Below are 288358 nucleotides of genomic sequence, written 5' to 3'. Positions count from 1 at the left end.
AAGCCTAACACGGCTAAGCTTGGCTGGTGAAGGCTAGTAAAGTTGGTTTGCTCAAAACTAAGCGCAACTAATTATTTGCTGATTACAGAATAACCTCTAAATTGTAATTAAACGCATATACACGCACGTCAAAATTATTATTCCTATCATAAAATGGTATATTTTATTTAATTATTTCTAATAGCTTTTCTTTGACGCCGCATAGCGGCGCTGTCAGCGCAAGAAGCTATCCGCAAACGTAAAACCCTATTCTAAAACTCTTCACTCCTACGTGCCCCAACGCTAACGCCCGCAAAGCTTTTTGGGGCCCCAAACTATTGGGGCCCCTATTCTAAAACTCTCTATTTTCGAACCTGTCACGCCATCTACGGACCAGCGCTGTCGTGGTCGTGAAACCGTCCACGTACAACGCCTGAAGCCGTATTACGACCCCACCATTCTGTGTCCTACATGAGTCACCAGGATGGCTCCTTTTGCTACGAGGGGCGATTGTAGTGAAGAGGAATGCCCGACGCTGCAGACACATCGTCACTCGTCCGGGATACGCGTCTTAAAAGCCAAACGTAACGTTACCGTCGCACTTCCTTTCCTCGGAATGATGCCGACTGGTGAACTGCGGAAGTCGCCATTGGATTATGGTCATTCCCGGAGCAGGGGCTAGGTAGACAGCAGTATCATGTGATATCGGGTGGCAATGTATGTAGCAAAAATTAACATACTGAATAATATTGTCGCGTTTAGCAGAAGCACGACGGTACACCTGCATAGGAGTTCAGATAAAAGAATTTCATGCAGTCGGCGTACTTTTTATTGCTCATAAAAAGATGCACCCTACGTTGCTTTATGTTAAGCACTACGAAATGGAGGCTTCCCATTGAGCAATACAAAAATAAATAAGTTATTTTCAGAGCGCTGTAGCGGCTCTACAGTCATAACCAGAAAAGAAGCGTTCAGCGTCGCTAAATATCACAGGGAGAGTTTCGTGTTTTAAGTCAAAAATATCGCTTTCAACTTTACACATCACGAGTAAACATTTCTTCAAAGCAAATTTGGTGTTTCCGCTCATATGCTCAAGGCGATACGCTAGAAGAAATTCTAAAACGCAAGGCGCTATAGAAGGCGTACCAGTGTGCGAGTATAGGTGAACGGTATTTGTTTCTGCTGTGCAACTTCACCAGAACGACTGAATGGAAAACTGTATGGCATTGAACTTGTCTGATGCACTAAACTAATGGACGATGAGATGATAGCTCGCGCAAAGAGCAAAATACACTATGTTCATACCGGCAGTTTATGTGGCAAATACTTGTTCGTAGAAGCTTCGCCGGTGCTCTGTTGAGCTCGACGTCACACAGTGCACAATTGAGGGAGCCATGCTCTTTTGTGCAGTTGTGCCTAAAAAAAAAAAGAACAGAGCACGAAGTTATTAGGAACTTGTTTTTGCTACTTCGAATTTGCGCACATTGGTTTTAGTGCAGTCGATGTAATTCATTTAGATCCAAAGTGGCACAGAATACATTGAACAAGAAAAATAATAAGCGAAAGTTTATGATCACGTAGGCAGTTCAACTCCAGACCGAAGTTATTCATTCGGTTTGGGTACCAGTTCAGAATCTGTACTATTGTGAATCGGTTTTCCTGCAGGCGGTTCGGGGAGTATCACCGAAATGATTTTACACCAAATAGGATATATCTGATATGTGTTAATGCGTATTACGCAGATGTCGCTTTTTGCGGCCCTGTTTTCTTTCTAAATGCAATTTTTTTATGTTGTGGCACATGTGGGCACCATGTCAATCATGGATGCAAACTGTGTTGGTTACCATCTATTTGTTCAAATATTTTTTAGTTGTATTAACACATATAAGCTTTTTTATGTACATGATGACAAAAAATGCACTTGCTTGAAGAATGACTAGACTCTTCTGGGCTTCAACTGTGCGATGCAGCTTGTTGAGTGTCAATCGTTGTGATTATCTCGTAAAAGATTAGCATAGTAGCGCGCGGTTCACGGCCTCCTAAAGAAAGCACGGAAGGAGTCGCTGCCTTGCTTTGCTGGCGTTGACTACATCACCATGTGCGGCACAGCCTTATTAATGTTCTCCTTTATGATGAACGCCAATAGGAAGATAGCCGGGCCTTGAGACCAGCAATAATATTACTATTTATTCCACGTAATTAGTCAATGAATATTTTCGATCCCTTCTCCAAGTGATCGCCGCTTCATTAAGTAATCCAGCTCAATCACGGAAATTACCCTGCCCGCCACAGGCAGTATTATATAACACGCGGTATATCTACACTTTTGGTAACCTCACACAGCTTAGCGTAGGTTTTGCGATACATAACACAGGGCTGCACAAGCTCCAGTCTTCAGCAATTTTCAGAACAGACAAAAAGAAAGGTTCAGGAAGTTTTATAATACTTGTGTTTTATCGCGCCATAACCACGGATTGATTACGAGGCACGATGCAGAGTTTACCTAAATTTCCATTTCCTTTCATATTTATTTCTGGTTTAGTACAGCCCTCAGTCCACAGTGCAGTAAAGACTAGCCGAAATCGTCCCCGTTCGTCCTGCGTATTTTCGGGTACTCAAATAAATTCTAAAATGCGACGCTTCCTAAACGATTACAAGAAAGCGCACCATTTTGGGAAAGACAAGCACACAAATAAAAGAAAGACAGTGACGTTGAAAGCGGAGTAGTTTAGAAAAATTCTCAAACAGAACTGCGGTCCCCAGAACCAGATCGAGAAATAACAGCTTCCCAATGAGAACAAATGACTACTTACGTAGAAGTCCTCGAATGCTGCCGAATTGCCCGCTTTAAGTACCCTCCTCCTGACAAATCATTAAAAGAACACTAGCAACAGCATCGAGACTTCGACAAACAAGCACCTTCCCCACGCCACTACTCATGCGCCGAATACAGCCTGAACCATACTAATCACACTATAAGGCATGCAATACATCACGTGCAGACATCCATCACATTTTATGGGCATGCCCATCAGCTACAAACAATATGAGACACAGCATAAACCACAATGCTAAAATAAAAACCCCTGAGTAGTGGGAGGCTAGACTAGTCAGCGAATTCCCAGAAGACCAGCTCTGGGCTGTCCCACTGGTGAAGATGGCTGCAACGTATCAAGGCCTGGCGTGCGTCTGAAGGGGAGCTTTACAGGGCTAGCCCCCCAGCCTTTCTGTTACCATTTCGAACGCAGCAGGGAGTTTTCAATAAAGATGTTTTATCTCCCTCGATGGAGTCTGCCCAAGTGTCAAAAATATTACATACTATAGGCCACACGAGACGGAGTTTGAATGAATAAACACCCAATGGACCCTGTGTGTCTGCTGCTGGTTCTTTGACTTAACAGGAGTAACAAGCGATTTTGAAGGAGCTAGATTTTTTTATGACGCAACGCAAAGCTCGCCCTCGGTATTGCGTGCATCTGCAGTGGTTCCTTCCAAAAGTGCGTGGATAATTAGGAAGCACAATTTTTCGATGTGAGCAGCCTCAAAAGAGTAAGAGTCCCTCCTCTAGCAACCCTGAGATGTGAGTGCGATGTCGACAGTCTGCCTTGCAAATTCTGAAAGCTGTGCTCCTCACAGGAATGAGTATAACTGTTGTTAACCACCTACATTTAGGCCTTCTCAACCACTTTTGAAAATGAGCTGGTGCAATAAGTTCGCATCGCTGCGCAAACATTTGTGATATTTGTCCAGCGTTTTCCCCAATGTACACGTCGACGTTATGGCTGGCTGGCCCCTTCGTCGTTATTCTGTAGATAGACGAGCCAAGCCAACTGATCGAAGGCGAAGGAGGCGCCACTTTTGTGTTCACTACAAACGAAGGCTTATCTCCAGATTGTAAGTTCAGGAATAAAAAGTAATAAAAGTAATATTAAAAAAGTAAAGTCATAAAATGTATACTGTATTTAACTACTAAAGATAGACCGGGAACCGCGAACGCGAGTAGAAGGTCACGTGGTGGGCCTCTTATGGAGGAAAAAAAATTTTCCTCGTGTTTGTAGAGCTTTTTGAATATGAAGAATTTATTCGAAGTCAACATATCTTGGAGCTCTAGAGCTCTGCAACTAATGGACCTTTTGTAAGTCAAGTTCAGTGTAGACTGAAAGATTGTGCATTTCGAAAATACAGCCAGTTTACTATTTTACCTTTTTAATGCACGCAGTGAAACCTTAAGTACTTTGTCACTGGTCACTGCTGTTCTGGTATGGACACATTCTGAAATGAATTTGCCGCAAAGCTGAAGTGTCTGCATTATGTTTGAAAAGAGCCACGTGTTCACCTTCTGGTTTGGGTGGCGCTTACAACAAATGCGAACCCCACAAAACGTTTCCGATATGAGAGTGTCCGACGTCTCGGAAAATAGCTGGCAAGTTAAGAGAGCACTTTATGAAGCTGAATAAAAAAAAGGCCTATAGGGGCCCTGCACACCACTTTTTTTCAAGCGAAGGTTGTATGGGCTCACAAGTTTCGATGGCGTTCTAGTCACGCAAAAACCTTGTTGCTCCCAGAGCAGAGCAGCAGTGGGAAAGGGCGGTTGGATTAGCTGACAGCTGTGCCGGATCGTGAGCCATGCGCGAGGATTACAGCTGCGTAAACGCGCGGTCACGCCACGCGCACAACCAATCACAGCCGTTTCGTTTCTGCCCCGTTGAGAAAGGGCGAAAAATGGTCTCGCGCGCGCGGCACCGGCTTCGTTGATGTTCAGTTCAATCTCGGAACGCGCATGGGACGCTCACACGTTGTGTGTTCCTCCAAGGAGCAGGTAGAGCTCGACGAGTGGCGGCGAGAACTCGCCTGTGAAGGGCTCACCATTGGCGCTACTATCCAGACGTTATATCCACCCCAACCCAGGCAATCCGACAGCAACGTTAACAGGATCCTCAGCTGAGAGAGTGGGAGGCTAAAACAATGCGGCACCGTTACTTGGGGGTTACATAAGCGTGTCGAAGGCGAGGTGCACGCAAGACAAACTTCCCTTACCCCCACTTTCCTGTAGGGAAAGGGTTAGATATTTTTTTAACCAAGGGTGCACAAATTATGCTTTAGATTGAATTACCACGGGATTCTATTCCCACGGAAGTTAACGCGTACAGATGACAGCTCTATGAACTGTACTAAGATTACTTTTCTCACTCCTGCTGCTCATAGCATGTACTCTGAATACGGCGGTGCCCATAGCAATGACCTGTGTCTTCGTCCTTGAACTGCTAAACTTATTGCAACATTTCATGCTTGGCGTCTGGCAAAGGTGCCTGGGAACGAGAAGGAAGCCTTGACAGCACGCTATGTGCAGCCTCCCGGTATGGTGAAGATTGAAGGACTGGGCATCGCTTGTGTGAGCTTCATTTTATGTGTCATTCCAATCGTCAGTGTGTTCAATGGTTGACTTCTAGGAAGTATACTTCGTGTCTATGACGCCATTATTGGGATTTAACCCATGCGCTCTCGATAGCCGCAGGATAGAGAAAGTGTAGCAGGAAGCAGAATACTAATTTGCACGCATATTCACTCCTTGCTTAATAACATGCACGTTCAGATCACAAACGCTTGTCTTCATGCCGTGCCTTTTGTGTTCACCTTTCCTACATAGTAGGATTTCGTGCGGTCTTATACACATATCCGCTAAATACGTGCAGGCAGTGACAAAGCGATGGGGGTCTGCGAGCACGGGCCAGACTGCATTCTTGCAGCAAAGGAGGCGTCTGGTGCGCAGATGTAGTATTGCGCATGCGCGTGCTGTCGTAGTCGTATGCCTGCCAATACTCCCGCTTCGAGCCAGCGTGAGTAAAAGTTTACACGGGCAGGTTGGCGTCATTTCAAAAATAGAGCGCGCGCTGAGTTATCGCACCGCAGAACGGCTGAAGCACACGTCACGTTTTCCACCCCACTGATGAGCAGGCTGGCGAGGAGGGGTTGGTATCGACTTCTCAGTGAACGAGGGGAGGCGCATGCGCACTGCTATACACCATGCCAGTGCTTCGTCAGAGGGCGCAATATTACAGGCGACAAATATGTCATGGTGTTCTACCAGGGCAGTATGTGAACGCACTTATCTCTTTGTTTTCTAACTGCAATCATTCCTTTTACTAGCATGAAGTCGATTTGAATGGTTATACAAAGAAAACACAGTAAGGCGAAAAAGTATGCATATCAAAGCGTCATATATATCGCTGACAAAACGCTGAGTAGGATCAGAGGTACTGTTTCAAATACTTAAAGTTAACGGTGGAAAGAATTAAGATGTGATGCACCTGTCTCAGACGCAATCTTTTGTTTATTCGGGAGCATCGCGCCGGGCCTCACTAGACCGGTCTTAGCACATTCGTAAATGTACGCGCAGTGTGGATGGCTGCTTAATTTTTTTTTCGAAGAAGGGTTTTCTTGGAGTTTACGTATAAATTCGGCGTTAGTAGATAACCGCTGACAGATCAACACTACATGTCTCTGCTAAAGGGACCAACATGCAGGCACATTCTCGCCACAGTCTGCGCATAGAACAAGCTTATAAAATATAGTCTGAGATGAAAAATACCGACATTTGATGTATGTGATCGCATGCATCATCAACCACAAGCTTATTCGCGTTGATATATATAGCTCTGTGGTTCTTTACGGTGAGTCATGTTCCCAATTCTCACCGGGTATGTCAGGAGGGCCCGCTGTCGTCGTCGTTGTGGTGTCGAGCTGTACTGTTGTAGTTTATTTGGCTGTCGTCTTCATCACAGGTCCTTGAACACAATTGTGAAGCAAAATAGTGAGAGCTATGTGACACCGTCCAATGTATTTGGCAACTGAAATGCGTGAAGATCAACATGGTTTGTCCCTTGTTCCTAATGGGCTGACTTCATAAACCGGAGGTAGGCTTTCAATGCCAGTGAATGAGAGCGCAGTACTTGCTAATGCCGCACCACTCATTTGGCCTCGTGCACGTCAATATTCCCGTTTTACCTGAAATATTAGGTGCACCGTCCTTAACCAATTCTCGAAGCGAGAACTTTAAGGCCTCTAAAAGGTAAAATATAGCCGCTTTCCCAGTCATCACTACCGGTTGAGGGGGGGGGGGGGGGTCTCCTAAATCTGGGCACGTAAATTTCTAAAGTTCAGAAAAAAATCCAAGTTTGTGGTGTTTCCTACTTGCGCCATTATATTTGGCGGAATTCAGTTACTTTGGAGAATCTTTTGGCAATGCATGGATTTAAGAAATGAAATGTATGGTTGAATTAAGCCTTGGAAAGCACTCAGCTGTTATTGTGCGGCAATGCGTGGATAACATTTACGTACTGTCGCATCGGTGAGCTAATTTTGTTAATTTTTTTAAGTTTTACAAATTTACAAATATTGAAAAAAATACTGATTAGATGCAATTTGAAATAAATTATGACCTTTATATGCTTCATTTGCGGTTCTTTCGAGACCTCTGGATCGCATTTTTTTTGGGGGTTTGGCAGGTGAAACAGAATGCAAACGCTTGCAGGATTCCCTGTTTACTGAAAATATTGACGGTAAAACGCTTCATTTCCGGCATCTTTTAAAGCACGTTTGAAATGATGCGGTGATATTCTCTAGAAAACCGATAAACGGGTTTGGATGCACTACATAGAGTATTTCCTAGAGAACCAAGTTATAACTAATATAGGTATAGGATGCCCCTACCTGAAGGCACACCGGCGTTATTAAAGTTCAGCCCCATGAATGCACTTAAAGCTATTGTGCTCAAAGTATATATGAGCGCCCTCCATTCATTTGGGATCAATACTGTGGGAGTCTATAAAGCAATTTCAGCCATTTATTTTGGTTAAGTTTAGGTTGTAGTATGTTAAGGTTGGGTGAGGATAGGTGGGGCTCGTTGCCGACAGCAGTGCGATAAGATTGCCGACCCGCGCTCGGCTGCGGACTTCCGTCGGCACTTGAAGGCTCAGGCGACTGCTGTTGTGGACTGGTGCCCTCTGCAATGAGCAGTTATCCGACGGAAGCAATTTTACTGGTCGCACACTGTAACATTGAAAGCTAAAAAACTGGCTTTATCTAGCGGGAAAGCTCACGTGTAGACTGTTAACAGAGCATACTAATTCTCGCTGAGTAAGCGACCGCATAAACAAACGCCTAAACAGCGCAGCTGCACAGGAATAAAGCGATTTTTTTTATAAAAATACACCCGCCTTCATATTATAGAACCAGCTCTATACTCTTGAAGGCATTAGTAAGGACAAAACCTATGAGCGCCATCCAGTCATTCCGGCTCGTAATTCTGGCACAAGTTCATGTGCATAAATTTAAGCCTGTTTTTCACTTACGTTCTGTTGTAATGAAAAAGTAGCCCAGCGCCAGGGCCACGATGCAGAGAACCATGACCCTGCATACAACGTGCTGCGAGCTGCAAATAATCTACAAATGCTACAGATCATCTACATTTGCATAATCATAACGATTAAATGTATTTAAATGTCTTTTATTGGCACGCAATTTCGTACGGATACAAGGCATTACGCTTTTCGTGTGTATTTTGGCATGGCGGAGCTGGGTACTCGCTAAAGAATGCTTACCCATTAAAAACAAAGCTTATTCTAGCGGACAAGCTGATGTGTAATGCCTGCTTTGTCTCTAACTATCCACATGACCTTCTAGTTATCGGTGTGTCGGCGACTTCATGAACATACATGCGTGAATAGTGCATCTGCTCAGGGATAAAAGGAATTTTCAAAGAGGCACCCGCCTTCAAAACAGCTACTGCATCTAGAAACTTGAATGCATTGGTAAGCGCAGAAGGTTTGAGTGTCATCCACTAATTTGAATTCCTTGTTGTCGCACATGTTCGCATGCAGATGTCGTCCAAGTGACACAATGTACTTGTAGTCGTAACTCCCCCCCCTCCTCCTCCCTCACATGTCTAAGTCAAGGCTATCTTGGCTTTGAACAGGTGCGAAGTGCCTGAAGCGGAACCTCCGTGAAGATAAAGAAGAAGACGACTGAGACTAGCGGTGTGGAAAGCGATGAAGAGGAAGTTCATGAAAATGGCGGACTAAACAGTTCTTGTCGGTCTTATTGCCTTACAACATAGCTTGAAGCTTTACACGCACAGCAGCAGGGCCACGACAAAGAGCGAGATTATCATAATCCCTACTTTGTCTGATTGATTGCTGCTCAGGCATTAAGTTTAAAGTAATAATTAAATTGAACTTGCAAGATTTCCACTGGAAATGCCGTATCCTGCACGTATCTGCACCCTAAATCTGGCCGGACCCTCTCATATACCGAATGCGTTATTTCGGTGCAATAAACCTCAGGAACCGATCACCGGAGTGTGGGAAGCTGAGAAGTACCGATGCCATTCATAAAGCATTTGTCATGATTCTTATGGTATTTGTGCAAGTAGCGCCAGCACTTCGGTGACGACCTGTCAATGGTGCCTGAACTTAGTTTCGAAACGTTAGTGTAACATGCTTGTAAAGAGGCCTAAATATATTCGCTGTAAAGTACGTAAAATATATGTGTAATAAAACCACTACTATGACGCGTAAGATGTGAGATGTGTGATGAAAAAGGATTTGCAACGAGAAGATCATATAATAAAACCTATGAGTGTCAATAACACGACCCCTGAACGCAAGGGCATGGAGGAATATGCTCTACAAAAGCGTTATATCGTAACAGCGGCCAAGAATGAGAGGACATGTTTGGAATCTTTCGGCTTTACGACTTCGCAAAATCATAGCATCCTGCAGAAGGTTCAAAACTACTTTGCGGTCGAAACAGCGCTGCTGTGCCTAGAAGCATTGACGGATTTAGTGGTATTTGCTATCAGTAGGACAGTCCTTTTTTCTCTCATTGCGTGTTTCCCCATAGTCCAAGAAGACGTGTGCGAGCTTCCGCGTCTAGCCACAACTGCCACAGATAGGAGGTTCATCATCATTCAACTGGTAAGGGTGTCGTATGCGCAGACTTTTCTATGTTCATGAGAAATTATCTAAGTTTGTCGTATTTTCTTTATTGAAGGCCCATTTTCCAAACGCCGCTTAGTTAAATACATGTTCTACGTTTCAGAGTCAAAGGTTTGTTACCAATACTTGCTTAGATTTTCGCTCGAAAATGACTTCCGGTCCATATTAGGAGCAACTATCAGCCTTCACACCTCTCAGGTTTACAAAAACCATGCAAGTTCTTTTTTTAGGTTTCAAGTAAATTATTTTTTTTGACCATTTACTCAATTTATGTAAACCAAGCTACACCTTTCGTTTGCAGATAGCCATATTACACGATTTAAAATCTACTTGTACATGAAACGTTGTGCCGGGAATGACTGTATAGGGTTTAATTATTTTTAAAACAAAGGGAGTGTACAACTAAGTATTCCAGATCGGGGTACACCAGTCTCTTGGGTGAAAAGCACAGCAAAAGCATCGCAGGTCTTACGTGGAATGTGCAATGAGGGAGGTAGCTTTCAATTTTGTTCAACGTGCAACCGCGAACAGGCCGAGCTGGCAGATTTCGCAAAGTTTCGAAGCGCCATAATGTATCGTAGCCTTTTTCCATGTCTAAAATTGCCGATAAGCATTGTTTATGAATCAATGCGTTCTTAATATTTTGCATATAGGGAAGTAGAGAGCCATTTATTGATCCGCCCACCCTGAGACTGCATAAGAATGGGTTGAGTAGCTTAGCGGTCCCCATAAAATGCAGCAGACGCCAAGTTACTATTTGTTGGAACAACCTGCAATGGGGGCCAGTCAGTGCTGCAAGCACGTGAGACGTGGAGAAAGACAGCTCCTTGCCCTCTTTGAGAATTGGGCGTATTACGGCCTCTTTCCAAACAAATGGTATATACTTTGACGATGACATGGCATTGAATATAGACAGGAGAGCTTTCTGTGTTTAAGTGTTATTATGCCATGAATTATTTGAGCAGCTCCTACAGCGGAGTTATTAAGAAAATTAAGGAATGCGTTGTACTCTGCTATGTTAAATGGACTGTTGTATGCTTTATTTGGCGTGTATTTTTTTCCAAAGGCTGTCGTTCTACTCGTTGTCCCTTTCTAGGTAAAGTTCAAGAAATGTGCGTGGTGCTGCAGGTCCTGCTGAAAATTGGCACACAGAAATTCTGCTTCGTCTTCGATATAATCTCCCTCCCCAAATTGCAAAGGTAACGGCTACGACTGCGGGATTTTTGTTCTATTCTTATTCCATACTTTGCGTACATCTGTATAAGAGCCTGTACCTAAGACATAGTTTAGCCAAATTTCTTTCTTAGTCTGTCAGTGCGACTTTATTCCTTGCGATTTTACATGCTCGAAATAAGAACAAGTTATCCGCAGTTCCCGAATCCCGAAGGCGTCCCTACGCCCTATTTTTCAATTTGCGCGCTTTTCTACATTCTTCATTCTGCCATAGAACCCATCGTTAGTAGCCACTCCTTTTGTTTGTGGGATTCATTCAAATTCACTATCGATAAGAAAAGCTGCGAAGTATGCAAGAGCAACGTTAGTGCTTAAGCTGCAGATGCACTCCCGCTGATTCAGACGATTCGCCATGCCACCGAGCAACGTGTGGCAAGCATTTGTCCTATAATTGTTTCGCGTCCAACACGATAGGAAAGCGGACGCTGCCACAGGGGTCCATAACTAAACTCCACTGGAGGTACTTCGTTTGTGCTGGAGATGCTATGCTCAAATCTATGGAAGAATATGACTTGCAAAAGCTATTGTAAAGCGCTGGTTTCTTCTTATTTAGCATAGAAGAATCAGTGGAAAAACATTTCTTCAGTTGACTGGTCGCTCGATTCCCATGCAGAATTCCCCCCCCCCCCCCACCCCCCAAGGAGACGTGTGCGCATTAAAATCTGCAAGGACTACTTAGGTTATTGGCAGATCATCGACTAAGCCCCGACATATTTGTGTGTGATGCGAGAAATGAGGGTGTATGCAGAGAAAGCAGACACTGAGGAGTTTATCTAAAAGCACAGCTAGAACTGCAAGTTCTTGAAGGCTCTTTGGTGTTTAACGCAATGAGTATTCTCGCAATCAGCCGTGTATACGTTATGTCCGTACCTGCAGTTTGTGTGGCGAATGCTCTTGCGTAGAACCTCTTGCATGATAGTCAACTGAGCTCGGCGTTCAACAGCCCGCAATCCTTCGAAGTTTTGCAGGCCTGGACGTCGAAAGAAGCATGACAGTCGAAATTATTATGCGCTCAATATTGCAGCGAAAATATGAGTTAGATTGCTACAGACGCCTTGAATTGGCAACTCATTGCCGATAGTGCATTGAAAACTTTCATTATTGGTCTTAAAGGTCGCTATATACAATGATCACGCGAATAGTTTTGGTAGCTGTTGAACATGCACTACAAGTAGCTAAATTTATCACTTTAATGCTCAAGACGTAGTAGCGCAAGTAAACAGAAGAAGGTGCGTAATTAAAAAACGTGTGATTTTGATGTATGTGTACACTTTACAAAGCAACGACGTGTCTTTCATTTCGCGCTACGTTTACGCGACTATGCTTGCTCATCATATGTGACAGCCGTGTCAACAGTTGTATAGGCAAATGAAATAAGTCATCTTTTTAATTTCTTTAACGAATTTATCTGACATGTTATACCTTTTTGTCTTTTCATATTTCGAGATGATGGAGAAACAAGAAAAAGAGCCATTGACTTTTTTCCTACAATATACTATAAACAGTTATATGCTGTTTTATACTTCTGTTGCTGTTTGTTGAATCGTTGTTGTACATGTTAATAATTTAGCCACCGAGCTCTCCCGATCTGTTGTATGCTTGTATAATATTGCACACTTAATAGCTGTCTTGCTGAGGCATAACGTATGTACTTCAGTGTTCTACTCCAGATTATTGCTCGGTATACTAGTATGTGGCAACAAAACAAAAAAACTAACTACAACAGGATTCTACAAAAGAAGATATTGCGCCTTTATGAAAACTATCAGGAACCATATTATGAACTGAGCAAATTACCATAATTTTTTTAAGTAGAGAATGCATGAAGTGAACGACATTTGGGATTTTAAACTACTACAGCACATACATAAGATGACACTATAAATACTCGAGAACAATAATGAAGTTCCTTACGGATATGAGACTAAAGGGAAAACGGACACTAAAATGAAAGACCAATTATGGTAAAAAAACAACCAGCTGCCAAAAATCAACAGTCCCAAATAAACATCAAGAAATGGTTACTAACACATTGTTTCACAGAGTGATTATTGCAAGAAAATATAATTAAATCGCTTTTTTTTTAACGTAGGTAGATACACATTCACAGTCATATGCTGCATTTGAGTGTACTGTTGTGTTTTACACGTACAACCTCTACCTGACTGTTTGTGGACAGGGTCAGAAAAAGAAAAGGGGTAAGCGTGGAACATTTATTATTTCACCGTCTATTTTAAGAACACACTGTAGCCCAATAACTTGTCAAATTCTATTGTAAGTTTTTGTGCAAACTCATATACAAAGTGTCAAAATATGTAATGTTATGTGCGTTCTCTCGCTGCCAATGAACTGCCAGGAGATGATGTATAATACACGCGTATTTTGCAGGTAGAAGGGTCCCTGTCAGGCGCTGCGCGCGTTTTGCTCCTGCACCTTTGTTCAAATTGTATTCAAATAGAAAATAAACATTCCTTCATACATCTAGCGCGCATATTTTTTGCTCCAAAGGCTGCCCTTGTGCTCGTTGTCTCTATCTAAATGAAGTTCAAGAAAGTGAAATTCAAAGCCAAGACTGTGTTAGTTATACTGTTAGTTAGCTATTTCAATCGCTGATTGATTGTTTAGTTAAGTGGTTGCTCCGCTAGGCTGACGAGTGTTTGTTACTGGAATATGCGCATGTTATATTTCTCTATATATTGCTACGTGTTGCCGTGATAGATCAGTTGAAAGTTGCTGCCTTGTAACTCGTGTTCTGTTCCTCTGTCCGAATCTTTATTACTGTTCTGCTGTGCTCATTCTTGAGAATCAGTGCAACAGCTCGGCGTCGTGTAGGTAGAGCTAAAACACTAACGCTGAATGCTCGCTGTAAATAAAGTAGGACGACTATCGTCGCCGTGCGCGAGCTTCAAAATAAAACAATCTTTTATTTTACTGTATATGAGCTCCAGATATTTTACCGACATGCATTGTGTTTATGTTGATGTTTGCTTCAGTTCATAGGTCAACAAACGCTATCAGTGCCCGAAAATCTGCATATTTTTGCCTACTTGGCTAAAACAAGAAAATTGTAAACTGCAGGCTGTTTACTTCGGCAAAAGGAGTGCTGCGACCGATCGTGATCAGGGCAAAAAAAATTATGGTAGTGACACTAAAAAGTCGCTGTCACTCCTCCCGCTGTCGTTGCTGATTTATGTAGCTGGAGCTGGCAATAGGTTTAGGTACAGCTAACACGAACAGCTATTTATGACTTTTGTCAAAAATGGGCTTCGACGTACATCTGCGCCAGAGAGACTTCGTGTCTGGCCCCTTCGAAAGGCACACACTACTAGTGTGTGCGCATTTGTGTAGGGAGAACCTGGGAGAGTTAATCGTTTTTTGCCGAGACGCAAACAGACAAGCACAAGGATACACACATTCGTACGCTCACACATACGCACACACACACACATGTACACACACCCACGCAGACACACGCACACAGACACACATACATACATACATACATACATAAATACATACATACATACATACATCCATACATACATACATACATACATACATACATACATACATACATACATACATACACACGTACGTACGTACGTACATACATACATACGTACATACACACATACAGATAGCTGCCAGAGCTAGGTGGCCACTGCATTACTCGTAGCTTTAGGACCAGTACGACTGCCAGAATGTTTCTGAAATGCTGACTAAACGTTAAAAAAATATAATGCAAAAAACCCCATTCATTCAATAATTAGCAGAATTTGTTTTTGTCTACATGCCAAGCTTCTATTATCGCTCAGCTGATGAGACTGTCGCCTTTTTAAAAGCACAGTCGTCAACTTGATTAATGAGTGCACACCCGAAAAATAAATTTCCTGTGAATCTGGCTTTCTGTGACTTACTTAGCTCACCCTGATATTTAAAATTTGAGCATATTACAGGCGTCCAGAGGTGATCCTCTATTTATCTGTGGATGTGAATGGTATGTTCCTTCCCGACAAGAACTGCTGCAACGTACTGATGGGAATGCTCATGGGATCAATCGGCCGATGGACAGTGCAGTATTGCATGTTGTGCAGGCGTGGAGGAAATAAAAATATAAGAACTGTTATTTTTTGTGTAAAAAATATGACATAGTTTTGAGACGTGCAGTAATAGTGGACTCAGGAATTATTTCAAACCGCTGTTTTTTTTAACTTGTGCTCAATGCACGGCACATGGGGGCTTCTTGTTTTTGGTGCCGATCGAAATGCGGCCGTCGCGGCCTGGATTATATCTCGCTCCCTCTGACTTAGCAGCACGACACCAAATCCACTACGCCGCTACGGCATGTGAATGACATTAACACAAACTTTTTAAAAAGTACCACGGCTTATACGAATCTATTTCGTACAGAAACATTCTCATAATATTTGTCCCGTTCCATTCGGCCGTCCGGCTAGAAAGCAGGGTACGTGGTTGTCTGGGACAAGTCAAGTAGCGCTCAAGACTATCTTAATTACTTACATTCCTTGCAAGTACACCATGCAAAATTGTTGAACGCGTCATAGATGGACAACCAGATCGTTCAGTCTAACTGATACTTTCTCACATGCAGCCACGGCATCAGGAATAAATTTTCTACCCGACGTTGTAGCCCCGTTGCTATGGCGATGTGCCGTGGAGGTTGAGCTATATATATATATATATATATATATATATATATATATATATATATATATATATATATATATATATATATATATACACATATATTTAATATGAGCCCCAGTTGCTGTGCTTTGCTAATGATATCATTCAGGCATTTGATGACAACCCATCACGTGACTTCGCACTACGCTCGTCGTGGTGTCTCAGACTTTGCTAGTAACTAAGCTGTGCAGGCTCAGTACTGATACTGATTGAATGCTGTCTGTGGAAATCTAGAATGTATTCCCGCCCCGAGAGCCGCGAAATCGAATACTAATACATTTTAATGGGTCAAACACATCAAAATAGGTGATGCAAAATTTCTCGTTCAACGCTATTACATGCGCAGCACCACGAAGTGAAGGTGTGTCTAACCCCTTTGTGCCGCAAAAACCTAACGTAACGCTACCGTCGTACTTCCTTCCCTCGGACTGATGCCTACTGGCGAATTGCGGAAGTCCCCATCGGATGCATGGTCATGCCAGCAGCAGGGGCGAGGTCGACCGCACTATCATGTGATGTGGGGCGGAAATGTATGTAGCAAAAGAGTAACTAAGTGAATAATAGAGTCGCGTTTTGCAGGAGTACGACGGTACACCTCCATACGACTTCAATTGAAATAATTTTGTGCTGACGGCGTGTTTTTATTGCTTACGAAAAGATGCACCCTACGCTACTTTATGTTAAAGATTATGACAAGCAGGCTGCGCATCAAGCAATATAAAAATAAAAAATAAAGTTACATTTAAAGCACTGCAGCGGCTAAACAGTCATATCCAGCAAGAAAGTGTTCAGTGTCGCTAAACATCAAAGAGAGAGTTTCCTGGTTTAGGTAAAAAATATCGCATTCAACCTTACACATCACCAGGAAACTTTTCTTCAAAGCAAAGTCGGTGCTTCCTGTCATATGCTCAAGGCTATACGGCGGACAAAATTCTAAAACGAAAGGTGCAATACTAGGCGTACATGTGTGCGAGTATACGGTAATAGTATTTGTTTCTGTTGTGCCGCTTCACCAAAATTGTTGAATGAAAAAATATATGTCACGAAAGTAAACTCGACTGATGCACCAAACTAATGGACGAGGAGACGATAGCTTGTGCAATGAACGTAATACTCGATGTTCGTACCTGCAGTCTATGTGGCGAATACTGTGCAGAACTTTAAGGTGCTCTGTTGAGCTCGACGTCACACAGTGCACAATTCTGGGACCCATGCTGTTTTGTGCAGTCGGCCTGAGAAAGAAGACCAAAACACGAAATTATTAGGCATGTGTTTTTGTTACTTCCCATTTGCACACATTGGTTTGTTGCAGTCGATGTATTCCGCTTAGATCCCAATGGCACAGAAAACATTGAAGAAAAAAAAATTAGGCGAGAGTTTGATGATCACCTAGGCAGCTCAACTCTAGAGGGAAGCCGTTCCCTCGGTTTGGGTACCAGTTCAGAATCTATACTATTGAAGCCGATTTTCCTACTGGCAGTTTGGGCAGTACAACCGAAATGATTTTACGCTGAATATGACATATCTGTATTATATTCATGCGTATTACGCAGATGTTTTTTGTGGCACTGTTTACTTTCTAAATTCAACTTTTTTATCTTGTGGAACCTGTGGGCGCCGTGGTAATTATGGATGCACACTTTTTTGCTTCACCCTCTATTTGTTCAAATATTGTCACGGGGTCGTGACGTCAAAGAACACAGTAGCAATAGTGTGAAAGGCAAAACTAGATTTTATTGGGTGAACCTGTGCCCACAAAGCAGGCTACACTTATAACACAACGAGAGCGGCGAACATAGTCGGCGATCGTCGAAAATCTGATCAGTGGGTCAAGCACGTCGGCTTTTAAAGAACAGTCGTCGAATGTTCCAGACTAATCGTTCGAACCCGCGTGCCTTCCACAAAGTTCTACACCACTCGCGTCAGGTGATGAAATCAGATAACATAAGGTTCGGCGACAACAGACAGTGGATAGAAGCATCGATAACTTTCCAGAAACTTCGGATACATGCAGGCGCGTCCCACGCTGTGCGATTACATTTGTTAGGCGGCGAGACGTGGTTGCCCGATAAAGATAAGTACACGTGTCAATATTGTTATAAGTTGTATTAAGACATATAAGAGTTTTTAGGTATGTAGATTATCACGAAAAATCTATTTGCTTGAAGAATGACTAAAGCCTTCTGGGCTTCAACTGCACGATGCGTCTTGTCGAATGTCAATAGTTATAATTATCTCGTAAAAGTTTTGCCTAGTAGCGCGCAGTTTTCAGCTTTTCAAAGAAAGCATGGAAAGAGCTGTTGCCTTGCTCTGCTGGCGGCGACTACTTAGCCCTGTGCGGCACCATTTTAATTTTGTCCTTTATAACGAAAGCCAAGAAAAACATAGTTGGGCCTTCAGACAAGATATATTATCAAGACAAAATAAATCTTGCTCGCATACTCTAACTACCCTGGAGAGAATCATGCGAAGCGGTAACGGATAAAGGCTGAACTAAACGTGTTGATGCAAATTCAAGGGAAGATTGAAGGATAAATAAAGAACACTAGCATCATAGATGCAGGGGCCCCCATAACACAATTTCCAGACCGATAATGAATATGATGAAATCTGAGCTTAACGCCAGCTGTGGCTGCATGCCTGCCTAGGTGGTAGCCTGTATGGCGTGATTGAACAATAAAGGTGATGATACACAGAATAAAAACCGATACTTAAAAACAAGAATACAGAATGGTCTAAGAAGGCTTAGAATACCTGGCTAGCGTGGGTAAATTAGCAGGACCATCGTGGCTAGCATGTTGTGCGGACTTGCGTCCCAAGCAAAGACAGAAATCGGAGGGTGCATTTCTCTGCTTGATATCAAACGATGTCGTTGCATCTTACCGCGATCTTGTCTACCGCCTCCAATGACAGAGTGATGAGTTTGCACAGGTATATGGGTAGCATTTTGGGACTGGTGATGGAACTGTTACATTTCGAACAATGATCTTCCGGTATAGGCCGCATGAAATTTTACGCGTAAAATGACGCCCGACTTTTCTTTGCATAGGCCTGCGGTCTCGAGACTAAGGCAATGCTGTTCCTCTAAATCGACGTAGGCGACTGACAGTTTGCGCGTATGATCGCTAATGGCCACCAAGGAACGACTTGGCGGTGTGAACGTCGCTCGAGTAAAATATCGCAGAAGGAGTGCACATGGTGTTGCCAGAATCATGCTGCTGATTGGTTGCCGTTGGGTAAATATTTCGTCGAATAGGTGGAGCCACAATGACTGAGAAATCGGTTAGGGAAGTTGACGCCTGGCATTATATGTATGACTGTCGCCGACCTCGCTTAACAATAAAGCCTCGTCTTTCACTTAGAACATTCTGAGTTAACCACTGATTTCACGGAGAGGACCGAGAAGAAAGAATGCATGGGCAGTTTTCCGAGCCGATCGACGCCTGCTTCCTCCGGAGGAGCAAAGTCTTCTTTCAAGAGGAAATCAGTGGCAAGATATTGTTGTTGCCGAGCTATCTATATAGACTCTCAGGAAATGTCCTAAGCTATATTCGTTGAAGTTCTGAATCAATTTTTTTTTCATTCCAGCTCTTACGTTGAAATTTATAGGTTCGATACTTCCCAGTAAGCTAGCTCTCTAGAACTATAAGTGAGCTGTCTTCAGTTATACACCACGGCCTTCAAAACGTTCAATAGGACAACGGTACTCTGTTGCAGCACGTGCCGACTTTCTCGCGAAAGCTGATAAGCGCTATGCAATCCTCTTGCGTTTCATAGTGGCCTACGCGGTGGGATCATTTTGAAATTTTACGGCAGTTTGTAAACTGCCTGTTTCAGATAATAATATTAGTCTTTGAGTTGGAGTATTCAGAGAGGCGGACATTACATGCACGAGAAATCGAGGCATATATTTAACAAATAAACAGAAGGTTACTTATTAAGGTTATAATAAGTTACTGTACGCCACATATTGTGATTTTAGTCGGGTAGTTTGGCTAAGCATATTCATTTGGAATGAATTTCAAGACGACATCACTTTGGATATATGCCCCATCAAGCTAGCATTATCAATAAATAAATAAATAAATAAATAAATAAATAATGTTTGTTTTCCTTTGGCCAGTGGGACGCCAGGACTAAAAGGCACAAGGGCTTAACGAAAGGTTCCGACTCCCTTTTGGAAGGTTTCAAATGGCAATGCCAGAAAGAACAATTGACATTTTTTTTTCAATTTTTTTGTTTTGATTGGACAGAATACATTTGGTAATGATAGGATTCAATTTATAGTTCTAAGCACATTGCGCTTGTCGACCATCAGCGCATAGGCAGTACATAGAAGGCACCAGGCAGCAACAGGCAGTACATAGATCATCTAAGTGTAATAAAAGTGTGCCGCACAGTTATTGTATCAACATCACATGCTACCCATTATTTTTCCAAATACAGTACTGAAGAATCATATTCCTGGTATACGTACCAGCATCTTACAAAAACCTGATTTTATACACAGAGATGAATGATGTGTTAAAAAACTAAATTGTAAGAAAAAACGAAAGTATTTGTTGTTAAGGCAAAAATACATGATGGCAAAAATGCATTTGCTTGAAGAATGACTAGACTCTTGTGGGCTTCAACTATGCGATGCAACTTGTTGAGTGTCAATCGTTATGATTATCTTGTAAAAGATTTGCCTAGTAGCACGCGGTTCACAGCTTCCTAAAGAAAACATGGAAAGAGTCGTTGCCTTGCTCTGCTTGCGGTGACTACTTAACCATGTGCGGCACAGCCATTTTAATACTCTCCTTTATAATTAGAGCACAGAAAAAGATAGCTAGGCCTTGAGACCAGCAATAATATTACTATTTATTCCAGTATTCCAGCTATTTATTCAATGAAAATTTTAATCGCTTCTCCAACCAATCGCCGCTTCATTAAGTCATCCTGCTCAATCACCGGAATTATGCTGCCGGCATCAGGCGGTATAATATAACACCCGGTATATCTACACTTTTCGTAGGCTCACACAGCTTACAGTAGGTAATGCGATACATAATACAGGTCTGCACAAGCTCCGGTCTTCAGCAATTTTGAGAACAGACAAAAAGAAAGGTTCGGGAAGTTTTAAAATACTTGTGTTTTTTCGCGCCAAAACCGCGGTTTGATCCCGAGGCACGATGCAGAGTTTACCTAAATTTCCATTTCCCTTCAGATTTATTTCTTGTTTAGTACAACCCACAGTCCATAGTGCAATAAAGACTAGCCGAAACCGTTCCCGTTCGTCCTGCGTATTTTCGGATACTCAAATAAATTCTAAAATGCGACGCTTCCTAATCGATTAGAAGAAAACGCATTAGTTTGCCAAAGACAAGCACACAAATGAAAGAAAGACACTGACGTTGAATGTGGAGTAGTTTAGAAAAATTCACAAACAGAACTGCGGGCCCCAGAACCAGATCGAGAAACAAAAGCTTCCCAATGAGAACGAATGACTACTTACGGAGAAATCGTCGAATACTGCCGAATTGCCCGCTTTAAATACCCTCCTCCTGACAAATAATTAAAAGAACACTAGCATCAGCATCGAGACTTCGACAAACAAGCACCTTCCCCGCGCCACTACTCATGCGCCGAATACAGCCTGAACCATACTCATCACACTGTAAGGCATGCAATACATCACGTGCAGACATCCATCAGATTTTATGGGCACGACCATCAGCTACAAACAATATGAGACACAGCATAAACCACAATGCTAAAATAAAAACCCCTGAGTAGTGGGATGCTAGACTGGTCAGGGAATTCCCAGAAGACCAGCTCTGGGCTGTCCCGCTGGTGGAGGAGGCTGCAACGTATCAAGGCCTGGCGTGCGTCTAAAGGGGAGCTCTAGAGGGCTAGCCCCCCAGCCTTTCCGTTCCCATTTCTAACGCAGCAGGGAGTTTTCAATAAAGATGTTTTATCTCCCTCTATCGAGTCTGCCCAATTGTCCAGAATATTACATGCTATAGGCCACACGAGACGGAGTTTAAATGAATAAACACTCAATGGACCATCTGTGTCTGCTGCTGGTTCTTTGACTTAACAGGGGTCACAACCGATTTTTAAGGACCTAGATTTTTTATGACGCAAAGCAAAGCTCGCCCTCGGTAGTGCTTGCATCTGCAGCCGTTCCTTCCAAACGTGGGTGGATAATTATGAGGCACAATTTTTCGACGTGAGCAGCCTCAAAAAAGTAAGAGTCCCTCCTTTAGCAACCCTGAGATGCGAGTGCGATGTCGACGGTCTGCCTTGCAAATTCTGAAAGCTGTGCTTCTCACAGGAGTGAGTATAGCTGTTGTTAACCACCTACATTTTGGCCTTTTCAACCACTTTTGAATATAATGAGCTGGTGCAATAAGTTCGCGTCACTGCGCACACATCTGCTATATTTGTAGCGCGTTTTCCCCAAAATACACGTCGACGTTATCGCTGGCTGGCCCCTTCGTCATTATTCTGTAGATAGACGAGCCAAACCAACTGATCGAAGGCGAAGGAGCCGCCACTTTTGTGTTCACTACAAACGAAGGCTTATCTCCACATTGTAAGTTCAGGAATAAAAAGTAATAAAACTAATAATAAAAAGTAAACTCATAAAATGTACACTGTATTTAAATACTAAAGATAGACCGGGAAGCGCGAACGCCAGTAGAAGGTCACGTAGTGGACCTCTTATGGAGGAAGCAAAATTTTCCTCATGTTTGTAGAGCTTTTTGAATATGAAGAATTTATTCGAAGTCAACATATCTTGGAGCTCTGGAATTGTCTGCAACTAATGGACCTTTCGTAAGTTAAGTTCAGTGTAGACTGAAAGATTGTGCTTTTTCGAAAATACAGCCAGTTTACTATTTTACCTTTTTAATGCACGCCCTAAGTACTGTCTCACTGATCACTACTGTGCTGGTATGGACACATTCCGAAATGAATTTGCCGCAATGCTGAAGTGTCTGCAATATGTTTGAAAAGAGCCACGTGTTCACCTTCTGGTTTGGGTGGCGCTTACAACAAATGCGAACCCCATAAGACGTTTCCCATATGAGAGTGTCCGACGTCTCGGAAAATAGTTGACAAGTGAAGAGAGCACTTTATGAAGCTGAATAAGAAAAAAGGCCTATAGGGGCCCTGCACACCACTTTTTTCAAGCGAAGGTTGTATTGGCTCACAAGTTTCGATTGCGGACTAGTCAAACAAAAATATAGTCGCTGCCAGTGCAGAGCAGCAGTGGGAAAGGGCGGTTGGATTAGCGGACAGCTGTGCCGGATCGTGAGCCTTGCGCGAGGATTACAGCTGCGTAAACGCGCGATCACGCCACGCGCACAACCAATCAGAGCTGTTTCGCTTCTGCCCTGTTGGGAAAGGGCGAAAAAGGGTCTCCCGCGCGCTGCACCGGCTTCCGTTATGTTCAGTTCACTCTTGGGACACGCATGGGACGCCCGCGCGTTGCGAGTTCCTCCAAGGAGCAGGTAGCGTTCGACGAGTGGCGGCGAGAACTCGCCCGTGAAAGGGCTCACCATTGGCGCTACGATCCAGACGTTATATCCACCGCAACCCAGGCAATCCGACAGCAACGTTAACGGGATCCTCAGCTGAGAGAGTGGGAGGCTAAAACAATGCGGCACCGTTACTTGGGGGTTACATAAGCGTGTCGAAGGCGAAGTGCACGCAAGAGAAACTTCCCTTATCTCCACTTTCCTGTAGGGAAAGTGTTAGAGATTTTTTTAACCAAGGACCCACAAATTATGCTTTAGATTGAATTCAATTACCACGGGATTCTATTCCCCCGGACGTTAACGCGTACATATGACAGCTCTATGAACTGTACTAAGATTATTTTTCTCACTCCTGTTGCTCATAGCATGTACTCTGAATACGGCGGTGCCCATAGCAATGACCTGTGTCTTCGTCCTTGAACTGCTAAACTTATTCCAACCTTTCATGCTTGGCGTCTGGCAAAGGTGCCTGGGAATTAGAAGCAAGCCTTGGCAGCACGCTATGTGCAGTCTCCCGGTATGGTGAAGATTTAAGGACTGGGCATCGCTTGTGTGAGTTTCATTTTATGTGTAATTCCAATCGTCAGTGTGTTCAGTGGTTGACTTCTAGGAACTATCCTTGGTGTCTATGACGCCATTAGTGGGATTTAACCCATGCGCTCTCGATAGCCGCAGGACAGAGAAAGTGAAGTAGGAAGCAGTATACTAATTCGCACGCGTATTCACTCCTTGCTTAATAACATGCACGTTCAGATCCCAAACGCTTGTCTTCATGCAGTGCCTTTTGTGTTCACCTTTCCTACATAGTAGGATTTCGTGCGGTCTTATACACATATCCGCTAAATATGTGCAGGCAGTAACAAAGCGATGGGGGATCTGCGAGCACGGGCCAGATTGCATTCTTGCAGCAAAGGAGGCGTCTGGTGCGGAGATGTAGTATTGCGCATGCGCGTGCTGTCGTAGTCGTATACCTGCCAATACTCCCGCTTCGAGCCAGCGTGAGTTAAACTTAACGCTGGCAGGTTGGCGTCATTTCAAAAATAGAGCGTGCGCTGAGCTATCGCACCGCAGAACGGCTGAAGCACACGTCACGTTTTCCACCACCTTGATGAGCAGGCTGGCGAGGAGGGGTTGGTATTGACTTCTAATGTGAACGAGGGGAGGCGCATACGTAATGCTATTCACTATGCCAGTGCTTCGTCAGAGGGCGCAATATTACAGGCGACTAATATGTCATGGTGTTCTACCAGGGCAGTATGTGAACGCACTTATCTCTTTGTTTTCTAACTGCAATCATTCCTTTTACTAGCATGAAGTCGATTTGAATGGTTATACAAAGAAAACACAGTAAGGCGAAAAAGTATGCATATCAAAGCGTCATATATATCACTGACAAAACGCTGAGTAGGATCAGAGGTACTGTTTCAAATACTTAAAGTTAACGGTGGAAAGAATTAAGATGTGATGCACCTGTCTCAGACGCAATCTTTTGTTTATTCGGGAGCATCGCGCCGGGCCGCACTAGACCGGTCTCAGCACATTCGTAAATGTACGCGCAGTGTGGATGGCTGCTGAATTTTTTTTTTGTTTTTCGAAGACGGTTTTCTTGAAGTTTACGTACAAATTCGGCGTTAGTGGATAACCGCTGACAGATCAACACTACATGTCTCTGCTAAAGGGACCAACATGCAGGCACATTCTCGCCACAGTCTGCGCATACAACAAGCTTATAAAATATAGTCTGAGATGAAAAATACCGACATTTGATGTATGTGATCGCATGCATCATCAACCACAAGCTTATTCGCGTTGATATATATAGCTCTGTGGTTCTTTACGGTGAGTCATGTTCCCAATTCTCACCGGCTATGTCAGGATGGCCCGCTGTCGTCGTCGTTGTGGTGTCGAGCTGTACTGTAGTAGTTTATTTGGCTGTCGTCTTCATCACAGGTCCTTGAACACAATAGTGAAGCAAAATAGTGAGAGCTATATGACACGGTTGAATGTACTTGGAACCTGAAACGCATGAAGGTCAACATGGTTTGTCCCTTGTTCCTAATGGGCTCACTTCATAAACCGGAGGTAGGCTTTCGATGCCAGTGAATGAGAGCGCAGTACTTGCTTATGCCGCACCACTCATTTGGCCTCGTGCACATCAATATTCCCGTTTTACCTGAAATATTAGGTGCACCGTCCTTAACCAATTCTTGAAGCGAGAACTTTAAGGCCTCTAAAAGGTAAAATATAGCCGCTTTCCCAGTCATCACTACCGGTTGGGGGGGGGGGGGGGGGTCTCCTATAAGCTGCGCACGGAAATTTCTAAAGCTCAGAAAAAAATCCAGGTTTGTGGTGCTTCCTACTTGCGCCATTATATTTGGCGGAATTCAGTTACTTTGGAGAATCTTTTCGCAATGCATGGATTTAAGAAATGAAATGTATGGTTGAATTAAGCCTTGGAAAGCACTCACCTGTTATTGTGCGGCAATGCGTGGATAACATTTACGTACTGTCGCATCGGTGAGCTAACTTTGTAAAATTTTTTATGTTTTACAAATTTCCAAATATTGAAAAAAATACTGATTAGATGCAATTTGAAATAAATTATGACCTTTCCATGTTTCATTTGCGGTTCTTTCGAGACCTCTGGATCGCATTTCTTTTGGGGGTTTGGCAGGTGAAACAGAATGCAAACGCTTGCAGGATTCCCTGTTTACTGAATATATTAACGGTAAAACGCTTCATTTCCGGCATCCTTTAAAGCACGTTTGAAATGATGCGGTGATATTCTCTAGAAAACCGATGAACGGGTTTGGATGCACAACCTAGAGTATTTCCTAGAGAACCAAGTTATAACTAATATAGGTATAGGATGCCCCTACCTGAACACACACCCGCGTTATTAAAGCTCGGCCTCATGAATGCTCTTAAAGCTATCGTGCTCAAAGTACATATCAGCGCCGTCCATTCATTTGTGCTCAATAGTGTGGGAGCCTATAAAATAATTTCAGCTTTTTATTTTGGTTAAGTTTAGGTTGTAGTATGTTAAGGTTTGGTGAGGATAGGTGGGGCGCCTTGCCGACAGCAGTGCGATAAGATTGCCGACCCGCGCTCGGCTGCGGACTTCCGTCGGCGCTTGAATGCTCAGGCGACTGCTGTTGTGGACTGGGGCGCTCTGCAATGAGCAGTTATCCGACGGAAGCAATTTTACTGGTCGCACACTGTAACATTGGAAGCTAAAAAACTGGCTTTATCTAGCGGGAAAGCTCACGTGTATTCCGAGCTTTATATTGGACTGTTAACAGGGCATACTAATTCTTGCTGAGTAAGCGACCGCATAAACAAACGCCTAAACAGCGAAGCTGCACAGGAATAAAGCGACTTTATAAACATACACCGGCCTTCATAATAGAGAACCAGCTCTATACTCTTGAAGGCATTAGTAAGAACGAAACCTATGAGCGCCATCAAGTGATTCCGGCTCATAATTCTGGCACAAGTTCGTGTGCATAAATTTAAGCCTGTTTTTCACTTACGTTCTGTTGTAATGAAAAAGTAGCCCAGCGCCAGGGCCACGATGCAGAGAACCATGACCATGCAGACCACGTACTGCGAGCTGCAAATAATCTACAAATGCTACAGATCATCTACATATGCATTATCATAACGATTAAATGTCTTTAGTCTTTTACTGCCACGAAATTTCGTACGGATACAAGGCATTACGGTTTTCGTGTGTATTTTGATATGGCGGAGCTGTGTACTCGCCAAAGAATGCTTACCCATTCAAAGCAAAGCTTATTCTAGCGGACAAGCTGATGTGTAATGCGTGCTTTGTCTCCAACTATTCACATGACCTTCTAGTTATCGGTGTGTCGGCGACTTTATGAACATACATGCGTGAATAGTGCATCTGCTCAGGGATAAAAGGAATTTTCAAAGAGGCACCCGCCTTCAAAACAGCAACTGCATCTATAAACTTGAATGCATTGTTAAGCGCAGAAGGTTTGAGTGTCATCCACTAAATTGAATTCATTGTTGTCGCACATGTTCGCATGCAGATGTCGTCCAAGTTACACAATGTACTTGTAGTCGTAACTCCCCCCCCTCCTCCTCCCTCACATGTCTAAGTCAAGGCTATCTTGCCTTTGAACAGGTGCGAAGTGCCTGAAGCGGAACCTCCGTGAAGATAAGGAAGAAGACGACTTAGACTAGGGGTGTGGAAAGCGATGAAAAGGAAGTTAATGAAAATGGCGGACTAAAGAGTTCTTGTCGTTCTTATTGCCTTACAACATAGCTTGAAGCTTACACGCACAGCAGCAGGGCCACGACAAAGAGCCAGATTATCATAATCCCTACTTTGTCTGATTGATTGCTGCTTAGGCATTTAGTTTAAAAGTAATAATTAAATTTAACTTGCGAGATTTCCACAGGAAATGCCGTATCCTGTACGTATCTGCACCCTAAATCTGGCCGGACCCTCTCATATACCGAATGCGTTATTTCGGTACAATAAACCTCAGGAACCGATCACCGGAGTGTGGGAAGCTGAGAAGTACCGATGCCATTCATAAAGCATTTGTGATGATTCTTATGGTATTTGTGCAAGTAGCGCCAGCACTTCGGTGACGACCTGTCAATGGTGCCTGATCTTGGTTTCGAAACGTTAGTGTAACATGCTTGTAAAGAGGCCTAAATATATTCGCTGTAAAGTACGTAAAATATATGTGTAATAAAACCACTACTATGACGCGTAAGATGTGAGATGTGCGATGAAAAAGGATTTGCAATGAGACGATCATATAATAAAACCTATGAGTGTCAATACCACCACCCCTGAACGGAAGGGCATGGAGGAATATGCTCTACAATCGCGTTATATCGTAACAGCGGCCAAGAATGAGAGGATATGTTTGGAATCTTTCGGCTTTATGACTTCGCAAAGTCATAGCATCCTGCAGAAGGTTCAAAACGGTTATGCGGTCGAAGCAGCGCTCCTGTGCCTAGAATCATTGACGGAATTAGTGGTATTTGCTATCAGTAGGACTGTCATTTTTTCTCTCATTGCGTGTTTCCCCACAGTCCAACAAGACGTGTGCGAACTTCCGCGTCTAGCCACAACTGCCACAGATAGGAGGTTCATCATCATTCAACTGGTAAGGGTGTCGTATGCGCAGACTATTCTATGTTGATGAGAAATGATCTAAGTTTGTCGTATTTTCTTTATTGAAGGCCCATTTTCCAAACGCCGCTTAGTTAAATACATGTTCTACGTTTCAGCGTCAAAGGTTTGTTACCAATACTTGCTTAGATTTTCGCTCGAAAATGACTTCCGGTCCATATTAGGAGCAACTATCAGCCGTCACGCCTCTCTGCTTTACAAAATCCATGCAAGTTCTTTTTTAGGTTTTAAGTAAATTCATTTTATTTGACCATTCACTCAATTTATGTAAACCAAGCTACACCTGTCGTTTGCAGATAGCCATATTACATGATTTAAAACCTACTTGCACATGAAACATTGTGCCCGGAATGACTGTATAGGGTTTAATTATTTTTAAAACAAAGGGAGTGTACAACTAAGCATTCCAGATCGGGGTGGACCAGTCCCTTGGGTGAAAAGCACAGAAAAAGCATCGCAGGTCTTACGCGGAATGTACAATGAGGGAGGTAGCTTTCAATTGTGTTCAACATGCAACTGCGAACACACCGAGCTGGCAGATTTCGCAAAGTTTCGAAGCGCCATAAAGTATTGTAGCCTTTTTCCATGTCTAAAAGTACCGATAAGCATTGTTTATGAATCAATGCGTTCTTAAAATTTTCCATATAGGGAAGTAGATAGCCATTTGTTGATCCGCCCACGCTGAGACTGCATAGGAATGGGTTGAGTAGCTTAGTGGTCCCCAAAAAATGCAGCAGACGCCAAGTTACTATTTGTTGGAACAACCTGCAATGGGGGCCAGTCAGTGCTGCAAGCGCATAAGACGTGGAGAAAGACAGATCCTTGCCCTCTTTGAGAATTGGGCGTATTACGGCCTCTTTCCAAACAAATGGGATATACTTTGACGATGATATGGCATTGAATATAGGCAGGAGAGCTTTCTGTGTTTAAGTGTTATTATTCCATGAATTATTTGAGCAGCTCTTACAGCGGAGTTATTAAGAAAAATAAGGAATGCGTTGTACTCTGCTATGTTAAACGGACTGTTGTATGCTTTATTTGGTGTGTATTTTGTTCCAAAGTCTGTCGTTCTACTCGTTGCCCCTTTTAGGTAAAGTTCAAGAAATGTGCGTGGTGCTGCAGGTCCTGCTGAAAATTGGCAAACAAATGCTGCTTTGTCTTCGAGACTATCTCCCTCCCCATTTTGCAAAGGTAACGGCTACGACTGCGGGACTTTTGTTCTATTCTTATTCCATACTTTGGGCACATCTGTATAAGAGCTTGCACCTAAGACATAGTTTAGCCAAATTTCTTTCTTAGCCTGTCAACGCGACTTTATTCCTTGCGATTTTACATGCTCGAAATAAGAACAAGTTATCCGCAGTTCCCGAATACCGAAGGCGTCCCTACGTCCTATATTGCAATTTGCGCGCTTTTCTACATTCTTCATTCTGCCATAGAGCACATCGTTAGTAGCCACGCCTTTTGTTTGTGGGATTCATTGAAATTCACTATCGATAAGAAAAGCTGCGAATTGTGCAAGAGCAACGTTAGTGCTTAAGCTGCACATGCACTCCCACTGATTCAGACGATTCGCCCTACCTCCGATCAACGTGTGGCAAGCATTTTTCCTATAATTGTTTTGTGTTCAGCACGATAGGAAAGGGGACGCTGCCACAGAGGTCCATAATTAAACTCCAGAGGAGGTACTTCATTTGTGCTGGAGATGCTATGCTGAAATCTATGGAAGAATATGGCTTGCAAAAACTATTGTAAAGCGCTGGTTTATTCTTATTTAGCATAGAAGACTCAGTGGAAAAAAATTTCTTCAGTTGACTGGTCGCTCGATTCGCATGCAGAATCCCCTCCAAGAAGCCCCGACATTTTTGTGTAGGATGCCAGAAATGAGGGTGTATGCAGAGAAAGCAGACACTGAGGAGTTTATCTAAACGCACAGCTAGAACTGCAACGTCTTGAAGCCTCTTTGGTGTTCAACGGAATGAGTATTCTCGCAATCAGCCATGTATACGTTGTGTCCGTACCTGCAGTTTGTGTGGCGAATGCTCCTGCGCAGAACCTCTTGTATGATAGTCAGCTGAGCTCGGCGTTGGAACAGCACGCAATCTTTCGATGTTTTGCAGGCCTGGACGTCGAAAGAAGCATGACAGTCGAAATTATTATGCGCTCAATGCTGCAGTGAAAATATGAGTTAGTTTGCTGCAGACGCCTTTAATTGGGAACTCATTGCCGACAGTGCATTTAAAACTTTCATTATTGGTCGTAAAGGTTGCTATGTACAACGGTCGCGCGAATAGTTTGGGTAGCTGTTGAACATGCACTACAAATAGCTAAATTTATCACTTGAATGCTCAAGATGTAGTAGCGCCAGTAAACAGAAGAAGGTGCGTAATTAAATAAAAAAAAAACGTGTGAGTTTGACGTACGTGTATTCTTTCCAAAGCAACGGCGTGTCTTTCATTCCGCGCTACGTTTACGCGTCTACCCTTACTTATCATATGTGACAGCCGTGTCAACAATGGTATACGCAAATGAATCAAATCATCTTTTTAATTTCTTTAACGAATGCATGTGACAGGTTACACCTTTTTGTCTTTTCATATTTCGAGATGATGGAGAAACAAGAAAAGAAACCATTGAATTTATTCTTATAATATACTATAAACAGTAATATGCTGCTTTTTACTTCTGTAACTGTTTGTTGAATCGTTGTTGTACATGTTAATAATTTAGCCACCGAGCTCTCCCGATCTGTTGGATACTTGTATAAAATTGCACACTTAATACCCATCTGGCTGAAGCCTAACGTATGTACTTCAGTGTTCTACTCCAGATTATTGCTAGGTATACTTGTATGTGGCACCAAAACAAAAAAAAAGATGTAGCTACAATAGGATTCTACAAAAGAAGATATTGCGCATTTATGAAAACTATCAGGAACCATATTATGAACTGAGCACATTACCATTATTTTTTAAGTAAGAATGCTTGAAGTGAACGACGTTTGTGATTTTAAACTACTACAGCACATACATAAGATGGCACTAGATATACTCGAGAACAATAATGAAGTTCCTTACGATATGAGACTAAAGGGAAAACGGACACTAAAAATAAAGACCAATTAATGTAAACAAACAACCAGCTGCCAAGAACTAACAGTCCCAAAGAAACGTCAAGGAATGGTTACTAACACACTGTTTCAGAGAGCGATTATTGCTAGAAAATATATTTAAATCGCCTTTTCCCTTTTTTTAACGTGGATAGATACACATTCACAGTCATATGCTGCATTTGAGTGTACTGTATTGTTCTACATCTACAACCTGTACTTGGCTGTTTGTGGATAGGGTCAGAAAAGAAAAGGGGGAAAAGGGGAACATTTATTATTTCACCGTCTATTTTAAGAACACACTGTAGCCCAATAACTTGTCAAATTCTATTGTTCTAAGTTTTTGTGCAAACTCATATACAAAGTGTGAAAATATGTAACGTTATGTGCGTTCTCTCACTGCCAATAAACTGCCAGGAGTTGATGTATATAACACGCGTATTTTGCTGGTACAAGGTTCCCTGTCAGGCGCTGCGCTCCTTTTGCTCCTGCACCTTTGTTCAAATTGTATTCAAGTATAAAATAAGCATTCCTTCATACATCTAGCGCGCATATCTTTTGCTCCAAAGGCTGTCCTCGTGCTCGTTGTCTCTATCTAAATAAAGTTCAAGAAAGTGAAGTTCAAAGCCAAGACTGTGTTAGTTATACTTTTAGTTAGCTGTTTGAATCGCTGATAGATTTTTTTGTCAAGTGGTTGCTCCGCTAGGCTGACGAGTGTTCCTGCTACTGGAATATGCGCATGTTATATTTCTCTATATATTGCTACGTGTTGCGGTGATAAATCAGTTGAAAGTTACTGCCTTGTAACTCGTGTTCTGTTCCCCTTTCCTAATCTTTATTACTGTTCTGCCATGTTCATTCTTGAGAATCAGTGCAACAGCTCAGCGTCGTGTAGGTTGAGCTAAAACACTAACGCTGAATGCTCGCTGTAAATAAAGTAGCACGGCTACCGTCGCCATGCGCAACCTTCAACATAAAGCAATTTCTTTATTTTACTGTATATGAGCTCCAGATATCTTACCGTCATGCATTTTGTTCATGTTGGAGTTTCCTTCCGTTCATAGGTCAACAAACACTATCAGTGCCCGAAAATCGGCAAATTTTTCCCTACTTGACTAAAACAAGAAAATAGTAAATTGCAGGCTGTTTACTTCGGCAAAAGGAGTGCTGCGACCGATGGTGATCAGGGCAAAAAAAATTATGGTAGTGACACTAAAAAGTCGCTGTCACTCCTCCCGCTGTCATTGCTGATTTATGTAGCAGGAGCTTGCAATAGGTTTAGGTACAGCTAACACGAACAGCTATTTATGACTTTAGTCAAAAATGGGCGTCGACGTACATCTGCGCCAGAGAGACTTCCTGTCAGGCCCCTTCAAAAGGTTTTATTTTAAACCCACCCCGCACACAATCTGAATGCATGTTCTGTAAGTCAACAATGAACAATGCGGATCGTATTTTTCTTCTTTATAAACACATCGTCAGGGCGCCGTCCCTCGCCTTCACCTCACAACGTCCGCCCACCCTCTCGTCACCCTTACCTCACTAACAGAGTGTGAGGGTAGATGAGGGTGTCGAATGCCCTCGTGAAGGTGCGCATGTCTGGTGGTTAGAGCAGACAGGAAGGGACATTTAAAGCGCAGTTTCACTTACGGTTCACAGCTACTCCTTGCAAGGTAGCCTCTGAAAAAAAAACAATATTGTGGTCATCTAGATGTATGTGTCTGCTCAAAAAGACATTGTGTATAACACGAAAAAGCAGGGCCCAGTATCTTGGTAATAGCAACAAACTTTCAGAAGAGTAGTCGGAGTGAAACTTGTAACATAACAGGGAGCCTTCAAAATGTTGAGGAAACGGAAACGATAGAGCGATGCAATGACGCTGACATCATGCAGCTCCAACGCCCATGTGCGCGCCTGTGCAGAGCAAAGCTTTTCGGAAGTGTTTGATTTAAACTTCTTTTATATAAAGAAATAACGAAATAAGTGTATAAAAATAATACGTAGCACTTTTCTTATAAATATAACTAACCATCTTTAAATAATTATGGATTTTGATGTATGTATGAATTATGTATGTTGCATGTTGCATGTTGTGCAGGTATGGACGAAATGAAAAAAAAAGTTATTTTTGCGCGAGAAATATGACATAGTTCTGAGGCATGCAGTAATGGTAGACTCCGGAATTATTTTAAACCCCTGGGTTTTTTCACTTGCGCTCAATGCACGGTACACGTGTGCTTTTTGCATTTGGCGCCAATTGAAATGCGGCCGCCGCGGCCGAGATTTGGGGCCCTATAACGTAAAACTATTCCAATATGTTTTTATTCGGATAACCTGACGTCAAATTTGCTTAACCGCCGACACAAGCACCAGGCGGTCACCCGCAGGGTTGTCTGAAGAGGCCAACCAAACGCTCTCCCCGTTCATAGGAGGTCACCTTTGTGTGTTTGAAAAACGAATAGCATTGCATACACTGAGCAGCTTGTCGTATCTAATTGGCTAACAAGAGGCGAGGAGCACGCTGAAGTGGAGACGGATTTGTTGGGGCCGAATTACTGCGCTTAAAGTCAATAACCGGATAAGAAGTTGGTGCCGGCGTCTGCGATTGGTCCGCTTTCCCTTTCTTAGCTTGCGGTGGCTGGTCGAAAATCGCGGCGGAATGCTGCGGAAGCTTAGGAATGACGCTAAAACGGATCCTCAGCAAAGAAGAGGTGGCAGAATGAGGCCGTAAACGTGCTGAAAGTGCTCGAAAACGTTACACTGCCACGCAAGAAGTTTTATAACACGCAAATAAATCCATGCTCTCCGGCAGGTGCAAGTAGCCAGCGCCTAAGCGATCGGCGGCAGCCATCTTTTATTCCTTTCAGAACGCGGAAGCATGCGGCTATTCAGAAGAAAATTCAATTTTTTTGGCATATTAATGCATCTTTAATGCGTTCACGTCACTTTGACGCGGTGATTTTTGCCGGTTTTGTGACGTCGCGTTACAGGCAGGTGAAGTGGGTGCAGCCCGAAAACTTTTTGACTAGTAGCTGAGGGCGAATGGCGAAAACGCGTCGAATCAGAAATAACTATTTTTCTTTTGTTTTTGGTCAACTCGTGCATAATCAGTGTGTACGCGTCGTATCAGATGGGGAGGTATCTCCGTTTTTGTGACGTCCCGTGACAGACAGGTGAAGTGCAGGTTGTCCAAAAAGTTTTTGGACAATCGAGGAGGGCTGATTACAGAATTGGAATAGAAAAGTTTGCAATTGTTTTACGTTATAGCACCCCTGTACTATGACTTACGGTTTGCAGCTACTCCTTGCAAGGCAGCCTCTGAAAAAATAAAAAAAGAAATGATAATATTGTGGCCATCTCGATGTACATGAGTACTCGAGACGACATAATTGTAAAAAAAAAAATAGGGCCGAGTATTTTCAGAATAGCAACAAACTTTCAGGAGTATAAATCTAGTCGAAGTGGAACTTGCAACATAACGGGGAGCCTTCAAAAAGTTGAGCAAACGAAAACAATAGAGGGATGCAAAGATGATGCAGATCCAACGCACATGTTGGCGCCTGTGTAAAGCAAAGCTTTTGTGAACTGTTTGAGTGAGACTTCCTATAAACAAATAAAGACATAAAGAAATAAATTATTATTGGTTAAATTTTTGTTATAAATATAAATAACGATTTTTAAATAATTATGGATATCTACCCTCAGTGTAAATCTATTTACGGACGCTTCAGGGAATGCGACTGAAGCTCGCAGTTCTCCTGATTGGACCAAACTAACAGCTTCTCATACATTGCAGCAGTAGCAACAAATTTTCCAGTGCGCAAGATATAGCGGACTACAGTGGGATACAGTACCCTAAGATATAGTACACATGGGGGAAATACAGAGCGATATGCAAATAATTTCTAGTGATATATCGACTATGTATATAAATGAAAAAGTAAGATCTGACAGAAACCGTCTTACGATGACACACGACCAAAATGCGATTAGCACTGAATCAGATCGGCGACACACTCCAATGCGACCGCCAAAAGTGTCATGCGTGAAGCCTGTACTGTCACTGGGTTGCTGAGCGAGACTAGGGGGGCAGTAAACGTGTCCGCAGCAGAGATTAATAAGAGGCTATTGGGAATATTCGTAGAAGGAATGTAGGCAAATGACCTACAAGGGAGGCGTATAAAACCAAATTCCCAGCATGGGTTCTGAAAGTTTAGTGAATTGAATTCCTTGTGCTTTATCCCTTTCTTTTCTTTCTTTAACATAGGCAGGACATTGGACAATATAATGACCAGACCTTGATGCAATCATCTGCCTTGTTCCAAAAGGGACGCTTTTAGAATCCATCCATGCTAATTCCTGGTCACGTTATCGAGCAGCTGCAGAGAATACTGTTCCACTGTGTGTTCAGTAAACACAGTGGAACACCTCTACAATAAATGAAATCGCCTGCGAAAGAAATTATTTTATATGCCCGGGCCGTTTCCGGTCTTTCATACATATTGTGAAAGCCTGTACAATGAAGAAATTGACACCCCATGGATGACGAATGTGTTATTTTAATACAAATTCTCGTAAAGATAAGTGCCTTGCACTACACTCTAGATTATCTGTCCTCACCACTGAGTCATACTACTAGTGTGTGCGCATTTGTGTAGGGAGAACATGGGAGAGTTAATCGTTTTTTGCCGAGACGCAGACAAGGATACACACATTCGTACGCTCACACATACGCACACACACACAGGTACACACATACGCACACACACACATGTACACACATACACACGCACGCAGACACACGCATACATACACACACAGACACACACACAGAGACATACATACATACATACATACATACATACATACATACATACGTAAGTACGTACATACGTACATACAGACATACAGATAGCTGCCAGAGCTAGGTGGCCACTGCATTACTCCGTAGCTTTAGGACCAGTACGACTGCCAGAATGTTTCCGAAATGCTGACTAAGCGTTATTAGTAATAATTAGGAGAATTTGTTTTTGTCTACGTGCCAAGCTTCTATTATCGCTCAGCTGATGAGACTGTCGCCTTTTTAAAAGCAAAGTCGTCAACTTTATTAATGAGTGCACACCCCACCCGAAAAATAAATTTCCTGTGAGTCTGGCTTTCTGTGATTCACTCAGTTCACCCTGATATTTAAAATTTTAGCATATTACAGGCGTCAAGAGGTGATCCTCTATTTATCTGTGGATGTGAATGGTATGTTGCTTCCCGAGAAGAGCTGCTGCAACGTACTGTTGGGAATTCTCATGGGATCAATCCGCCGATGGACAGTGCAGTAGTGCATGTTGTGCAGGTGTGGACGAAATAAAAATATAAGAACTGATATTTTTTGTGTGAAAAATAGGACATAGTTTTGAGACGTGCAGTAATAGTGGACTCCGGAATTATTTTAAACCCCGTTTTTTTTAAACTTGTGCTCAATGCACGACACACCGGGCCTTTTTGCATTTGGTGCCGATCGAAATGCGGCCGCCGCGGCCTGGATTATATCTCGCTCCCTCTGACTTAGCAGCACGACACCAAATCCACTACGCCGCTACGGCATGTGAATGACATTAACACAAACTTTTTGAAGAGTACCACGGCTTATACGAATCTATTTCAGACAGAAACATTCTCTTAATATTTGTCTCGTTCCATTTGGCCGTCCGGCTAGAAAGCAGGGTACGTGGTTGTCTGGGACAAGTCAAGTAGCGCTCAATACTATCTTAATTACTTACATTCCTTGCAAGTACACCATGCAAAATTGTTGAACGCGTCATAGATTGACAAACAGATCGTTCAGTCTAACTGATACTTTCTCACATGCAGCCACGGCATCAGGAATAAGTTTTCTACCCGACGTTGTAGCCCCGTTGCTATGGCGATGTGCCGTGGAGGTTGAGCTATATATATATATATATATATATTTAATATGAGCCCCGTTGCCGTGCTTTGCTAATGATATCATTCAGGCATTTGATGACAACCCATCACGTGACTTAGCACTACGCTCGTCGTGGTGTCTCAGACTTTGCTAGTAACTAAGCTGTGCAGGCTCAGTACTGATACTGAATGAATGCTGTCTGTGGAAATCTACAATGTATTCCCGCCCCGAGAGCCGCGAAATCGAATACTAATACATTTTTAATGGGTCAATCACATGAAAATAGGTGATGCAAAATTTCTCGTTCAACGCTATTACATGCGCAGCACCACGAAGTGAAGGTGTGTCCAACCCATTTGTGTCGCAAAAACCTAACGTAACGCTACCGTCATACTTCCTTCCCTCGGACTGATGCCTACTGGCGAATTGCGGAAGTCCCCATCGGATGCATGGTCATGCCAGCAGCAGGGGCGAGGTCGACCGCACTATCATGTGATGTGGGGCGGAAATGTATGTAGCAAAAGTGTAACTAAGTGAATAATAGAGTCGCGTTTTGCAGGAGTACGACGGTACACCTCCATACGACTTCAATGAAAATAATTTTGTGCAGTCGGCGTGTTTTTTATTGCTTATGAAAAGATGCACCCTACGCTACTTTATGTTAAAGATTATGAAAAGCAGGCTGCGCATCAAGCAATATAAAAATTAAAAATAAAGTTACATTCAAAGCACTGTAGCCGCTAAACAGTCATATCCAGCAAGAAAGTGTTCAGTGTCGCTAAACATCAAAGAGAGAGTTTCCTGGTTTAGGTAAAAAATATCGCATTCAACCTTACACATCACCAGGAAACATTTCTTCAAAGCAAAGTCGGTGCTTCCTGTCATATGCTCAAGGCAATACGCTGGAACAAATTCTAAAACGCAAGGTGCAATACTAGGCGTAGATGTGTGCGACTATACGTTAATAGTATTTGTTTATTTGTGCCACTTCACCAAACGGTTGAATGAAAAAATATGTCACGAAAGTAAACTCGACTGACGCACCAAACTAATGGACGAGGAGACGATAGCTTGTGCAATGAACGTAATACTCGATGTTCGTACCTGCTGTTTATGTGGCGAATACTTCTGTGCAGAACTTTCCGGTGCTCTGTTGAGCTCGACGTCACACAGTGCACAATTGTGGGACCCATGCTGTTTTGTGCAGTGGGCCTGAGAAAGAAGACCAAAACACGAAGGTATTAGGCACTTGTTTTTGTTACTTCCCATTTGCACACATTGGTTTGTTGCAGTCGATGTATTCCGCTTAGATCCCAATGGCACAGAAAACATTGAAGAAAAAAAATTAAACGAGAGTTTTATGATCCCGTAGGCAGTTCAACTCTAGAGGGAAGCCGTTCCCTCGGTTTGTGTACCAGTTAAGAATCTATCCTATTGAAGTCGATTTTCCTGCAGGCAGTTTGGGCAGTACAACCGAAATGATTTTACACTCAATATGACATATCTGTATTATGTTAATGCGTATTACGCAGATGTCGTTTCTTGCGGCGCTGTTTACTTTCAAAATTCAACTTTTTTATCTTGTGGAACCTGTGGGCGCCGTGGTAATTATGGATGCACACCTTTTTGCTTCACCCTCTATTTGTTGAAATATTGTTATAAGTTGTATTAAGACATATAAGAGTTTTTAGGTATGTAGATTATCACGAAAAATCTATTTGCTTGAAGAATGACTAAAGCCTTCTGGGCTTCAACTGCACGATGCGTCTTGTCGAATGTCAGTAGTTATAATTATCTCCTAAAAGTTTTGCCTAGTAGCGCGCGGTTTCAGCTTTTCAAAGAAAGCACGAAAAGAGTTGTTGCCTTGCTCTGCTGGCGGCGACTACTTAACCCTGTGCGGCACAACCATTTTAATTTTGTCCTTTATAACGAAAGCCAAAAAAAAGATAGTTGGGCCTTCAGACAAGATATATTATCGAGACAAAATAAATCTTGCTCGCATACTCTAACTACCCTGGACAGAATCATGCGAAGCGGTAACGTATAAAGGCTGAGCTAAACGTGTTGATGTAAATTCAAGAGAAGATTGAAGGATAAATAAGGAACACTAGCATCGTAGATGCAGGGGCCCCCATAACACAATTTCCAGAGCGATAATGAATATGATGAAATCTGAGCTTAACGCCAGTTGTGGCGGCATGCCTGCCTAGGTGGTAGCCTGTATGGCGATAAAAGCCGATACTTAAAAACAAGAATGCAGAATGGTCTGAGAAGGCTTAGAATACCTGACTAGCGTGGGCAAATTACCAGGACCATCGACTAGCACGGGTAAATTACCAGGACCATCGTGGCTAGCATGTCGTGCGGACTTGCGTCCCAAGCAAAAACAGAAATCGGACTGTGCATTTCTCTGCTTGATATCAAATGATGTCGTTGCATCTTACCGCGATCTTGTTTAGCGCCTCCAATGACAGAGTGATGAGTTTGCACAGGTATATGGGTAGCATTTTGGGACTGGTGATGGAACCTAACTGTTACATTTCCAACAATGATCTTCCGGTATAGGCCGCATGAAATTTTACGCGAAACATGACGCCTGCCTTTTCTTTGCATAGCCCCTGCGGTCTCGAGACTAAGGCAATGCTGTTGCTCTAAATCGACGTAGGCGACTGACAGTTTGCGCGTATGATCGCGAATGGCGACCAAACAATGACTTGCCCATGTCAATGTCGCTTGAGTAAAATATGGCAGAAGGAGTGCACATGTGTTCCCAGAATCATGCTGCTGATTGGTCGCCGTTGGGTAAATATTTCGTCGAATAGGTGGAGCCACAATGACTGAGAATTCGGTTAGGAAAGTTGATGCCTGGCATGACATGTATAACTGAGGTTTTTTTATTGCACGAAAAGGGACCTCAGTTATGGAATACCAACACGCCCTAACCTACGCTCTTTCAAATGACATGTATGACTGTCGCCGACCTTGCTTAATAATAAAGCCTTGTCTTTCACTTTGAACATTCTGAGTTAACCACTGATTTCACGGAGAGGACCGAGAAGAAAGAATGCATGGGCAGTTTTCCGAGCCGATCGACCTCTGCTGCCTCCAGAGGAGCGAAGTCTACTTTAACGAGGAAATCAGTGGCAAGAAATTGTCGTTACCGAGCTACCTATGTAGTCTCTCAGGAAATGTCCTAAGCTACATTCTTTGAAGTTCCGAATTGATTTTTTTTTATTCCAACTCTTACGTTGAAATTTATAGGTTCAATACTTCCCAGTAAGCTAGCTCTCTAGGATTATAAGTTATCTGTCTTCAGTTATACACCACGGCCTTCAAAACGTTCAGTAGGACGACGGTACTCTGTCGCAGCACGTGTCAACTTCCTCGCGAAAGATGATGAGCGCAATGTAATCCTCGTGCGTTTCATGGTGGCCTACGCGGTGTGGTCATTTTGAAATTTTACGGCATTTTGAAAACTGCCTGTTTCAGATAATAATATTAGTCTTTGAGTTGGAGTATTCGGAGAGGCGGACATAACATGCACGAGAAATCGAGGCATATATTTAACAAATAAACAAAAAGTTACTGATTAAGGTTATAATAAGTTACTGTACGCCACATATTGTGATTTTAGTCGGGTAGTTTGGCTAAGCATATTCATTTGGAATGAATTTCAAGACGACATCACTTTGGATATATGCGCCATCAAGCTAGCATTATCAAAAAATAAATAAAGAAATAAATAAATAATGTTTTTTTTTTTTTTGGCCAGTGGGACGCCAGGACTAAAAGGCACAAGGGCTTAACGAAAGGTTCCGACTCCCTTTTAGAAGGTTTCAAATGGCAATGCCAGAAAGAACAATTGACATATTTTTTCAATTTTTTTGCTTTGATTGGACAGAATACATTTGGTAATGATAGGATTCAATTTATTGTTCTAAGCCCATTGCGCTTGTCGACCATCAGCGCATAGGCAGTACATAGAAGGCACCAGGCAGCACCAGGTAGTACATAGATCATCTAAGTGTAATAAGAGTGTGCCGCACAGAGATTGTATCAACTTCACACGCTACCCATTATTTTTCCAAATTTAGTAATGTAGAATGATATTCCTGGTATACGTACCAGCATCTTACAATAACCTCATTTTATACACAAAGATGAATGATCTGTTAAAAAAATAAATTGTAAGAAAAAACGAAAGTATTTGTTGTTAAGGCAACGCAGTACATGTAAAACATAGATGAGTTTACTCAAAATATAAAATATATATACGCTGTGCATTATAAACACATTGCATAAAAATTGCAATCAAATTCCGAATGGGCATCTGGTAAAGATGACCGTGGTAAATTTGGTAAGAAAAAAAAGGATGTCCATAAATGTCGTCACAATGTCTGCTTTATCTTTATCTTAACCGAAAATGTCGCAATGCACAGCATGCACAACTGCAACATACACCAGCACGAGCAAAAATAAGTGCAAATTACTGTGATAATAAAATTGCGCGGTGATAAGTGATGATGAGTATTAGAAACATACAGTAAATAAGTTAAGATAAAATTTAGTTTAATCGTTGAATTAGCTAAATTATGTTGGAAAAAACTGTAAGTTTCATTCAGGAGTTGGCTGGTGCTAACAAATAGTCGTGATAATAGATGCCGAGCTTTTATTAATATAAATGTTTAACTTGTATATGTTGTTTACTAAAGTAGGTAGCCTGTAACACTGCGAATGCTCTCCGTAATTTCATAATACCACTTTAATTTTTTAGAGTTTACTTTTAAGCAATTTCCTTGTGCCCATGTTTCTAGTTTTACAAGTGTTTCGTTGATTCTGCTTTGCTTGTATAATTCATACGAGTCCACAACGAGAAGTGTATTGTCAGCATGTTCTATCATATGTTGTACATTTATGGCTTGTGCAACATCAGTAACAAATTTAGAACAAGAGTGGTCGTTCAATGCTGTCTTGGGGAAAACAGGCTTTTATTAGTTGCAGGAAACATGTCTCAAATACTATTTCAACGTATTGCATCCTGTGTTATAGGTAGGAATTTAAGAACTAAACAATGCAGTGGATGCCTTAACTTTCTAATTTCAGAAGAATAGAGTGATTGAGGCGATTAAATGCTTTTAAAAGAATAGATAATAACAGGTATGGCAATTTTTTCTGGCTGAAGGCTTTAATCATGAATTTGATTTGTCTGCTATCTCGGTCAAGAGGTGTTTTGTGAAACCATGTTGAAATTTGCGAAGAAGCTTATCTTTGTTAAATGTGGTAAGCTTATTCAATGCAATGTGGCCTAACTATCTGAATGCACCTAGACTGGGTTTTCTTGCGTGTTAAGACAAGCATTCGTCACAAGCATAAATATCGTGAGATGGTCACTAATACCACCACCCCAAATAACCACTGCTTTTAAGTCTCCAATAATATTAGTGATGAACACATCAAGAAATGACGATCCTCCTCCTGATAAACGAGCGAACTACATTTAGCTCGCTGCCAGAAGTAAGGATGTAATATTAATGTACCCTCCAAAAATGACTTCCGTTGTTCTTCAGAAGCATAAGTGAAAAGTCGATAAACAAGAGTAATGCATGGGTACAATCGCTCTGTAGGAGGCTTGTAAATAACACAATATACTGTTTTATTACTGGTCACTGTCAGCGCCTCAAAATTTGCTTTTATGACAGAAAAATCTGGCTCATATACACAAACAAGGTTTTCCGTCCCCACAAGCCGTAGGCCAGCTCCCCAGCCTACCGTCACGGCTGCGAGCATAGCTGGGGTGACCGCGAGGGCAAAAAACATTTGATGTCTCACTCTACAAAGTTTCCGTGAGCATTATAAGAGTGAATGTGAAACGTCTACCAACAGCATTTCATCCTCTTTGTTTGTTAGACAGCCCATATTTTGATGGAGAAGGAACATAACCGTTTTTTTTTTGTTGGTGGTTATAGAATGAAGGTCGAGTGTACGAAACCTATTTGTTGATTCGTCTTGGAAATATTTTAGGTATTTATAGCGAAGCGCGCTATTTCGTTGGTTGCATTTGACCTAGAGTAACAGGGCGGCTTTAGCCTGTGTTTTTTGTTTCATTTCTACTCACTAATTTTTGTTCTCATCCCATATGTACGCGCAATCACCGATGTAGAGCTTATCGTACACCAGGGTGACTGTCTCTTGATTTTCTAGGTTTTCTATCGCTCTGTGCCAATGTTTTTTTTCTTACGTCTCTGATCGTTTGACTGAAGTCGTCCTCTATGGAAAAATATGTCTATAGCATTTTACTCATTTCCATTCAACTCTTTCCTACCTTTTCATGTACAAAAGTAAGGCACTTACAAATAGAGACAAGGAGCCCTATATATTTGTTTTGCACGTTCCCGTCCATACATGTTCCCGTTTGTGTTGTGTGGATTATTATGCAGCCAACTTGTACCTATGATACACCAACCACAATCTACTTCCTCTTGCTAATGATCATTCCGTTGGTTTTACTATGAGCTCTACCAGTTCTACTAAGTGTTCCCCATTCTCACCACGTCTTCCACTGGATAATCCTTAACTCTAGCTCTGTTGAAGCAGTGCTGGTGTTGGCCGTAGATGTTGGGCCACGTCCTTAATATAGAATTGGCAGGCAGTTTCGCGATACCTGCACGGCTCCTTTGCATACATTTTCAACTGCAGTAATCAGGTGAAGATAAACATCTTTTACCCACTGTTCCTAGAAGATGCAGGCTCACTTCAGGACCTGAAGGTAGGCACATCATGGAAAGGAACAGCTGCAATCTCGGTGAGTCAGAGGGCAATACCTGCTAATTGCACAGCGTTCCTTTGACCTCGATAACTATATTATTCCAGTGTTTCGAGAAATAGGGTGTGTTCTGTCGTTAACCGATTTCGTAGGGAAAATATTAGGGTCCTTCAAAAGGGAAAATATAACAGATACCCAAGTCATAGCTTTCGTTAGGTGGAGTCTCCTATAATCCTGGCACAGGAAATTCAAAATTCAGAAGAGAAGCGGGGCAGCGTTGTACTCCGGTAGGAACTGCGTATTGTACGGCCTCGCGCGCTCTATCCTGCAAGTCATCTGTGTTGTGGCAGAGTCTTGGTGCGCCGGTGGCTCATACCTTGTGCAAGCCGTGTTTTAGCGTCCAGTTCGAGTTGAGACAATAGACAACACGTAGATCAATTCGCTCGCTGCTTCTGCTGCAGCGCTTCGTCAAACCAGCATTTTGACAGCAAGTACCAGTGATCAACGACTGTGATGTGTTCATATTTGGCTATGCGCTCTGACACCATGCTTTAGTATATTTAGTAAGGGATTATTTGCTATATATATGGCCGATAACACTACTTTCCTTACTTCATATGCTTGTCTACAAATTTTTTATAGCAATGGATGCTTCATTTTTCGAATGAAACCACGAGTTTTTAATGCACTTGGTGTTTCAGAATGGTAAACTTCAGCTCCGTATTTGCGGAGTGAGCGGACAAGACTTATGAAAGGGCAGGAGACACGATCACTGCCGCTGTATGTGTGCAAAAACCGCTTCAGAGTACATTGTCTACGGGAATTCAGCCCTCAGATAGTTTGGACGATGAAAAAACGTGAGCTTCGAGTGTCAAATTATTCCCAAGAACTTATGCACGCTGCTCACAGAGACCTTCTTCACCACTGATTGCAGTATTAGGGTCTGCAATGTGGGACTGCTCTTATTTAGAAAGAGCACGCTAGTGCTTTCTTAAGTGCTTAAGCAAACCAATTTTATTTGACCACTCAGATAATGTAAACTAAGCTGCACCTGTCGTTTCCAGATAGAAATATTACATGATTTAAAACTTACCTTTAGAGAAACATTTAGCCTGGAATGACTTTGTAACATGAAGTCAGTTTTTAAACAAGGAGTGTACAACCTACCATTCCTCATTGCGTTACTCCAGTTCTTTGGGTGAATAGCTCAGAAGAAGCATCGCCAGTTCTTACGAAGAATGTGCAATTAGGCAGATAGCTTTCAATGGTGTTCAACACGCTACCGTGGACACAGTGAGCCGGCAGAGTACGTAAAATTCTCAAGCAGCATAAAGTATCGTATCCTTTCTCTATGTCCAAAAATACAGATAACCACTGTTTATGAATGAAAGTGTCCTTAAGATTTTCCAGAAAGTGGAGTAGATAGTCATTTGTCGATCTGCTCACCCTGAAAGTGCATTAGAAAGGTTTGAGTAGCTTAGTGGTCCCCATCAAAAGGAATAGACGCTCATTTATTGTTTTTTCGAACAGCCCGCGAATGCAGATACTCAATGCTTCAAATCTATAGTTGGTGGAGACAGACGGATCCTTGCACTCTTGGAGAATTGGGTTTATTACTGCCTCTTTTCAAGCACGTGCGACATAGTTTGGCGATGATGTGGCACTGAACATATATAGGAATGTTCTGTGTGTGTAATTGTTATAATTCCATAAATGGTTTCAGGAGATCCAAGAGCAGAGTTATTTCAGCACTGCTCTGCCTGGTGCTCTTCTATGTTAAATTGACAGTTGTATGCTTTATTTGGTGCGTATTTAGCTGAAAGGGCTGTCGTTCTACTCGTATCTATCTAAGTGCAAGAAATGTGCGTGGAGCTGCACATAGTGCTGAAAACTGACACCCACAAATTCTGCTTGGTCTTCGAGACTCCATATTTATCAAAGGTAATAAGATTGACTGCGGCCTTTTATTCAATTAAATCTTTTTCACACATTTCCTTCATTTATATAAAAGCTTGTAGCGGAGTCATAGATTTGCTAAATTTCTTAGCCTGTCCAGACGACTATTTCTATTTCTTGCGATTTCAAATATTCAAAATATCAATAAGTCTTCCGCACTATCTGATTCCCGAAGGCGTCCACACACCTTGTTTTTCAACTTACGTGCTTCACTAGAGTCTGCATTCTACCATACGATTCGTCATTAGCAGCCACTCCTTTTTTTTTGCGGGATGCATTCGAATGCACCAATGATAAGAAAAGCTGTGTTATGCAAGAGCATCATCGATGCTTAAGATACACATGTGATCACGGATGCGACACATGCGTGAGTTCACGGAACAGCTTCCGGTCAGCTGATTTGACCTTCCACTGAGGAGGATGAGGCCATCATTTATCCTAAAATATTTTTGTGTGTGTTTTGCACTAAAGGAAAGTGGTCGCTGCCGTAGCGATCTTTAATGAGATTCCAAAGGAGGTACGTTATTAGTGTTGGAGATGCTATGCTCAAATGTATGGAAGAATATGTCTTTTAAGCACTATTCTAAAACGCAGCCCTATTCTTTTTTAGCAGGCAAGCGCAAATGGGAAAAAAAGCAAATTTTCAGTGAACTGGTCTTTAGATTTGCACACAGAGTCCGCTCAAGGAGATTTGTGAGCATTGAAATCTGCAAGGACTATTTAGGATATAGGCACATCGTCTTAAGGGCTGCAATATTTGTTTACAGAGCGAGAAATGAGGGTGCACTTAGAGAAAGCAGATGCTACGGAGTTTATTTAAAGGCACAGCTAGAACTGCAACTACCCCAAACTTGCTTTGGAGTCGAACGCAACAAGTATTCTTGCAATCAGTCGTGTAGACGCCATGTCCGTACCTGTAGTTAGTGTGGGGAATTCTCCTGCGTAGAAGCTCTTGCATGCCAGTCACCCGAGCTCGGCGTTGATCAGTACGCACTCCTCCGAAGATATGCTTGCCTGGACGGCGAAAGAAGGATGATGCTTGAAATTATTATACGCCGGATGTTAGCTCGAAAACAGAAGTAAACTTGTTACACATGCCTTTAACTGAGAACTCATTGTTGCAAAAGACATTGAAAGCTTTCATTATTGGTCTTAAAGTCGCTCGAGACAACGATCGCGCCAGCAGTTTGGGTAGCAGTTGAGCATGTACTATAGATCAGTAAATTTATCACTTGAATGTACATGGTGCAGAACCTCAAGCAAAACGTTTTCTGCCATATAAAACAACACACGTGTGATTTATCATATACGTGCATACATAACAAATAAACGCCGTGTTTCGCATTTCGTACTAGCTTAAGGCGACTGTTCTCGCCTATCACGGGCGGAAACCATGTCAACAATTGTACATGCGAATGACTTTACGCAGGCTATTTATTACTTTCATGAATTTATTTTACTGATAACACCTTTCTTGTCATTTCACATTTCGAGATTTAAATAGATAAAGAGATTACATGTTCATATATATTATAGGCTTACCAATTATATAGAGTAATACGCTGCTAAATACTTGTGTACCTACTGGTTGAATGTCAACAACTGTAAATTATCATTGTCTCTTTAAGGCCATTTGTGAAGATTCCGAGCACGCGCACTGTTTGACAAATAAGCATGAAAATGCAAGTTAATCGCTGCTTCGTTTCACCTGCTATCACCACTTCAACGCCTACGCGCAGCCATTTGATTATGTCCTTGTCTATAGGAGATCAGTAACACGCTCTGAGCCTTGATTTCAGATTGTAAAAAAGGAAAATGGGAGAACCCGGAGGGTTTGTTTAGTAAGAGCAATTCTCTGGCGGAAGCCAAGAGAAATACAAAAAAACAAAAGGTAAGACTGTGCGGTGGCTCAGGTGACGTATGTTAGGCCCTAGAGTAAAGAACTTCACAAACAGGGAGCGAGAGAGTTTGAAACATGCACGTCATGCCAATAACGTTCGGCACTCCATACATCAGATGGCGTGAGTCTAAGTGCGCGAAGAGGAGAAAAATATTAAAACACCATTTAAATACCAACTACTAAGCCAGAATTATGCGAACGTCAAAGAGTTTCTATAGCTGTTTGTTCTGGCGTGATTAAAGCAGCTAAGCATTTGTGGCTTGAATTGCAGCCCCATGTCAATGTAAGTTGACTAAAGAAACCATTCGTCTGCGTCTTCTAGCATTACGCCGAGAAACGGCTTTGCTGTTGGACCTAAACAGCGAGAAGGAAGCATAACTCTTATGACCTGCCTACGGTGCACACTTGACGGGGTATTCTGTAAGTGTCCACCTAGTGGACATGCTTATGTATTATGCTGCTCACGTTCTGAATCGTGGGCTGGGCTGTGCTGGAGTGATCGTGAGGAGACAGGCAACCCCAGCCAGTCAGCGCTACAGCCGAAGAAGAAATGGACATGTCTACTAGGTGGACACCTGCAGAATACCCCCCCCCCCCCCCTTGCATCCTTCATGTGCAGCACTCAGTGCTGGATCAACATGTGTCATGATAAAAACGTGGCTGACCAAAAAAAAAAGGCAATGAATTATCGTCTACGAAATAATATGGGGTATATGGTCACATTCCTCAAACGCTCCATCCACGCCTGAACGCAAAGTGATGTGTTTAAGTGCGGTGGTCCAACCACTCTGTTGTAAAGTAGCAGAGGATATCAGGCGCAGGGTTGTTACTCCGCCAGCCAATCACAGAATCAAACAAAATTGTCGTCGTGCGATGAGTTCAAAATGGCTTCGTACTTGATACCTCAAGGAGCGTTTGCTGTTCTTCAAGAGTCTTTTCATCGGCGGATGTGATGAGGTGTGGAAAAAACACGGACAAAGTGCATGGAGTCTGAGAATTTCGCTTTTCAAAAGCCCGCGGTACAGTTCATTTTACTGCTGTCCCCGTTTTACCTACGAAACTTCACTACCAACTGAAGTGAAACTTCTCAATAAATAGTTAATGCAAGCATTTAATTTGTGTTCAATAAAGAATTAGGCATTAGAATATACGAATGAAAACGTACAAGATTACGCGCTTATCATTCTATTTTTGTGGTTACCGCCTTATTCAGGTAGCAGGTAAAGTTTGCAGTACGAACAATTTGCAGCCTCGCGTAGAAACAGTGGCTGGCTGCTATGAGGGCGTTGTCGGCACATACATGATTATACCATGCAGGCTATGTGACTATTTGTCACAAGCCCGTTTCCAAAGGAATGGCGGAATAAATCTTTAATCATCATTATGACCTCACCTGGTCGTTCTGGTTTGGCGGTTATTTCCCTCTTTGCAGCATAATGTTGTCTAACCTTTCCCGCATGCCGACGACCTCACGCTGTCACGTGTCCGAATGCGCTCATTAAGCTTGGCCTTATATTATATATAATTTGCAGTGACGCACGTGGCAAACATATGCGTTACTCGTCAGTTGTTTTTATTTGCCGCGGTGGTGCAGTGACGATAGAGTAGAACTTTTATTGAGGTTAAATTACAGCCGTAGGCGTTTTATATGTGGACGCGGCATGCCACTGCTTTCATGCAGAGCAGGGCACCGCGCCTTTCAAATATGTCACTGTCGTCAATACGCGCGAACGTTTGCGGCAGACGCGGACTGGCAATGACGCCAACCAGGACCCTGTTCTGTGTTGTGCAGGGCCTTTTCCAGATCAGCCATCTACGAAAATGAGCGGCTACACGTGCTGAGATGGAAGCGATATCGTCGACGTCTACGAACTTCGTCCCGATAACACTGTTGGCCAGATGACAACATGGTTATTTCCTGGAGAGCTAGCTCCACTAGCGACACCACCTGGTAGTCGCGGTGTGACGTCACCTGAGAACCCCACTATAAAAGAAGCACCTCACCGGTTCGTCATCTGTGGGCACGGCGGACGCGGACTGGCAATGACGCTAACCAGGACCCTGTTCTGCGTTGTGCAGGTTAGTCGTTACAGTAGTTCATTACGGACTGATTGTCGTGGCATTTTTGTCCTGCCGTGCCCACGGATGTGTTTACACCTTGCCTATGAATGCCTTCTTGTGTGCAAGTTGCTTCTCTGAGGGGACATTGAATCAAACCCAGGTCCCACGAAGAAGCAATTCTTTGAAGAGCTGCTTGAGGGTCAAACTGTTATCCCTAACGATATTTCAGAAATGAAGGTCCGACTATCTAACATAGAAACATTGATAAATAAGCTTCAACAGATGTACACTCAACTTCACAAAAGGTTATCTGAATCTTCTCCGATGGAAGGGGTTCAGGTTCAAACTACTCTAAAGTCTATAAAAACGTTATTGCCTTCCAGTCAAAGAAGCTAACTGATCTCGAAGACAGAAATAGGTGGTCAAACGTAATTATTCATGGCGTTTATGATTGCGACGACGAAACGGAAGTGGGCGTCAAGAAAAAAAGTTCTTACCGAGGTAATAAGGAATAAGCTGCAAGTACAGTGCAAATCAATGAGCCGCATTCACAGGCTCGGCCGACAAGGCAGCAAACGACCGGTCATCATCTATCTGCAAGATTTTGACAAAAAAACTTATATTTCAATATTGCACGAAGCTACAAAATTCAGGCATGTCTGTACAAATTGGTTACTCGCAAGCAACGCTAAAGAAACGGAAGCTTCTGTGGGAAGGCGCTAAAGGTGAGAAACTGCAGGGTAAAAAAGTGCACCTACTTCATGCTAAACTTAGGTTCGATAAAGATTTGTTCTTTTGGGATGACACAAAACACATGCGCATTAAGGTAAACAATCAACGCTTTCAGCAACACGAGCCTTGACGCCTTTCCAAAGAATGTGACAAGCACTTGCGCATCATTACCCTAAATGCTCGTAGTGTAGTAAACAAAACGGTACTCCTTGAGGTTTCTTTACTAGAACATGACCCACACATTGGCGTCATAACCGACACGTGGCTGCGGACTGAAATAGCCGACGAGGATGTCTTTCCTAATTGTTACCAAGTTTTTCGTAGGCATCGGCCGTTCAGGGGTGGTGGTGGTGCAGTTCTAATTAAAGACCTACAGGTTGTTCTCTTGGAAGAAATTACTGGCCTTGAATATTTGTGCATAAAGATCTCATGCTGGAACCGTAGCTTCGTTCGGTTTGCCATTTACAGACCTCCTGATGCAGCACCAGATTATCTGTCCAAACTGGAGGAGTATATGTCTCGGTTCCAAAGAAGTAAACTGCTAGGTATTGGTGACCTAAACCTGGCAGGCGTTAAATGCGAGCGCTTTGAATCCGTTCCTCAAAACAGCAATAATTTAAACAGTGTATTTAACGTGATGTTAACACATGGCCTAATTCAAATAGTTCAGGAACCGACACATGTGCAAGGAACTAGCAAATCTGTACAGGATTTGGCATTTTTGCCTAGAGAATTCCCTGATTACACTGTTTAAGTTGTGGAAGGCATCTCTGACCCCCTGCTTGTCAGTGTTCGCTTACTCATTGTCGCTTGTACTCAATCTAATAACACTGTGAAATGTTCTTTCAAAGGCTACTCACGCACAGGTGATGCATCCACTATAGAACATTTGGAAACATGCCTTATCGATTTTAATGATACTGATTTGAAGACACTTTGGCGCCGTTTTAAAGATATGTGCCACTACTGTATAAATAAACTTGTGCCGAGCAAACGTAAATTTGTTCGTAGGCAAACGCCGTGGATGACGCGTGAAATAATCCACTTAAACCGAAAGATAAGAAGGTTAAAGAAACAGCGCTTGCCTTTGGGTCATTTAATAGATTTTAAAGAAGGTCTTGCGCGCGCAGTACACTCTTCGAAAAAACATTATTTTGATACACTGCTGCCAAATTTTATTGTAGAGGAACCAAAAAAGTTTTTGAATTATATAAGTGAAAAAAAAAGCAACCGGTGTCGCAAATTTTCATTGATGGTTCTGTGGTTACCGATCACGAGGACATTGCGCACCACTTCAATGACTACTTTCACAATGTGTTTTCAAATTCCGGTGCTTGTCCATACAATGACGCAGTGTTTCACCCTTGTGATGTAAATTTCATTTGATACCCTGGCGTAGTTTCTGTGCTGCTAAATTTAACAACTAAATCATCATATGGTCCCGACAACCTTCCTAACGTGTTTCTGAAGAGATATACTGAATCTATTGCAAAGTTTCTAGTAATTCTATTTCGTATTTCATTACTTCATGGACAATTACCGAGCGGCTGGAAGATAGCCAGGGTTTGTCCAATACCAAAGAAAGGTGACCGCGCAATATTACAAAATTACCGTTCAATATCACTTAGATCGTCATGTTGTAAACTAGTCGAACATATTATTTCCAATCATATTAATGAATTTTTAGATCGGCACGCAGTCCTCTCTAATTTTCAGCATGGGTTTAGAAAAGGATACTCAACAATTACACAAATGGTGGCAGTAATTCATTCACTCGCTTCATGTCTTAATAAGAACGGTCAGATTGATGCAATATTTCTTGACTTCAATAAAGTTTTTGATAGAGTTTCCTATGACAAACTAATATTCATACTCAGACGCATTGGCCTCCCTGAAATTTTATACATATATATATCAAACTACTTAACCAATCGCTACGAATTTGTAGCAGTTAAAGATCAACAATCAGGTTGCCTTCACGTCGGCTCTGGCGTGCCCCAAGGAAGTGGGCTGGGGCCATTATTGTTTTTTATTATATATCAATGACATTACTACTGAACTTGATCCGAATGTCCAAATCAGGTTGCTTGCGGTTGATTGTGTGCTTTTTCAAGAAATAACTGCAATTAACGACCAAGTTCATCTTAACTCCTCTCTTGCTAAGATTTTTGAATGATGTGAAACGTGGGACATGAAGCTTAACACTGATAAAACCGTATTTCTTCGCTTCTCTCGCAAAAAAACTCCGCTTTCTTTTAACTACAGGCTAGGTTCGTCACATTTGCTGGAAGAGACTAAACATAAGTATTTGGGTGCCACACTCACTAATGTTTTATGAAATTTACATATAGATAGATAACATCTGCTCATCCGCATTCCGTAAACTATACTTTTTATGACATAGCCTTAGAAATTCTCCCCCTAGCGTAAAATTACTTGCTTACAATTCACTAATTAGACCGTAACTTGAATATCCATGCGTTGTCTGGGACCCGTTTAATAAACACATTATCGCCCACCTCGAAAAGGTACAAAGAAGCGCTTTAAGGTTTATTCACTCTATATTTTCTCCGTATGACTCACCCTCTTAATGAATGCAGATTAACGGCATCCAATGTCTTGAACAACGAAGAAAAAATTTCTTGCTTTGGAATCAAGATCTAGCTATTAACCCTTCTCCTTATCTGTCGCTTTCAACGTCGAGGCATACACGCCACCATCATCCTAATTCCATGACGCCGTATTTTGCGTGAGCAGATTTATTCAAGTTTTCGTTTTTTCCTCGCACTGTAACCGACTGGAATGATTCTTGCCTTTCGCCACACTTTGATATTTTCAACTTTGTTCTTATTGTTTTGTTGCCATTTAACCCACCCTGCTTGGCCCTGTACAAGGTTTGCAGTATTCAATAAAGAAAGAAAGAAATGAATAAATAAAGAAAGAATTATTCTGTTGGTGGTCGTCTTTCCTCAAATGATTACACAACCATATGTGGCGTAATCGCATGTATAGAAGCAAGTGCAGCAGCGTACGCGAAGTTTCACAGAACGCGCAAATTTTATGTGCAATGTTTAAAAAGAAAAGTCTAAAGTATACGGTCATTAAGTGGCTTTGTACAGTGGTAAGAAATTCGTGTTTTGCGACGTAGAGGTATTGCACTAGGGACCCTATAATGTAAAACTATTTCAATGTTTTTATTCCAATGTCCTGACGTTAAATTTGCGTAACCGCCGACGCAAGCATCGGGCGGTGACCCGCACGTTTGTCTGATTAAACCAATCAAAAGCTCTCCTCGTATATGGGAGGTCATTTTTGTTTGCTTCAAAAACAAATAGCATTGCCGACAGTGCGCGGCTTGTCTTATATGATTGGGTGACAAGAGGCGAGGAGCACGCACAAGCGGAGACGGATTCGTTAGGGCCGAGACACTGCTCCGAAAATCGATAACCGGATGGAGAGGGTGGTGCCGGCATCTGTGATTGGTCCGATTGCACTTAGCTTGAGGCGGCTTGTCGAGAACCGCGACGGCATGCGACGGAAGGTCAAGATTGCCGCTAAAACGGATCCTGAGCAAACAAGAGCTGTGACAGCGAGGTCATAAACGTGCCGAAAGTGAGCAAAAACGTTGCAAGGCAACGCAGTAAGTTTTATTGTACGCAAATAAACCCATACTCTCCGGCAGGTGCAGGTAGCCACCGCCTAAGCTATTGGCGGCAGCCATAGCTTAGGCGGTGGCTAACCACTGCCGAGAATACTTCGTAATGTAGATTAATCAATATTCAATTTAATGGGGAATAAACATGAGTTAATAAAGAACGAGTACGATTCCTCTTTGTCTACATGCCAAACTTCTATTCTAGCTATGCTCATGAGACTATAGCCCTTTTAAAGACAAAGTCATGAACTTGATCAATGAGTACACACCCGAAAAATAAATTTCCTGTGAATCTGGCTCCCCGTGATTTACTTAACCCACACTGCCAAATAACATTTGGGCATAATACTGGCGTCAGCAGGTGCGCGTCCATTTATCTGTGGATGCGAGTGGTATACCATTTCTCAACAAGAACTGCTGCGACACACTGACAGCAATGCTCGTGTGATCCCTCTGCTGATGCACAGTGTGAATATTGCGTGTCCAGCAGGTATGGAGGGAATTATAAATAAAATAACTGTGGATTTATGGTGCAAAAGCATGATGTAATCATATGGCACACCCTAATGGAGGACTCTGGAATTATTTTAACCTCTTGGGGTATTTTAACGAGCGCTAAATGCACGGTATACGGGTGCTCTTTTGTATTTCGTGCCAGCCGAAATGTGGCAGCCGTGGCCGGTTTTTAATCTCGCTCTCTCTGACTTAGGAGCACGCCACCAAATCCACTACGCTGGTGCGGCATGTGGACTAAATTAATACGAAGTTTTTTTCGAAAGTACCACGCCTTATCCGACTGTCTTTCGGAAAGAAATTTCTTCCTAGCATAAGACGAGTTCTATATTCTGCCGTCCGACTGGAAAACAGGCAACGTTGTTGTCTAGCGCAAATACGTTGATGCTCAAAACTATCTTAATTACCGGCCTATATTGCATGCAAGTGCACGAACTAAAATTGTTGAACATGTCATGCACTGTCATGGAGATACTTAGTTCGAATTGGTAATTTCTCACGTGCCATCACGATTTCAGGAATAAATTGCTATGGCGATGTTCTCGCCATAGCTAAGGCGATGTTCCACTTCGACCGCGGTAGCCATTATTTCATGGGGTTGCAATGTAAAATACGCCTCTGTTCTTAGATTGAGATCCACGTTAAACAACCCTAAGTGCTCAAAGTGAATCGGGAGTCCCCACTACGGCATGACTCGCATTGAGCCCCTGGTTTTTGCCCTTTAAACCCTAGAAATTAAAATAATAAACAAAAACTCGTGTGAGCCCCATTTCCTGTGCCTTGCTAATGATATTTTGCGGGCTCTTGATGACAAGTCATTCCGTGACTTCGCAGTGCGTGCGAAGCCGTGTCTCACTCTTTGCTCGTAACTGTACTGTCCAGGCTTTACAGTGACACTACTACCACGGGCTGGACTGAAGTCTCTCCTTATGTGAAACATTGTCAAAAACAGGCACTCCGTCGATCTATAAGAAGATGAAAACAAGTTATTTTCAAAGGGCTCTAGTGGCTAGACAAACATTTCCAGCACTAATGTATTCGATGCCTCTAAACATTGAATAGAGAGCTACCTGTTGTATATCCAAAATGTCACATTAGGCTTTGCACATCATGAGTAAGTGTTTCTTTAAAATAAATTGGGTGTTCCTGCTCCTTTGCCAACGGCAAGACGTCGCACGAATTTCTAAAACCAAAGGCGCTACACAAGACGAACGAGGGATCAAGTCTACGTGAATAGTATTTGTATAGGTTCTGTGACTTCATGACTGAGTGGAAAACTAAACGCCAAGAAAGTCAACTTGAATGGTAAACTAAACAAATCGTGTAAGGGACCATAATTTGCGCAGTCAGCGCAATATGCCATGTTCGCACCTGCATATTATGTCGCGAATACTTCTGTGTAGAAGCTTCTCCGGTGCTCTGTTGAGTTCGACGTCACACATGGCACATTTGCGGGAGCCACGCTGTCTCGTGCAATGGGCGTAAGAGAAAAGAAAAGCACAGGAATGTATTACGCCTGGATTTTTTGTTACTTCCCTTTCGCGCGCATTGGTTGGTTGCAGTCGATATAATTGACCGAGCTCTGAACTGGCAAAATACACACAGGGAAAAACAAAAGATTTAGGAACAAGTAGGAACTACACCTGGATTCAGCAGTTACTCCGGTAGTTCGGAAAAAAATTAAGCCCCTACCCTAACAAAAAACGCTTTTTCCAACGGTAATTTAGAAAGCATAACCAAAAGAATTGTACACAGTACATATCTAATGTGCCGTTACGTATTACGCAATGTTTGCATGATTTGTGCCGCTGTTTGGCACAACCGTTATCGTTTTAAGTTATGTTGTTTATCGTCTGGAATCTTAATCATGGATGCAATTGCTCAGGATATATTTGTTGAAATATGGTGTTGAGTATTTCTACACAATCGTTTTATATTTATGTACATGATGGGGAACGATCTCCTTGCTTGTGGAATGACCTCATGCCTTCATGGCTTCATCGATGGTTTGCCTTTTGTTGAATGTCAATCGCTATAGTTATCTCTAGTAAGAGTTTTTCATGGTAGCGTGTAGTTCGCGTCTTCAAGAAATGACGTAAAGAGTCGTTGCTTTGCTTGTTTGCGATGTCTTCCGCAACCTTTATGGCACAGCATTTTTAATATTCTCATTTATAAATAACGCAGACAAAAAGACATTCGTATTAATGAGACAGCAGTATTAATGAGACAAATAATTATTTGTCGCATAGTGTAATTATTTCTTAGAGCATCAACTGCAAAACAGTACCGAATAATCGCCGAAATAAACATGTTTATGCACATTCAAAAGCAGGTGACACAGATGGATAAATAAAGGCACTAGACTCATAGATAACATAAATGATTTCCACGGTGTTAAAAAATATGATGGCATCTGAATTTAATGCCCGCTCTGTTTGCATGCTAGGCTTGATAGTACGTAGACAGGTGGGGTGCTGAAATTAGGAAATTTGCACGTGCAAATTGGAATCGGCTGGCGGAAGACAGGGGTTATCGGAAATTGCAGGGAAAGGCCTTCGTGCTGCAGTGGATATAAACAGGCGGATGAGGATGATGGCAATGATGATATGTCGACATATACGCCCATATGGCGATCAACCCAACAACGCTCAGAAATAAGCACTTATGCAAAACCCAGGATTGTAGTAAAGCAAGCTTCGCTTTCTGAACTAAACAGATATCTTGACATAGCACAACTATATGTATATATATATATATATATATATATATATATATATATATATATATATGATGCTTTGAAGAATGGAGGAGTCCTGACGTGCTTGGCGCATGACCGTTCAGATTACAAGGCGTGACTTGCGCCTACCACCACGGTTAGTTGAGTGGTCAGTGTTCTCCCAGCAGAGCTCGCGCATAACGGACCTGATCAAAATGCAGTCTTCTTCAGGTATTCTACCGTTTTTGCTTGGTGATGGTTGTCTGGAGTCTCAAGCAGAGCGCATGCAATTATTAATTCAATTATGAACGCATCAATCATGCCAAGCAACGCGCTCACATGAAAGCGTTTACGGGTAATGTTGAGATTAAAACAGAGTTCTGGTGATACGGGAGCACCAAAGATGCCTAGGCGAACCTCCTAAGAAGCGGAAAAGCCGAAAGAAAACGTAACGCGCATTTCAGCAAACAGTGCCCGGCATTAGCGTAGTGATGCCGGCCATTGTTTGCGTTTGCGTTTGTTTACGCCGGCGCAAACGCCTCGACAGTTACGGGTTCTCGCAGTTAGCTTACGCTACCCATAGACCTTGCTGGGAAGTTGTTGAGTTCGTAACGCAGGGAGAACAGTACCGTGATTTTGTAGCGATGCCTTCTGCGACGCCATGCCTTTTCTCCCTGTTCGCGCCACATCAGTGATCAAACTGACGCTCCGCCCAAGAATCGAATGCAAGACATCACTACAAAATGATGGCCGAGTTTTTTGTATTGTTGAAGCTACGGATGCAAATACTACATTACCTGCAGGCTCTGTGGCATATAGAGGCTTTAAGATACCAAGATTGTGCTTATCAGATGCCAGCTTGCCAAGCTTAAGGTAACGTGAAAAAGAAAGAAAAAACGTATGCACTCATTTTGCTTTGTTGAAACACGTTGCAACATAATTTTCTGCCTTTCCCCGTTAGGGAATGAAATACTCATTCGCCATGGATCGGTAAGTGATGCGGAATGTGTCTCAATATAGGGACAACGAATTTGAAACGCTTTTTGCCAAAAAAATTGGCCGAGCGAATCCTCGTTAACAAGACTGATTTAGTACATGTCACCGTTCGTAGCAGCTTTACGTTTAGCAGAACATGCGGATGAAAAGGGAGAGGGAAAGTATATGTATATATCTGGGGGGGGGGGGTGTTCACTGCTATTACTGTGCCGTCGTCCTCTCGCGCTGGCTAAGCCAGGTGTGGCGTCGAAGGGGCAGGCAAGGAAATGGCGCCGCAATAGCGTCGAAGCAGGCAAACAGTCAGAAATAATGCTAGGTGGAGTGTAGCAGAAGTAAGGGTGGGCAGTAAAGAGGAAAGCCGGGCGTCCTCACTCACATGTGGGCGCGATTAAAAAAGGATTCCTCGTCACCAAAATGCGGTCGGAATGGCGACGGAACGCGTTGCTCAGCAGGACATGGCGCTGATGCGAACGCTAGTAGCGTCCGGTCATAATCCGGCGTCAGCAGCAGCAAAGCGTTTCCTCAGGAATCGTGAAGGCATCGCAGTACGTATTGGATGGTCTATCTCCGTCGCCAAAAGGTGATGTCGGCGTGGCCTCCACGAACGCCACGTCGGGCCCGTTGCGCACCCTAGGACAGCGCCCTAGAGAGAGACACGGGGATGAAGGCGGGAACCGAGGCGAAAGACATTTTCATTCAGCATGCAGCCAGATTAATAGGCCTTAAGAACCATAACAGCGCCCCTCAGGGCGAAACGGCTTGTTTTCAGAACCTAAACCTCGATATCCCACCAGGTAGAACAACAAAAATAATAAAAAAGTGGGCAATATAATGCCAGCATGCAGGCAACGCCAAAATTTTCGTGGTGCCTACATTAACATGTCCTTCGTATGCCGACAATGGAACAACTAGTTCGCAGCGAACACCAAGCACCGTGACCAAAACACGAGAATAACCCCCGTATTCAGAAATCTTGCCTTGAACCCCATGCTTGACTTTATGTAAATGACGCTTGGTGAGAACGCGCCCAAGACGCTTATTGCGTTTCCTCTAGCGCGCTCACGAAAGACGTTATTTAAATCAATGGTGGGCTTCAAGTTAAGATGCATTTCTGAATACGGGGGTTAGTCTAGCGACTAGAAAAACAAAGAAAACGGAAAGAATAAAAGAACCGGCTCTTCGAGAGATGAAAGCTTCTTCCTACGCCAACGTTGGAATTCCATGAGCAGACCTGTCCCGATGTCTCCTGACTTGTCATTAATAAGTCCTGAGCCCTTCCACTGTGAAGGACAAGCAACGAAGAGCTGTGGTGCGTTTTGCCTCAATCGACGCATATATATATATATATATATATATATATATATATATATATATATATATATATATATATAATTATTAATACTTTTCTTGAAGGACACGGAGAAGGCATATTAATTTTGACTGTGGCGCGATTTATCCTTATTTTTTTATAAGTAGTGACGTTTGCAAGTACCGCCGCATGGTAGACAGGAATTCGACAATATTTGAAACTTCTCTGTGCATTACGTAAGGATGAAAAGTATATGAAACTCGGCGTTGTTGCAGTCACCTTAATCGCTAATAGTCATAGAATTTCTTTCGGGATAGTTTAGGTAAAACAAGAGTTACAACCAGTTTTTGTGACCATACTCCCTCCGTGGACGATCACGTATTGACAGCAGACGGGATTTATGAAACGTTTATAACTTCACTGTGACCTAATAATGATAAGTAAATGAAACTCACCCTAATGATAAAGTCGTCTTAGTGGCCAATTTTAGTATATTTTTTTTCAAGTTACCTATATTGAACTCAGAGCCACAGAGCATTCGCGAGAAATTAGAGACGAAAGCGGCTGCTGGCGTCTGACGCCGGAGGTAAAGGCTGGAGCTTCGACACACGGACTCAATCCTGGGGTAAGTAGCCCTTAACAGCTTCGCCCTAAAACATTTGCATCACTAGGGCAGTAACGCTTACATCTCACCAACATAAGGGAATACTTGAAGGGCGAGTGAGCGTAACTACAGCGCACGCAACGGACCGCTTAAGCGACGCAAAACGCTCAACGCAAGGCAATACGAACGCTTGCTTCGCGTCACCCCATTGCTGAACTAGAATGGCGACCGCTGGTTCACCCGTAGCCGAGAAACAGACGGCTAATAGATGCCCAAGGGCCAAGAAGAGAAAAAGAACAGAGGTGTGCTTACGTGGAAGCGGCTCGTTCTGAGCATCGTTGCACGAGACCGTCGCACGAGACGCGAGAGCACACTGTGCTGCTCCTTCCCACGATAACGATGACGATGATGTTGATAATGATGCCAACGGCAGTGGTGTGCGCCCTTAGAGGTTTCTGTTAAATTACTGGCTGAGCACCGTGCCGCAATTGTAGTAAGTTCTGCGAATGAAAATAAATTTCACGTTATGCCAATTAGTGATTTTCAGAAATAAGTTGCTCGCAGAATGGACGCCACACAGAGTCGAAGACGAACACAACCTTGCGCGGAACAATAAGAGCGAACGCCACAGAGCCCTCTGTTTTCTTCGTCTTCTCTTTGTGGCGTCCTTTGTGCACGACGTACTTATTTCTGTATGCAAATAAAACCTGCAGGAAGGAAATTTCGCACAAGAATAAAAAGGGAAAGCCCCTTGCTATTTTCGCCCGGAGATTCTAGCTGGAGGATATAGAAGAATGAGAGCGCATTTATTGTTTGGAGACAATTGTCGACGGTAATGAGATGGCCACGTAACTGGTGATGGGATATATGTTTAGTAGAATATGACGATTGCTATCACCATCACTGTGGTGATTATGACGGCGGAAAAACTAGACAGAGACAGAGTTGGGATATACACAAGTGCAGAGCGTTTACTAATGCACTTGATGCACTAACTTTCCTTAATCTGTGTGCACCTTTTTTCTGCATAGAGAGTTCTTTACTCGTGTTTTTTTATAAACACATCCGTGTAGGCCACGTTTATGTTCAGCGCTACCAGCACAGGTCGATGGCGTGGCTTCGCAGGTGCAGCCTTAGCCGTTCGTCCGTTGCAGATTGTCTGAAAAATTGCCATTGTGACCTCAGAAAAATCTAAATCAATATCAAGATCTTTATTTCAGGGAATTTTCTGCGTAGAGAGAGTAAAAGCTGAAACAGCCTGATTGGGCCCCTGCCCACGTTCAGTTCATACAGCATTTACGGGTACAATAACGTATAAAATAAGGTGCACATTACATGAAATTGGCCGTTGCACTCAATGTACAGTCGAAGAAAGAAAAAAAAAAGTGACTTCTAAAACATCAGATAGCAAGTAGGACATGCATACATATGCACACAGATCACGCAGATAGATATACATATACAAAATGTCGCACAAGATTCATGGGTTAGATAGCTAGTAGGCCTTTCTATCATGTTACAGATTAGTAGAGAACGATTACCTACCTGTACACTGTGCGTATAAAACAGAAAAAAAAAACTGGCTATCCATAAGAGGCCGTTCTAGATGCTCAAGTGGTGCTGTCGCTTTGCACATTTAAGATTACGTGGCCCTTGTGCCACCATTGCACATCCATTGGGGCCGCTAACCAAATGGCACATAACTAGTGACTCAGGTTGTCTACTAGGCAGGCAGCAGCCAGCAGCGAATAGTCGATTCGGGAACACGCACGTAGTGACCCATGTCTGTGACCCGCGTCATGTGTACTGAGATACCCTTACATGAATGTATATTCACAGACGTGGTAGGTGCGGATATCGCGTATACCAAAGAGAAATGCATTGTCTTCAATGCACGTTAACCGGACGTTATTGGGTGTCTGGGTATTCCGTCCGCTGTGATAACGTAAGATATTTGACGAGTCTAGCTTTCGTATAATATGTACGATGTCTTCTCCCTTCTATCCTTGTCTGCTGGTTCTAAATATGCTTTCCAAGTCAGTTTACCAACACGCCCAACGAATCGCAATTCTGTAATGCTTACGCACGCTAAGAAATAGCGTTGTCTAACATGGTGGCACCGATGGCCGTTACTTCAGCGTTAAATATCATGATGGTTACACTCTTGCACTCGTTAACCACCAGTAACTGTTGAAGATTTCACTTCCTCTAAAATCACCTAGAACGTTAATTATGCACGCATGGCCCGTCCGAATCGGGAGATCGTTCGGCGATTATGGCATTCGTACTCCTAACAAAATGCATCCGTATAGCGACGACAGGAGGGTTGCTAATGGATTGTCTTGAATTGGCTGCGTTTTGCACGAGGCACTGCGTGGCGCCTTGTTTTCTAAAGTCTTCGTTACGTTTGCTTTCCATTACGGCAAACGAAATGTTTTGAATAGAAGCGTACCATACCATCCTGCAAAGATGCTGTCATTTAATGTACGTAAGGCTACAAACGCTATATTAAAACTCTATAATGCAAGTTGCATTACCATGGACATTTATTGTAGCGTGTATGGCAAACACCGAATTCGTCAAATATATTACGTTATCACAGCACACGTAAACCGCAGAAACCCGATAACGTACATACGTAATGACGTTGCGTTTGGTTCCAAATGCTGTTCTAAAACTGTGTGATATCTAAAACAAGCCTACACCGCTTCTAGGTTGGAAGGAAATGCTGTATGAAGAAGGATGTGGTAGGTTTCAATGATGGCATGCGGCGGAAAATACTCATACGGCACGTTGTATTAGATTCTTGCCATGCGAAACGTACCGTGTGGGTATCTCTAGCGATTGGCTGCAAGGTTCCCTTTCAAGCTTCGTCGCGCTGTTCGTAGATGGCAGTTTCCTTTTGATGTGATAGCAGGGCCGCCTTTTCCGCGTCCCGGCACGCTCACCTACGATATTGCCAGATTGAACGTTGAAATCGATGAATAACTCGACCCAGGCGCGATTTTCAAGGTGTTCTAAATAAATGGGGAGGCATTAAAATCTGATTCCGAAGAATATATTCAGGAAACTACCCCCAAGGCTCTAAAAATGTAAATGAACACCAAAAAAAATTTGTTAGCCTCTTAAAACTGACGTTTTTAGCGTAAACGTATGCCCGCTTCGTCTAGAAACGAGTTTGAAAAAATTTGCCGCGGTTGAACATGGTTAAACCGAGTTTGTCGAGCGATACCCGGTTTTGGTTGCTTTGGAAAAGCACCCCCTGGCGTTCTTTAACGAGCGCCCAAGACACGCTACACGGCAGAGACCGTATTGCGGCCCCATCGAAATGTGGCCGCCGCAGCTGCAATTTGATGCCTCGCGATCTCCAGAAAAGCAGGTCTGACCTAGAGCCCCTATGGAGCCTGCTGCAGTGGGGATTCTGTGGCCACGTATAGGGTGCCACTCCAAATTGTAACGCGAAAAGTAAGAACGTGCACTACCATATCTCTTAACGTGGCATTTGATGACGACGTGGTGGTGGATGTCCTGACGCCAGTTTACTAATTCTACCATGGCCCCTTATCATTCACAGTAAATATCGTGGATGGAACGTTACATCTATGAAATTCCGCAGCCAAAAATGAAATCACGTATGTTCATAACCATGGCAGGTTCTGTTTAGATGTACACTGTAGTTTATCTGGTGTTTATGGAGCGTTTCTTTTTTTTTTCGATGAGTTGTATCGGGTCTTTCTTTTGGGTCTCATTTCAAAGCGCATAAAATTCTGGTAGGACTCCGTGGTATTAGATGGGAGCTAGTGATGTTGAAGTGTTCACACATATTCTGGCAAGCGATTGGAACGACTCGGTGAAGATGTGTGTTTGAGGAAAGTCTCTCATTAGGACTTCTGTTTTGGTGCATCGGCTCGTTTTTTTTTTATGCCGTCCAATAAAAGAGGTGCAAGCATTTCTGTAAGCCTCGAGGATGTTTTTTGAATTTTTATCACAACCATAGGCGTAAGAACGAGCCCATTCCGGATGCAAAAACCAACTTTGCGAAAAGCAACCTTGTGTGAAAAGGAGCTTGCGGTGGAATAGTCTGTACCCCTTCATACATCTACGCCTCTCCTGGCGTAAAATATTCTGCAATATCACGTTACTCCGGCCCAAAGCAAGCATCGCAAAGAATGCAAATGGTGGGCCACTTTCCGAAAACTATGCAGCCAGTACTTAATGAACTTTTCACGTCGTGCGAACAACTGCATTCGCTGTTGAGTCAAAACTGCAGTAACCTTTAAAGAGATAAAATTGTCTAATAGCCACGCAAATCAGTACCGTGCACTATTGTGCACGCGCTGTTTATCAGATCTGCTGCACAAGCGCGTGTCTCATTGGTACTGACAATACAAGATGACACTAATAATGTTCTCTAATTATTCGACCTTGTACTTGAGCGGATAATGTATACATTGGAATACGTGCTCAGTAGCGAGATAAAAACATATGCCGCGTCAAGCTTTAAAATCTAATTCTTTCCGGAAATTGAAAATTTCTCAGGGTTACTTAACAAAGAGCGCAAAAAGACAAAAAAAGCCCACTTACCCAAATACTAAGCGAGTCGTCCAGTGCAAGGACCAATTCCATGAACGTTTCAGCTCATTGATGAATTTCCATAATACACACCACGATGTGCTTAAGCATGTCGGGAGGAGGCAGCCTGAATGCAAAGTTGGACACGGAACGAACTTCTCAGTTACTAAGAAATATATCCATGAGCTAGAATATTCGAACGTCCCAACGTAGGTAAAGACTTCTGAGTATACTGGGAGCCACAAAGGCATAGTTGCTTGCATTTTTGCATCGTAAGAAGTAAAAAAAGGCCACTAATAAGCCTAAGAATGGCAAATAATAAATGATGCTAACTTTGGATAACATGTTACACTACTACCCACATGCTTCCTCAAGGGCATTTTTCGCTATTGTGCGAAACTTTTACGAGATTTGAGATACGATTGAAGATGACTTGCTCAAGCTGCATTTTTTCTTTTTTTAGATTGCCTGCTTGTTCTTTGTGTATGACAGCAGCCGTAGATTAATTTTCGTGTGTGTAGCAGTAGCACACATTTTTTTCTATCTTAGAACGGGATGTAGCAACCATACTTTGCCAATTTCTATTTCTTATCTATATGACAGTGCTGTTAGTCTCAATGAGCACCCTGTGCAGGATATAATCGACGTCGTCAAGGACGCTCTCTCGCACCAGTCAGAAAACTGAAATGAACATAAAGACTATGACAGCGTAAAACAGAGAAATACTTATGACTCCGAAAAACATGACTGGGAAACCCGATTCTAGAAGGGCGTTTTCAGTGAGACAACGTACAGGCATCAGATGCAGGGCCTTGGCTCCAAACAACATGGTAGACATCCTACAGAGCTTCGTTCTGAGTGCTGTTGCTATGACTGGGCATATTTTCTGGAGATGCTCTTTCTCAAGTCATTGCAATACTTATAAGATACGAGTTCTGTATTAAATGTTCGTGCAGTGAGTCAACAAAGAAGTGGGAGAGGGTGTAGCAGGACTGCTCTTTACGCTAAACAACCCTGTTGAGATCTACTAGGGGGCGGACGGCTGCAATGACGAGATAGAATTGCATGCGAACACTGTTAGTGCAGACAAGCTTTTGTACCAAAAGTGGTTGGGCGACAAGATGGAACGAAAAATGCACATAAAATTTCATATGAAAGTGCGGAAGAATTGTGCGGAAATTTATAAAATGCGCCGAAATTCCTACGTAATTGACGGCCTAAAATTTGGCGTTCAAATGGGCCCAGGGTGAAGACCCCAAGAACGATGCGAGATCAAGGCGCCCCTCCATCTTGCTTGAAGATAAACTTAATTTTGCGAATTGAGAGCCTGTTAATGTGGCCACACCGGTGTACCTAATAGTTTCTGAACGCTTTTTGCAAACGTACCGTCGCCCTCAAGATGAGCTCCAGCACATAAGCCTTGGCCGCAGCCCCAAAAACACGCAGTGATTATCAACTCTATGAAGAAGGATGACCATCGTAAATGCGTGACATAAAAATTCAAGTTCCTCGCTGCCTTGTTTCACCTGCTATGACCAACTCAACGCCTACCCGCAGACAATTCATTTTGTCCTTGTCTATTGGAGCTAAGAAACACGCTCTGTGCCTTGATTTCAGATTGTGAAAAAAGGAAATGTTAGAAAAAGGGAACCCGGAAAGTTTGTTTAGTGACAGCAATTCTCGAGCAGAAGCCAAGAGGAAAACAAAAAAAAAGGGATAGGTAATTTAAGATTGTGTGATGGCTTAGTTGACGTATGTTAGGCCCAAGAGTACAAAAGTTCGCAAACAGGGAGCGAAAGAGTTTGACTAAAGCAAGCATGTCATGCCGATAACGTGCGGCACTTACTACATCAGATGGCGTGATTCGAAGAACGCCAAGAGGAGACACATATTAGAACACTTATTAACTACTAACTTCTAAGGCGCAATTATTCGAAGGTCAAAGTGCGTCCATATATCTTATTTCTGGCGTGAGTAAAGCAGTTCAGCTTTCGTGGCTTGAATTGCAGCGCAATGTCAATGTAAGGGGACTGCACAAACCACTTGTCTGCGGCTTCCGGCGTTACGTCGAGAAACGGCTTTCCTGTCGGATTTAAACAGCGACAAGGAAGCGTAACTCTGATCACTTGCCTACGGCGCACACTTGGCGGGTTATTCTGTAAGTGTCCACCCAGTGGACATGCTTATCTAATATACAGTTTAAGTTCTGAATCGTGAGCTGCACTGGGGTGGGGTAATTGTGAGAAGACAGGCAACCCCAGCAGTCAGCGCTACAGCAGCCGAAGAAAGGGATATGTCCCCTAGATGGACACTTGCCGAATGACACCCTGCATTCTTGATGTGGAGCATGCAGTGCTGGAGCACCAAGTGTGACGATCAAAATGTGGTTGACCAAAAAAAAAGTAATGAATTATTGTTTACGAAAGAATATCGGGAAGGTGAAGGCGCCGTGATTATCTTAATTTTGGCTTGCCGCCTACTCTGTTGTACAGTAGCAGAGTGTATCGGGCGCAGGGATGCTACTGCGCCAGCCAATCACAGAAGCAATCAAAATAGTCGTCATGCAACGATTTCAAAATGGCTTCGAAATATTTGATACCTCCAGAGCATCTACTGTTCTCCAAGAGATTTTTCATCCGCGCAAGCGATGAGGTGTGCAAGAGATACAGACAAAGTGTATGGAATCGGAGCATTTCACTCTTCAAAAGTCAGTGGTAGCGTTCATTTCACTGCTGACCCCCTTATACACAGGAAACTTCAATACCAAATGAAGTGAAACTTCACAATACATAGTTACAGCGAAGCAAGCGTTTTATATGAGTTCGAAAAATAATTTGGCTTTCATCGTTCCGCTGTCACAGACGAATGAAAACGTGCAAGATTACGAGATTACAAGAGATTAAGAGAGAGCGAAATGCAGCAGCGTAAGCAAATTTCCAGAGAACAAGCGAAATTTATGCGTAATGTTTACGAAAACATTTAAAGTATAATGATATTAGGCGGCTTTGCACAGTGTTAATAATTTCATGTTTTGGGACTTGCAGGTATTGCACTAGGGGTGTAATTCTAACACAGAAACCCTAAGAAACGCGTAAGGCCACTGCCATTATAGAATTTGCGCTTATAATATGGGCAGGGCAGGGGAAAGGTGACGCGGTGAGAATATAACACTTCGGTGAGGACTCATTTTGATAGAACCTGAAGCGCTCGTCAAACAGGCCCAACGCCCCGAAGTAAATGAACGCGAAACAGAGTTGATACCTGGGGAAAGTACGGCAATCTTACGGGATAAGTGCGGGCTAGGCTTCAACAGTGGCAGGTTGTTGACGGTCCTTGCGAAGCAATACGCTGGAAAGAGCGTGAGAGCGTTTTGGAGCAGATATAGGTAATACCCCATAGAGTCAGGATAGAATTAAATCTGGCATTTGGTGGGAATGAGGCGCAAGTTATGCTCGACATGCAGGTAAAGTGCAAGTTTCGACGCTAGTTATAAGCTTTACACCTGTTTAGTAAACACAGTTGACCACCTCTTCCATGAACCGAATCACCCGTGAAACAAAGAATTGCATATGCTTCTGGTGATTTTTCATCTTTCATGCGTATTGTGAACGCCTCTACAACGAAGAAATTTAGGGACTCTTGATGACATTTGTTGTTTTACGACAAACGCTCGTAGAGATAAGTGGGACCACTGCACTGTGCATTATCTATCCCGAATAATTTGAGTCGGACTAGTATTGTGTGCGCATTTGTTAAGTAATAGCATTACAGAGGTAACAGTTTTCGCTGAGACAGAAACAAACACAAGGACACACGCTAAAACACACACACACACACAAAGAAAGAAAGCAACATCACAGTAGCAAATATTTTAGCGCTCCCACTTGTTGGCTCGGGAGATAAGTGTACCGAGCTGTAAGAACTGCAAATGTAAAAAACAGCGAACCGTTAACAACAAGCACACGCACATACCGTTTGGCTGCTTCTGTGGAGGGGCACTTGGTCAACTTACCTTGTGAGCTTGATGGGTGCGCCTAAAAGACGCCTTTTGAGCGTCTATGGCCCTGTTGAGCATTTTGTCCAATATTCCCACTGTCGTGTTTAAGCGAATTTCAAATAATGAATCTTTGCAGCCCGCTCGTCTCCATATCTTCACCAGTTTATGGAGGCCTCTGTTCAACATGTAGAGGGCGTCTTCTGTTGCCCGTTTCCTGGATTCCAAAAGAAATACCATCAGCCTTTTCTTCAATCTATCCGCTTCGAAGCATAGGCAGCCAGTACGAAATCGCCACTGCATGAATGAATCTACACTCCATAAAGGCAATTCAAACTAGCATTGATGTTAACATATGTAGATTTTTGTTATGCTAATACCTGTAAATTCTCCATACAGTTATCTATACCAAAATATATCGCACAGTCTAGTAGAGTAGAGAACATGAATCGGGAGTAGAGAACGTGAAGCACACTTCATTTACTCAACGACCAATCCCTCTAATTACTCTGATCTTGTTTCTCCAACAACGCAGCTGCCGAGCGTAAGTGGCCACTGTATTATTTTGTGGCAATTAGACCACGATCACTGCCGAAATTGTTCCAAATGTAGAATTGTCATTAAATAATTTATTGCGGATTAAACATGAGTTAATGAACAATGAGTACAATTTGTCTGGGTCTACATGCCAAGCTTCTATTCTAGACTGTCGCCGTTTTAAAGGAAAAGTCATGAACTTGATCAATAAGTACACACCCGAAAAATAAATTTCTGGTAAATCTGGCTCGCCATGATTTACTTAGCCCACACTGTTAATTAAAATTTGGGTCAAATGCTGGCGTCAGCAAGTGCTCCTCTATTTATGTGTGGATGCGAATGGAATGCCCTTTCCTGGCAAGAACTGCTGCGACACGCTGATAGGAATGCTCATGGGATCATTCCGCTGATTCACAGTGTGAATGTTGTGTCTCGTGCAAGTGTGGAGCAAATTATTATTAAAAGAAGTGTTGGTTTGCGTTTTGAAACCATGATATAATTATGCGGCACACCCTAATTGAGGGCTCAATAATTATTTTAATCTCTTCGGGTATTTTAACGTGCGCTCAATACACGGCAGAGGGGTACTCTTGCATTTCACGCTAATCAAGATGCGGCAGCCACGCCCGGGATTTGATCTCGCCTTCTCTGACTTAGCGTGCCACCAAATCCACTACGCCGATGTGGTATGTGGATTAGACTAACGCGAACTTTTTCAGCAAGTACCACGGCTTATCCGACTGCATTTCGGGAAGAGATTTTCTCCCAGCATATGACGAGTTCTATATTCTACCATACGACTGGAAAGCAGGGAACGTGGTTATCTAGCGCAAGAAAGTTGACACTCAAAACTATCTTAATTACCGGCCGATATTGCATGCAAGTAAACCAAGTAAAATTGATGAATATGCCAATAATTTAGATGCAGATACTGAAGTCCAGTTGGTAATTTGCAACGTGCCGTCATGGCTTCAGGAATAAATTGCTATGGCGATGTTCGACTTTGGCCGTGGTAGCCAATAACCAGCCAAAACGCCGGTGCACTTCGATTCAGATCCACGTTGAAGAACCCTAAGTGGTCAAAATGAATCGGGACTCCCCCTCTACGGCGTGCCTCGCAATAAGTCCCTGGTTTTGGCACCTTAAACCCAATAATAATAATAATAATAATAATAATAATAATAATAATAATAATAATAATAATAATAATAATAATAATAAAAATAAAATTCTATAGGGTCCGGCACACCACAATAGGTGGCGCTAAATTTAGCATTCAATTAACCCTACTAACGCACACAGCAGAGTGAAGCGGGTAAAAATTCGCTCATTCTCTCAAAATTTTCATAGTGCGACGCACTGTTGTAGCAGCAGGAAAGCTGGAACAGAGCGTGTTATCACGTGATTTGGGACCGCAAAGGATTTTGTAAAACGGTAACTAAGTGAGTGTCGAAAATGTGCGACTGCGCATGAGCATACGACTTCACCGAAAAAAATTTCACTCGTTCAAGTACTTTTAATTCTTATGAACCGATACATCATACCCTCCTTTAAATGAAACAATGTTCAAAACAGGCACTCCGCTGAGCTATACGAAAATGAAAAATTATTTTCAAAGAGCTCTAATGGCTAAACGCACATTTGCAGCGCTGACGTGCTCCATGCCTCTAAACACTCGATAGCTACCTGTTGTATATCAAAAATGTCACATTAAGCTTTGCATATCATGAATAATTGTTTTGTAGAACAACTGCGGTGTTCCTGCTCCTATGTCCATGGCTAGACGTCACACGAAATTCTAAAACCAAAGGTGCAACACATGACGCGAGGAGGATCAAGTCTACATGAATAGTATTTGTACCCGTTGTCTTACTTCAAGAAAATGATTGAATGGAAAACTACACGTAAACAAAGTCAACCTGACTGGTATTCTAAAGAAATCGAGGAAGCGAGGATAATTTGTGTGGTCGGCGTAATAAGCCATGTTCGTACCTGCAGTTTATGTGGCGAATACTTCTGTGTAGATGGTTCTCCAGTGTTCTGTTCAGCTCGACGTCACACAGGGCACATTTGCGGGAGCCACGCTGTTTCGTGCACTCCGTATAAGAAAAATGAAGAGCAGACAAATGCATTATGCCTGGGTTTGTACTTGCTTCCCTTTAGCGCACATTGGTTTGTTGCAGCCGATGTAATTCACTGAGCCCGGAACTGGCACAATACACAATCAGAAAAAGAAAAGGTGTAGGAACACGTAGGAAGTTCAGCTGGTTTCAGGGGTCACTCCGGTAATTTGGGCACAAGCACCTGCCCTTACAAAAATGGTTTTTCCACAGGTAGTTTAGAAAGCATAAGCAAAAGGATTGTGCACAGAATAAAATATATCTCTAATGTGCTATTAGGTGTTACACAGTGTTCGGATGATTTCTGCCGCTTTTCGTGCAACCGTTATCGTTCGAAGTTACTTTTTTAAAGCTTCTGGTACTTTAATCATGTATACAATTGCTTACGATATATATGTTGAAATATGCCGTTGACTATTTCCACACAATCATTTTTAGGTATGTACACGATGGCGAACGATGTCCTTGCTTGTAGAATGGCCAGACCCTTCCTGTCTTCATCTTTCCGTTGCTTTTTGTTGAATGTCAATAGCTCTAGTTATCGAGCAGGTGATTTTCATGGTACTGTGTGGTTCGCGTCTTCAAGAAATCACGGAAGGAGTCGTTGCTCTGCTTTCTTTGGGATGTCTACCTTAGCCTTTAAGGTACGGCCTTCTTAACATTCTCATTTCGTGCGTTGAGACCATCAATATTAAGGAGACAAAGAATTATTGCTCGCATGGTCTAATTTTCAGAGCATCAACTGCAAAGCAGTGCCGAATAAATTCCCATCGTGTTGATGCAGACTTAACAGCCATTAACAACAAGTGATAAATTAAGGGACAAGCATCATAGATGTGAGGAGCCCCTATAACATAGACGACGTCTACAGTGATAATGAACATGATGGAATCTGAATTTAATGCCTGCTCTGGCTGCATGCTTGGCTTCGGAGTAGCTAGGTGGGTTGATGAAATTAGGAAAAGTGCAGGTACAAGTGGGAATCGGTTGGCGGAGGAGAGGGGTAATTGGGAATTGCAGGGAGAGGTCTTCATCCTGCAGTGAACACAAATAGGCGGATGGTGGTGAGGGCAAGGATCACATATAGACTTATACACCCATATAGCGATCAATCCAACAACGCCCAGAAATAAGCACTTAGGCCAAACCAGAATTGTAGTAAATACAGCTTCGCTTTAGAAACTAGACAGGGATCTTGACGTCGCACAACTACAATCGGCAAATCGGCCTACCCTGAATGTGTGCGGTGACTCTTGTTGAAGTGACTCTTGAAGTGATTAGTGGGTTCGCGCAGATTTTCAGTGGCGCCTGTTGTCACACTCGCAGGCAACCCGAGGGCGTAGTGCTGCGCTTCCAGCGTGCCGCTCGAAGCGCCAGTGTTTTCCTTCCTTCTTGAAGCGCCAGTGATTCGCCAGTGTTTTCCCAGCAGAGCTCGCGCAGAACTCCAGACCGCGGTCTAAATTCCCCATGCACTCCTTAAGGCTCTTTCTGTTAACCGCGACGGACCTAAATTGGCGGTGAAGGTTAAAGTGAAGTCTTCATTGTACATTCTACTGCGTTTACTTGGTGATGGTTGTCTGACGTCTCAAGCACAGCGCATACAAAGCACCTAAACAAAGAACTCAATTATGAACGCATCAATCATGCCAAGCAACGCGCTTGCATGAAAGCGTTTACGGGTAAAGTTGCGATATAAAACAGACTGCTGGTGATACGAGAGTACCAGAGATGCCTTGGCAGACCTCATAGGAAGCGGAAGAACCGAAAGATAACGTAACGCGCCATTCAGCAAACAATGTAGTGTAGTGATGCAAACATTCAGTAAACATCAGCGTAGTGATGGGAAACAACGCCGGCGCGAAGGCCTCGAAAGCTACGCGTTCTCACGGTTAGCTTACGGGACCCATATCTCTTGCTGGGAAGTTGGTGAGTTCGTAACCCAGGAACACTGAGACCACGATTTTGTAGCGATGCCTTTTGCGACGCCAATCCGTTTCGCGCTGTTCACGCCACATCAGTGATCAAAGTGACGCTCAGCCGACTTTAGCAATCGGATGAACGGGCAGTGAATGATAAAAACGGCACAGAATTGAGCGGAAGACATCGCTACAAAATAATGGCCCAGTTTTTTCTATTGCTGAAGCTACGCATACAAGTGCTACATTTCCTGCAGGCTATGCGGCTTACAGCGGCTTAAAGATACCAAGATTGTGCTCACCAGAGGTCGGCTTCTCAAGCTTAATGCCACCTGAAAAAGAAAAAAACGTATGGACTGATTTCGCTTTGTTGAAACACCTTATGGCATTATTTCCTGCGTTTCCCCGTTAAAGAATTAAATAGGCCTTCCCATGCACCGTTAAGCTATGCGGAAACTGTCTCAACATAGGGGCAACCAATTTGATACGATTTTTGCCAAATGTTTGGGTGCGCCAATCTGTTAAGAAGACTGATTTAGTACGTGTCATCGTTCGCAGCAGCTTTACGTTTAGCGGAACATGAGGATTGTAAAGGGTGAGGGAAGGTGCATCTGTCCGTTACACTTCTATTCCTCTGCCGTCGTCCTCTCGCACTGGCTAAGCCAGGTGTGGCGTCGATGCAGGCGGGCCGGGAAATGACGCAGCAATAGCGTCGATGCAGGCAGAAAGTAAGAAATAATGCATAGGAAGAGTGTAACTCAAGTAGGGGCGGCAGTGAAAAGGAGAACCGGGCGTACTCACTCACATGTGGCCACGATGCAAAAGGATTCCTCGTCGCCAAGATCCGGTCGTAATGGCGACGGAACGCGTTGCTCAGCAGGACGTGGCGCTGATGCGAACGCTGGTTGCGTCCGGTCAGAATCCGGCGTCAGCGGCAGCAAAGCGGTTCCTCAGGAATCGTGAAGACACCGTAGTACGTACAGGGTGGTCTATCTCCGTCACCAAAATGTGATGTTGGCGTGGCCTCCCCGAAGGCCACGCCAGGCACGCTGGACACGCTGGAACGGCGCCCTGGAGAAAGACACGAGGTTGGAGGCGGATACCGAGGCGAAGAAGGTTTTCATTCAGCGTGCAGCCACTTAACTAAGCCCTGAAGAACCAGAACAGCGTCTCTCAGGGCGAAACGGCTTGTTTTCAAAACCTAAACATCTATATCACACCAGGTAGGGCAACAAAAATTAGAAAAACAGCATGGAATATCATGCCAGCCTGCAGGCGACGCGTAAATTTTCGTGGCGCCTACATTAACATGTCTTTCGTATGGAACTAGTTCGCAGCGAACACCAAGCACCGTGCGCAAAACACCATAACCCCCGTATTGAGAAATGCGTTTTGCCTTGAAGCCCATGCTTGACGCTATTTAAACGCCGCCTGGTGCGAACGCGCCCAAGACGCTTATTGCGTTTCCTCTAGCGCGTTCACGAAAGGCGTCATTTAAATCAATCGTGGGCTTCAAGTTAAGATGCATTTCTGAATACGGGGGTAAGTGTAAGGGCTGCAATAAGAAAGAAAAAAGAAAGAATAAGAGAACCGGCTCTTCGAGATATGAAAGTTTCTTCCTACGCCAACGTTTGAATTTCATAGTGCCTTCGCGCAGCGATGTGCCCAGGCGCACGGATCATCGCCGAAGGCTTCGTGGTAGCCTCAGTCTAAGCAGACCGTTATATATATATGATTATTACTTTTAGTGAAGGATACGTATAAGGCATACATCTTTTGATTGTGGAGTGATTCATTCTTATTACTTTATGAAGTAGTGATGTTTGCAAGTACCGCCGCATGGCAGACAGGAATTCTGCAATATTTGAAACTTCACTGTGCACTACGTAAGTATGAAACGTATATGAAACTCGGCGTAATGTTGCAGTCACTTTAACCGCTAATAGTCATAGAATTTGTTTCGGAATAGTTTAGGTAAAACAAGAGTTACACCCGTTTTTTGTGACCATACGCCCTCCGTGGACGACCACGTATTGACAGGAGACGGGAATTACGAAACGTTTATAACTTCACTGTGACCTAATAATGACAAGTAAATGAAACTCGCCTTAACGAGAGAGTCGTCTTAGGGGCCAATTTCAGTGTATTTTTTTTTCCAAGTTACCTGCACTGAACTGAGAGCCACAGAGCATTCGCGAGAAACTGGAGACGAAAGCGGCGGCTGGCGTCTGACGCGGTCGCCGGAGGTGAAGGCTGCAGTTTCGACACACGCACTCGATCCTGGGGTAAGTGGCGCTTAACAGCTTCGCCCAAAAACATTTGCATCACCACGACGGTAACGCTTACATCTCAGCAACATAAGGCAATACTTGAAGAGCGAGTGAGCGTAACTACGGCGCACCCACCGGAACCCTTAAGCGACGCAACACACTCAGCGCAAGAAAATACGAACGCTTGCTTCGCGTCACCCCATTGCTGAACTAGAATGGCGACCGCTGGTTCACCCGTAACCGAGAAACAGACGGCTAATAGATGCCTAAGGGCCAGAAAGAGAAAAAGAACAGAGGCGTGCTTACGTGGAAGCGGCTGGTTCTGAGCATCGTTGCACGAGACCGTCGCACGAGACGCGACAGCACACGGTGCTGCTCCTTCGCACGATAACGATGACGATGATGTTGATAATGACGCCAAGGGCAGTGGTGTGCGCCCTCTTAGGATCGTGTTAAAATTACTGGCTAAGCACCGTGCCGCACTTGTAGTAAGTTCTGCAAAGTGAAAATAAATTTCACGTTATGCCAGTTGGTGATTTTAAGAAATAAACAAGTTGCTCGCCGAATGAACGCCACGCAGAGGCGAAGACGAACACAACCTTGCGCTGAACAATAACAACGAGCGTTTGGTTTGGTTTGGTTTGGTGCCTGTAGATATAGCACAACCCACTACGGGGGATTGGCCATGAATCGGGCGGCAGTGGGTCGGAAGGGAATAAATACGTACTGAAAATGAGATATTAAATGAATTCTAATCGTTGATAATAATTTTCATGCTATAGTTTCTTAAAAGAGGAAGTTCATTTTTTTGGTTTTTTGTTGTGGAAAATAAAACAGTAAAATGAGCATGGAAGTCTCCTTGTTTCCAGTACAAAATTATATATGGCATCACATACGTTCCTTTTACAGTGTCCTAGTGCCGACGCCCCCAGAGACAGAATGATAGGTAGCGTAATGGCTAATCCAAGCTGGCGGAAGGGACCTTCTACCTTTCTCTGATGGTGTCGTCAATCTGATTGTGAGTTCCGCTTGTCTCTTTCTTCTCCCGGCCAGAGATCGTTCCTCTGCATGGCTTCGCTTCCCACTAAGGACATGCCTATAGAGGCTTTCTTGCGCAGTGGCATTCACAGCGTTCCAGTGGCCATAGTGCCGACCAATGGGAGATTCATCCGCGTGAAGAATCCCGAGGTGATTCAAGAAGAGCTGCGGAAAGCAACCCCGCATTTCGAAAGCATAACCGATGTTCAACAATTTGGCAGAGGGGACATTCTATGCTGTTCGCTAGACCAGGCCTGTGTCTCCAACCTTCTGAAGTGCGAAATGTTCGCGAATCACCCGGTGCGGCCTTTTATTCCTGCTCATCTAGCTTGCGTTAAGGGGGCTAGTTCGCGGAGTCGACGCGAGTCTGTGTGCTTCCGAGGTCCTGCAGATGTTCTCCCCGGCAGGTGCCGTCTCCATCTACCGATGTTCACGCGTTTGTGAGAATCAAGGAGCCCCCACATAATCGGCTATTGTCACCTTTGCAGGCACAAATAGGCCGTCAGAGATCAAGGCGTGGCCATTAATATACAGCGTGGAAGCAATTTCTCCCCGCCCAGTGCAATGCGTTCAGTGTTGGCGATACGGCCGCAGTATTAAGGGATGTCGATCAGAGCTTCGGTGCCGTATTTGCGGAGAAGGCCACAATGGAAAAACGTGTTCCTCCCCGAGCGAACGATGCTGTTTGTGTGAAGGTTTCCACCCTGCGGGCTGTGCGCAATGCCCTGCGAGAGACCAAGAGCTCGAAGTTCTACAAATTATAGAACGGAAACGGTGTGTGCGTCGTGAGGCTCGTGCACTCTCATTAGAGAAATCATGTGCCTATGCTGAAGCTGCTGCTCGTCACTCCAAAGCAATGGATGCATCTCTTGGCGATGTTGTAGCTGCTGCCATAGAGAAAGCTATGGCAAAAGCCCTTGACAGTTTATTTACGAACCTTTCAGAGAGCGTTGGACAAGTTCTCACCTCTCAGTTGTCGCAACTTTTGCATGTTACTGCGCGTCCAAGTGTTGCTTCTGAAATCACAGTGTCTGATGAGAACATAAAGAAACACGTATCGGCAGAGGCCTCGCAGTACTGATGCCTCCGAAGCTCCCGCTACTCATGTAGAGCATGAATACTTTCACAGTCACGAATCCGATTCAGATACCATGGAGAACGTGGATTTGGATGCTAGAACTTGTAAACGTCGTGCTTCTACATACTCCCCGAGAGCTACTACTCTCCACAAATTAAAAGCTCAAAGGAGCAAAAAAAAAAAGAGCTTATCAAAGGATGATTTCCTAAGGGACAACACTCTACAGACGGCAGGTAATACTGCCGGAATATCGTCAACCTAGGAAGCTTGAAATTGCCGCAGTGGAACTGTTGTTCCATTGTTGCTGCAGCTGCTGATATCTTATATCTCTGTGAAGATCTTTCTCCTGATTATTCTGCAAGAAACTTAGTTATCCACAGGAAAGAGTTATTATTTAAAGAATTATCGCAGTTTTCGTCTAAATTGTCCTTCTCGTAGAGGGTCAAAAATTTGTCATAGAGCTAAAATTAGTCACCTGTCATTCTCCACTGAAAGTGAGATTCTAGAATTGGATATAACGCTTCCTGGATGCGCCCCATTTTCGATAATCAATGTTTATTTCCCTACAGGAGTCCGCATTACTGGTTCTCTTGATGCTGCGGTTGCAGCATGCAGAAAGGATATAATCATAGCTGGGGATTTTAATTCTCACCACGTATCATGGGGTTATCGGTCCGACTCTTGTGGTAAACGATTGTTAGATTGCGTTTCGTCAAATAACCTTAATTGCCTAAATTCGAGAACCCCAACTTATGTATCCGGCAAATCGCGTTCTGTGTTAGACCTAACTTTTTCCAGTTCGGGCTGTGTAATTTCCTCTTGGTCTGATATTGCCTCGCCCACAAATCGCGACCATTTTCCAAAACCTTTTGAAATAACGCGCCCGATTATTTGGTTGAAAAGCATGTTCGCACCTATGTTAACTATAGTAAATTTCAAGTTTCACTGCGATCAGTTTTACAGAGGAGGTTCGTCTAAGTGATGAAGTTAAGGCAGTTAATTTGTGCCAAGTGCTAAGTGACAGTTATTAAAAATCCAAGTTCAGTATGCAGTCAACTAAAGGTGGCACTTATTCACCATGGTGGAATCTGGACTGTGCACGCGAATATCGAAGAAGAAAGGTAGCCAGGAGAAAGTTACTGTATAATCAACGTCCACGTGATTGGATTGACTATAAGTTTGTTGCAGCTACATTCAGCCAAACAGTTGACAAAGGGAGAGAAAATTATAACACCAAACATTACAGTTACCCATCGCAGTCTAGTAATAAAAAAGCCCTATTTCGATTTCTTCGGGTCTAAAAAGATTATTTCAGCCCGAATAAATGTAGTCTGTTGGCTTAAGGTGTCGTGCAAGGTTTCGTTCTACTTACCTGGAATACACGGTATATACAGGCATCTTTATCACCAAGTCCTCTTGTATTGTCGTTTCTCCTTTGTACACTTTTTCTTTTTTAGTTGTTATATCTGTTTGTTTGCACGTACCACTTTGCTCTTGGCCAACACTCTTTAGTTGATAGGCTCCAATATTTGATAGAAAAGCAGGCAAGCAACAAATCAGTTGGATGGAGGCATTCTTCCGGTGGCAATATTGCGTTAGATAAGCGACATGCTAGTTGTGCTGCGCAGCGGAGACAGAGGCTGGTGCGATGTACGTGAAAAAGATAATGCAAAAAATTCTCCAAATCCAACGCACTCTGGGAACGAAGTTACAGAGTACCTGGCTTATCCAGATTTTTTTTTTATTTCCGAGAAGCATTAACTGGTGAACGAACGCATTTGAATACATTGAGTACTTGCGTATGTGTGTAGGTAGTCAGCGTACGTCATTCTCATGACAGTTGCACAATGACCATGCGAAAGATGATCGTGTGGCAGCAGAGGCACAATACCTATGCTGGCCGTTCGACGCGAGCTAAGGAAATGACGATTGTTAGGTTCTAGACGGGTAGTTGATGAACGTAAGCGAAAGGAACGTGGATTGTGATGTCTCCAACAACTACGTACTATACAACCGTACGTACTTGTCTATGTCATGTGGTGTATGTTAAAACAACGATGGTAAGTGAAACATGAAACTGAAAGTGAAAGTAGGTGAGGCTGAGCTTTTGAATTGCTGGAAAGAACGAAATGCGGTCAATGTTAGAAAGATTAGGATGACACGTGATGGCGAGTAGATTGAAACGAGGCATATAAATTTCGAATCAACTGCCCTTCCCGAGACTACCGAAGGAGGGTACTTGGTTCGGGTCAGGCCGTACATTCAAGCAGGCCCCCAAACCACTACGTTGTTTCAAACGCCAAAGACATGACCACCGTTCCCAGAACTGCCGGGGCTGCCGAGCTGTACTGAATGCACTTCACATGAACATTCATCTGACACTTGCGAAAATTTGAAGGGGAGCATGCCGCTCACTCATGATCCTGCCGGTTCTAGAAGAGATATGAAGAAATTGTAACTGCTAGTGTGAAGAAAACACTTAGTTTAAAGAGGAACGAAAGCGGGTGTCATACCTGCCGATGAGCAGCATTGCCGAAGTGGCTGCTAAGGATGCAGCGCCTGAATGGCTCCCAGCGACCGTTTGACCCACGCGAAGTCAGCCGGCGTTGATGGTATCTGTATCAACAGTGAAATAAATTACCTTCTGGGGCTGCATTAAAACTGCGAACGTCCTTCTTATTATTCTACACTGAACGATACCTCATGTGGCGCACTAATTCACAACACACTTGATGTACGACAGTCTTTGCCAGTGCGTGTAAAGAACTACAGCGAAGAAATGCGTGGTCCGCACTTTACACATTGAATAATGGCTCCAGTGCAGCCAATGCCAGCATGGTGGTGGCAGCAGCTATAGATAACACTTGTCGAAATAAAAAAAATAAAAAAACTCGCTATAGAGGCACACATTTGTAGACAATTCCTTGAAATTCAGTTCGGATACCAGTGCCCATAGTTTTACGCGGATGTATTGAAGTCCCATGCTGACGTTTATCACGCATAAGTAGGCCTATCCTTTCAGAATTTCGATGCATGCAATCCGGAAACAACCATTTTTAGAGCAGAGGAGTAGGCAGTGCTGTCTCCTGAAAAAGACATAAGGAAATCAAAACTACATAACGCAGTTCTACTCCAAGGCTCCTTTATTGTCGTGAATGATTCTACCTCACTCCGAAAGCACAAACACCTCTTCTCAATTGGTTTTATTCAGTTCTCTGCACAATACAGGTCTAACCAGAGTGTCATAATAAGTTGGGTGCCAGGCCATAGAGGCATTGAGGGAAACATGCTCGCAGATAAAAACGCAACATTAGTAGGAAGAAAAACTAAAAGCGCGTCCATGTCTCTTCCTGTCCTAGACTTGAAGTCCGACTTGAGCAAAATACTTCCAACTTTCTTGCAGCACATGCGGGACGTTGAAACAATCAATAAGCTCCACGTAGTTAAACCGCATTTAGGTAGTTGGACATCACTAACAAGGTCACGATGAAGTGATGTTCTTTTCTGTCACCTGAGAAGAGCGCATGCGTATGGTACACGCAGTCACTTTCCGACTTCTGGAGAAGCACCCGCCTCTGCCAGATGTGGTGAGAGTGTGACCGTCCTCCACGTTTTGCTTGAGTGTCAAGAACTAGAAACTGAATGGAAAGAAAGGCACTTCTCTGCAGGCCTACTAACGGCCGTGTACCTCTCCATGCTTTATTGTTTTTAGTAGTAGAACAGGTCTTCGACACCAAAGCAGCTTACACTACTTGCGCGATGTTAGAATAAATCTTACCACCTTAAAAATTTTGTCACCTCCTTGGCCATTTGTGCTCCTTGCGCAAAAATATGACTTATCATAATCGCGAACAAGCTAGAGGTGGATGCATTGTCTAGCGCTTCGATCGCTTACCAAACGCTCCTGCTATTTCGTGCGGAACGCTATAAAAGCCTAAATATTCGCTGCTTCATTAATCTACTATCCCGCTTCAGCATTGTACGTGCTGACGCCAGCGAGTAAGCTCCAAGTAGATGCCGGGCAGACGCCGGGCCGTAAGTGAATATTTATAAGGGCATTCGCCCGTACTGCTTGCTAAGCATGTAGCAAGGTAACTGCTGGGAAAGCGTACGGGTAAAGCGAAGCCCTGCTGTCGCGTGTATATCCATGCAGCTTATGGTTACGGTGCCAAACATTTTTTGCATCAATGCATCAACAATGCAGCATGTAAGGGGTTGGAAAGCCCACGTTGAGCAGACGATGCGGCGGGGATGAGCACATATCGAGGCGCATTCGGCCTTTCTATTGGCTAAGAATGCGTGTAGCCGCCAGGGTGCTGCAATCAGCTTTTCAGATGGAGTATAGTATTAATGCGGAATTGTAATATGGCTCATGGTGCGGAAAATCCGGTGGAGCCCTTGTTGTCCTAGCTGCAGATCATACAAAAAGTCAAGTGATCGCCGAGACGCGCTCGTGTCATTGCTCGCGCGTTCGTCGTCGTCTTCTATAGCTGGCTGCGGTGCCGCTCGTCATGCCAGCGTTCGAATTCTGCTCCTCCCTCTGCGAAGGCGCTGACGGCACTGGGGTCCATTGCCAGTCGCTGCGGTGATTTCGGTGAGTTTTGTCGTGAGTTCCGATGGACGAACCATTGTCTTTGGCTTCTCAGACAGTAGCTGCGCCCAGCTCCATTGGACGTCCACGCAGGTATGCGAACGAGGCCGAGGTACGTGATGCGAGAAATGGTACAAGGCGACGTGAAAACTGTACTACTTCGTGTTTTGTAAAATGAGTCGTCATCGGGAAGATGTCGCCATGCTTCCGCATTCAACTGCGTAGGGATACCTAAGAGCCCATAGCTTTATTTTGCTATAGGAAATATACAGTCTCAAAGCGCATTCGTGTCATTACCATTGTCGGCGTCGTCATGTTGCCCTGCTATCGACGGCGAACGCGCTTATTGCACGCGAAGGATTAGAGCGTCTGCAAAGACGGGGAGTGTGTTTGGATGCAAAAAAAAAAAAAAATAACGTCAAAGGGGACGCATCCTATAAACGCTGCACTCGGTCGGCTCGGCGGTGGAGTCAGGTTCAAGACGATCCAACTTAATGGAGAGCAGATTAATTTGTTTGGTCACTCTCTCGGCGGGAGGCCTTCTCGGCCCATGGGATCTGACCAAAACAGTCTTGTTTTCATTATGGGGCATATGCACTTAGGAACACTTCATAACTTTCGTGCGTCCTTTCCCATTAAATATTTGACAGAACTGATGAGTTTGAATGATAATAATGAATTATATCTTGTTCTGAGAGGCACGTTGAAGATGTTGATGCTGACGACGATTATAAAGATAACAATAATTACGATTATGATGCTGATGATGATTTTCATGGTGATAACTGATTACAAAAAAAAAATTGGCAGCCGGTTCAAACTCTAGCTGACGTCGATCAAACGATGTCGTTCCAGCGAGGGCCCCGCAATAAAGTATACGGTACATACACCATACGCTCACTTCGAACTCGCCGAGGAAGACGTTCTCTTTCATTGTGACAGGACGCTGTATCACCTTCTAACCTTTTATATTTGTTTTCATTTCTTCTGTTACTTCTTCAAGGTTGCCATGTATATCGCATTCTTTTATTTCAGTTATGTTTTTGTACATTTATCTTTCTTTTTCTTCTCCTAATGTCATCTGACTCTTGAATTAGCCCTTGCAGTGGGTGTGTGCCATTTCTTTTTAGAAAATTCTGAGCCATCACTGTTGCTCGAGTGCCACGCGCCCGGTCGCATCGGGTGTTACCTGCTTGCATAAAAAGGAACGCTGGTCAGTCTGCCTGCGGTCTTACGCTTATGCTGCAGCGTTCCTCGTTCGGGCTGAGTACTTTTCGACCTTCTCATATTATTTTTGTTGTTCGACCTTTTTTTCTGGGGCCCTTTTCCGCAGGGCCTTTCTGTGATAGATAGGGTAGATTGTGTTACAATTTCTTCAGTTGTTTCACGCGGGCGTCAACGCTCTCGATAGATTGTGTTCCTTAACTTGTGAATCGGCGTTCGAGCTTTGTGATATTTACACGTTTTAGTTTTCCGCGGGCTGGTCTCAGCATCACTGTGGTGTCCACTAATTGAAGTGTTATTCGGATGCAGAACCCGAAGAGGCCACATCTGTGGGCATACCAAGGTGACCACTACCTCCTCTGGCCGAACGAGGGTCACCGAGGGTCACCAATTCAATGGAGGTGGAATTGCGTGCTCAGCGCCAGCCGAAGCCAGAATTCAAGCATCATTCTCGGGGTCGTCGACTGCTCCGAAAGCGGTGAGCCACTTGGCTTCTTCAGACTTAGCTAATAGGAAAGCCCAGTGTGCAGGATTATTATTATTATTATTATTATTATTATTATTATTATTATTATTATTATTATTATTATTATCCAATCAATCCAATGCCTATTTTAGTGCCCAAGTACAGCTACACAGCCTTCGTTCCTGTGTACTTAATTAATCCGTGATATAAGATCTACAAAGAAGACATGTCTAGACAAAGAAATGGGAGAGATAGAAACATTTAGGGAAACAGAAAACGAGGAGGCGCGCGTAAAAAGAAGCTAATCACACAGGATTATCTACATTCCTATGAAACACAAGAAATGAACACACATGTTTCGATGGAGGTAGAACTCTCATTACATGTGTTTTTTTAGTCGAGCAGTAGGACATTGTAAAGCAACAAGGCCGGTCAGGAAATGCGGAATGTTGCCGGGTATTCTTCTGCAATACGAAAAATTGCACATGGTTAAGAAGCATTGGGCCATGCATAACGTATTGGCCAACTTCATACTGGAACAAAGGATTTGATTTAATAGATCCTAATTTTGGAGAGGTTATGTGGAGTATAGGTGAGAGGCGGCTGGACTATGGTCACAATAGCGGCGCTTGAATATAGATATAAATTTTTTAGACAGATTCAGTGAGGTAAGAATGGGATTTGCGCGTTCCGCCCCATACTGCAGAGGTATACTCTAGCAGTCGCAGGCACATAGTAGAATAAAACATAAGAAAGGCAATAGGGGAGGGCAAGTTCTGCAACATACGGCAAACAATACTAAAAGCGCGAATGTCACGTTGTTTCGCATTTTTTAGCATGGGACGAGAATCTTTGCGTTTTGTCTATGTACACACCAAGATCTTTCATTTCATCGACCCTGGGCAGTACCGCATCCCGAAAGGCGTACGGAAATTGTGCATGGTGTGTTTTCCGGGTATGACTTAATAGCCCAGTTTTGGAAGCATTTTGGATAACTCATTGTTTGTGTTCCAGGTTTAGAGTAAAAGAAATGTCTTTTTGGAGGTCAATGCAGCCCTAAAGAGTGTTGACAGTTTTAAATAGCTTTGAATGGTGAGGAAATAGGAGGAATGAAAAGTGTCGAATATTACTGAAGAAATGTCATTTATGTACGGTAGGAAGAGAACAGGGCCAAGAACAGATCCCTATGGGGCTCAGGTAGTGACTTCGTAGCGAATAGCACTCTGTCTAGCGATCCAATAGAAGCGCGTTCTGTTGTTTAGGTAATTTGATACGAAGGCACTGATGGAAGAAGGGAGGTCCATTTGCGTGAGCTTTGTAATAAGGAGATCATGGCAAACTACATCAAATGCTTAGCTTAGGTCAATTAAAAATGCATGTAATTGTCCCTTATTGTGTGCCGCATTCGAAGCACGGGTCATAAAGTGACTAGTTCGTTGTCGTGGAGCGCCCCGCTAGAAAACCATGCTGCTCATTAATTAACATGTTCTTAGCACTCACAGAAAGCAGAGAATGCGACACAAATAGGACTTTTGACGCATCGCAGAGGATAAATAAGGGCCAGTAGTTAGGAATTGCACTTCCATACCAGATTGGTGAACAAGAACTACTTATGATTCCGTGCAAGCGCTAGTAAGCCTACTAGACTTTGGGGAAATGTTAAAGATGGTTGTAAAAATTGACTTCCATCCGATGACCCTTTGACTGCACACGTATTTTTTTTGTGAGCAGTAATTGCGAGATTCTTGCTGACACACTTTCTCTTCTTAACTTTTTCGGTGATCTTGAACATTACGACATCTATGGATGCTATGCATCAATTTCTGAACCAAAGTTGTGAAAACGTTCTTTGTCAAGCTGTAAAGCAGGCTCATTGTCGTTGTCATCAAAGAAAATCTTATACAATCTGGTCTTCCGGTACGAAGAACTTTCGTTGTTTTCCTGTTATCAATGAGTAAAATAGGAGCTTTCATCTCAAGTAAAACAGGCCACACATGAAGGTACAAAGCAATCGAACTCGTTGAATTCAAGCGTCTATTACCCAGCGTTCCGTCAAGGTACACTGGCACACATATGTACCAATGCCGCTTTCTTGGTAAAAAGCTATTTTGTACTCGTTTAAATGCAATTATCTGGATTTGTTAAGAACCCTCTATCACAGCACTTTTTATTCCACACATTATCTTGCTTCATTGATTAAAAAAATCTCCAAAACGTGTACTTAATTCGTCAACGGCAAAGCAAGCCAATGTTGCACTACCTTCCCAACTTTTTTTCAATGTTTTCTCATTGAGTTGTCAACCGAAAGAAGATGTTTCGCTTGCGGAAGCAAGCTAGTTCCGTAAAGTGCCCCAGTAGGCTTGTAGGTACAAAAAAAACTCTGCGCTGTGATGTGTTTCATATTTGGGGAAGCATGTCTCGCATGTACGTTAAGGATTTTAGTCATACATTGTAAAATGTTGCCCCGCTATTACTGGTCCGTTCGAAACATTTAGGTTACCAATGTTTCAAAATGAGCTGAAAATGGCCAAACCACCAGACCCATCCGGAAGTGACACCAACATGTCGTTGGAGTGCCGGTGAAATCCGTCTCTGCTCGGCGGATAAACGAGGAGCGCTCCGTCGCGAAGCCGGTCGATAACCATCGATCAGCGGTAAACGAAAACTTGCTCTAGATCCACCAGTCGATTTCAATTTCTTTGCTACGGAGCAAAAAAGAGTGCTCCAGCTCGATCAGTGCAATTCACAGTAAGACACAGTTGATACATGGCTGCATGTTTGCCTACAGCCGTGTTACCTGTCCACAACACTTATTTTCCCTTTTAACTTCTGTAAGGTTGTGTTAATCGCATAGATAGAGCACGTAAGAACCCTTGTAACCAGTATATCCGTTACAAAACCACTGTGTGCATTCATACCTCCCACTAATACCACCTGGCCCAATTTCCTGAACCCATTATTATCGCTGCTAATTCAATCAATCAATCAATCAATCAATCAATCAATCAATCAATCAATCAATCAATCAATCAATCAATCAATCAATCAATCAATCAATCAATCAATCAATCAATCAATCAATCGTTTATTTCATTGCGGCTATAAATGCCTCTATATAGGTAATCCCGAGGAAAGACGGGGAATGCGGGAGATGGAAATTCAAGACGATGAGCAAACGGCTCCTGCGTTCAGCTTGTTCACGTTTTGCTCATCGTCTATACCGGTAAGTGACTTCCATGGCACGTTTTTCCCGTTCGCACGCACATCTAAATTATAACGGCTCCTCACCTATGTTTTTCGGCCTATGCTACTTTATACTTCACTTAGGTCGCATGCCTGGACCTCCATCTTTTCTCGATACGCACATTCTGTTGCACCAATCCGAGACAAAATTGGCATTGCGAGGCGGCTGCTTCAAGTGTCGTAGATACATTTCGGTCAGGGTACACACGCGAGTAATTTCGTCATTCAGCTGCCTTTGAATTTCGAGCTATTTATCCAGCTTGCTACAAGCCTGCCGGTTGATGTAACAAATGTAACCTTCTTTATACTTATCCCTTGTGCGCCTTTTCTAAACTCCTGTTGCTTTTATTCAGCTCCTTGCTTGTTCGTCGCTACATTCAAAACCTAATCTACACAACTGATTGCTGCATCTTAGTGCATTCGCTACTCCCATGACGTTGTTGAAGTCGTTATTCTTCGTCTTTCTGACAGCATGTCACGTGTTTCGTTAATACCAACTCTTCTTTTGAAAATTCTTTTGTAGCGTATGTTTTTTTTGTGTTATGCGGAATAATTTCACTTGTATATATTTTCCGGCATTTCTACTTACATTCTGCTGTTTTTCCTTCAGTTTCGTTTAGTGTAGTTATGCATTCGTACATTAGGGTTGTCTTTTCGCATGTCAGACAAAAATTTCAGTTTTCGTATTGCACGAAGCCTGCTGCTGTTTCCTGTCACTGCGCATACACGATTCTCGGCAAATATTTTTTTTATACACTGCATGCGCATGGCAGATCGTCCATAGCCATTCCGTATCTCATCTGTGTTTCGTGCCCGTGTTGACTTTTTTTCTATGCTCGCGCAGAACCTTGCTTTAACTGCGCGAAGCTGCGACTAGAATTCTGTTTGGCCGGATTTGAGCGTTTAAAATAGGGACCGGCGCATCGTTGATTCAATCAATGCACCAAATTTCAGAGTGCTTGCCACGCTGGCCGCCGGCAAGCTTGTTATCTATTCGAAGGCATAGGAATTTGTTCAATTGATAGTAGCTGCCGGAATACGTACGTCATTGTTTTCATATCTGACAGAATAATCAATTTTTTTATTGCGCATATGTTAGCAAAATAGATACATTTACAAACAGAGCAGTTTCATCGAGCTACGCATTGTCGGATTCCGTTTGTCACCTAATAAATAATTATGTGTGCGTTTTGTTCGCTAAGTACACCAGGAGTTGACAGCTATATGCTTTGTCCCCCAAGAGTTGTTGCAGATAAAACTGCAGCTGTGTGATTAGCGCGAAAAGGATGAAGCTAAGGGGTTTGTGGTGAAAACTGCTTGGTAAACCCACGAGGAAAATGTAGTTGCGTATTTTTTATTCCTTACAGAAGCCGAAATTGTCAGGTATGAGCGTCTACTTCTCGCAACGGCCTTCTTTCATCTCCTCTTCAACGCGATTGCAATTCGAATCGATGAAATCGATGGAGCATATGTGGATCTTCTTCTCATAAACCATCTAGACATTTCATCAAGTGAAGTTACTGGCGATAAATTAAAGGTAGGTGCGACATTACGAGCTGTATTTAACGCTACCCGTAAAACATAGGCGCAGCACACGATCGTTAGTCGAGTAGAGAATGTGCGAATGGCTGAAGAGGACGCACTGGACAGTCGTGCCAGCACGTTGTATTTAGTGTATTTGAGCAATGTTAAAAACGAATGGGAACACATCAACGTAAAGGCAAGAGTTACCTTTCAGTAATTGCTCATTCATTTATGTGAGGCAGCAACTTGTCAGTGGCACCAAATACATCTTTGAATTAAGCAGCAGTAATTGTCATCGGCTACATCGTTTTTTTCTATAACCAATACAAGTCTGCTATGTATAGCATGGTGCGATGACACGTTGTTTGCTACCAATGCCGTAGTAGCTACATTTCGAGTGTTTTTGACGCTAAAGCGTCATGGGGCTAAACGAGAAGGACTGTGGTGAGTTTCTGGGGAAACTCGTCACGGTATTAGTGCACGTAATATGTTGTCCAAGGCTGGTTGTGCGTGCAGTCTATATCGTCTTTTTGATGCGCGTACACGCCAATTGCTCTTGCACTAATCATGAATTGGGAACAAATCTGTGAGAAACGACGTCACAAGCTTCAGTACACGCATAGCGCATCTCGTGAGAGTTGAGGTAGGGAGGGGGAAGAGGCAGTAGACAATGTGTGAGGCGCAATGAGAACTCCGATGTGAATGCGCCTGCTTTTGTCGCCAACGGGTTGTGCCTAGACGCGCTTTGTAAAGCTCTCCATTGTGAGTGCGCCTTCATAAAGCGAAGCCTTCGTTCCACATTCTGCCGCGTTTGCGAGGCTCCTATCTGCTGCTGCTGCAGCGCGGGTCGTTATCTCAACGGAAATGAAATCTCGAAGATGGTGTACGTGGCGTGCGCCACACGCTCGTCCCGCACACAGTTTGCTGGTATGCACTCGGCCTTGTCACGTGGTAGCGAGCACTCCACCCAGCGTACACCAGCCGGATGCGTGGTGACGTCGACATCGACACCAATAATAATAATAATAATAATAATAATAATAATAATAATAATAATAATAATAATAATAATAATAATAATAATAATAATAATAAACAGCATCACCATTCATTATTTATTTTTCTCGCTATACCTCCCTGTCTTTCTGTTAATAAATATGAATGCCTCGGGGACTCCAATCATTGATTACGAGCATTGTAACACATGGGAGGATGCGTAATGTAAAGGAAAAGAGGACGTTTAATATTCTTCTGTCTCGTTGCAATGATCGCCCAACTTCGGCGAAAGATTTCATTTATTTTTTGACGTTTGCTGATCGCGATACGTCTGGATAGACGTTGCGCTCCAATTGCATGGCTAACCTCATATTATGATTCAATTTTACTTTACTTGTACGCCGGTAATGTAGCCCGGTTGCATCTAATATGAAAATAAGTTCGCGTAAAAATGAAGAAAACGTTCGATTACCAGGCAATCGGAAATGTTATGGAACATTTTTTTCTTCTCTTCAAGAAAATATGGTGGCGCGTGCACTTGTACTTGCGGTGGAACGTAGCCGCTATCTCTGAAAACGTACGACAACTAAGTAACACCTTTGAACATGCAGGTCACGCTTGGAACAGAGTGCCGGTTCTTGCACACAGCTGCGAGCGGCTGAGTTCACTTCGAGAAGTTCATCACTGAATTTCCGAAATCATGGCCTAAGGGAAAGGAAAAACGAAGTGCGAATCGGGAGTTTCTCATTTTGTGGAGATGGTCAACGGTACACGGTGACATCAAGAGGCTGCGGGGAAAAGGGAGACTACGTTCCTCTTCAAAGTGAGTATGTCCTAAACCGCAGTTCCGTGACGACGGAAAAAAAAAAACGAGAGCGCTGGTATGCAGCTTCTTTGTTGCTGTTGAAAGATGAAAACAACAAAAAATAATCTGCCATCACCCATCTCATAATGAATGTCGACGCTCGAGCGACTAGTATTGAATCAACATAGCGACACACAGTATTGTGGCCGCCGATATTCGTCACGTGTGAGGCGTGTCTGTCTCCGACGTCCTCTCTCTCGCGCCTTCTGGAAGCGCCGGGTCTAGTAGCGTCACTGCGATGTCCTCACGTGACGCGCCTATCTTGTGTGAATGTCTATGAAAGCATCCTGTCTGAATGTATACCATGTGGTATTCCAGCCCCGGGAAAATTCATTTTAAGTACTTCTTTTTTCTCCTGGAGCAGCGACGCATGCCCAGTATATGCAGCGGTGCATACGCATATATGTGGCAATGACCTAAGTTGGCGCGAAAGATCTTTGCAGGCGGCCAATTGATGCCGGCGCCAGTGTGTATTTCATTGTGAGCGGGGATGATTATGAGAGGCGGCTGGCCAGCCGGGCGGTAGGCTGCCGTTTTTGCTCGGTAGCCTGGAAGATTCTCTCTGTAGCTCGCGACTTGTCGATCGTGTTCGTTCCTTGGCGGACATTGTGAGCCTCCGCTGCTATAGCGCCGTTGCTGGTTCGTTGAAGAGCCGCAAATACCCTGTGGCGCAAGCGGGCGTGTTGGAGGTTTGTTCAACTGTGGCACACACCGATCGTCACCGACAAGACAGAAGCTGAATAAATGGTTCGCTTCAAACTGGCTTATATCAACGCGCTAGCCCATTGCCCGACCTGCTAGTAAGCCAAGTTGGCGTGAGAACTATTAGGGACGTTGAAGATAAAATGATGAGCGTCTGACAAAAAAAAAAAAAAAAGGTTAGGTAGCCCCGTTTTTCGACATTGCCTTCGCTGAGTACTTCAAAAGCGCTCAGCATGACCTGGTAAGTAAGCTGAATATTTAGTATAGTGTTGCTCTAAATTTTGCCGATGGTTCTGCACTCTTACTGCACAGATTTTCCAAAGCCTTAAACAACTTGGGAAACTGAGTCCTCGATGATAAATAGCCAGCAAGAGCAAATTACACTCCCGTGAATGTCGTTCTCAATACAAACGATGCCTTTAAGTTTTCCAATATATGTCGCAGAATATAGCTAGATATCGAATTTGATTATCAACCAATGGAAGCCATCGCAATGAGAGCGTTTCGAGATCCCCACATAGTGCACTCGACAACAATACTGTTTTGCATGAGCTAGTCCTGCCGCGCACTACATGTTAAGAGGGGCCATCACTGAAGGAAACTAATTTCACAGTGCATACGAAGCTTAAAAACATTACCGTTGTGCATGCAAGGGCTACTGATTGTTCCACATGGTGCAGTTGAAAGTGAAAGGCTTGCAAAATGAAAAGAAAAAAATGCCCAATTGGACTGCGTAATCCTCGGCACTTGTGTGTTCAGCAAATTTCACAGAACTCCGGTCTTGGCATTTTGTATGTTGGAGGCCACCGATTGCTCCCATAGCTTCTGTATTCGAAATTCTACGGGCGTCCATCGGGCTGACCACGCTTTTTATTTGCGTTTGAGTGAGTGCTGCTGGTGCTGAAAGCACTACGTCATCAATGAGCAGCAAGCATCTCAGTCGCCCATTTGTCCCGGATAGTTCAACTTCGCCGTCAACAGAGCGAGTCTCATCTACCTCCATTGAAGTGGCGCTCTGTGGCGCTGGCTTTTCAAATCCAGGGAGAACACGAGGAATGCGTGAGATGAAAATTCAAGACGATTAGAAAAACGAGGACAAGGTGAAAGCAAGAGAAAGCTTTTTGCCTAGTGGACTTGTCTCTGTCAAATAACACGTAGGTTCATCGCACACGTATTACACGAAATCCTGCCTGAGGTGTAGTGAAGGTGCGTATAAGCCACCTTGCTTGATTGAGTAATAGCAGGAAAAGCTACGCTCTGGTGTGAATGAGACGACTCGTTAAGTGCAACAAAAAGTGAGCATGACAAAGTAAAATGAGAACTGGTAGCGTCGCCAAAGAAAGGTTGAGGCAATATCACGCAAGAATATTCCCGGCCAGGTTTAGGGCTAACAGCGAAATTTCAACGGGTGCCATAACGCAGTGGTATCTCGTAGTTTTCACAGCTTACGCTTGCATTTACTTTGCTCACTTAGTCGTACCCCGTTATGTTTCATTTCCTCTAGTTCTATACATTTTAATTTCACTTAGACAAGTGTTGTCAAAGAGCTTTTAATTTTACTTTCGGCCGGTGCAGTTTCTGTGTACGTATTGCTGTTTATAAACATGCATCGGAGAGCAGAAAATAAAAGTGTACTTTATTGCATGCGTTGGTTGCACGACTTAATTGTTTTTCTTCCAGCCTACACCTTCGTATACACAAGTGGGCCCACTTCGGGTACGGTGTATTGGACGAGTGCGGCGCACGGGGAGATTCAATTTCCGGAGACATACTTCTCGGCAGGCACGGTGAGCAGCATGACTTAAACATATTTTTGTGGATTGTCCTCGATCCTCGATATTTTCCATCCGCAACTCACTGTCGGAATTCTGTAGTAGCAACGCTGAAGTGATGCACTTTTCTGCGCTCTGGTTGCCCTCATTCGTTGTGTTATTCTTTGCTCCCGACCATACAACGCACCTTGTTTTATGCACACTCCACTGATAGTCGGGTTGGAAAAAAAATGACATGGCAAATGAGAGACATTATCATACTTGTTTTCCTCAGAGTCCTCAGGAGACTGCTTGCCAAAGAAATTTTTTGTTGTACTTGCGCGATAACAATTCTAGGTTTCTAATATAGTCCCTTCAGCTGATATTACACAGCTGCACCATTTCTGCGAATCACGAAAAAATTAGAGAACTTCACCTGGGATGGACTATATGCGGGTATTCACAAAAGTTTGGAAGTCGGCCCCATCCTCGTGGCGCGTTCCTCTTATGTGCCCGGGTGAATATAGAACGTGCGATAGGGCGCATGTATAGTGGTCGAGCTAGTATTCCAGGATCTATGGGAACATATTTTCCGTACTGGAAAATACACGATATATTGGTTTCCAAGCTGGAAGAGGCAAACAAATGTAAGCGAAGTAGTGTATGTAGTAAGTAAATTTATTGCATAAACACATCGGCAAGGAAGAAATGGACGACACAAGCACAAGCTCTTACCTAGTTTTTGAATATTCCTTGTCCATGTGTTATTTGCACAAACCATACAGTAAGAACAGAAAGCAACTGATCCAGCTGCAAGTTTAAGCCAAGACCATATGAAATATATGGAAACCTGCTACAAGTGCCCAAACAAGGTGCAATGCAGTAATTGTGGAAGCGTCTTAGTTAAAGCAGAGCATTTTCTGACAAGCCTAGACATTGTGGTACTACAAAAGGTAAAGCAAAGAGTAAAGAGGACATTATTTCTCATTGATGATGAGTTGTGCAAGAGTTAAAGCAGCAAAACTGTGGAATACGCCAAAATACTTATTGCGCTTCAAAACTAAATGATTAGGAGAGCGAAAGAGCTCGTAGGCAAATACTGTGCCAGTTTTACAGTAACAAGCTGACAGCGGAGACTAAATAAACAGAGTCCAGCTTTGCTTTTTCCCCATACCACCTAAATACAAACATGGTGGCTCAGAGAGTCATCAGGGCCGTTAAAGTGTTCATTGTATTGTGCCCCGATATTAGGAGCGGGTGAAAGTGCGGGCACGTAGTAGCAGCACCCCATCACAATCCCTTGCACATACTGACTTTAGGATGTAGGGTGCACTGTGCAGCCTGTCGGACACTTAGCTCCGAGAACACATCATGTTTAAATTTGCTAACGCAATAACAGTGAAAGAAAAAGACAGTCTTCCAAACAGCAACAAAAGTTCTACAATAATGACGAGCTTCTGACAGCTATCATCCAAGCTACCTTTCTGATGTTCCACCTGGACAATGCTGCTGGTGCAAAAGGGCTTAGAGAGCCTTAGAACCGCCGTCTGGGTCCAGTTCTGACGATTACAAACGGCAAAAACGAGGCAGTGCTGAAGACAGCATTATGAAAGACCGTGTGGTCTAGTTGAAATGACAACTTTTGGTAGCTTCATTCCATAACATCTCGGGAAGTATAAAAAGTAAAAAAAAAAAACTTTCAGGGAAGTGTGCCAATCTGACAACGACACTGTTATAAGGGATTACTCACACCCTTTAGAACAAGGGATCTAATTGCTGGCTGCCAGCCTTGCTTGCACACAGCAAGTGCTGCAGCGCTCGAGCATGGTCAAGGCTGGTCGTTTTAGTGGCTAGTAGCAGGCTAGTAGCATCATGGCATCTGCTTTTACCGCAGCAACAGCACAAGGTTCTTGCTGACTTTAAACACAAAGCTAGTATAATGATATGCGATAAAGAAAAGTTATGAATTACTTATTAGACACGGTGAAAAGGGAATGTTTATTTAAAGAAGGTATGTGCAGGTAACATATTTTTAATTTTGATAATTACGTTTCCAAACAAATGCAAGGCTCCGAACCAGTGTTGCATTTGCATTTAATGTAGCCGTCACCACCTTGTAACTCACCTTAACAGCATTGCTGTAAGATGGTGGAAGCCGAAATGGCACTGCATATATTGCACATAGGAAAACTAGATTTATTATAGACTGCAGCCATCGTCAAACACCTAGTAACAGGTTCGCTGTAACACAAAAAAGCCTCATGGCACTGCAGATATTGCTCATATATACCTATATAAATAAGTCAATAAAAGTTAAACATGAGCATTGAAATAAAAGGTTTACTAGTAGCAACGAAAGGAGGCATGTAAAACGTCACATTAGAATGGCATCGGACATTGGTGTGAGCATAATGTTGAGAACATTGCTACACTTCTGGTTTTCGAGAATCATCAAGTGAAGCATGCAGAAATATATTAGCCAATTCCGTGGCCTCCAAGGCCTACAATTGAATAAACTAGAATGTCTCAAGGGGTACACTCTAAGCGTTTCTTTAATTGAAGTCGACATATTATTGCTCAATTCAAGCCAGGGTATCTATCTCTCTTCCTGTTTGCACTGCACTCTTTTGACGTGGTAATTACTAGCAATATTCTTCCCCTTTCGGCGTGCCTCATGATCAGATCATAGTTTTTACGCGTAATGCACCAAATTTCATGTACTTTTATTTACTGTGGAGAGGCCAGACATGTTTAGTATTTATTATAGAGAACCTGCGAGCACGTAAAAAACAACATCAATATAAATAATTATTTCAAAGGCAGACCTATTATTATTTGACTCATTCGATGGAATTAAGGACGCCTCGGTGTTGTTACGCGTTTTGCAGGTGCCCGCGAAATACAAAACCACATACCACGTGACTTGCCCGCTTGACCGTCGTGATCTAAGGGCTTCCAAATGTTCCGCGTAAAAACTGGCATAATATTTAGCTGGTTGTGCTGCCGCTGCGCCTTCTTATCGCTATCGTGAACCACTGCGAGTAAAGCACAACGCCTGCGCCACCGCCCTATCACCTTTTTAGTGGCCGCGCAACCTGCGGAGGAAAATTGTCGAATGTTGAATGGCGCACACCACCATTTCGAGAGCGCCGGGCAGCAGAAAGAGGAAGAAACAGATAGTGCCCACCAATTGTAGACGCTAGAGAAGACAACGTCAACGAACACGGGGATAGCATGGGGGTTCTATGGAAGCGTTCGGTAAGTGTTGATTACATCCCTACATTCTGCATCTTTCCCTCTCGCTTTCATGTTCATTACTCACTCGTTTGATATCTTATTAGTATCGAATTTAACCCTCAATTATGTCGCCCTTGTTTTGCATACGTTGCCCTCGTCTTCTTCGATAAATGACTGAGCCGTCTCTTTACTTGACCAAGATGCCAAGTGGTAAAACTCGAAGAAGGTGTGTTCTATGGTGCAAAGTGGTTGATCTTCGTCGATTGAAACTACTTACGGCAGGAACAATAATTTTACCTACTGTGGCACTGATTCTCTCTTCTCGTGGACACGACTCAAGGTGCCTTCCGGGCTCCATTGCCTTGGGCGACTGCTGTTTAATCGTAAAAACTAACTCCATTTTCAAATTGTCTGCTGTGGGGTGACTTTGCCTCTGCACACCAGTATTCACGGTGGTGCACCCTTAACAGGGTTAAAAACACATTGGCACTAATTTTCGACTTTGTTGGTGGCAATTACTACCGCAGCGTCACTTTTACTTACATTGCCGTAAATTTTTCCTTCGTCGGGAACCATCGAAACTGTTTTTCAGACGTTGTCTCGCTCGAGCCCTGCTTATTCCATGCAATCTAACTCTGTTAGTGACAGGGGTGTTGTACGACGGCTTTACGTCGTCAGCCACATATCTGCTGTGGTGAACACTGGGCATGGGGCTAGGGCAATGTGGTAAATTTTTTGGCTATATTAGCGTTAGTTACGCCCTTACGACTAATTTTAACTTCTTTACTGCTAATTGTTGCATGTTGTCTTGTTGGGACCTACAATTTGACGTCTATTGTGCCTCCATTCAATCCTCTGGGGGAGTGAAAGGACCGTCGTGTTTTTTCCAGGATGTGCGTACGAGATACCCAGGTCGCAGACTCGCAAAAGTAAATTGAACGCCCATGTATTCAGTCCCACACTTTTGTAAACAATTGATCAAAACTAGTGTGATCCTGTAGTTTCTGTTCAAGTCGATACGTATTGCAAACTCGCAGGCCAGAATTCGTAAATTGTAATACGCGCAATACATAATTATAACGTTCATTGGCGTTTCTTAATAATTAAATTATGCAGTACGATTTCACGTCTGACTAATGTCCGCCGATCCGAGTAATCCAACTCATGAGCGAGAGTTACGCTATCTCTCATAAGCGATTTCTAAAAATTCTGGAAAAAATAGATTAATTAGCCGGTATGTAAATACACGCCAGCCTTTCGCTGATTCATTCAATGGAAGCACACACAAACACACACACGCATGCACCCAGGCACACAGAAAGAGAGAGGGAGAGAGAGACAGACTGCGAGGATGTAAAGCTTGAGCGCTGTATTGTGGGATGTCTAAGATTCTATAAGGGCAATTGGCTACAATTTTATTTTTAAAAAATGGATAAACGTATTCTGTGAATATAAGAAAAAGCCAGACAATGCAACTGCAGGCTGTACTTTGTTTCTGTGTAATCATTGCAAAACGAACATTCCAGCGTGTTTGAATCGATTCCATGTTTATTAAGAATGCCTAGAAAAATTACCGTGCACTTACTGTGGAAAAATGTTAGACTTTCAGGAGAAGCGATGACCTCCTGCGAAAAAATTTGGGAAATATTAGGCAGTATAAAGAAATATTCCACTCATAATGGTTCCTGGCGTGCTACGATGATTCCTAGTCAATCTTGTTTCGCGTAGTTCAATTTCTGTGCTTCCAGCACATCTCAGAAAGTAGTTAACAGCAATCAGTACGCCGTAATCCGGTGGCTGAGGTCCAGTGAAATCCCGCTCACGGCGGGAGATGAAGACAGGCTGCTACCTTAGGAATGGTGTCTTATTATTTTGCTTAAATTATCAACATTTTTGGGTGCTTTGGTACTTAATTATTGACATTTTTTTACTTGGTGACGCTCACAGTAGTTCAATTGTGTTTGTTTGAGGGTAACCAATTACATGTAATTGGTTCTCTATTGACGAGTCAAGCTGTAACAGGCGACGCAGATTTGACTGTTTCAAGTTGTCGGGTACTGCTCCAGAATACTGGCGGTCACACCACGCAGTAGCCTCGCGCATGCGCAGTGTAGGAGAGGCAAACGCCCAAGTGTCTCAGTATTTGTTTCCTCCTCTTAAGATTCTGGCAGGGTGTTAGCTGAGGAAATAAACTGACGCTACCCGGGACCAATTAAGATGGCCACTTGAGACGTTGACGCCAGGAAATCGCCTGCGAACATTTTTTTTTCAGCTTTTCAATGGCCCTGCAGCGAGCGCTTTCTTCGAGCACCGGCAACAATAGAGGGATGTGCTTCAAAGAGGAGCCAGACGCGAACTTAACGCCATTGATTAACCACAATCATGGTTTGGCGCAACGTGGTTGCACCTTAATACACTGCCCTTCCCTTCTGCGCGCACAGCGAGCGAGGTTTGAGTGTTGCGCCTGATGTGCTTTGAAAAAAATGAGGCAACAATGACGGAGGGAAAATTCTTAAAGCAATTGTTAGTGTATTGTTCGAATTGTTAGAAGAATGTTCGAATGGCTGAAGAGGATGCAGTGAACAATCGTGCCAGCACTTTCTATTTACTGTTTTTGAGCACTGTTAATAAAAAGTGGGAAGACAGCAACGTAAAACTAGTAATTAAATTTCAGTAATTACGCACATTGTTTTGCGGGAAGGAAGTGATCAGTGTCCCGAATAGCATTTTTGAATTATACAGGAGTACTTGTTATCGGCTACATTTTTTTTTCTGCAACCAGAGACCGTATACCGTAACACTATTCCAATATGTTTTAATTTCGATGTCGTGACCTCAAATTCGCGTAACCGCACACGCAAGCATCGGTCGGTCACCTGCAGGGTTGTCTGAGCACACCAATCAAATGCTCCCCTCATTCATTGGTCGTAACTTTTGTTTGCTTGAAAAACGAATAAAATTGCCTGCACAGAGCGGCTTGTCTTATCTAATTGGCTCACAAGAAGCGAGGAGCACGCTCAAGTGGAGAGGGATTCGATGACCCCGAGCTACTGCAGTGAATGTCGATAACCAGATGAAGGTGGCGCTGGCTTCTGCGATCCGCTTTCTCTTACTTAGCTTGAGGTGGCTCATCGACAATCGCGGCCAAATGCCGGGGAAGCTTAAGAATGACGCTAAAACGGATCCTCAGCAAAGGAGACTTGGCGGAACGAGGTTGTAAACGTGCCTAATGTTCTCAAAAACGTTACAAGGCCACGTAAAATGTTTTATTACACTCTAATGAACCCATGCTCTCCGGCAGGGGCAAGCAGCCAGTGTCGGAGCGATCGGCGGGAGTTCTCTTTTATTCCTTACGGAACGGGGCAGCCTGCGGCTATTCCGAGAAAAATTAAGTTTTGTTCGGCATATTATAGCATCTTTAACGCGTACGCGTCACTTTGACGTCTTGAGTTTTTGCGGTTTTATGAAGTCGCATGAGAGGCAGGTGAAATGGGCGGAGCCCGAAAACTTTTGGCCATTAGCCAAGGGCTAATGGCAAGAAGGCGTCGAATAAGAAATCAGTATTTTTGTTTTGTACAGTCAAATTATGCGTAATCATTGCGTACACATCATATCAGATGGGGAGCTCTCACGGTTTTCGTGACGTCTCGTGACAGACAGGGGAAGTGGGGATGGTCCAAGAAGGTTTTGGACAAATCGCAGTGGGCTGCTTGCAGAATTGGAATAGAAAAGCGTGAAATAGTTTTAGGTTTTAGCACCCCAATACAAGTCTGATATGTATAGCACGGTGCGATGTCGTGTTTTCAGGGAAGCTGGTCACGGTGTTAGAGCACGTCATATATTTTCCAATCGTATTTCGGCTTTTTGATGGGCGTACACACCAGCTGCTCTTGCACTTACCATGAATTGGGAACAAACCTGCAATAAACGACGTCGCAAGCTTCAGTATACGGATCGCGCATCTCGTGAGAGTTGAGGTAGGGAAAGTGGGGAGGAGTCAGGGGCAATGCGTCACGCGCGATGAGAACTCCGATGTGAACGCGCCTGTTCGTGTCGCCAATGGGTTCGGCCGAAAGTCGCGCTCTATAAAGCTCCCCCCTGGGAAGGGGCCTTGACAACGCGAAGCCTTCGTTCAACATCGTGCCGCGTTTGCGAGGCCGCTGTCTGTTGTTGCTGCATCGCTCGTTATCTGGACTGAAATCAAAACTCGAAGAATGTGTGGGCGACGTGCGCCACACGCTCGTCGCGCACACAATTTGCTGGGATGCACTCGGCCTTGTCACGTGGTAGTGAGCACTTCTGCCAGCGTACACCAGGTGGAGGCGGGGTGAAGTTGACATCGACGCCATTGGCACCAAGACACTTGATAAGGCGCTTTTGGGCCACTCGACTGTTCACATGACTCTAGAGAGTAACGTGGTGGAATTGTTAAGCGGAGAGTCAGCCTGAGGTATAAACTGCTCTGACCTGCTATATACATTGGGAAAGAGGAATGGCGGGGAAAAGAAATAATGACCGGTTATGATGTCTATTATTACTATTATTATTATTACTGTTAGTATTATTATTAATATTAATATTATTATTATTATTATAAAACAAGCAGGTGCGCAAAAGCAAGCGCTGGTACGCAACTTCTTTGTTGCTGTTAAAAGATGAAGACAAAAAAAAATATTCAGGCAAAACCCATCTCACGAAGAATATCGGCGCTGACGCAATTAGAATTGAATCAACACAGCGACACGCCGTATTGCCGCTACCGATATTCGTCACCTGTGAAGCGTGTCTGCCTCCAACGTCCTCTCCCTCGCCCCTTCAGAAAGCACCGCGTCGATTAGCTTCGCTGCGAAGTCCTCACGTCACGCGCTTAAGTTGTACGAATGTCTATGAAAGCGTCCTATGTGAATGTGTACCGCGCGGGTATAATTTATTGCAGCACCGGAAAAAAATATTTTCAGCCTTTTCTTTCTTCTGGTGCAGCGGCGGATGCCCAGTATATGCAGCGGTGCATAGGCATATGGCAGTCGCGTAAGTTTGCGCGAAAGAGGTTTCCAGGCGTTTTATTGATGCCGGGGCCAGTCTGCATTCATTGTGAGCGGGGGTGATTAAGAGAGGCGGCTAGCCGTACGTTAGGCTGCCGTTTGGGCTCGGTAGCCTGGAGGGTTGTCTCCGTAGCTCGCGACTTGTCGGTGGTGCTCTTTCCTTGGCGGACATCGTGAGCGTCCGCTACTATAGCGATGTTGCAAGTTCCTTGAAGAGCCGCATATGGCATGGGGCCCAAGTTGGCGTCCAAGATATTTATTCAACTGTGGCACACACCGATCGTCACATACAAGACAGAAGCTGATTCAATGGTTCTCTTCGAACAGGGCTACCTCAACGCGGCAGCCCCATTGCCGATCTGCTAGACCATGCGCTTCCCAGTAAACTAAATTGGCATGAGAACTGTTGCGGACGTTGAAGATAAAATGATGAGCTTCTTAGAAGAGAAAGGTTAGGCAGCCCGCTTTTTCGACGTTGCCTTCGCTGAGTAGTTCAAAAGTTCTCAGCAAGACCTTGTATGGAAACACAATATTCAGGACAGTATTGTTTTTAATTTTGTCGACGGTTCGCACTCTTAGAGCACAGATATTCAAAAGCGTAAAACAACTTGTGAAACTGATCAGTCGATGATAAATAGCCCGCAATCGCCAATTACACTCCCGCGGATCTCGTTCTCACAACACACGGATGCGTTTTAAATTGTCACTATATGTCGCAGAAAATAGCTAGATATCGAGTTTTGATATCTACCAATAAGAGCGATCGCAATCAGAGCATTTCAAGAAGACCACATTGTGCACGCAAGAACAGTACTGTTTCGCATGAGGTAGTCCTGCCACGCCCTACAAATTAAAAGGGGTCATCAATGAGGGAGCCTAATATCACAGTGCATACGAAGCTTAAAAAGCGTTATCGTTGTGCATGCAAAGGCTACTCAATCTTCCATATGGTGCTGTTGAACATGGAAGGCATGCAAAATAAAAAGAAAAATGCCCAGTTGGACTGCTTAATCCTCGGCCCTTGTGTCTTCAGCAAATTTCACTGAAATAGGGTCTTGGCATGCTGTGTTTTGGATGCCACCGATTGTTCCGCTAGCTTCTGCAAGCGAAATTCAATGGGCATCCGTCAGGGTTCACCACGCGTTCATTCGCGTTTAAGCGAGTGCTACTGGTGGTGAAAGCACCACGTCATCAGTGAGCAGCAAGCATCACAGTTGCCCATGTCTCCCGGATCATTAAACTTCACCTTCAACAAAGCGAGTCTCGTCTACCTCCTTTCAAGTAAGGCTCTGTGCCGCTGGCTTTGCACATCCAGGGAAAATACTGTGAATGCGTGAGACGGAAATTCAAGATGATGAGCTAAACGAGAACAAGGTGAAAGCAGGAGCCAACGTATCTGTACCTTAGGTGTAGTGAAGGCTCGTACAAGCCACCTTGCTAGACTGAGTGGTCGCAGGGAAAGTTATGCTCTGGTGTGAATGAGACGACTCGTTAAGGGCAGCAAAAATTTAGCATGACAATGTAAAATGAGAAGTGGTTGCGTTGTCAAATAAACGCTCTGGCAATGTCACGCAAGAATATTCCGGGCCAGGTATACGGCTAACAGCGAAATTTCAACGGCTGCACATTGATCTCATAGTGTCCACTGCTTACGCTTGTTTCCTGTGCTCACTTAATGTGCTTGTGTTTCCTGTGCTCACCGTGTTATTCTTAATTTGCTGCAGTTCCAAATATTTTCATTTCAGTTAGACAGGTGTTGTCAAACAGCTTGCAATTTTTCTTTCGGGCGGTGCAGTTTCCGTGTCCGTATTGCTATTTATAAAAATGCGTTAGAGGGCAGAAAAGAAGTGTACTTTATTGCGTGTGTTCATTGCACGACTTTATCGTTTTCTTCCAGCCTACACTTTCGTATACACGAGTGGGCCCAGTATCGCTACGGCGTATTCGACGAGTGCGGTACACGGGGAGACTCAATTTCCGGAGACCTACTCCTCGAGAGGCACAGTGAGCAGCACGACTTCAACTTCTTTTTGCGGAGTGTCCTCGATACTTACTATTACCATTTCACTCTCGGAATTCTGCAATAGCAACACTAAAGTGATGCAGTGTTCTGCGCCGTGGTTGCCCTCATTCATTGTGTTATTTTTTCCTCCCGACCATACGACGCAGCATGTTTTAGGCACACTTCACTGATGACGCGTTGGAAAAAAAATTACGTGGCAAATTATATACGTTATCAGACTTCTTTTCGTGACAGTCTTCGGGGCAACGCTCGCAAAACAAATTTTTGCTGTACTTGCGCAATGATGATTCTAGCTTTCTAAATCGGACCCTTCAGCTTATTGTACACAGCTGCACCATTGTTATGAATCACGGAAAAAATGAGATAACTTCACCTGGAATTCGCTTTATGAGGTTATTCGGAAAATTTGGAAGTCTGTCTCATGCTCGTGGCGCTTGTCTCTTATGGCAACTGCACACGGAGAAATTGAAACATTATGCCGAGCACCCTGGTGAATATAGAACGCGTGATCGAGCGCATTTTAATGGTCGACATATATTCCAGGACTTATGCGCTACTAAGTGGCCTTGCGATGTCATGCATCAATAATAACTGTCCAAAAGATGAAAATTGGTTATCGCGCTGCCGAGTGCTTTGGCGCAAACGTTTTAGCATGTCAGAGTTTATTATTTCTCCGTTAGTCACATAATAATGGCGTGCCATGGCTATAGCACATGAAAGGAAGCGTGTCAACCATACTTATGCAATAGCTGTTGAGGGTACACGTAACCCATTTAGCGTTCCCACGACCCAGAGACGGGCGACGGGTGTGCATCGCCATTTGGCAATCACCGTGTGGTCAGGGTGGCATTAGTATTCCTCTTATTTTCATTTCTGTTATGCTAGGGGCATGTTTATATCATAAATGATACGCCATGCACTAAGACATGATGCAATGCAGTAAACGCACAACTAATGCACAATCAACATCGCCGAACGCACATACATCCGCTGACGAAATCCTCGGCCGCTGCCTGAAACGGCTTTAGCGCTGTAGTGCAGAATACTTACTAACGAAAATTAATAATTAGAGCCCGTAACACCAATTACCTGTTCCAAATGCTGCAAATTCCAGGTCACTCTATAGAAACTCGGACCTAATTCATACAGCGTTCTGTTTTCCTGTTAGTCCTGTCAGAGACAATAGAACCGTCAATAAGTCAAAATTTAATTGGGGGGCAAAAGTTAAGTGCAACCAACTCGCCCCATTTTCTTCTAGCCATAAACCTTGAGAGCTATGAAGTTGGTTAACTTATCATTATACAATATCTCTGATGAGAAAGTTGCAACCCGATTTTCACAATGTCCTTTTCTAGGGCTTCCGTCTCCATTTTCAAATCCTTCAGGTGTTCTGTCCTTTTGTTTGCAGGTGATACTGAACGCTTGTTCAAAACCCTGGTTTTCACCGCTGTACGAAAAGAGAGTTCGGTATGCGATATGGATGTCGAATGTGGCTATCTAGAACAGGGCATCGTGTCGCCCTACATTGGCTTTAAGAACACAGCAGACAGCTGTGTCATGTTCATGCCGTGTTCGTTAAACACAAGAATCCCGGGCTTTACTGCCTCTCTTCTGAAGTATTATGCAGACGGAAAATTTCAAATAAACAAAACCGCCTTACGCGGTTTTGTTTATGGAGTCAGTTTTGTTATGAGCAATGTAGTTCATTGAACTTATATACAGCTCATACCATTTTTACCATACCATCTCTAAATTTAATGCTGGAAGCGATTGGATCATGTTTTTATTGATATCTTTGAATATAAAGCTTCTGTCCTGAAAGTAATATCAGTGAATTTATTGTGACGCGACTGTACTTCGGAACACGGTCTAACTGGTTGAAACTCGCAGTGGGGGAACCCAGCTAAGCAGCGCTCCGTCGCTCAGTGTGCTCAGAGCAAAGGAGAGCGTAGAACGGGTCTGTCCGTAAGAGTTGTTTTTTTATTCTTGTGCAAGTGAAAATGCAGCGCTCATTAGAACCAAGATTTGCGATCATGTTTTGCGTGAAACTTCGCAAGACCGGTGCGGAAACTGTCACTATGCTCATGACCGTTTACGAAGAACATGCCCTGTCAGATCGGCAACAGTTTCCGTGGCACAAGGCCTTATGGAAGACCGGGAAGAGGTCGACGATGAAGACCGCGCCGAACGGCTATCTGCGACCACCACGACTGACAATGTGACGCGAGTGAGGGAACTGAGTTCAGGCCGACGAATAAATGTTTTGGTAATGGCCGAGATGTTAAACATTCCGAAAATTCAAGTTCGTTAACTCGTTACAAATGATATCGGCAGGCGGAAGGTGTGCGCAAAAATGGTTCCAAAAGTGCTCACTGACGACCAAAAGTCCCGCCACGCTGAAACGTGGCAAGAAAACCTGGACATGTGCAAACATGAGCGGAAATTTTTGGACAACATCATTACAGGTGACGAGAATTGGGTATGTGAATATGACCCGGAGACCAAAAGGCAATCGTGGGAGTAGCACGCGGAGTCGTCCCCTCACCAGAAGAAAGCCAGGATAATCAAATCAAAGGTCAAAATTTTGCTCATCGTGTTTTTTGCATCCACGAACTGGTTCATCACGAGTTTGTAGAAGCTGGAGCCACTGTGACTTCCAAATTTTATGAGGGATTCCTCGAAAGAATGAAACGTGGAGTTCAACTCATGCGGCCGCACATCGCAGACAACTGGAAGTTGCACCTCGATAACGCGACGGCCTGCATTGCCTTCATCGTCACCGACTACCTGGTTAAAGCAGCGGTGCAAATGATCACCAAGCACCCGTACATCCCGTACCTCATAACCCCTGAAAGGCAAGCATTTTGGGACAGGGGACAGGATCCAAGCAGCTCGCACCGCAGCATTAAAGGCGATCCCGGAGGAGGACTACGGCAACGCATTCGAGGGCTGGAAGCCTCGCTGGAGTCAATGTATCGACGCAAAAGGAGGGTATTGTGAATATTTTTAAACATTTGTAACGATACATTCAATAAATGATTTTTCATGGCCTTACTGAAATTACTTTCAGGACAGACCCTTTAGGAGTTGAGATAGTTCATAGTAATCGCGCTATTATCCTGCCATCGATCGGCTCCCAGAACGCGAAGTGTCCTAATGAATTCAGGCTGACAGAGAGAGAGAGAGAGAGAGAGAGAGAGCGAGAGCCCCTGAAGCTGAGATGAATGGCGTTGATCGTCCAAACAAAAAGTGGTGATGTTTTGTAGAAAGAATTTGGCTTAATGTGCTGATTTTGATACATTAAACATTCATACATAACATGTGTGATGGCTGGTTTCTTGAAAAATATTCTAAAGCCTGTGAGGCATTGACCATGCGTGACAATATTTAGAGGTTAATAGCAACTGTACCCTTACAGCTGAACCCTGGCCAGTAGAGAACACGCTTACCCACGCTGAACTACTTACGACTGCGAGAATCTACTACTGCGAGAATCTACTGCGAGAATCGAAACTGCACTGTGCCATTGTACCACAGTGAACGAAACACTTAAGGAAAATATTCAGTCGAACTGGATTGAAACATGCAGCTTAAAACTAATTTGTCAATCGTTGCGAAAAGCAATCTTCCGTGAGTAAAAAAAGACGAAAACATAAAATCGTAGCTGCGGTACATGCTGGGAACTGCATTATGTCTCCTACGCTGTGAGTGCTCGCTGATTTACAGAGATCATCATCGAGATCGAGGTCACGTGGATGTTACGCGAACTCGTTCGTTTTAGCGCGATAGCATTAAGGAGCTCGTGTCGCAGAAAATCCGGTGTCATTGGCGTCGGCGGCGTTGGCCGTGAGCGAAAAATTGCGGAAGGCAAGTCATAAATAAAAACAACTTGCAAGATGGGCTGGGTGGGAATCGAACCAGAGTCTCTGGATTGTGAGACGGAGACGCTGCCACTCAGCCATAAGTTCGATGGTTCGAAGCGCTACCAAAGCGCCTCTAGTGAATGCGCTGTTGCCTTAGAAACGTGCGGTAGAAAGTTATACTTCGGTGTATATCGGTAATTATTAGCATGTAAAAACAGAAGTCGCTAATAAACGCGTAGCGTAGTAAGTTTCCGCTACAATTCATCTGCGCTTGGCGCACACGCATAGCCATCTTGCGACAAGCACTGAAGACCCTCTCCTCGTAATGTATGGCACTGCCCCGATAGGTGGCGCACCACTCGTCCGCTTCTCCCCTTCGTCTCGTTTGAGCGCATTGGGCGCTGCGGGACCGGTGCGAGGATGCCCCAATACCCTTGCGTTTAATGAGTTTTCTCGCTCTCTCTCCTTCCATCTTTCAGCGTGCGTCACTCGAACCCTCGTGTTAGTCAACGCGGCTCCTCTTTCCGCTCACAGCGCGACTCCTAGGTGCAGCGTCCGATGCGCGACGCGTCTGATGTAATCGCTGCGCCGTAGCACGTCTGGTGGGAAATCGTGCCCAGCGATGTGTGCCGTGCTGCTGGCGAGGAGTCATGCCTTTGCGTGGTGCTCCCAAGCGAGATAGAGGTCGACCCCAACGAGGCGGCAGCCCCATGATCGCGGCCGCCTTGATGGCGCGTCGCGGCCCGGCTGTCCATGCCGATTACGACGTTTGGCTTGCGTAGATCCTTTCTCCCTCCGAGACACCGAGTTCTTTGATTCGTTCCTCTTGCTCAGGGACACATTTCGTTGCCGCGCCGAACGCAGAGTTGTTCGGCGCGTGCAAAGTCCTATGCAGGGCGCCTCGTAAGTGATCGCTGTGCCGTAGCGCATCATCTTACACCCCTTGGCAGTTCGACAGGAACGTTGTCACGTTCCACTCTGGAAGGCGAAGCTTAAGCGTCTTCCAATTTTTTTACTCGGGTGCCTGAAGTAGCAGTGGCACCTTGGACGGCAATTTTCTACGCTATGAAGTGATACCATTTCGGTACATGAAAAACGATAACGATTCTTTATACGCATTACGTGCTTAAATTTTAGGGGGTCCCTCGCACCTGTGGGAATCGGTACTGGACGACCCTTTCATAGATGATTACATAAACGTGTTTACGTTTAGACTTAAACGGTGGCATAATTTTTAAGTTTTGCGGTGCCTAAAAAGAAAATGTCATAATTTTTTAAAATTTACTTTATGGTATATATTATAATTCAGGAATGGTAGCCGGTGAGTTTGCAAGGCGTATCCACTTGGAATTATTTACCAAGTTGGCTGCCCGTCAAGATATGCGCCATCAAAGTGACCGTAAGCATGGAGTGTTGTTCCAATTACCTTTTGCCAAGCTGTTCTTCTTGGCATTGAATAAAAAAAGTTACTGGAACACCCATATAGCTAAATTATGGGATTTATCGAGCCAATACCACTTTCTGATTATGAGGCACGCCTTAGTGGAGGATTCCACTATTAAAAAAGTTTTGATCACCTGGGGTTCTTTAACTTGCACCTCACTCGAAGTAAACCGGCGTTTTCGCCGCCGTGGAAATGCGGCCGTCGCGGCCGGGATTCGATCCCGCGATGTCGTGCTCAGCAGCCCAACACCATGGCTAATGAGCAACCATGGCGGTTACCCATGTAGCTCGTCCTAAAGTTCTGTAAATAATACATCGAAACTGGTGTATTCCTGGCGTTCCTTTTCAAGTCGATACGTGTTGCAAGCTCACAGGCTACAATTCATAAATTCCAATTTGCGCGATACATAATAAATTATAACGTTGATTAGCGTTTTTAATAAGTAATATATGTATTTCGATTTCACTTCTGACTAAAGTCCGCCGGTCCGAGTAATCCAACTCATGGGTGAAATGTATGCTACCTGTCACAAGTGAATTATAAAAATTCCAAACTAAAAATCCTTTACCCGGTATGTAATTACAAGCGACCCTGTAGCTGATTCATTCAATGGACACACACACAAACACGCACGCATGCACGCGCACAAAAAGACAGAGCGAGAGAGAGACAGACTACGCCGAGGTAAAGCTTCAGCGCTCGATAGGCAGATGTCTAAGATCCTCTAACAGCAATTGGCTAAAATTGGATAAAAGAAATTGGCTAAAAGTATGCTGTGAATATAAGAAAAGGCCAGTAAATGCAACTGCAGGCTGCACTTGCTTTCTGTGTAATCATTGCAACAAGAACATTAAAGTCTGTTTCAAGCGATTCCAGGTTTATTAAAGTTGGCAAGAACAATTGCCGCGCACTTGCCATGGGAAAATGTAAGATTTTCAGTAGAAGAGATGGCTCCTGAAACAAAATAGGGGAAATATTAGGCAGTGTACAGAAATATTCATTTGATAATTGTTCCTGGCGTACTGCGATGATTCCTAGCTAATCCTGTCTTGCGTATTTTCAATTTCTTTACTTCGAGCACATCTCAGTGAGCAATCAACACAAATCAGTACGCCGCGATCATTTGGGCGAGGTCCACAGAAATCCTGCTCACTGCGGGAGATGAAGTCAGGCTGCTACCTTAAGAATTGCGTTTAATAATTTTGTTTATACATCTATACATTTTTGCTACTTTGGTACTTAATTATTGACATTTTCTTACTCGGTCTCCCTCACAGTAGTTCAATTGTTTTTGTTTGTCGGTAAACGAATACACGTAATTGGTTCTTTATTGATCATTCGAGCTGTAACAGGTGACGCAGATTTGAGGCTTTCGAGTTGCCGGTAACTGTAATAGAATACCGGTGGTAAGGCCACGTAGTAGCCTCGCGCATGCGCACTGCTGGAGAAGCAAACGCCAGGGTGTCTCAGTATTTGTTTCCCCATCTTAACCTTCTGCTGGGTGTTAGCTGACGAAATTAATTAACGCTACCCGGGATCAATTACGACGGTCTTTGACGCCAAGAAATCGCCGACGTACATATTTGTCAGCTTTTCATTTCGCCTGCACCAAACACCTTCTGTGAACACCAAGAGCAATAGAGGGCTGTGCTTCATAGAGGAGCCAGACGCGAGCTTAATGGCATTGAGTACAGACAACCATGGTTAGACGCAAGGTGCTTGCGCGTTAAAATAGCACCTTTGCCTCTGAGCGCACAGCGAGCGAGGTTTGGGTGTTGCTGCTGATGTGTTTAGAACAAAACGAGGGAACTGTGACGGACGCAAAATTACTAAAGCGATCGTTAGTGGATTAGAGAATGTGCGAATGGCTGAACAGTCGTGTGAACAGTCGTGCCTGCACGTTCTATTTACTGTATTTAAGCAATGGTAAAAAAGAATGAGAAGACATCAACGTAACATTTCAACATTTCAGTAATTGCTCATTTATTTTTGTGAGGCAGCACCTGGTCAGTGGCACCAATTACATCTTTGAATTAGGCAGCAGTACTTGTCATCGGCTACATTGTTTTTTTCTATAACCAATACAAGTCTGCCATGTATAGCATGGTGCGATGACGTTGTTGTTGGCTACCGATGCCGTCGTAGCTTCATTTCGAGTGTTTTCGATGCTAAAGCGTAATGGAGCTAAACGAGACAGAGTGTGGTGAGTGATTTTTAGGGAACCTCGTCATGGTATTAGTGCACGTATTATGTTGTCCAAGGCTTGTTGTGCGTGCAGTGTATTTCTGCTTTTCAATGCGCGTATTCACCAACTGCTCTTGCACTTACCATTAGTTGGGTACAAACCTGTGAGAAACGGCGTCGCAAGCTTCAGTACACGCATAGCGAATCTTGTGAGAGGCGGGGGAAGGGTGGGGGGGAGGAGGTAACGAACAACGTGTGAGGCACAATGAGATCTCCAATGTGAACGCGCCTGTCTGTGTCGCCTATGGGTTCCGCCTAGACTCGGACTCTAGAAAGCTCCCCACTGTGAAGAGGCCTTCATGGAGGAAAGCCTTCGGTCCGCATTCTCCCGCGTTTCCAAGGCAGCTGTCTGCTGCTGCTTCGTCGGTCGTTATCTGCACGGAAACGAAATCTTGAAGGTGGTTTGGGCGAAGTGCGCCGCGTGCTCGTAGCGCACAATATTTCCTTGGATGCACTGGGCGTTGTCACGTGGTAGCGAGAAGTTCACCCAGCGGACACCAGGCGGATGTGTGGTGACGTCGACATCGACACGAATGGTGACAAGAGACTGGATAAGGGGCGAGGCCGAGGTGGTTATTGTGCCACTGGACTGTGTGCGCGACTCTAGACAAGGTGTAACCTAGTTGACTTGTATATGCCCACCTGCTTGTTTTACAACAACAACAACGACAAAAAAAAAACAGAAATATTATTATTATTATTATTATTATTATTATTATTATTATTTCTTTTCCTCGTCGTTCCTATTTTCCAGTGTAAAGTAGAAGGTCGGAGGAAAAGAAACCTCTGGTTTACCCCCCTGCCTTTCTGTAAATAAATTCAAATGTCTTTGGAACCCGCATCTGTGATTACGAGCACTCTAACACATGGCACGATGGTTAGTGTAAAGAAAGTGGTGATGTTTATTGTTTACCTTTGTCCGGTGGAAATGACGGCCAAACTTAACCGAATCCTTTGCTTCATTATTTCACGTTTGCTGATCGCAAAACTTCTGGATAGGCGTTGAATTGCATTTTCTTCGCTGACCTTACATTATGACAAATTGCCATTTTACATTACTTCTACATCCTGGATATTACGGTTGCATGTAATATGAAACGAAGCTTGTGTAAAAATCAAGAAAAATTCGATTGCCAGGGAATCGCAAATAAGTATGTTATCGAACAATTTTTGTTCTTCAAGAAATTATGGCGGCGCGTCCACTTATACTTGCGGTTGAACATTGCTGCTACCTCCCAGAACCTATGAGGACTAAGTGACACCTTTGAACATGCAGGTCATGCTTCTATCAGATTACCGGTTTAGTTTACTTCAAGAAGTTCATCATTCAAATTCCCACAATCATGGCCTAATAGAAAGGATCCACTTATCCTAGGGACAACGTGTTTCCCGAAAAGCAAAGTGCGAATCGGGAATTCCTCGTTTTCCGGAGACCGTCAACGCTACAAGGTGACTTCGAGAGGCTGCGGGGAAAGCGAGACTACATTCCTCTTCAAACCGAGTATGTCTTAAAGCTGAATCCTCTGACGACGAAAAAAAAAAAAGAAAGTGCTGGTACGTAAGTGTTTTGTTGCTGCTAAAAGGTGGAAACGAAAAAAAAAAAATATTCTGGCATATCCCATCTCACAATGAATGTCGACGCTGACGCGATTAGTATCAATTGAATTGATTGATATTGACACCGTATTGTCGCCACCGAAATTCGTCACGTGTGAAGCGTGTCTGGCTCCAACTTCCTCGCCCTCGCGCCTTCTTGAAGCGCAGCGTCCAGTAGCATCGCAGCGAAATCCTCACGTGACGCGCCTATGTTGTATGAATGTCTATGAAAGCAACTTCTCTAAATGTATACCACGCGGTTACAATTTATTCCAGCACCAGTAACATTAATTTTAAGCACTTTTTTTTTTCTCCTGGTGCCGCGGCATATGCCCAGTATATATGCAGCGGTACATAGGCATATGACAGTGGCCTACTAAATTGGAGTGAAAGATGCTTGCAGGTGGCCGATTGAGGGCGGGGCCAGTGTGCATTCATTGTGAGTGGGGGTGATCAAGATAGGCGACTGGCCAGCCGGGCAATAGGCTGCCGTTTCGGCTCGGTAGCATGGAGGGTTCCCTCCGTAGCTCGCGACTTGTCGATGGTGTTCGTTCCTTGGGGGACCTCGAGAGCGTCGTCTACTGTAGCGCTGTTGCAGGTTCGTTAAAAAGCCGCTGATACCTTGTTGCCCAAGTTGGCGTCTAAGAGGTTTATTCAACTGTGGCACACACCGATCGTCACAGACAAGACAGAAGCTGAATAAATAGTTAGTTTCGAACTGGCTTATATCTTACGCGGTAGCCAGACCTGTTGATCCGTGCACTTCCCGGTAAGCCAAGTTGCCGTGAGAACCTTTGAGGACGTTGAAGATAAAATGATGCGTGTCTTAGAAGAAAAAGTTTAGGTAGCCCGCTTTTTCCAATTTGCCTTCGCTGAGTAGTTCAAAAGCGCTCAGCACGACCTCGTCGGAAAATAGAATATTTAGCAGAGTGTTGTTCTAAAGTTTGTCGACGGTTCCGCACTCTTAGTGCACAAATTTTCAAAAGCGTATAACAACTTGCGAAACTTAGCTGTCGATGATAAATGGCCCGCAACCGCCAATTACACTCCCGCGGATTTCGTTCTCGCAACACACGGATGCCTTTTAAATTGTCAATATATCTCGCAGAAAATATCTAGGTGTAGAATTTTGATATCTACCAATACGAACCACCGCAATCAGAGCGTTTTGAGAAGACCACATCGTGCATACAAGAACAATACTGTTTCGCATGAGCTACACCGGTCGGGCACTACGTATTGAAAGGGGCCATCACTGCAGGAACCTAATTTCATAGTGCATACAAAGCGTAAAAAGCATTATCTTTGGGCAACCAATGGCTACTAAATGTTCCACATGGTGCTGTTGAAAATGAAAGGTATGCGAAATAGAACGAAAAATGCCCAATTGGACAGCGAATTCTCGACACTTGTGTCTTCAGCAAATTGAACTGAAAGAGGGTCTTGACATCTTGTGTTTTGGAGGCCACCGACTGTTCTCCAAGCTTCTGTATTCGAAATTCGATTTTCGTCCACCGGGCTCACCATGCATTAATTTTCGTTTGAGTGACTGCTACTGGTGGTGAAATCGCCACGTCATCAATGAGCAGCAAGCATCTCAGTTGCCAAAGTGTCTGAGATCGTTCAACGTCGCCGTCAACAAAGCGAGTCTCACCTACCCCTCTTCAAATGGCGCTCAGTGCCGCTGGCTTTGCCCAACCAGGACAAACACGGGGAATGCGTGAGATGGAAATTTAAGATGATGAGAAAAACGAGGGCAAGGTGAAAGCAGGAGAAAACGTGTTAGCTAGTGGACTTGTCTTTGTCAAATAACACGTAGGCTCATCGCACACGTATTGCACGAATCCCTGCCTGAGGAGTAGTGAAGGTTCGGGTAAGCTACCTTGCTTGATTGATTGATCGCAGGGAAAGTTACGCTCTGGTGTGAATGACACGACTCGCTATGGGCAACAAAAAGTGAGCATGAGAAAGTAAAATGAGAAGTGGTTGCGTTGCCAAATAAAGGCTGCGGCAATATCACGCAAGAATATTGCCGGCCAGGTATAAGGCTAACAGCGAAATTTCAACGTGTGCCATAGCGCATTGGTATCTCGTAGTTCCCACAGCTTACGCTTCCATTTACTGTGCTCACTTAGTCGTTCCCTGTTATTCTTAATTTCCTGTAGATCCAAATATTTTCTTTTCAGTTAGGCAAGTGTTGTTAAACGGTTTTCAATCTTTCTTTCGGGCGGTGCAGTTTCTGTGTACGTATTGCTGTTTATAAACATGCATCGGAGAGCAGAAAATAAAAGTCTACTTTAATGCGTGCGTTTATTGCACGACTTCATTTTTTTCTTCCAGCGTATACTTTCGTATACATGAATGCGCCCACTTTCGCTACGGCGTATTCGGCGAGTGCCGTACACGTGGAGACTCAATTTCCGGAGACCTACTCCTCGGCAGGCACGGTGAGCACCACGACTTCAACGTCTTTTTGCAGAGTGTCCTCGATGTTTTCCATCCACAACTCACTCTCGGAATTCCGTAATATCAACGCTGAAGTGATGCAGTATTCGGCGCTCTGGTTTCCCTCATTCGTTGTGTTTTTCTTTGCTGCCGACCATGCGACGCATCATGTTTTAGGCACACTTCACTGATGGTTGGGTTGGAATAAAATGACATGGCAAATTGAAGAAATTATCATACTTGTTTTCCTAGGAGTCGTCGGGACAGCGCTCGCGAGACAAATTTTTGCGCTACGTGCCCAATAACGATTCTGTCTTTTTGAAATGGTCCCTTCAGCTGATATTACACAGTGGCACCATCTCTGCGAATCACGGAAAAAATTAGAGAACTTTATTAGGGATGCGTTACATGACGTTATTCACAAAAGTTTGGAAGTCTGCCCCATCCTCGTGGCGCCTTCGTCTTACGGGCAAGTGCTCAGGTGGAAACTAAAACAATATGGCGAGCGCCCGGATGAATATAGAACGTGCGAAGGAGAGCATGTATAGCGGTCGACCGGATATTCTAAGACTTATGCACTAGTATGCAGCCTTGCGATGTGGTGCATCAAGAATAATTGTCTAAAAGATGTAAACTGCTGATGGCGTTGCCGAATGCTTCGGCGCCAACGTTTTAGCATGTAACCCTTTAGTGTTTCTCCTTAAGTCACATAATGATCGGCCACCGAAGCTATAGCAGAAAAAAGAAAAGCGTATTAACTATGCTTATGCAAGGCCACCTTAGAGCTTACGTAAGCACTTGGCGTTCCGATAACCCGGAGATGGGATACGGGTGTGCATCACCATTTGTGAATCAACTCCGCCGGCAAGCTATGTGGTTAGGGTGGCATTAGGATTCCTCTTATATTAATTTCTGTTATGCTAGGGGCATGCTTATATCATATATGATACACCATGCACTAAGGCATAATGCAATGCAGCAAACGCACAACCAATGCACAATCAACATCGCCGAACGCACATAATTCCGCTGACGAAACCCTCGGCCCCCGCCTGAAACTACTTTAGCGCGGTAGAGCAGAATACTAATTACCGAATAAAAATAATTCGAGCGCGTAACGCCAATTACCCGTTCCAAGTGTGGCCAATACCAGGTTGCTTTATAGAAACTCGGGCACATCTTTCATGCTAGGGCCCTGTTCGTCAGGTCAGAGAAAATGCAGCCACCAATAGGTCTACGTTTAATTGTGGTGCTAAAGTTAAGCGTAACGAACTCACCCCGTTTGCTTCTAGCCATAAACATTGACACCTATGCAAGTTTTTAGCACATAATTGTACAATGTCTCTTACGAGGAGGTTGCAACCCGCTTTTCACGATATTTTTTTCTGCGTCTTTCGTCGGCATTTCGAAATCATTTTGGTGTTCTGTCCTTTTGTTTACAACTGAAGCTTACAGCTTGTTTAAAACCCTGGTTTTCAGCGCTTTTCGAAAGGACGGTTCGGTATGCGATATGGATGTCAAGTGTGACTATCATGAACAGGGCATTGAGGTTAAAAACGCAGCAGAGCTGTGTCATGTTCATGCAGTATTCGATAAAGGCAAGGATTTTGGCTTTACTGCCTCTTTTTTGAAGTATTATGCAGACAGAAAATTTCAAAAAAAGAAACAAACTCGTCTTACACAATGCCCGTATCTCGTGGGTAATGAACAACCCATATATTTAGGTAACTAAACACGCGTGCATTCTGCAGATCGACCATTGAGCTAACTTCCGAGCCGAGTTGGTAATCATGCGTACCGAAACTCCTCTCAAATAAGATATTCACAAGCGGAACATAAAGTTACTTGCACGTTTAGGAGTCAGCGAGGGAGCTACTCATCATTTCTGGAGCTGCCGGCAAAGATCGGCTTACGGGAGCCAACCAATCGTCGACTGGTTGTACGGACATGCTCGCACTGGAACCCGCGCACTTTCTTGCATCAGCTATTCCAGTTTTTATTTCAAAACAAGGAAGCGCGTTTGCAAACACTTCGTGAATATTCAGTCAGCGCTGCGTTGCCACATTTGGATGACCTCATTGGAGCAGGAGTCAGTTTGAAAGGCTTTCGATAAATTTGAGCATAAGTGACCTCCAATCTTCGCTTAAAATTTGGGCGTGCTCACAATGTCTTTTATGTCTCACAATGTTTTTTATACCTGAAAGATATTACATGTAACTACAAGGACACACTGCAGAGCCAGGCGAAAAAGCGCTCTTAGTTGTGTTTCGTCCCCGTCTTCGCATCGTGTTCACCCTGCGCCGTGCTCATCGAACGTGTTTAGTGAGCGAACATGTTGCGCAACTTCTCAACGTTGCTTCGGGTTGGTAACAAAAAAGAACATAAACAGAAGACGCATTCAAAGAGACTGGCACATCCACGATAGGTGTTCGTTACCGAATTGAAGTGGGTGAGCTAGAATAATGCAGGTTATTATTAGGCCCTTTGCGAAGATCCAGTAGCCTATTTATTCTTTTAATACAACAGCGCATTCGTTTGGCAGTGTTCGGGATGGGAGGCTTAAGGGGAGTTAGTTTCGTTACGCGTGATTTAGTTCCTTTAATTGATTTACAGCGCATACCTAAAGGGTACCTCGTCAGGTTTAGCCATTAAAAAGCGCAGCGCATATTTGAGGATCTCATAATCGTGTCTGAAAAATACTGCAGCGCGCTGCACCTGAGAAGACCATTTAGTCTAAGGCCAAAGGCTGCACGCCTTCCATATCAAAGAAGCGTCAGCCGCAGCTGGAAAGTCGAAGCAACGCGCACAATAAGTGGCGTTAGCGCAGTCTTATACCCTATATTTACACGGGCGGGATGACCGCAGTTAAAGGGCCCCTGAAACGGTTCGGACAAATTTTGTAGACGCGTAGGGTACAGCTTAAGTCGAACTTTCAAACCACAATTTAAGTGAAGCGTTACGTATTAATGGAGCTACAAGCGATTAGAAGTTACCCTCCTCCCTAGTCATGCTTTTCCTCCTCAACTCGTTCGCCGAGCAATCGGGGCTAAGCTCCGCCTTCACTGGTTTCGCGTCACGATGCGACGTCACATCGTCCACTTCCGGTTGTTTTGGAGCCCGCCCCCGCCCGCGTGAAACCTCTCCGCTAGCCGCTTGGCCGTCGACCCCAAGCGAGAGCTATCGAAGCAGCGTGCGTTGCGAGCATTCTGCCGTAGCGCCGAACGTGTCTGGTATTCCGGTAACCACAGGCAAGCTAGTCATTTCGGCAAATGACTGGAGGCATAAACTCAAGCTGATGAAGGAACTTTAGCGTGGACGTACGTGCGGCCTGATCGGTCTGCACGGTCCAGCCACTTGTTGGCGCAGCGCTTAACCAGCCAAACAAAGCGCTAATATTGCTCTAACCAAGTGTAAAACATTTTAAACATTTATAAAAACAAAGTGTTGATGATTACACTCCTGCGAAAAATACACACCAGCAGCAAAGAAGAATACACTTCGTTACTGCTACTGTGTATGGTTGAGCTCTGTGCCACCAGGTGGCTGCACCGTGCAGACCATTCGCATATGCGATTCTGCTCATCCCATGGCTCATCCCGCTACGGCACAGTCAAGCGGCCAGACCCTGTCCCCTTGCGCTCGCATTTGCCCTAATACCGGACTTGCGAAACGCTATTGCGTTAGTAATCTTCCGGTGTAAAGTGACGACCACAAACGCGCAAACCCTGGCGCCGATCGGTTAGCGGCAGTCCGATGCGCAGCAGCCAGCTCGCTGGTATGCTGCCTTGCAGAGGGACACGATGTCGCAGCTTGACATATTGCCAGTCGCTACGTTTGCAGTCCACAAAGCAACAAAGTCGAATCATAGTGCTCGCGAAAAGACTGAGACCGACTCTGACCGCGGAGCTCTCGTCAAAATGGAGTACGTTGTAACACAAGCAGACGACACTTGCTGTGTGCCGGAAGTGCTTAATTATATTGAAAAATCGTTCTTGTGCATTCTCTTTATGTTACTTTCTGTTTATAAAAACAAATGAACTAACATTCCAACTATTACGAAGATCATTTGTTTACCATAAAGTTGGAAAAATTATTGATCACGCGCCCTGGTCCGCCAATCGGATAGCTCGCCCCACTGACGTCATATGGGTGATTTTCGTCATATGGGTAGGGGCGGCTTAAAATTCCGCCGAGCAGCGTGCTCCGATCGGCAGCGATGTGCATTTTTAAAACCTTATAATAAATTACACGCTTTACGCGGAGCACTTAGATGTGTCAATTAATGATCAGAAGGACCTACTCTAACGACTCAGTACGTTTGTAGAAAATCGTCAAAACCGTTTCAGGGTCCCCTTAAGACGTACACCCGTGATACAAATTATATGCACCAGGGAATGTGCGATTAAACTGATTTTCTCTTTTGTCTGTGAATGCAACTTGAAATTAAAGAATGCAGTCCCAACTTGGCATTACAAATTTCCTAGGTTCCGTTTATGCACGCTTAACACGAGGAAATTAGGTTTTTTCGACGAACCTGGGGTCCATATACTTTTGCTCACGCGTGTACCTCCGTTACCAGACTGAAATATAGTTACCGGTAACTACACTGTCAGCAAAAATGACACGAGATGGGATTAAACGATTTTGTCCTCAAGCGCATTCTTCGATGGGAGGTTAACATACTCCGGTTAGACGGAGTACAAATTTTGCTTTCCTTTTTGTATGTACGTAGTATACAAAATTTTGTATGTATGTAGGTTTTGCATTTACTTAGGTGAGTATCTGCTTACATCCATCGGGGAGCTTTTGGAGGAAGCAATTGGAGCATATGATTACATCGTGAAAACCTAGACAAAAACCCGGGGCACTATCGAAGAGCCATCCATCGAGGAGCTTTTGCAGGGAACTACGGGCGTATATGCTTTCCTCCATCAAGGAGCACATGCAGGGATTTATGGGAGCATATGTTTACATCAGTCGAGGAGATTTTGCAAGGAACTATGGGAGTGTATGTTCACCTCAATCAAGGAGCTTATGCAGGGAAAACGGGAGCGTATATTACATCCGTCGAGGAGCTTTTGCTATGAACAATGGGCGTACATGTTTAGATCCATTCAGGATCTTTTGCGGGGCCCTGTAGGATTATATATTTACATCCATGAAGGAGCTTTTGCAGGTAACCGCAGCAATATTTGTGTATATCCATTAGTAGATTTTGCAGGGAACTATATATGTGTATGTTTACAACCATCGAAGAGCTTTCGCCGCAAACTATGGGAATACCTTTTTTACATTGGAGGAAGGTGTTGCAGGGTACCATAGGATTATTTCTTGACGTTGATCAGGGAGGCTTTACAGGAAGATGTGGGTGTATCTCTTCACATGAACCAGCTACTATGCCGATTTAATAATTTTGAATATTGATCTTCCGCAATGTGAAATACACGAGATATTGGTTTCCAAGCTGGAAGATTCAAACAAAAGTGAGCGAAGTAGTGCATTATAGAAAATAAATTTCTTGCATAAGCACATAGGCAAGGAATGAATGGAAGACACAAGCTCAAGCTCTCAGCTGGTTTTTTATTCTTTCTTGTCCATGTGTTATTTGTGCGAACCACACAGTGAGAATTGAAAGCAACTCATGCAGCTGCAGGTTTAAGCCAAGAAGATATGAAATACACAAAGAATACAAGGAGTCCTGCGACAAGCGCCTAAATAAGGTGCAATGCAGTAATTGTGGAAATAACTTAGTTAAAGCACAGCGTTATCTTACAAACCTGTACTTTGTGGTACTACAAAAGGTAAAGCAAAGAGTAGATAGGACATCATTTCTCATTTATATTGACTTGTGCAAGAGTTAAAGCATGAATGACGGGGGAATACGGCAAAAGAGGTATTGCTTCAAAACTTCAATGATTAGGAAAACGAAAGTTCCGTTAGGCAATAACAGTGCCATTTTTACACTAACAAGCGGACAGAGTCGACTAAATAAAGCAGAGTTCAGCTTTGCTTTTTTCCCCAACCACCTAAAGGCAAACATGGTGGCTCAGAGAGTCATCAGACCGGGTAAAGTTTTCGTTGTTGTGTACCCCGATTTTATGAGCGGGTGAAATTGCGTCCGCGTAATCGCAGCACCCCGTCACAGTTCATTGCACAGAGTGATTTTAGGGTGTAGGGTGCGCTTTGCAGCCTGTGGGTCAAACCCTCAGCTCGGAGCGTACATCATGCTTCAATTTCCTAGCGCAATAACACTGAAAGGAAAAGCTGTCTGCCGAAAAGCAACAAATGTGCCAGAATAATGACAAGCTTCTGGCAGCCATCATCCAAGCTGCCTTCCTGATCTTCCTTGTGGACAATGCTGCTGGTGCAAAAACGCTTACAGAGCCTTGGAACCACTTTCTGGGCGCACTTCTGACCATGTGAAGGACCATGTGGAGTAGTTGAAATGACAAGTTCTTGAAGCTTCGTTCCATAACTTCTCGAGAAGAATACAAAGCAAAATAAAATTCGGAGAAGTGTGCAATTTGACAACGCTGTTATAAGGGATGTCTCATATCCTTTAGAAGAAGAAGGAATTTATTTGCTTGCTGGCAGCCTTGCTCGCGCACAGCAAGTGCTGGTGCTCTCGAGCATGGTCAAGGCTAGTTGTTTTAGTGGCTATTAGCAGGCTAGTAGCATCTTGGCATCTGCTTTTACCGCAGCAACCGCACAAGGTTTTTGCTGACATTTAACACAAAGCCAGTATAATGAAATGCGAGAAACAAAATTTTTGAATTACTTACTGAAACACGGTGCAAATGGGTTATTTATTCAAACAAGGTATATGCAGGTAATTTTTAATGGTTGATAATTTCGTTTCAAAACAAATTCAAGACTCCGAACAAGGGTTGCATCTGCATTTAATCTAGACGCCACTACTGCGTAACTCCCCTTAAGATCATCGCTGTAAGATGGTGGAAGCCTGAATGGCACTGCGTATATTGCACATAAAAAACATAGATTTAATATAGACTGCAACCATTGTGAAACAACTAGTAACAGTGTCGCTGTAAGACAATGAAGCCTCATGGCATTGCAGATTTTGCACATATATAACCAAATTAATAAGTAAATAAAAGGTACACATAAGCAATGTAATAAAAGGTTTGCTAGTAGCAGAGAAATGAGTCGTGTTAAACAACACGTTAAAACGGCATCAGGCATTATTGTGAACACAATTCTGAGGGCATTGCTGAACTTGTGGTTTTCGAGAATCAAGTGAAGCATGCTGAAACGTATTAGTCAATTCCACTGCCTCCAAGACCTACAATTCCATAAACTAGGGTGTGTGAAGGTGTACACTCCAGGCGGTTTCTTCAATTAAAGTCGACATAGTACTCTTCCATACAAGCCAGGGTATCCAGCTCTTTTGCTGTTTGCACTGCACTCTTTTCACATGTTCATTACTAACGACCTTCTCCCGGTTCGGCACGCCTCGTGATCAGATCATGGTTTTTACCTGTAAAGCACCAAATGTCACTTAATTTTATTTACAGCGGAGAGGCCAGACGTGTTTAGTAATTATTGACACGGACATGGCCTCTTGTAAAAATATCATCATCATTATAAACAGCTTTTTCAACGGCAGACCTATTATTATTAGACTCGTTCGATGGAATTAAGGATGCATCGGTGTTTCTTTTTGCGTTCTGCAGAGGCCCACGAAACACAAAACGAAATGGCATGTGACAGGCCCGCTTGTGCGCCGTGATATCAGGCCTCCCAACCCTTCCGTGTACAAACGAGCCTAACATTTAGCCGTTTGTGCTGCCGCTGCGCCTTCGTATCGCTGTCATGAACCGCCGCGAGGGAAGCACATCGCTGGCGTAAATCGCACGGCCAACGCCTTCGTCAGCGCCCTATGACCTTTTAGGCGGCAGGACAACCTGCTGAATTCGGGAAATTGTCAAGTTTATAACGGCGTATACCACGATTGGGAGAGCGTCGGGCAGCAAAACGAGGAAGAAAAAGATAGTGCCAACCGAATGTAGACGCTAAACAAGATAAGGTCGATGAACACGGGGCAAAAAGGGGGGTTCAATGATTCGTTGGGTAAATGTTGATTACATTCCTGTATTCTGTATATTTCACGCTCTCTTTCATGTTCATTACTAACTCATTTCATATATTATTAGTAACGAATTTACCGCGCAATTACGTCGGCCTTGTTTTGCATACGTTGAACTTGTCTTCTCCGATACATGGCTGAGCCTTCTCTTTGCTTGACCAAGATGCCAGGGGGTAAAAATCTGAGACGGTGCGGTCTATAATACAATGTGGTTGATCTTCGTCGATCGGAGCTACTTACAGCCGTAAGAGTAATTTTACCTACTGTGGCACTAATTCGATCTTCTCTTGGTCACGACTGAAGCTGCTTCCGGGCTCCATTGCTTTCCGCGATCGCTGTTTAATCTTAGAAAACTAAGGCCTTTTTCCAAATGCGTGCCGGCGGTGGCTTTGCCTCAGCAGACTTCTATCTACAGTGGTGCACGCTTTACAGTGGCAAAACACATTACGAATAATTTTCAATTGTATTGGCGGCAATTACGCTCGGAGCGTCAATTTTACTTACATTACTCTACATTGTTTCTTCTTCGGGGAGCCACCAACACTTCCTTTCAGAATACATTGCCACGCTCGAGCCCTGCTTATTCCAAGCGATCTCGCTCCATCACTAAGGAGGGTGTTGTACGGCGGCTTTACGTCACCAGGCCAATATCTATAGTGGTGTTCCCTGTGCACGGTTTTGTCTAATGTGATTGCTTTCTTTCGCTGCATTAGCGTTAATTTTACCTACTTAGCCAATAATTCTGGAATTTCGTCTTGTTGAGACCTTGACTTCGACACCTCTTGCGACTCGATAAAGCAATCTGGATGAGTGAAAGGACCATCTTTTTTTTCTAGAAGTGCGAGCGAGATAGCCAGGTTCCAGACACGCGAAACCTGTGAGAATGCTGCTAATAAAACCGCCTTACCAAAAAAGAATTGCAGTTCCTTCGAAAAGGCGCAACAGCGATTGCAATAGCAAATTAGAAGTCTGCTTACAAAGTAACGATAGTAACTGTATCGGCCCTATCAACTTGTAAACATTGCCTTACTAACTAAATTAACATGCATGGTTCTCATGCGTGCACAAGGAAACACGGACGCATCTCACGCGATTACTGCGGAATCTCGCTATCAAAACGCTGGAGTTGAGGAAGCACTTCAGGAGCAGCGAGCGAATTGACCTTCCTGCTACTTCTCGCTTCAACGAGAACAAAACGGTGAAAACACAGCGCACGAAACAATACGTCCCCGCCGCAGAACGTTTTCAAGATATAACCCGTGCAGCCTCACGGGTCCTATCTTAAGTGATCAATTGTTTCTGGTTGCCCGCACTGTATAAACAAAGCGGCTGTCTCCAAACGAACCCTGTGTGCACAGAAATTCAGTGTCATGGTGCGGCAGCGTAGCCTTGTTAATGTAATCTCTAAGTTGCTTCTTGGGCAGAATTTAGGTCTCCTAGGGAATATGAGGTGGTGGTAACAGAATGCGATGCCACACTAGATTTACATAGCTCATTCATAATTATTTATTTCATAAACCTAGCAGCCGTGATATAGGCGGATGGGAGAAAGGCACATACGAGAAGGCCAGCAAGGGAAGCCTTTGCTCATGAGTCTGTAGACTTATTCAAAGACAAACCTTTCTTCCTGGCCACCAAATAAGCGAACGTAGTTGACGCGGAGGCAAGAGTTGTAATGCTTGTAAAATATATAATGCTTGCAAAATATTTGAATCATAACACTTTGTAAGCAATGAACCTAGAAAGTGTGTTTCGTTGATAGTAGCTACTGATGAATGGAAGGGGTTCAATTTGCGCAGTGCTAAAACTACAGCTTAGAGTTCTGCTGTGTACATAGGAGTAAACTCAGGCTGTTTAATCAAATCGGACCATTATAGCAAATGAGCCCAAATTCCTACCCCGTCTTTTTCGTTGCTCTCTGGGGAATGTGTAGTTCTTATGGCGTTGGTCTAAATGTGACTCAAGTGAACATCCAGAAAGTCGTTGAGAATTTGTGGAGATAAAGAGTTTGCAATATTTGGTACATGTTATCAAAAATAGTTTCTAGCGAAATGGCAGTAGCTTTTTCTCCATTTATGCTATATTGTTTAACACTCAAGTGCTCGAGTAGTGGCTGCGCTAAAACCACCTGTGGCGTATGAAAAGGGGCCAATGGACATTAAAAATAAAACGGGATATTACATACGGTCTGGTGTCTTCTAAGGCCTGGTTCGTGCAGTTGCTGAAAAGTTTTCACCTTTAGTAGTCGAAACACAGCCATTGACCAAGGGAGCACAGAATTGGTCTTGTGTTCTGGATCTGTTGATCATACCCTTCATGGGGGATCGATCAATGTTCCGGAGGTAAGAGGCTTCTAAGATATGATTGATGCAGTCGTCGAAAAGTTTCGACTGTTAGCAGCTGAAACCTAGCCATTTATTTATTTATTTATTTATTTATTTATTTATTTATGTACTTATTTATTTATTATATCCTCAAGGTACGGTTGTACATTGCAGAGGGGAGGGGCAAGGTAAAGGAATGTATATGAAATGCCGATGGTGTTGCAGCGTGGAATGTTTACCTTTTGGCGGTGGTCAAAGCGAGATGAAATGTAAGACTACGGATCAACAAAGTTAGAACATAGATATGCATTTTGGTAGTAGCTTTTATGGAAAAGACATTGGCGAGATAGTTTTCGGCGAATTGATAACAGCGGGAGGTTTAGGAGAGATTCATGTTAGTGACACTCGCAGTTCTTTGGTAGTTGGGGAGAATGAAACGGGTTGAGCGACTCTGTATTGCCTCTAGAGACTGTATGAGGGTGCAATGACCAGGGTCCTATACTGATGATGCATACTCAAGCTGTGGACGAATGTAAGTTGTGTACGATAAGAGTTTTAGCGATGATGGTGCTAGTGAAAATTTCCGACAAAGGCATCCTAGTGTACGAGTGGCTTTTGAGGATATGTGAACAATATGACTTTTCCAGGATAGACTGCTAGCAATGTGAACCACCAATTATCGGTATGACGTTACACATTCCACTGGGATGTTATTTAGCGTATAGGTGGGGCAGATCACGTTAGTACGAGAAATTACTCATTCTTACACTTTTGAACCTTTAATAGTATGCGCCACGTACGACACCACTCATTTATGTTATTGAGATCCTCCTGAATTGCTAGAATATCTTAGAAATTAGGTATTTTACGATAAAAGATGCAGTCATCCACCAATAGACAAATTTTCGAGGAGACGTGAGTGCGCAAGCGATTATTATAAATTCGGAATAATAAAGCTTGCGCTGGAAAACTTAGGCTGGGCCTCACGCTCTGCGTGATAGTCTGCTTCGAAGCGTTGCCATTAATTAGATGCGACACGACTGTATGAAATTCCATGCCTAATTTGATAAGGGAAACAAAAAGATGCCATATGAATTTTCACAGATTTTTTCTAGTTATTATTGACCATCGATACTATTGGTAACTCTTCTCTGACGCATCAGTAAAATACATATCAACAGATTTCAGTCAACCGAGTTTCAATACTATGAGTATTCTCTGGTGTGTGCATTATTTTTTAATGGCTTCTCTTTATTAACGCATTTAGGTGTCACTTATTTCATTTGATGTTAATACTTTCCGATTCATGGCGTATTCCTTGTAGAGGGTAAAGTACATTACAAGTGAGCTCAACTAATCAACCTTGGTTGAGACAACAAATAGAGACATCAACCTCAACCATGATGCATAATTTCATGGCGCGGTTTCCTTCAACTATGTTGCAGTATTGGAATATTGCAACTTCATCCACATCAGCATTCTGTGTGAAAGGTAGACTAAGGTCGTGCATCGTTTTCTATGCTTCTTCGAAAAAGGATCTCCATCTGCATCTGCGTGTATTTCCGCGTCTCTAGAAGCAGCGGCTATGGACGCCGCCCCGACCATACGCTCGTGTCGTGAGAGTACTCCGAACGGATTTGCATTCGGGAAAAAAAAGTAAACAAACTCAATAATCGCTTACGCTAGCTGCTTCAGGAGGCCCATGAGTTAATTTTCCTGATACCACCTAATATGAACAGAAACGCAGGAGTATAGAATGAATACTGCTGGATTTTTTGCAATAGCTATGGCGTAACTTGAGGCTTCTCGCCATACTGTGATTTCTTGTTACTCTAAAGTGGGAAGGAAAAACGAATCAATCGCAAAAATCACTATTACTGCACGGGCAACGAAGACGACGTATTATTAGTGCCACTATAGTGCAGAAGAAACAAAAACTTGATTGACTTTTTCGCTATTGGTATCCTTCCTCCAGCTCAGGGTAGAAAACCGGAATCTGTTCAAGTTAACCTCTGTGCCTTTTCCATCCCATTTCTTTGCCTCTCGGTCATGTTTATACGGGCTTTTGAAGACGAAATACACTATGACAGAGGTTGATCATCATCATCGTGATAGAGATGTTTCAGGCGCATTTTGGGTACAAGCCATTCCTTGGTGGGTATGTGCCATATTAAGAAAATCATCACCATTGTCGCCATTATCATGCACCTGTTTTTGACGCTATTGGTTTCTCCGGCCTCCTGTAACGGTGGGGCAAGCAAAGATACATCAATGTTGTACTTCTCGTTAGCCGTTTTTCAGCGTTCCTAAAGTCTGCAACTTGCCGTGTGTTTTTCAACAAGGTAGGCTAGGTTAGAGATGTACTTTTTATCCTGGCATGATGGGCTGTTACCATAAGTAATTTTCATTACTCCTCTTCATATACTCATGAGCTTGCTTTTTGTCCATTGGCACCACCTGCGTTACTGTGGTACGGCTATGAAGTCAAATATAGCGAGAATGAAGGCCGGGAGGGCGATAGGGGCTTAGGCCTTGAGACGACTGATGCATTCTCTTCCAGAACGTCCCCGAGGGCGGTCATTTCGGCGGAAATCATATTCGATGTTGTGCACGATTGGACGCTGGCGCTCAACACAATTGCGAAAAGTTATGCTTTTGCTGATTATCTGTTTTGGCCCAATTAATCTGACTTACCTCCAGAGAAATACGTCGTTGACAGAGTTGACAAAAGCCTGAGGCAAAAGCGCACATTCGATTTCGGCGTGCATACCAACGCTTTTCGTCCTCTTCTCGCTCTATTGAAAAATATTACGTTGTGTTTTCCTGAAAGCTTACCGTGGCCTTGCCGTCACTGTTCTCCACTTAAATGGCGGTTCCTATTGTTCTGTTTCTACCTGTGCACTTTCTTTAGAGTTGTGATCTTCCTCTCACCGCCGATACACAAGGCCTTCCCCTTATATGATAAGTCTGAATCCCGTACTGCTTGATGATTAGCATGACTTCTAAGTTCTAACCCACTTCGTGTGTGCATGTTGAGTCATTATGCTTATACATTCTGTCTCATTCTTTCCATTTCACAGTCGCATGGCCTTGCTGAGAGCGTCACTCGCTCCTACACGGTGGTTATTCTGCTTGGTGAGCGTTCGCTCTGGAACTACGGATGAAAATGACGGTGGCTACACCAATATCATGGTATCGATACACCCGGATGGTATCCAACGAAGACAGTGTGCGGAATCTTGAGGCACGGGTGAGTACTCAATCTTTCTTTAAGTTTGATGCAATAAGCGAATGGAACAAATGTTTTCTTGATATCTTTGCATTTACGAGTGGGCTAAGCTCATAGTATTCGTGTTACTATCCTGCCACCACTCCGTTCCCGGAACGCGGGGTGTCCTCATGAATGTATGCCGAAGAAGAGAGACCGCCCTGAAGGTTAGATGAATGAAGTTTATGCTTCAAACAATACGCGACGACGTTTAGTGGAAAGAATTTGGCTCAATGGGCCACTTTTGATGCTTGAAGCATTCGTAGATAATATTGCTATGGAACAATATTTGCAATGAAGAAGCGAGCACTGATAAGACGACGACGACGTTTGGAGGCTAGCGCGCGCTGTTCCTTCTTGGCTATGCGCGGCGTATTCCCTTGTAAATATACTTGTATATAGCTTTTCGTCTGCGTCTTCCTACGTAACATATCTGGTGGAGGTGGACGTTCCCTTGTACCTCGTCCCGGAGCTTCGCAGTGGACGGTACGCCGAGCCTTCTTTCATGGCTGCCGGCGATGACAACTCGACTCAGCCGCCTCCGACACCTCCTGCCACTTCGACGACCAACATCACTCACCCGCTCCCCGTGATCCTGGCGTATTCTCAGGCAAAGATCGGGAAGATGTCGAAGACTGGATCAGCCTGTACGAACACATCAGCCGGAATAACCAGTGGGAACCTACTCTTATGCTTGCCAACGCAGTCTTTTACCACGGTGGCACACCTCTAGTTTGCTTTCGGACGCACGAAGATGAGCTGACCAGTTGGGATTCACTTAAGCAAAAGCTCCGAGACTTGTTCGGCAACCAATACGGTCACCAGCTCATCACGCAGAAGGCGTTATCCAGCCGTGTGCAGACCTCATCAGAGCCATACATCACGTACATTCAGCACATCTTGGCTCTGTGCCGTAAAGTTGACGCACATATGAGTGAGTCCTACAAGGTTTCGCACATTCTCAAAGGCATTGCCGATGACGGCTTCAACTTACTCGTTTTCAACAACGTGGCGACGGTGGATGCAGTGATAAAGGAGTTCCGCCGCCTGGAACTCGCTAAAAGCCGACGTATCGACCAGCAGTTTGCCCGTCTGCCAAACACCCCAGCGACATCTACCTGTGCCGACGTTCCTCGTCCCAACAATGGCGATGTTACCAGGATCGTCCGGCGTGAGATCGAGGCCGCCTATTCGGCTGCCTTCGACTCCAGCTCCTCCAACGCACCTGCAGTTACGGTTTCCCTGATCCAGGCCGTTGTCCGCCAGGAGTTCGCAAACATGGGTCTTCACACCATCTACTCAGCCCATCACCCTGATACCCACCCGGCTTCTTCGATTCCGCCCCGTCCCGCATCTTCTTACCCACCACGTTTCCGTAACCCATGTGAATGGTGCACTGCTGATGACAAGCCCATTTGTTTTCACTGCCATCGAATCGGGCACATTTCTCGGCACTGTCGCAATCGCTAGAGTTCCCTTACCCGGTTTACTTATACTGCCTGCTCTCGCCCCCAGGTGGCACTTCTCGTCCCTATGCGGCACGCTCCGATAATGCCGGCACTGACTCTCCTGCGCCGAACCGCCCTATTCTCGTTCGCCTTCGCTCCAACGACGACAATCTCGCTCTCCCCAGCCCAGTCGTTCCTTTTCGCCGACTCCCTTCGGGCGCCGCTCCCTGCGTAAAAACTAGGCGATGCAGCGCCTCGAAGTGACGCTGCATTGCTCCCTACGCAGCCAAATCCTCTACTGGTGCTGCCCACTCATTTGAAATTTCTTGACGTGCAGGTCAACGGTGTTTGTGTATCTGCTCTTATAGACACTGGGGCGCATTTGTCGGTAATGCCTGAACCGCCTGAACCGGGTAACCGCCTGAAGAATATAATCACACCCGCCACGACGCCTGGTGTCCGTGTCGCCGATGGCTAAACAGCCCCCGTAATTGGTATATGTGCCGCCCGCGTCTCCTTCACCGATCGCTCTACTATCATGCTATTCACAGTCATCGTCCGCTGTCCCCACGACATCATCCGCGGCTTAGACTTCCTCTCCGCACATTCTGCTCTCATCGATTGTCCCGCCAGTACTCTCCGCCTTGACCTGCCTGTTCTGGATCACGCTGAACCACAACCCAGTCGCCACAGTTCCTTCGACTTCATTCGCTTGCCACCTTGGGCACTGACTTACGTTGACTTAGTGTCATCCCCAACAGTTCCCGAGGGTCACTACATCGCGGCTCTTATGCATGACGTCTTACTTACACGGGGTCACAGTACCTTTTACAGTTTTATCTATTACGGCGAATTGCGTCTGCCTGCCAGTGGTAAAGTTTGGCTTGACGACGCAAATGCTGCCACGCGTGGTGTCTCTGGCCCAGCTTTGTTCCTTCAAGGGTCACTCAGTAGCATCTATTGCATTCGAAGACAATTCAGCTGATCCACCTCTACCATCGCAGTCGGCAACTTGTACCATTGCCGACTTACAGAAAATGATTGCGCCCGACGTGCCGTCCGAGCACGCTCGTGTGCTCTCCCGCGTTCTGTTTTCCAACCACGATATTTTTTTAATTTATAGATCGTCCTTCGGCCCAAAAAACAGCTTTTAAACATTGCATTATTACCGGCGATGCCCCTCCTATTCATCGCCGCCCATATCGAGTGTCACCTGCTCAGCGTCAAGATATTCACGCAGAAGTTCTTAAAATGCTTGCCAAGAACGTTGTTATGGAACAGTCATGTAGTCCATGGGCATCACCTGTTGTACTGGTAAAAAAGAAGGATAGCTCATGGCGTTTTGCGTGTATTATCGGCACCCTAGCAGAGTTACCAAAAAGGACGTGTATGCCCTGCCTCAGATTGACGACGCCCTTGACTGCCTCCACGGTGCTCGCTACTTCTCCTCTATTCACCTTCGCTCCGGCTATTGGCAAATTGCCGTGGACGATCTCGACCACGAGAAGACTGCTTTTGTAACACCAGCCGGTCCTTATCAATTCAAAGTGGCCCCTTCGGTGTATGTACCGCTCCTGCCACTTTTGAACACATGATGGACTCCCTTCTTCGCGGTTTGAAATAGTCCACTTGCCTGTGCTACTTAGACGACGTTATATTATTCTCCCCAGCGTTCCCTACGCACCCCGAGTGCTTCTCAGCAGTGCTGGACGTTTTTCGACCAGCCGGTCTGCAGCTGAATGCATCGAAGTGCCAATTCGGCCGTCGCCAGATTACCATCATTGGGCATATTGTTGACGCAAACGGAGTGCGACCGGACCCAGGCAAGATCCATGCACTTACGCACTTCCCTGTTACGAAGTGTGTCAAGGATGTGCGCAGCTTCGTCAGCCTTTGTTCATACTTCCGCCGTTTGGAGAAAAATTTCGCGGCCATATCACGACCACTAATCGAGCTTTTGAAAAAAGTCGCCTCTTTATGGTGGGGCGATAACGAGGCCTATGCATTTCTCGCATCTAATCGACCTTCTCACAACGCCTCCCGTTCTGGCCCATTTCGATCCTTCTGCGCCTACCGAAGTCGTGCTGATGCCAGCGGTCAGAGAATTGGCGCAGTACTGCCACAACGCCCGCGCGGGAACCACCATGTTATCGCTTACGCCAGCAGGCTCCTCTCGCCCTCGGAGCGCAACTATTCCATCACTGAACGTGAGCGCCTGGCACTGGTTCGGGCGGTTGCGAAGTTCCGCCCATACCATTACGCGCTTTGCTGGTTATGCAGCCGAAATACCCTAGAGGAAGACTTGGTCGCTGGGCTTTACGCCTGGCCGACTGCACAAGGACGTGTGTAGTCGGCGAAATCTGGCCGACTACACAAGGACGTTGACTGCCTGTCTCGATACCCGGTAGACGAGCCTGAAGACGCCCACAGTACTACCGCCAATGGCATTTTCTCTGTGTCTGCCTTCACTAACATCGTCGATGAGCAGTACCGAGACCTGTCGCTGCGAGCACTCATCGCTCATCTGCGCTCTACACCTACCGACGCATCCGTTCGCTGATATGTCCTCCTGGGCGGCATGCGGTACCAAAGAACTTCCTCCCTGACGGATCTGATCTTCTTCTTGTCATGCCAAATCATCTACGACAGACTGTGCTCTTTGAGATGCATGACGCACCCACTGCAGGACATCTTTAGATAACCCGCACGTACGACTGCGTCCACAGCCGCTTCTATTGGCCTGGTCTCGCTCGCTCCGTCCGATGCTATGTTGCAGCCCCTGTGATCCCTGCCAGCGTTGGAAAACACCTCAGGTACTGCCTGCCGGTGATCTCCAGCCGAGCACCGTCCCTGTGGAACCATTCTTTCGTGTTGGATTAGACCTCCTCGGTCCCTTTCCCACGTCATCCTCTGGGAACAAATGGGTAGCCGTCGCAACTGATTACGCCACCCGATACGCTATCACGCGGACTCTCCCAACGAGTTGCGCCACTGACGACTGGACTTTGTCTTGCGTGACATTATCTTATTTCATGGCGCCCCACGACAGCTGCTTACTGACCATGGTCGTAACTTCATCTCGAACGTTATCGCCGACATTGTGCGTTCCTGCTCCACTCAACACAAGCTGACTACCTCATACCACCCTCAAACCAATGGCCTGACAGAGCGGTTAAACAGTACTCTTACCGATATGCTGTCTAAGTATGCTTCGAAGGACCACCACGACTGGGACAGTCCCTCGCTTACGTCACATTTGCCAATAATTGTTCCCGGCACGACGCCGCCGGATTTTCTCCATTTTATCTGCTGTACGGTCGCGAACTGACCTTGCCCCTTGACGTGGCACTTCCTCCTGCTACGATCTCAACAAGCGACTATGCCCGCGACGCCATCGCCCTCGCCGACCATGCACGCCAGGTTGCCCGTGCTCAACTGACGGCCTCGCAAACCACTCGGCAGCGTCCGTACAGCGCCCGTCACCGTGACGTACAGAGTTCACGTAGTGCGTTCATGCTCCTGTGGTCTCCCTCTCATCACGTCGGACTTTCAGAAAAGCTCCTTTCGCGATACACAGGGTCCTACCGCGTGCTGTGCCAGGTGACGCCTGTGACGTACGAAATTGCTTCTGTGAGTTCAACCTCGTCGTCTACTCTGGCATCTAGTGATGTCGCGCACGTCAGTAGACTCAAGGCCGACTACACTGCTTCCGAGTCCGGCCTTTAGTCGCTCCGGGACGGCGCTTTTGCCGCCGGGGGTAGTGCTACGGAACAGTATTTGCAATGACGAAGAGGCGAGCAGTGAGTAGACGACAACGATGATTGGATGCTAGCGCGGGCAGTGTCCTCTTGGCCAAGTGCGGCGTATTTCCTTGTAAATATACTTGTGTATGGCTTTTCGTCTGCGTCTTCCTACTTAACAATATGGTAGATGGCTGATTGCTTGAAAAATATTCTAGATGCCTTTGAGGCATTGATCATGCGTTGTGTTTAGAGCTTATGTTTAGATGTCTTTAGAAGAAAACGAGGGAACAGTGACAGACGGAAAATTCTTAAACCTCTCCTTTGCGGATAAGATAATCTTAAAAAAAAATGGGAAGACATCAACGTAAAAGTGGTCATTACATTTCAGTAATTACTCATTGATTTTCTGTGAGGCAGCAACTGGTCAGTGGCACCAATTACATATTTGGATTAAGCCGCAGTACTTGTCATCGGCTACATTGTTTTTTTTCTATAACCAATACAAGTATGCTATGTATAGCATGGTGCGATGTCACGTTGTTGGCTATCAATGCCGTCGTAGCTACATTTCGAGTGTTTTCGATGCTAAAGCGTCATGGAGCTAAATGAGACTTAGTGTGGTGAGTGATTTTTAGGGAGACTCGTCACGGTGTTAGAGCACGTCATATATTTTCCAAGGCTGGTTGTGCGTGCAGTGTATTGCGGCTTTTGGATGCATGTACCCACCAACTGCTCTTGCACTTACCATGAATTTGGAACAAACCTGTGTGAAACGACGTGGCACGCTTCAGTACACCCATAGCGCATCTCCTGAGAGTTGAGGTAGAGGGGGGGGGGGGGGAGAGGCAGTAGACGATGCGTCAGCCACGATAAGAACTCCGATGTGAACGCGCCTGTTTGTGTCGCCAATGGGTTCTGCCTAGACGCGCTTTGTAAAGCTCTCCATTGTGCGTTGGCCTTCATAAAGCGAAGCCTTCGTTCTACATTCTGCCGTGTTTGCGAGGCTGCTGTCTGCTGCTGCTGCTGCTGCGTGGGTCGTTACCTGGACTGAAATGAAATATCGAAGATGGTGTGCCCGACATGCGCCACACGCTCGTAGCGCACGCAATTTGCTGGGATGCACTCGGCCTTGTCACGTGGTAGCCAGCACTTCACCCAGCGCACACCAGGCAGAGGCATGGTGACGTCGACATTGACGCCAATGGCGACAACAGAGTGGATAAGGCGTGAGGTCGAGCTGCGTATTGTGCCACTGGACCGCGCACGTGGCTCTACAGACCAACTTGATGGACTTGTTTGTGCGCACCTGCTTGTTCTATAATAATAATAATAGTAATAATAGTATTAATAATAATAATAATAAACACCATCACCATTCATTACTTCTTTTCCTCGCCATTCTTATTTTCCAACGTTAACTAGCAGGTCAGAGCAATTTAAACCTCTGGTTCACCTCCCTGCCTTTCTGGTAATAAATATAAATGCCTCCGGAACTCCAATCTGTGATTACGAGTATTGTAACACATGGTAGGATGGTTATTGTAAAGGAAGTGAGGATGTTTAATATTCATCTTTGTCCCGTTGAAATGATCGCCCAACTTCAGCGAAACATTTGCTTTAATATTTGACGTTTGCTAATTGCGATACGTCTGGATAGACGTTGCGCTCCAATTGCATGGCTAACCTTATGATTCAATTTTATTTTACTTGTACGTTGTTAATGTAGAAAATATGGCGCCGCGTGTACTTATACTTGCAGTGGAACATAGACGTTATCTCTCAAAACTTACCAGGACTAAGTGACACCTTTGTACATGCAGGTCATGCTTCGATCAGAATACCGGTGCATGCACACAGCTGCTAGCTGCTGAGCTTACTTCGAAAAAAATCATCTTTGAATTTCCGAAATCGTGGCCTAACAGAAAGATCCATGCATCAGAGCGATAACAGATCCACGCATCCTACGGACGTGTTTCCCGAAAAGCGAAGTGCTAATCGGGAATTCTTCGTTTTGTGAAGACGATCAACGCTGCACAGTGACATCGAGAGGCTGCGCGCAAAAGGCAGACTACATTGCTCTTCAAGCAGAACATATACTTAACCGGAATCCCCTGGCCACAGAAAAAAAAATGAAAGTGCTGGAACGCAAGTTTTCTATTGCTGCTAAAAATGAAAACAAAAATAAAATATTCTGGCATAGCCAACTTCACAATGAAGGTCAACGATGACGCGACTAGTATTGAATCAACACAGCGACACACCATATTGTGGCCGCCGATATTTGTCACGTGTGAGGCGTGTCTGCCTCCAACGTCCTCTCGCTCGCGCCTTCTGGAAGCGCCGCATCTAGTCGTGGCGCCGCGAAGCCCTCACGTGACGCGCCTACGTTGTACGAATTCCTATGAAAGCATCCAGTCTGAGTGTGAGTGTATACCACGCGGGTTCAATTTGTTTCAACACCGGAAAAATTTATTTCAAGGACTTTCTTTCTCCTGGTGCAGCGGTGCATACGCATATGACAGTGCCCTAATGTGGCGTGAAATATGTTTGCAGGTGGCCGATTGGTGCCCATGTCAGTGTGCATTCATTATTAGCAGGGATGATTAAGAGAGGCAGCTGGCTAACCCGGCGGTAGGCTGTCGTTTGGGCTCGGTAGCAAGGAGGGTTCTCTCCGTAGCTCGCGACTTGTCGATCGTGCTCGTTCCTTAGCAGACATCGTGAGCGTCCACTACAATGGCTTTGCCCAACCAGGGAAAACATGGAGAATGCTTGAGATGGAAATTCACGACGATGAGCTAAACGAGAACAAGGTGAAAGCAGGAGCCAGCGTATCGGCTAGTGGACCTGTCTTTGTCAAGGCACACGTAGGCTCATCGCACATGTATTGCACGAATCCCTGCCTTAGCTGTAGTGAAGGCTCTTACGAGCCACCTTGCTCGATTGAGTGGACGCAGGAAAAGGTATGCTCTGGTGCGAATGAGACGACTCGTTAAGGGCCACAAAAAGTGAGCATGACAAAGCAAAATGGGAAGTGGTTGCGTTTTCAGATAAACACTCACGCAATATCGCGCAAGGATATTCCCGGTCACGTGTACGGCTAACAGCGAAATTCCAGCGGGTGCAATAGCGCATTGAACTCTCTTAGTATCCACAGCTTACGCTTGCGTTTCCTGTGCGCACTTATTCGTACACTGTTATTCTTAATTTGCTGTAGTTCCAAATATTTTCATTTCAGTTAGACAAGTGTTGTCAAAGAGGTTTCAATTTTTCTTTCTGGCGCTGTAATTTATGTGTACGTATTGCTATTTAGAAACATGCATTGGAGAGCAGGAAATGAAAGTGTGCTTTAATGCGTGCGTTCATTGCACGACTTTCTTTCTTCCAGCCTACACTTTCGTATACACGAGTGGGCCCATTTACGGTACGGTGTACTCGACGAGTACGGCACACGTGGAGACTCAATTTCCGGAGACTTACTCCTCGAGAAGAACGGTGAGCATCAGCACTTGAACTTCTTCTTGTGGAGTGTCCTCGATACTCGATATTTTCCATCCGCAACTCACTCTCGGAATTCTGTAATAGCAACCCTGAAGTGATGCAGTGTTCTTGTGGCTGAACGAGGAAGTACATAACGGACATGTTTTCTAAGCTCTCTTGCGGCAGCACTTTTTTGTTTGAAAGCAGAATTCCAGAAATGTTTAGGGACAACTGTTTCTATAAGTAGTGAAAGGAAGTTTGGTAGACCAAGTTCACGGAAGATGTTTGCAGATGTTACTATTGGGGAATTGTACGTAACGTCTTTAAGAATGTTTTTTATATTCCGGTCAACCCTGCATCTCCAACGATCCGAACAAAAGCCAACGACTGTAATAATAAAAATAACCATAATATAAATAATATAATACTATGCTAATAATAATGATAACATTATTAATATTAATAAATAAACATCATCACCATTCATTTTTGTCCCGTTGAAATCACGGCCCAACTTGATCGAAACATTTGCTTTATTATTTGACGTTTGCTTATCGCGATACGGCTGGAAAGATGTTCAATTGCATGGCTAACGTTATATTATGATTAAATTTTATTTTGCTTGTATGTCATTAATGTTGCCCGGTCGCATCTAATATGAAACGAAGTTCGCGTAAAAATTAAGAAAACATTCCCTTGTCAAGGAATTGCAAATAAGCATGTTATCGAACCAATTTTTTCTTCCCTTCAAGAAAATATGGCGGTGCGTGCACTTATACTAACGGTCGAACATTGCCGCTATCTCCTAGAACCTACGAGGACTAAGTGATACCTTTGAACTTGCAGGTCATGCTTGTATCGCAATGCCGGCTCTTGCACACAGCTGCGCGCGGCTGAGTTTACTTCAAGAACTTCATCGTTGAATTTCCGAAATTGTGGCCTAAGAGAAAGGAAAAGTGAGGTGCGAATCGGGAATTCCTCATTTTATGGAGACGGTCAACGCTACACGGAGACATCAAGAGGCTGCGGGGAAAAGGGAGACTACATTCCTCTTCAAAGCGAGTATGTCCTGAACTGCAATTCCGTACCGGCGGAAAAACAAAGAAAGCGCTGGAACGCAAGCTGTTTGTTGCTGTTGAAAGGTGAAAACAACAAAAAATTTTCTGGCATAGCCCATCTCAGAATGAATGTCGACGCTGATGCGACTAGTATTGAATCAACATAGCGACACACCGTATTGTCGCCACTGATATTCGCCACGTGTGAAGCCTGTCTGCCTCCAACATCCTCTCCCTCGCGCCTTTCGGAAGCGCCGCGTCCAGTAGCATCTCTGCGAAGTCCTCACGTGACGGGACTATGTTGCACGAATGTCTGCGAAGGCATCCTGTCTGAATGGGTAGCACGCGGGTATAATTTATTCCAGCACAGGAAAAAGTCATTTTAAGCACTTCTTTTCTGCCCTGCAGCAGCGGCGCCTAGTATATGCAGCGGTGCGTACGCATATGGCAGTGGCCAAAATTGGCGCGAAAGATGTTTGCAGGCGGCCGATTAATGCCGGGGCCAGTGTGAGTTCATTGTGAGCGGGGGTGATTAAGAGAGGCGGCTGGCCAGCCGGGTGCTAGGCTGCCGTTTAGGCTCGGTACCGTGCAGGGTTCTCTCCGTAGTTCGCGACTTTTCGGTTGTGCTCGTTGCTTCGGGGACATCGTGAGCCTCCGCTACTATAGCGCTGTTGCAGGTTCGTTGAAGAGCCGCACATGCCCTGTGGCGCAAGTAGGCGTCTTAACTGTGGCATTCAACCGTGGCACATAGCGATCGTCGGACAAGACAGAAGGTGATTCCATGGTTCGCTTCGAACAGGTTTACCTCAACACGCCAGCCCAATTCCCGACCTGATACGTCATGGACTTCCCAATATGCCAAGTTGGCGTGAGTACTGTTAAGGACGTTGAAGATAAAATGATGCGCTTTAGATTAGGTAGGTGGCCCGCTTTTTTGATGGTGCCTTCTCTGAGTAGTTCAAAAGCGCTCAGCATGACCTCGTAGGGAAACAGAATATTAAGGAGAATGTTGTTCTTAATTGTGTCGAAGGTTCAGAACTGTTAAGGCACATATTTGCAAAAGCGTATGGCAACCTACGAAACTAAGTGGTCGATGATAAATAGCGGGCGAGCGCCTATTATACTCCCGCGGATGTCGTTCTTGATACACACGCATGCCTTAGAGATTGTGAATATATGTCACAGAAAATAGCTAAATTTGGGATATTAATATCTACCAATAGGAGCCATCGCAATCGAAGCGTTTTGAATAGAACACATAGTGCACACAACAACAATACTGTTTCCCATGGGCTAGTCCGGTTGCATCTGCATATTGAAAGGGACCTTCATTGAGGGGACCTAATTGCACAGTGCATACGAAGCTTACAAGACATTATCGTTGTGCAAGCAAGGGCTGCTCAATCTTCCACATGAATCTGTTGAAAATGAAAGGCATGCAAAATGAAAAAAAGAATGCCCAATTGGACTGCGTAATCCTCGGTACTTAAGTCTCGAGCGAATTTCACTGAAATAGGGTTTTGGCATCTTGTGTTTTGGAGGCCACCGATTGCTCCCTTAGCTGCTGGAGGGACATTTGCCGGACTGACCATACGTGCGTTTGCGTTTGAGTGCGTGCTACTGGTGGTCAAAACACCGCGTCAACAACAGGCAGCATGCAGGATACGCACTGTGAGCGTCACAGTCCCCCATGTCTCCCTGATCGGTGAACTTCGCCGTCAACAAAGCGAGGGTCATCTACCACCGTTCAAGTGACGCTCTGTGCGGCTGGCTTTGCACATCTATGAAAAACACTTGAAATGCGGGTGATGGAAATTCAAGACGATGAACAAAACTAGATCAAGGTGAAATCAGGAGCCAACGTTTCGGCTAGTGTACTTGCCTTTGTCAAGGCACAAGTAGGTTCATCGCACAGTTATTGCACGAATTCTTTCCCGCGGTGTAGTGAAGGTTCGTATAAGTAACCTTGATGGATTGACCACAGGGGAAGTTGCGGTGTGATGTGAATGAGACGACTCGTTAAGAGCAAACAAAAGTGAGCCTGAGAAAGTGAAAAGAGACCTAGTTTTGTTGTCAAATAAACGCTGAGGCTATTAATAGCACGCAAGAATATTGGCGGCCACGTGTACGGCTAACAGCGAAATTTTAAGGGGTGCCAAAGCGCATTGATCTCTCGTAGTATTGACAGCTTACGCTTTGCATCTCCTGTGCCTTCTTATTCGTTCCCTGTTATTCTTTCTTTGCCTGTAGCCCTTAATATTTTTATTTCAGTTAGACAAGTGTTGTCAAAGAGGTTTCAATTTTTCTTTCTGGCGGTGCAATTTAGGTGTACGTATTGCTATTTTGAAACATGCATCAGAGAGCAGGAAATGAAAGTGTACATTATTGCGTGCGATTATTGCAGGACTTCATTTTTTTCTTCCAGCCTACACTTTCGTATGCACGAGTGGGCCCACTATCGGTACGGCGTATTCGACGAGAACGGCACACGTGGAGACTCAATTTCCGGAGACCTACTCCTCGGCAGGCACGGTGAGTAGCAGGACTTCAACTTCTTTTTGTGAAGTTTCCTCGACGCTTTCTATCCGTAAGCCACTCTCGGAATACTGTAATAGCAACACTGAAGTGATGCAATCTTCTCATTCGTTGTGTTATTCTTTGCTCCCCGACCATACAACGCACCATGTTTTAGGCGCACTTCACCGATGACCGGTTGGAAAGATGACATTGCAAATTAGAGACATTATCATAATTGTTTTCCTAAGAGTCCTCGGGAAAGCGCTCGCAAAACAAATTTTTGTTGTACTTGCGCAATAATAAGCTTAGCTTTCTAACATTGTCCCTTCAGCTTATATTACACAGCTGCACCATTTCTGCGAATCATGGAAGAAACTTGAGAGCTTCAGCTGGAATGCGCTTTATTAGGTTATTCACAAAAGTTTGGAAGTCTGCCCCATCCTCGTGGCGCGTGCGTCTTATGAGCAACTGCATACGGGGAAATTAAAACATTAGGGCGAGTGGCCGGGTGAATATAGGACGTGCGATAGAGCACGTGTATAGTGGGCGACCTGATACTCCTCCTGTCTGCCTCCAACATCCTCAAGCTCTCAGCCTAACCTCGACGGGAAACAGAATATCTAGGAGAGTGTTGTTCTTAGATTTGTCGATAGCTCCACACTGTTAGTGCACAGATTTGCGAAAGCGTTTGACAACTAGCGAAACTGAGCGGTTGATGATAAATAGCACGCAAGCACCATTTACACTCCCGCGGATGTCGTTCTCACACACACGGATGCCTTTCAGATTGTTAATATATGTCGCAGGATATAGCCAGATAAAGAATTTTAATATCTACCAATGAAAGCCATCGCAATTAGAGCGTTTCAAGAACACCAGATACTGCACAAAAGAACAATACTGTTTCGCATGAGGTAGTCCGGCCGCGCACTACATGTTAAAAGAGGCAATCACTCAAGGAACCTAATTTCATAGTGCCTACGAAGCTTAAAAAGCATTATCGTTGTGCATGCAAGGGCTTCTCAACCTTCCACATGGTGCTCTTGAAGATGAAAGACATGCAACATAAGAAATAGCCCATTGGACTGCGTAGTCCTCGGATCTTGTGTCTTCAGCAAATTTCATTGAAATAGGGTCTTGGCAGGTGTTTTGGATGCCACCGATTGTTCCCTTAGCTTTTGTATACGAAATTCGATGGGCGTCCGCCGGCGTTGACCACGCGGTAATTTGCGCTTGAGCGAGTGTTACTGGTGGTGAAAGCACCAAGTCATCAATGAGCAGCAAGCATCTCAATTGCCCATGTGTTCCGGCTCATTCAACTTCGCCATCAACAAAGCGAGTCTCATCTACCTCCGTTCAAGTCATGCTCTATGCCGCTGGCTTTGCACTTCCATGAAAAACACGGGGAATGCGTGAGATGAAAATTCAAGACGGTGAGAAAAGCGAGGAATAGCTGAAAGCAGGAGCCAACGTTTCGGCTAGGCTATAAAACGTTTCGGAAGGTACACGTAGGCTCATCGCACATGTTTTGCACGAATCCCTGCCTGAGGTGTAGTGAAGATTCGTATAAGCCACCTTGCTTGAATGAGTGAGCGCAGGGAAAGTTACGCTGTGGTGTCAATGAGACGACTCGTCAAGGGCAACAAAAAGTGAGCATGACAAAGTAAAATGAGAGGTGGTTGCGTTGTCAAATAAGCACTGGCGCAACATCACGCAAGAATATTCGCGGTCACGTGTATGGCTAACGGCGAAATTTCAACGGGTGCCATGGTACATTGACCTCTCGTAGCATCGACAGCTTACGTTTGCGTCTCCTGGGCTTACTTTGTCGTTCCCGCTTATTCTTCCTTTCCTGTAGCTGTAAATGTTTTCATTTCAGTTAGACAAGTGTTGTCAAAGAGATTTGAATTTTTGTTCTGGGCGGTGCAGTTTTTGTGTACGTATTGCTGTTTATAAACATGCGTAGGAGAGCAGAAAAAAGTGTTCTTCATTGTGTGTGTTGATTGCACCCCCTTATTTTTTTCTTCCAGCCTACACTTTCGTATACACGAGTGGGCCCACTATCGCTACGGCGTATTCGACGAGTGCCGTACACGGGGAGACTAAATTTCCGGAGACCTACTCCTCGGGAGGCACGGTGAGCAGCAGGACTTCAACTTCTTTTGCGGAGCGTCCTCAACATTTTCCATCACCATCTCAGTCTCGCAGTTCTGTAATAGCAACACTGAAATGATGCAGTGTTCTGCGCTGTGATTGCCCTCATTCTTTATGTTATTTTTTACTCCCGACCATACGACGCAGCATGTTTTAGGCACACTTCACTGATGACAGGTTGGAAAAAAAATGACGTGGCAAAATTTATACATTATCATACTTCTTTTCGTGACAGTCTTCGGGGCAACGCTCGCAAAGCAAATTTTGGTATTAATTGCGCAATAATAATTCTAGCTTTCTAAAATGGTCCCTTCAAGAGATATTACACAACTTCATTATTTCTGCGAATCACGTAAAAAATTAGAGAACTTCACCTGGGATGCGCTTTATCAGGTTGTTCACAAAAGTTTGGAGGTCTGCCCCATCCTCGTGGCGCTTGCCTCTTGTGGAGAACTGTACACGGGAAAATTAAAACATTAGGGCGAGCGGCTGGGTGAATATAGGACGTGCGATAGAGCGCGTGTATAGTGGTCTACCTGATATTCCAGGACTTATGCACTTTTTATTTATTTACAGTACACCCTGCAGCGTCGAAGCATTATAGCATGGCACTTGGTCCGACATGAAGTGACTAGCACGAGAATATAATCACGCAAAATGGAGGGATGACAAAGGAGAGAGAGGCATCAAGACAAAAAATAAACTAGTACATGAATAAAGTAAATGAAGAAAGTAAAAAAAAAGTATATGAATAACAATCCAAGGAAAATATTCACTCAGCCTGCAGTCATTGTTTTGGAAAAAGAGTGCAATTAAAAATGCGTCCCGACGAGCACTCACAACTTGAACTGGCAACTTATTCCATTCAGAAATACTGCGGGGAAAAAAGAAAGCTTCGTATAGGGCGTTTTGCAGGACATTTCACCTATTTTAAAACTGTGGTTTCTTCTGTTTGAGATATAGGGGGGGGGGGGGGGGGGGGGCTTTAAGTTACTTTACCTATTCAATGCCTGGGGCTTTAGTGTATATTGCGTGCAGAAGTTTCATTCTGTGCTTCTGGCGTCTTACCTTTAACGGTTCTATTTTGATGTGTTTCTTTATTGCTCTTATGCTCGCATCTCTGCAGTACTTCCTTGATATAAACCTGGCCTTGCCTTGTAACTTATCAATTAGGTAGCGCGGGGGGGGGGGGGGGGATCCCACAAGGCGGTGGCATATTCTAATTGCGGCCTTACCAGCGACTTATATGCTATGGTTTTAAGAATATGAAGGGCAGGTCTAAGGGTTTGTATAAGTAGTCTGAGCATTTTCCCGGCTTTCCTGACGGTCATATCAATATGGCTGGAAAAGGACACATGCGCACTTAGATCAACACCTAAATATTTAACTTTGTTAGCCTTCCTCAGTATTGAATGTCCCACTTTGTAAGTAGGTTCATTAGTGATTTTAGACTTAGTGAATGTTAACTGGTAACAATAATCAGTATTCAGGCTAAGTTCCCAGTTTTGACACCAGGAGGCTATGCTGTTGAGGTCCTGCTGGTGTGCGTCTTCATCATGTTGATTGCACATGGATCTGTGAACGACAAAGTCAACTGCGAAAAGTCTAATTTGTGAATAAATGTTTGAAGTGATGTCATTGTTGTAAATTAAAAAGAGCAGCCGCCCCAGCACCGAGGCTTGCGGCTCTCGAAAGTGACTTGGACAAAGCTAGAATTCCTGCCTCCTATAACTGCGCATTGTATTCTGTCGCTAAGATCATCTTCAATAACCATCCTGACTTTCGCATCCAAATTCGGAGTGCTCATTTTATGTATTAACAGGTCATGTGATACGGAATCAAAGGCTTTGCGATAATCGAAAAAAAAAACTGCATCTGTGCGCATTCATCTTAAAGCAGTATCTGCAAGCTCATAAAATAGTTCCATCAGCTGAGTGGTGCCGCTCACGCTTTTGCGCAAACGTGCTGATTTGGAAAGAAAAAATTTCTTCCAAGTGCCTTGTTATATTGCTATAAAAAATGTGCTCAAAACTTTACAGCATATGCAACAAAGTGAAATGGGCCTATAAGTGAAATTGGCCTACTGACCTATCTTGTATGCGGTCTTGGGATGTCGCGCATCAATAATAATTTCCCAAAATATGAAAACTGCTGATCGCGCTGCCGAATGCTTCGGCGCAAACATTTTAGCACGTCGCCCTTAATTGTTTCGCCTTTCGTCACATGATAATGGCACGCCGAAACTGTAGCACAAGAAAGAAATGCTTGCCAACCATACTTAAGCAATACCTGCTGAGAGTACACCTAACCTAGGGCGCTATAACGTAAAACTATTTCAAACTTTTCTATTCCGATTCTGCTATCAGCCCTCCGCGATTGGTCAAAAACTTTTTTCGACCACACTCCACTTCACCTGTCTGTCACGCGACGTCACGAAAACCGCAATACCTCCCCATCTGATATGATGTGTACACACTGATTATGCATGATTTGACAGAAAAAAGAAAAACAGTTATTTCTGATTCGACACCTTTTCGCCATCAGCCCTCGGCTATTGGTAAATAGTTTTCGGGCTGCACCCACTTCACCTGCCTGTCACGCGACGTCACAAAACCACACGAGCTCACCGCGTCAAAGTGACGTGTACGCGATAAAGATGCATTAATATGCCGAACGAAACTGAATTTTTTTCGGAATAGCCGCAGCTTGCCCCGTTCCGAAAGGAATAAAAGATGGCTGCCGCCGATCGCTGAGACGCTGGCTACTCGCACCTGCCGGAGAGCATGGGTGTATTTGCGTATAATAAAGCTTCTTGCGTGACTGCGTAACGTTTTCAAGCACTTTCGGAACGTTAACTACCTCATTCTGCCGACTCTTCTTTTCTGAGGGTCAGCTTTACCGTTATTCGTAAGTTTCCGTTGCATGCCGCCGCGATTTTCCACCAGCCACCGCAAGCTAAGCAAGGTAAAGCCGACCAATCGCAGACGCCGGCACCACCCTCTTCATCCGGTTATCGATTTTCAACGCACTGGCTTTCCCCCGGTGAATCCCTCTCCACTTGAGCGTTCTCCTCGCCTCTTGAGCCATTTAGATACGACAAGCCGCTCAGTGTAGGTAATGTTATTCGTTTTTCAAGCAAACAAAGTGACCTCCTATGAACGAGGAGAGCGTTTAATTGGTCTGTTCAGACAAGCCTGCTGGTGAACGCCCGGTGCTTGCGTCGGTGGGTACGCAATTTTGACGTCAGGAAATTGGAATAGAAACATATTGGAATAGTTTTACGCTATAGGGCCCCTAGTTGGCGTTCCGATGACCCAGAGACGAGCGACGGGTGTACATCGCCATTTGGGAATCACATCCGCCGGCAAGCCACTGGGTCAGGGTGGCAGTCGGAGTCTCCATATTTTCATTTCTGTTATGCTAGTGGCATGTTTATCATATGCGATACGCCATACACTAAGGCCTAGTGTAATGCAGCAAACGCAGAACACACGCACAATCAACATAGCCGAACGCACATGCATCTGCTGACGCAATTTTAGCGACCCACCTGAAACGCCTTTAGCGCTGTAGAGCGGAATACTAATTAACGAATAATAATGATTAGAGCACGTAACAGCAATTACCTGTTCCAAATACTGTCAGTTCCAAGTCACTTTATAGAAACTCGGGCACATCTGTCGCGCTAGTGTCCTGTCAGTCCCGTCAGAGAAAATGTAGCCACCAATATGTCAAGGTTTAATTGTGGTGCAAAAGTTAAGTTTAACGAACTCACCCTATTTTCTTCTAGGCAGAAACATTGACAGCTATGCAAATGGTTAGAAGATCATTGCACAATGTCTCTTATCAGGAAGCTGTAAGCCGCATTTCACAATATTAAGTTGTTTTTTACGCCTTCCGTGTCCATTTTCAATCCTTTCGGTGTTCTCTTCATGGGTTTACATGTCAACCTGAACGCTTGTTCAAAACCCAAGTTTTCAGCGCTTTACAAGAGGACTGTTAAGTGTGCGGTATGGATTTCGAGTGTGGCTATCATGAAAAGTGCATCTGAGGTATTATGCAGATATAAAATTTCAATTAAAAAGAAATTGTCTTACGCATTGCCTGTATTTCATGCGTCGCGAACCAATCATAAATTTAAGTAACTAAACATACGTGCGTTCTACAGATCGACTGCCGAGCTAAATGCCAACCTGTGACCCGAGTTCGTAATCATGCGTGTCGAAGCTTATCTCAAATACCAGATTCACAAGCGGATCATAGCGGTACTTCCGCATTTTGAGATGATCGGAAAGCGTTTCATCATTTCTGGAGCTGCCCGCGAAGTTCGGGTTACGGCAGCCAACCAATCGTCGCCTGGCTATAGGGACCTGGCCGCTCTGGCACTGGCCCCCTTTCAGGCATCAGCCTTTCCCGAGTATATCGGATAACAAGGAAGCGCGTTTGTTAACACATCTTGAATATTCTCTCAGCGTTGGTTTCGGCATTTGGATGGCCTCGTTAGAGCTGGAGCTGGCTTGAAAGGTTTTCGATGACTTTGAGGAGAAGAGACCTCCAATCTTCGGCTAAAATTTGCGCATGTTCACAATGTTTTTATGTCAGTAGAATGAAATGCAAATTTCTAAAAAAACAAAGATACATGTAAATACAGGAACACAATACACAGCCAGGTGAAAAAGGGCTCTGTGCTGCGTTTCGTCCGCGTCTTGCCATCGTGTTCACCCTGCGCCTTGCTCATCGAACACGTTTAGTGAGCGAACACGTTGCTCAACGTCTCAAGATTGCTTCGGGTCGGTAAAAAATGGCCAGGCTTAGCTTGGTTAAGCCAAGAATGCGTTGCATATTGTGTTGGAGCCCAGCTTTTCCTCCGGCTGTCGTGACGTCACGTCACGTGGTTGCGCTAAAGGTCAATGGTGGCTGCCCGGCCACGCCCAAGGGCTGAACTGAGTGATTGCAATATGCAACGCATAAAAGAACATAAAAAATAGACGTATTCAAACTGACTGACACATCCACGATAGGTGTCCGTTACCGAATTGAAGCGGGTGAGCTGGAGTAATGCAGGTTAGGTCGTTCTATTAGGCCGTTTTCCAAGATGCAGTAGCCTAATTGTTCTTTTCAAATACAGCAGCGCATGCATTTGCCAGTGTTTGGGGGGGGGGGTTAAGGGGAGTCAATATTGTTCCGCGAATTTAGTTCCTTTAAATGATATAGAGCGCATACCGTAAAGGGTACCTCTCCAGGTTTAGCCATTGAAAAAAAGTGCAGCGCATATTTCAGACTCTCATAATTGTGTCTGCAAAATACTGCAGCGCGCAGCACCTGCGCACGCAACGTGGGTTTCAGACCAAACGCCGCACGTCTTCCATATCAAAGAAGGGTCAACCGCAGCTGGAAAGTCGAAGCAACGCGCACAACCACAGTGGCGTAAAATCGCATTCTACCCTTGTTACACGGGCGGCCTAAGCGCAGTTAAGACGTACACCCGTGAGAAAAATTATACGGACCAGGGATTGTGCGATAAAACTCATTTTCTGATTTTTATCTGAATGCAACTCGTAAATAAAGACTGCAGTCCCAACTTGGCATTACAAATTTTCTAGTGCACTCGTCAGTTTTCGTTTATGCATGGTAATCACGTAGAAATTCAGTTTTTCGACGAGCCTGTGGTCTGTATGCTTTTGCTCAGAGGTGTACCTCCGTTACCAGACTGAAATATGGTTACCGCTAACTTTACTTTTTCTCTAGCGCATTCCCCGATGGGAGGTAAATATACTCCGGTATAGACGGAGTGAAAATATTACTCCCCTGCTGAATGGAAGTTTTGGATGTACCTATGGAACTATGTGCTTAAATCCATCGGGGAACTTTTGCAGGAAGGTATGGGATTATAAGTTTACATACTTCGAGGAGCTTCGGCAGGTAACTAGGGGAGTATATTTTACCTCCATCAAGAAGTATATGCAGGGATTTAGGGGAAAATGTGTTTACATCCGTCGATGAGATTGTGCAAGGAATTACGGGAGTATATGTTCACATCCGTCGAAGAGCTTTCGTAAATAACTATGGGAGGATATGTTCATATACATTGTGCAGCTTTTGCGGTGACCGATCGGAGCATATGTTTTCTTCTATCGAAGAGCTTTTGCAGGTAACCGTGGGTGTATATGTCAACATCCATTAGGAGATTTTGCAGTGAACTATGTGAGTATATGTTTACATCCTTCGAGGAGCTTTCGCAGCGAACTATGAGAATACTTTTTTACATTGGAGGGAGGTTTTTCAGGCCATCACAGGAGCATTTCTTTACATTGATCACGGAGGGTTTAGAGGAAGGTATGAGTTAATCTCTTCACATTACTCAGCTATATGCCGAATTCAGAATCTTCAATATTGATTTTCTGCACTGGGAAATACACGATGTATTGGTTTACAAGCTGGAAGACGCAAAACAAGAGTAAACGCAGTAGTGCTTTGTAGAAACTAAATTTATTGCATGAGCACATAGGCAAGGAAGAAATCGATGACGCAAGCACAAGTTCTCAACAGGTTTTTGATTATTTCTTTCCAGTTCAGCTTTGCTTTTTGCACAAACCGCATAGTAAGAATAGAAAGCAACTGATCCAGCTGCAGCTTTATGCCAATACCGTATGAAATACGTAGAAACGTGCCAGAAGCGCCTAAATTAGGTGCTATGCAATAATTGTGGAAATAACTTAGTTAAAGCAGATAATGCACTGACAAGCCTACACTTTGTTTTGCTAAAAAAGTAAAGCAAATAGTAAAGAGGACAATATTTCTCATTGATCTTGACTTGTGAAAGAGTTAACGCATCAAAAACTGGGGAAAACGGCAAGACACTCATTGGACTTCAAAGCTAAGTGATCAGGAAAAACTAAAGTTCTGGTAGGCAAATCTAGTGCCAGTTTTACAGTAACAAGCTGACAGAGGGGACTAAATAAAGCAGAGTTCAGCTTTGCTTTTTCCCCCATACCACCTAAAGGTAAACATCGTGGCTCAGAGAGTCATCAGAGCCGGTAAAGTGCTCATTGTATTGTACCCCGATATTAGGAGCGGGTGAAAGTGCGTGCCCGTAATAGCAGCACCCAGTCACAATTCCTTGCACAGACTGACTTTAGGATGTAGAGTGGACTTTGGAGCCTGCGCGTCAAGCCCTTAGCTCCGAGCACACATCAAGCTTAAATTTCCTAACGTCATGACACTGAAAGAAAAGGCAGTCTGCCAAAAAGCAACAAAAGTGCCAGAATGATGACAAGCTTCTGACAGCTATCATCCAAGCTTCCTTCCTGATGTTCCTCCTGAACAATGCTGCTGGTGCAAGTAGGCTTACAGAGCCTTAGAACCAGCGTCTGGCCTTACTTCTGACGATTAAAACCAGGCAGGTGACAAGCAGGCAGCGCTGAAGACTGCATTATGAAAGGCAATGTGCACTAATTGAAATGAAAACATTTGGAAGCTTCGTTCCATAACATCTCGGCAAGAATAAAAAGTAAAAAAAAATCTTTGAGAGATGTGTGCCAATCTGACAATGAAATTGTTATATAGAATTACTCGCACCCTTTAGAACAAGAGATCTAATTGATGGCTGCCAGCCTTGCTTGCACACAGAAAGTGCTGCTGCCTTCGCGCACGGTCAAGGCTGGTTGTTTTAGTGGCCAGTGGCACACTAGTAGCATCTTGGCATCTGCTTTTACTGCAGCAACTGTACAAGGTTCTTGCTGACTTTTAACAAAACGCCAGTAGAATGATATGCGAGAAACAAACGTTATGAATTAAGAAACGGTGCTAATGGGTTATTTATTCAAACAATGTATATGCATGTAACTTAGATTTTTGAATAGTTAATAATTACGTTTCAAAACAAGTGCAATGCTCCGAACCAGTGTTGCATTTGAATTTAATGTAGCCGCCATCGCAGCGCAACTCCCCTTAACAGCATCGCTGTAAGACAATGAAGCCTCATGGCACTGCAGATATTGCACATATATATTGCACTTGTGGTTTTCTAGAATAATCAAGTGAAGAATTCAGAAAAGTATTAGCCAATTCCACGGCCTCCAAGACCTACAATTCCATAAACTAGAGTGTCTCAAGGGGTACACTCCAGGCGGTTGCGTTCATAGTATTCTTCCATAGAAGCCAGGGTATCTATCTCTTTTCCCGTTTGCACTGCACTCTTCTCACATGTCGATTACTAACGACCTTTTCCCTCTTCGGTGCGCCTCATGATCAGATAATGGATTTTACGCGTAAAACAACAAATTTCATTTACCTTTATTTACTGTGGAGAGTCCAGACATGTTTAATAATTATTCAAGAGAACCAGCCAGCGCGTAAAATCATCATCATCATCATCGTCGTCGTCGTCATCATCTTCTCTTCTTCTTTTTATCCAATGTTTTTTTTTTTGCTGACGAACACAGCCTTTGTATGATGCAACCTGCGACTGTTGCCACAATTGTACTAACCGCCATTTGTTTCTTGTTTAGGAGGTCCCCCCGATAGTTTCTACTTCAGGACCTCCGATTGGGCAATTATACTACACCTGTTTGTACTACTGTTTTTACTACTGATGAAAATAAATTCAACCTGAAAATACAAAACCTAAAGAAACATCACTATATCAAAGGCTGACCTATTATTATGAGACTCATTCGATTGAATTAGGGACGCATCAGTGTTTTTCCGCGTTCTGCAGATGCCCACGAAGTACAAAACCAAATACCACGTGACATGCCCGCTTGCGCAGCGGGATATCAGGGTGCCCAAACGTTCTGCGTACAAACGAGCATAGCATTTAGCCAGTTGTGGTGCAGCTCTGCCTTCTTATCGCTATCATGAACCGCCGAGAGGGAAGCACATCGCTGGCGTAAATCCCACGGCCAGCGCATGCGTCACCACCCCATCACGAATTTCAGCGGCAGCACAATCTGCTGACTTCGCAAAATTGTGGAATGTAGAACGGCGCATACCAGAATTCTGAGAGCGCCGGACAGCAAAAAGAGGAAGCAAGAGATAGTGCCAACCAGATGATACGCTAAAGAAGATAAGGTCAACGAACACGGTGCAAGCATGGGGGTCCTAATGATTTGTTGGGTGAATGTTGATTACATCCCTGTATTTTGTATCTTTCCCTCTCGCTGTCATGGTCATTACTCATTTCATGTCTTATTAACATGGAATTTAACGCACAATTACTACGGCCTTGTTTTGCATACGTTGACCTTGTCTTCTCCGACACATGGCTGAGCCTTCTCTTTTCCTGACCAAGAGGCCATGGGTTTAATACCGGAGACGGTGCGGTCCATGGCGCACTGCGGTTGATCTTCCTCAATTGGTGCGATTGGTGCTACTTACACCTGTAATATTAATTTTACCTTTTTACCTATCCTCTAGTAGACACGGCCCAAGCTGCCTTCAAGGCACCATTTCCTTGCGCTAGCAGTGTTTATTCCTAGAAAACTTGCTCCATTTTCCAAATGTGGTCTGTGGGGTGACTTTGTCTCAGCACAACATTATCCACGGCGCTGCACGCTTCACAGGGATAAAAACACATTGCCACTAATTGTCGACTGTATTGGTGGCAATTACTACCGCAGCATTAATTTTACTTGCATTGCTCTAAATTTTTTCTTCTTCGGGCAACCACCAAATCATCCTTTCAGACAATATTTCCTCGCTCGATCCCTGCTTTTTCCAAGCGATCTAGCTCCGTTACTCAGGTGGGTGTCGTAGGGCGGCTTTACGTCATCATGCCAATATCTGCAGTGGTGTACCCTGGGCATGCGGCTACTGCAATGTGATAAATGCACAAGCGTTGCAATTATCAACCTGCAGCATTTTACATGGCTTATCTTCACCACAGGGCTAAGATTGCTGGGCATTGCATAAAGGTCCAGTGGATACCTGGCCATGCGGGCATTTCGGGAAATGAAAGAGCGGATAAAGCTGCCAGAAATGGACTCTAATACCGCAAGTTCAAAAGAACATTTTTTACAAAAGCCGACGCTTCAAACATGGCAAAAAAATATGCCTATCAAGAAAAAGACCGCATCTGGAACCTGCCGCTTCACCAGATAACTTCCTGCGCTACATTGACCCAGAAATGAGACCGAAAATTCCACGACCAATTGCTCGACACTTAGAGACATTGTACCATCGTCCTCGACTGAAAGTGGCATACACGGCCAATTATCTGTACCGCATAGGGCTTATCACTAACCCATACTGTGACAACTGTCGTAACTTAGAGATAATTGAGCACATATTAATAGAATGCCCCGCGTACCGCGACGAGAGACAATTTTTTGAGCAACAAATGGATATGATTTGCCACGAACCGTTAAAGTTACCGAGCATCTTAGGTCCAATACCGGGCCCTTCAAAATAGCGACGGGTTTTAGATTTATTATTGAAATACTTGTCAGAAATTGGTCTAATAGAAAAGCTTTAAAAATTGCACACCTTGTATACAAAAGCCTAAATTTACCCGCCATGTCACCTGTAAATAGTAGTATCAGGTCCACTCGGACGTACCATATCTATTTTTATCCTCTTTTTCTCCCACTCTCTTCTGGAATATTTTAATCCCATTCCCCATTCCTATACAGAGTAGCATGCCAGCGGTTATATACGCGCCAGCAAAATTCTTTGCTTTTCTAATAAAGAGCCCCCCTCTCTCTCTCTCTCTCTCTCTCTCTCTCTCTCTCTTATATTAGCAATAATTCGTACCGCCATTACGACGAATTTTACCTTCTGTACTGCTAATTGTGGCATCTTGTATTGTTGATACCTGCACTTTGACATGTCTAGTGAGTCGATACAATGCTCTGGATGGGTGAATGGACTGTCGTGTTTTTTCCAGGATGTTCGTACAATATACCCAGGTCATTCTACGTTCTATTTACTGTATTTGAGCAGTGATAATAAAGAATGAGAAGACAGCAACGTAAAAGTAGTAACTACATTTCAGTAATTACTCACTTAATTTTTGTGGGGAAGCAATTGATCAGTGTCACAAATAGCATTCTTTAAATAATCAGCCGTATTTGTTATCGGCTACATTTTTTTGTGTAACCAATACAAGTCTGCTACGTATAGCATGGTGCGATGACACGTTGCTGGCTACCAATGCCGTCGTAGCTACATATCGAGTGTTCTCGATGCTAAAGCGTCATGGAGCTAAACGAGACTGAGTGTGGTGAGTGAATTTGAGGGAAGGTTGTTACGGTATTAGTGCACGTCATATGTTGTCCAAGGCTAGTTTTGCGTGCAGCGTATTTCGGCATTTCGATGCCCGTAGAAACCAACCGCTCTTGCACTTAGCATGAATTGCGAACAAACCTGTGAGGAACGACATCGCAAGCTTAAGTACACGCATAGCGCATCTCGGCACAGTTGAGGTAGGGGCGGGGGGGGGGGGGGGGAGAAGATAGTCAGTGGGCAATGCGTAGCGCACGATGAGAACTGCGGTGTGAACGCGCCTGTTTGTGTCGCTAGTGGGTTCCACCTAGACTCGCGCTCTGTAATGCTCCCCACTGTGAACGATCACTTATCAAGCGAAGCCTTCGTTCCACATTCTGCCGCCTTTCAGAGGCTGCTGTCTGCTGGCGTTGCGTCGGTCGTTATCTGGACTGAAATCACATCTCGAAGATGGTGTGGGCGACGTGCGCCACACGCTCGTCGCACATACTGTTTGCTGTCATGCACTCGGTCTTGTCACGTGGTAGCGAGCACTTCACCCAGCGGGCGCCGGTGATGTGTGGTGAGGTCGAAGTTTACACCAATGACAACAACAGACTGGATAAGACGTGAGGACGAGCTCTGTTTTGTGCCCCCTGACTGCGCGTGACTCTACCGAGTAACGTGGTGCACTTGTATGAGCGCACCTGCTTGTTCTATAATAGTAATAATAATACTAATAATACAACAACATCACCATTCGTTTCTGTCCCGTTAAAATGACGGCCCAACTTCAGCGATACATTTGCTCTATTATTTCACGTTTGCTGATCGCAATACGTCTAGATAGACGTTCAATTGCACGACTAAACGTATATTATGATGAAATTTTATTTTACTTGTACGTCGGTAATGTTGCAGTCGCATCTATTAGGAAACGAAGTTCGCGTAAAAATCAACAAAACATTACCTTACTAGGGAATCCCAAAAAAGCATGTTATGGAAAATTTTCTTTCCTTCAAGAAAATATGGTGGCGTGTGCACTTATACTTGCGGTAGAACATAGCCGCTATCTCTCAGAACCTATGAGGACTATGTGATATCTTTGAACATGCAGGTCATGCTTGGATCAGAATGCCGGTTCTTGCACACAGCTGCGAGCGGCCGAGTTCACTTCGAGAAGTTCATCATTGAATTTCGAAATTGTGGCGTAAAAGAAAGGAAAACCGAAGTGCGAATCGTGAGTTCCTCCTGTAGGGGGGACTATCAACGCTACACGGTGATGTCAAGAGGCTGCGAGGAAAGGGAGACTACATTCCTCATCAAGGAGAGTATATCCTAGACCTGAACCTTCTGACAACGGAAAAAAATGCAAGCTCTGGTACGCAATTTCATTGTTGCTGGTAAAAGATGAAAAAGTAAATATTCTGGCATATCCCATCCCATAATGAATGTCGGCGCTGACGCGATTAGTATTGAATCAACACAGCAACACACCGTAATGTCGCCACCAATATTCGTCACGTGGGCAGCGTGTCTGCCTCCAACGCCCTCTCCCTCGCGCCTTCCGGAGGCTCTGCGTCCAGTAGTGTCGTTGCAAAGTCCACACGTGACGCGCCTATCTTGCACGAATGTCTGTGAAACCATCCTATGTAAATGCATACTACGCGGGTATAATTTATTCCAGCACCGGAAAAATTTATCTTAAGCACTTTTTTTTTCTGCTGGAGCAGCAGCGTATGCGCAGTATATGCAGTGGTGCATACGCATATGGCAGTGGCCTAAGTTGGCCCAAAAGATGTTTGCAGGCGGCCGATTGATGCCGGGGCCAGTGTGAATTCATTGGGAGCGGGAGTGATTAAGAGAGGAGGCTGGCCAGCCGAGCGGTAGGCGCCTGTTTGGGCTCGGTAGTATGGAGGGTTCTCTCCGTAGCTCGCGACTTGTCGATCGTGTTCGTTCCTCGGCGGACATTGGGAGCCTCCGCTACTATAGCGCTGTTGCAGATTCGTTGAAAAATCGCACATGCTCTGTGGCCTAAGCTGGCGTCTAAGAGGTTTATTCAACTGTGGCACATAACGATAGTCACGTACATAACAGAACAGATGATTCAGTGGTTCACTTGGAATATGCTTATATCAACGCGGCAGCCCAATGCCCGACCTGTTAGGCCGTGCACTTGCCAGTAAGCCAAGTTGGCGGGAGAACTGTGCAGGGACGTTGAAGATAAAATGATGGGCGTCTTTGAAGAAAAAAGTTAGGTACCTCGCTTTTTCGACGATGCCTTCACTGAGTAGTTTAAAATCGCTCAGCCAGACCTCGTAGGGAAACAGAATCTTTAGGAGAGGGTTCTTCTTAATTTTGTCGACGGTTCCGCACTCTTAAGGCACAGATTTGCACACCGATCATACTGACATCATCATAGCCAGGTAGTGGATGTAGTTCTGCTTGCTGCTGTTTCAGAAGGCGTCCCAAATTCGTGCATCATACTTCATAGCAGCTGCGTAGATGGTGCCACCAACGTGAAAGCTGCCCTTCTTGAACTGCATCCCTGATGTGTTGTTGATGCATGTGCTTTCAGGAAATATGAGAATGGGGAGCTTTGCAGGATCTTCAACATGCTCTCAGTCGGTGTCAATGGCCTGCCTGTCCTTGATCTCAGCTCGCTCAAACAAGATGTGTGAGGCTGCCTTGTTGAGCGCTCTTTCAATAACACCAAGGAACCCACCTTGGGTCTGCACACCGATGCATAACAATTGTCGCTCGCCAGCATAGCCACGTCAATGGGGGAAGCGTGATTTGCTACACAGATGCCACTAGGCTTGGCACGGTTTTCTCTCTTGTGGTGTGTGGCTATGGCTGACAGAGCTCTCGAGAGAATCCGGAAAGCGATCAGACTGACGGGCAAATACAGGAATCGCTTGAGCCGACCCTCTGGAAAATATCCTAGTATAGCTGTACAGAAGATAAGCCAAATCATGCCAATGCATGTCAGTGCCACCCTCATTGGGAAGAGAATGACATAGCGCTGCGGACAGCCAATGTGCCATATTATGGTCAACCGAAAACTGAAAAATGTATATTTTTTGTTGGTCATTTTCAGCAAATTCAAGGAAGGTAGCTCTTCAGTAGCAAACCACTTGGTCACCACATCATCAATGATGGCCTCAACGCCTTTCTTGATGAAGTATGGGATGTCACCAAGGTGGTATTCCTTCTGTGGGATGTTGATAATTGGCTGCTCAGCTCCAACACTAGCATCGTCCCTCGTGATCAGTGAAGTTGTGCAGTTTATCAGTTCAGAATCCAAATCTGCGAGGTTCTCTGCACTTTCTTCTCGTTTAAGGCGTTGCCGATTGGCTCGCTGAATTTTTATTCGGCCATACTTAGGTACTGCTTTCTTATCCCAAGACTGTTGTTTGTTACTGATAAAAAGTAATAGGAGCAACACGAAGGACGTGCAGGTGACAAACAATTGACATTGATGCGATAAATCCAATAATATTATCGAGATCACGCGAGGCATAAATATCATCGCCATTAAATTTGCCGATCTGTTGCCTTCTCTTGCCTATCGCCCCGCGCCTCCCTCAGACGTGCGTGCTTCGTGCTGTTGATGCGATACACCGCGGTTGCAGCGGTTGTGCGTATGACACCTTGCGAAACTAAGCCGTCGATGATAAATAGCGCGCAAGTGCCAATTACACTCCAACGGATATCGCTCTTACGAAACACGCATGCCTTATAGATCGTGAATATAGGTCACAGAAGATAGCTAGATTTGGAATTTTATTATCTACTGATAGGAGCCATCGCAATCGGAGCGTTTTGAAAAGACCACATAGTGCACAGAAGAACAACACTGTTTCGCATGAGTTATTGTGGTTGGCAACTACATATTGGAAGGGAACTTCATTGATGGGACCTAATTGTACAGTGCGCACGAAGCCTATAATACCTTATCGTCGTGCAAGCAAGGGCTGCTCAATCATCGATATGGTGTTGTTGAAAAGGAAATGCATGCAAAATGAAAAGAAGAATGCCCAATTGGACTGCGTAATCCCCGGTACTTATGTCTTGAGCACATTTCAATGAATTAGGGTCTCGGAATCTTGTATTTTGGAGGCCACCGATTGCTCCCCTAGCTGCTGGATTTGAAGTAGGAGGGGCATCTGCCGGACTGACCATACGTGCGTTTGCGTTTGAGCGCGTTCTACTGGTGACCAAAGCACCACGTGAACAATGAGCAGCAAGGAGGAGACGCGCTTCGAGCATCACAGTGGCCCTTGTGTCCCGGATCGTTCAACTTCGCCGTCAACAAAGCGAGTCTCATCAACCACCATCCAAGCGACGCGCTGTGCCACTGGCTTTGCACATGCATGAAAAACACCGGGAATGTGGGTGATGGAAATTCAAGAACAAAGCGAGATCAAGGTGGTAGCAGGAGCCAACGTTTCGGCTGGCGGACTTGTTTTTGTCAAAGCGCACTTAGGCTCATCGCACATGTATTGCACGAATCCCTGCCTGAGTTGAAGTGAATTTTCGTATAAGACACCTAGCTTTATTAAGGGATCGCAGGGAAAGGTACACTCTGGACTGAATGAGACGACTCGCCAAGGGCCACAAGAACTGAGCATGACAAAGTAAAATGAGAAGTGGTTGCGTTGACCAATAAAAATCGAGGCAATAGAATGCAAGAATATTCGGGGCCACGTGTATGGCTAAAAGCAAAATTTCAAAGGGTGCCATAGCGTATTGATCTCTCGTATTATCCACATTTTACGCTAGCGTTTTCTGTGCTCATCTATTCGTTTGCTGTTATTCTTGATTTCCCGTAGCACTAACTATTTATTTTCAGTTAGGCAAGTGTTGTCAAAGAGCTTTCAATTTTTCTTTCGGGTGGTGCAGTTTCGGTGTACGTATTGCTATTTATAAACATGCATCGTAGAGCAGAAAATAAAAGTGTACTTTAATGCGTTCGTTCATTGCGCGACTTCATTTTTTATTTCCAGCCTACACTTTCATATACACGAATGGGCCCATTTTCGGTACGGTGTATTCGACACGGGGAGTCTCCCCGTACACGGGGAGACTAAATTTCCGGACGCCTACTCCTCGAGAGTCACGGTGAGCATCAGGACTCCAACTTCTTTTTGCGGAGCGTCCTCCATACTTCCCACCACCATTTCACTCTCGGAATTCTGCAATAGCAACACTAAAGTGATGCAGTATTCTGCGTTCTGGTTGCCCTCATTCGTTGTATTATTCTTTGCTCCCGGCCACACGACGTAGCATGTTTTAGGCGCGCACATTATCATACTTGTTTTCGTAACAGTCCTCGGGACAACGCTAGCAAAACATGTTTTGGGGGGGCACTTGCGCAATATTGATCGTAGCCTCCTAATTTGAACCCTTCAGCTGATATTACACAGCTTCACCATTTCTGCGAATCACGCAAAAAATTAGAGAACTTCAACTGGGATGCTCTTTATGAGGTTATTCGCAAAAGTTTGAAAGTCTGCCCCATCCTCCTGGCGCCTTGGTCATATGAGCAACCGCACACGGGGAAATTGAAACATTATAGCGAGCGCCCTGGTGAATATAGAACGTGCGATGGAGCGCATCTTTAATGGTCGACCTGATATTCCAGGACGTATGCACTACTATGCGGCCTTGCGATGTCGTGCATTAATAATAACTGCCCAAATGATGAAAACTTCCGAAATGCTTCGGCGCAAACATTTTAACGCGTCACCCTTTATTGTTTCTTCTTTATTCACATAATAATTGCGCGCCGAAGCTGTAGCACAAAAAAGAAAGGCGCGTCAACAATGCTTATAGAATACCTGCTGAGTGTATACGTAACCAGTTGGCGTTCCGTCTACGGTTGGCGTGGTCGGGGGCTCAGGAGGGTGTTAGTGGCCTAGGCGCCTGGATCACCCGGTCAACCCCAAGCGGCGGATTGTAGCAGCAGAGTATCCGGGAAGCGGAGCCGTCAGCCTGTAGCTGCGGCTTCCGGTGGGAGGTCCACTCAGCCGGTGGGTCGTGGCTGCGGCAGCTGAACTGCTTCCACTGTGTTGCCGCCGTCTCCGCAATCCACTCGTCCTTTCGGCCTCCAGCCCCTTCTCCCCGCCTTCATCCCCGAGCGTAGCTGGGACGCGCTCTTCGGCTACGTGTCACTTCTCCAATCGCTCACGTAGCTGCGCGTGCACTTTTGCGCTTCTCCTTCTGCTTTCATATTTTATTCTTTTTATTCGTACGCTCTTATCTTCTCTCTTCTTTTTTCTTTATTTCTGCCACCGACTCCTCGAGTCTTCTCGTTTTCTTAGCTTCTGCTTTTCCTTCTTCTTTCATTCTTCTTTTATTGGCTCATGACATATTATGGCCACCTTCAAGAGTGTTTTCCATATAAAAAACTGCTTCTTTTTCCTTGTATTGAATGTTTCCATCGTCTTCCTGTGTCCCTCCAACATATTTACACTTGATACCTTCCACCATTTTTCTGATTTGCACCACCACTGGGTACCTTCCCCACACATCACTTCTCCTCACTTCAGTTCACTTATTCACTGCACTGTACGCATCATCGAGTTCACCATTGCACACAAAAAAAGTCTATGTCCAACAAGCCTAAACCACAACAGCTCTAGAGTAAACTGTTATAACACTTGTCACATCATGTACTATGAAGTTCTTCTCATAAAATCTGCTCCAATATTTTCTCATTCCCTGATGTATTCTACATGGAAGCTATATTCTTGAAGCACAAGGCTCCATCTCATCACTCTGGAATTGTTTAACTTTGCCTTATTCAAGAACTCAAGGGGTTGGTGATCCGTCTGCACCCAAAAGTGTTTTCCATACAGGTATATGTGAAACCGTTTGACTGCCTATACAAGAGCTAAACATTCTTTTTCCACAGTCGAGTAGTGCCTTTCCCTTTTAAGCAATCGTTTGCTTGCATAGAATACTGGGTGTAATACATTGTCATTTTCTTGTAGCAACACCGCGCCAGTGCTATCTCTGATGCATCTGTGCGCAAAACAAATTTTATTTCTAAGTTGGGCGCCACAGGAATGGGAGGATTGGCCATGTACTGCTTGAGTGTTTCAAATGCGTTCTCTAGCAATTTTGTCCATTCCACTGTATTGCTTGCAGCTGTTTTTGCTAATTCCACCAATGTATGAGCTATCTCCGCATAATGTGGAATGAAGTCGCTGTAGAACAACAACGATCGCAGAAAAGAGTGTACTTCTTTCTTGTACTTCGGTGGGTTTGATTCTTCAATCTTCACTAGTGTTTTGTCTTTCGCGAATATGCCTCCCGTGCCTAACTTGTGTCCCAAAAATGTCACCGCGTGAAACCAGAATTCACACTTCGTTGGCTTGATGGTCAGCACGGCTTCCTGGAACCTATATAAAGTAATCATTCTACTGCTTCGAGGTGCTCTTCTCAAGTGTCTGTCGCCACCAAAAGTATCGTCAATATAATGTTCCACATTTTTTAGACCGTGAAGTATTCTTCTCATCAGTTCCGTAAATACTGCAGCGGCCATCTTTAGTCGAAATGGCATATACTTGAATGGAAATAGTCCATTTGTATTTGGTCATATTCCCAAGTGGAACTCAATTTACTTGTCCTTTTGGTATCGTACGCTGGCACATGTCACATAATTTTATGTATCTCCTTACTTCGCTTTGTAGTCCCGGCTAGAAAAATTCTGTGATCCTAGCCACCGTTTTTTTTATGCCTTGGTGCCCCGCCGTGATGCTGTCGTGTCCCAAATTCAAGACCGTCCGTCGTAGTGAATTAGGAACCACTTACTGCATCACCTCTCTGCCCGAGGTAGACTTACGTCACCTGTACAACAATCCATTTTTCCTCTGGAATTCCAAATGGTTCTTCCTCTTTCCTTTGCCGTTGACTCTCTTTGCTACTCAGAGCAGGCCAATAGGGAATCATTTCTTTGCATTTCCACAAAATCGGTTGGCGTCACCTTATGTACTTCGGTTGTAGGTACCTTCATGGCCCTCAATGTTCGCCGCGTACTTGATCTTGTAGCTACCGCCGACGAAACTGCTGGACTATGCTCCCTAGTCTTGATATATTGTGTCGCTATGTTAGGACCATGCCCTAGCTGTTTTTCTTTCGCTTTTCCCGTTTCGCTGCAGCTGCTTTTTGACTTGATATCAGGGTCATCCACGCTTCTTACCCATGGTAGATTGCCCAATATTAAATCGTATAGCGGTTTATCTACGCACTTCACTATCAGCCACCCAGAGTGGTAGGGAGTAGAAACTTGAATTCTGGCCTCATGCAAATGCCTAACCGTGGTGTCGACCATGACAACCGCCGCTGTTTCTCCTGTTAGTTCTTGCTGCCGAAGGAAACTCCGTCTCACCGAGGCCGTGTTGGTTCTACTATCTCAAAGAACCGATACTCGTATTCCGTTGACCGCTCCGTCAAATATAGGAAGAACCAGTGATAGTCTCCTCTTCTCGAACGCGTCCTTGTAGCCAGAGAGCATGGTTTTCGACGCCTCATATGTATCCTGAGTATCCTTGGTCGATCCTTGCGATGATGCTGCCTTCCCACCATTTTAGGAAACCACGCCTGCTGCTTTTTCTCGGTTCTGTAGTCTGCAGTCTTCTGTGCGGTGTCCTCGTCTCTTGCAACAACAACAAAGACAACAATTTTTCGCATGAGCTACTGCTGCTGCGCATTAGACATCGAAAGGGGCCATCATTGAGGGGACCTAATTACACAGTGCATACGAAGCTTTCAAAACATTATTGTTGGTCAAGCGAGGGCTGCTCAATATGCCACATGGTACTGCTCAAAGAGAAAGTCATGCGAAATGAAAAGAAAAATGCCCAATTGGACTGCGTAAACCTCGGCCCTAGTGTCTTCAGCAAATTTCACTGAAATATGCACGATGCATCTTTTGTTTTGGAGGCCATCGATTGGTTCCCTAGCTGCTGGATGCGAAATTTAATGGGCATGTGCCTTACCGACCATACGTGCGTTTACGCTTTGAGAACACACTACTGGTGGTCATAGCACCACGTGAACAACAAGCAGCGAGCAGGAGACGTGCTTCGAGCATTACAGCTGTCCATGTCTCCCGGATCATTCAACATCGCCGTCAACAAAGCGAGTTTCACCTTCCACCATTAAAGTGACGCTCTGTGCGCCTGGCTTTGAAAATCCAGGGAAAACTCGAGGAATGCGGGAGATGGAAATTCAAGGTGATGAGCAAAACAAGACTAAGATGAAGGTAGCAGCCAACGTTTCGCCTATCAGGCCTCTCTTTGTCAAGGCACAGGTAGGCTCACCGCAGATGTATTGCACGAATGCCCGTCTGAGGTGTAGTGAAGGTTCTTATGAGTCACAACGCATGAGTCATGGAATGATCGCAGGGAAAGTTACGCTCTGGTGTAAATGAGACGACTGGTTAAGGGCAACAAAAAGCGAACATGGCAAAGCAAAAAGAGAGCTATTTGCGTTGTCAAATAAACGCCGGGCAATAGCACGCAAGAATATTCCCGGTCACGTCTACAACTAACAGCGAAATTTCAGCGGGTGCCATAGCGCATTGATCTCTTGTAGTATCCACAGCTTACGCTTGTGTTTCTTCTGTTGACTTATTCGTTCGCTGTTATTCTACATTTCCTCTAGCCCTAAATGTTTTCATTTCAGTGAGACAGGTGTCGTCAAAGAGGTTTCGATTTTTCTTTCGGGTGGTGCAGTTTCGCTGTACGTATTGCTCTTTATTAACATGCATCGGAGAGCAAAAAATAAAAGTGTACTTTAATGCGTGCGTTCATTGCACGACTTTATGCTTTTCTTCCAGCCTACACTTTCGTATACACGAGTGGGCCCAGTATCGTTATGGCGTATTCCACGAGTGCCGTACACATGGAGACTCAATTTCCGGACGCCTACTCCTCGAGAGGCACGGTGAGCATCAGGACTTCAACTTCTTTTTGCGGAGTGTCCTCGATACTTACCATCACCATTTGACTCTCGGAATTCTGTAATAGCAACACTGAAGTGATGCAGTGTTCTGCGGTCTGGTTGCTCTCATTCGTTGTGCTATTCATTGCTCCCGACCATATGACGCACCATGTTTTGACACGCTTCACTGATGACGGGTTGAATAAAAATGACATGGCAAATTATATACATTATCATATTTGTTTTCCTAAGAGACCTCGGCACAGCGCTAGCAAAACAAATTTTTCTTGTACTTGCGCTATAATAATTCTATCTTTCTAATATGGTCCCTTCAGCTGATATTACCCAGCGGCACCATTTCTGCGAATCACGGAAAAAATGAGAGCACTTTACCTGGGATGCGCTTTATGAGGTATTTCACAAAAGTTTGGAAGTCTGCCCCATCGTCGTGGCGTGTATTTCTTATGGACAACTGCACACGCACAAATTGAAACATTATGGCGAGCGCCCGGCTGAACATAGAACATGCGAAGTCGTCGATAAATAATTCTTGCCCTGAAGACGAAAAGTGTTGATCGCGCTGCCGAATGGTTCGGCGCAAACATTTTAGCACTTCACTCTTTATTGTTTCTCCTTTAATGACATAGTGATGATGCTCCGAAGCTATAGCACAAGAAACAGAGGCTTTTCAACCGTACGTACGCAATACCTGCTGAGAGTATACCTAGCCTGCTTGGCGTTCCGGTGACCCAGAGACGGGCAACGGGTGTGCGTCGCCATTAGGGAATCACCTCCACCGGCAGGCCACGTGGTCGGGGTGGCCGTAGGATTCTCCTTATTTTCGTTTCTGTTATGCTAGTGCATGTTTATCATATATGATACACCATGCACTAAAGGGGTTATATGATGCAGCAAACGCATAACCAATGGACAATCGACATCGACGCACGCAAATACATCCGCTGACGAAATCATAGCGACCCGCCTGAAACACCTTTAGTGCGGTAGAGCGGAATACTAGTTAACGAATAATAATAATTAGAGCACTTAAGAGTAATTACCTGTTGCAACTGCAGTAAATTTGTCAAGGTCTCAGGGTGGTAAACACGACGCAAGGAACGTTTGAGTCAGGAAAAGCCTTTAAGGGACATGAGCATAAGAAAAATACACATATCCAGAAAGCACGCGTTGTCAACCCAATGGCAAAACAGTAACATACGACAAACTATATACAAAGCTAGTTAATTAGAAATATTGCCTTAAGTCCTCTCACACGACGTATTAGGAAGTCGAAAATATTACCATAAGGTCTATCGGCGTGGGCGCGTCACCTCGTCGTCGCTGCTTCCGACGACACGTCGCTGGGCCGGCAGATGCGTCGTAGACTCGACGTCTCTGTGACAGACGTTCCGTTCACGGTTGGTGTGGTCAGCGGGTCAGGAGCGTGTAGTGGCCTAGGCGCCTGGATCACCCGGTCAACCCCAAGCTGCGGATCGTAGCAGCAGAGTATCCGGGAAGCGGCGCCGTCAGCCTGTAGCTGCGGCTTCCGGTGGGAGGTCCACTCAGCTCGACAGTCGCGGCCGCGGCAGCTGAAGAACTGCTTGCGCTGGGTTGCCGCCGTCACCGCGATCCACCCGTCCTTTCGGCCTCCAGCGCCTTCTCCCCGCCTTCGTCCCCGAGCGTAGCTGGGACGCTCTCTTCGGCTACGTGTCCCTTCTCCCATTGGCCACGCAGCTACGCGTGCTCTTTTGCGCTTGTTCTACTTTCATATTGTATTCTTTTTATCCGTACACTCTTAATTTCTGTGTTCTTTTCTCTTTATTTCTGCCACCAATTCCTGTTTTCTTCTCGTATTCTTCTTATCTTCTGCTTTTTCTTATTGTTTATTTCTTGCTTTATTGGCTCGTGACAAAATTCCTGGTCACCTTATAAAAACTCTGGCACATCTCTCGTGCTAGTGTCCTGTTCGTCCCATCAGAGAAAATGTAGCCAACACTAAGTCTGTGGTGCAAAAGTTAGGTGTAACAAACTCACCCCATTTTCTTATAGCCAGAAACATTAACAACTATTCAATTCGTTAGCACATGTCTCTTTTCAGGAAGTTGGAACCCGCTTATCACATTATTTTTTTCCTAAGCCTTCCATCTCCATTTCCAAATCCTTTAGGTATTTTGTCCTTTTGTTTACAGGTAAAACTGAACGCTTGTTCCAAAACCTGGTTTTCACCACATTACGAAAAGGCAGTTCGGTGCGCGATATGAATGTCGAGTGTGACTAACATGAGCATGGCCTCGTGTCGCCCTAAATTGGCTTTAACAACACAGCAGACAGCTCCGTCATGTTTTTGCCGTATTCAATTAACGCAAGGACACCTCACTTTACTGCTTCTTTTCTGAAGTATTATGCAGGCAGGAAATTTCAAATAACATAACAAAACCGTCTTACGCGATGCCTGTATCTCATGGGTCATGAACCACCCTCTCACATACTCCTCTCACATACAAGCTTCACAATCGGAACATGGCAGTGCTGCCGCGTTTTGCAATCAGCGAGGGAGCTTCTCATCATTTCTCGAGCTGCCAACCAAGACCAGGTGACGGCAGCCAACCAATCGTCGGCAGTTTGTACAAACATGCTCGCTCTGGCACCTGCGCCCTTTCAGGCATCAGCTATTCCCATGCTTATTGCAAAACAAGGAAGCGCGTTTGTGAACACATCCTGAATATTTTCTCAGCGCTGGGTTGCCGCCTTCGGATGTCCTCGTTAGAGCTCGAGCTGGCGATAACTTTGAGCAGAAGTAACCTCCAATCTTCGGTTAAAGCTTGGGCGTGTTCACAGTGTCGTTTGTGTCTGTATAACAAAGTGCCTATTACCAAAAACTAAAGGATACTACATGTAACTACAAGGACACAATATAGAGCCAGGTGAAAAACTGATCTGTGCTGTGTTTCGTCCGCGTCTTGCCATCGTGTTCACCCTGCGCCGTGCTCATCGAAGATGTTTAGTGAGCGAACAATTTGCTCAACGTATCAAGGTTGCTTCGGGTTGGTAACAAAAAAAAACATAAAAAAACACGCATACAAACCGACTGACGCATCCACGATAGGTGTCCGTTACCGAATTGAAGCGGGTTAGCTAGAGTAATGCAGGTTATTATTAGGCCCTTTTCCAAGATGCAGTAGCCTATTTGTTCTTTTAAATACAACAGCGCGTTTGTATGGCGGTGTTCGGGGGTTTAAAAGAAATAGCACTAAGATCTCAGTTTTTTTACGCGCAATTTAGTTCCTTTAATTGATATACAGAGCATACCGTAAAGGGTCCCTCGCCAGCTTTAGCCATTTAAAAAAAAGCACAGTGCATACTTTACGCGTTCACAATCGTGTCTACAAAATACTACAGTGATCTGCACCTGCGAAGACAACTGGAGTCTCAGACCAAACGCTGCTGGTCTTCGATATCAAAGAAGCGTCAGCCGCAGCTGGAATGTTGAGGCAACGCGTGCCACAACAGAGGCATAAAAGCGCAGTGCTATGACGTAGTTGCATGGGTGGGCTAACCGCAGTTAAGACGTACACCCGTGAGAAAAATTAAATGGACAAGGAATTGTGCAATGAAACTCATTTTATCCTTTGTCTGTGAATGCTACTTGAAATTAAAGACTTCAGTCCCAACTTGGCATTACGAATTTTCTAGTGGACTCGTCAGTTTCTGTTTATACATGCGAACACGAAGAAATTCAGTTCTTTGACGACCGTGTGGTCCGTATATTTTGCTCATGGGTGTACTTCCGTTACCAGGCTACCGGCTACTGTTACAGGTAACTACAACGTAACCAAAAATGATCCGAGGTAGGAGTAAATGACTTGTCCTCCAGTGCATTTCCCGATGCACTCTAAAGAACTATGCACCCTTTGAGGTGTATATCTGCCACACAACAATAATCGCCATCTGCCTTGGTGCGTTTCCTTTCTTGAAAACGCTGCGCCGGCGACATTCCTGTCAGGGATGCAATGTCGTGCTGATAACGCGCATGCCGTTCGTTACTGGAAAGTACAGGGCTCGCAGCGTTAAAGAAAAGAAACGCATCAAGGGAGATTTCGACTATTGTTGTGTGGCAGATATACACCCCAAAGGGTGCACACTTTTTTTGAGTGTGGGGTTAATATACTCCGGTTAGGCGGAGTAAAAATTTTATTCCCCTGCTGAATGGAGGTTTTGGGTGTACTTGTGCGAGTATATGCTTACAGCCATCGGGGAGCTTTCGCAGTAGGCAATGGGAGTATATGTTTATATCCATCGAGGAGCTTTTTCAGGGAACTACGGGAGTATATGTTTAGCTCCATCAAGGAGCATATGCAGGGATTTATGGGACCATATGTTTACATCCGTCGAGGAGCTTTTGCAAGGAAATATGGGATCATGTGCAGTATGAGATGTGCAGCGGTGGCGTAGAGGTAGAGCATCCGCCTCATGTGCAAGAGGACCCTGGTTCGAATCCCGGTGGCGCGATATTTTCCACCGGATAAAAAAATCCGCGTGTTGATAAAATTGCATAAACAGGCCTGGAGTGCGGTCTGATCCCGGTGACAGTAACCGCTAGCGCACTCCCTCACCAGAGCAGGATTGCCCACCCTGGTGCAGTACTTGGGCACAATCTCCTAGGTGAATACAACAATCAAATTCCGGCCCTCAGCCCCCAGCAGCTGCGAAGCAACTGTCCACGGCGGCGGTCAGATCTGTGACGCAGCAGAGGGTGCTAATAATCCCTGCGTCCGGACAGGCCGCCATTGCGATCTGAACCTTGCAACGTTTAACGCTAGAAAGTTATCTAGTGAGGCGAGTTTATAAGTGCTATTGGAGAAATTAGCGGGAAGGAAATGTGATATAGTAGGGCTCAGTGAGGTTAGGAGCATAAAAGGAGCATATACAAAAAGCGGGCGTATACAAAAATCCCTAATAAAGGGGACGCCAAAGACTAAAAATTATGGACCGATCAGCTCACTGTCCGTTGCCTACAAATTATTTGCTAAGGTAATCGCAAATAAAATCAGGAACACCTCAGGCTTCTGTCAGTGAAAGAACCATGCAGGATTTCGTAAAGGCTACTCAACAATAGACCATACTCATACTATCAATCAGGTAAAAGAGAAATGTGCGGAATATAGCCAACCCTTATATATAGCTTTCATTCATTACAAGAAAGTGTTTGATTCAGTTGGAACCTCAGCAGTCATGCAGGCATTAGGCAATCAGGGTGTAGACGAGCCGTATGTAAAAACACTGAACGATATCTATAGCGGCTCCACATCCCCCGTAGTCCTCCAAAAAGAAAGCAACAAAACCCAATATTAAAGGGCGTTAGGCAGGGAGATGCGATCTCTCCAATGCTATTCAGAGCGTGTTTACAGGAGGTATTCAGAGACCAGGACTGGAAAGAATTGGGAATAAGAGGTAATGGAGAATAGGTTGGTAACTTGGGATTCGCTGAATACATTGCCTTGCTTAGTAACTCAGGGCACCAATTGCAATGCATGCTCACTGAACTGGAGAGGCAAAGCAGTAGGGTGGGTGCAAAATTAATCTGCAGAGAACTAAAGTAACATTCAACAGTCTCGGAAGAGAACAGCAGTTTACGATGGGTAGCGCAAAGCACTGGAAGTGGCAAGGGAATACATCTACTTCGGGCAGGTAGTGGCCATGGATTCGGATCGTGAGACTGAAATAAGCAGAAGAATAAGAATGGGCTGGGGTGCGTTTGGCAGGCATTCTCAGACCATGAACAGCAGGCTGCCATTATCCCTCAATAGCAAAGTGTATAACACCTGTGTTTTTCCAGTACTCGCCTACGAGGGAGAAACCTTGAGGCTTACGAAAAGGGTTCTACTTAAATTGAGGACGGCGCAACGAGCTATGGAAAGAAGAATGATGGGTGTAATGCTAAGGGATAAGAAAAGAGCAGATTAGGTGAGGGTTCAAACGCGAGTTCAAGACACCTTAGTGGAAATCAAGAAAAAGAAATGGGCATGGGCAGGACATGTAATGAGGAGGTAAGATAACCGTGGGTCATTAAGGGTTACGGACTGGATTCCTAGAGACGGGAAGCGTAGCAGAAGGCGGCAGAAAGTTAGCTGGGCGCATGAAATTAAGAAGTTAGCATATGTGATTAGCACATGACCGGGGTAATTGGAGAGGTATAGGAGAGGCCTTTGCTCTGCAGTCGGCGTGGCAAGGCTGATGATTCACTTTATTCCAGGAGCTTATGCAGGGAATTATAGGAGCATATGTTTACGTACGTCGAGGAGCTTTTGCTAGGAACTATGCGAGTATATGTCCACATCGGTCGATGAGCTGTTGCAGAGATCTATGGGAGTATATGTTTAGGAGCTCTTGCGGGGACCTATGGGAGCATATGTTTACATATATGGAGGAAAGTTTGCAGGTAACCGCGGCAGTATCTGTCCGCATCCATTAGCAGATTTTGCGTGGAACTATTTGAGTATATGTTTACATCCATCGATTAGCTTTTGCAGCGAACTATGGGAAAACATTTTTACACTCGAGAAAAGTTTGGAGGGTGCCCCAGGAGTATTTCTTTAAGGAGGTTTGATTACGGAGGTTTTACAGGAATATATGCGAGTATCTCTTCACATGACCCAGCTAATATGCCGACTTCAGAATCTTCAACATTGATTTTGCGTACTGCAATATGCACCATATTTTGGTTTCCAAGCTGGAAGACGCAAAAAACTAAGCGAATAGTGCTTTGAAGAAAGTAAAATTATTGCATAAGCACAAATGCAAGGAATCAATTGACGACACAAGCACAAGCTCTCAACTGGTTTTTGATTCTTTCTTGTCCTTGTGTTATTTGCGCGAACCACACAGTAAGAATAGAAAGCAACTCATCCAGCTGCAGGTTTAAGCCAAGACGATATGGAATACATGAAAAATACGTGGAACCGTTCACAAGTGCCTAAACAAGGTGCAATGCAGTAATTGTGGAAATAACATAGTTAAAGAAGAGCATTATCTGACGAACCTAGACTTTGTGGTACTATAAAAGGTAAAGCAAAGAGTAGAGACGACATCACTTCTCGTTGATATTGACTTGAGCTAGAGTTAAAGCAGGAACGACTGGGGAATAAGGCAAAAGAGGAATTGCTCTTCAAAACTTAATGATTAGGAAAACGAAAGTTCTGGTAGGCAATAACAGTGCCATTTTTACACTAACAAGCTGACAGAGCTGACTTAATAAAGCAGAGTTCAGCTTCACTTTTTTCTCCATACCTCCTACAGGCAAGCATAGTGGCTCGGAGAGTCATCAGGGCGGGTGAAGTGTTCATTGTATTGTACGTCGATTTTAGGAGCGGGTGAAAGTGCGTGCCCGCAATAGCAGCACCCCATCACAGTTCCTTGCACAGACAGACTTTAGGCTCTAGGGTGCACCTTGCAGCCGGTGGATCAAGCCCTTATCTCCGAGTATACATCGTGCTTCAATTTCCTGACGCAATAACACTGAGAGAAAAAGCAATTTGCAGAAAAGCAACCAAAGTGCCCGAATAATGACAAGTGAGCTTCTGACAGCTATCATCTAAGGTTCCTTCCTGATGCTCCACAGCTGAACAATGCTGCTGCACGAGAAGGCTTACAGAGCCGAGCCTTACAACCACCACCTTTGCCAATTTCTGACGATTAAGAAAGGCAAAAAAAAAAGAAACAGGCAGTGCTGAAGATTGCATTATGAAAGACCATGCGGACTAGTTGAGATATCTCAAGTTTTAGAAGCTTCGTTACATAACATCTCGGGAAGAATAAAAGCTAAAAAATATTTCAGGAAGTGTGCCAATATGACGACACTGTTATAAGGGATTACTCATGCGGTTTAGAACAAGGGATCTGATTGCTGGCTGCCAGCGTTGCTTGCACACAGCAAGTGCTGCTGTGGACGAGCATGATCAAAGCTGGTTGTTTTAGTGGCAGCCCGCATGCAGGCTAGTAGCATCTTAGCATCTGCTTTTACTGCGGCAACCGTACAAGGTTCTTGGTGAATTGAAATGCGAGAAATAAGAGTTTTGAGTTACCTATTAAAAACTGTGCAAAAGGGTTATTTTTTCAAAGAAGGTATATGCAGGTAACACATTTTTTAATCATTGATAATTTCATTTCAAAACAAATGGAATGCTCCAAATCTGTGTTGCATATATATTTAATGTCACCACCACCACAGCGTAACTGCCCTTAACAGCATCGCTGTAACATGGCGGAAGCCTAAACGGCACTGCATATATTGCACATAAAAAAAAGAAAATATAGATTTACTGTAGACTACAACCATTGTGAAACACTTAGTAACATTGTCGCTGTAAGACAATGAAGCCTCATGGCACTGCATGCATTGCACATATATAACTATCTCTATGGGTAAATCAAAGGTACATATAAGCAATGAAATAAAATGTTTACTAGTAGCAGAGAAAGAAGGCATGTAAAATATCACATTAAAATGGCATCAGGCATTGATGTGAACATAATGCTGAGAACAGTGGAACCCTTTAGATTTTGAAGAATCATCATGTGAAGCATGCAGAAAAGTATTATACAATTCCACGGCCTCCAAGACCTACAATTACATAAGCTAGAGTGTCTGTTGGGGTACACTGCAGGCCGTTTCTGTAATTGAAGTCAACGTAGTATGCTTCCATACAAGCCAGGGTATCTATCTCTTTCCCTGTTTGCACTGCACTCTTTTCACACCTTGATTACTAAGGATCTTCTCCCCCTTCGGCATGCCTCATAATTAGATCGTAGTTTTTACGTGTATATCACCAAATTTCATTTACTTTTATTGCCTGTAGAGAGGCCAGACATGTTTTAAAATTATTGAGGAGGCCCTGCCAGAACGTAAAAACATCATCATCATTATAAAGCATTGTTTCAAAGGCAGACATATTATTAGTAGACTCATTTCACGGAATTAGGACGCATTAGTGTTTTTCCGCGTTCTGCAGTTGCCCACGAAATACAAAGCAAACGACCACGTGAAATGCCTATTTCTTGTCCATGTGCCATTTGCACGAACCATACAGTAAGAATAGAACGCAACGGATCCAGCCGCAGGTTTAAGCCAAGGCCATATGAAATACATGGAAACCAGCCACAAGTGCCTAAACCAGGTGCAATGCAATAATTGTGGCAATAAGTTAGTTAAAGCAGAGCGTTCCCTGACAAACGTAGACTTTGTGGTACTACAAAACCTAAAGCAAATAGTAAAGAGGACATAATTTTTCATTGATATTGACTTGTGCAAGAGTTAAAGCAGCAATAACAGTTCCATTTTTACTGTAACAAGCTGACAGAGGGGCTGAAAATTCGCAGTGGTTTAGCTCGGCTGTGCCAGGATATACGCTGCGAAAGCTAAGGCATAGCATTGTTAGCCTTGGTTATTTTTTATTACAAGTCCAGGTTAGTCTGGTTGTCTAGCTATGTTGCGGCATTTAGCCAGTCTTTCGGCGCGCTGTTCGTCTGTTTCCTGGGAGATTCCTTTCCTCTTCATCTCATTCCGATGTCGATTCCAGAACTCATCGTGCTTATCAGAATTGTCGCCGTCCATACTGCCGCCTCAACTGTGGTTGCGGCGCACGCGAGCTCCCCTTTTCAATCCTCCGACATGTTATCAGGCATGCGACACAGCTGGTGAAGCGAGCGGAGCCGAGCGCAACGACGAGGAACGTGTGCGACGAGGAACGTGTGTGACGAGGAACGCTGTGTGATGAGGAGCGCGGTGTGACGTCATGTGGCTCCTCGCAGCCTGGCCATGGCGAAATCGCAAAATCGGGGCCAGTAAAGCTTTCGCTTTAAGAAAGCAGAGTTCAGCTTTGCGTTTTCTCCATACCACCTAAAGGCGAACATGGTGGCACAGAGAGTCATCAGGGCAAGTAAAGTGTTGATTGTATTGTACCCCGATATTAGGAGCGGGTGAAAGTGTGTGCCCGTAATAGCAGTACCCCATCACGATTCCTTGCACCGACTGACTTTAAGATGTAAGGTGCACTTTGCAGCCTGTACATCAAGCCCTTAGCTCCGAGCAGACCTCATGCTTCAATTTCTTAACGCAAAACTCTGAAAGAAAAAGCAGTCTGCCAAAAAGCAACAAAGTGCCAGAATAATGACAAGCTTCTGACAGCCATCATCCAAGCTTGCTTCGTGATGTTCCACCTGGACAATGCTGCTGGTGCAAAAAGGCTTACAGAGCTTTAGAACCACCGTCTTGGCCCAAATACGACGATGAAAAAAGGCAATAACCAGGCAGTGCTGAAGACTGCAATATGAAAGACCATGTGGACTAGTTGAAATTACAACTTTTCGAAGCTTCGTTTCATAACATCTCGGGAAGAATAAAAAGTAAAAAACTTCCTTCAGAGAAGTGTGCCAATCTGTCGACGAAACTGTTATAAGGGATTACTCACGCCCTTAGAACAAAAGATCTAATTGCTGGCTGCCAGCCTTGCTTGCACACAGCAAGTGCTGCTGCACTCGAGCATGGTCAAGGCTGGCTGTTAGAGTGGCTAGTTGCACGCTAGTAGCATCTTGGCATCTGCTTTTACTGCAGCAACCACACAAGGTTCTTGCTAACATTAAACTCAAAGCCAGTATAATGAAATGCGAGGAACCAAAGTTCTGGATTACTTACTAAAACACTGTACAAATGGGTAATTTATTCAAACAAGGTATATGCAGGTATCCTATATTTTTAATTGTTGACAACTACGTTTCCAAACAAATGAAATGCTCGGAGCAAGTGCACGGAACCAGAATATAATGTAGCCGCCACTACAGCGTAACTCCCATTATCAGCATCGCTGTAAGATGGTGGAATCCTAAATGGCACTGCATATATTGCACATATAAAAATATAGATTTAATATAGACTACAACCACTGTGGAACACCTTGTAACAGGGTCGCCGTAAGACAATGAAATATGTTATGGAACACTCGCCCTTCACTCCTGCGTTGGTTCACATATTTAATTTATCAAAGGAGTCGGCTGCTTTCCCAGATCGTATGAAACGAGCTAGAATATCGGTGTTATTCAAACACGGTGACGTAAATAAAGTCTCCTATTACCGGCCAGTATCTGTTCTACCAATTTTTTCCAAAGCACTAGAAAAAATTATTTCTACACGCCTAACAAAGTTTCTCGACAAACATGACCTTATAACAAATTCGCAATTTGGCTTTAGGAAGGGAAGATCTACGGAGACAGCTTTTTTATCCTTGAAAGAAAATATTGTGTTAGCTATAGGCGAAGGGAATTTCGTCCTTGCCATCTTCATTGACTTCAGCAAGGCGTGTGATTGCCTCAATCATTACATTCTTATATCTAAACTTTCTATGTATGGAGTTCACGGCGGTCCCCTCGCCTTGATGAGGTCATATTTAAAAAATAGGACTCAATGTGTATGTATCGATAATGTCCAATCTTCTTTCTTGTCAAATGAAAACGGGGTGCCGCAAGGAAGTGTTTTGGGCCCACTATTATTTAACTTATATGTTAATGACTTAGTAAATATTGATGCTACAGTTGATTTCTTTATATATGCAGATGATAGTACTTTAGTCTTTACTGAAAAGGATGCGAACGAATTAATTATTAGATGTAATGCACTGCTACGTAATCTGTCTGAGTGGTCACAGTTAAACGGAATCAGAATTAATCCTGCTAAGACGAAAGCTGTTCTTTTTAGAGCAAGAAATAAAATATTTGAACTGCAACATTCAATAACTTATTTAGATAACAATATTGAGCTACTTAACCAAGATAAAATACTTGGTATAACCTTTTACGTCGTCTAAATTGGGATGCTCATTTTAATCAACTTCACAGTAACTTTTCCGCCGTAGCCGGGGTGCTGGCTCATTGTAGAGCGCTCATGCCGGTAAAAACCAAGTTGCAAATTTATCCTGCATTGTTTACCTCCCAATTTATTTATTGTAGTTTAGTTTGGGGGACCACAACACTAACAAACATTCATAAAATAATTACATTACAAAAGGCACTCCTCCGGCACATTGCCAGTACTAATCCCCTATCGACGACAAAAACTTTGTCAGAGAAATACCAAGTTATATAGGTAGACCGCTATTACGCATATGTCTACATATTCTACATGTCTACATATTGTCTACATATATTCTACATATGTCTTTTTTTTTTGCAAAAAAAGAATTGAGGAATCGGCTTACATCCATAGCGGCCTTGACGTGCCATAAAATACCAGTACATCTAAGAAACCCTGATCCTTGGTATGTACCACGTTGCCGCACTGAATACGAATTACAATCTATTAAACACAATTTACCAAAAATCCTTAATAATTACACTGACACTTCTAATTTTTCTCGCAGGGAATTGAAGATGTGTTTTGTTCACATGTAAACATATATATTTCATCTATAATGATTCTAGTTATGTGGTGCCCTTTGATGATTCTGTTTCTTAAGCTTATGAAATATCCTTGAATGTTGTTTGTTTATGTATCACAACATGATTATACTCTCAATAGGCTTACATTTGAAAATGTTACAATTGTTTTTGTTTGTGTTTTTATATGTTTGACATTTTAAAGTACTCTCTGTTCTGGCCCTGCCATGTACAACGTCTCTTGGGTCCAGTCAAGCTGCTTATGGCAGCTTTTAGCCCAGGAGGACGTTTCTAGTGTGTACTAGAAAAAATTATAAAGTTGAAGTTGAAGGACGATGAGTGTTTTTGCGCGTTCTGCAGATTGCCACGAAATAAAAAACCAAATACCACGTGATATTAAAAAACACTATGATATTGTGATATCCTTAAGCTGCTGGCATTGTGCACAAAGGGGGCGGAGCATCCCTCACGCCATCATTTGAACGGCTTTTCCCTGCGCCTCCTGTTACACACTAGTGTGGCGAAGCAAAAAAATAAAATCAACTGAATCACATGCCTGTTTTGGCAGTCCTGATATCCCAGGGCTTGCAAACGTTCCGCATACGAACTAGCATAACATTTAGCTGATTGTGCTGCCGCTGCGCCTTGTTATTGCTATCATGAACCGCCGAGAGTGAAGCGTATCGCTGGCGTAAATCGCACGGCCAACGCCTGCATCTCTGCCCTATCAGCGTTTAAGCGGCAGCACGACCTGCTGACTTCGGAAAATTGTCAAATGTGGAACGGCGTGTAGCACCTTTGGGAGAGCGCCGGGCTGCAAAAAGAGGACGAAAGGGATAGTGCCAACCAATTGTAGACGCTGAAAAGACAAGGGTTACGATCACGGCCTGAACAAGGGGATTCTAATGATTCGCTGGGTAAATGTTGATTACATTCCGGTATTCTGTATCTTTCCTGTGTCGCTTTCATATTCATGACTCACTCATTTCACGTGTTATAAATATAGAAATTAACGCGCAATTATGTCGGCCTTGTTTTGCTTATGTTTACCTTGTCTTTTGCGACACAGGACTGAGCCTTCTCTTTTCTTGACCAAGAAGCCATGGGTTAAAAATCGGAGACAGTGCGGTCTATGGCACAATGCGGTTGATATTCCTCAAGTGCTGCGATTGGTGCTGCTTACGCCCTTAACATTAATTTTACCTACTGTGGGACTAATTCCTTCTTCTCGGGGACATTTATCAAGCTGCCTTTCGGGCACCATTTTCTTACGCGAGCGCTGTTTAATTCTAGAAAACTAGCTGCATTTTCCAAATGTGTGCCGTGTGGTGGCTTCGCCTCAGCAGAAGACTGTATGCGGCGGTGCACCCTATACAGGGGTAAAACACATTGCGTATAATTTTCGATTGTATTTCCGGCAATTACTCCCGCAGATTCCAATTTTACTTACATTACTCTAATTCCTTGCTTCTTCGGGGAGCCACCGAAACTGCCTTACAAACAAGATTGCCTAGCTCGAGTCTTGCTTGTTCTAAGCGATCGAGCTCAATTACTCAGGACGCTGTGGTACGGCGGCTTTACGTCACCATGCCTATATCTATAGTGGTGTACCCTGTGCACGGGGCTAGTGCAGTGTGGTTAGTTTCTTTTGCTATGTTAGCGTAAATTATGGGCATACGATTATATTTGACTACTGTACTGCTAATATGGCATGTTGTCTTGTTGAGAGCTCCATTTTGACAACCTCTTGCGACTCGATACAATGCTCTGGAGGAGTGAAAGGCCCGTCATTTTTTTCTAAAAGTGCGAGCGATATAGCCAGTTTCCAGACATGCCAAACCGATGGCAATCCTGCTAATAAAACCACGTCACTAAATATAAATCGCAGTTTCTTCCAAACAGCGCAACACCGATTGCAATAGCAAATTAGAAGACTGATATACAAAGTAACGATGGTAATAGTATCAGCCGTATCAACTTCTCAACCTTCCCTTACCAACCAAATTAACATGCATCGTGTCACGCGTGCACAAGGAAACATGGACACATCTCACACTATTACCGCGTACTCTCGCTGTCGAAACTCTGGAATTGAGGAAGGAAGGCAGCAGCAGCGAGCGAATTGACCTTCTTCCAACTTCTCGCTTACACGAGAACTAAAGGCGACAACACAGCGCACGACACAATATGTCCCCGCCGCCGATCGCTTTCAAGATAGAACCCGTGCAGCCGGATGGGTCCTATCTTTAGTGATAACTATTCCTGGTTATCCGCACTGTATAAACGAAGCAGCAGCTGCCAAGCCAGCCTTGTTTTCACAAAAATTTAGTGTCCCGGTGCGGCAGCGTAGCATTGGTAATGTATTCACTAATTTTATTGTTGGGCAGAATTGAGGTCTTCAAGGGAATATGAGGTGGTGGTAGTCAGATATCTTATAGAGGTTAGCATCAAGGGCTCGAGTATTGCCTGCGCAAAAAAAACACCTCTGGCGTATGAAAAGGGGCCAATGGATACGAAAAATAAAATTAGCTGAGTAATAAATACTGTCTGGTGTCTTCTAAGATATGATTTATGCAGTCGCCGAAACGTTTGGCCTGTTAGTAGTTGAACCTAGCAATTGACGAAAGGACCACAGAATTGTTCTTTTCGTGTTCGGGATCAATGGATCATACCCACTTATAGGGGATTGGTCAATGCTCCGATGGATAAAGCTAACTGAGTATAAAATATAAATTTCACTTTCAAGTTTGCGACAACACATTAATTCCATGAGACAGATGCAACGAAACTAATGACGTCATCTGAATTGAAATTGTAATTTTTACTGAAGTAGGTTCGGTTTGACTCCTTCCCTTCAAGAGAGAGATCTTATAGGATGAAAGGCAGAGTGTTTGGCCTGAGCTAGTATACGCTGAACTTCTACTTTGCTCAGAGGAGAAATGGAGGAGGACAAAAAGGTGTGATGAAAGATGATAATGAGGAAGGAGAGGCAGATCTATATATACGATAAAATCGTAACACAGTGACTTCCTCAAGGTCTCGAGCCTAATGCGGTGCTCTACAACTATTCCAGAACAGTCCTTGTAGTTTTTGCAAGTGTACGCGATCACAGACACTTGTGGCAAAACAATACTTTCAGCCAATGTTTCCTTGACAATGCTTGCAAGCGTAGAAGTTCTTCTCTTTCATATTAAAGCGAAGCTTTGTCGGCCTCTTATTTCAACTTTCCCACTGCTGCTGTCGCACACACCGCGTCGGTGGGTGGTTCAGAGCGTGTATATGGATGAAAGGTGCGAGTCAGAGAGGAAATGCGACAGGAGAAACGCGTTCTCGTCCCACTGCGTCGAATGTACACAATGCCCTCTGGAGCTCCCTGGCTGTAATTATCCGTGTATCCTCTCAGAATCATTGCAGCAACTGCAGTTCTTCCCTTTCTACAAAGGTGCGTGGCCAGAAGTACGCAGATAGAACTGTAGAGAAATGAAGAATAGCAGACAAAGAGGGAGGAGAAGAGGCAGTTCCCATAGAAGAGAGGGGGGCAGGTGACGTGAGAAAGGCAAGGAAACCCTACTACTATACAATAGCGGTTGCAGGGAAACAGGATAAGCTTAAATTCAACATACGGTACAGTACGTGGCTGCTATTTCTGAAACATAGACGCCATGCAAGTATGTCAAGCGGGCAATTAACGAAGGGGGTGCAGAAACAGAGCCGCATTAATTAAAGCGTGCCGCAGGGTCTAGGAGACACTACGTAATCAGTCGACCGTCAAAGCTACACTTCTGTGCCGCGGCGTTAGCTTTGCGGCTGTGGCTTTCCTAAAGGTCAAGGATTTAATACCAGTCGCGGCAGCCGCATTTTGACGAGGGCAAAATAGAAAACGCACGTGCACTTAAATTTGAGAGACCTTAAACAACATCATGGTGTATAAATTAATCCGGAGTCCGCCATGACCACTACCGCCTCATAATGCAAGTGTGGTTTCGGAACGTACAGCCCCATAATCCAATTCAAGTGTAATCCTTCCGCCATAATACGATGTGCCACGTGAGGCGATGACCATGCTGAGCTTTCACAGACGTTTTAAAATATGGCGCACAACAAGGCATCAAGCAAACACGCTATGTAAGAAGGAACAAAGACAGAGCGCCTTGCCCTTTCTTTTCTCCTCTTTAGTGGGCGGTCATTGTTGGCGCTTCATCTTTTGAACAAAAAAATGAAAGCACATCTCCATGTGTGTTCTGTGTACCACGCAGACAAACAGCAGTGGTACATGCAAAGTAATGTTGAACATCAACTCACCACTTTCGTATTAGCTTAAACGTTGACAGCTTTAACTGTGAACATCACCGCTAATTATCATCAATCAAAGCATCCAGCACTGAAACTTCGCTTACATCGATTTCCACAGTGCATGGGATCTGCATAATTTTTGCCTCAACCTCATTTGCTAAAGGCGCGATCTTGCATGGTTTCAGTCTCATCACATTTACTCTCAATGTTATCACAATGGCATTCACACCACGGTACATATATTTTGGAGTGTCGTGGGATTGAAGTTCACATGAAGCGACTTTTGGAAAGTTGCTTTGGAAAACTTAGGCTTCGCCTCACGCTCTCCGTGATAGTCTCCTTCGAAGCGTTGCACATGAACGTATGTTGTGCCATGTCCAATTTTATAAGAGAAGCAAGAAGATGCCAAACGAATTTTCTCAAGTTTTTGTTGTTATTAATGACCAATGATACAATTGACAACTGTTCTCTAATATGTCCCTAAAATACATATTAAGAGAGTTCAATGAACCGAGCTTCAGTACTATGAGTACTCAATAAAGTGTCCAATTATCATTTTATGTCACGTTCTTCTTATTTACCCGATTCAGTGTCAGTTTTTTTCTTTTTATCCTAATACTTTGAGGTTCACAAATTCTACCTTGTAGATTGTAAAATCCAAAACAACTTAGATCAACCACATAACCTTGCATGAGACAACAAATACACAGACATCAACCACAACCATGACGCATAATTTCGTGGCGCGGTTTCCGTCAGCTGCATTGTAATATTGAAATATTGCACCAACATCCGCATCAGAATTCTGGGTGAAATACAGACTTCGATCATGCATCGTACTCCATGTTTATTCCAAGCAGGATCTCCAACGGCATTTGCGTTCATTTCCGAGTCTCAATAACGAACGGCTATAGACGCCACGCCGTAGCGGGAGTACTCCGAACAGATGTATGCTAGAAAAAAAAAAACCTAAACCAACTGATTCATCACTTAGGCTAATCGCTTCAGGAGACCCACGAGATTATTTTCCTGCCACCAGCTAATGTTAACAGAAGCGCATCAGAATAAAATAAATACTGCTGGATTTTCTGCAATGACTGTGGCGTAACTTTAGACTTTTCGCCCATCCTGTGATTTCTTGTTATTCTAAAGTGGGACGGAAAAACGAATCAATCGCAGAAATGAATATTACAGAACGGGCAACGCAGACAACGTTGAACAGATATTATTAGTGCCGCTATAGCGCAGAGGAAACAAAAACTTCATTGACTTTTTTGCTACTGCTACCCCTCCCCCAGCTCAGGCTAGGAAATAGGAATGTCTTCAAATTAACTTCTGTGCCATTTCCATCTCATTTTTTTGCCTGTCACTCAACCTTATCAGGGCTTTAGACGACGAAATACTCTATGACCGATGTTCATTATTACTATCCCCACCATCATCATCATAGTACGGGTGTTCCAGGAGCATGTTGGGTACACGCCATGCCTTTGGAAGTATGTGCCATATTAAGGGAATCATCATCCTCGTCGTCATCATCACGCGCCTGTTTTTGACGCTGTTTTCTGCGGAATCCTGTAATGATAGGGAAAGCAAGTGTACATCAATGTTGGGCTTTTCGCTTGTCGTTTTTTAGCGTTCCTGAAGTTTGCAACCTGCGGTGTGTTTTTGAACGAGGCAGGCTAGCGTGGAGATGTACTTTCTACTCTGGCATAACGGGGATTTACCCTAGGTAGTTTGCATCACTTTTCTTCATACACTGTTGAGCTTGCTTTTTGTCCATTTGTACCAGCTGCGCCTCTGTGGTACAGCTGTAAACTCAATGATTGCAAGAAATAAGACCAGGAAGGTGCCAGGGCCGTAGCCTTGAGATGGCTGATGGCTTCTCTTCCTGAAGTTCAATGACCGTGGTCATTTCTGCTGAAATTGTATTCGGTGTGGTGAACCATAGGACGCGTGCGCTCAATGCAATTACATAGGTTCTGCTTTTGCTTCTTGTCTGGTATGCGGCTGTTAATCTGACTTACCTTCAGAGAAATACGTAGTTGACGGAGTTGATAAAGTCTACGTCCCGAAGGGGCGGTACGTACGTTTACAACGGCACACCCGCTTTCGGTGTGCATGCCAGCGTTTTTTGTTTTCTTCTGGCTCCATTGAAAAAATGTTACGATGTGTTTTCCTAAAAGCTTTCTGCGGCTGTGCCGTAAATCTTCACATAAGTTGCGGTTGTTATGGTTCTGCTTTTACCACTGTAATTTTTTTTTTATTTTTTAGAGTTGTGATCTTCCTCTCACGAGCAAAAATCCGTCGATGCACTAGGCTCTCCCCTCATATGAATAGTCTGAATACGGTACTTCTTGACCATTCGCATGACTAAAAAAGTACAGGAGATAGACGGCGCATCTTTTGAATATATGCCATTGTTGTCTCCCTCGGAAGTCAACATTTAAGCTTACCTGTTGGAGGTACGTTTAAGCGGACTCTCCAACACCGACTTTATTAGAAGAAAGAAAGGGAGGGGGTGAGAGTAGAGAGAGTCCTCGAACCCTGCAAATGCTCTATTTCTCTGCCTGTACAACAGGCGGGACCTAAAAAAAAGAATACAACACCTGCTTTCTGCGTTTCAAAGAGAGAAATTAAATGTACTTGTGTCGGTGGGGCACGGGTCATGAATACGTGAAAATTTCGTAGGAAAAAGCTTGAATAAGCAAGCGTTCTCGCGTTTCCCTCTGGGCTAATGGGGAGGTTAGAAAAACAAAAACAGGGAGAAAATATCTCAGGAGAATAGTTTTTGGTTCATAAAGTTTGGGGATTGCCAACTTAAGGAGTCTTGGAAATAATTTTTTGCTGAGTAAGCGCCCTAACGAAAAGTAAGTTGTCAATGCAGTTTGTAAAAAAAACGGAACGGGGCTAGAGTCTTCCTTATTCAGCAACCGCATAAGCCAAGTAACTCCACCATGCGAAAGCGCTCAACGACATTATAAGCACACTAGTTTCTTTGTCTCTTAGTGCTCATATAGCAAGGAATGTTTGTCTTCTAACCACGTGGCTAGGTAATGGTAGTGACGCTAGAAATCACTAGGAATTTTGCAAGTAGTCTCCTTACCATTACCTCTAAACCACTTCGTATGTGCATGATGAGTAATTCTGCATACGTGTTCATTGCTTTCATTGCAGAGTGATCATGGCCTTGCTTAGAGCGTCACTTGCTCTTACACTGTGGTTATTCTGTTTGGTGAGCGTTTGCTCTGGAACCACCGATGATAGTGACGGAGCTCACGCCGATATCATAGTATCGATACACCCTGACGTTGTATGCAACGAAGACGCTGTGCGAAATCTGAAGGCACGGGCGAGTACTCAAGTTTTCTTTAAAGTTTGATGCTATAAGCGAATGGAACGTATGTTTATTGATATCTTTCCATAGAGGAGTGGACTGAGTTCATTGTAATCGCGCTAATATCCTGCCATCTCTCTTTTCCCTGAACGCGCGGTGTGCTAATGGATTGAATCCGGCGAAAGGAGAGCCCCCTGAAGCTTAAATGAATTAAGTAATTGTCCAAACAATAGGCGACGACGTTTCGTAGAAAGAATTTGGCTGAAAATGCTTTTTTTGATACATTAAACATTCTTACATAATATGGAAGATTGGCTCATTGCTTGAAAATATTCTAAAGCATGTGAGGCATTGACCATGCGTGACGATGTCTGCAGGTTATTGGAAACTGTACCCTAGCAGCTGTACCCTGGCCAGCAGAGAACACGCTTGCCCACCCGAAGCTACTGTCCTAAAATGCCCTAAATTTTCAATTAGTTATTTTGTGGTATATATTACAATTCATGAATTGTAGCCGGTGAGTTTGCAAGGCGTATGCACTTGAAATTATTTTCCAAATTGTCTCTACTTTGAATATATGCGCCATCAAGTCATCAAAGACAAACTGCCGCGAGGGAAGCACATCGCTGGCTTCAATCGTGCGGCCAACACCTGCGTCACCGCCCTATCGCCTTTTAAGCGGCTGAACAGGTTAACCTGCTGACGTAGGAAAATTGTCGAATGTAGAGTGGCGTGTACCATCATTTGCGGAGCGCCGGGCAGCAAAACGAGGAAAAAAAAGAGTGCCAGGTAATTGTAGACGATAAGCAAGACAAGGTCGACGGACACGTGGCAAGCATGGACATTCTAACGATTCGTTGGGTAAATGTTGATTACATTCCTGTATTCTGCACCGTTCCATCTCGCTTTCATGTTCACTACTGACTAATTTCAAATCCTATTAGTATCGTATTTAACGCAAAATTACGTCGTTCTTGTCTTGCATACGTTCACCTTGTCTTCTCCGACAAATGGCGGAGCCTTGTGTTTGCTTGACCAAGGCGCCAGGGGTTAAAAATCGGAGACAGTGCGGTCTATGGTGCAATGTGGTTTATTTTCGTCGATTGGAGCTACTTACGCCCGTCATATTAATTTTACGTACTGTGGGACTAATTGTCTCTTCTCCTGGACACGGCTCAAGCTGCCGTTCAGGGCACCATATATTTATGCGAGCGCTGTTTTTTTAATACTAGAAAACGAAGTCCATTTTCCAAATGTGAGCCATGCGGTGGCTTTGCCTCAGCAGATCCGTATCTACGGCAGTGCACCTTTTACAGGGGCAAAGACGCATTGCTGTTAGTTTTCGACTCTATCGGCGGCAATTACGCCTGCAGCGTCAATTTTACTTATATTACTCTAAATTCGTGCTTCTTCGTGGAGCCACCGAAACTGCCTTTCAGACAACATTGCCTCGCTCGAGCCCTGCTCATTCGAAGCGATCTAGCTACATCACTCAGGAGGGTGTCCTACGGCGGATTTACGTCATCATGCCTGTATCTATAGTGGTGTACCCTGTGCACGGGGCTAGTACAGTGTTGTTAGTTTCTTTTGCTATATTAGCGTTATTTACGCCCATACGATAAATTTTACTCAGTGTACAGCTAATTGTGGCAGCTTGTCTTGTTGAGACCTACATTTTGACACCTCTTGCGACTCGATACTACGCTCTGGAGGAGTGAAAGGACCTTCATGTATTTTTTGCAGGACGTGCATACGAGATACCCAGGTCACAGACTCACAACAGTAACTGGAACGCCTATGTATTTGGTCCCACACTGTTGTATATAATGCGTCGAAACTGGTGTTATCCTGGAGTTTCTCTTCAAGTGGATACATGTTGCAAACTCACAGGCTAGAATTCGTAAATTGTAATACGCGCGATACATAATTATTTTAAACGTTAATTGACGTTCGAATTGGCGTTAAAATGCATTTCGATTTCACTACTCACTAATGTCCGCCGCTCCGAGTAATCCTACTCATGGACAAGAATGATGCTGTCTCTCACAAGCAATTTCTAGAAATTTCGAAAAACTAAAAATAATTAGCCAGCTTGTAATTACACGCGATCCTTTCGCTTATTCAATCAATGGAGACACACACACAAACACACACACGCATGCACGCAGGCACACTGAAAGAGAGAGCGAGAGAGAGGCAGACTGCGAGGATGCAGAGTTTGAGCGCTCTATAGGCGTACGTCTAAGATTGTATAACGGCAATTGGCTAAAATTGGATAAAAAATTGGATAAATGAATGCTTTGAACATAAGAAAAGGCCAGAAAATGCAACTGGCAGGCGGCGCTTGGTTTCTGTGTAATCATTGCAACACGAACATTCCAGCGTGTTTCAATCGATTCCAGGTTTATTAACATTGCCAAGAAAAATTAGCGTGCACTTACTGAGGGAAAATGTTTGATTTTCAGAAGAAGAGATGACCTCCTGAAATAAAATAGGGAAATTTTAGGCAGTATACAGAAGTATTCATTTGATAATTGTTCCTGGCGTGCTACGATAATTGCTTGCCAATCTTGTGTTGCGCATTTTCAGATTTTTTGCTTCGAGCACATCTCAGTAAGCAGTCATCAGCAATCAGTGCGCGGCGATCCTTTGGGTGAGGTCTACTGAAATCCCGCTCACTGCGGGAGATGAAGTCAGGCTGCTACCTTAAGATTTGCGTTTAATCATTTTCTCTAATCATCTATATATTTTTGGTAATATTGTACTTAATTATTGACATTTTCTTACTCGGTGACGCTCACAGTAGTTCAATTGTTTTTGTTTGTCGGTAACCAATTACATGTAATGGGCTCTCTATTTGCGACTCGAGCTGTAACAGGTGACACATATTTTGGGCCTTCGAGTTGCCGGTTACTGCGCTAGAATTCCGGTGGTTACGCCACACAGTAGCCTCGCGCATGCGCACTGCTGGAGAAGCAAACAGAGGTGTCTCAGTATTTATTTGCCCATCTTAACATTCTGCCGGGTGTTAGCCGTCGAACTTAATTGACGCTACCCGGGCTGAATTACGATGGCCACTTCAGACATTGACGTCAGGAAGTCGCCTACGTACATATGTCAGCTATTCCTTGACCCTGCAGCGCGCGCATTCTGCGAGCAACAGCAACAATAGAGGGCTGTGTTTCATAGCGGAGGCAGACGCGAGCCTGCCGGCTTTGAAAGTATGTACAATAAATAAATAAAACAACCGTGGTGATGGGCAACGTGCTTGCACGTTAAAACGCCACCTAAGCGCACACCGAGCGAGCTTTCAATGTTGCAGTAGAGGAAGGGGACGATGCGTCGCGCGCGATGAGAACTGCGATGTGAACGCGCCTGTTTGTGTCGCCAATGGGTTCTGTCTACACTCGCGCATTGTAAATCTCTCCAATGTGAGTGGGCCTTCGTAAAGCGAAGCCTTCGTTCCACATTCTTCCGCGTTTGCGAGGCCGCTGTCTGCTGCAGCTGCGCCTGTCATTATCTATGACTTAAATGAAATGTCGCAGATGGTTTGGCTGACGCGCGCCACACGCTCGTGGCGCACACTATTTGCTGAAATACGCTAGACCTTGTCACGTGGTAGCGAGAACTTCACCCAGCGGACACCAGGCGGGTGCATGGCGATGTCGTCACCGACACCAATGACAACAACAGACTGGATAAGGCGTGAAGTCGAGCTCGTTCTTGCTCCACTGGACTGCGCACGTGACTAAAGAGTAACTTCGTGGACTTGTAATAATAATATTAGTAATAATAAATAAATAAATAAATAAAAATATTTATATAATAATAATAATAATAATAATAATAATAATAATAATAATAATAATAATAATAATAATAATAATAATAATAATAATAATAATAATAATTTTAGTACAACATCATCACCAATCATTTTGGTCCCGTTGAAATGACGGTCTAACTTCAGCGAAACATTTTGTTAATATTTTGATATTTGCTGATCGCGATACGTCTGGATAGACGTTGCATTGAAAATGTATGGCTAACCCTATATTATCATTAAATTTGATTTTACTTACGCGTCTTTAGTGTTGCGGTTGCATCTAATATAAAACGAAGTTCGCGTAAAAATCAAGAAAACATTCGCTTACCAGGGAATCGCAAATAAGCATGTTATCGAAGATTTTTTTCTTCCCTTCAAGAAAATAAGGCCGTGCGTGTACTTAAACTTGCGTTTGAACATTGCCGCTACCTCTCAGAAGCTATGAGGACTAAGTGACACCTTTGAACATGCAGGTCATGCTTGGATCAGAACGCCGGCTCCTGCACACAGCTGCGAGCGGCTGAGTTTACTTCGAGAAGTTGGTCACTGAATTTTCGAAATCATGGCCTAAGCGAAAGCTTCCACGCATCATGGCTGCAATGTGTTTCCCGGAAAGCGAAGTGCGAGTCCGGAATTCCTCGTTTTGCGGAGACGATCAACGCTACACGGTGGCATCGAGAGTCGGCGAGGAAAAGGCAGACTACCTTCCTCTTCAAACCGAGTATGTCCTAAACCGGAATTCCGTGCCAACGCAAAAAAAAAAGAAAGCGCTGGTACTCAAGGTATTTACTGCTGTTAAAAGATGAAAAAACAAATTCAGGCATACCCATATGACAATGAATGTCGGCGCTGACGCGACTAGGGGCGCATAACGTAAAACTATCCAAACTTTTCTATTCCAATTCTGCTATCAGCCCTCCACGATTGGTCAAAAACCTTTTTCGACCACCCTCACTTCACCTGTCTGTCACGCGACGTCACGAAAACCGCGATACCTCCCCATCTGATATGATGTGTACACACTGATTATGCATAATTTGACAGAAAAAAGAAATAGTTATTTCTGATTCGACCCCTTTTCGCCATTAGCCCTCGGCTATTGGTAAAAAGTTTTCGTGCTGCACCCACTTCACCTGCCTGTCACGCGACGTCACAAAACCGCACAAACTCACCGCGTCAATGTGATGTGCACGCGATAAAGATGCATTAATATGCCGAACAAAACTGAATTTTCTTCGGTATAGCCGCAAGCTACCCGTTCCGAAAGGAATAAAAGATGGCTGTCGCCTATAGCTCAGACGCTGGCTACTCGCACCTGCCGGAGAGCATGGGTGTATTTGCGTATAATAAAACTTCTTGCGTAACCGTGTAATGTTTTCGAGCACTTTCGGCACGTTTACCCCCCCATTCTGCCAACTCTTCTTTGCTGAGGGTCGGTTTTAGCGTCATTCTTGAGCTTCCGTTGCATGCCGCCGCGATTTTCGACCAGCCACCGCAAGCTAAGTAAGGGAAAGCCGACCAATCGTAGATGCCGGCACCACCCTCTTCATCCGGTTACCGACTTTCAGTGCAGTGGTTCGGCCCCATCGAATCCCTCTCCACTTGAGCGTTCTTCTCGCCTCTTGTCAGCCAATTAGATACGACAAGCCGCTCAATGTAGGCAATGTTATTCGTTTTTCAAGCAAACAAAAGTGACCTCCTATGAACGAGGAGAGTGTTTCATTAGTCTGTTCAGACAAACCCGCGGGTGACCGGCCGATGCTTGCGTCGGCGGTTACGCAAATTTGATGTCAGGTGATTGGAATAGAAACACATTGGAATCGTTTTACGCTATAGGGCCCTATTATTGGATCAAAATAGCGACACACCTTATTGTCGCCACCGAAATTCTTCATGTGTGAAGCGTGTCTGCCTCCAACGTCCTCTTCCTAGCGCCTTCTGGAAGCGCCGCATCCAGTAGTGGCACTGCGAAGTCCCCACGTGACCCGCCTGTGTTGTACGAATGTCTATCGCAGCATCCTACCTGAATGTATACCACGCGGGTATAATTTATTGCAGCACCGGAAAAATTTATTTTAAGCACTTTTTTTTTCTCCTGGAGCAGCGGCGTATGCTCAGTGTATGTAGCGGTGCATACGCATATGGCAGTGGCCTAAGTTGGCACAAAAGATGTTTGTAGGCGGCCGATTAAGGCCGGGGTCAGTATGCATTCATTGTGAGTGGGGGTCATTAAAAGCGGTGGCCGGCCGGCCGAGCGCTAGGCTGCCATTTGGGCTCGGTAGCATGGAGGGTTCTCTCCGCAGCTCGCGACTTGTCGATCGTGAGCGTTGCTTGGCGGACATCGTGAGCGTCCGCTAACTTAGCGCTGTTACTGGTTCGTTGAAGAGCCGCACATGTCCTGTGGCCGAAGTTGGCGTCTAAGAGGTTCATTCAACTGTGGCACATACCGATCGTCATAGACAAGACAGAAGCTGAATAAATGGTTCGTTTCGAACAGGGTTACCTCAACGCGGTAGCCGGACCTATTCGACCGAGCACTTCCCAGTAAGCCAAGTTGGCGGGAGAACTGTTAGGGATGTTGAATATAAAATGATGCGTGTCTTAGAAGAGAAAGGTAAGGTAGCCCGCTTTTCCGACGTTGCCTTCGCTGAGTAGTTCAAATGCGCTCAGCATGAGCTCGTAGGGAAACAGAATATTTAGGAGAGTGTTGTTCTTTATTTCACCCACAGCTCCGCACTTTTAGTGCACAGATTTTAAAAGCGCGAAACAACTTGCGAAACTGAGCGGTCGATGATAAATGGCCTGCAGTCGTCATTTACACTCCCGCGAATATCGTTCTCACAACCTACAGATGCCTTTTAAATTGGCAATATATGTTCCAGAAAATAGCTAGATATGGGATTTCAATATCTACCGATACAAGCCATCGCAATTAGAGCGTTTCGAGAAGAGCACGTAGTGCACACAAGAACGATACTGTTTCGCATGAGCTACTCCTGCCACGCAATACATATTAAAAGGCACCTTGACTGAGGGAACGTAATTTCACAGTGCCTACGAAGCTGAAAAAGCATTATCGTTGTGGAAGCAAGGGCTACTGAATCTCGAACATGGTGCTGTTGAAAACGAAAGGCATGCAAATTGAAAAGAAAAGTGCCCAATTGGACTGCGTAATCATTGGTAGTTGTGTCTTTAGCAAATTTCACTGAAATAGGGTATTGGCATGTGTTTTGGAGGCCACCGATTGGTCCCCTAGCTTCTGTATTCGAAATTCTACGGGCGTCCATTGGGCTGACCACAATTTCATTTGCGTTTGAGCGAGTGCTGCTGGTGGTGAAAGCACCACGTCATCAATGAGCTCCAAGCATCTGAGTTGCCCATGTCTCCCGGATTGTTCAAATTCCCCGTCAACAAAGCGAGCCGCATCTACCTCCTTTCAAGTGACACTCTGTGCCACTGGCTTTGCACATCCAGCGTAAACACGGGGAATGCGTGAGATGGAAATTCAAGACGATGAGAGAAACGAGGTCAAGGTGAAAGCAGCAGAAAACATTTTGGCTAGTGGACTTGTCTTTGTCAAATCACACGTAGGCTCATCGCGCACGTCTTACACGAGTCCCTGCCTGAGGTGTAGTGAAGGTTCGTATAAGCCACCTTGCTTGATTGAGTGATGGCAGGGAAAGTTACACTCTGGTGTGAATGAGACGACTCAGTAAGGGCAACAAAAGGTGAGCATAAGAAAGTAGAATGACAAGTGGTCGCGTTGCCGAATAAACGCTGAAGCAAAATCACGCAACAATATTCCCGGCCACGTATCCGGATAACAGCGAAATTTCGACGGGTGCCATAGCGCATGGATGTCTCGTAGTATCCACAGCTTACGCTTGCGTTTGCTCTGCTCACGTATTGGTTCCGTGGTATTCTTCATTTCCTGTAGCTTAATTTTTTTTAAATTTCAGTTAGACAAGTGTTGTCAAAGCGCTTTCAATTTTTATTTCGGGCGATGCAGTTTCTGTGTACGTATTGCTGTTTATAAACATGCATCGGAGAGCAGAAAATAAAAGTGTACGTTAAAGCATGCGTTTATTGCACGACTTTATTTTTTTCTTCCAGCCTACACTTTCGTATACATGAATGGGCCCACTACCGCTACGGTGTATTCGACGAGTACGGTACACGGGGAGATGATTCAATTTCCGGAGACCTACTCTTGGAGGGGCATGGTGAGCAGCATGACTTCAACTTCTTTTTGTGGATTGTCCTCGATATTTTCCTCTCGGAATTCTGTAATAGCAACACTGAAGTGATCCAGTGTTCTGCGCTCTGGTTGCCCGCATTCGTTGTGTTATTCTTTGCTACCGACCATACGATGCACCATGTTATAGGCGCACTTCACTGATGACGGGTTGGAAATAAATGGCATCTCAAATTAGAGGCATTATCACACTTGTTTTCCTGGGAGTCGTCGGGACAGCGCTCACCAAACAAATTTTTGTTGTACTTGTGCAATATTGATTCTAGCTTTCTGAAATGGCCCCTTCAGCTGACATTACACAGCTGTACAATTTCTGCGAATCACGGAAAAAAATGAGAACTTCACCTGGGATGCTCTTTATGAGGTTAGTCACAAAAATTTGGAAGTCTGCCCCATCCTCGTGGGGCATGCCTCTTAGGGCACACTGCACACGGGAAATTAAACATCACGGCAAGCGTCCGGGTGAAGATGGAACGTGTGATGGAGAGAATGTATAGCGGTCGACCAGATATTCCAAGACTTATGCACTAGTACGCGGCCTTGCAATGTGGTGCATGAAGAATGCCTGTCCAAAAGATGAAAACTGCTGGTCCCACTGTCGAATGCTTCGGCGCAAACATTTTCGCGCGTGCCTGTATTGTTTCTGCTTTAGTCACTTAATAATGGCCCGCCGAAACTATAGCACAAAAAAGAAAGGCGTGTCAACCATACTTATGCAATAGCTGTTGAGAGTATTCGTAACCAGTTGGCGTTCCGACGACCCAGAGACGGGTGACGGGTGTATAACACCATTTGGCAGTCACCTCCGCCGGCAAGCCACGTGGTCAGGGTGGCAGTAGGATTCTCCTTACTTAAGTCTCTTATGCTAGGAGCATGTTTATCATATATGATACGCCATGCACTAAAGCGGTAAATTGATGCAGCAAACGCACAGCCAATGCAAAATCAACATTGACGCTCGCACATATACATCCGCTGACGCAATCCTCGGCCGCCGGCTGAAACGCCTTTAGTGCTGTAGAGCTGAATACTAACTAATTAACGAATAATAGTAATTTGAGCACGTAACACCAATTACCCGTTCCAAATGCTGCCAATTCCAGGTCATGTTATAGAAACTCTGGCACATCTCTCGTGCTAGTGTCCCGTTCTTCCCGTCAGAGAAAATGTAGCCTCCAATAAGTAAAGTTTTAATTGTGGTGCAAAGGTTAAGTGTAACAAACTCGCCCCATTTTTTTCTAGCCATAAACATTGACAGCTATGGAAGTGGTTGGCACATCATTGTACAATGTCTCTTATGAGGAAGTTGTAACCCGCTTTTCAGAACATTCTTTTCTGTGCCTTCCGTCTGCATTTTCACACCCTTTAGGTGTTCTGTCCTTTTTCTTACAGGTGAAACTGAACCCTTGTTCAAAACCCTGGTTTTCACCGCTTTATGAAAAGACAATACAGTACGCGATATGGATGTCGAGTGTGGCTTTCAGGAAGAGGGCATCGTGCGCCCTACCTTGGCTTTAAAAACACAGCAGACAGCTGTGTCATGTTCATGCCGTATTCGATAAACGCAAGAATCCGTCGCTTTACTGCCTCTTTTGTGAAGTATTATACAGACAGAAAATTTCAAATAAAGAAACAAAGCCGTCTTACGCAATGCCTGCGTCTCATGGGTCATAAACCACCCATATATTCAAGTAACTAAAGACACGTGCATTCTGCAGATCGACTATTGAGCTAACTGCCGACCTGTGAACCGAGTTTTTAATCATGCGCGCCGAAACTCCTCTCACATACAACATTCACAAGCCGAACATAGCGGTACTTCCGCGTTTTGCGATCAGCGAGGGGCCTTCTAATCATTTTCCGAGCTGCCGGCCAAGATCAGGTGACGGCATCCAACCAATCGTGGACAGTTTGTACGGACATGCTCGCTCCGACACCTGCGCACTTTCAGACATCAGCTATTCCCGTCTTTATTAAAAACAAGGAAGTGCATTTGTAAACACATCGTGAATATTCTCCCAACGCTGGGTTTGCGCATTTGGATGGCTTCGTTAAAGCTGGTGCCGGTTTGAAAGGTTTTCAATAACTTTGAACAGAAGTGACGTACAATCTGCGGTTATAATTTCCGCGTGCTCTCAATGCTATTTATGTCTGTAGGACAAAATGCCAATTACCGAAAACTAAAACTTACTACATTTAACTGCTCCGTGCTCATCGAACATGTTTATTGAGCGAACACGTTTCTCAATGGCTCAATGTTGTTTCGGGTTGGTAAAAAAAAAGCACATAAAAAAGACGCACTCAAACTCACTGATGCATCCACGATAGGTGTCCGTTACCGAATTGAAGCGTGTGAGCCAGAGTAATGCGTGGATATTATTGGGCCGTTTTCCAAGAGGCAATAGCCTAATTGTTTTTCTAAATACAATAGCGCGTGCGTTTGGCAGTGTTCGTGTGGGGGGGGGGGGGAGGGGAGCTTAAGGGGAGTCAGTTTTGTTCCGCGGAATTTTCTTCCTTTATTTGATATACAGTGCATACCGTAAAAGGTACCTCGCCAGATTTAGCGATTTTAAACAGAACAGAAAGCGCAGCGCTTATTTCAGGCGTTTATAATAGTGTCTGAAAAGTACTACAGCGCGCAGCACCTGCGAAAACAACGGGAGTCTGAGACCAAAGGCTGCACGCCTTCCATATCAAAGAAGAGTCACCTGCAGCTGGAAAGTCGAACCAACGCGCACAACCACAGTGGCGTAAAAGCACAGTCTCATGCCCTATAGTTACACGGGCGGGCTAATCGTAGTTAAGACGTAAACCTGTGAGTAAAATTATATGGACCAGGGATTGTGCGATAACACACATGTTCTCCTCTGTTTGCGAATGCAACTCGAAATTAAAGACGGCAGTCGCAACTTCGCATTACGAATTTTTTAGGGCACCAGTCATTTTTCGTTTATGCGTACTAATCACGAAGAAATTCAGTTTTTTCGACGACCCTGTGGTCCGTATACTTTTGCTCATGGGTGTACCTCCGTTACCAGACGGAACTATGGTTAGCGGCAACTATACTGTAAGCAAAAATTGTCCGAGATGGGAGTAAATGACGTCCTCTAGCGCATTCCCCGATGGGACGTTAATATAATCTGGTTAAACGGAGTAAAAATTTTACTGCCCGCCTGAATGGAGGTTTTGGATGTATTTACGGGAGAGTGTGCTCACATCAATCGGGGAGCTTTTGCAGGAAGCTATGTGACCATATGTATACATCCGTCGAGGAACTTTTGCAAGGATCTGTGGGACTATCTGTTCACCGCAATCAAGGAGCTTACGTAGAGAATTATGGGGCTTATGTTTACGTCTGTCGAGGAGCTTCTGCTAGGAACTATTCAAGTACATGTTCACATCCATGGAGGAGATTTTGCAGACAACTATGTGAGTATATATTTAGACCCGTTGAGGAGGATTGGCTGGGACCTATGGAATCGTATGTTTACATCCGCGGAGGAGATTTTGCATGTAACCGTGGAAGTATATGTATACATCCATTAGGATAATTTGGAGGGAACTCTGTGGGTATATGCTTATATCCATCGAGGAGCTTTTTCAGCGAACTATGAGAATAGTTTTTCACATTCGAGGGAGGTTTCGTAGGGTACCACAGTAGTATATCTTTACATTGATCATGGGGGTTTTACAAGAAGATATAGGAGTATCTCTTCACATGACTCAGCTAGTATGCTGACTTCAGAATCTTCGATATTGATTTTGCGCACTGGGAAAACACGATATATTGGTTTCCAAGCTAGAAGACGCAAACAAATGTAAGCGAAGTAGTGCTTTGTAGATAGTAAAATTATTGCATAAGCACGTAGACAAGGAAGAAATGAACTACACAAGCGCAAGCTCTCAACTGGTTTTTTACTATTTCTTGTCTGTGTTATTTGCACAAACTCACCCAAAGCTCAGCAAAGAAAGCACTACCCTCAGAAGAATACAAAGTAATACTTACATCCACGGAATCCTCAGGAATAGGCTATACCCAACGCTACGCCACTCTCCAATGTTTGGCGTACCGGACACCTCAGCGCACCTGATCCTCGAATGTCCATGGCATCTAGACAAAAACGCATTGCCTTCACTGACAGACTGTTTATGAGAATATGAATTATCCGACTAACAGCGATGCTGCGTCGCCAGGGCCAAGGAGGCAGCGAAGGGCAGAGGGTTCCTGGAATGAGGATACTTTCGACCGAGAGCAGAACCGAGGTTTACCCCGGGATACTGTTTCAAAAATAAAAGTTTATTCCTCCACCTCTCTCAGACAGTAAGAATAGAAAGCAACTGATCCAGCTGGAGGTTTAAGCCAAGACCATATGAAATACAAAGAAACCTGCCGCAAGTTCCCAAACAAGATGCAATGCAGTAATTGTGAAAATAACTTAGTTAAGGCAGCTCATCCTTTGACAACCCTAGACTTTGTGGTACTATAAAAGGTAAAGCAAAGAGTAAATAGGACATCATTTCTCATTGATATGGACTTGTGCAAGAGTTAAAGATAAAAAACTGAGGAATACGGCAAAACACTTATTGCACTTCCAAACTAAATGATTACAAAAACGAAAGTTCTTGCTGGCAAATCCAGTGCCATCTTTACAGAAACAAGCTGACAGAGTTAACTAAATAAAGCACAGTACAGCTTTGCTTTTTTCTCCATACCACCTAAAGGCAAACAAAGTGGCTCAGAAAGACATCAGGGCCGGTTAAGTTTTCACTGTATTGCACCCCAATTTTAAGAACTGGTGAAAGTGCGTGCCCGTAATAGCAGCATTCCATCACAATTCCTTGCACAGACTGACTTTAGGCAGTAAGGTACACTTTGCAGCCGGTGCATTAAGCCCTTATCTCCGAGCATACATCATGCTTCAATTCCTAACGTAGTAATACTGAAAGAAAAAGCAATCTGCAGAAAAGCAACAAAAGTGCCAGAATAATGACAAGTGAGCTACTGACCGCCATCATCAACGCTTCCCTCCTGATATTCCACCTAGGCAATGCTGCTGGTACAAAAAGGTCTACAGAGCTTTTGAACCACCGTCTGCGCCCGCTTCTGACGATTAAAAAAGGCAAAGTACAGGCAGTGCTGAAGGCTGCATTATGAAAGACCATGTGGACTAGTTCAAATGACAACTTTTGGAAGCTCGTTCCATAACTTCTTGGGGGCCATTGTGACGACACTTTCATAAAGGATTACTCACACCCTTTAGAACAAGGGATCTAATTGCTGGCTGCCAGCCTTGCTTGCACACAGTCAGTGCTGCTGCGCTCGAGCAAAATCAATGCTGGTTGTTTTAGTGGTAGCTCACATGCAGGCAAGTAGCATCTTGGAATTTGCTTTTACCACAGCAGCCATACAAGGTTCTTGCCAACTTTTCGCGGAAAAATAGAATAATGAAATGCGAGTAAGCAAAATTAGGAATTACTTATTAAAACCTGTGCAAATAAGTCATCTATTCTAACAAGGTATATGCAGGTAACTTTTATTTTTTACTTGTTGATAATTACGTTTCAAAACAAATTCAGGGCTCCGAACCAGTCTTGCATTTGCATTTAATGTAGCCGTCACCACACTGTAACTCATCTAACAGCATCGCTGTAAGATGGTGGAATGCTAAATGGCACTGCATATATTGCACATAAATAAAAACATAGATTTAATATGGACTGCAACCGTTGTGAAACACCAAGTAACAGTGTCACTGTAAGATGATGAAGCTTCATGGCATACCAGACATTGCACAAATGTAATGAAATTAATAAGTAAATGAAAGGTATGCATAAGCAATGAAATAAGAGGTTTACTAGTAGCAGGCAAAGGAGGCATGTTAAACATCACATTAAAATGGCATCAGGCATTGGTGTCAACATAATGCTGAGAACATTGCTACACTTGTGGCTTTCGAGATTCATTAAGTGAAGCTTGCAGAAAAGTTTTAGCCAATTCCACGGCCACCAAGGCCTACATTTCCATGAACTAGAGTGTCTCAAGGTGTACACTTCAGGCCATTTCTGTAATTGAAATCAACATAGTATGCTTTCATACAAGCCAGGGTATCTATCTATTTTCCTCTTTGCACTGCACTCTTTTCTGATGTTGATTACTAATGACCTTCTCCCCCTTGGGCGTGGCTCATAATCAGATCATGGTGCTTAAGCGTAAACCAACAAATTTCATTTATTTTTATTTACCGTGGACTGGTCAGTTATTTTTAATAATTATTGAAGGGAACCTGCTAGCACGTAAAAACATTTTCATTATAAATCAATATTTCAACGGCAAACCTATTATTATTAGGCTCATTCGATGGAATTATGGACGCATGAGCGTTTTTCAGCGTTCTGACGATGCCTGCGAAATACAAAACCAAATGCCACGTGACTTGTCCGCTTGTGCGCCGTGATTACAGGGCTCCCAAACGTTCCGCGTTCAAACGAGCATAGCGTTTAGCCAGTTGTGCTGCCGCTGCACCTTCATATCGCTATCATGAACCACCACGAAGGAAGCACATCGCTGGCGTAAATCGCACGGCCAACGCCTGCGTCACCACCCTATCACCCTTTCAGCGGCAGCAAAGTCTGCTGACTTCGGAAAATTGTCGAATGTAGGAAGGTGTACACCGCCATTTGGAAAGTGTCGGGCAGCAAAAAGGGGACGGAAAGGATAGTGCCAACCGATTGCAGACGCTGAACAAGACGAAGTCGACGAGCACGGGGCAAGCATGGGAGTTCTAATGATTCGTTTGGTAAATGTTGATTAAATCCCTGTATTCTGTATCTTTCCGTCTCGCTTTCATGTTCACTACTCACTCATTTAAAATCTTCTTATTATCGTATTAAAAGAAAAATCACGTCTGCCTTGTTTTGCATGCGTTGACCTTGTCTTCTTTCACACATGGCTAAGCCTTCTTTTTTCTTGACCAAGAGGCCAGGGATAAAAGCCGGAGACTGTGAGGTCTATGGTGCAATGTGGTTTATTTTCATCACTCGGAGCTACTTACGGCCGTAACAATGATTTTACCTACTGTGGCACTAATCCTCTGTTCTCGTGGACATCCCTCAAGCTGGCTTGCGGGCTCCATTGCCTCGCGCGAGCGCTTTATGAATAAAAAAAAAAAAACTAACTCTATTTTCCATATTTATGCCATGCGGTGGCTTTTCCTCAGAATAACACTATCTACGGTGGTGCACCCTTTACAGGAGTAAAAATACTGGGTTTAATTTTCGATTATATTGGCGGCAATTACTCCTGCAGCGTAAATTTTGCCCATATTACTCTAAATTCTTGCTTCTTCGGGGAGCCACCGAAACTTCTTTTCAGACAACATTGCCACGCACGAGCACTGCTTATTCCAAGCGATCTAGCTCCATCACTCAGGAAAGTGTCGTACGGCGGCTTTACGTCACCAGGCCTAGATACATACTGGTGTATCCTGTGCACGGGGCTTGTGCAACGTGATTAGTTTCTTTTGCTATATTAACTTTAATTTTACCATCTATGCCGCTAATTCAGGCATCTTGTCTTGCCGAGACCTAAATTTTAATACCTCTTGCGACTCGATTGTGCAAAGTGATTAGTTCCTTTTGCTATATTGGTGTTCATATTACCTACTGTACCGCTAATTCTGGCATCTTGTATTGCTGAGACCTACACTTTAACACCTGTTGCGACTCGATACAACGCTCTGTAGGAGCTAAAGGACCATAGTTTTTTTTCTAGAAGTAGAATCTCGCTGTCAAAACGCTGAAATTTAAGCACGGCAGCAGCAGTGATTGAATTGACTTTCATGCTACTTCTCGGTTCAGCGAGAACTAAAGGGCGAAAACGTAGCGCTTGAAACAATATGTCACCGCCGCAGATCGCTTTCAAGATAGAACCAATGCAGCTTCATGGGTCCTATCTTTAGTGATCATTTGTTTCTGGTTACCCACACTGTATAAACAAAGCGGCTGCCGCCAAACCAGCTCTGTGTGCACAGAAATTTGGCGTCGTGATGCAGCCGCGTAACCTTGGTAATCTAATCTCTAGTTTGTTTGTTGGCCAGAATTTAGGGTTCCAAGGGAATAGGAGGTGGTGGTAGTCAGAAGGCAATGCCACACTAGATTTATATAGCTCATTCATCATTGGTAACTTCATAAACCTGGGAACAGTGATACAGGCGGATGGGAGAAAGGCAGATACGAGAAAGCCAGCAAGGGAAGTATTTACTAATGAGTCTGTAGACTTAATAAAAGGCAAACCATTGTTCCAGGGCACCCAAATTATATAAACAGGACACATCTGACGCGGACACAAGAGTCCTAACGCTTACAAAATGTTTGGATCACTACACGTTGTAAGCAATGAACATAGAATGTCTGTCAGTGAAAATAGCTACTGATGAATGGAAGGGGTTAAATTTGCGCAGTGCTAAAAATAAAGCTAACAGTTCTGTTGTGCATGTAGGAGTAAACTCAGGAAGTATAATCGAATAGTACCGATCCAGCGATTGAGCCAAACTTCCTACCCCGTCCTTTTTGTTGCTCGGTGAGGCATCTGTAGTGACTATGGCGTTGGTCTAATTTATTTCGGGATCTGTGGATCATACTCAATTATAGGGGATTGATCAATGCTCCGCCTCGTCCACCTAAATGAATATAGAATTTAAATTTCACTTTCAAATTTGCGACAACTGTTGAATTCAATGAGACAGATGCAAGGAAACCAATGCCATCATTTGAATTGAAATCGTAATTTTTATTCAAACAGGTCCGGTTTGACTCCTTGTCTTCAAGAGAGAACTTGTAGGATGAAAGGCAGAGAGTTCGGCCTGAGCTAGCATCCGCTGAACTAATACTTTGCTGAGAGGAAGAAATGAAGGCGGATAAAAAAGGGTGAGGAAAGATGATGATGAGGACAAGAGGAGAAGATAACCCATATATACGATAAAAATGAAGCACAGTGATTACCTTAAGGTCTCGAGTCTAATGCGGTGCTCTACAACTAATCCAGAACAGCCCTTGTAGTTGTTGCAACTGTATGCGGTCACAGACATTTGTGACAAAATAATACTCATAAACATTGTTGCCTTGCCAATATCTTGCAAGTGTAGAACTTCGGCTCCTTTATACTAAAGGAAAGCTTTTTTGCCTCTTCCTTTGACTTCTCCACTGCTGCGGCTTCTGTGGGCTGCTGCGGTCGCGCACACCACGTCGGTTGAGGTTCAGACGGTGTATATAGATGACAGGCGCAAGTGAAAGAGGAAAGGCGACAGGAGAAACTCGTTTTCACCCCCCCGCGTCGAATCTGCACAATGCCCTTTGGAGCTCCCTGGGTGTAATTATTCGTGACTCCCTTAAGAAGCATTGCAGAAACTGCAGCACTTCCCTTTCTACTTACGTGCGAGGCCAGATGGGACGCAGATAGAACTGTAGAGAAGAGAAGAAGAGGAGAAGAAGGAGAGGGAGGTAGTTCCCATACAAGAGAGGGGGAAGGTGACGTTAGAAGGCAAGGAAGCCCCACTACTATGCGACAGCGGTTGCGGGAAAACAGGACAAGCTTAAGTTCAAGGTACGGTACAGTACGCTGCTGCTATTTCTGTACAGTAAACGCCATGCAGATATGTCAAACGCGCAACTTACGCAGCACGTGCTGAAGCAGAAACTCATTAAAATAAGCGCACTGCAGGGTCAAGGAGATACTACGCAAGCGGTCGACTGTCAAATCAACTCTTCTGTTCCCGCCGCGTTAGCTTCGCCACCATGGAATTACTAGAGGTCGTGGATTTAAACCCACTCGTCGCAGCCACATTTCGACGAGGGCCAAAGAGAAACCGCACGTGTGCTTAGATTTTTGGGACACGTTAAAGAACATCACTGTGTCAAAATTATTAAGGAGTACGCCACTACGGCGCGCCTGATACTCCGAGTGTCGTTTTGGACCGCACAGCGCCGTAATCCAATTCAAGTGTAATACTTCTGCCACAATACAATATGCCAAGTGAGGCAATGACAACGCTCGAACTTCTCAGAGGTGCTAAAATATGGCGCACAACAACGCCTCAAGCAAACACGCTATGTAAGAAAGAACAAAGGTAGAGCGCCTTGTCCTGTCTTTGCTCCTTCATTGTGTGCCGTCATTGTTGGCGCTTCATCTTTTGAAAAAAAAATGAGGATATTTCTCCCTGTGTTTTCTATGTACTACGCAGAAAAACAGCAGTGGTGCATGCAAGGTAACGTTTAACATCAAGTCACCACTTTCGTGGTAGCCTAAGCATTTACAAACTTCAGCTTTAACCGTCAACCTCACCGCAAATTATCGCCAATCAAAGCATTCAACACTGAAGCTTCACTTACATCGATTGCCACAGCGCGTGGGATTGTATAATTTTTACCTCATCGTTATTTGCTGAAGGCGCGATCCTCCATGGTTTCAGTCTTATTGCCCTTACCCTCAATGTTTTAATGCAGTGATACTGAAACCACGCTACATTTATTACAGAATGTCGTGGGTTTGCAGTTCACAGGAAGCGACTTTTGGAAAGTTGCCTTGAAAAGTCAGGCTTGGCCTCACGCTATCCGTGATAGTCTCTTTCGAAGCGTTGCCATTATTTGGAAGCAACAAGTATGTATGGAATGCCATGTCTGATTTGATAAGGGAAACAAAAAGATGCCTCCCGACCTTTTTTAGATTTTTTCTAATTATTATTGACCAACGACACGATTGGTAACTACTCGCAATAGGCCCCTAAAATACATATTAACAGTTTAATCAACCGAGCTTCAGTACAATGAGTACTGAATAAAGTGTGATTTTGGTGGTAGAGTGGTAAACTGTGATGGTGGTGGAAATGATGGTGCTAGAGAGAATTTTCGACGAAGGTATCCCAGTGTACGAGTGGCCTTAGAGGTTATGTGATCAATATGACTTTTCCAGGATACACTGCAGGCAATGTGAACCCCCAACTATCGTTTTGAGGATACACACTCTAGTGGGAGTTTATTTAGCGTATAGGTGCGGCAGATCACTTTAGTACGAGAAATCCGCATAGCCTTACACTTTTTCACGTTTAATTCCATGCGCCAAGTAGGACAACGCTCATTTATGTTATTGACATCCTCCTGAATTGCTAGAATATCTGAGGAATGAGGTACTTTACGATACAAGACGCAGTCATCCGCAAGAAGACAAATTTTTGAGGAAACGTGATTGGGCAAGTCTTTATTATAAATTAGGAATAATAAAGGTTGCCTTGGAAAACTAAGGCTGGGCCCCACGCTCTCCATTATAGTCCCCTTCGAGGCGTTGCCACTAATTGGCTGCAACACGAACGTATGTAATGCCATGTCTAATTTGATAAGGGAAACAAGTATATGCCACACGAATTTCTATGATTTTTTTCTAGTTATTATTGACCAACGACACGATTGTCAACTATTCTCTAATATGTCCCTAAAATACATATCAACAGAGTTCAATCAACCAAGCTTCAGTGCTATGAGTACTCAATGAAGTCTCTATTTATCATTTTTTACCAGGCTCTCCTTATTTACCCTATTCGTTGTCAGGTTTTTCTTGTGATCCCAATACTTTTCGGTCCATCACTTCTACCTTGTAGATCGTGAAATCCATAACAACTGAGATCAACCAAATGACCTTGCTTGTGACACCAAATACACAGACATCAACCACTACCATGATGCATAATTTCGTGGCGCGGTTTCCTACAGCTGTATTGCAGTATTGAAATATTGCACCGATATCCACATCAGGATTCTGGGTGAAAAGAAGACTTGGGTCGTGCGTCGTGCTCCATGTTTATTCCAAGAAGAATCTCCAACTGCATTTACCTTTATTTCCGAGTCTCAAAAACCAGCGGCTATGGGCGCCCCGCCGACCATTAACTTGTGTTCTTGAAGTACTCCGAACAGATTTACACTAGAAAAAAAAAGAATAAACAAACTCATTCATCGCTTAGGTTAGCTACTTCAGGAGGCGCAAGATATAATTTTCCTGCCACGCGCTAATATTAACAGACGCGCAAGAGTATAGCATGAATACTGTAGGATTTTCTGAAATGGCTGTGGCGTAACTTGATACTTTTCGCCATTCTGTGATTTCTTGTTACGCTAAAGTGGGACGGAAAAACGAATCAATCGCAAAAATGATTATTACTGAAGGGGCAACGAAGACTACGTCAAACAGATATTATTAGCGCCCCTATGGTGCCGAGGAAACAAAAACTTCATTGACTATTTCGCTACTGGTACCCTTCCCCCAGCTCAGGGTAGGAAACCGGAATCTCTTCATATTAACCATCAGTGCCTTTTCCATCCCATTTTTTTGCCGCTCTGTCGTTCTTATCAAGGCTTTAGACGACAAAATATACTATGAAAGAGGTTCATCATCATCATCCTCACCATCATCATTATGATACGGGCGTTTCAGGCGTATGTCGCGTACATGCCATACCTTGGGGGACATTTGCCATATTCAAGAAATCATCATTATTGCCGTAATCATCATGCGCCTGTTCCTGATCCTGTTGTTTCCTCCGGTATCCTGTAGCGGTGGGGCATGTACCTGTAAATCGATTTTATGCCTTTCGCTAGCCGTCCCCGGCAACGAGGCGGCCCACGAGCTGGCTCGAGACCTCTACCGCCGAGCCGCTACGGGGCCCCTCGATGACCGAGGGAGCGGAGAGCGCATGCTAAAATATGGGGAGATCACGCAGCATTATAGATTGGCTCGTAGACTGGTATCCCCGCCAGACCCAAAATTAAACAACACACAAGCAGTCGCGTGGAGACGACTACAACTTATACATATCCGCACCCGTTTATGGCGAACCACATGTTCCCCGAGGCCAGGAGCGATAAATGTAATCTTTGTGGGGCGAGAGGGACCCTCGACCACATAATATGGGAATGTGCGTACTCTCCCGGGGGAATACACAAAATAGATAGTAGAGACGCCTTGGAGACCCTGCTGCGCAGCTCGGACTCTGAGCTCCAGCTCCGGCTCGTCCAACTGGCTGAAGAGGCTGCTGGGACCCAAGACCTCCCAGCCTGCATCTGAGGCGGCGGCACTCGCCCCCTGCCCTGCGTGTCGGGAGGTGGGTAGATCACCTAATCCGTTGGACATTAAAGTTTATTCTATCTATCTCTTGTCGATGTCTCGGCGTTCCTGAAGTCTGCGACTCGCGGTGTCTTTTTGAGCCAATCAGGCTAGCTTGAAGATGTACTTTTTATTATTGCATGATGGGGCTTTACCCTAGGTATTTTGCATTACGTTTCTTCATATACGGTTGAGCTTGTTTTTTTTTTTATTTGTACCAGTTGCGTCTCTGTGGTACGGCTATAAACTCAATTATTGAGAGAATTAAGGCCAAGAAGATGAAAGGGGCGTAGCCTTGAGACGGCTGATGCGTTCTCTTCCAGAAGGTCAAAGAAGGCGGTCATTTCGGCGGAAAGCGTATTCGGCGTGGGGCACCATTGGACGCAGCGCTCAGTGCAATTACAAAAGTTCTGCTTTCGCTCCTTGTCTGGTGTGCACCTGTTAATGCCTAGTTGACAAAAATCTGAGTCCCGAAGGGATGGGACGTCCGTTTTCAACTGCACACCCGCTTTTGGCATGCATGCCAACGCATGTTTCCTCTTCTCGCTCTATTGAAAAATATTACGATATGTTTTCCTAAAAGCCTTTCGAGGCATTGCCGTAAATGTTCTCCTAAATGGTGGTTGTTATTGTTCTGCTTCTACCACTAATTTTTATTAGAGTTGTGATCTTTCTATCACGAGTGAATATCTGTCGATACACTCAGCCCTCCCCTTATATGAATAGTCCGAAATGGGTACTACTTAAACGATTAGCATGATTTAATAATAGATGACAGCAAAGAGACGGCGCTTCCTTTCAACATATGTCATTGTTGTCTTCCTAGGAAGTCAACTGTTAAGCGTACCTGCAGAAGGTACGTTTAACCGCACTCTCTAGCACCGACTTTCTAAAAAGAAAGAGAAAAACTTGGAAGCAGTGAGAGTAGAGGGAGTCCCCAAACCCTACAAAAGCACTATTTCTCTGCCTATGCAAACGGCGGCTCTTACAAAGAAGCGTACAACACCTGCTTTCCACGTTTCAAAGAGGAAAAACAACTGTAGATGTGTTGGTGGGGTACGTGTCAATAATGCGTGAAAAGTTTGTACGAAAATAAACGAATTAAGCATGCCTTCTAGCGTTTTGCTGTGCTGGTAAGGGACAGGTTGGGGGAAAAGAAAAAAAATGTTTTTTTGGCGGCAATCCGCTTGAGCATTTGCAACTTAATAAGTCTTAAAAATAGTTTTTTTGCTTAATATTCACCCGAACCAAAATTACGTAGTCAATGCATTTGTAAAAAAAAAAAAACGGAACCGGGCTACAGTCTTCCTTATTCAGCAACCGCACTAGTCACGTAACTGCAGCATGCGAACGTGCTGAATGACATTATAAGCGCAGTACTTCTTTCTGTATCTGTTAGAGCACGTACAGCAAGGAATATTTGTTTTCCAACCCCGTGGCTAGGTACTGGTATTGACGCTACAAGATGCTAGAATTTTGGAAATGGGGCACTTACCATTACCTCTAATCCATTCGTGTGTGCAGGAAGAGTTATTAGGCCTACAACGTCTGTCTCGTTGCTACTATTGCAGAGTCGGCATGGCCTCGTGAGTGCGTCACTCGCTCTTACACTGTGCTTATTCTGTTTTGCGAGCGTTGGCTATGGGACCACCGAAAAAAAGTGACAGTGGTTACTTCAATATTACGGTATCGGTACACCCGGAGGCTGTACCCAACGCAAACGTTGTGCGCTAAATTAAGGAATGGGCGAGTAGTCAAGCTTTCTCTAAATTTGATGCAATAAGCGAATTGAACATATTGTTACGAATGATGTTTATTTACACGGTGAAACGAGGTCCGAGATGGAAGCTACAGGCTAAGCCCAGCCGGCGCAGAGTACCCCGAGATCACGCGCGCACACTTTACTTCTTCTTTCTCTGCCTCAGTCGCGCAGTGCTGCGACATTTTCCCCGGGGGCAGACGAAGTTCGCTGAGCGAGTTAAAGGGACCTGTGATTTTACTGCTTGAGTCTGGCCATGTGAACAACTTGCGTCGCACGTGAACGCCGATTACTTGCCGTCACTTTGGCGACGACATAGTTGACATCACTCAAGCGGCTGAGTATAACGAATGGTCCCGTGTAAGTGGCGAGAAACTTGCGGTACAATTCCTTTTTGCGAACAGGTGTCCACCACCAAACATAATCACCGGGAGTAAAGCTGACGGGGATATGCCGCGCATGATAGCGAATCTTGCTGTTGCCTTGTGAGGACAACGTCCTAAGATGCGCCAGTCGAGGTGCTTCCTCAGCACGACACAGAGTTTGGGCGATGGAAGGATCTTCTTGGCACGATAAAGGTAGAATAGTGTCCAGAAAGCTCTGGGGAGCGCGTGCGTACAGCAAAAAGACCGGCGCATATCCAGTAACTTCGTGCTTGGCACTATTGTACGCGTACGTTACAAAAGGTAAGACGGCGTCCCAATTCTTGTGGTCAGCAGCGACATACATTGATAACATGTTGGTAAGGGTTCGATTCGTCCGCTCCATGAGGCCTTTGGTTTGCGGGTGGTAAGGAGTGGAATGCCGATAGGCAGAACCATAAAGCCGTAAAAGTTCTTCAACGACGTCGGCGGTGAATTGCCGTCCACGGTCACTGATGACAACCCGGGGAGCACCGTGACGGAGTATGACGTGATGCAACAAAAATGAAGAGACATCTGCTGCAGTGGCGGATGGAAGGGCCGCCGTTTCGGTGTAGCGAGTAAGATAGTCTACGCATACTATAATCCATCGGTAGCCTGCTGACGTCTTTGGGAGCGGGCCAAGCAAGTCGATGCTGACTTTTTCAAAGGGTAGCGTCGGTAGCCTAACTGGTTGTAAATAGCCTGCTGGGGCCGTCGTCGTTTGCTTGTGGCGCTCGCAAACAGTACAGCTGGCGACATACTGTTTCGTTGTTTTCCAGAGCTCGGGCCAGAAAAATCTCTGTCTAAGTCGGTGTAGTGTGCGTGCAAAGCCAAGGTGCCCGGAGGTGATATCATCATGCATGGAACGAAGGACAGCAGGGCGCAGATTTTCGGGCACAACTAGAAGCAATGGGGGAGTAATTTTTTTTTGTACAGCAAACCATTAGAAAAAGTAAAGGGCATTGTTCCTGCTGGCTCACGTGCAGCTGCCCGTAGGGATTTCAAGGTAGTGTCGTAACGTTGCTCGCTCTCGAAGGTACGCAGGTCTGGAAAGTCGGAAGGGATGGAAACTAGGTAGTCATCGAAGTCATCATCCTCAGCTTTAGTGTGAGGCGAAGGGAGACGGGATAGGCAATCAGCATCCGTGTGACAGCGCCCGCTCTTGTAGTTAACGGAAAAACTGTACTCTTGAAGGCACAAAGCCCAGCGGTTCAACCGACCGCTGGGCTTTGTATTGAACTGCACAGCGCAACACCCGCACCACTGGCGTCAGTGCGCAGCTCAGTTGACGCCTCCGGATCAAAATGCCGCAGTACCGGTCCAGAAGTCAACAAAGATTTCAGCTGTTGAGACGCCGACTCGCAGTTAGCAGTCCACAAGTATGGGGTGTCTTTGTGAAGGAGATACGTGAGGGGAAAGGCAAGCTGTGTGAACTCCTTGATAAAGCGCCGGAAATATGAGCAAATGCCCAAAAAGCTTCGCAAATATTTCACCGTTTGTGGCTGTTGGAAGTCGCGAACCGCTGCTATCTTTTCAGGGCCTGGTCGCATGCCGTCTTTGTCGACAAGAAAGCCTAGTACGAGGGCTTGACGCTCACCGAAATGACATTTCTTCGAGTTTAAAATAAGGCCAGCTTGCTGGATACAGTCAAGAACGATCGACAGGCGCTGATTGTGCTCGTGAAATGTCCGGCCGTAGATAATGACGTCGTCTAAATAGCACATGCAGATTTACCATTTGAGTCTACGGAGCACGGTATCCATAAGCCAAAGGGCATAACGTTGAACTCAAAGAGACCGTCAGGTGTCACGAAGGCTGTCTTCTCCTTGTCTGAGGGGTGCATGGGGATTTGCCAATATCCTGACCGTAAATCAACAGAAGAGAAATACGACGCGGAGTGGAGGCAGTCGACGGCGTCATCTATTCGTGGTAGGGGGTACACGTCCTTCTTTGTGATGGTGTTTAGGCGGCGGTGGACCACACACAATCTCCATGAGTTGTCTTTTTTCTTCACTAGGATCACAGGAGCAGCCCAAAGGCTACATGATTCCTGGATCACTCCTTTGTGTAACATTTCTTCGACCTGCTCGGCAATGACTTTTCTTTCTAAAGGCTAAGCGCGGTAGGGCTTCTGAAGAATTGGCGTTGCTTGCCCTGTATGGATGCGGTGTTGCATACGAGACGCCGGTGGTGTGTGGGACGCTCGTTGGCCTTGAGCAAAATTAAACACTGTGGCGTAGCGAGCGAGCACAGCTTCCAGCAGACACTGCTCACTAGAAGACAGCGACTTGTTAATCATGCGCTTAAAGTCAGCAGAATTATCATGGTTGGAATTGGGGTTGAATTTTTTTTCGGCAGTTGTCATTTCGACCGTTCCGACGCTGACAATGGCTTGCTCATCAAAACTTGCCAGTTTAAGTCCTAGCGGCAATGTTATGGATTGGGTTGAAACATTCACTGTCCACAAACGAGTACAACCATCAGTGGTGACAGCGAGGGAGCGAGGGACTATCGCATTTTTCTTGAGCGCATTGTTATAGTCGGGCTCGCCTAAACCACAACAAGAAGCTGTACGAGGGCGAGAAGTATTCACAGGTACAACACACAGGTACAACATTGTACCTCGGTCGCGTAGTGCTGCGACAATATGTTGTATTGATATCTTTGCATATAGGAGTGGACTAGGTTCATAGTAATCGAGTTACTATCCTGCCATCACTCTGTGTCCGGAACGCCAGGTGTCCTAAAGAATTCAGGCTGACAAAGAGAGTCGAGTTGAGATGAATGAAGTTACTTGTCCACACAATACGCGGCGATGTTTCGCAGAAACTATTTTGTTCAAAATGCTACTTTTGATACATGAAACTTTCATACATAATATGGGAGATGGCTTATTGCTCGAAAATTATTCTAAATGCCTGTGAGGCATTGACAATGCGTGATGATGTTTGCAGGTTGTTGGCCCTTCACGACGATATTCGCTGGCCAGTAGAGACCAGGTCAAAGGTTGCCTACCCAAATTGCTTACGAGAATCTTCTTGAAACTGCACTGTCCCCTAGTGAACGAAACACTTAATGAAGATGTTAAGCCAAACTAGATTCCATACAGCTTTAGTAATAACCAATTCATCATTCGTAGCGAAAAGGAAGCTTTTGTGAGTGAAAAAAGGACAAAAACATAAAATCGGAGCGGAGGCATCTTTTGTGGACTGCGTTATGTCTCCTATTGGCAAATATACAGAGATCATCCTATAGACCGAGATCAGGTGGATGTTGCGTGAACTTGTCCCTTTTCACTCGGGTGGTTGAAGCAACAGCGGGACCTTCGACGGCAATTTTCTACGCAATAAAGTTATATCTTTGCGCCATACAGAAAACAATAACAATCTTTTAGACGAATTATGTACTAAAAAGTTACAGGGGTTCACGCGCACTTGTGGGAATCTCCTGGACGAAGGTTTCTTAGATGATTACGAAAGTATGTTTACGTTTAGGCCTATTCGACGGAATAATTTTCAACGTTGTCCGGCATCAAAAAAGAAAGGTCCTAAATTTATTAATTGGTTACCTTATAGCACATATTACAATTCACCAATTGTAGCTGGTGAGTATGCAACGCGTATCTACTTAGAATTATTTTCCAAAATGGCTCCACTTTGGAAATATGCGCCATCAAGGTCACCGTAAAAATGGAGTGTTGTTCCAATTACTTCTTGCCAAACTGTTATTTTAGGCATAGAATCAAAAATGTTTAAGTGATATTGCGCGACATAAAAAACGACACGGACGTGAGAGAAGACGACACACCAAGCGCAAACTTTCAACTAAGTTTATTGTGCCACTGCGTCATCTTATACATGGCAGGCAACGAAGATCGCGCATGCGCTTACAAGGTAATGAAGTGCCAATTCATGTAACATTGTTACGTGTCATGTGATGCCACGTCCAAGTAACTTAATTCTTTTTCTGTGAGAGCAAGAGACGGAAAGCTAACACACGCATCACCCAATTTCGCGATCATCTGCGCTTCAGATATCTCACGAATGAGCTGCGTGCTGCCACGGGAAACAATCGTGCATTGATCCTCAAGAGGCTTGCACCCATGATCGCGACAGTGGATCGCCAAGAAACCACCAGAGCCGTTTTTTACATTGTTGCTGTGTTCGCGGAGCCGGTCATTGAGGCAACGCCCAGTTTGTCCGATATATTTGTTCCCACATGGGCGTAAAACTCATGGGCGTAAATTATGCTATCTGTCACAAGCGATTTTTAAAAATTCCAGAAAACTAAAAAAATCATTACCCGGTATGTAATTACACGCGATCCTTTCGCCGCTTTATTCAATGGACACACACACACACCCATGTGCACGACCACAGAGAGAGAGAGAGAGAATGCGAGACTTGTAAAACGAGCATTCAGTATGCCAATCTCTAAAGTTCTATAGCAGCAGTGGGCGATAAGAGCGTGCTAAGAATGGAAGGAACGGCTCAAAAAAGCAACTGCAGGGTACACTTGTTTCCTGTGTAATAATTGGAGTAAGAGCATTTCACCACATTTCGATTGATTCCAGGTTTATAAGGATTTCGAAGAGAAATTAACACGTGCTTACTGTGGGAAGGTGCTACTTTGAATAGAAGCGAAGACTTCATGAAAAGTTATAGGGAAAATATGAAGCAGTATACAGAAATATTCAATTGATCAGTTTTCCTGGCGTGCTACCATGATTCCTAGCCAATCTTGCATATTTTGAATGTCCTCGCTTCGAGCACATCTCAGTGAACAGTCAACAGCAATCTGTACGCCACGATACTTTTCTTTTCATCCGCTGAAATCCCGCTCACGGGGGGAGCTGAAGTCAGAATGCTACCTAAAGAATTGTGTCTAATAATTTACTGCAATCATCAAAATTTTTTGGTGCTTCGGTACTTCAGTAATGACATTTTCTTACTCGGCGACGCTCACAGTAGTTCAGTTGTTTTTGTTTGTCGGTACCCAATTACACGTAATTGGTTCTTTATTGATGTGTCGAGGTGTACCAGGCGACGCAGATTTGAGGCTTTCAAATTGCCGGCAATCGCACCAGAATACCCGTGGTCAAACCACGCAGTAGCCTCGGCTATGCGCACTGCCCCCGCAGGCGCGTCTGCGTCAGCAGGCGTTTGGTTTATTGGGACACCACGTACCCGAGCAAACGAGGGTTGGCCCCTCCCGCCTTCTCCTTTCCCCTCTCTTCCTCTTTTTCTCCCCCCAACCCTTTCCCTGTGCAGTGCTGTTGAGGTGTCCTCCTGTGAGAGACAGTTAAGGCACTGCACTTCTCTCTTCCATTCTCTTTAAAATCACTTCACCCCCCCCCCCCCCCACACACACACATACATGCGCACTGCTGGAGAGGCAAACGCCAGGTGCTCAGTATTTATTTTCCCATGTTAACATTCTACCGGGTCTTAGCCGACAAAATAAACTGAGGCTTCCCGGGATCAATTACGATGGCCATCTGAGACGTTGACGTGAGGGTACCGCCTGCGAACATTTTTCTTCAGCTTTTCCTTGGCCCTGCAGGGAGCACCTTCAGCGAGCACGAGCAACAATAGAGGGCTGTGCTTCACAGAGAAGCCAGACGCGAGCTTAACGGCATTGATTAACCACAACCATGCATAGGTGCATTTCGCTTGCACGTTAAAACAGCACCCTTTCCTCCTGAGCGCACAGCGAGTGAGGTTTGATTCTTGCTGCTGATGTGTTTAGAAGAAAACGAGAGAGCAATGACGGACGGAAAATTGTTAAAGCGATTGTTAGTGGAATAAAGTATGTGTGAATGGCTGAATACGCTACAGTGAGCAATCATGCCGGCACGTTCTCTTTACTCTATTTGAGCAGTGTTAATAAAGAATGGGAAGACAGCAACGTAAAAGGAGTAATTATAAAGGGAAAATGACACATCCATCCGTTTTTCTTCTTTCTTCCCTTTATTAATTACTTTTCTCCACCTTGCAGGTATCCGCAGAACTGCTACGTCAAGGAGTAATTATATTTCAGCAATTACTGTATTATATTTATGGGGCAGCAACTGGTCAGTGTTACCAATCGCATCTTTGAATTAAGCAGCAGTACTTGCTATTGGCTGCATTTTTTTTTCTGTAACGAATAAAAGTCTGATTTGTATAGCATAGTTCGATGCCCTGTTGTTTGCTAGCAAGGCCGTCGTATCTACATTTCGAGTGTTTTCGATGCTAAAGCGTCATGGAGCTAAACGAGTCTGAGTGTGGTGGGTGATTTTCAGGGAAGCTCCTCAGGGTTTTAGTGCACGTAATATGTTTTCCAAGGTTCATTGTGCGACAGTGTACTTCGGCTTTTTGGTGCCTAGTACACATCAACCACTCTTGCACTTACCATGAATTGGAAACAAACCTCCGAGAAACGACGTCGCAAGCTTGAGTACACGCATAGCGTATCTCTTGAGAGCTGGGGGGGGGGGGGGGGGGGAGTGAACAATGCGTCAGGCGGGATGAGAACTCCTTGTAAACGCGCCTGTTTGTGTCGCCAATGGGTTCCGCCTTGACTAGCGCTCTACAGTGCGCTAGTGCTGTGATGGGGCCTTTATAAAGCAAAGCCTTCGTTCAACATTCTCCCGCGTTTGCAACTTCTGTCTGCGACTGCTGCGTCGTTCGTTATGTGAACTGAAGTGAAATCTTACAGATGGTGTGGGCAACGTGCGCCACACGCTCGCCGCACACACAATTTGCTGGGATGCACTCGGCCTTGTCACGTGGTAGCAAGCACTTCACCCAGCGGACACCAGGCGGATGCACGTCGACATCACCACCAGTAGCAACAACAGACTGGATAGGACGCGAGGCCGAGCTCGTTCTTGTGCCAGTGGACTGTGCGCGTGACTCTAGAGAGTAACTTGGTGGATTTGCATGTGCGCACCTACTATAATAATAATAATATTAATAATAATAATAATAATATTAATAATAATAATAATAATAATAACAATCAACATCATCACCATTGAATATTTCTTTTCCTCGCCATACCTATTTTCCAATGTAAAGTAGCAGGTAAGAGCAATCTAAACCGCAGGTTGAACTCTCTGCATTTGTGTCGATAAATATATATGCCTCTGGTACTGCCATTTGTGATTTCGAGCATTATAACACGTGGGATGATGGTTAATGTAAAGAAACTGAGGACGTTTGATATTCATCTTTGTCCCCTGAATATGACGGCCCAACTGCGAAACAATTGCTTCATTATTTCATGTTTGCTAATCGGGATACATCTGGATAGCCGTTGCATTGCATTTGCATCGCTTACCTTATATTATGATAAATTACAATTTTTCTTGTAGGTCGCGGATGTTACCGGTTGCATCTAACATGAAACAAAGTTGACGTAAAAATCACGAAAGCGTTCGCTTACCTGCGAATCACAAAAACGCATGTTATCGAACCATTTTTTTTTCTTCCCTTCAAGAAAATATGGCGGCGCGTGCACTTCTACTTGCGATCGAACATTGGCGCTATCTCAGAACCTGCGAGAACTAAGTGATACCTCTGAACATGCAGGTCATGCTTGGATCAGAAAGCCGGTTCTTGCACACAGTTGCGAACGGCTGAGTTTATTTGGAGAAGTTCAGCATTGAATTTCCGAAATCATGGCCTAAGAGAAAGGATCTACGTATGGTAAGGACAAGCTGTTTCCCAAAAAGCGAAGTGCGAATCGGGAATTCCTCCTTTTGCGGAGAGCATCAACACTACAAGGCAACATCGTGAGGCTGTGGGGAAAACGGCGACTTCATTCCTCTTCAAGCATAGTACGTCCTGAACCGGAATTCCCTGATGAGGGAAAAAAAGAGTGTTGCAACTTCACGCGTGTTTTCGAAGTGCGCGCACCTTTTATCGCCTCATCTGGCGATCCTTCAGAGTTCGGACTATCATTGATAACACGTGCTCCTTCCTATCTTCCTGCCACTCGGCTACTTATAGATACGCTTTACACCTTTTAAGAAACGTTCATTATGTTCTACTGACTACGCTGATGCTTCACTGGTCTGGCGTTTCTGCGATTACGCCATAGCTATGCTACAGTGACGACGAGGATGGACATCGCCATGCAATGAAAATCAACGCTGAACCGGAACCCACGCAGAAACGAGAAACCATGGCCATCAGGGCTCACGTACTTCCGGATTTCGAAGAAGGCAAAGGTAAGTGGAAGGCGTGGCTGAATAAAATAGAAGCATACTTTGAAGCGTATGCGATTGAAGACTCGACTAAGAAAAGAGCATTGCTTGTTGCTGCGTTAAATACGCATACGACCCAAGTGCTGGCAGGGAAGGTGGCTTCGCGCAAGCCAAATGCGTTGACGTATGAAGAAGTCGTCGAAGTTTTGAGTGAGCAGTACAGCCCCAAGAGGCACGAAATCACCGAAAGCTACAAGTTCTTCAGTCATTGTCAAGCGGAGGGCGAGCCGAATAATGAATTCCTGGTAGACATTCGCCGAATAGCTGACAATTGCAATTTTGGCAGTGTTTTAGATCGCATGCTACAAGATCGCATTGTCTGTAGTATACGGTCAGGTGCCCTGCAGAAGCAGCTACTGGCAAATCGGGAATTAACGCTACAAGATGCTGAAACGATGGCCCGTGCAGCTGAGGCTCCGGATGGTGATGTAAAACAGATGATCGGATCGGCAACGACACCCGTGTTAAAAGTACAGGCGTATCAGAAAAATACTCTGGTGGATGAGAGGAGGGTTGCCGCACGTCAAGAATGCGCAAGGTGCGGTAGTACGAAACATAACGCATGTTGCCCCTGGTCTCACGCTCGCTGTTAACGCTGTGGACGACGGGGTCACCTTGCAAGGAAATGTCGAAATCGCGGGGCTCGAGAACAAGGCACGGCAAGGATGGCGCAAACTGACACCCTCTTGGGGACGGAAGCCTCAACAGACGAGGAACACGAAGCCGCCTACATTTGGACTTTGGCACCGCAAAGAAAAAGCTTTCTGGAACCGCAGGACCCTTGCTTGGTGCGGTGTGCAGCTGAGCATGGAAGTCGATACCGGGTCGCCCGTTTGTGTCATCCAGCGTCAACTGTATTATAAGCACCATGAGCAATGGCCGAAACTGAAACCGTCCAGTCCCCATTTATCCTGCTACACAGGACGCCTTCCAGTACTTGGGGAGCTTGCGCTGCAGGTTTGTCATAAAGAGGTGACAGGGAAGTGTGCACTGACCGTGTTGGACTGTGCGGGACCAAGCCTCTGCGGTCGCGATTTAACCCAGCCGCAGAACAGCGAAGGTGCTCCGGTGGTTCGTTTTGTAGAGGACTCGGCGGCAACAAATGAATCGAGCGAATCCAGCGTGAACAGCATATTCAATGACTACCACGACGTGTTCTCCGAGGAACTGGGGCTAATCAAGGGCCCTCCAGCCAGCCTGCACATGAAGCAAGGCGCCGTACCCAAGTTCTGTAAGGCCAGACCCATTCCATGCGCGCTGCGCGAGCGAGTGTCACTCGAACTAGACTATTTAGTTTCTCTGGTCGTGCTGTCGCCGGTGGCCCACTCTGACTGGGCAACGCCCATAGTCGTAGTGCTTAAGAAAGACGGCGCTGTAAGGATCTGCGATCTGCGGCGATTTCAAGGCCAGAGTAAATCCAGCCTGTGCAACTGAGCAATTCGCATTGCCAATCATTGAGGATATGTTTGCCCAGTTACAGGATGGGGACTATTTCAGCACTCTGGATTTACGGGATGCATACAATCAAGTGGCACTAGACAATAACGCGACGAAAGTTTGCGCCATTAATACGCCAAATGGGCTATTTTGCTACAATCTACTTCCTTTCGGTATAGCCTCTGCGCCCGCGATATTCCAAAGAAAAATGTATGAGGTATTGGCTGGCTTTCCAGGAGCACAGGCTTATCTTGGCGATGTGCTCATTTCCGAAAAAGCGATTGATGTCGGCGAAAGGCTGAAAAACGTCTGAGCGCTTCCGAGAGCGTGATGTAAAGCTAAGGTTCAATAAATGCAACTTGCGTAGCCCAGCAGTAACTTATCTAGGCCATCGGATCGATCGTGATGGGCATCATCTGACAGAAAAAAACCTTTACGCTATCATGCAGGCACCGAGCCCCTGTAATGCCAGCGAGCTACGTTCGTTTTTGGGTATGATTACTTTTTACGCGAGGTTTCTGCCGAACATATTGTAACGACGTGGGATCGACGAGTATGCGTAGCAGCACCGCCAAAAAACGCACTTTATCAGTCGTCCAAGGGAACAACAACAACGTCTTCTTCGTTTTCCGCGCTTCACCTAAAAACCCGCGCTACTTGAGCGTCGTCCCCACTGGCGCATACCCGCTGAATTATGGTTCTGCCAAATATAGTTGTGTCATTTGCTCCCCCTTTAGAAAAGATCATCGTCCCGATGATAGAGACTTGGAAAGCAGCGGTAAAGAACTGCGCAGTCTTGGCAGCCCTCATAGTATGGCTTCATACGCAGCACGGGAACGACCTCCGGTAAATGCCTTCGGCGCTTTGAACAGTGCGAGCTGTCTGGCAAGACTTCGTAGATGACGTCACTGATGCGTCAGAGAACTATGTAGGTCCCGAAGTATTTGCGTAGGAGCTTTTCAGAGAGCCCACGCTCTCGAATAGGTGTCCAGACCCACACTTTGTCGCCGATGTTGTATGTTACGGCTTTGTGCCGTAGATTGTAGCATCTTGTGTCACAGTCCTGTTGTTCGTGGATTCGCAGACGCGCAAGCTGCCTAGCTGCCTCTGCTCTGTGTGTTATCTCTTCAGCACTCGTCTCGTTGTCGTCGAATTCATGAGGGAGCATTGCGTCTAATGTTGTAACCTCACGGCCGTATACGAGACGGAAGGGCATCTTGCGAGTGGTCTCTTGACGAGCCGTATTGCACGCGAAGGTGACATAAGGTAAAACCTCGTCCCAGTTCCTATGCTCTACATCTGCGTACATGCTTATCATATCAGCCAATGTCCTATTGAGTCGTTCTGTCAGTCCGTTCGTTTGAGGGTGATACGCTGTTGTCTTCCGGTGGGCGGTACGACTTAGACGTTGAACGATATCTAAAAACTGGGCCATGAATGCAGTAGCCCTGTCCGTGACGACTACTGCGGGAGCGCCATGCCTTTAAACGATGGATTCCAGAAAAAATCGTGCCGCTTCATCTGCTGTTGCCCGTTGCAGGGCACTTGTCTCGGCATATCTAGTGATATAATCCGTGGCAACGATTATCCACCTATTACCAGTAGTAGACGTTGGGAAGGGGCCCAGGAAGGCTATGCCTATTTGTGCAAATGGTGTGGCCGGTACGTCAACAGGGTGCAGTAAGCCGGCTGGTTTGACGGATGGCGGTTTACGACGTTGGTAATAAAGACATGTCTGAACGTAACGTTTAACGACCGCAGTAAGTCTCGGCCAGTAGTAAGTCTGCCGAATCCGTGCCAATGTGCGAGTGTAGCCCAAGTGCCCAGCAGTCAGCTCGTTGTGGCAGGCGTGTAAGATTTCACGTCGAAGCGGTGATGGAACAACAAGTAAGTAGTTGCTGCCGCTAGGCGAGAAGTTCTTGTAGAGGACGTTGCGACGCAAGCAGGATGATGCCACCCCTCTTGCAAAGAGCCTCGGCACGCTGTCGGTTCGTCCTTCGAGGTAATCAATAAGCGGCAGCAATTCAATGTCATCCCGTTGCTGGCGTGAAAGATCGGCAATATCCACAAGTCCCAGAAAAACCGTGTCGTCATCATCTTGTGCTGCCAGCTCAACAGGAGACCGAGAAAGGCAGTCGGCGTCTGCGTGCCGTTTTCCCGACTTGCATGAAACAACAAAGTCGTACTCTTGGAGTCGAAGACTCCAGCGTGCGAGCCAGCCGGAAGGATCTTTCAAATTTATGAGCCAGCAGAGGGAATGGTGATCACTAACGACGGTGAAAGACCGACCATACAAATTTGGACGAAATTTCAGAAAGGCCCATACCTTTGCGAGGCATTCCTTTTCAGTGGTGGAGTATTCAGCTTCCGCTCGGGATAGTGTCCTACTGGCGTAAGCAATCACTTTTTCGCTGTCGCCCTGCCATTGTACTAGCACCGCCCCTAGACCGACATTACTAGCGTCTGTATGCAATGTCGTCGGGGCTTCCTCATCGAAGTGTGCTAATACGGGAGGCGATTGCATGCGCTGCCGGAGCTCGTGGAATGCTCGCTGCTGGTCTTCGCCCCAAGTAAAAGGCATATCTTCTCGGGTGAGCTGTGTTAACGGCCATGCGACACGCGAGAAATTCGCGATAAATCGCCGGTAATATGCACGGAGTCCCAGAAAACGTCGCACAGCCTTTTTGTCTGATGGAATCAGGAAATTAGCGACGGCGGCAACCTTATCCGGATCAGGTCGGACTCCTTGGCTACTGACGACGTGACCAAGGAACTGGAGCTCATGAAAACCAAAATGGCACTTCTCAGGCTTCAAAGTGAGACCGGTAGAGCATATCGCTTCAAGAACAGTTTTCAGCCTTCGTAAGTGTTCTTCGAACGTTGCCGAAAAGACAATCACGTCATCCAAGTACACCAGGCATGTTTTCCATTTGAGTCCGGAGAGCACAGTGTCCATTAGACGCTGAAATGTTGCTGGTGCCCAACACAAACCGAAAGGAACTACCTGAAATTCATAAAGTCCGTCAGGCGTCACAAAGGCTGTTTTCTCACGGTCTCTCTCATCCACTTCGATCTGCCAATAACCGCTTTTCAAGTCCATTGAGGAAAAGTAGCACGGGTTTCGCAACCTATCCAAGGAATCATCAATACGTGGTAGTGGATAACCGTCCTTCTTTGTGACCTGATTGAGCTTCCGACAGTCGACGCAGAAGCACAGGCTACCGTCCTTCTTCTTCACTAATACTACAGGTGATGCCCACGGACTATTATATGGTCGAATAACGCCATCTTCCAGCATCGTCTTCACTTGTTTTTGTATTGCTTCGCGTTCCTTTGGGGCCACACGATAAGGGTTTTGTCGGATGGGTCTGGCGTCGACATCAGTAATGATGCGGTGTTTGGTAAGCAGCGTTTGACCAACTCTTGACGCAGAGGAGAAACAGCCCTGGTACTGATTGATGAGCTCAAGAAGACGGTTCCGCTCAACGGCCGTGAACGTCGGATTACCGTCTACAATAGGTGCAGCTGTGTGGAATGTAGAGGCTGACTCCTGCGCTAAGTGGCAGTCTTGTATTTCTGTCACTTCGTCGAAATAGGCGACAGCAGTGCCTCTAACGATGTGTCGGCGCTCCTTACTAAAATTTGTCAGCAAGAGTTCGGCGCTTCCGTCTATTACATTGATAAGTGCTCTGGCAATGGACCCACCGCAATTCAGTGCTAGCCCACTGATGTGTTCAGCTACTCCAGTCCCACTTTGCAGGCTGTCACAGCGCACCTGTACGAGAGAGCAACTCCGCGGCAAAAGTATGACGTCGTCCGCGGCAATACGTAAGCGAGGTTGTTGTGGATTCTCATGGGTGACATTATGCGAACTCGTGGCAAATGTGACGCTTCTGTCACGGATGTTAATCACGGCGCCGTACTGCCGTAGGAAATCCATGCCCAATATAAGTTCTTTACAACACTCAGTAAGGATGACGAGGGTGACGACGAAGGTTGAACCGGCGATTACGAGTCGGGCCGTGCATTCGCCGACAGGTGTCATCAACTGACCTCCGGCGGTTCTTATGTTGGGCCCGTGCCATGGTGTCTTCACCTTCCTCAGTTTGTCAGCAACCTGTAAGCTAAGGATTGAAAAATGGGAGCCAGTGTCAACCAGAGCGGCTATTTCGTGGCCGTCAATGCAAACCATGAGCTCAGCGCTGACGATGTCAGTTACGTCTTTCGTACTTCTATCCGTCGTATTCGTCGTTGTGCTGGGCGTCTTTTTCGTCAATGTAGTCTTAACGTCATCGTTCGTGGATAACGGGGGATGTGGAGCAGTTATAGTATTGGCAACCTCACCCCCGGAGGTCGCTGCGGCTAGTTTCCCCGTCGAGGGCCCCGTCGAGGGCTAGGCGATCTGCCCCTAGTGACGTCGGCAAAACTGCGACGAGTCGGCGAATTGTAACGCGCCGGAGAAGGAGAAGGAGAACGTGGTCGGGGCATCGTCGTATTTAGTGGCTGACTGTTCACAGGAGCGTCGTTGTAAGCGCGTCGACCGTCGTACGGAGAATAAGCATAGTTGGCAGGAAAGCTTGGGTGCTGAGCGGAGCGACAGTTGTTCCATTTGCGGCAAACTCTATAGACGTGTCCAGCTTCACCACAATGGTAGCGCACTGGTCTACGGTGGACGGTGCGCCACAAATCGGTTTTCCGACGCTGATAGTTCGGCGGTAACTCTCCATGGAGCCAAGGAGTGGCGTGCGCATGTCGAAAATACGGCGTTGCTTGTGCTGGCATGATCGGCGGGGTCGGTAGAGTCGACGAGGGTGACGATGTCGGCTCTATTTGTGGCGTAGGTGGCGTTGTAGTTATGGGTGTCAACGGCGTTGAAGTTGCGTTGAGTGGCCGGCGAACAGCCTCCGCTTAAGTGAGGCGCCACGGAACGTTGCCACAGTCTGACGCTGAAAAAGCTTGCCGGACTTCCTCCCGGACTACATGAGCAACAAAAGATAACGCTGGCGTCGGTTCCGTAGGCGCAACCACAAAGCCGAGCTGCCGAAGCTCTACTCGCACCACTTCTCGGACAACTTCACGCAGAAACATGTCGTTACTCGCAGCCAGTACGGAAGTGTTCGCCGTCGAGTTTCTCATGTCATGCTGGCGGTATCGTTGATGCAGGGCCCGTTCAATGGCTGTAGCCTCTTTTGTGAACTGTGCCACTGTTGTCGGTGGATTTCTCACAAGGCCGGCAAACAGTTGCTCCTTCACTCCTCGCAGGAGATATCGCAGCGTTCTTTCCTCTGGCATGTCGGGGTCTGCCCTACGGAAAAGACGGGCCATGTCTTCCGAGAACATAGTAACACTCTCATTGGGCTTTTGAACGCGGATTTCAAGGAGACGCTGCGCGTTTTCCCTCCTGTCGATGCTTGAAAAGGTATCCAGCAGCTGTGCGCGGAAGTCGTCCCACGTGGCAAAGCTCCTCTCCCGGTTTACGTACCACGTACGAGCATTGTCCTTCAAATAGAAATAGACACTGGAAAGTTTGTTCGCCGAGCTGGTCTCATGGTTATACGGGGCGACGCGCTCGAACAGGTCTAGCCAATCTTGGACGTCTTCAAAGGCATCACCATGAAGGCTCTCCGGGACCATAGGATTCTGTAGTGTTACTTGCGATGGAACTGCGGTGGCCATGTTATTTGTAGGAGGCAAACGATTTCTCGAAGTTTCTTGCAGGGCACTGAACTCGGGAGCTAAGCCTAGCAGGCGACGACTGAACCGGTGGACCGGTGTTTCGATGCGCGATGGTGATTCCGGGCTCGATTGTCGGCTTCGCGAAGGGGTGCCAAGCAAGAAGAATACCCAGCACCTCCACCAGTGTAACGACGTGGGATCGACGAGTATGCGTAGCAGCATCGCCAAGAAACGCACTTTATTAGTCGTCTAAGGGAACAACAACAACGTCTCCTTCGTTTTCCCCGCTTCAACTAAAAACCCGCGCTACTTCAGCGTCGTCCCCACTGGCGCATACCCGCTGAATTATGGTTCCGCCAAATGTAGTTGTGTCAATATCAACCACACTTGGCCCATTGTATCAACTGCTTGAAAAGAACACACGTTGGGAATGGAAACAGCCTCAAGAGCTCGCGTTTGATTTTGCCAAGCAAAGCCTTAAAACAGCCAAGGTTCTTGTTCATTTCGAACTTTCAAAGGAACTGAAATTTGAATGTGACGCGTCTCCGTACGGTGTGGGAGGTGTCTTGTTTCACAGGACCGGTAACGTTCACAGGCCCATCGGTTTCCGCTCGCGCACATTAACGCAGGCGGAGCGCAACTATTCGCTGCTCGAACAAGAAGCACTGGCACTGGTATTCGGTGTCACAAAATTCCTTGACTACCTTCTAGGTCGGAAATTTACCTTGGTGATCGACCACCAGCCGTTGTTGGGCCTGCTGAGATCGGACAAGCAGACACCCACAATGGCCGCCGCATAGATACAACGTTGGTCACTCCACCTGGGGGCCTACCGCTACCGGCTGCAGTACGCACAACGACGACAGATGCTGAACGCTGACCCCCTCAGCCGGCTTCCGCAGCAATCTCCGGAATCTGACGACGACGCTGAGCCGCCCGAATATGTGCTGTGTCTAAACCAGCTGAACAATGGCCCCATTACAACGCGTGAGCTGAAGGCATTACCGTCTTTTGACCCTGTCCTGGGCGAGGTCAAACGGTACATATTACATGGGTGGCCGAGAAACGCAAACGGAATGACCCGGGCCGTACTGCCGTTTTTTGACCGAAAGCTCGAATTATCGGTAGCAAATAAACTGGTGTAATGGGATCATCATCATCATCATCATCATCATCAGCCTAGTTACGCCCACTGCAGGGCAAAGGCCTCTCCCATACTTCTCCAACTACCCCGGTCATGTACTAATTGTGGCCATGTTGTCCCTGCAAACGTCTTAATGTCATCCGCCCACCTAACTTTCTGCCGCCCCCTACTACGCTTTCCTTCCCTTGGAATCCAGTCCGTAACCCTTAATGACCATCGGTTATCTTCCCTCCTCATTACATGTCCGGCCCATGCCCATTTCTTTTTCTTGATTTCAACTAAGATGTCATTTACCCGCGTTTGTTCCCTCACCCAATCTGCTCTTTTCTTATCCCTTAACGTTACACCTATCATTCTTCTTTCCATAGCTCATTGCGTCGTCCTCAATTTCAGCAGAACCCTTTTCGTAAGCCTCCAGGTTTCTGCGCCGTAGGTGAGTACTGGTAAGACGCAGCTGTTATACACTTTCCTCTTGAGGGATAGTGGCAACCTGCTGTTCATGATTTGAGAATGCCTGCCAAACGCACCCCAGCCCATTCTTATTCTTCTCGTTATTTCAGTCTCGTGATCCGGATCCGTGGTCACTACCTGCCCTAAGTAGATGTAAGTAACTTCCAGTGCCTCGCTACCTATCGTAAACTGCTGTTCACTTCCGAGACTGTTAAACATTACTTTAGTTTTCTGTAGATTAATTTTCAGACCCACCCTTCTGCTTGGCCTCTCCAGGTCAGTGAGCATGCATTGCAATTGGTCTCCTGAGTTACTAAGCAAGGCAATATCATCAGCGAATCGCAAGTTGCTAAGGTATTCTCCATCAACTTTTATCCCCAATTCTTCCCACTCCAGGTCTCTGAATACCTCCTGTAAACACGCTGTGAATAGCATTGGAGATATCGTATCTCCCTGTCTGACGCCTTTCTTTTTTGGGATTTTGTTGCTTTCTTTGTGGAGGATTGCGGTGGCTGTGGAACCGCTATAGATAGCTTCCAGTGTCTTTACACATGGTTCATCTACACCCAGATTCCGTAGTGCCTCCATGACTGCTGAGGTTTCGACTGAATCAAATGCTTTTTCGTAATCAATGAAGGCTATATATAAGGGTTGGTTATATTCCGCACATTTCTCTATCACCTGATTGATAGGGTGAATATGGTCTATTGTTGAGTATCCTTTACGGAATCCTGCCTGGTCCTTTGGTTGACAGAAGTCTAAGGTATTCCTGATTCTATTTGCGATTACCTTAGTAAATACTTTGTAGGCAATGGACAGTAAACTGATCGGTCTATAGTTTTTCAAGTCTTTGGCGTCCCCTTTCTTATGGATTAGGATTATGTTAGCGTTCTTCCAAGATTCCGGTACGTTCGAGGTCATGAGGCATTGTGTATATAGGGCGGCCAACCTTTCTAGGACAGTGTTCCCACCATCCTTCAACAAATCTGCGGTTACCTGATCCTCCCCAGCTGCCTTCCCCCTTTGAATAGCTCCCAAGGCGTTCTTTACCTCTTCCGGTGTTACTTGTGGGATTTCAAGTTCCTCTAGATTATTCTCTTTCACCTTATCGTCGTGGGTGTTACTGGTACTGTATAAATCTCTAAAAAACTCTTCAGCCACTTGAACTATCTCATCCATATTAGTAACGATATTGCCGGCTTTGTCTCTTAACGCACACATCTGATTCTTGCCTATTCCTAGTTTCTTCTGTACTGCTTTTAGGCTTCCTCCGTTCCTGAGAGCCTGTTCAATTCTATCCATATTATACTTCCTTATGTCCGCGGTCTTACGCTTGTTGATTAACTTAGAAAGTTCTGCCAGCTCTATTCTAGCTGTAGGGTTAGAGGCTTTCATACATTGGCGTTTCTTGATCAGATCTTTCGCCTCCTGTGATAGCTTACTGGTTTCCTGTTTAACGGCGTTACCACTGACTTCTATTGCGCACTCCTTAATAATGCCCATAAGATTGTCGTCCATTGCTTCAACACTATGGTCCTCTTCGTGGGTTAAAGCCGAATACCTGTTCTGTAGCTTGATCCGGAATTCCTCTAGTTTCCCTCTTACCGCTAACTCATTGATTGGTTTCTTATGTACCAGTTTCTTCCGTTCCCTCCTCAAGTCAAGGCTAATTCGAGTTCTTACCATCCTATGGTCACTGCAGCGCACCTTGCCGAGCCCGTCTACATCTTGTATGATGCCAGGGTTCGCGCAGAGTATAAAGTCGATTTCATTTCTAGTCTCACCATTCGGGCTCCTCCATGTCCACTTTCGGCTAACCCGCTTGCGGAAAAAGGTATTCATTATCCGCATATTATTCTGTTCTGCAAACTCTACTAATAACTCTCCTCTGCTATTCCTAGAGCCTATGCCATATTCCCCCACTGACTTCTCTCCGGCCTACTTCTTGCCTACCCTGGCATTGAAATCGCCCATCAGTATACTGTATTTTGTTTTGACTTTACCCATCGCCGATTCCACGTCTTCATAGAAGCTTTCGACTTCCTGGTCATCATGACTAGATGTAGGGGCGTAGACCTGTATAACCTTAATTTTGTACCTCTTATTAAGTTTCACAACAAGACATGCCACCCTCTCGTTAATGCTATAGAATTCCTGTATGTTACCAGCTATGTTCTTATTAATCAGGAATCCGACTCATAGTTCTCGTGTCTCTGCTAAGCCCCGGTAGCACAAGACGTGCCCGCTTTTTAGTACTGTATATGCTTCTTTTGGCCTCCTAACTTCACTGAGGCCTAATATATCCCATTTACTGCCCTCTAATTCCTCCAATAGCACTGCTAGACTCGCCTCACTAGATAACGTCCGACCGAAGCTAGGGAGCGAGTGCTGCATTTTTCTACATGAAACGCACAAGGGTTCACCGGCAATGGAATCTGTCGCGCGTTCTTTGTTCTGGTGGCCAGGCCTCGACAAAAATATTGAAGACGTGTCTGCTCAGTGCCAGTACTGTGTACATAGTCTGTTGATGCCAACTGCAGCTCTTGTTGTCAACTGGCGTGAAACAGGAGAAAGGTGGTCCTGTATTCACATTGACTACGCGGGTCTGATCTGCGGAAAAATCGTACTCGTAGTAGTTGACGCACATACCAAATGGCTCGAAGCAATACCCTTGTCGACTGCCTCAACGTAGACTATCATTAACTCTTTGCGTGGCATTCGCAGCATGTTTGTAATACCACGTACGATCGTTTGTGACAGCGGGACCCCGTTTGCCAGTGAAGACTTCGCGCTGTTCGTGGCAAACAACATTGTGCACCTTCGATGCGCTCCATACCATCCCCAGGATCATGGTGCGGCGGAAAGGGCAGTGCGCACTAGAAAAGATGGCCGTCGACAAATGAGGAAAGGAAAACTGGAAGAGAACCTAGTACGGTTGCTTTTTAACTCGGCGAAAATCGGATAAATCCCCAGCAGAGCTGTTTTTGGGCTATCAAATACGCTCAGGCTTGGACACATGTTTTCGTCCAGCACTTCCAGGACCAAACGAGGACCAAGATGACTGGCTGCCTCTACCTGGAAGTGATGTGTGTGCCCGTAATAACGGTGCGGGGAGCAAGTGGACGCCCGGCCATGTGAAGGCGACGTCTGGAGTGAGAATGGTGACCGTGGAAACATCGGACGGAATCGTCAAACGGCATGTAGACCAGATCCGCCCGCGACAAGAAGCACCAGGCGATAAACCGATAGTAACTACAACCACCACACACCGCAATGAGCCAGATCAAGCAACACAACTACAGCATCCAGAAACGGTGAACCCGGATGAAGGCATAACTGCTCGGCGCATTCCAAATGGCACCCGTTCTCCAGATATTGCGGCACCAGATATTCCAGTGGCCCCGTTGAATGCAGGTATCGCCCAACAAACTCTGAGACGTTCAACGAGAGAATGCAAGCCAGCGAAACGCTTTCATTTCTGAGGAGGAAGAAGTGTTGCAACTTCACGTGTGTTTTCGAAGTGCGCGCACCTTTTATTGCCTCATCTGGTGATCCTTTAGAGTTCGAACTATCACTGCTAACACGTGCTCCTTCCTATCTTCCTACAACTCGCCTACTTATAAATACGCTCTACACCTTTGAAGAAACCTTCATTTTGTTCTACTGACTACGCTGATGCTTCACCAGTCTGGCGTTACTGCGAGCACGTCGTGCCTATGCTACAAAGTGGAAAGCTCTGGTACACAATTTGATTGTTGCTTTTAAAAGATAAAACAAATATTCTGGCATAACCCATCTCACTATGAATGTCCGCGCTGACGCGATTATTATTGAATCAACACAGCGACACACCGTATTGTCGCCAACGATATTCGTCACGTGGGAAGCGTGTCTGCCTCCAACGTGCTCTCCTTCGCGGCTTCTGGATGCGCCGCGTCCAGTAGCGTCGATGGGAAGTGCTCACGTGACACGCCTATCTTGTATGAACGTCTGTGAAAGCATCCTGTCTGAATGTGCACCACGCGTGTTAAGTTTCTTCCAGCACAAGAAAAAATTATTTTAAGCACTTTGTTCTCCTAGAGCAGTGGCGCCCAGTATATGCAGCGGCGCGTACGCATATGGCAGTGGCCTAATTTGCCGTGAAAGAGGTTTGTAGGCGGCCGATTGATGCGGGCGCCTGCGTATATTCATTGTGAGCGGGGGTGATTAGGAGAGGCGGCTGGCCAGGCGGGCAGTAGGCTGCCGTTTGGGCTCGGTAGCATGGAGGGTTCTGTCCGTAGCTCGCGAATTGTCGATCGTGTTCGTTCCTTGGCGGACATCGCGAGTGGCTGCTACTAGAGCGCTGTCGTAGGATCGTTGAACAGCTTGTGGCCCAAGTTGGCGTCTAAGAAGTTTATTCAACTGTGGCACATACCGATCGTCACAGATAAAACAGCAGCTGATGCAATGGTTCGCTTCGAATAGGGTTACCTCAACGCGGCAGCCCAATGCCCGACCTGTTAGACCGTGCACTTCCCAGTAAGCCAAGTTGGCATGAGAACTGTTTGGGACGTTGAAGTTAAGATGATGCGCGTCTTAGTAGGTAGACCGCTCTTCCGACGTTGCCTTCGCTGAGTAGTTCAAAAGCGCTCAGCATGACCTCGTAGGGAAACAACATAATTAGGAGAGAGTATTCTTTATTTTGCAGACGTTTACGCACTCTTAGTGCACAGATTTGCAAATGCGTATGACAACTTGCGAAACTAAGCGGTCGATGATAAATAGCGCGGAAGCGCCTATACCACCCTCACGGATACCGTTCTCACAACACACGCATGCCTTACAGATTCTGAATGTATGTCCCAGAAAATAGCCAGATCAGGAATTTGAATATCCAGTAATGCAAGTAATCCTAATCAGAGCGTCTCGAAAAGGCCACATAGTGTACACAACAAGGACAGCAATGTTTCGCATGAGTGACTCTGGCTGCGCAAACATATTGAAAGGGGCCATCGTTGAGGGGACCTAATTGCACAGTGCATCCAAAAGTTACAAAACATTATCGTTGTGCAAGCAAGGGCTGCTCAGTCTTCTACATGGTGCTGTTGAAATCTTAAAGCATGCGAAATAAAAGGAAGAGGTCCGATTGGACTGCTTAAACCTCCGCACTTTTGTGTTGAGCAAATTTCACTCAAATAGGGTCTCGGCATCTTGTGTTTTGGAGGCCAGCGATTGCTCCACTAGCTGCATGATTCAAAATTTGACGGGCATCTGCCGGACTGACCATACGTGGGTTTGCGTTTGTGCGCGTGCTACTGGTGATCAAAGCACCAGGTGAACAATGAGCAGCAAGCAGGAGATTCGTTGCGAACATCACAGATGTCCATGTCTCCCGGATCATTCATCTTCGCCGTCAACAAAGCCAGTCTCATCTACTTCAGTTCAAGTGGCGCTCTGTGCCGCTGGCTTTGCACATCCAGGGAAAAGACGCGGAATGTGTGAGATGGAAATTCAAGACGATGAACAAAACGAGATGAAGGTGAAAGCAGGAGCCAACTTTTCGGCATGTGGACTTGCCTTTGTCAAGGCACACGTAGCCTCATTGTACATTTATTGCATCAATTCCTGCCTAAGCTGTAGGGAAGGTTCGTGTACGCCACCTTGCGAGATTGAGTGATCACAGGGGAAGTGACGCTCTGGTGTGAATGAGACGACTCGTTAAGAGCAACAAAAATTGAGCATGATCAAGTAAAATGAGAAGTGGTTGCGTTGTCAATTAAACGCCGAGGATATGCACGCAAGAATATTCCCAGCCACGTCTACGGCTAACAGCGAAGTTTCAACGGGTGCCATAACGCATTCATCTCTCGTAGTATTCATAGCTTACGCTTGCGTTTCCTGTGCTCACTTATTCGTACCCAGATATTCTTAATTTCCCGTAACCCTAAATATTCTGATTTCAGTTAGGCAAGCGTTCTCAAAGAGGTGTCAATTTTTCTTTGACTGGTGCAGTTTCTGTGTAAGTATTGCTATTTATAAAAATGGGACTCAGAGCACAAAAAATAGGCGTACCTAAATGTGTGCATTGCACTGCTTCATTTTTTCTTCTAGCCTACAACGTCGTATACATGAATGGGCGCATTTGCGCTACTGCAGATTCGACGATTACGATAAATGGGGAGACTCAATTTCCGGAGACTTTCTCGTCGGAGGGCACGGTGAGCAGCAGGACTTCAACTTCTTTTTGTGAAGTGTTCTCGGCACTTTCCATCTGCAAGTCACTCTCGGAATTCTGTAATAGCAACACTGAAATGAAGCAGTGTTGTGCGCTGGTTGCCTTTAATGTGGGCGTCTTCCACTCATTCGTTGTGCTATTCTTTACTCCCCACTTCGAAGGCGAGCGATAATAAATCTCTTCAAGCGCTGCTAGAGTGGCTGCGATAACACATTACGCCTGAATTGTTCATTTTAGGATGGATGGATGGATGAATAACTTTCTTGAGATCCGTCGGTACACGCGATTAGTGCGCAGCAGGCAGCTCCCTCGTCGGTACAGAGAGGACGTGCCCCTCCGTCGCGTCGTGGGCCCAATGGACAGCCCATAGCTGTGATTCAAGGGCCGAGCTGCGCAGAGCTCAGTTCCACTTTTGATTGGTGGTCCTGGCCTCCGGCGCCAAGGGGCAACCCCAGAGCGTGTGAGCAAGGCTAGCTATATCCTGACGGTAGCGACACGCATTGCGAGGGTGCGCGTCCGGAAAGATCTTGTGCAGGAAGGCCGGGCGTGGGTAGGTGCCTTTCTGAAGCCGCCTGTGCGTGACTTCTTGTGCATTATACAGTGCTTTGTGCGGTAGCGGCATGGTTCTGTTGAGCAACCTATAATCCTGGGCGAGACCGTTGTAACTGACGAGAGGGTAGGAGAAAGAGCAACATTTCACCATGACTTACAATTTCCGCAAGCATGGTGAAACTTGTGCGACTGGCTGGTTGTGACGCAAGTGCGGTTTGCCTAGGCGCCTTGTTATCGCTCGTCAAGAAATGCAAACAGACACAGACATACAGAGACAGACAGGCAAAGAACTTTATATACATGGTCCTGAGAAGCTTTGCCCTAGGGCAGAGCTGCGGGACGCTCCCACGAGGGGACTGGTAGGCCGAGCCTAACCGGCGTATCGTTGGCTCTCTGGAGAGCCCAAGTTTGAACTGAAAGTTTGAGCTCTGGATGGCAGAGCTCCCTTCTTCTTCCGTGATGTGATTGGGTCCCTGTAACGAGGGGAATTGGCAGAGCAAGTGTGTAAGATTGCTAAGAGCCCCACAGTCGGGGCATGTGGAAAAGGGCCACATTTGGATAGCGCATAGTCTGAAGCATGCGTAAGGTGGACGCCAGGGGTCTAGCCTGTTTGCTATTAGGGGTAGGATAAGTCCTCCTGCCCAGGTAATAGTGCGTAGTGATTTCGCTGAAAGTGGTCCGTGTCCCGAAACTTGAGAACCCTGTAGTCTGAGCTCGACCCTGCTCCCGCGCGGTGGGTTAGTGCGCGCGCTTGGGAGGGAGTGGGCAATGTCATTGAGATTGGGAAAGGAGTCAAGCTGGGGGCCGAGGTTCGCCGGAAACCACGTGATGGTCTGCGGAGAGATTATCTTGTTCTTGAGAATCTTGTGAGCCTCCTCAGTGATGGATCCTGAAGCGAAAACCCTGACCGGCGACCTCGAATCAGTGAAGATTTGTGATCTTTTGTTATCTAGGAGCGCTAAGCAACTGCGACCTGCTTCGCTCTGGTTGGTGTTGAGCACTTCAGGGAAGCCGCATTCACTATCTGTCCGTTGTGATCTACTAGGGCAATGGCGAAGTTAGACGACTCTCCTTATTTAGCTGAGTCGACAAAACATGCAGAGTAGGGATCGTCCTCGGTAAGCTTGAGGAGGGCGAGGGCTATTGCCATGCGTTTGCCAACGTTGTGTTGAGGATGAACATTACGGGGAAATAGTGCGACTCGTATGTTGTTCCTTTGATCTTCTGAAATTTCATATTTCCGCTCTTCCATGAGGATAAGATTGATCCCAAGAACTGGCACGATCTTCTTTCCAGCCGGGGTACAGGATAGACGGACCAGTCGGGCTGACCCCTGGGCCTCGGTTATCTCGTGCAATGTGTTGTGCACTCCTAGTTGCATAAGCAGATCCGTGCTCGCCCGTAACGGAATGCCTAGTACTTTTTTTACTTTTTCGGAGAAGCGTGTTTAATCGTTTCTTCTCGGAGTTATACCGATTGTGCATGGCTGCCACATAAACAATGTCTCATGAGGGAGGCGTGGAACAACCTGAGGAGGTTGTCTTCCTTTAGGCCTCCACGCCTATTCGAGACTCTGTTGATGAGTCTGATCATGTTCTCAGTCATTGCTGTGAGCTTTCTGGGCGTCGTATTGTTACTTCCATTGGATTCGATGAACATGCCAATCACCTGAATGGTGTCTACTCTGGGGATGGTACAGCCGCTTTTATTGTGGAGGTTGATGCTTATTTCAGACAACGGTTTCCAGCCTCTAGGTTTGCGACCTCTCCTGACTGGCCTGTAGAGGAGTAACTCAGACTTGCTCTGGGAGCATATAAGCCCTGTATTTTCCAGATACATCTCTGTTTGTTCTACAGCCTCCTGTAAGCCTAATTCAACAGCTCCTTCACTTCCTCCGGTGCACCAGATTGTGATGTCATCAGATTAGAGTGTATGATTGATCCCTTCTATGTTAAAGAGCCTTGGGGAAAATTTTTTCATGGCGACGTTAAAAAGCAGCGGTGAGACTACCGCTCCTTGTAGCGTGCCTCTGGGGCCCAAACTGAAATTGTCGGACTTGAGGTCACCGATCTCTAGAGTGGCCTTGCAATTCCTGCGGAACGAGCTTATGTAGCTGTGGAAGGCGTCTCCCAAATTGAGCTCCGAGACGGAATTCTGAATGTGAGCATGTGATGCATTGTAAAAGGCTTTCTCCAGGTCTGAGCCTAAGATGCCTCTTATATCTCTTGCCGTGTTGTCAATAATTTGACACTTGATGAGCTTCATCAAGAAATGCAGGTGGCTCCTAATGAAAAGAAATAGATTACCTCCGCTTTACGATTTGGGGCACATATCTGACTGCTGTTTTAGCCTTTCGGTTGGTAAGGTCGATGTTTTTGCGTACACTGTTCATCATAAGAGAATAATAAACAATAAGTAGTGCTGCAATTCATGCTTTCTTCTGCAGTGACCGCCGAGAGGGGAGTTTTCCCGCTTTGAAATAAGCACAAAAACTAAGCGAGTTGCCCATCTACCGTCACCAGATTGTGGAGCGCATTCAGCAATGATAATGTTGGAAGCTCGGTTTAGGAGAAACAAGTCATTCACGTTTTGACAGGTTGAAAACGGAGAGTCGGCTGGCTTTGTTCCACAGTAAAAACAGGTTTTCCGAGTGACTGTGGTGGCGCCCCTGTTGGGCAACCACCTCACTTCTATGAAAGCTGCAGGGAGCAATAGAACCGACGTGGAGGCCAGACGAGGTAACTGGATTTACAAGATGCGGGGACAGCGCGTAGTGACGGACGGTCACTACAATCGTACACGAACTCTGGTTCGATGCCACCTTATTGCGAACAAACGTTTAAACATGTTGACTTTCAGATCATCATGCGCTGTGTCGCAGGCCGAGAAGGGCTTTTACCTTCGACGCCATACGCAGCAGGTCGTTCAACTAGTCTTGGAAAACCTTCAGCTTCTGGTCTCGAAAATGACGTGTCACAGCGATACAATCGCTCCGCTTGTGGCGGTCACATGGAAAGAACAATGTGGCGTCATAGTGCTTATCGCCCGCCGAGTCGTGCAGGATTAAAATGAGAAGGAAGCGTTAGGAAATGTAGCGCTGTTTACTTTTTCCGTTCGCATAGGATGGAAAACGCAGCTGCGTAAAGGACGCATCGCCGTTAATGACCCTGAAGTTAGAACGCCAGCCGGTCACACAGCACGACCGCTGCAGCTTATAGTATTACGAGGTCGCTAAATAAACCACTACAGTTTCCGCGACCGCTGGGAAGTACTAGAAATTAGCCGGGAACCACGACAAGTAAAGTTATGCAACATACTACAAGTGACATGACGGCACTATGTCACTCCTCAAAGCACCAAAAGTACCAGTTATCTGACCATGCTCCATGTAAAATATCAAGCTGGATGACTAGCTTTGAAAGTACACGAAACAACATGAAATGAGAAGTGTGTGCTGAAAATGAAGAACGTGTGCTTGTAAACGTATGCACAAACGAGAGGTCTTATATGACGACGCCCTGGACTTGCCACCAAATGCGAAGTTTTTATTAGTCGTTTTTATGACGGTACGAATAAAGCGCAGCTTGGTGTTGAAGGCACTGCTTGTATGCGACAAAGTAAACGGTACAATCAGGTTCCATCGCTGCCGTTCGCGAAAGGCAACAGAAGGTAACTTGAAGAACAGCTAGAGAAGGGAATGGTGTTGGGAAGAGCTGCGTTCCCGTTTTTCAGATTTCTAACTTTTCTATTATATTTAATTGGGTTTTAGAAATTGACATGTCCGTAATTGCGACATATCAGAACCAAACAGCTGCACACGGTGGCTGCTGATCGGTACCGGAGCACAATTATATCAGTGCTCCCTTTGCGAGGACCGCACATTGTCACAGTATCGTGTCGAGAAGTTCCATATTGAATCCGTTTTATGTTTAACACCGTCGAAAGCGGCCTTCAGCGCCATGGCAGCAGATGCGGCAGATGCTGCAGCAGTAATAAGCGTCCGGCTGGCCCTTAAACATTGGTGATCCACCTCAACACACCACAGCAGGAACTTTGGCGCAACGAAATCACATAGTTCCGTGTTAGGCGTGCTAATTGCTGATGTATGCTGACATCTAACACGTCATTATCAAAAACATACGTCTGGCGTGCTTCCATAAATTGCTGTAACGAATTTGAAGAAATATGTCCAAGGTGTATTTAATTTATTTATTCATAATCGGATAATTGTTGAAATACACGCGCCACGGAATCGCACTGCTGATGTTTTGCTGCTGCTGGGCATCGTTGCCACATTTTCAATACTGACCGAGGTCTTTGCATGGACCGCCTTGCAAGGGGTGTTCAATGCCAAGACGGTCACTAGCTGAGGAGCGTTTCAAGTTATCTTGAAGTCAACACCGTGAAGGCTGGGGCTAGTCGGTACATATTCGACGGAGCAACAGCGCGAATAGACGAAGGGCAAGGAGGGCATTGCTAGTGTGTGTGGTCATCTTCTTGTCCTTCGCCTTCTCTTGCGGTTGCCTCGTCTAGTTTCAAGGCTACATCCCCAGTATATAGTTTTTATTTCAATTCGAACACTTTTCTTCCTAAACACACGCGAAAGTTATACGAATAGTGTCACTGTACAATTATGTGCCCAGAGCCACATCGTTTGCTAGAAAAACTTAAGATAGCTATTCCTTAAATGAACTAATTACATTACTGAGCTACTTGCCTACAAATTTTATGGCACATATTTATATGTGAATGTTGTAGGTAATCCTAAAAAAATGGCTTCTGTGCTTGAACGTTAAAAAAACAGCCATGTAAGCCGAATTAATTGGTCACAAATTATTCAGGCAATTTCCCTGCACAAGCAGGCAGTACAGCAAAGCGCTTATCGCGGTGCAATGCTCCGACGACGTGGCGCAAAACGAATCTGTCGTCGCACTTCTCCCTTCTAGCGAATCCATTAACGTGATAACGTTAAGGTGCCCGAGCAGCAGAAAGACCGGCGTTGGTGTCAGAGGTGGCATCAGGAAAACGATTTTCGAACAAGACATGCTTCGGCATTCCATATGACTCAAAAAGTGGACTGAAATAAATGAATTTCTCAAGCTAAAATACGTAGAAAAAAAACAGGTAAATTACGACTTGCACACAACCCACAGAAATGATAGCTCTCGTACTGTAATTTGACTTTACGAGAAAACATAGTTCTGTTACGCGAAAAGTCAAAGAAACCCCTCCACACACACAGACCACCCGCGGCATCCACATACTGGCCGCGGCGCCTCCCACATTTCGCGCGCCAGTGCGATGGATGTCTTTGGGGCCACGGAGCGGCGCACGTGGTTCCTTACAATAAATCCGGCCGGCGCTGGCCTCCGCCGCATCGCGGCCCACGCAAGAGGCCGTGGTTCCACCACAAAGCACGCCTACGCGCATAGCGTTCGCGGCAGCGTTTCCAGGTAAAGAGAACGGTTACATACGCTGCAGTTGCCGGGAAGCGTGAGAAGCCGTCGGGAATTTTTGGATGCTATCGCATTCCACTATTAATTTAAATTATGGGGTTTTACGCGCCGAAACCACTTTCTGATTATGAGGCCCGCCGTAGTGGAGGACTCCGGAAATTTCGACCACCTGAGGTTCTTTAACGTGCACCTAAATCTAAGTACACGGGTGTTCTCGCATTTCGCCCCCATCGAAATGCGGCCGCCGTGGCCGGGATTTGATCCCGCGACCTCGTGCTCAGCAGCCTAACACCATAGCCACTGAGCAACCACGGCGGGTCATTCCACTCTTAACGGCGAAGCTTAAGCATCCCTTAAGTTTTCCGATTGGTGCTGTGTAAAACTCCTGACCGCGCGCACACTCACTTCCGCTGCATATGCGAGCCGGACTTGGACGGACCGCTTTTTCGAACGGTAGAGACCGTTTATCGGTGAGGAGGAACGCAGCCTCGAACCAGTGTACAGCGCCGCTCCCCTCCTCGCACTGTTATGTGCAGATTCCTTATTACCCCAGCGGCAGCTTGGAAAGGTAGCGGTTGAATTGCGAATTAGTGCTATTCTAACGTGTTCTGTTTTGGATTTCTGCGATGTGAGATGAATCAAGGTCGACGGACTACCACTGTGCTGTATTCAGATGAAAAAATATCTTTCGGAAGCAAGCGTAAAGTGCATCTTCAGCTGCGGCGATATCGTGGACACCGCCATTTCGAGCGCCGAGAAGCGTCCGCTTCGTACTGCCAGCATAAACAGGAAGGGCTTGATGCCATGACGTGTATGTACGGAAGGTTTTGTTTCGAGTGAGTGCTCTGCGACAAACTCGGAACTCGGCAACCATGATAGAAGTGGTATATGAAAAAACGTGCGTATTCTAGTCGGTCAACTATTGCGAATGGATGAAGTTGACCATTTCTTCGTGCAGACACATTTACCTTATTCTGTTCAAATGCGTTCTAACTTCTAAGATTATCATGCTTGGCAAACAACGTTCTGGCGGAAGTTGACGGAGGACGTATTATGGACAGAGTGCGCGCTGACTAAGAGGGTGTGTTCGTTTGAATTTTGTAACCAAAGCAAAACCTACCGTGTGCTGGCTGGCCCTGTTTCACGTAGGGTTTCCCGTGCTTCCGAATCTCGACGCCGCACATCGCGCACTCTATTACTGCACATAATAAAGTGGCTGTTGCACATAGTACCTGTTCATTTTTCAGCACTCACGAGCAGGCAACGTGCCCTTGCACGCACAGGCACCATTCGAGATCTAAAAGTGCGCATAACCTTTCAACGCGTCATGTGCGTCTAGTTGATTGTGGCGTATTCCCGGCCAGCATCCTGAGCTCAATTTATCCATGTTGATAGCGCTTTAGATAAAATCATTTCACAGTTCTTTGTCTTGTAATGCTTGATGCCCGGGTGCCAGATGAACAATGTTTAGAAAATCATACCGTGTACATTTTAGAAGCACGAAAGCTAGCTATAGGTGTTTCGTCGGAGCATCGCAGTTACCTGGATTGGGATGTACGCTGGTGTGGCATACCGTATGACACATGGAGACGCCTCTGACTGTTGTCGCCCGAGTGCTACTTTAACAGAGTTCAAGACTAGACACACCGTAACAACACATTACATGTATACGTTACGTGTCGGCAATGATTTGAGTCGCCTGCTCTTTTGATCGTGGGAAGAGCTGCGGGAGTGCCTCAAGGCCCGTTGCCGTTCGATATTGCGGCTATATCGAAGTTAAAAGCTTCGTGTAGTTTAGCTTCGTTTCCCTATCCAAACACTTGTTGACACCTCTCGGGAAAGCGCGAAAACTTGCCACACGTCGTCAACCGCACGTTCGTCGTGCCCCCTCCAGCGCCATCCCACATACAAACATGGCGCCGGACGATAGACGGCGCTGTGATCGCAAGATGGCGGCGCCATCAATAAAACGGTCTATAGCACGGAGGAAGAAAACTGAGAGGCCCTGACGTCACTCTTTGTGAAGCTAAACTGAAGCCGGAAGTTGGCGTTGCTCCGCCTAATGGACCAGCTCTCCTCTCTTCTTTACATTTCTCGCGAAACCACGCCGCGCTGCGCGCAACCGTGCTGCTCGGACCGACGCGCTCCGCAGCAATACTAAGCAATCGTTCGCACGTGAGCATGATTCCGCCAAATAGGGCAAAATTTCCCGCGGATATTCCTTCGTCGGTAGCCATTCCCGTGGCGCGGTACATTGCTTACAACGTTGCATGCGCGCTCATTTCACGAACGCAGACGCCTTCCAACACTTTCTTCTGGAATTTTGCAGTTGCGCAAACCTGACCTGGTGTCATCCTACTGCGCAAGGAATCATCGGACTCCATCGCTACGCGTGCAAAGACCTCACCACCTAATCACTGCTGCATGCGATCATGATGGCTGCCATGTGTTGCGTCATCGTCCAACAGCTACAAGGGCGCTGCCACCGACAGCTATAAAAGAAGAAACCACTGTCGACCCCCTCTTCAATTAGCAGCAGCGGCGGTGAAACGCAGACGCCTTCGAACACTTTCTTCTGGAATTTTGCAGGTTAGTTATCGCCACCTCCCTGTCATCTACGTATTGATAGACATGTCTCTCGCCGCAGCTGCTGCCACTCTTGCTGCTTTTTAACTAATGCTTTATTATAATTCATGATACCTTTGCTGTTCCTTCTTCGTTCCTGTTTTTGCTTTTTTTGTCGAATAAGCACTACATTGCTTAAATTGGCGTTGAAGTACCGGTGGACGTAATCTGCCATGAGTTATGTAAGCGTTACCGATTGTGCAAAATGTGAAAAGGCTAAAGAAGCCGACTGTCGATCTTTTGATATGCAGTGACTGTTTGGGGCAGTATCACCTAGGTTCCTGTTCTGGAGTGTCAGAATCTAGATATCAATCTAAAAAGAACGACTATAAACAGTCTTGGAAATGTACGACGGGCCGTAAAACCAAGACAACTGTGCCCAGCTCTAGGAAACCCTACGACAGCACTGTCACGGCGCTTCTGCTCGACATTAAGGGGGAATAAATTAAGCTGCTTCCCTTTCAAGAACAGTGTAAATGATATGGAGGCTTTAATAAAGTACATGTCCGCCCAGTATGACACGGTACTCGCCACCGTCGCAGAGCACTGAGGCGAAATTAAGCAACTAAGAACAGAGTTCCGAAACTTGAAGAAGTTAGAACAGACGTTGAACTCAGGAGAGTGTCTGCGGCTGTAAATGACCTTGAACACCACAGTCGAAAGCTGAACCTTGAAATTCATGGGCTGGCTAAACATGAGAATGAATGCCTCCTGAATAGAATAAACGCCCTTGCTGCCAAACTGGAACTTGATCCTCTTAACGAGCCGACCGTCTCCGCCATTCACCGTCTTCCTTCACAAAAAGATAAGACACCAGCCGTGCTCGTTCGCTTCACGCGACAGTCGACACGAGAAAAATGGTTTGAAAAAAGGAAAGTTATATCAAGGGTAGACCATGATGCCTACATATCCGAAAACCTAACCGGGTATAATCGATCGTTGCTCAAAGTTGCAAAGAAATGGGCACACGTAAACAATTTTAAATTTGTGTGGCATCGCAACGGAAGAATATTAGTCCGGAAAGCAGAACGTGCCCATGTAGATGTAATCAAGACCGCAACCAATCTCGAAAAGCTGAAAGTGTGATACTGAAGTGTTGTCCCTACGTTTTCCCGTTTTGACATGGCTGCTGATGACATGTTATCCCCGTCTGTTTTTTTGCATTTTGTTGGACCAGACCATAAAAAATCCACTCGATGCTTCCATCTCAACTGCCAGTCAGTGCGAAACAAGCATGACATGCTCGACCTTTTTTCAACAGCTTGATTTTTCAGTTTGATTTCATTATGCTGTCTGAAACGTGGTATGACCAGCACTCAGTCATATGGCAACTGCCTAAATATCAGTGCTTTACTAAAAACAGAAACTTCGCGAGGCGGTGGTGTCAGTGTGCTTGTCCGTGATAACATTGATGCAAAGTGCATCAATGAATTTTGCTGTATTACTGATGACTATGAAATCCTATCAGTCTTAAGTGCTCGAACTGTCTACTCAGTTTTCTACCGTCCACCAAGCGGTAATTTAGACCAATTCTTCCAGTTTATTGAAAAGTTATTCCTTTAAGTCAGTGAATTGCAATTTAAACTTTTGTTGGGTGGTGATTTCAATGTCAATATGATGCTCGACAACTCCATGAAGCGAAATTTTGAGGCAGTTATCCACGGACATGGTTGTTTCAATGTCATATCATCACCTACCAGAACTACTCATAATACATCTACGTGCATCGACCTATTCATTACAAACATTGCTTTAAGTAAGATTAAATCGAGAGTGTTTTCCTGTGGCCTTAGTGACCATATGCCTATATTTCTGAGCCTGAATCATGCATGTTAACGATCAACTGCTGCTGATACCTTCATGCAAGCGATTACGCAGAATGCGTTAGAAAATTTCGATGCCGAATTAGGAAGCATCGACTGGACGGATGTTTATGCCACGCAAATACTGGATGTCGCATATGAAGGTTTCCTCAGGCTGTTTTTCTCATGCTATCACAAATATTTCCCCTTTACTATCGTGAAAAAGAAACCCTCCAGGATACGCAAGCCGTGGGTCACAATCTTCTCCATCGAATAAAGAAAAAAAAAATCCCTTTATGATATGTTTATCAAGTCACGAGATCCAGACGACTGGGCCGAGTTTAAACGTTTTCGCAATCGTCTCACGAACGAGCTGCGCAACGCGAAAAACCGTTATCATACTGACTTGTTTAAATCTTGTGAATGTGACAGCCAGAGGATGTGGAAACAGCTAAATCTTCTGCGCAACCATACACCTATTTTCCGGTCACGTATTAACATTGTCAGTAATGGTGTTCAAATAACCAACGAGTCACTACCTGATGCATTCAATGATTTTCTAGTCGGTAATAATAATATTCCCGTATGCATGACTGCCTGCGATTTCATGAAGACAAGTGTTGCAGACACGATCTTCCTGCACCCGACCAATGAATCAGAGTTAATAGGCCTTGTTTCTGAGCTGAGCAACAGCCGCTGCCCGGATGTAGATAATCTGCAGACAAACCAAATAAGTATGCCCTAGATAGTGTTGCCCCATTGCTGGTATGCATATAGAACTTATGCCTCGAGACCGGAGTCTTCCCGCATAAAATGCAAGTCGCTAAAGTAATCCCGTTATTCAAGCGTGGGGACAGGACTCTTATGACAAATTACAGGACCATATCCATTTTGCCAGACTTCTCAAAAGGTCTGGAAAAGGTTATATTTAAACGTCTTTCTACATTTCTGGAAAATAAAAACCTCTTAACTGACTCTCAGTACGCCTGCCGTAAAAACCGGTCAACACAACTTGCCTTGTTGCATCAAAAAGAATTTATTCTCAAAAACATCGAAGAGCGCTTGCTCACACTTGCAGTGTTAATAGATTTTGCGAACGCTTTCGACTGCATTAATCATGAACTTCTACTCAATAAATTGTCTAACTATGGAACTCGCGGCGTTGCCCTTGACTTAATTAGATCATATCTAAACTCCAGAGCTCAGTTTACACACGTAAGTAACCTCTCTTTTCAGTTAAGGAACACATGGATAGGAGTGCCGCAAGGGAGCCTACTTGGCCTTCTCCTTTTCAATATCTACGTTAATGATATTGTCAATATTGACAATGACACCAAATACATCATCTATGCTGATGACGCCACACTACTGTTTTCGTCTCATCATACCTCAGACTTGTTAAAGACTGTTAATGCAGTACTAGACAAACTACATGTGCGGTCCGTTAAAAGTAGTCTCATAATTAACACTACTAAAGGTAAAGCCATATTATTCCAAGCCAAGAACAAAAATGCTACGCTGCCTGCTGACATCACACTTAATTCGGAGAAAATTGAACTAGTGAGCTCAGTTAAGAGCCTAGGGATCATTTTTGATTACGATATGTCGTGGAATAGCCACATATTATAACTTGTCACTGAACTTTCACAGATAGTTGGACTGTTTTTTTCACTTAGGTACCTTCCACGCCATGTAAAAATGTTTATATATAACTCCCTTTTCATCAGCCATATGAATTATTGCTGTATTGTCTGGGGTACCACATCTCTCACAAATATAGATAGATTATTCATAATTCAGAGAAAAATTATCCGTGTGATATGTGATGTACCATGGGACTCCCCAAGTGAACCTCTTTTCCAAGAACTGAAAATACAGAAAGCGCATAATTTATACACTTACAGGTTAGTCCGTGCATACGTTAGAGAGTGTAAATCGAATAACTGTTGTATCGTTTCCATAGCTAACCCTTAACAGAACATATGCAATTATCAACCACGATCTCCAGAATATTGGCACGTAATGCACCCGCGCACTAATTATGGAAAGCAAATGATTGCTCATACGCTGCCTGTCCGGCTTAAAACACTGATCGCAGATGATATCGATGTTTTAAAGTCTTCGTTAACTAGTGTGTATAATTATTGCTGCTAGAGCTGGTTTTCTGCTTAATACTTGTACTTGTAGATCACAATATTACTTTTGCAACATCATCTGCTGTTAGTATGCATGACTGATCTGAGTGTCGTATTTCTTTTTTCTCCATACAGCTGATTTCTTAATTTGCAAGCTAAGTAACTTGCTTTGGTTTATCAACTTTTGTCTTTGTTTCTTTTGCATTATTTTATTAGTCTTATTCCGCTTTATTTTTATCATTTCCACATGCACTGTTGTTCCCCCTGCTGCTGCCATAAAATCGGTTTTAGGACTTAGTCAAGCTGCTGATGCAGCTTCTTTCCTCAAGACCTGTCCATATTCAAATGTATGTTGTATATGGGAAATAGAGCACTTACACTTCTTCTGTCCCACCTGGCCACAGCAACATCCGGTAGAGCAAGGTCCAGATAACGCGGCGCAACAAAACACGGAGACCAACGCAAACCTACCCGCACGGCGCCTTTGCCACGTTATGAAACCTACGGAGCAACACGTGTGAGCGCACAGAACCATAACAAAGCCTCCATTGTGGCCCGAAAGGCGTGGCCGCTACAGCGAAGAAATAAAAGAGCAGCAAAAAAGATGAGAGCTTGCTATGTCATTTCCTCCACACTTTTCTCCTAGCGCGCAGAGGGGGTAGGGCCTCTCCTCAGTTTCCTTCCTCCATGGTGTATAGTATAGTTCCTAGAACATACTGGCTAGTGTGCCGTCCGCGGCCTCCCGGGTGGCACCGGATGCAATGAATGCCGGCGGCTGCCGCTAGGGGCGCTGCAGTGCAGGTGGGTGCCGCGGCACCATCCGATCTTCGTAACCCGCCTTGTTTCCACTGCATCGGCAAGCGGGCTGCTGCGCTTTTTGTTTTTAAGCCGTAGCAGCAGCACAGTTCAAATGTGGGCAGCTGATTACTGATTAGGGTCTGTTTTGATTACAACAAGCTTCTTTAGCGCTTGTCGCTTGCGTGAAAAGCACAGCTCGGCTTCGACCAGGGAATTAACCTTATGTGTTTCTATGCTGGCGAAGAGAAAACGTTATTTTCAAGGCAGAAGCCTTAGATCTCCATTTTTCAAGGTCGTGTTGTGAGGCACGACCTGGAAACGGCGCAATAATTTGCGCCGTTTCACACCATATCACAGGACCATACCATGACCCAAGGAAGGCCAGAAGCGAACCAAGGCATGTCCAGCCGTGTATAACAGATTATTAATGATTAGGAAATTTAATTATTAAGAATTCGATTAAGGTGAACTAGGGGGATTAAGGTGGATTAGAACGGATGGAGGAGGATTAGGGTGGATTACACTAGGATTTACAAGGCGCTTGCCTTAGTGTCTTTAGGTAAGGACACTTGTTTTTTATTCTAGCGATGATGGCAGCGTAATTCTTTTTCAGGATAGCATTTTTTATTCTAATAAAGTAAATGAATTTTAAGGTTACGTTACTGTTCTACTAATTTTATAATGCATAACCATTCAAGGCCGTTGTAACCGATCATCTTTTCAAATGACTCGAATTTCGCTGTTCTTTTTATTTTATTTGCTGCTGTTTCTGCCTATTTATCTTCCTGTTGTCCTCATAGGCTTGAATGTTTTTGATTGTTTGTAAACCGTGTACCCATCCCCTCATAATGCCCATTGTGCCTCGAGGGTATGATACTGAGTACATAAATTAGCCTGTAAAATGAACTGTGGTGGTCTGTGTACTATACATATTTTATACTTGGTAAAAACGTGCAGATTTCTCTTTATTTCTCATATACGTGAACAAAAATAATGAACGTATTTTTTGTTTGAGCGTACCAAAAATTTTGTTCAAGCGTAACAACCGTCAAACGCAGGCACTAGGCAGCACTAGATATGAGATAATGTATACATACTTGAAGATAGATCTAGTGGCAGTGACGCAGTTTAAGGAGCTTCTGCCGTTGCCTTTACGCTTCCCTCTTTTTGTTGATGCCTTTTACAAAAACCGAAGCCTCAGGAAAACATAGAACTTTACAACTGCTGTCAAAAGTGGTTTTTCATGCTCTGTAAACCCTAGTCGTGGAGAGGCCAATATCTGGAGCTGACCTGAAAAATCAGCTAGACTCGCTCCATGTAACTTGTTTTTGCTAAAGAACAAAGTAAAAACATCTTCCATGGCCTTCACAGCGGTTCACAAGGTCTGACTAAGATAGACAAGGCCTCGATCCATTGTCAAAACGGGTAGTGCAATATGAAGCAGCGTCGGCCCTAGCTTCCGCTTTACTTACGCAAACGAATTAAGCCTGCACACTATGGCCGAGAATGTTTGGCAGAGATCTTTCGTACAACATAACCTACAGTATAGTAGTTGAAAGCACTACGGCTCCTTCTTTCTTGTTTTTTTTATTTTTCCTGGCACTCACAAGGTACATGCGTAGGATACTTAGGAAATATCTTTGGTATGGCGTACGGTTTCAGGCGTGTTTTACCGCGGGGAATCTCGTGGCCAACACCGTTCACGGTGATAGAGAACGCATGCTGGACTATGCTATTTTCTAAATGTTTTTCACAAACCACAGCAGTTGGTGCCAGCCTTCTGCCCGTTCTCCTGGTCATTCTTGCCCATTCTGCTACCGCTCGTGTCAGATGGTGTCAGATCGTGTCAGAGTAAACAAGGATACACGCCCTTTTTTCGAGCAGTAACCGCTTCTACAGAACCGCACAAAGCAGGTAATCTCCTTGCATTCTAGCTTCGGCATTTTTTTCACCGCCGCCGCATAGTTCTCGTAATGACAAGCACATGAACACAGCAGTACGCACTCACTCTTTGACAACACCAAGAACAAACACGTGACGCTGTAATGAGAGAGAAAATTCAAACATAGAAACCGACGCAACCGCTGCGAAACTCATGTGCGATGCACACGACACGCGCAGTCTGCACCCACCCGTATGGCAGCGACATCTGACCGCCACCGTAGGCATTCATTGCAGGCGGCGCCACGCTCCTCCATTGAAAAGAGCGTGTGCACGGCACACTAGCCAGCACGTTGTAGGCACTATAGTCTATGGTATGGTATGAATAACTTTATTTAGGTCCTGAGGGATCAGTCTGGGACTGATGCGGGCCGCTCCCACTTCGGTACAGAGAAGACGAGCCCCTCTGCCGTCACACGGGCCCTCTGGACAGCCCTGAGTTGGCCCGCCAGCACTTCACTGTGCAGCATCCGCTGCCACCACTGTTCACCTCGAGAACCATCACCGGCCAACGCCAGGCAGCGCCAAAGCATGTGTTCTAAATCGAGCAAACCCCCACACTTACTACAATAGAGTGAAACCCCGCAGTCCGGATAAATTTTGTTCATGATGAGCGGGTTAGGGCACGTACGTGTCTGTAGAAGCCTTAATGTAAGCGCCTGTGGCCTATTTAATTTAGAATGTGGCAGGGGGAATGCCCTGCGCACTAGGTAATAGTGCTTGGCGATTAAGTTGTAGGTTAACAGCTGGTCCCTATAGTCTATAACCCAGCTCCATTTTTAACTCCTCTGGTACATCGCAGGCGGCCTGCCCCACGAGACGCACTTCGCAGTCTTGCGTGTGCAATATGGTGGATACCACAAATTCTTTCGATTAACGGAGGCCAACCCTTTCGGTTTACGCGGTTATTTTAATATGTTGAAGCACAAGAACTAGACTTTTATGACAATTTCCTTCAACTTTCAGATATACGCATTTGCGGTACGCTTTCAAACTAGGCGTTTCCCTTATTACATTTATTGAAATCATTGGTTTGGATTTTTCGACCCGCCGTCGTTCCTCAGTGGCTATGGTGTTGCGCTATTGAGCAGGAGGTCGAGGGATCGAATCCAGGCCACAGCGGCCCCATTTCTATGGGGGCGAGAACACTCGTGTATTAACATTTAGGTGCACGTTAAAGAAACCCAGGTGGTCGAAATTTGCGGAGTCCTCCACTACGGCGTGTCTCATAATCAGAAAGTAGTTTTGTCACGTAAAACCCTATCATTTCTTTTGCTTTTTTGTTGCAAGTGATGTGCGCCTAAAGTAACTAAAGTAATGTTTAACAGCCTCGGAAGAGAACAGGAATTTACAATAAGTAGCGAGGCACTGGAAGTGGTAAGGGAATACATCTACTTAGGGCAGGTAGTGACGGCGGATCCGGATCATGAGACTGAAATAACCAGAAGAATGGGAATGGGCTGGGGTGCGTTTGGCAGGCATTCTAAAATCATGAACAGCAAGTTGCCACTATCCCTCAAGAGGAAAGTGTATAACAGCTGTGTCTTACCAGTACTCACCTACGGGGCAGAAACCTGGACGCTTACGAAAAGGGTTCTACTTAAATTGAGGACGACGCAACGAGCTATGGAAAGAAGAATGATGGGTGTAACTTTAAGATATAAGAGCAGATTGTGTTAGGGAACAAACGCGAGTTAATGGCATCTTAGTTGAAATCAAGAAAAAGAAATGGGCATGGGCAGTAAATGTAACCAGGAGGAAAGATAACCCATGCTCATTAAGGGTTACGGACTGGATTCCAAGGTTAAGGGAAGCGTAACAGGTGGCGGCAGAAAGTTAGGTGGGCGGATGAGATTAAGAAGTTTGGAGCGACGACATCGCCACAATTAGTACATGACCGGGGTTGTTGGAGGAGCAGGGGAGAGGCCTTTGCCCTGCAGTGGGCGTAACCAGGCTGATAAAGATGATTATGATGATGATGATGATGATGATGATGATGATGTCCGCCTAGGTGCATACTTAGTAAGTAGTGACGCATTTTGAGTTACCTACGGGGAATTTTTGACACAAAGTGTTGGAAGGAAAGCAAAGAAAAGCACTGTAAATCCTTATATGCAGTTCTTTGTCACAATACCGTACATATCATTATGTTTGAAGAATTTTACAGAGGCACGTCATTACGCTGTCCACTCTATCGGCAGCCACATAGTCACTCGTGCACTCACTGACGTAAGAATGAACGCTGGTGCAGCACATACAAAACGGCATGCGCCCCGGAGTCCGGCTCTGTTTTTGCCCACCCACTGCCTTCCTTACGCTCCACTAGACTCTCATTACTGTAAAGACGTCGAACTGGCATCACATCGGAAACTGCCTCATCTAACCCTTTCCGTCGGGCTGTCTCCATAGGAAGACGTGACCTTCTTCGTTGCCTTTCTTCATCCAAAACCGAAGGATTCATTCTACACACAGGTGCTGCTACTATTCGAGATATAGACGTAATGAACGCCATCTCATATGAAGCGGTGACACATAAGTGAAAAAAAAAAGATTGTTCAATACGAACGAGTCGACGTTTTACTGAAGGTATGGTTTGTCGCTGCTCAAACTACTCGTTTACAGCAACCTTAGTCATTCAGAACAGTTACATTTTAAGAAAAAGAGTTACTCAATACAAGGGGCTTTGTTACTAAATGGTGTTGGCCCTGTTTTGAACCACGTCTGCACACGAAGACACTGTGACATTTTCTTTACCACACTGGCGAACCATGGGCACAGCTCGAAGAGTTAAATGAACCGACACTCTTTGGACTTGTTGCGCCGTTATAGTTCACTATCAAAGAAGTAAATTTAGTTTTTTACTGTTCCATTTAATTTGTAGTTGTGGCAATTTTTCAACTTGGTACAAAGATCGCAGTTCACACTTTTTAATCGTGAAGATGGTAGACGATGACGTCACCGAATGATCAAGCGAACGACATCTGCCTGGCAATTATGTCGCCTCCTCGAGTGGTTGTCCGGATACCACTGTCTGGTGGTTCGAGGCCAGATCAGTAGAATATCGTTCGGGAGAAGCTGACCCGCAAAAGCAGAACGAACAGAATTTCGTTTTTTGTATTAGAGAATGTTTTTTGCGCTTAAATTTAGCATTGTTTCTTTTGTTTATCTTGGTTTCTTTTCTTTAGCGTTGCCTCTCTTCCGGTTCTTATGTTTGGAAGGTAGAAAATAAAACAAGAGAAAACATTGCTGTTCATGGCGAGTATTGTCGCACAGTGCGCCGAAACCATAAGTGCCATCGGCCTCAAAATGAAACGCGAACAGCGGTGTGCGTGGTGCGGTTTGCAACGTCGTAGAGATTAATTCGCCCATGCGGTTTGCGGCTTCTGCGCCAAATTCATTCTTTCGGTCGGCAAACTTGCGGAGTGCGACTAAACCGGCTGTATGCGACTGTAAATAATGGTGATGACAAGACGGCGCGCACTATACCTTCCACTTATGCTTGGGCCGCGCGCTCCGCTGTTCACATTTCATTTGGCGCTGATAATACACGTGTCACTATAAGACTAATGCGAGTTTGTGAGGTATGATGCGAAGGACCACTAGCATCAACACGTCCTGTCACCATTTCCGTAGGTCTGCAAGGACGAGAACTGTGTGGCGAAAACCAGGGTCACTGCGGGTTTTCATCTGCATCGCCGCTGAGGACTTCTCCAAGTACTACAACCAGTGAACCCGTTAATGCTCTACTCACACAATCGTGAATAATCTCTCACTTTTCTGCAAACTGCCACAGCGTACTTGCAAAAAGAAAAGCAGGGTTGAGCCACGATACCTGCTTTGAGGACACGACCGAATGTGCATAACAATGGTCCGAGAGAGGAGAATTGTTTTCTTGGCAATCAGGACACCTCAAATATCATGACCTACAAGTTTTAAAGTTGTTCCTGCAAAGTATCATAATTCATCACTCAAGGAGCTAAATATGTATCTGCAATATGTGCGGTTGGAGTGATACGTTGGAGTCAATCACCTGGCCATCTTGAGCGAAGCCATTGTGGCGGAAGCGGCAATGGACATCATCTTCTTGGTACTGTAAAATTTAATACAGTTATTTGTTCTGATGGTTTGTAGAGAAGAGCAGCACAAGAAATGCCACTGTATGTTTGCTTTAGATTTGCTATAGATTTGATAACTTTTGTGAAAGGAAATAATCAAATGGCTCATGTAAATAAAGGAGTAGTTAGGTGAATTTTAAAAGAAAGAAACATGCACCTGCTAGCCAGAAGTTCAAATAATGCCACGCATTGCTGGAGCCCGAAACGCTTTATACCACGTGGCTTCACATCGTTGTCATTGTTGCCGTGCTCGTGGCGGTAGCCTGATTTTCGGCAATGGGGCTGGACTGCGCCCTGAGCAGCAGCATAATTGTGATGGCTGCCACGACGACTCCGGCAACTAGCGCCAGCAGAATCCAAATTATGATGGATGGATGGTCATTCTTTCTCCCATGCCCCGCCTCTGGTGTGGTTGTTTCCGACGGATCACGAGCTGGTTCGCCTTTGGTCGGGGGTGTTGAGGTTGTTGCCTGGATTGGCTTGGTGTAAGGGTTTTCCGGCGCTCTCGTGGTTCTTGCTGGTCCAGGCTTAGTCTGCCGCATTGCCCGCGTGGTGATGGACGCTCCTGTCGTGAGTGATTCGGCGGTAAAGTTTACGACTAGGAACGACATTTCACGGATCCTCGACAGCTTCCCCTTGAGTCCATCGGCGTTGATAACACGCGCCGCTAGGTACCCCTCCAGCGTGAAGTCCCTGTCGCCTGGTTTCGACGTTTCCCACTCGCGAGGAAGTGCGATCGATACGTTGTGCTTCGAACCGGCGGGGAGGGGGTCAAGGTTGCCTTCAACGACATTGGACAGAAGCACCTGGCTGTCGAAGTCCCTTTGAAGGTTGGTTTTATTCGTGCTGCCTCGGATCTCCACTTCCGCCGCTGTAAAAGAAAGAGATGGAACCTCTGCACTGTGCTGGCAATCCCCCCTACCCCTGTTTTGTTTAAATGCTATTTACAGCTTTCTTGTTGCAGTCTAGTTCGGCAATGTTTCACAAAGACGTTACCAGAAGTCTATAATAACTGGGCCGTTACGTCTGTAAAATAACATTGATCAACTTGGTCCCCGGCAGAAACGTCGAAAATAAATTGGACGTGTTGATCAGGTTTGTTTTCTTCTAATACATATATTTAGGCTGTCCCATCTATAGTCATCAAATGTTCTGAAAAAATAAGAAAGAGAACACACTGTGCGAGGTATGATTTTAGGGCCTACGGCATGCCGTCTTCAGAAGCCTGATTATCGAACACTGTAGCTGTTCCATCATGCCCTTTGTTTTTTAATCATTCTTTTTGTTTTAACTGCATGGCTAATGTTACGTCTCGAATGCGGCAACATAACGAACGAGGGTCTTGAATCCGGCAACATTGATGCCTTCGGGTAGCATGCAAGGGTTTATTGACCAGTTGCCTTGACCCAAAACGATCACTTTCTCGTGACGCCTGCGGAAAAAAAGAACGTTCCACGACCGCCGCCAAAGTCTGTGAGTTATGGCGCTGGCTAACCGTCCCAGGGTTCTACTAGGACACAAATACCCAAGAAAGTGGATGGGGAAACGGCGCCGTGATAGCTCAATTGGTAGAGGATCGCACGCGGAATGCGAAAGTTGTGGGTTCGGTTCCCACTTAGGCCAAGTTCTTTTTTCATCCGCTTTCATTTCTAATAAACTCTCGTTTCTTTATTTCATTTATTAAGCACAAGTAATTTCCCCTATATTGTCCTTGGTGTGACTAATTGTTGGCTTCTGATGATATGACATGAAAATCGGGTCCCTCGGTTAACACCTTTCTTCTTGTTTACCACTTAGTGGTGAGAATTCGTGTTGCATTGTTCTGGCATTTTTTTTTCTTCCATATGTCACGAATTCACAAACCAGCTGCTGCAAGTTATCATTGCTACTTTCCATGTATTGCCAACCCATGAAATATGAAATAAGAGAAAAATACGGTTCATACAAATAAATCTTTGTTAATTCACTCTACTTATTAGTGCACCAGGTACGTAAAGGGAAGCCGCGAATTTCTATCTGTGACAAAGTTTTGTCGGCTACTGCGGGAGTCTAATCAGTGCATCGAAGAAAATAAAGAAAAAAAAGCACCAACTGCTCCCACGGGCGGGTGTACGTACGTTTTTTTTATTTTTTGAAAGGCGGTTTGCTGAGCCCCTATGTGAATTTATTGTTTCAAGGTGTTTGATAGAGTTTAACATCTTTATTGCTTACGCTACTAGCGATGGTTATGAACACTTCTTAAAAACGCAATGCGACACTTGACTGACTAGCGACTGAAATATTTGCGCATTCTGGACAGCAAAATGTTACCTTGCATCCACAGTGTATTGTACGTAAGAATGCGGTGCTCCAAACACTAAATACAATAAAAAGAAATAGATCTCTCCTCACTCGTATACCCAGTCATAATGCTCATGTTGAGTTTTCTGAGGTAATTTATTCCTCAGTACTGGATGGCGGCTCATAGACAATACGCACCCTTTCCGTGTGTCATGTGTGCGCCAGGCCAAGTCCAAGTAATTATGATGACGGCTGTTCTGTCGCTCTCGACGTAACCGTCGAAAAAATCTAGGTCTGTGAGTCTACCTGGAGGAACATCAGTCTGCCGCATGTCCCTTCTGACGTTAAGGTAGCCGCAGTAGGCGACTCTTTCGAATGGGACCGTCGGCGTCTTGTTTCCTAGGAGGGTATCCACGAATGTGTAGCTGCCTGGCGCATGTAGGGTTGGTCCATTCGCTGCACAACACATAGCGATAGTATTACTACCATGATCATTTTAAGCACGGCAATCTAGCGAGGATAGGGGGAAGAGGAGGATTTCCAAGGAAATAACATTTAAGGTTTCATTTGACGCCGACCCTGCACGTGGCATTGAATGTTCTTGCATTACCTGCAGACAACTGCAGTAATATCAGACTGAGATGTGTTTCAGGTAAACGTTGGCTATTTCAGTAATACCTGCTTGAAATAGAGTGGTAATTTACGCAGTTTTTATGTAATACGACAAGCTTCGGCCATACATTATTTGAGAACACTCAGAATGTATTTCAAGACTAACAGTTCCTATCTATTGCATTGCTAAATAAGGCATCAATTTCCCGTAGCCATACCAGTGTTTTTGGGGTTCTATTGAGATTGAAGCAGTTGTTCTGTGTCTGTCATACATGATAGCACATACCTTCCATTAAGGGGTCAAGGTTTATGAATTGCCGGCGGTCATCATCAGCAAATTCATTTGTAAAACTGAGGTTTTTTAGCTCACGAAAAGGGACGAGAGACAGTGGCAAGACGCGGACACAGCGCTAACTTCCAACAATTTGTTTTATTCCAAGAAGCGGTACACACATACATATATATATATATATATATATATATATATATATATATATATATATATATATATATATATATATATATGTAGCAGACATCTTTCGTGCTATGATGTCTCACATGCGAAAGTGAAATCAGAAGCTAAGAAGCTTTGTCAGAAATTAAACCTGAGTAAACTGGTCCGCCAAATCGAAAGTAAAAAATCTGGGAGTGGTGGTGGTGGTGGTGGTAACAACTTTATTACCAATCCGGCAAATTCGTGGCCTGGGCCTAGGCCGCCCCCGAGGAGGTCCGGAGATCCTGTCTCCTCGCCGCCTCACGGGCTTGCTGGATGGCCCATAGTTGATTTTCGAGGTTTGAGCTGCGCAACGCGGCCGTCCATCGCGCCGCAGCTTCATCTGGGGAAACTGCATTTTCTTCGCATATAACATCACATTCCCAGAGAATGTGTCTAAGAGTTGCGTGAGCCCTACTGCATAGCTTGCAGTTATCATCTGAGTAGACGTCCGGATATATCCTCCTGAGATGGACGGGGTTGGGGAAGGTCTTTGTTTGTAGCTGCCGCCAGTCTACCGCTTGGGCCCTGTCGAGTTTGGGGTTAGGGGGCGGATAAACCCGCCTTGAGTTTTGGTAAAATTTTGTAATATCACAGTATCTGGTCATTCTGTCCCTCTCTGTCCATGCCTCCGTTGGATTTCCAACCCCAAGAGAGGTTCCTTCTTCGCGGGCGCGGAACGTGAGACCTCGCGCTACGCGGTGGACCTCCTCGTTGAGGTTGGGTACGGGGGTGTCGGGGGACGTGTGAGCCGGGAACCATATAATGTGTCGTTCCTCCGTCTCCTCGGAGGTGACATAGTGCGCGTTGGCTTTAAGTATAGCCTCAGCCTTCGGCGAAATTCTGCCTTGTGCATAGTTTCTGACCGCCGTCTGCGAGTCACTGAGTACATATCTGCAACTGGGGTTAACGATGGCTATGGCTATCGCCACCTCTTCCGCTACCTCGGGGTTTTTTACACCTATGCTGCAACAACTGACCAATTGTTTCTCGGTATTAAGGACGGCCACTGCAAAAGCACGTCGATCCTCGTATTCTGCCGCGTCTACGAACAGCGCTTTCTTGTCCCTACCGAAGGCTTTGAGTAAAGCCTTGGCTCTACTCGCTCTTCGACCCTGATTGAATTCGGGGCTCATGTTCTTGGGTATATTAGCCACCTGCAGCTTTTCCCTGATCGTGCTTGGAAGGGATGTCTTGTCGCCGTGCTGCTTGTGATAACTTATCCCGAGTTTGTCCAGGATACTCCTGCCCGTTCGTGTCTTCGCTAGTCTTTCGAGTTGCGAGATTTGTTGTGCTTCAATTAACTCTTCAAGCGTGTTGTGGACGCCCAGCTGTAGCAGCAGTTCCGTGCTGGTGCTGTCTGGAAGGCCCAGTGCCATCTTGTGTGCTCTTCTAATGAGGGTGTTCAGTTTGGCATATTCGGACGCGTACCAGTTGTGGTAGGCGGCCACATAGGTAATGTGGCTAATAACGAAGGAGTGTATGAGTCTGACGACGTTGGCCTCCCTCATACCCTGATGTCTGTTGGTGATTCTTCTGATGAGCCTCATCGTGTTCGTGATCTTAGTCTCCAAATGCCTGACCGTTTCTCCGTTGTTGCCGTTCGATTCTATGATAAATCCGAGCACCTTAATCTGCTTCACCCTGGGTATTTCTTGTCCGTCTTTGGTGCGTATGCAAATTTCTTCGTGTGCAGCATGCTGGATGTAAGCCTTGGGGGGTCTTCCCCTAAGCGTCGGGCGGTAGAGGAGGAGTTCCGATTTTTCTGGCGAGCAGACGAGACCGGTTCCGACGAGGTACTCCTCCACCACCTCGACCGCGGTCTGTAATCGCTGTTCGATTTCTCCGTCGCTTCCCTCGGACACCCAGATCGTAACGTCGTCCGCGTATATTGTGTGATGCACTCCCTCGATGGCGTTGAGGCGCTCGGGGAGGCCGATCATAATGACATTAAAGAGCATCGGCGAGATGACCGAGCCTTGCGGGGTGCCGACGCTGCCTATGTTCCTGTCTTCGGATGCGAGTTTGCCCAGCGTTAAGGAGACTTTCCTGTTTGTGAGGAAATCCTTAACATAGCTGTACGCCCGGTTTCCTAGATTGAGTGCGGCAATGCTGCGTAGTATGGCTGCGTGAGCTACATTATCGAAGGCTTTCTTGAGGTCTAATCCTAGAATGGCCCTGGTACCTCTTGTCTTGTTGTCGAGTATCTGGTGCTTGATTTGCAACATTGCATCCTGCGTGGAGAGATGAGCTCGAAATCCGAGCATGGTGTCTGGATACGCTTCCACGTCGTCCAAGTGTGCGTTGATACGGGTGAGGAAGGCGTGCTCCATCAACTTGCCGACGCACGACGTAAGGGATATTGGTCGAAGGTTGGCCAGATCTGGGGGTTTCCCTGGTTTGGGGATGAGCACCATTTTTGCTCTTTTCCACTGGTCAGGGATGCATCCTCGGGCCCAGCAATCGTTGATGTACTTGGTCAGTTCGGAGATGGTCTCGTCGTCCAAGTTACGAAGGGTCTTATTAGTTACGCCGTCCGGTCCCGGGGCCGACTTGCTGTTGAGCTTTTGCAAAGCGGCCCGGATTTCCGCCTCGCCAAAGTCTCTGTCCAGAGAGAAATTGGGATTTCCCGTGTATTCCCCGTGTTGAATAGTCGGGCTGTGCGGGGCGTATCTGTCGCAGAGTTCGGAAAGGATTTCTTCCTCGTTCTTGGTGTTCGTGTGTACTAGCTTGCGCATGGTTTCCCGATGTGTTGCCTTGGTCTTGGTCGGGTCTAGCAGGTGTCGGAGCAGGCGCCATGTGTGACCGGTGCCAATCCGTCCGTCCATCTCATTGCAGATCTCATCCCATTGTTGTTTACTAAGAGTTTTGCAGTGTTCTTCTATTTGTTTGTTGAGTAACGCTATGCGTTTCCTCAACTTCCTATTGTGTCTTTGTTTCTGCCACCTGGCTTGAAGCGATCGTTTGGCCTCCCACATGTGCACCAGGCGGCTGTCGATCTTCTCGACGGGAAGTTCTGGCGTCACGGTCTTTGTAACTTCATTGACGTCAGCCATCACTTGTTCGGCCCATTGTTGAATGTCTGTGATGGGCGCGTGCGTCATTCCGGCTCGATTCTTGCGGAACTGGTCCCAGTCCGTCCATTTGAAGGTTTTGTTGGGTTCGACTTTTATATTCTCCAATAATTTCGTTTCGAGAATTCTGTGGTCACTACCAAGGTCTTCGAACGTGTTATTCCAACTCGCTCCTCTTGCGTTCTTCACTAATGTTAGATCGGGCGTGGTGTCTCTTGTCAGCCCTGTTCCCATTCTGGTGGGGGAGCTGGGGTCGGTGATTAGGGTCAGGCCTGTTTCCTGTATATCCTGCCATAAAGCCTTGCCTTTGGCTCTCGTATAGGCATAGCCCCACGCACCATGCGGGGCGTTAAAATCTCCCCCTATTAGTAGGGGATGGGTGCCCGCGATGTCAGTGGCCTTCCTAAAAAGGGTTAGAAAGCGCTGTCGTATGTGCGCTGGCTTGCTGTATAGATTGAGGATAAACGTGCTGCTTTGGCTCTTGCTTTTAGGTATAATTTCTACGAATACTTGTTCAATCTGCGCTACCTTAAGGTCGTGACGAACGACCACTAAGCCTTTCCTGACCAAAGTAGTTACCGCTTGGTTCTCCCCGGAGGGGGGACCGATGGCTTGGTAACCGGGTAGTTTTGCTAATTCGTGTGTCTCTTGTAACATTATTACATCGGGTTTCGATTTGCTTTTAAGGTGTTGTTGCAGGACCGCTTTTTTTGCGGCGTAACTCCTGCAATTCCACTGCCATATCGTCAGCGCGCCTCTTTTACTGTGCTTGCCTATTTTGGTCTGGTCGAGGGCTGGAGGTCTGAAGAACCCCAGATGCTCCTGCGTTGTTTACACGGGTGTCGTGGAATTGATTAGATGCGACCCCAATTATGGGGGCCCCTGCGGTGGTTACTGGCTGCAGCTTGGCTACTCTAAGACTTAGGTTGGCCACGTTGCTTTCGAATTTGTCAATTCTCGACATTATGGTCGAGACCGCCAGCGTGAGGTTGCCGACGGCTTCCGCTTGTTCTTTGAGTACATTTTGCATTTCTGTTAATTTCTGTCCTAGGTCTGCCAGTTGTGATCCGGTTTGGCTGCTAACGGCTGGAGCCTTTCTCTTAGGTGGCGGTGGGTTGTCGTCCTCCTCCATGCTATTATTAGGAGTTACCGCAGCTGCACCTGCACTACAAGTACTCAGACGGGGAGATATGTCCACCCTTCGACTATTCTTAAGTTCCTGGATTTCTCTCGTGAGGTGTGAGATTAATTCTCTCAACTGCGCATTTTCCCGTCTCATTTCTGCTATTTCTTTAGAAGCTGCAGTCTCCTCAGTTCCGCCGCGGCGCGACGAGCCTTTGACCGCGTCTGCCCAGCTCACCTTGTTGGTGGCCTCTTCTACCGCCGGGCCGCCTCCGCTGCTGCGGTAACGCGAACGCGTACGGCTCCTGGATCTGGTTCGGGCCGGTCCGGGTGTGCGGCTCCGTGATCTGGACTTTCTGGTTCTCGAGCGGGCCCTCGAGCGTGAACGGGGCCTGGTATCTCGGGAAGGGCGTCCAACAGATTCCCTCGTAGCCTCCGATGCTAGAAATTCTTCCTGTTGTCGTTGTCTTTCCCAGCGTCGTCTCTTGACTATATATGGCGTCTTGAAGCGAGCCTTGCAAATCTGGGAGCCTTGAAATGTTTTCTTTTTTTTCGATCAGCACCCATAAACCAGAATGGCCACAGCGTATTATAGTGTCGGAAGCTGCAACTTGGCAAAAGTCCTTAGGTTTCTTTCTTCAATGCAAGTTGAAATTGCTAGCAGTGAATGATCCTTTTCTTACTAAGAACTCGGAAGAAGTAATAGGTTACCTGAAGACGCATGTAGGCAGTAATTTGAAAGCTTTCTCTATATGTGTAAAATATCTATATTATTCACTACCACATGATGAGTTATTACTATGTGTTCAAGAGGCTATTGATGCTTACGATGAACTGAAGTTTGTAAGCACCATCTGCATATCTACACAGGGTTTTCTTGAACTATTGTCCATGTATCTGCGCTCGACGTTCTCCAAGTGGGATGCGAGTGTTTATCTTCAAAAACAAGCTATTCGCATTGGCTCCTGTAATGCTCCAATCATAAGTGACGTTTACCTTGCTCGTGTAAACAGGATACTGGATGCTAAATTAGAAAACTCAAATGTAAAATAGGTGTGTAGGTACGTTGACGACTACCTTGTGCTTCTCGATCCAAGTCCTAGCGGGGATATCATGCAAGTCACGATGTCACGCACTGTTACGCATGAAACGCCACAGGATGGTACTTTGCGAGTCCTCGATATAAGAATGTTTTTTGAAGGACACCAGGTGTGCTGGGCATATGAACCAAGGGCGAACAGGCCGCTACTGCCATTTACATCGGGCCAGTCTAAGTTAGTTATGAGGGGCATCGCAAAGTCAACCTTAATTAATGCGCTTCGCCACTCATGTGCTCACAAGTGTCTGTCCAGTTTTCTGGCGCAAGTGGATCGCCGGAAACAGGCCAGTTTTCCGCAGCATATCATCACAGCTGTGGCCGAAGGTCTTCTTAAGACCACAAAACGCGGGCGACAGGATGAGCAGTCTGCTTCACCGGAAAATGCGCGAGTGAAGCAGAAACGCGCAATCACACCGTACAACCACGATATCTCGCACAGACTGAAGAAGCTTGGCAATAACGCAAATGTAAGCGTCATCTTCTCAGCTCCAATCAAGCTGTACAACGCGTGCAAGGCCAGCTACTGTAGTTCTGAGAAGCCCAGTTGCCGGACAAATCACAAGGAACGTTACGTTCTTTGTGACAACAACATCGTGTATGAAATGCCCCTGTCGTGCAGCAAAAAATACATCGGCCAAACGGGAAGGTACGTAAATGATAGGTTCCGCGAACACTTAAATAATGTGCGAACTGGAGGAGTGGGGCATCTGGCTTTTCACTGCAGAAAGCATGGGTGCAGTAGCGTTTGTAAACAGTGCACGGTAATAGGAAGCCCAACGCAAACAACACGTGAGATTATTGAAGCGGCGAAGATCGCTAGATTGGGGAGCGCTTGTGTTAGCGCGCCTTCAATCGATCTTTCAAAAAAGATTATGATTTTTTTAACGTGACACAGAGGGTGGCCTTATGAAGATGACATTTTAATCTTGAAATTTCATTTTTTTTTTGCTACGCATGGTCGTTTTTTCATCTTCGATATCATCTTAACTTTCCTAACTTTCCATTACACATGTCTCGTTGCTGTCTAATTTGATTAGAAATCAGTACATATGCGCATGCGTACGGTGGTGTCTGTGTCGTATATATATGTGTACCGTTTCGTGGGATGAAATAAATTGTTGGAAGTTAGCGCTGTTCCCGCATCTTGCCACTGCCTCTCATCCCTTTTCGTGCGCTAAAAAATCTGTTATGGAATACCAACACGCCCTAACTTACGCTCTTTCATGTGTAAAAGTTACGACGCTCTCCACCCATTAGAAAAGTGCTCAGTTGAAAGAAGTCATTACTATAAAAGAACCTAAAAAATCCAAACATTTTCAACTTATTGATATGCACAAAGCACTTGCACTAGGTAAATCAATTTACAGGTCACGCTCAATGGTAGACGTAAACGGTGCAGTGCAATCGACGTTCAACACACGATCCTATGCATGCGCCACTACGCTGCACATCGAATCGTTCATTGACATGCTTGAAGAAAAACAGTGCTAAAAACACAAGGCCGAAAAGACGAACATGTACGATGGACAGGCGCTATAACAGGAACAAGAATGAGCCGAAAGTAAAGTTTTCGTGGAGACATCAATCTATGAAGTAATACTGCGATTTGGCTTTGTCATTCTAAAGCACATTACTAATATGTACTTCCTAACAACCACTGATTTTTTGCGCAAAATAAAATAACCAGATATGACTTTCACTGATAATGAGAAACCATTTTATAATCACTCCACTCGCGGAGGTTTTGCGTAATTGAAGAGTACAGGAGGTATACGTGCAGACCTTGGCAAATATTTATAAAGATTTCACAGCTAAATTGGTTCCGCTCAAGCAAACTAGAATGTTACATGTCAAGAAAGGGGCCAGGAAATGAGATACAATTTCTTCAGTGTTAATCACTGCTTGCTTAAAAAAGTATTCAACCATTATACTGGGAAGGCTCGGGAGAGAAGATCAACGGCGAGGATTCATAAACCTTAAGTTTGCAGATGGCATTGTCCTGTTCAGCAACAATGGGGACGAATTAGAAAAAATGATAGAGTACATTAAGAGAGAGAGGGAGTATAAGAGTGCGGTTAAAGATTAATTGCAGAACACAATGATAACGTTCAACAGCGTGGTAAATGTAGGATTCAGGATCGCCAGTCGGCCTCTAGAGTGTGTACAGGAGTACAGGAGTATTTACCTATGTAAATTACACACAGGAGACCCTGATCATGTGGAGCACATATACAGGAGGATAGAAATTGGTTGGTGGGCATTCCGCAGGCATTGTCAAATCCTGACTTGGAGCTTACCAATGTCGTCGAAAAGAAACGAATATAATCACTGCAATCTACCGATGCTAATACACGGGACAGAAACTTATACGTTAAAAAACAAGCTCGAGAACAAGTTAAATACCGCACAAAGAGCAATAGAAAGAAAAATGTTTGGCGCAGTGCAAAGGAACAGGAAGTGATCAGTGTGGATCAGAGAGCAAACGGGGATTGCGCATATTCTAATTAATATGAAGAGAAAAAAATTGACTTGGGAAGGTCATGTAGTGCGCAGGTAGATAATGGGTGGACGATTAGATATACAGATTCAAAGCGGTAAATTTGCAGCTGGAAATCCGAATGAGCTAGGGCAAGACAGCGGTAACTGGAGATCGCATGGACAGGCCTCCATACTGAAGTGGACATAAATATATGCTGCTGATGAAGATGAGTAAGATAACTCTAACCATGGATGCCTATTGAAAGCGCAGTAGCAGTGAGCGCATTGAGCGTCTTGTATATCTTGCTTCAACGGGAAGAAAATGCCGAAACTGCAGCGCAGAAGAAGCTGCCGGCACTACGCGGACCCTGCTAACATCGCAGATCGCTTTGAACATGAGGCTTGTGCGAGCGCGCACTTTGGTCACGTCGCAGAACCCTTTGAAGATACGGCACCCGCAGAGCTGCGCTGTAAGCAGCAGCCGCCGGCGAAGAACCATCCCACCCTCGCCTCACTCCCGAGCTTCGCGCGCGACAGATAAGGGCACGCTTCCTTCCCGCCCTTGTCTCTCGCTCCAGCAAGATTGGGTCGCATTCGCCGGCTTCCGTCGCACTCTATTCATTCGAACACACCATACGGCACGCGACGACGATTTCATCGCACTTCCACTTTATTCGGAAGCTCACGAAGACGCAACAGCAGAGAGACGCCTATATATATGGTGTCGCAATAAAAGATGAACACGGCAAGCTCCAGGCATTATGTGCCGTTCTCCTGCTCACATGAATGTCGATATTGAACAATTCTTGTTATCGCACTTGAACAGCAACGCATTTGCTTGCCTTAGGCTCCATACTGCACAAAGACTCTTCCGAAATAAAATCACTTACATTTATGTTAATATCTCAGTGGTCATTTTACCATTTATGGCAAAATAAAGGCACGGCGAGAGAGACTGCGCATTGCACGGTAATGCACGATTGATCAACTCACGAGGAAGCGCTACCCCCGCCTTGGAAATGGAGATGTCAGGAGGGAATCCCGGCGTACGGTACGCATGGCTGGTCTTGTTGTCCCCGTAAACATAAGCCCTGACGGCGTACCTTCCTTTGCCCGTGAACTGCGTGAAGTAGCCGGTGTACCAACCATCGTTGGCCAAGACATCAGGATCTGCAATATTAGTACCAAGGGCTGTTGAAAACGCAATCAATTACGGACACATTTGAATCAATCAGTTTCCTGTGGTTTAATTGATCTATAGATGAGCCAAAGTGATGTGAAAGTATTTTTTTTTTCAGTTATCACGTAATATGGCTGATTTGGAAATTTCTGAATTGTGTATTTGTTTTCTTTTTGTAATAGTATTAGGAATGCTCTTTACTTGTTAAAATTTTGGATCCAATAAGTGACGATTGTGCTATTTTTTGTATGGAAGATTTCATGCTTGCCAAATGTTTTACTGATGCCTACCACTGTCGCACTGGTCATCCGTCAGAGCCATGACCAACCCGCTCATGTTGTAAAGACAGGTTAATAACACATACTCCTCCGTCAAAACGTCTCACCGCTGTCTAGTCCAGCTGGCGTGCCCTTTCGGGTTTAGTACTGTATGCATGTTCTTTAAACAATTTTTGCTCGCGTTGCTGCTGCTCAGTGCGGATGTTGAATCCAATCCTGGGCCCACTACTGAACAGTTTCTGAGGGAAATTCTTGATGGATAAAAGTGTATGCAGAATCGATTAAACACCATTGAGTTTAAACTTGAGAACGTGGAAACCATAGCAGCCATATATGCGGAACTCTGAGCACAATTTGAGAACATGCAAAGAACAATGCAGAAACTAGAAAAGAAACTAATTGATTTAGAAGATCTGTTAGTCTTCGGCTTTAAAGAAGATGTGAACGAAACACCGGATTCGCTACTGACTACATTAAATGAATTATTTTTAAAGAACTTAGGTGTTCGAGCATCTTCTGTTGAAAGACTACACAGGATGGGCCGTAAGCACGCAAAGAAGCACCGCCCTATCATTCTAAAATTTATAGACCACCGAGAAAAAACAACCGTGCTGAGTAACTGCCACAAGCTCAAAGGGAAATATATATCGATTTCGGAAGATTTTTCAGCAGAGACGCGGCAGATAAGGAAGCACCTCTGGGACAGCACAGCTGACGATAGGAAAGCAGGTGCCAAAGTAAGGCTTCAGTACGACAAGATGAAGGCTGACAATCAGACGTATCGATGAGACAGCACTCAGATGAAAAGCATACCTGTCACCATCCGTCGAGAAAACCCTAAAGGACTGCAATGACCCCGTTTCTGTATTAAAAAAGAAAAAAAAAATGTTTCGGTGTCTAAACATAAATCCTCGGAGCATAGCAAACAAAATCGCCGAATTAGAGAGTATTGTAACTGCCAACAAACCTCATGTTCTAGTAACAGAAACCTGCTTGTATAATGATTTCACCCACTCTGAAATAACAGCTCGCGGTTACGGAATCTACAGACATGAGAGGGATTCCCGGGGCGGCGGCATTGCGATTCTCTTCCAAAAAACATTGAATGTTTCTAGGAAGCCTGATATTACAGGAATTGAATGTGTCGTCGTGAAAATTTTTCTTCACGAGTGTAATCTATTCATAGGAGGGTTCTATCGACCTCCAAATTGCGACACCACCTTCTTTCAAAATCTTAACGAGTTCTTGTGCGCCTATAAGAATAAGCGCTGCAGTATGCTACTTGCGGGTGAGCTTATTGTTACTTCTGCAAACTGGAATAATGATTTCCCTGAGCCCCTCTTAAGTGCTTTCGTAGATATAGTAGTGCTTCACAGCCTTTCACAGCTTGTCAAAGAACCTCCCTGTATTCAAAACAACATACTGTCAAATCTGGACCTTTTCCTTACATATACTTCCGTAGTCCGCCGCAGCCCACAAATTCAGGTTTTCGAAGGTATATCGAATCACAAAATTGTACACCTTACGTTGGAAGTGAATTTTGCTCCATAGATTAAAAAACAAGAAAGAATTGTCCCAGATTTCTCCCGTGCCAGTGATATTGATGTATCGGACGCCCGGAATTTCATGCCATGTGTGAATCAAAGGAACATTCTATTGATGATATATGGGGATACTTCAGGTTCCTGGTTCTGAAGTGAATCCGTGATTTTGTATCTGTGAAGCGAAAAGTGCTGCGTAAGCGCAATTCTTGGGTAACAAAAGAAATAGTACGAATACAGCGGAAACTGAAAGAGGCAAGAAAACAACTCAAGCAGCGCCCGACTGTTCCCGCAAGCGATCGGCTTCTTTGCTTGCGTACATTATTAGCTGACAAAACAAAAAAAGCAAAGAATACTATCAAAAAATAATACTAAAAATTTTCATGTCTCATCCCCAGGAAAGTTCTGGCAGCACTTATCGCCAAAAAAGAAGGCTGCACCCAAACTCTGTATCGGTGGTACCTTTTTAACCGACAGTGCCGAAACTGCAGATGCGCTCAACCGATATTTCTGCTCAGCGTTTACGCGTGACGATGGTGTCAGCCCACAGTTCCCTAGCTATGAACACATTCTGCCGATTGGTGATGCCACAATTACTGAGGAAGGTGTGTTATCACATATGCTTAACCTCGACACTAAAATATCGCCCGGAGCTGATGGAATATGGAATGCGTTTCTTTCCCGGTGCGCCGAAGGGTGTTCATAGTATTTAACCTTAATATTCCAGAAATCACTGTCATGCGCGGAAATTCCAAACGACTGGAAGTACGCGAAAGTCATCCCCATACCAAAAACAGCGAATACGTTCCTGCTCACATCATACAGGCCAATATCTTTGCTATGCACATGCGCAAAAACCCTCGAACACATAATTTTCAAGCACATTTCCGCCTTTCTTAACGACAACGCAATTATTGACGCAAGACAACATGGTTTCCGGCGAGGTCTTTCTACTGTAACTCAGCTCGTAGAAACAGTTCACGACTAAGCGACAGCTTTAGGTAGACAAGGCCAAATAGACTTAATATTTCTCGATTTTGAAAAAAAAAACATTTGACCACGTCGCTCATTCCAAATTGCTTCGTAAACTAAAGCACATTTTAAAGAGCGACACCTTAGTTGACTGGATTACAGCATGTCTTTCATTACGGAAACAAGTGTTCAGATCAACGATGCAGCTTGGACACCCGCAATTGTAGGCTCAGACATTTCACAAGGATCAGTGTTAGGGCTGCTCCTCTTTCTTATCTTTATAAACGACGTCATCAGTGACATACGCGTCAAGATAAAGCTTTTTGCAGATGATTGCATTTTGTACAACGAAATACGCAATTCAAATGATCAGGAAGCTTTAAACACTGCGCTATCTACAATACAAACATGGTGCTCGAAATAGCAGATGAGTATTAAGCTTAAAAAGACTGTTGCAATGACCATTACTCGCAAAAAGAATCCCTTAACCGCTACGGATAGCATTAACAACCAGTCTTTATCAGTCGTAGCTACGTACAAATACTTGGGAGTAGTAATAACAACAGATCTTAGGTGGAATGAACACGTAACATACATTTATAATAAAGCAATGAAGAAACTCGGCTTTTTAAGACGATCAATGGGAAACGCTTCACTTGAAATAAAACTCTTAGCATATAAAACTTTCATCTGACCCACTCTAGAATACGCTGCGATTGTTTGGGATCCGCACACACAAACCAACATAACTAAAATTGAGAAAGTCCAAAGAAAATCAGGCAGGTTTATTTTCAATTCGTACAGCTGACGCACATGCCGATCATCTCTTCTAGAAGCTGCAGAACTGGAAAACCTTGCAATAAGGTGTTACCGCGACAGAATACAATGTTTCTTCTTACTGTATAACAGTGAATTAGGAATAGATAAAACTGCATATATTTTACCAGCTAGTCACCGCTGCACGCGCTCTTATCACAACAAAAAGGTTAGAGCATTTTCCTGATGGACCAACGTATTTAAAAATTCTTTTTTCACGCGCACGATTTCGGAATGGAACGCACTACTTGCCACAACTGTCGACTGTCCAACGGTTTCATCCTTTCTTTCAGCACTTTGTGAATAAACCATATCGTTCATCTCTCGTTTTTACCAGTCAAATTATGATTGTGAAAGGTTTCCTTTATGTTGTTTGTCATGCAGATTCTTGTTCAGTGTCTGTTCTCTTGTTTGGTCCAATTTCATGTTTTTTTTTTTCAAATGCCTACTCCTGCCTGAGGCATGGTAACAAGGCTGGTAGTACTTGTAAAATAAATAAATCCCTTCTCCTTACACATGTCGCGTGCGAAGTGCCGAATATATATTGAAACAAAATTGATGCGGCGACCCCAGAGTTGACAAAAACGAACAGGCCGTATGTATAGGATGCCGTTTCCGGCAGAAAGACTACTCATCTGCTTTGAACATCCAGGGAAAATTCTTGATCAGCTTTCTTTTTAAATTTTATTTCTCCACCAATCTCAGAGGTATTAAGGCCATATTCATTCCCTTTACACTTCCATCGCTGCCGGCCGCGGTAATCTTTTTGGTATTGAGGGCATACCAGCGGCCAGCAAACCAACAAATTGGATTAATGTGATATGCTATGCATGGGAGAAATAGAGAAGTTAGGACGTTAGGTGAAGAAATGAGGTTTGTAGTTTACAAAAGCAGCTTACATTATGTGCCTTCTGGGACACCAGCGACGAGCATTCCCACAGAGTTTCCTATGGACACTACGAGACAAAACTGCGGTAGCATTCCTTACGGGAGAGCTGAAAGCATGGCCGTTGAGTCAGCATGCGAAGGGTGTTTGTGACGCTTGAACGTGCCTATACTTGGCCCCCATTGCTTCGATCCGCTTTGCGATGTTGTAAAATATCATTTATAGCAAAATATTGCTGCGTAAATGCAGCAGTTCGCAATCATTACGCACTATCGCAAAGGCTGCAAATAGCTCATTCATACTGGCGAATCGCAGAGGTCATGTGGCGTAATCGCAAAACGACCCGTCGTCCATTACATCACCACAAATAATCTCTTTGGTCGCAAAGGGCCTGCCCTGAGTCACTCACTCGCCGCTCGATGACTGGAGTAAAGGAGCTATCATCACGATGCCTTGCCTTATCTACAGAGCTATAACTCTTCGGAAATTCAGTAAAAATATACGACGTCAGATTAACGTTTGAAGCAAAAATTTTGAAAATATTTCTATCGTGGCCTGTCGGTAGCAGCACCGGAGCTCCAGAGCGGCCTGGTGGCAGGAATTCCGGGAAGAACTACTTGGCCGCAAATAGAGGAGGAGGCGCACGCAGCCTCCTGTTGCCTCGGCAGTGGAGCCAAGGCAGCCTTCGTCTTTCTGTTACTCCTATGAACCTCGTCGACGCGCGAACTATAGCGTTGCAGATTCGTAGTACACATAGGTTGGTGGCACTGGAACAGGCACAAAAACAGAGGCAGTTTTACCTGAAGGACGAAGAGTGATAGCACAGTTTAGAGTTGATCTATGCATGTTATACAAAAGCGTACGAGGGTGCGACTTAGTGGAGCGACCCTGCACGCCGTTCAACACCTGCTGGGCTAATGCCCCTAGTTAAGATATTGACGGGATTTATGCTGGGCTGTAGGAAGAAAGCCCTGTCAGCTGCGATATGTATGACGACGCTAGCATGATGAAGAAGGCCGACATTGATGTTGCAGGCGTCCCACTTTGACGTTGCACGAGATGAGACAGAGGGGAAGCCATAGGCGATTGTAAAACTAATCTCAACTGTTTCACCTACGTACGCGTGAAGGTTTTAAGGTTGCGCTATTCTGCCCCAAACGTGGACGTCATTGATGTTAGAAATTACAGTGCGTTTTCACGTGGCAAGACCACGTTATGACATGAGGCAGGCAGCACGTGGGGGACTCCGGATTAATTTTGATTACCTTGGTTTCGACTACCTGCACCCAATGCACGGCACGGGGCCATTTTTGCATTTTGCCCCCATCGACGGACTGGATTCGATGTTGCACCCTCAGCAATCGCAGTGCAACGCCAAAGTCAGTGCTCGACTACACCGAGTGCCGTTCAGGTGCATGGGAGGCTCTTCACGATGGCTCTGTGTTGGAGGACGCAATCGACCGAATTTCCGACCCGTCGAGAAAGGAAAAATTTACTACAGGATGGATACCAACGAGAACAGTCCGTTGATACCATTGTATCGACTGTTAGTGCCTTGCATTTGGTTTTCTCAGTCTTTAGGCTTTCGAGTGGAGACCATCCAGCGGAGCTTAACACAAATTCCGTCGCTCATCGATGGGCAGCTATAGACGGGACTCGCCATGCCAAGGCAAAGCTAGGTTGAGTTACGACATCAGACAGCAATCAACACTGAAGAAAAACTTTTTTTCTACAAGTGGAGCTGCACGAGCAGCCGGAACGGCTACCGAAACCACGTGAATATATTTTTTTAAGAATGCTCTTGTACAGAAGAATGAGGCGGTATCAGAGAAGGAGATGATGCTAGATACAGGCGGATGGTTCACCGCCTTATAAAGATTCACAGTTCCCTACTTTTCGTCATCCTGGAACGCGGACCACGCTCGAAAGAAACGAGGGCGGGTATTGCATTGCCACGCCCATATCTTAGAGAACACTCTCGATTAGATGACTACTGATAGAAGTAGAGTGCCCAAGCCTCGACAAGAGCGAGAGGTACTTTATCGTAGTGATCAGACCGTAGAATGGACTGGAGGTAAATAAACTCAGCACACATCAGGGACCAAGGACAGCGCCTATGCTTGCGGGATGACGTAAAAGGAAGATTTACGTATAAGACTCAGGAACGGGTTGAACTTCATATTAGCTTACAAGCCGAGCCTTCGCTATTCAAGGCGTTGCCTGACTGCGCTTCGGCGACAAGAACTACGAAGTGGCCAAGGACTACGACGACGCCTGGCGCGGACCGGACATAGCATTGTCACCGGCACTCATTCTCACTGATGACACACATGAGTGCGTCAGCAGCACGTGAACATCGGTAAACGCGCATGCTTGGAAAGCCTAAAAGCACGGTCATCACTTTCACAGGGAAGACGGGAACTTGGTTCATTCACTTTTACGCTGTTGAAGTGGTTCGGATTTGCCTCTCGACACGCCACTTGTGCTACATCTGCTACCAGCCAGGCCACTACGCCAACGTGTGCCTCACGTAGGACGCTTAGGCCTGTCCGAACTATGCAGAAGTGGTCATTGCACATTTCCGTGCATGCGATCCCGAGTGTATGTTGTGTGGAGCTCGATCGGATCTCACGAGTACAAGGGTAAACTCAAGACAGCTGAAGATCACTCTCGCCGCGTCGCTATGCTGCGCGATGCTATTTTGGTACTGCTAGATTCCACCCATCCTCGCCACGTCGCTATTCTGCGCGATGCTGTTCTTAACCTGCTAGGCTCCACCCACCTTCGCCGCGTCGCTATGCTGTGCGATGCTATCTTTATACTCCTAGGCTCCACCCACCCTCGCCGCGTCGCTATGCTGCGCGATTCTATTTCTATGTTCCCTAGGCTCTTCCCACCCTCGCCACGTCAGTATCCTTCATGATTCTATTTTTATACCCCTAGGCTCCAACCACATTCGCCCCGTCGTTATGCTGCGCGATGCTATAACTCACTAGGCTCCACCCACTATCGCCGCGTCGCTATGTAGGGCGATGTTATTTCTATGCCCCCTAGGCATAAAGAAAAAAGTATTTTCCTTTCTCTATGCCCTAATGCCCTAGGCTCCACCCACCCTCGTTGCGTCGCTATGCTGTGCGATGCTATTTTTATACTCCTAGGCTCCGCCCACCCTCGCCGGTTTCCTCTGTGGCGCGATGCTATATCTGTACTCCCTAGGCTCCACCCACTCACGCAGCTTCGCTATGCTGCACGATGCTGTTGTTCTCCTGCTACGCTCGACCTACACTCGCCGCGCAGCTGTGCTTTGCAATGCTATCTTCATGCTGTGCTTTCACTCTCTCAGCAATATCTCCCTCTGCTCGGCGATGCTGCGGACGTCAAGAGAAACCCAGCGAGGTTCCAACAGCTCAGCTCCTCTGTAAAATAAATGAAACAGTGCTGTGGCAATCACAACACCTTTTGAAATTTGGACCAACAGAAAGCTGAGCTAGTTGGTAAGGATTCATTATGCAAAAAAGAGGTGAGGCGTGCAGACAGGACACAGGAGTAGAGAAGTGAACAACACGAACGCCGACTATCAACAGAAGGGAGCACTGAGGCGAAAAAGAAAGAAGACACAAAACTCATCTGCGCAAGCTCAGGAATGGTATCATCACATGTCAGTCGGGTACATGTGTCGGTCTACGTGAGAGATAACTGTTAAAGCCCTTAATCGCTTCCTTATGTAAGGTAATCGAAGGCTGACTCACGCACGGACTTCCACAGTTATAGATATACCATGCCTCTACCGTAAGACGCTTGTCCTCATTCTTATGCCAGTACAATATCGCTAATTAACTCTGGCGTTGTAGGAGTTGCGGACGGACTTTGCGATGAAAAACTTTGGAAGGTTTATTTTACATTATTTACAGTGGGAGTCAAGTAACAGTCGTACAGTCATTACGGGCCGGCAGCAACTCAGACGCTGCGTCCCCTCGCAAGAAGTTCGAGAGAGATGAATCCAGGAATGCTCTAGGAATCCTCTACTGCTCCCGGTCTGCGTCTTTTAAGCCCTTCCATCTCTGGAAGACACGTCACGTTTCGCCAATGGGAGAGCCCGCTCAGGTGACGCCATTTTCGGCCAATGGTAGGCGCCCGTGCGGTGGTGTCACACCCGGCGGCTCCCTGCGGTCTTGCCTTGCTGACTTGCAATGCGCCGTCAGCCTAGAGGGCAGGGGATGACGGCGAACCAAGGCGGACATGGTGCCTTACTTTTCCCTGCGGTCTTGCCTCGCTTGCTTGCAACGCGTACCCTGTACCCAACCCCTGTACTGGGGTAAAATCTTTTCGCATAAGCCACGTTTACGTTGCGGAGTCGACAACCACATAAAGTCTCCTTTGGCGCACGAGACAGACTGATGTCGGCTGTCATAGCGCTCTTTCGATCGGTGCTGCGATGCCACAGTACGAAGATGAGCGATACGCCTGGCTTTTTCGGCAAGACAAAGCGTCTTGGCAACAGAGTACTCGCTGTGAAAGTCAAACGGTAGTATAGTGTCAGTGCAGCTTAGCGGTGAACGTGTGTAAAGGAGATAAAAAGGACTGTAATCGGTCGTCTCATGCCTTGCAGTATTATAAGCATAGGTGATGAAGGGGAGTACGTCATCCCAGTCCTTGTGATCGGAAGATACGTACATGGCCAGCATGTTAGAGTTCTGTTCGTACGTTCTACAAGCCCATTTGTCTGAGGGTGATAAGGCGTTGAATGACGGAAATGCGAACTGCAGAGACGAAGCAGTTCTTCTACGGCGTCCGCAACGATTTGACGACCGCGATCGCTAATGATGACACGGGGGGACCATGTCGAAGAATAATGAATCGAAGCAAGAACGTTGCAATGGACGCAGCTGTTGAAGATGGTACGGCCGCCGTTTCCACGTAACGGGTCAGATGGTCGACACATACGGTCACCCATCGGTTGTCGTTAGATGATCGGGGAAATGGGCCCAGAAGATCGATACCCACTTGTTAAAATGGCAGGCGAGGTGGCGGCAGAGGTTGCAGAAGACCTGGCGGAGCGGTCGTAGGGCGCGTGTAGCGTTGACACTGTACGCAACTGGCGACGTAGTGCGTGACTGTGTCCCGTATTCTGGGCCAGTAAAAACGCTCCTGTGTCCGGTTCAAAGTTCTGATGAATCCTAGATGGCCAGATGTCACATCGTCGTGCATGGCTCTCAGTATGTCCGTTCGCAGACTCTGCGGCACCACCAGAAGGAAGCGTGCGCCTTTAGCCGAATAATTGGTCTTGTAAAGCAGGCTGTCACGGACACAAAATCGACCGGTGGCTCCAGGACGCGATGCGGCTACAAACAGAGGTTATAGACTAATATCATTTTCCTGCTCTGCTTTGAAAGTGATCGAGTCTGGGAGCGTAGAAGAAATAGGAGCAAAAAAGTCATCAAAATTGTCTTCGTCACACTCCGTCGTCGTCAGAGGAAGGCGGGAGAGACAGTCCGCATCTGCGTGGCGACGCCAGGACTTGTATGAAATAACGAAGTCGTACTCCTACAGTCGAAGAGACCAAGGTGCCCGTCGTCCACTCGGGTGACGGAGATTCACCAACCAGCACAACGCGTGGTGGTAAAGTAATGATAGTGAACGGGCGTCCGTAGATATAGGGCCGAAATTTGTGGACAGCGAAAACAGCTGCCAAGCATTCTTGCTTGGTCACGGTGTAATTGCGTTCCGCCTTAGTCAAAGAGCGACTAGCATAAGCCACAACATGTTCAGCTCCTTCATGACGTTGCACAAGTACGGCACCGATGCCGATGCCACTGGCATCAGCGTGCACTTCCGTAGGTGCGGATGCATCGAAGTGACGCAATATGGGCCCTGACGTTAGTAGAAATTTTAGCTGGCGGAACGCGTCGTCGCAAGCCGATGTCCAGTTGAAAGGGACGGCTTTCTGGAGAAGGCATGTTAGGGGGTACACCACGTCGGCGAATCTTGGAACGAAGCGACGAAAATACGAGCACAGGCCCAAGAAACTCCTCAACTCCCGCACTGACTTCGGTGGTTCGAAGGAGCTGACTGCCTCAATCTTCCGTGGATCTGGCCTCACATCGTTTTTGTCGACCAGATGTCCAATACTAACGTCTCTGTTTCTCCGAAACGACATTTCTTGGAATTTAGGATCAAGCCGACTTGTTTGACACAATCCAGAACAAGATTGAGACGGCTGTTATGCTCACTCAATGTGCTGCCAAAAATCACATCATCGAGGTAGCACAAACAAATTTCCCATTTAAGTACTCGGAAGATAGTATCCATGAATCGTTCGAATGTTGCTGCGCGTTACAAAGGCCTAACGGCGTAACGTTAAATTCATAAAGACCGTCTGGTGTCAAGAAGGCCGTTTTCTCCTTGTCGTCTGGGTGCATGGGTATCTGCAAATACCCTGATCGCAAATCCAGTGATGAAAAGTAGGCAGCGGAATGTAGACAATCCATGACATCATCAATTCTAGAAAGGGATACACATCCTTTTTGGTAACCGCATTCAGTTTCCTGTAATCAGCGCAAAACCGCCACGATCCATCTTTCTTCTTTGCTAAGATTACTGTTGCTGCCCACGGACTAGAAGACTCTTGAACAACACTTTTCCACAGCATGTTTTTCACTTGTTAAGCAATAACTGTCCTCTCTGTTGAAGAAACGCGGTAAGGCTTTTGCCGAATGGGGTGCGCAGATCCGGTGTCAATTCTGTGGCGAGCACGAGAACGCGGGAGTGAAGCCTGCTTGTCGCCTTGTGTGAAATCGAACACAGAAAGATGTGCCCACAAAACTTGTGCGAGAGCGTGGCGCTCATGTGAGGGCAGTGCCTTGTTGATCATTCGTAGGATCTGCTCTTCAGAAATGCTTCCGTGGGGATCGCTAGTATAAGACTACTCCTCCTCGCTTAGAACTGAAATGGAGCTGTAAGTAATCTCGTCAAATTCAGCAAGCTTCATATCACGCGGGAGAACGGCAGGGACGCAAGAACAACTGAAAGCCCACAAATTTGAGGCGCCATTCACTACTCTCACGACAGAGCATGGTACAAGTACATCTTTCTTTGCGCAACTCGACGTAAGTGGCTGGACTTGCGCGTCAAACGATGAAAGGTCGGCAGCAGCGAAATTGACAGGGATACGCGACAGCGACCAAGGCGGTAGCAGCAAATCGTTCGAAACAACGCAATAGTTTTTCACTGGTAAGGATGTGTCGGCAAGGGTGGCGAGGAGCGCGCTATTCAAAGTAATTTCGCCTGCGCCACAGTTAACGGATGCACCACAATCCTTAAGAAAGTCAATCCCGAGAATCACATCATGAGTGCATCGCGGTAGTACGAGAAATTCTGTTTTAAGTTCTTCTTCTCCGAATGAAACACTTGCAACACAAATACCAAGGGGAACTAGGCACTCTCCACTGACACCACGAAACGTCCCACCATCATTCCACGGGAACATAACTTGACGACCCAGCCTATCTTTGAAAGTCACACTCATGACGGAAACGGTAGCACCAGTATCCACTAATGCTGTTGCAGGTATACTATCAATTAACACACGCACTTTGTTATTCTCCAGCATAATAGGCAGAGGAGTGTTTCGCAGAGACGCAGACTGTCTGGCGACCTTACCTCCATCGGCCGCGCCGGCTAGTTTCCCGACAGCGGTGGTGACGTAGCACGTCGCCGTGGTGACGGTGAATGGCGTTGGCGACTGGTTGGGGGCGTGAGGGTGCGGTCTGAAGCTGGCGAGACACGCCTTCTACTATACTGATGGAAGGTATTCCGGGGTGGCGCGCCTGTGGTGTTTGCAGGGTCTGTCGGCCAAGGGTCGTCATAACTGTCACGTTCAAAATTAGGCCAATTTGGTGGTGCGCCATATGTTGTCTGTCGGCGCCGGCGACCAAAACGAGCAATGTGTCCTGAGGCGCCACAGCTGTAACACATAGGCGATGCCAGACCGACGTTGTAAGCCTCGGAATCAACCCTGGGACGCGGCGAATAATATACGCCATCTTCCGAATTCCGATTCGTGGTGGTAGCTCGACGAGTTCGTTGATCATGCGTCATGTCGTCGAGAAAGGTACGTCGGTGCAGTCGCAGCTGATCGAATCGACAGTCTGCAACGCCTGGCATGCTTGATGAGGTCGGCGACCGAGGCGAGACTCCTTTCCGATTAAATAATTGTAAACATCCTGGGCTATGCCTTTGAGAAGGTGTCCAACCTTCTCCTCTTCGGACATAGGAGGGTTGATAGTCTTGCAAAGCTTCAGGATCGCCTCTATGTACGTAGTACAGGTCTCGCCTGGGACTTGAGCGCGCTGAAGCAATGTCTGCTCCGCCCGCTTCCTTTTCGTGGTAGAATCGCCAAAGCACTCTGAGGTGAGTAACAAAGCTGTCGCACGTTGTGCTGGTATCTTCATGGTTCTCGAACCACACTAGCGCAGTGTCTGTGAGGAACAGAACCACGTTGTCGAGCTGAGCCGTGGAGTTCCAGCGGTTGTACTTTCTCACACGCTTGTAGTGGGTGAGCCATTCCTCCACGTCCTCGCCGAATTTTCCAGAGAAAGGGCAGGGCTCCATCTGATGCATCCAGGCGTCGGTTGTTCGCACTGGAGCAGCCAGAGAAGGCTGTTGTCGCCGCTGTGGGACATCGGGATCTCAAGTGGTTTTGGAGGCAGTCGAGCGAGGCGTCGGCTCTGGCGTGGCACTTGCTGCAGCAGCTCCGTCGTCTTGGACGAAGTACCCAGCACCTCCACCGCAAAACTGTTACGGTTAATGTTAAACCGGCTTTATTCAAGGGACGAGATTGACGGTAAAGTCAAGGGGGCGTCCTGAGGCTGCACTAGCTCACGTCTTCTTCTTCTCCTCGCCCGGCTCATGCCGTAGCAATATATTGTAAATAGAGTATTTCTATACTCGCAACATCCCCGTAACAATATGCTTGCTAGCGCTATAGAAAGTATGTTTTTACGCGATAGCGTTAAGGAGCTCGTGACGCAGAAAAGCCGGTGTGGTTGGTATCGGCATTGGCCGTGAGCGATAAATACCGGGAGGCACTTCATGAATAAAAAACAACTTGCAAGATGGGCTGGGTGGGAATCGAACCCCTGTCTCCGGAGTGTGGGACGGAGACGCTACCACTCAGCCACGAGTTCGATGCTTCACAGCGGTACAAAAGCGCCTCTAGTGAATGCGGTGTTGCCTTCGAAACAAGCCGTAGAAAGTTATAATGCGGTGCATATCGGTAATTATGAATATGTAACTTACAGAAGTCGCAGTTACACGAGTAGCAAAGAGCGTTTCCGCTGCATTTCTTCTGCGCTTTCCGCACACGCAGAGCCATCTTGCGGTAAACACAGAAGACCCCCTCCTCTCAATGTACGGCGCTGCCCCGACAGCTGGCGCGCAACGTGTGAATTGGGGCTGTGCTGGGAATGGTGCGAGGCACGTCACGGCCCGGGCTCTCTCTCCCCTGACCGACGCTTCACCGTGCTCCCTCACGGGTCGCAGAATCAAGCGTCCTTCCTTTCTTTAGATCACTGGCTGTCTATCTCTCTGCCCTTGCCGATCACGACGTTTGGCTGGCGTACATCGTTTCCCCCTCCGAGACACCGAGTTCTTTGGTTCGTTCCGCTTGCTCAGGCGCACGTTTTGTTGCCGCGCCTAATGCTGCGTTGCTCGACGCTCACCGCGTGATTGGTGGGTGCAAAGTCCGATGCGGGGCGCCTGGTAAGTGATCGCTGCGCCGTAGCGCATTGTCTTACACCCCTTGGCGGGTCGATGGGAATGCTGTCGCGTTCCACTTTTCAAGGCGAAGCTTAAGCGTCCTCCAATTTTCCTTTTCCGCTCTTGTTTTTTATTCTTAGCTTTGGTATAAAATTTATACGTTCACAATGGACTACACTGAAGGTCTTTTATTTTATAGGCATAATTCAATGCTGCGCTCTAGAAAAAAAGATGGAAATAACTAAAAGGAGTCGCTAGGAGCTAGGATGCTTTCTTTCGATACAGAGATTGCCATGAGAAGTAAGAGAGAAACCTTTCGGTAAATGTGCGAGACATCAAAATAAAAATAATCTTGCGGTGTATACGTGCTTCAACAAAGATCCGAATGTGATACGCACCATATTCGACAAATCCTTTTTGCCACCTGCGGTTCTTTACATGCGCCTTAATCTGAGTATATAAGTGTTGTTTAAATGTGTAAGCATTCATACGTTTACACAACAAGAAAACCGTCCGCCCGTCCGTCTGCCCGCCATGCAAAACGATCGCTTTCAAGCGAGAGCCCCCAGCAGGAAGCGATTTACTTCCGTGCGGCCTATCGCTTCGACGTGAACGAAGGGGCGAAAATACCGCACTCACCGAGCTCTCAGCACACCTCGCACCCTGCCTGTTTCGCCGATAGCTTTCAATATGCGAACCAGCGCGTCTCTCTTCAACGCCAAGTGGCGCGAACACAGCACGCCAAGCACTCAGCAGTCGACACTCTGTCGGCATCGCGGATCGCTTTCAAGATATGGTCCGCACGGTCGTGCCATATGCAGCCGCCGGCGGAGTAGGCTTGGTCAAGTTGCAAAATAGTTATACGTGGATATATAAGGTGCTAAAAAGTGATATGTTTTACAATGATCGGAAAGTCATCAGCGCAGCTGGCCCCGCCACGTGCAGTTGGTTGCTTGCGTCGGCATCGCACCTTGAACCGCCGTGCGCAGTGGTTCGTGGCTCCGCAGCGCTGCCGTTTGTACCGGCCGGATCAAGCGTCACGAAATCGGCAATGAAACCTCGCTGCGGGGAGATGAGCAAGCGGCACTGCACTTACGCATGCTTAGACAACTCCAACAGGAGTTTCTACGTAATTGCTTTCTCTTTATTGCACTTCGCCCATAATAAAATGCGGCCGCCGTGGCCCGCATTGAACCAACGACCTCGATCTCAGAAGCGCAAAGTCATACACTGCCCTACCGTGCCGGGTTTGCGAAATGTTAGTTTAAATGCACGATAGCGCACTACTGCATTCCTTGATAATTTCGTTTAGCACAATCAATGTTGTCCAGTACTCGCATCGATTAGTGCTGGAGATTTCTAAGGGCGCTGGAAGTAAGTGAATGGGCTCCTACGTGTATGTGCTCCTTTCCTTTTGAGAATGCTGGTTGCATTTTACGTTTACTGAACGACATGTAATATACCATAGCCACGTTTAAAATGTGTGACGCTTTCCATCGAACATAAACGGAACAAGCATTTGCCGAGATGTCCTTACCTATGTCGTTGTCACGCAGTCGGACAGGGCAAATAAGTCCTTCTGTGTTAAGGACCACCGCTGTTACGGTTGCGTCCAGGACAATGTGGCCTCCTTTGGCAACACCAGCGTATATGATTGCATCTTCTGGTTCCCTGACCGTCTCGTCCGTTGCCTCACACACAGCCGCTATAGGCCTATTGTTGGCATCTCTGAATTGGGACGTGACCTCCATGGTGATAACGACTCGACCCTTCCTTGAACACTCCACTTGAAGCGTCCATGTGCCGGGCTTAAAACGTAGATCAATCAATCAGTCAGTAAATCATGAAATCAATCAATCAATAAATTTATCAGAATGTGGAATAGGGAGAGAAAAGCATTACGGCCTTCGCTATTCACGAACTCAATTTTCCACACGCAGCTCCTCAGTGGGAGTGCACCGTTCGGCGCTCTCGACTATTATCTAGTACACTCTAGTGGTAAGTTCATAAGTAGCTCGTTTCTTGCATCGCCTTCTACTTAAAGCAAAGACCCTTGGCCTATCTTGGGGCTGTGGCTGCCTGTTGCCGCTGCTCGTGCGTCATGTCCGAATAGTTCATACTCAGCGGCAGGACACCGACGCCATTTATGAGGGCTGGCTCACACTACTTCACCCGCACCAGCGGAAGATAAAGAGGGGAGCAGGCCTGCGCATGTGCGTCGACGCACATGCCTGCGCATGTGCGTCGTTGGCCGATGGTGGGGAGGGCAAGGAGGCCGCGACGCAAAGACTCGCGATGAGACGGGAAAGATTGCATTGGAAGAGATGTCCTTACGTTGCGCATGCGCTCTACCATCCGGATAACCGCGCTAAAACAATCTCACCCGCTCACTGGAGACCAGGTATCCCTAACAATTAGCGCAGAAAGCCAGCTCGCCTCTTTTAACTCTGATAACGCTGTTTACCTTCAAAGGTGTATTGCACTTCTCGTCAACTGGAATAACTCGTCAGGTTTTAATTTGCAGTCCCACTGAATAAACACAGACCATAAACACTCCTTACACATTTACGGAAAGCTTCGCTGTATATGGGTTCCAAGAGGGCACATCGGGCCTGCTGCATTTTTTTTTACTTAAGTAAGTATGCCGTGTTGCATAGCTCAACTGAAAGTACTCATGGCAATTAGAGAGGCCGCTGCACTTAACATGAAGTTGTCCTGCAAAAACCGGGTTCACATCTCAGCATTCAATTGTTCCAAAGGGAAAGATTGATAAATAAACGCTCAATTCACTATTCTGCGAAAGGCTCTGCAGTAGCTGCGTCCGCAGAGGTACAAAAATATGTTTGGAGCCAAAAATTATACAGTGTTTCAGTCTTAACTATAGCATCATCTACATAAAAGAAAATATTTATTTGCTTCTTTACATCGAAAAGCTTTACCCAAACAAAAGCTCTAGAAAAACGATGATACGATGAATAATGAAAGTAAAATCGAACAATACGAAGATCGAGTTATTCCACTAAAAGCTGTTACGTAAAATACAAAACTGCGCATGTTGCTTTTTCTATGCACAGAAAGTCCGAGTACTGGAACTAGGAAACCTGACTTTATTACCAATTAAATTCAGCGTATAGTACTTCAGAGCGGCTGCACAAATTACACTACGTGCTCGCTACTAGTTACAATTCCTGGAAGGGACAATATCGAATGTTGTTTTCCGCCTGTTCAGAAAAGGATTTCCTTTCTTGCAGGATGTTCTCACGCGGTATACTATTATTGCAAGCGTGTTCGGAGAGCGATAATACACGACAAAGCAATCACGCCTGGAGGCGCGATTGCTAAAATTGAGCGTGTCGGGGAAGTAGTGCATCTTTGCGGAACGCGACCAAAGATTGCGAGGCACTGATCAACCATGGCTAATACACTGTGGCCATACGTGAGACCGGTTGTAGGTTTAGTTTCTTATTTTCAGGTCACAACATCGGCCTCGATCGTTTTCTCTTGCTTTATTTTTATAAGCAAAGAACTTGTCTCTAACACAGTACATTTTAATTATTATATTTAATCAATTACGTTCTTCCTTGTGATATTTCACTTCGTCAATTATTTGCCTTTGTCTCGAAACGCTAACTGCTTTGAAATTAGGTTGTGCAGTACCAAAATGCATATAATAGGGTGCATTTTGGCGTACCCAGCCATAGTAAGTGTATCAACTTTGAGCACATATATTTGGTGAGAAGTATATAGTCAGTAGGAAGGATATAATATGGATAAATAGGTTACCTCTCTTTTGTTCAGCGTCCTGCACTTACTCCTGGATCACCTGAACGTGACAGGATTGCACATTTCCACGCTTCTCTTCGAAACTGGGCATCTTAGCTTTTCTCTTACCATACGTTATCTCCTCATCCCCGGGGAGCGCCATCACAGGTGGGGAGAGCTGTTGGCGAATGCTGCATAGCTAAGTTCAGTCTGTATCAATTATCTCATATCGACAGATGCTTGGTCATATTAAACCAATGTTTGTTTCTCTTTGACTTATGCGTAAGACCTATTTTTTGGATTGTAACACACGGACAGTATTTCTACAGCTGTATAATATGCAGTTTTACATAACAATTACGTAACTCATTTCTGCACCTTTTCAAGGAACGCGAGAATTCGCTGGCACCTGTTACAGTCAGACGTTTACGCGGAAATCAGTAAACGGAGTAAAAATTTAAATAAGATTAAACGGTTTTACGTGCAGAAACCACGATCGCACAAAATTTCCGGGAATTCCTGAAATTTGGACCAAATGGAGTTCATTAACGTGCACCGAAATCTAAGTAAACGCCCGTTTTTGCATTAGGTCCGAATTGAACTGCGCCATCATGGCCGGGATCAAGCTAAATGGCTGCCAGATAAAGGTGAGAAAATGGAAACGACGCCTCTGAGGCTTGATAGCGACGGATACTTAGGACGTTAAAGGCAAGGAATTCCCTATGGATAATTTTTTCAGCTTTGACTTGCCCTATCCGGAGGGTCTTCTCTTAGCCCCAACAACCACGAATCACTATTCTTCATCGAGGTCCCAGACCCAAGGATCGCGACATTTCATAACGACATTATTACCAGAGAGGTGATAGTACTTTACAACGCAGTTATTTTCTCCAGCACACACCCCGAGATGACTTTAGCGCCGCTGCAGATGTAGTAACAAAACAAACGAAGAGAACGCCAAAAAATATTTCAGTAGCATTCCTTAGTTAAGATGAGCAACGCGTGAAATTCTGCAGGCGCTTCGTTGTCCGGGTAACCACTAACTCTAGGAACCACCAAGCACAGCTAAGAGCACAGCGGCTTTATTTGGATGTCCTTTCATTTGATCTAGTCCATCCTTGAACTCCTCTTCCTCATCTTTTTAGGCGTTCCCCAATACTCGCTCATGTCTAAAACCGGTGACGCGCCAGAAGAAAAGTTTGCCGTTGCGAAAATGGGCGCACATTCAGATGCAACCGGGCGGTGTGCTAGAATTGTGTCAATCGCGTGCGACGAGTGCCGGCTGTACACTAAGAAAAAGGAAACCCCTATTTGTGCTGGGCGACAACAGAGGCGGGACAGACACCACTGGCATCTGTGTGCAATTCGGCAGGGGCTGGCGGTGAGTTATGGCGTAAAATTGACGGATACGTTACCGAACGACCGAGCATTCTGAAGATTTCATCGCACTTGGAAGACAATGAAGTGAGAGACCCATTGCTGTTAAGTAGCTTTGTCAGGGGCGATGTGATGGCGGCGAAATCGTGAATCAAGCGTCTGAAGTAAGAGCACAGACCGACGAACCTGCGTATCTTTTTAAGGACTTTGGATGAGGAATTCGGTGACGGCCGGAAGTTTGGCTGCATCAGGGAGAATTCCCTCCTTGGATACGATATAACCAAGCATTGTCCGCTGCCGAGTGGCAAATCGGCACTTGTTGAGGTTTAGCTTCACCTCAGTGTTTTTAGACACCTTAAAACAGGCCTGATCCTTCAGAGAGTGCGTGATGCAATGAGCGAAAACAAGAACGTCGGCGAGAAAGCACAAGCACGTGTGCCACATCAAGTCATGCCGATTTGTGTCCATCATGCGCTCGAGATTTCCGGGTGCACTACGAAGTCCAAAAGGCATTACGCACTAAATTCATATAAGCATTCTGTGTTCGGCCGATCGGCGTCTACCATGGGTACTCACCGATACACTGAGTGCAAATCTAGAAATGAAAAAAAAAAACCCTTGTGCCATGTAGACGGTCACTCACGTCTGCTCACGGGAGATGGTAGCTGTCCTTGCGAGTGATCTTACTTTAGGAGGCGGTATTCGGAACAGAACCACATGGGATCATCGTTCTTCGTAATTAGAGTGACAGCAGATGCCCTGAAACAGTCACAAGGTCGTATCACCTCGAGCCGCAGCATGCCTTCAACTTGATCCTTGAATAGACGGCGTACTGCAGGCGATACATGATAAGGACGTTGCTGCAATGACGGTTGCGGGCCAGTATCTACGCAATGTGTAACAGCCAGTGTCCGACCATGGGAAGATTGCCCTACATCAAAAGGAAAATGAATTTTTTCTAAAAGGCACAAAAGCTGAGACAGTTGGGCCGGTGTAAGGTCATCGGCAATCGGAAGAATCGAACACATCGCTGGACGACCGGGACACATAGAAACAGCACTGAGCGTACTGGAACTAGTACAGTCATTGTCGTCAGACAGGTCTATACCTTGAACGTCTTCGATCGTTTCTACAGACATTCCCCTCGGAGCAGCAATACAAAGTATGAAAACAGGTCGCAAAGGACAATTGTGCTGTAGCCAATGTGGCAAAAAATTGCTGCAGATGTTTACAGTTACAAAGTGCTCAGATGGAGACAGTAGTGTAACAACGTCTGAGTCTCCGCTGCAGGACGTGGGCGCGAGTGTTGACGCGTTCGGAGGATCATGGATGTCTACTTCGTCAAGTATTTTCCCAGAAAGCGAAGAATTATCAGTGAGGGGCCAATCCAAGGATGGTGATACTTTTAGTTCGGCCCGTGTTCAACGAATAAAGGCATTGTGGTGCGAGAGAAAATCCCAGCTGAGGATAACGCCAGCCGACGAGAACGTTGCACTCCGGGCCTAGCCACGAAATCGGCATAACGGAGAGCCATGCTTGGAGAGAGTGGTTGAATCCTCGCGACGACTTCAGCGAATCTGAGTGTTGCTGCCGAAAGGATCTGTTGGGGCGGCGCAACAACGTCCGCGTATAGCGAGTCGAACAGCCGCAAGAAGATGTTGGCGATGGTCTGGCAAGGCCTCGGTGATTTCCTCCTCGATCGTGCGACGGAACGGAGGCAGAAAATGCGATGCAGGTTGCCGTAGATGAGGCGGCTGAGCCATACTTAGGCATTAATCTCGCACCAAGCCTTTCCTGGGCCCATCACATTACTACTATATGTGCTAATGCTTCAAGATCACTGGGGTACTTACGCCGAAATCCACGAAATTCGCCCTCTAACATCCGTAAGCTAGCTTATCAGACGTTTGTTCGCCCCCAGCTCGAATTTGCCTCCCCAATCTGGTCACCCCATCATAACAACCTAATCAGCTTATTAGAATCAATTCAAAATAGGGCCGCCAGGTTTATCTCGCGTAACTACACTTACAATTCAAGCATCTCACAAATAAAACTTGATATTTCACTTGAGCCACTAAATACTCGACGCGATTTTGCACTCATATCATTATTTCACAAGTACGTTCATGCGGATAGAAAATCTTCTTTACGGCTTGAAGTCGCACCTTTCACATCTCGCAGATTACATAATCACCTCAGCTTCACACGCATCTACGGGAACACACATGCATTCAACTGGTCCGCGCTTCCTCGTGCTATTCGATTGTGGAACGCTCTTCCTGATTTCATCGTCTCCGAACCTAATCCCGATAAATTCCGCCAGCTCATCATTTCATATTCCACCGCGTAACTTCAATAAAGTGCAGGATGCTTTTTTTTTCCTTTTTATTTCCAGTTATGTGCTCTCTTGTTTATGAGCTCATTTCGCTTATTATTCTTGTATTCTTTAGTATTGTTTAGTATTTGTACTGGAGTGGCAACATTATTTTTCATTGTTTATTAAAAAAACTGTATCGTTTGTTTTTTTCTAATATGCACACTCCAGACCTTGTTATGTTGTACCATGCTTTTAATACTTGTATAAGAAAGGCATATATTTTTTTTCACTGTCAATTAATAATGTATGTCTATTATGTTTTTTATATGTTCTATATACACTGTTAATATTATTGTAACGCCCCCCTTACCCAATGCCTCATACGAGGCCTGTAAGGACATTGTTAAATAAAAAAAATAATAAGAGAGCTCGCGTGCCAATTCCGCCCGAAATAGCGCGTTCATTTCAGCAAACAACACTGACTGGCGGGAGATGATAGCCAAACCAGCACGAGGTCGTCGAACGAAAAAGGGCGACGTGGCAGCTAGCACTGCATGCGCAGCTTCTCGTAGCTTTGGCATAAAGTGACGATATCTGCCACGTACTGAGGATTCGTGCCAAGTAGCATGTTGTATGCAGGGTCCTCTATCTCGTTCATGACATTTCTGATTCAGTCGGTCTCCGATATCGTTGAGTTGACTTTCTTACCCAAGTTCAGTACATCATCAATGTACCCGGTAAATGATTCACCCGGCTACTGTGCAGGTTCTTGCAAACACGACTCAGCTCACTGCTTGCGCAAAGCAGGGCGACCAAACACAGCCCCTAAAGAGGTCTTCAACGAGGGCCACGTCGGAAAAGCAGTCTCACGGTTGTTGTACTGGAGACTGGGGACACCCGCGAGATGGAAGAGCACGTTGCTCATCTTGGCCCGATCGTCCCATTTCTTGTGGGCGCTTACCCTAGCAGATGTCGCAAGCCAGTTCTCGACGTTCGTGTCGTGCGGGCCACTGAATATGGCAGGGTCTATCTGGCGAGCCACACCGCAGCATATGACTGACTGTGGAGGCGCTGGCTGGGATGCGTTTTCAGGCATGGTTGATTTGTAGGGCATGGAATCGAAGTTCGAGGACTTACATTGTAGGCCGAAACAAACTCCACTACTTCTAAAAGTGTTGATTAGCCGCCAGCGGTTGTACTGATCGTCAGACCACGGCATGGACTTTCAGTACAAGTGGTGTTTCCCGAACAAAGCGCTGGAGATATTAACCCACAAGAAAGCGCTAGAGAAGATTGCCCACTATGGCCTACCTCGTCTTCGCTACAGTTATTGTAATGAGGTAATTTTTTTTATCATTTTCAAACCTGGTAGACTCTAACGAGTTGTAATGCTGGGAACTGCCCGTTACCAGGTGTGAGAGCCAAATTCAGCCTGCCTCGAACCATACCAAGCCGTTCATGTCGTACGGTATTTCATAAATACGGCATATATGCGCTGAACGAGAAACGCCAATGCGTGAAAGCCTCTAACCCTAGAGCTGGAGTAGAATTGGCACAGATTTCCGAGTTAATCAACAAGCGTAAGATAGCTGACATAAGGAAGTATAGTATGGATAGAATTGAGCATTCTCTCAGGAACGGAGGAAGTCTAAAAGCAGTGAAGAAGAAACTAGGAATAGGCAAGGATCCGATGTGTGCGTTAAGAGACAAAGCCAGCAATATTATTACTACCATGGATAAGATAGTTCAAGTGGCTGATGGGTTCGATAAAGATTTATACAGTACCAGTGGCACAGACGAAGATAATGAGAGAGAAAATAGTGTAGAGGAATATGACATCCCCATGAGTGTCGCCGGAAGAAGGAAAGAGAGCCTTCGGAGCTATTCAAAGGGTGAAGGCAGCTGGAGAGAATCAGGTATCAGTAGATTTGTTGAATGATGGTGGGCACATTGGTCAAGAAAAACTGGCCACCCTGTACACGCAACGCCGCATGATCTCGAGCGTACCGGAACCCTTGAAAGACGGCAAAATAATTTTAATCCATAAGAAAGGGCACGTTAAAGACTTGAAAAATTATAGACCCATCAGCTTCCGTTGCCTACAAAGTATTTACTAAGGTAATCGCAAATACAATCAGGAACACTTTGGACTTCTGTCAACAAAAGGGCCAGGGAGGATTTCGTAAAGGCTGCTCAATAATAGACCATATTCACACTAGCAATCTGGTGATAGAGAAATGTCCGGAATATAACCAACCCTTACATATAGCTTTCATTGATTACGAGAAAGCGTTTTAATCAGTCGGAACCTCAGCAGACATGCAGGCATTAAGGAATAAGGGTGTAGATGAGCCATATGTAAAAACGCTGAAAGATATATATAGTGGCTCCACAGCCACGGTAGTCCTGCATAAAGAAAGCAACAAAATCCTAAAAGGATGACGTCAGGCAGGGAGATACCTCTCCATTGCTATTCACAACGTGTTTAGAAGAGGTATCCAGAGACCTGGATTGAAAAGAATTCGGGTAATAGGTAATGGAGAATACCTTAGTAACTTGCGATTCGCTGATGATATTGCCTTGCTTAGTAACTCAGGGTAAAAATTGCAAAGGATGCTCACTGACCTGGATAGACAAAGAAGAAGGGTGGGTATAAACATTATTCTGCAAAAAACTAGAGTTATGTGTAACAGTCCCTGAATAGAACAGCAGTTAACGATAGCTAGCGAGGCACTGGAAGAGGTAAGGGGATACATCTACTTCGGGCAGATAGTGACCGTGTATCCGGATCATGAGACTGAAATAACCAGAAGAATAAGAATAGGCTGGGGTGCATTTGGCAGGCATTCTCAGCAGGTTGCCATTATCTCTCAAGAGAAAAGTGTACAACAGCTGTGTCTTACCAGTACTCACGTACAATGCAGAAACCGGGAGCATTACAAAAATGGTCCTACTTAAATTGAGGACGACGCAACGTGCTATAGAAAGAAGAATGATGGGTGTAACGTTAAGAGGATATGAAGAGAGCAGACTGGGTGAGGGAACAAACGCGAGTTAGCAACATCTTAGTGCGAATCAAGAAAAAGAAATGGGCATGGGCATGCCGTGTAATGAGAAGGGACGATAGCCGGTGGTCATAAAGGGTTACGGACGGCATTCCAAGAGAAACGTTGCAGGGGGTGGCAGACAGTTAGTTGGGCGGATGAGGTTAAGAAGTTTGCAGGGACAACATGGCCGCAATTAGCACATGACCGGGGTAGTTGGAGAAGTATGGGAAGATCCTTGCCTAGCAGTGGGCGTAGCCACGCTGATGATGGTGATGACTAAGCGGTGTGTATGAGAGAGAGAGAAAAAAAAATAGAAGGCAGAAAAAACAGTGATAGAGACAC

The 288358-nt window shown here is 45.1% G+C and overlaps 2 protein-coding genes, 2 long non-coding RNA genes and 1 pseudogene across 4 annotated transcripts; 2 read left to right on the top strand and 3 right to left on the bottom strand.

The window, feature by feature from the left end:
* Positions 1-73827: 73827 nt before the first annotated feature.
* Positions 73828-81892, bottom strand: LOC140213228 (uncharacterized). Its single transcript, XR_011890173.1, has 3 exons — positions 80892-81892; positions 74794-75063; positions 73828-74324 (listed from the first exon to the last, which is right to left on the bottom strand). It is a non-coding gene; the product is annotated as an uncharacterized lncRNA (long non-coding RNA).
* A 9860-nt stretch (positions 81893-91752) lies between these two features.
* Positions 91753-156307, top strand: LOC129384136 (uncharacterized). Its single transcript, XM_055069293.1, has 10 exons — positions 91753-93776; positions 103917-104023; positions 112969-113094; positions 115530-115636; positions 129146-129315; positions 137910-138016; positions 138848-139063; positions 141485-141591; positions 143607-143713; positions 156050-156307. The coding sequence occupies exons 5-10, from the start codon at positions 129226-129228 to the stop codon at positions 156272-156274; spliced, it is 852 nt and encodes a 283-aa protein (XP_054925268.1). The 5' UTR covers positions 91753-93776; positions 103917-104023; positions 112969-113094; positions 115530-115636; positions 129146-129225; the 3' UTR covers positions 156275-156307.
* Positions 156308-157334: 1027 nt separating this feature from the next.
* Positions 157335-166609, bottom strand: LOC126527866 (glycerol-3-phosphate acyltransferase 3-like; annotated as a pseudogene).
* A 22446-nt stretch (positions 166610-189055) lies between these two features.
* Positions 189056-194657, top strand: LOC126528624 (uncharacterized). The gene is made up of 3 exons (XR_008611752.2): positions 189056-189486; positions 192879-192988; positions 194413-194657. It is a non-coding gene; the product is annotated as an uncharacterized lncRNA (long non-coding RNA).
* A 56263-nt stretch (positions 194658-250920) lies between these two features.
* Positions 250921-263585, bottom strand: LOC126527865 (calcium-activated chloride channel regulator 3A-1-like). Its single transcript, XM_072284569.1, has 4 exons — positions 263555-263585; positions 263078-263254; positions 253405-253662; positions 250921-251797 (listed from the first exon to the last, which is right to left on the bottom strand). The coding sequence occupies exons 1-4, from the start codon at positions 263583-263585 to the stop codon at positions 251151-251153; spliced, it is 1113 nt and encodes a 370-aa protein (XP_072140670.1). The 3' UTR covers positions 250921-251150.
* Between the last annotated feature and the right edge of the window lie 24773 nt (positions 263586-288358).

Source organism: Dermacentor andersoni, chromosome 9 (genome assembly GCF_023375885.2).
Source record: "Dermacentor andersoni chromosome 9, qqDerAnde1_hic_scaffold, whole genome shotgun sequence".
Taxonomy (NCBI): domain Eukaryota; kingdom Metazoa; phylum Arthropoda; class Arachnida; order Ixodida; family Ixodidae; genus Dermacentor; species Dermacentor andersoni.
This window is presented reverse-complemented; position numbering and strand designations above follow the sequence as displayed.

What these genes read in the sequence shown, in the direction of transcription:
- LOC129384136 (XM_055069293.1), top strand. Translation starts at nt 129,226, where the DNA reads ATGAAAATGACGGTGGCTACACCAATATCATGGTATCGATACACCCGG. An exon ending in TGCGGAATCTTGAGGCACGG is followed by an intron (nt 129,316 to 137,909) that starts GTGAGTACTCAA and finishes TCTTTCTTCCAG; the next exon opens with CCTACACTTTCGTATACACG. An exon ending in CTTACTCCTCGAGAAGAACG is followed by an intron (nt 138,017 to 138,847) that starts GTGAGCATCAGC and finishes TTGAACTTGCAG; the next exon opens with GTCATGCTTGTATCGCAATG.
- LOC126527865 (XM_072284569.1), bottom strand. Translation starts at nt 263,585, where the DNA reads ATGGCTCTGACGGATGACCAGTGCGACAGTG. An exon ending in GGATGACCAGTGCGACAGTG is followed by an intron (nt 263,255 to 263,554) that starts GTAGGCATCAGT and finishes CTAATATTGCAG; the next exon opens with ATCCTGATGTCTTGGCCAAC. An exon ending in GGCGGGGGTAGCGCTTCCTC is followed by an intron (nt 253,663 to 263,077) that starts GTGAGTTGATCA and finishes TGTGTTGTGCAG; the next exon opens with CGAATGGACCAACCCTACAT.